The sequence below is a fragment of the Rhinatrema bivittatum genome, chromosome 4, assembly GCF_901001135.1.
Source record: "Rhinatrema bivittatum chromosome 4, aRhiBiv1.1, whole genome shotgun sequence".
In the NCBI taxonomy this organism is placed as follows: Eukaryota; Metazoa; Chordata; class Amphibia; order Gymnophiona; family Rhinatrematidae; genus Rhinatrema; species Rhinatrema bivittatum.
In genome coordinates this window covers 469,133,834-469,422,191 of record NC_042618.1, presented here as the reverse complement: position 1 = coordinate 469,422,191, position 288,358 = coordinate 469,133,834, and the positions used below count along the sequence as shown (strand labels likewise).

The 288,358-nt window shown below is 44.3% G+C and overlaps 1 protein-coding gene across 2 annotated transcripts; it reads left to right on the top strand.

Annotated features, from left to right (window-relative positions):
- The first annotated feature begins 78,085 nt into the window (after nt 1–78,085).
- Nucleotides 78,086–213,971, top strand: CPSF6 (cleavage and polyadenylation specific factor 6). Of its 2 annotated transcripts, none has more exons than XM_029597222.1 (10): nt 78,086–78,311; nt 98,154–98,363; nt 104,704–104,807; nt 106,496–106,641; nt 120,799–120,972; nt 135,510–135,996; nt 147,988–148,103; nt 148,385–148,538; nt 152,722–152,914; nt 203,646–213,971. In XM_029597222.1, the coding sequence occupies exons 1-9, from the start codon at nt 78,252–78,254 to the stop codon at nt 152,909–152,911; spliced, it is 1,641 nt and encodes a 546-aa protein (XP_029453082.1). In that variant the 5' UTR covers nt 78,086–78,251; the 3' UTR covers nt 152,912–152,914; nt 203,646–213,971. The 2 variants fall into 2 exon arrangements, with proteins under 2 accessions (XP_029453082.1, XP_029453081.1); XM_029597221.1 differs by having other exon boundaries at nt 120,796–120,972.
- The last annotated feature ends 74,387 nt before the right edge of the window (nt 213,972–288,358 follow it).

Genomic DNA, 288,358 nt, shown 5'->3' with positions numbered 1-288,358 from the left:
GGGACCCCCCCCACTGGACCCCAGGTAATTTAAAACATTTTGGGGGGGTTCGGGAGGGTGGGGGATTTGTTTTAAAGGTTCGGGGTGGGTTTTAGGGTTTTTTGGTGTGCCGGTTTTCCCACCCTCCCCCGATTTACGATTTTTAACAATTTTTAAAAAAAAAAACAAACACAACGATAAGATTTCCCTCCCCCCCAGCCAAAATCGATCGTTAAGACGATCGATCACATGATTCACACCCCTAGTACAGGGGCTAGTCTACTATGTCCCTGAAGGTCTCCTCTATATATTTCTCTGTCTTCCTTAGCTCCTCCAGGTCTGCCACTCTAGCCTCTAGAGATCGGACTCGTTCTCTGAGGGCTAGGAGCTCTTTGCACTTGGGGGTAGTTTTTAAAAGTGTGTGCGCGGGCGTTCTTGTGCACGCGCTACCCAGCGCGCATACATGTATGCCCAATTTTATAACTTGCCCGGCGCACGTAATCTTTTTAAAGTTCGGCCCTTAGTGCACACATACAACCTCTCGCCAGCTGGGAGATATTCAAACATGTGGCACTCAGTGCAAAAGACTGGAAAGCCTCCTCACTGCTGGACTACTTTCTGCATCTTAATTTCGTTGATTTGGTATTGATTTAAGATTTCTAAGGGAGCAGGGATGTAAAGCTAACCTAAAGTACTTTTAGTCTATGGATTTATTTCATATGTGTCTGGCAATGACCCTCAATACTTGATTTTTAATATTCTCCCATGTCAGAACGCAAACAAGAAAACTAGACTAAATAATGATGTAAATTGTAAATGTGTGTCACAGGTATTTAACCACAGTACAAATTTATCAAAAAGACAATGGATCCCTGTCCAAAGAATTAGAATATCATCAATGAATCTTTGTCATAACTTAACATGACTTGCAAAAGGTCAACGAGGTAGCCATTGTTTTTCAACTCTACAACATACAAATTTGCCACACTCAATGCCATCGTGGCACCCATTGCTGTCCCACTTATTTGTCTATAATATTGCCCATCAAAAACAAAACAATTCTCCTTTAAAGCCATTGTTGCCAGATCAATAATATAAGCAGTGGGAAGTAGCTGCATTGATAACATTTCAGTCAATATGTGAAGTACCATGTCTTGTGGGACATTTGAGTACAATGAGACTATATCTATTGTTGCAATTATCCCTTCATCAAAATTATCGGTCATTCAGGGGGTTTGTCCAATGATTTATCAATTTTAGGCAAATGATAAGATGGGCATTACAGAATGTTTAACTTGTAAGAATCAAAATTCTCTTGGGGCAAGCCACCCATTTATCAGACTAAAAACCAAAAGCAGGTTTACTTAATGTTTAGGACTGGTGTACGATCTTCAATTAATGGTAAATACAATTTTCTATCCATAAATTGTTGATAAGCCTCATCCCTATAGATAGACTTGTCCAAAACTACTACAGTATCATCTTTGTCAGCTGCTTTTACTACTATATTCATGTCATTTTTTTTAAATCATTTAATGCAATTTTTTCATCATGAGTAAGATTCTATGACACATAAAGAAGTTTTTTTGCAAAATCTTCAATATCCTTATAAACCAATTTCGCAGAAGTTTGAATGAAGGAGTCCACCGGGCTTGGTGGATACCAATGAGAATGCAGAGTTACTATCAATCCAACATTAACTTGCATATCATTAGAGTTGAAAAACAATTTTGGCCACAAAGTCCATACAAATTATTCAAAATATTTGTGCACCTCAAAAGTATCAAAAAAGACCATAGGAACAAATGAAAGACCTTTTTGAAAACACTAATGTGATGTGGAGACAAGATCATTGCTTGAACGTTTGTCGGTATATGTGAATATGTTTCTACGACTTTTAGTACCCAAATTGCCTTCATTTATTTGTGATTCAGCAGATGTGATAAATATGTTACAGTCTTATCAAGGTCCATTTGAAGGCCTTGAAATTGCAATAATAGATATAGTCTTATTGTAACAAATGTATATTGACTGAACTATTATCAATGTATCCACTTCCTGTACGAACTCCCAACGCTTATATTATTGATCTGGCAACAATGGCTTTAAAGGCGAATTACTTTATTTTTGATGGGCAATATTATAAACAAATAAGTGGGACAGCAATGGGTGCCACTATGGCATCGAGCGTGGCAAGTTTGTATGTTGGAGAGTTTGAAAAGCAATGGCTACCTTGTTGCCCTTTTGCAAGTCATGTTAAGTTATGGTGAAGATTCATTGATGATATTCTAATTCTTTGGACAGAGGTCCATTCTCTTTTTGATGAATTTGTACAGAGGTTAAATACCTGTGGCACACATTTACAATTTACATCATCATTCAGTCTGTTTTTCTTACCATGTTTGGATATAACCATCTCCTTAGAAAATAGTGCTTTTTTTCTTCTCCAATCAACAGATAGAAATACGATACTTAGATTTACTATCTGTCATTCTCAATCTTTACATGAAAGTATATCATTTGCACAAATTTTGCGTCTCCAAGGCTTGTGTTCTACATGGAATGAAGATCAAGTTTATTGAAAGAGGTTATCCAGTGACAGTAATCAATAGGGCTACTGGGACAATAGAGAACTGTTACAGTCATACTTCCAGGCAGATTCTCATCATTTGACTTGTGATTTACCATTTTCGCCCGCAGTACATAGAGTGCAAAAGAGTATTAAAGAACATTGGCATGTGCTACAACTACATTCTGGTTTTAAGGAATGTTCCTTGTTTGTGTTCCAACATGGGCGTAATATTAAAGCTCAAGTAGTATACTCTCAATTTGTATTTGAACCTGTAGTTCCGGTTCAGTCTGAAATAGGACTCTTTGCATGTGGACACTGTTTGGTTTGTAAGCAGGCACACTCTAATGTGGTTTTTCCATTTGAGTGTTTAAGATTTTTTAAACCCAAAATGAGAATTACTTGCTCATCTAGCAAATTAGTAGACAATACATGGTGCCCATGTAAATTGTTGTATGTGGGTAAGACCACATGTGTATTACATACAAGAATGATAGAGCATTGCCACGCTATTAATTGTCAGAGATTGGAGGAGCCCTTAATGGAAAATTGTATGGAGCGAGGACACATTTTTGCTGACTTTTTTTTTTTCAGTTGTGGAAGTGCTTACAGTTAGTGAACGTGGTAGAGATTACAATTTAAAGTTACTACAACACGAGCAAAAGTGGATCTTTAAATTGAAGACTATATATCCACATGGTCTTAACAAGGAAGTGGATCGGTCTGTGCTCTTGTAAGCAGGTAGTGATTTTAATGTTACAATTCTGCTTGTGAGATACACTCACAAGCAGCCTCTTACCTCTCTGCTGCCTTCCCGATGCCACCAGTTGCGGCCTGGAGGCCACTGCCTGTTCTCCGCGGCGGTCGGAGCCACCGCCGTTCTGCCGTTGTGGCCAGGAGGCCGCCCACATTCCTTTCCTGCACAGCGGGCTGTGCCGCCCTGCTTCCACGCGGTCCAGAGACTGCCTTCACCCCGGTGCTCCTGCGGCCGGATGCCGCCACATTCAGTTTCCCTCCTGTGGCTGAGGGACCACCATTGACATTCCTCTTCGTGGCCTGGAGGCCACTGCCATTCTTCCATTGCCACCGGAGCTGCCGCTGACTTCAGGGCCATCTCTTCGCGGCTAGGCCACCGCCAGCTTTTCTCTTCAGCGGCCTGGAGGCCGCCCCTAAGCTCCTCTCCATGCGGCCTGGAAGCCACCATCATCTTCCTGCTTCACAGCAGGGAGCCGCCGTCATCTGGGCCTGCTTCCTCCTATGCAACAGGATGCCGCTCTCCATGGTTCTGCCTCTTCCTTTGGCGCACAGCTGCGCCTCCTCTTTTCTTTTAAAGGGCCAGCAGTGGGCAGTCCTCCTGGGCTCCTCCTGCTGACGTTCCAAGGCATTTCCTCTTCAGCCCTATAAAGAGGGCCTTCCTTCACTCAGTCTTCACCTTCGCAAGGAGTTAATCATGGAGTCGGACTGCTCCTGGATCTTCAGTTCCAGCTCTTCTTTCCAGGAGTCCTCCGTGATCCTTCCTCGCTTCTTCGAGGCACTTTGTTCTTCGTTGGTTCTCCTTGTCTTCGTCCATTGTTCCTGAACCTTCGTCTTCATCTTTGTTCCATGTCCTGGTCTCTCATCGGATCCCGTCTCATTGTTTCCAGATGTCCAGATGTCCCCTTGTCTCCGGATGTCCAGATGTCCCCTTGTCTCTGGATGTCCAGATGTCTCTGTCCTCTGATGTCTTCGTCTGTCATATTCCAGATGTCCCTGTGGTCCTCCTCTTTAGAGGTCCATGATGTCCAGATGCCATAGATGTCCAGACCCCTTGATGTCCTGGTGTCCCGAGGTACTGGTGTCCTCTTGTATTTGATGCCTTACGTTCCAGTCCTGATGTTTCAAGTCCCGAATTCCAAGTCCTGATCTTGATGTCCCAAGTTCCAAGTCTTGATCCTGATGTCCTTTATCTAGTCCTGGTTCTGAAGTACCATTAATCCCTAGCTCCAGGTCCAGCTTTGCCTCGCCCCAGACCTTGTCTCCAGCTGACCTTTCCTGGGAGTAAATCTGTATTGATCCAGTGTCCGTGTCTGGTGGCTGGAACCCTCTTCCGGTGGGATCTGCCTTCGAGCACTGCCTGGATTCCTCCTTTGTCCTGAGCCTCAGTCCTGCTCATGTTCCGCTCTCCACGTGGTCGCAACCAGCCCACATCGGCTATGTAGGGTGCCCTGAGGGGCAGTGCCTGTCTAAGTCTCCGAGTATCCTGAGTCCTTGTCCTCGTCCTTTCCAAATTCCAAGTGGTCTTGTCCAAGTTTCAAGTTCCAAGAATCCTTGTTTCGTCTCATCCGAGTTCCAAGTTCCAAGTCTTCATCTGAGTCCTTCCAAGTTCCAATCCTCCTCGCCTGAGACCTTCCAATTCCAAGTCTCCTTGCCTGAGTAACAGGAATCCTCTCCTCAATCTACGTCTGATTTCCTTCCACGTCTGAGCATCTTGCGTCTGAGTTCCACGTTCCAAGCGACCTCGTCTCATCTGAGTTCCAAGCTCCAAGTAACCTTGCCTTGTTCAAGTCTTCGAGCTAGTTCAAGTCTGAGGTCCCATCTTGTTCCTAATTCCAGTACCATCGTCTGTCCTCGACCTCTTTCCATCCTGCTGCATTTGCCGCTCCCTAATGGCAGGTCCGAAAGGGCTACTAAGTGGCCAGCTACCCCAGAGACCAGCATTGCATTGCTGGGTCTCTACCGGTGCGTGCAGGTTCGGCAGAGGTTAGGGCTCGGTGGTCAGCCTGTTCCTCCTATGCTTGAACATGTCTTGCCTGCCGCGGCGCTTCCACGGAGCTCCTCTCTGCAGTCGCATCGTGATTCAAGGGCACACATCTCCCCGGAATCGGGATCGCTTCCTAGCGCTCCCCCAACAGTTAAGCTTGTTGATAGGTCGATTGTGTGGTCTGTCTGCCCCTTTAAATTTAAGTGGTTGTGGGGAAATTTGTTTGCAGGTCACCATATTCTAGGGAAGTTGAGTAGGGCCCATTGAGGCTCTTATAGAGGTATGTCTTCCTCAGGGTTGGTCATTTTAATTTTAAATGTGAGTTTATATGTTGATTGTCTTTCTACGTGCTCTTTTTGCAGTTTTTGTGCACTTGGTCCCCTGAAGCAGGCATGAAGGGGTGCAGAAACATTGGCAATGTTGCGATCCCCCCTGCTGCTGCGCTACAGGAGGTCTCTTACCTTCCTCCAGAGGCCGCTCTGAAGCCAGGGCCTCGCCTACGTTCCATCCGGGACTTGCTCCAGGGCCTGAGAGGCCTAGCTGTGCCTGTGGCTTGCATGCCTCTGCGTTTGGACATCCTGGTTTCCAGCCACGCCCATTTCCCTAGGGGCTGGCCCGCAGCTCTCTACCCCAGTTATAGGACCAGCGGTGGGCGGTCCTGGCAAGCTCCTCCCAGGGAGTTGCCTTCTACCTCCAGTATTTAAGGACTTTCTGTTCACTTGCAACGGGCCTTGGATCTGAGCATTACAGTCGCCTGTAACCTAGCTGATCCAGGTCCTCCATGTCTTGATGGCGCCTTGTCCTGTCTCTGCCTGATGTTCCTGATGTCTTCGTGTCTCTGCCTTGACCTTCGTCCTCGTCTGGTTCCTGAGCCTTCTGTCCTGTTGGGCCCTGGAGTGGCCAACAGGAGGGATTCGTCCCACGGGCTCTTGAGCTTCTGCCAGCCGAAGGGGCTTCAGATGTGAGTATCCCAGCATCGGAGTTTCTGCTCGCCTGGACCTTTCCTTCTTGCTTCAGCCCTTGCCCTGATGTCTTCAGTGTCTTGCTTCAGCCTGTCTTGGATGTCTGCTTCAGCCCCCGTCTGACGTCTTCTGTATAAGGACTCTGTCTGCCCTCGCCTCTGTCCGGCCTGCTGCCCATTGCCGTTCCCTGCGGCGGGTCCGAAAGGGCCGGGAACAGTCGGAGGACCGTTCATTAGTCAACTTCCCCGTGTTGGCTACCATGGGCGTGCAGGTCCAGCTGAGGGTCGGACTCCCTGCTTCTGTTCCTGCCTGCCTGGCTCACCATGCCTGCTCAGCTCACCTCCCACGGTGTGGCTTGGGGCTCCTCCTTGAGTCCTGCCGTGGCCCAAGGGCTCACCACCCGCCCGAGACGACCGCGTCCGCGCGCGCTCGTAACAGGCAATGCCGGGGTTTCTTTAATTATAAGCACTCGACTTTTCAGTCTCTGACCTTTGAGAAGCTATAAAATACTAGATAAGTATAAAAACTTTTTCCAGCTTTTTGAGCCTCCTTGTTTTGAAGGATGTGAGATTAAAGGCAGTCCCACATACACAAAGAAAAGTACAGAGATAAAAATTGAATTATTTAAATATTTAAATACTAAATGATGTTTAAAAGAGTTTTTGTAGTTGGGAAAAAGTAAATGAGATGATTTGGAGTGCTTTACTAATGATACAGGTTGAAGCCCATTGCAGACAAGAGCCTGTGGATTGAGTTTGAGGTGTATAAAAATCTGATACCATTCCCAAAAACAATAAAAAAAAAATTTATCACATTTTGTATAGTATTTTGGCATATATAAAAGGTGGACAGCTCTGTTTTTTGGTTTAGAGATATACCCATGCCAGAAATGATAGTCAAAGGTGATTATTCAGAGGAACTGAAACAAATCTCAATGAACCTGGAAGATGTACGAGGGCAAATTGACAAACTAAAGAGTAGCAAATCACCTGGACCAGATGGTATACATCCCAGAGTGCTGAGAGAACTGAAAAATAAAATTATGATCCTGCTATTGGAAATTTGTAAACTATCAATAACATCGTCTATGGTACCTGACGACTGGAAGGTTGCCAATGTAGCGCTAATTTTTAAAATGTGATCAAAGGGTGATCCAGGAAATTACAGACCAGTGAGTCTGTGCCAGGCAAAATAGTAGAAACTATCTTAAAGAACAAAATTGCTGAACATATAGATAGGCATAGTTTAATGCGACAAAGCCAACATGGATTTAGCCAAGGGAAGTCTTGCCTCATCAATCTGCTTTATTTTTTTGAGGGCATAAATAAATAAACATGTGGATAAAGATAAGCCAGTTAACATAGTGTATCTGGATATCCAGAAAGCATTTTACAAAGTCCTTCATGAGAGACTTCTTAGGAAATTAAAAAGTAATAGAATAGAGGGCAGTATCCTATTGTGTACTGGGAATTTGTTAAAAGATAGAAAACAGAAAGTAAGGGTGAATGGTCAATTTTCTCAATGGAGAACGGTGAATAGTGGAGTGCCCCAGGGATCCATCATGCGACCACTGCTTTTCAATATATTTATAAACCACCTGGAAATGGGAACAAGTGAGGTGATCAAATTTGCTGATGACATGCAATTATTCAAAGTTGTTAGATCACAAGAGGATTATGAAAAATTGCAAGAGGACCTTGCAAAACTGGGATACTGAGCATGCAAATGGTGAATGAAATTTAATGTGGACAAGTGCAAAGTGATGCACTTAGGGAAGAGTAACCCAAATTATAGCTACACAATGCAAGGTTCCATATTAGGAGTCACCATTCAGAAAAAGGATCTAAGCATCATTGTTGATAATACTTTTAAATCCTCTGCTCAGTGTGCAGCAGCAGCCAAGAAAGCAAATAGAATGCTAGGAATTATTAGGAAACGAATGGAGAATAAAACAGAATATCATAATGCCTCTGTATCCCTCATCTTGAGTATTGTGTGCAGCTCTGGTCATCACATCTCAAAAAAGATATAGCAGAACTGGAAAAGGAACAGAGAAGTGCAACCAAAATGATAAAGGGGATGGAACAATTCCCCTATGAGCAGTGACGTCCCTAAAGTATTTGGCACCCGGGGAGGATACTTATTTTGGCACCCTTCCCCTAATATATAATTTTAAAATTTCCTAAACATTGATAAAATATTTCAAAACAGCAGACACATCAAATAATACCCAATAATGAAAACTAATAAAGATTTAAAAAATCTCCCATTCTCCATATATGTCTTCCTAAGATTGTCATAGACGGGGAGCATGCATGCACACACTCAATATGATCCCTCTCTCTATCTCTCACACACACACACACACACACATGCTTGGTGAGAGATAGACACTTCCTCTGTGCCTCTTTCTCACTCACACAGACACACTTTCTGTGTGTGTGTGTGTCTCTCTCTCTCTGTCACACATGCTAACACACACACAGATGCTTTCTGTGTGTGTCTCTCTCTCTCTCACACACACACACACACACACCTCCTCTGTGTCTCTGTCTCTCTCACACACTAACATTCACACACATGCAGACAATAATTAAACCGGAAACCACAAGCCAGATTCTGTATGCACTGCAACAATGTAAAAACAGAAAATGACTATTCTTCAAAACAATACAATCAAGAAAAAAAATCAAACAAAATAGTAAAACCATACTAAAAATATGAATTTCAAAACAGCTGGTGAATAGAATAATATTCAATAATTAGAAGCTCCTGTACAAAGTTTTTAAAATTTCCTGAACATTGATAAAATATTTCAAAAACAACAGACATCAAATAACACCCAATAATTAAAACTAAGGATTTTAAAACTCCCCCACTCTCCATACCTGTCATCCTGAGATTGTCATGGACTCAGGATAGACACACACATACACAGAGACACAAAGACCTAGATTCATCATTTCGCTATAAATTTCGCATGAATAGCACCCACAATAAAAAAGGGGTGTGGTTAGGGAAATATTTTAGATACTGCAATGCACGCAATTTTACCACTTCGCATAGGTATTTTACCACAGTGCTATGTCTGGTTGACATCCGGGTAGGCTTGCCTGAAGAGCCAAGTCTTGATGCCTTTTTTGAAGGCTTGCAAGGAGGGTTCAAGACATAGATGGGGGGGAAGTGAGTTCCAGAGTGTAGGGCCGGCAATGATGAACGCCCTTTCTCTGGTGTTGGTGAGGTGCGCAGTTCTGAGGGGTTCTGTGCAGTTTCTCCACAATAAAAAGTCACAAAATCGGAACCGCATATGTTGACAAGATAAGTTGCTAGTGTTAAAGCGCTCCAATGTTAAAGCGCATATAAGTTGCCAGCGGGAAAGCACTTTAAAATTGAATTTATATCAATTGCTGACAAAATCGGAACCGCATATGTTTTTGAAAGAACTCTAAAATAGTAGCGCTAAAGCGCTTAGTAATTGCCGATAAAACTCCTAAAGTACAAGAACGTTAAAAAGAAACATTTGCTCATTTAAAAAAAAAAAGAAAGAAAAAAATCTGTGAGTGAGCCCTACTGTGAGTGAGACCCATGATTATATATAATTCAAAGATGGTGAATTAATGTACCTGTAGAATTACAGGATACACTAAGTAACAACTATCATTTATTAGTGAGTAAACAACAAGTTACCTCCACTAAATATATATGAGGTCTCTACTCACTATCTAAATTCAGATATTAAAAGTTTCCATTTATATGATGTTTTTCAGCATCTAGCATTGAATGCATCTGCCACGGTTTCCATGAAGAAATATTTCCTGACATTGTTCCTGAGTCTCCCCCTTGGGAGTTTCATCGCATGACCCCGGCTTCCTTTCCAATGGAAAAGATTTGAAGTTTGTGCATCTCTAATTCCTTTCAGGTATTTGAAGATCTGTATCAGTCAGACATGGGAATGAGATCATAGCTTTAAAGATAAATTCCGGGAAAGCATTTGCTAGAAAGTGTACGTGTTTGGTTACTGCATATTTATTTAAGTGCTCTGTCATTCTTCACATCCCTGTACCTCGGGTTTCGCCCTGCTTTTTGTGTTATTGGTTTCCACACTTTTAATCTGCCCTCCTGGGTCACGGCCCGGGACAGAAGACTTCAGTAACTTTTCACCTTTGTCTCTTAACACGGCACAGGAAAGGAAAGGTGTGACAGGACGTGAAACTGTCGCTATTGCCCGACGGCCACTGCTCAGGCTCCAGTGAATTTCCACAGGGCAAAGGCCAGGGCTGCGTTGGGCTTCCGACAGAAAAATGGCTTCCGCCGTCGCGCGAAAACCACTAAAATAATCCCCTCCAGGAAGCTGCGCTTGGCCTAGAAACTCTCTCTCTCTGCTCCCCTTGAAAGATGCACAGCAGCAGTGGACACGCTGAGACGACTTCTGGAGTTGGATTTCTTGATGTCAGGTTGGTCTCTCTCTAAGCTGAAACCGGTTTATCGCCCTGCAAGAGGAGCGAGTTCTGCCGGATCTTCTTTTCCGCCGCAGCACCCCAACGAGGCAGCGCTGTGCTGACGAGCGGGAAAATTGTGCTTTTGGTTTTACAACGAGCCACTTTGATCTGAAGTCTGGAAAAAGGCAGAATATACATTTACATTTGAAAAAAAATAAAGAAACAAAACAAGTCTTTTTCGTGCCTGCCTCCTTTAATCGACGCATTGATGGATTCTGTTGCACCCGTCTGAAAGCAGTTAATATGCTTGGCAGAAGAGAAGAGGCCCAGATGCGTAGTGTCAATGATCCACGACAGAAAGGAGTATAACGGGGGGCAATTAGTAACAGAATGTAGGAGTTTCCACTAATGAGAAAAGAGGAGGATACATTTCTTCCTTTCCTATGAGAAGCAGACCAAACGTGCCTTTTGTCTACTGCTAGACCACAGATTTAATGGCAAAATAATTATTTGCACCTCAACAACGAGGTAACATAAAAATTGCCATCCTGGGTCACATTAGGGGTCCGTCAAACCCAGCATCCTGTTTACCACAGGTACCTGGCAGGATCCCCGAACAGTAAATAGATCCCATGCTGCTAATGCCAGGGAGAAGCAGTGTCTTTCCTCAAGTCTGCCTGGTTAATAACAGTTTATGGACATCTCTTCCAGGAATTTGACCGAACCTTTTTTTAATTCAGTTACGCTCACTGCCTTTACTATATTGTCCAGCAATGAATTCCAGAGTTTAAATGTGCATTGAGTAAAAAAGAATTTTCTCCAGTTTGTTTTAAATGTGCTTCTTACTAACTTCAGGAGTATCTAGTCTTTGTACTTTTTGAAAGTGTAAATAACCGATTTACATTTACCTGTTCCAGTCCTCATGATTTTATAGACCCCCCTCTGCCATCTCTTCTCCAAGCTGAAAAGCCCTAGCCTCTTTAGTCTTTCCTCATAGGGAAGCCATTCCATCCCCTCTATCATTTGGTTGCCTTTCTCTGTAGCTTTTCCATTTCAACTGTATCTTTTTTGAGATGCGGCAACCAGAATTGCACACAGTACTCTAGGTGTGGTCTCACCATGGAACGATACAGAGGGATTATGACATTCTCTATTTAATTCTCCATTCCTTTCCTAATAATGCCTAAGATTCAGTTTGCTTTTTTGACTGCCGCAGCACAATGAGCCAACAATTTCAAAGTATTATCCACTATGATGCCTAGATCCTTTTCCTGGGTGGTAGCTCCTAATATGGAACCTAACATCGTGTAACTACAGCAAGGGCTATTTTTCCCTATTTGCATCACCTTGCACTTATCTTCCAGTCTTGCAAGATCCTCCTGCAATTCCTCACAACCTGCTTGTGATTTAATAACTCAAAATAATTTTGTGTCTGGTAAATAAGATATCTACTAGAAATTGTAATTTTTATTGGAAACAAATGGATGGTTGAAATAATATTTGTGTTATTTTATGTAACTGTAATGGGGTACTATCCAATAATATTTCTTTGATTATATTTCTAGAAATAGATATCTGTGTTTCATCTTGACATTGTATGTCATAAATATTTATATATTCAATAAAATATAAATTAAAAAAAATAATTTTGTGTCATCTGCAAATCTGAACCCCTCATTCATTCCCTTTTCCAGATCATTTATAAATATATTAAAAAACACTGGTCCAAGTACAGACAGGACTGGCGGAACCACTAGACAAAGTAGGCCTGGGCCTAGGGCGCTGACCACTAAGGAGTGCAAGCCTTGTGGGGCCGCTGGCCGCGAGCGGCAGCAAGGAAGAAGAGTAGAGTTTCAGTTGCACGCAGCCCAGCACAATCGGGGCCGAGATCAGAATGGTGGCGCAACGGGGGACGCAACTGGGAGGGGAACAGCATGCGATCGGGGGGGAGGCGGATGCAAGGCAGGAAGTGCCTAGAGTACCTAATCCACTTGCACCGGTCCAAGTACAGATCCCTGAGGCACTCCACTGTTTACCCTTCTCCATTGAGAAAATTGACCATTTAACCCTCCGTTTCCTGTCTTTTAATCAGTTTGCAATTCACAATAGGATATTGTTGCCTATCCCATGATTTTTTAATTTTCTCAGGAGTCTTGTCATGAGAAAATTTGTCAAACGCCTTCTGAAAATCCAAATACACTAAATCTACTGGCTCACCTTTATCCACATATTGTGTCGGCCAGCCGTGGAGCTCGCGACCGGCCTTCCTCACCTGCCGCACCGCCGTGGCAGGCCTCGGCTCCCTGGTGGAGGGGAGGGGTGCCTCCGGCGCGGTTCGCCTCTTTGCGGCCCGGCGTGCCGCTGACGTGCCTCGGAGCACGGTGGGGACGCCGCTGCCACCTGCTTCTCGCACCATGGCCCTCTAGGCGCACGCGTGCGCCTTCCTAGTTGATTTAAAGGGCCTGCGGCAGGCAAGGGCTGCCAGCCCTCCCAATGACGTCAGCAGTCTGGGATTATTTAAGGCAAGCTCTGACGTTCAGAGCTAGCCTTGGCAACAGGTCTCTACGCTAGTCATGTGCTCGTTGCTCATCCTGATCCTGACTTCGTTCCTGGTTCCTGCTCCTGTCTTCGTTCCTGGTTCCTACCTAGCCTTTACCTCGGACTGATCTCTGACTTTGACCCTTGCTTCGTTGGACCACGCTCAGGACTGATTACTGGCTTGACCCTTGCTTCGTTGGACCACGCTAAGACTGTTTACTGGCTTTGATCCTTGCTTTGTTAGACTACGCTCAGGACTGGTTTCTGGCTTTGACCCTTGCTCCGCTGTACCGTACCTAGCATTTGCCTTGGACACTCTCGGGATGATCCACACGGTGGCCCGCCTAAGATTAGCCGGCCCCGGTACCCAAGGGCTCAACCTGCAGGGAACGAGGGCTGGTGTTGGCGAAACTCCAATCGGCCTCCGCTTCCCGTTCAGCTCCTCCTCCTCCCGACGGTGGGGACTCGTGGAGTCTCCCCCCCATGGGTAGCGCCAACTCCGCCTCGGGCCAAGGGTCTACCTCCCCAACACCACATTTATTAACCTCTTCAAAAAAATGTAGCAGATTGGTGTGGCAAGTATTTCCTTGTAATGTTGAGTTAAGGAAAAATTCTTCATTTTATATGAGGATGAGAATGTCAATAAATTTAGCTGGTCTTAAGGAGCAGAAACTGGTGTTAGAATCAAACCTCGTCTCCCACTTGCATATTTATAGATTTGTAAGCAACCATAATGTAAAAAATGTTTGCCAGACACAGGAAAAAATGTGGTTGATGGGGTCAGCACCATAGAATCATAAGAAGACTGTGGCCGACATGACGTCCTTAATTTGTTACCCAAGAAATGTAAAAACAACTCCTCGACTGTTGTACTACCAAGATTAATGCAATTGAATATGTCCAAACCAACATAGCTGTTACAGCAAATCAAATGGTTATTTTAGGACCTTCATAATTACAGGCTGATTGCATCGCTGCAGGCTCTTGATGCAACTGATAGTTACAAAACACTTATTTTAATCATTGGTCCACACTTCTTATTTTTTTAAATGTTTTGTTTGCAATTAAAATAAACTAAACGTTGCTTATCTTATTCGATTATAATATTCAATAATGAACATGCTCAACTCGAATAATTAAACGCTGCAGCCAAAAATTAACAAGCAAGGAAAACACTTATCTATGGTTAAATTAAAGTCCCTAATTTGTTGCCATCTGGGATTACGAAGGCGGAAACCCTAACACAGAGGACAAAGTGATATGTATACTCTCCCATACTTGCAAAATGGAAATATGGATGACAGTTTGCAGCATGCAAAACAGGATAAGCTGGAGGACATTTTTTGAAACATGGATGAAAAAAAAAAATCAAAACTCAGGCTGACATCTGTAAAAGAAATAGATATATCCCAAGCTCAGACAAGATTAGAAAAAGGCACATCACAGTGAAATGGTTACATTAGATGGGAAAGTCGTCTACCTTCCTAGTAGGGTTGCCAACTGGCTCCAGATTATCAGGATAGGATGATCCAGTTCTGGTTTTACTCCCTTGCATGCAGGTCTTGATTTTTTTAGGGAATGCAATAGGGAAATCAGAATAAGTCCCAGCATGCAATGGGGTAAAACTAGGACTGGATCAACCTATCCTGAAAATCTAGAGCCAGCTGGCAACCCTACTTCCAAGAAGATAGGTTTCAAAAAACTAATACTGTTGAAGTCCAGGACTGATACACTGGGTTTTATGATTTACCATGTAGTTCACACCAAAATGTCAAGAGGGAATGCACTGTATAATCCTTACTTGGATTTTAAGCACTAGAAGGAAGAAGCAGGAGGGGCCCCTCTGGGAACCGTGCACGCAATGGTGTGCCGGTGTCTGCCTTTGAGGTGTATGGAGGCCAGCGTCACTGCTGGAGGCAACACGGCACTGCCGTTCCAGCAATCCCCACAGTCGGCTACAGCACAGGGCAGAAAGCAGAACAGTGCAGCTCAACTTGAAACACAGAGGGGCACGCCCAGATCAGCAGAGAGCCAAGGGTACAAGTATAGAGGGGCCTGTTTCTGTGATGGGTGCTCCGTATCTCTGTCCTGCTGCTGCTCTTTCATCAGTCCCGACATAAAATACTGAAAGCTCTTTCCTAAAACAAAATGTATTTATTTATTTACATATGGTTATTCCGCCTTTTCCTAGGGAAGGGCACAAGGTGGATTGCAAAGTGAATTACAGTACATGAGTCTGGGGGCGGGGAAGGCAATATAAGAACATAGAACTGGGAATTGTAAGGATCTGTTGCCAAGTGCTCTTCCAGCCTGCAGGGAGAGCTGTGAGCCACTTAAACTGTCTGTCTAGTCCTCGCAGCTCTGTGCTCCTCACTTCCTCCCCGGTGGCCATCTTGTTTCCTGTACAGACTTGTACCTATACTGTACTGAGGCAGTCTCAGCAATCAGTTGCCAGAGCTTGGTCCTACCTTCCAGTCCTCATACTCTGGCTCCATTCCCACATCGGGAAGACCACTTTGCCTTCAGATTCCACATTCAGCGCTCCTGCCTGCTTGTTCTCCCTCCTGGGTTCCTGGATTCCTGGTTTGTTCCTGTTCCTTGCCCTGTTCCAGGCCTCTTGCTCTCTGTTTGTGCCTGGGTCCAATCCTGCTTCTTATGCCTTGCCGGCCACAAGCACTGGAGAGCTCAACCTGAAGGGACAGTGGCTGGCCTAGGTGGAAGTCTCTTTATCGTTGATGGCCTGGATTTGACTCTGGCACTAGGCCACTTGTTTCTGGGGCAACTCATGGACGACAACCGTCAACAGAAGTTGAACAAGGGAAACCCACAGTACATAAGTAGCAATATTTGGTGAACCTAGCAAAATAGCAAACCGAGCACACATGGTAAGCTTGCAGACTTCTGTCAGAAAATATTCTTTTGATGTTATTATTTTAAGTGGTAAATGTTAACAACTGGTGCAAAAGCAAGAGATTCTCTTTGCAGAACAGAGGAAGGACATAGCTGTCCTTGAACATAGTGTGGTTTATTTAAAAACGTTTAAGGCTGCTAAGGCTGAACACAAAATTATTGTTCGCCATAAACTAGAGCTTCTAGAGAATCAATCCAGATGTTGAAGCTTGTGATGTCTCAGCTTTCCCAAGTAACCTACTATGGCTTTGTCAGATACAGTATATGGAGGGCAGTATTCAGACAGCCAGCGAGCAGACAAGTTATCCAGCTACATAGAGCCGGATCAACGGGCTGCCAGATATTGTTCAGATCTAGCCGGTGATGTTTAAAAGTTATCCATCCACGTGCTGTTGCGCCGGAAGTAGACCCTTGGCCCGAGGTGGGATTTGTGCTATCCACAGAGCATGCCTTACGGGTCCCCACCATTGGAAGGCGGAGCTGGCTGAGCGATGGAGGCCGGCTAGAGCTTTGCCAATACCAGCCCTCGTTCCCCGCAGGTTGAGCCCTTGGGTGCCGGGGCCGGCTGGTCTTAGGTGGGCCTCCGTCCGAAGACTCCCAGTAGACGATGTAGGATTCAGCCAGGGACCAGCAGTGGTAGCAGGAAGATGAAGGCGAGTCCAGACGAGGCAGGGATCCAGAGACCCAGGCGCCAATGGAGAACCAGAGGCAAGGAGAGGTGGCGCCCGAGTAATAGAAGGCCGAAGCCTGAAAGGCCAAGTCCAGGGTAATACCAGTGGAAGAGATGGAGAGCAGGCTGTAGTCGGGGCAGGTGGCAGACAAGGACAGGCGGTCAAATGAGCAAGGGTCAAAACCAGAAGTCAAGCCAAAAGTGGTCAAGCGTAGCACAGGTCAAGCCAGAAGTCAGTCCAACAAGGAGAGGCTAGGACCGGGTACGGATCAGGAGCAGGAACCAGGAACGTAGACAGGATCAGGAACAAGCAACGAGCACACGACAAGCGTGGAGACCTGTTGCTAAGGCAAGGAACTAATGGCTGGGACCTGCCTTATATACCAGGGCCCAATGATGTCATCATCCAGGGCCGCGGGATGGATTCCCTCCAAGGCCCCTTTAAAACCTGACAAGGTGTGCGCACGCGCGAGCCTGGTGGGCAGCATGACGCTGGATGGCGGTGTCTCCCCACTGCACAAGCAGGGAGACCCACCGAGGAACTGGGGAGTCTGCAGAGGAGCCGGGGACGGCAGAGGAAGCTCAGGTGCCCAGGCTGCTGCCTACTGCCACGAGGGAGGTCGAGCTGGAAGCAGGAGCTGGAAGCCGAGGGAAAGTGGACCTGGATGCGGGCCTGCCGCGGGCGGCACACGCAACACGTGCATCCACATCTTGCTACTTAACCTGTTACGAGCGCGGAGGCGCGGTCATTTCTATAGCGGGTGTTGTGAGCCCTTTGGGCCATGGCACGACTCAGAGAGGAGCCCCAAGACACACCGCGGGAAGTGAGCTGGTGCGAGCACGGGTAGCGAGGAACAGAACATGGGGGAAGCGGAGCCAAGGAAGCTGAAGGTCTGCCCTCTACCGGACCTGCACTCCTCAGGATGACCAACAACACAATGTTGATCAGTGAACAGTCCTCCAACAGTTCCAAGCCCTTTCGGACCTGCACCGAAGTGTGCCCTACACAGCTGCCTGTGGCTGGTCGCGGAGAATGCTGAAGCGGAGCAGGTTCTGTTGAGTCTAGGGCATGGACGAAAGCAGGAACAAGGTACTCCGAAGACTGGGAACAGGATTCAAGACTCATGAATCAAGACTTGGAACTCAGATTCAGGAACAGACCTCGGCATTAAAAACAAGGGCCTTCCGGAGACTTGTGCTACAGACGTGAAGACAGGCCTTGTTCCACAAAGCGCCCTACACAGCCCCCCGTGGGCTGGTCACGGACCACAACAGTGGCACGCCAGGAGAGGTGGACAAGCAGGAATCTGGAAGCAGGATGAAGAGCCGGAGACGAGGACATCAGGACCAGGACTGGTACACTGAACATGGAACATCAGGACATGGAACATTGGAACTTCAGGTCATGGAACATCAGGACACCAAAGAGATGACAAAGGAGCTCCAACGAAGAACAGGACCAGGAACATCTAGAAAATCAAACGAAGAGCCATCTAGATAAGAAAAGACAACGGAGGACCTTGACTGGAAGAAAACCACAGACAACTGTGAATCCCGATTCGAAGGCCCCGAGGAGTAAAATCTGAGCCCTTTTATAGGGCTAAATGAGGCGACAACTGATGGTGTCATCCGTTGGTGTCGCGAGGCTTTTCCCGCTGCTGGCCCTTTAAATGTTGAGCAGAGGCACGCGCGCACGCATCTAGAGGCCCAGGGAAGCAGGAGCAAGCGTCGGTGGCGTTCCTGCCACGAAGGTGAAGGAAAGATGGCAGCGGTACTCCTGCCGCATGCAGAGGCATCTCGTCGGCAGCTTCCATGCTGCGAAGGTGCAGTCGGCAGCAGCTCCATGCTGCAAGGAAGAGAGGAACTGCAGTGGCGTCGGGCCACACGGGAGTGGCAGTGGCAGTCCAGAGCGACCTAGGCCGCGAGAAGGCATCGGCGTGGCATCGGGCCAGGTGAAAAGGACGTCCTGCGGGAGCAGTAGCAGCGTCGGGCAGGTGAGAGGCTGCTCACGGGATGGGCTCTGCGAGCAGCATCATAACACACACACTCATGCTTCCTCTCTCAAATGCACGCAGTTCCTCTCTCCCATGTGCACGCATACATACACACACACATACATACACATGCTCCATCTCACAAATACAAACACACACAGATGCTCGTTCTCGCTCACACAGTCCCACACATTCATACTGCCCCTCTCACATTTTCCTTCTGATTCACACACACACACACACACATTCACTCCCTTTCTCATACATACACACACACACATTCACTCCCTTTCTCATACATACTCACACAAATTTTCTCTCAAACACAGGGGCTTCACCTTCTTTTCTTCCACTTGCTCCCCCCCCCCCCCCCGGCAACCTTGGGCCCACCTCTTCACTGTGGCCTCCATTCCACTTTGGCTGCTGGTGAGATGGGGTCCGTTGGTGGTCCCGCAGCCTCTTCTCTGCTTAGGTTACCAGTGGACGGGATGAGTTCTACCGGATAACCCGCACCCTGACTACCTCAGCTCTTTCCCTCACTTCTCATCCCCTTCCCTCACTATCTGAGTTCTTCCTCCCCTTTCCCCTCACTATCTTGCTCTCTCCCACTTCTCATCCCCTTCTCTCCCTCCCGCTAGATATTCCCTTCTCACACTACCTGAGTTCTGCCCCATCCCTGTCCCTCTAGAGATTCTTCTCCCCCCTTAGTGAGTCACTATCTCAGCTTTTATCGCGTTCATCCCCTCTCCCTTCCTCTCTAGGCTCTGTCCTCCTCTCTTCTCACCCCTTCCTGTGCTTCCCCACTTTCTTCCTGCCGGCTCCCTATGCCCTTCCCCCACCTTCTCACCTGGTCAATTCCAGCTTCTTAGCCCTCCCCAAGCTCTTCCTCCTCCCGCTCCCTGGTACAGTTTATTACATTCGGGATTCCTTTTCCCTTCCCTAGGAGCAGCAAAGCAGCCGAAGTAAAGAAAAGGCCGACAGACCGCCCGCGGCATAGGAGCCACTAAGAGACCGCATGAGCCGGCAACAGGAGCAGCGGCAGCAGCATTTGAATGACGTCATTTCCTGCTGCCGCGGGGCCAGTCCTGCAAGAGGAGCAGCGATCTTGCAGCTCTTCTCGCGAGACTGGCCCCGCGACAGCAGGACATGACGTCATTCAAATGCTGCTGCTGCTGCCCGCTGGTGCAGGAGATTTAGGTTTGGGTTACCTCTGCCCAATCCGATTATTAAATCTGAGCTGGCAAGCCTCCTTCAGCAGCTCCTATGTCGCAGATGATCTGCCAGCCTTTTCTTTGGCCACTGGCAGGGTGAAGTGCGCCAGGCGACCTGCAGCCTCCCCTCCATTTTGGCTGTGGGTGGCCCAGTCTGCTACCCCTTTGGAGCTGCCGCCCTGTGCAAGTGCACAGTTTGCACATTGGGTTGCGCTGGCCCTGCTCAGTGTGCACCATATCTCCCTATATCCTAACCCCTGTATCTCAGTGTGCACAATATCTCCCTATGTCCTAACCCATGTGTCTCAGTGTGCACAATATCTCCCTATATCCTAACCCCTATATCTCAGTGTGCACAATATCTCCCTATATCCTCACCCCTATATCTCAGTGTGCACCATATCTCCCTATATCCTAACCCCTGCATCTCAGTGTGCACCATATCTCCCTATATCCTAACCCCTGTGCGTCAGTGTGCACAATATCTTCCTATGTCCTCACCCCTATATCTCAATGTGCACAATATCTCCCATGTCCTCACCCCTGTGTCTCAGTGTGCACAATATCTCCCTATGTCTTCACCCCTATATCTCAGTGTGCACATATCTCCCTACATCCTAACCCCTATGCTTCAGTGTGCACAATATCTCCCATGTCCTCACCCCTATATCTCAGTGTGCACTATCTCCCTATGTCCTCACCCCTATATCTCAGTGTGCACCATATCTCCCTATATCCTAACCCCTGTGTCTCAGTTTGCACAATATCTCCCTATGTCTTCACCCCTATATCCCAGTGTGCACAATATCTCCCTGTCCTTACCCCTATATCCCAGTGTGCACAATATCTCCCTATGTCCTGACCCCTATATCTCAGTGTGCACCATATCTCCCTATATCCTAACTCCTGTATCTCAGTGTGCACAATATCTCCCTATATCCTCACCCCTATATCTCAGTGTGTACAATATCTCCCTATGTCCTAACTCCTGTATCTCAGTGTGCACAATATCTCCCTATATTCTCACCCCTATATCTCAGTGTGCACCATATCTCCCTATATCCTAACCCCTGTGTCTCAGTGTGCACAATATCTCCCTATGTCGTCACCCCTATATCTCAGTGTGCTGGACAGTTGGCGGCAGAGGGGGTTACTATCAGTGTGACAAATGTGGGGTTCAGGTGACCAAGGAATTTGATGTTCCAGGAGACATTCTCTGTAACTTTTTGCAGCTTCAGACTTAATCCACTCCAAAACCCCACAGCAGCTGAGAACTTGTTAAACAGGCAGATCTTGTCTCCTAAACTGTTTACCTGGATATATATTATTGTGGTTGAGCACCCTGGGGAACCCCCACGCAAACAGTCCATGGCTGAAGGGCAAGACAGAAGTAAGCTAGGAAATCTTTGGCCTATACCAGCCACCTCCCCCGCAGGTTGGCCTCTTGGGTTCCGGTGGCTAGCAGGACTGAGCCTAGTGCTGGACTGGTGCCTGGAGCTGAGGCAGGCGTGGAACTAGAGTCGAACCGGATGCAGGGAGGCGTGGCACGCTGAAGCAGGCTGGGACCTGGAACACTGGAACAGGTTGGGATATTGGAACACTGGAACAGGCTGAACCTGGAACACTGGAGTAAGCTGGGACACTGGAACAGGCTGGGACACTGGAATACTAGAACAGGCTAGAACCTGGAACAGGCTGAACTCTGTAGTCCATAAAAAGTTGGCAGTGCAGCTGATAACACGTGTCCAGGCTCACCATTGCTTTATCTTGCAAGAAGAAACCTATAGCATTAATACCTGGAAACGTCAAGTTAACAACATAGCCATGGGTTGAAAAACTTGCTTATTCTTTGCAGAATAAAATGGGCACCTAGAATAAAATAAGGAAGCTTTACTGGTAATATCAATGACTATTGAGATTGTTAGGTAAGCGCTCTGGCCTGTCAGCGTGGACTCCTGCTGGTTAGAAAACGAAGTGTATGTGCCCTGACCTGGCACATATGGTCAAGATATATAGTCAAGATATATAATCAAGATATATGGTCAAGATATATAATCTGCTGTATACCTGAGGTTGTTTGTTAAATAAAAAGTTAGTTTAATTTAAGCTCCACCAGCCTGTCTTTATTTGAATAGCTTTCCTCAGAATATTGCCCTAAATCCTGGGTTTTCTCCTGTGTCCTAAATATGAAGTGACGCCTAAGTTTTTCCTCAGTGCTGTTTTTTCACTTTCTGATGTTATTATTAGTTCTTAGACAATTACTTAATTTTTGGGGTCAAGTTTATCTTGGTGATGTCTTTGAAATCCTAGAAATAAAAAGAAGGAAGAGTGCTCAGAACTGCTGTTAACAAATAAATGTTCGGTGTTTGTTAAATGTAAAGCGACACAGAAGCAGCTTTGCTGACTGATTATTTGCGAAATGTTAAGGCAAAGGGAGGCGTCGTCTTTGGATGAGGGAGAAAGAATAGCAGGGGACTCTGTTGAGGATCAAGAGGCGCCTCGGAGGATGAATGGAATATTTTCTTGGCAGGGTAAAGAGATCATGGACGCTTCCTGTAGTTCAGCAGGAAATATAAACTCTCAGTTCCAGTAAGAGAATGAGAACGTGCTCGTGTGTGTGTGGAGGGGGGGTGCACAGAAGGAAGAAATGCACTAAGGGGAGTCCAGCCTCGGCAACATCTATCCCTCTGCTGCTGAACGGAGGCCAAATGCCGTCCAAGGGACAGACAGACAGACAAGGCAGGAGCTGTGCAAACTGCGTGCGTTCCATGAGCCCGATCTCTAACATTTTCATGGCGTTCACGCAAGCAAGTCCAGCATCCTGGAAGGGCTCCTTGCTTGGCCATCTGGAAGGGCTTTCTGGTGTGTGGCTGACCCAGCATGGCAGTTCTTCTGTTCACGTGATCGCTATTGAGCTGGTTTTGTCCAGCTAAGTTTAGGTCTTCAGCTGGACAAACCGCAGGATTTGAGAATCCCTGTCATGCTGATGCAGTCCGATGTACCCGGGTATGGTTTTAGCTGGATGAAAAACCTACCCAGTAAAACAGAGGCATTTTGGAGAGAGCCAAACTTACCCAGATAACGCCAATATTCAGAGTTATCCTAAAGTTATGCAGATAAATTTGCCACTGAATATCCAATTTGTTATCCAGGAAACTTACTGGGTCTGCCTGTGGCTGAATATTGACCTCTGAGATTTTATTTTATTTATTTTTTTAAATAATTTTTATTCTGCTGATCCGCAGATCTTAGTGGATAATAATACAGCACAGATAATAAAATCAGATGACAGACATAGGCAAAATGAAATAACAGACTGTACGAAACAATAACAAACCGGAATATAAACAGGAAGCTTCCATAGCAAGTGAAGGGGTACAGCAGGCAGAAAAAAGGACAGAAGCACAGGCCAACCTGAAAACGCTAAGGTGAAGAGGTAGGACTCAAGCGATTATGCTACTCTGAGATGAACGATCCTGGCTCTAACATCTTCAGTTATTTGTTTACTGTTTACATATATCAATCGCTGCTACAGCTAGCATGCAGCGGGTTTGCAGATTTGTCATGTCATAAATACATTATAAATCCAAACAGCAAAATTGGTCTCGAGTGGAAGACAAAATACAAAAGTCCCTACAAGAGTCTACCACCGGTATTTGTCAGTTTGCCCCGCCAGAGTCATCAGCAGAACCCGAGTTGGGTACTGCTGCTAGTCCCCATGTACATAGGCGAGGGTCGCCTTCCTCTTATAATGAATCCGACCTCTCTGGGCTAAGTCTTTCCGCGTGAGAGTCTTTCCGCATCATGAATCCACTAGAGCCTGGGTGGGCGCTTCATTCAGCTCCACCGCAATTACAGAGTTTGAAAGTTCCCCACGTGGCTCATCTACCAAGTTACAGCTTTGCAGTTTCACAAAAGTATTTACCCATTCCTGCTCCCACTTTTCATTCTCCCGTTGAAAGCTGCTAACGTGCTCTTTCGCTGCACAATGGGAGCGCGCCTGCGGGATTTGCTCCGCCTTGATTTCGACGGTGCTCACAAACGGTTCGGCACTGCCTTCTTCCAGGCGACCGCGCTCTCTCTTATTTATTTATTTTAAAAAACTCTTACATACCGTTTAATCAATGAGGGGCAGGTCTAAGTGGTTTACATATTAACATACATGATAAATCACAAACTAATATAAATGAACAGAAGTTAGAAAACAGTTAAAAAGCTTAAAAATGTGATGATAACTAGAAGGGAAGAGGGGAGGGGCGAAGGAGAAAAAAGGAGGGGGGAAGAAGATGCATAGGGTTGCTTTATGGAGGTTGTTTATAGGCAATTGTAAATAGGTAAGTCTTGAACTGTTTCTTGAAGTCTTTGATGTTAATTAGAAGTCTGAGGTGGTCAGGGAGGGAGTTCCACAAGGAAGGGCCAGAAACAGAAAAAATACGACGTCTAGTGAGGTTGAGTCTGGCTAGATGTACGGTGGGGACTTCAAGAAGACTCTTATCTGTGCAATGTAGCTGTCTCAAGGGTTGGTAAAGCCGGAGGAGGGCACATTACCAGATAGCCGAGGGATTGTAAATTAAGTTATGAATGAGGCAAAGAGGTTTATAGTGTATGCGTAAGGAAATGGGAAGCCAATGTAGGCAGTAAAGAACAGGAGTAATGTGATCTCTAATTCTTGATCCAGAGAGAATTCGGGCTGCAGCGTTCAGTACTACTAGCTGCAGCGGACGAAGAGAAGAATCAGGTAAGCCTAAAAACAAGGCATTACAATAGTCAAGATCGGTAAATATCAATGCTTGGAGAACTAGGCGAAAGTAATTGTAAAATAGCAGAAGTTTTAGACATTTCAAGAGGTGAAGTTTATAGAAAGATGAGCTATGGTGAGTCATTGAGAGATCAGAGTCGGGTAAAACACCTAGGTTACATGCCTTGGTGGAAATGGCAATGGAATGATTTTCAGTGGTGAGATGGGATGGGCGGGGGAGGGGTGCGGCATCAGGACGAAGGAATTGTAGAAAGATGCAAAATTTCAGCGGTACCTTGCGCTCCTATTCTATGTCTTCTAGCCTTAGACAGTCCTGGTCTTACAGTAGAGCCTGCAGGCTCTGTCCTCTTACTTCCATGCTTTCTACAAAGGGCTCCTCGTTCTCTTCCGCACCATCCGGGCATCGTTCCCCTTTATGCTGCCTGTTGCATCCGTCGGTCGCAGACGGCTGCGACCGCTCTGCCTTACCTCTTTTCTACCCTTTTCATCCTCCTTGGGCAAGATGGCTGCCTCCGGTGCCGAGTGCCGAAACCCTCGGAATCTCCAACTCAGCATGGGCATCCCAGTCCGCCATGCTCCTTCCCATGGCCTCCTAGGGCGCACGCATGCACGTTGCCTACACCTATGTACACGTCATGGCGGGAACTCAGGGGCGTCCCCACCGCATGACGTCAATACCTCCGGGTATTTAAGCCTCCGCTACGCTACCTACTTTGAGTTAGCAAGGACTTCGGTTTAGCTACTCTGACCGCTTAGACGCCTCGCTACCCTCTGGGGAATCTTGCTCCTGTTGAAGCTCTAGGCACTTTCTCCTCGGGGGCCTCTCGCTTCCAACTACCCTTCGGGGTTTCTACTAACTTGACAACCGCTCCTTGGGGTCTCTCTCCCTTTATTTCAGGATCTCCTGTACTATCAGGTACTCGCTCCTCGAGGGCCTACCAGTTCAGTGTATCCTGCACCACAGACCTTTGGTCCCACCATCTTCATTGCCAGGAAGACGCTTGCACTACCCTCCAGTGAGTACCTCTATGATCAGGTTCTCCAACTCCACCTACCAGGCTTGGCTTAGCCTGCACTGCGGGTTCCTATCTACCTTGAACATCTGGGTGAGACTTCTACATCTGAGACCGTCAGAACGTATTGGCACCTTGCCGGACTCCAATGCCTTTCCTTCCCTGCCTCATACCATCTATCTACAGCAGTACAATAAAGCTTTCCACCTACAAGTGTCCGCTCTCTGCGTTTAGCCTATCACTGTGGTTCCCCATGGGGCCCCTCCCCGTGGGAGGAGTCATCTCCACTGTGACTAAGGGTCCACACAATGCCACAAACTCAACACTGCCCACATATCTCGTTACTTGTTTGGGCAGACCCCTTCCAAACCGGAGATTGTCCTCCCTTGTTAGGTTTTCCTTTATTACTGGGTGCTTTAACCTTTGGTGCCGGCCAGGTCAACCAGGCTAACCTCCATCGGTTCACCCCTTTCGTAGTGACAGTCCCTGGCCTAGTGTCCTCACTTCCAACAGTTGAAACAAGCAGAGGAACTTGATGGCTGTAGCTCTAAGGACGGAGGCAGAGCTGTCCTGCTCCGGGGACTGTTGTTGGGGTTCTGTGCTCTCACTGCCATGATCGGAAGCCTGTTTGGGTTGTCTTTCCAGCCTCCGCACTACTTCTGGCCTCAGCTACTTTCAACACTTTCTCCCAGAACTGTTCCAGAAGGACCTGATTGGCTACCTTGAAGCTTGTCTTCACCTCTGGCTGTAGCCATTTCCACCCGTCATCTTTTAGCAGATGAAAGAGGCTAGTTGGGGGTTTCCCTGGGCTGCAGGATACTCTTTTGGAACTGCTACCAGTAGGTCTCCATCGTATAACCCGCTCTTTCCAGGATGGTGGTTTTGACCACAGAATAGTTAGCTCTCTCATCAGGATTGGCCGCTTGACTCTTGCCGGTGAGTAGATCTGTTAGGTACGTGGTCCAGCTGGCTTCTGGCCAAACCGTCAAGCAGGAAGTTCTTTCAACATTCTTCAAGAACACATCCGGGTCTTCCCCCACCTTCATTTTAAACAGAACAGGAGATGGCAGCTGTGCCTGCATCATTGTTTGCTTGCATTGCTTCTGCCAACTGGGTCAATACTGTTTGCTGGTTGATCACCAATGCCAAGCTGCTGGACTACGTGTTCAATCAGGGGGTGGACCGCCAACCTCCTCCCAGGTTTTCTGCTGCCCCACGGCGAGGGCCTGCATGGCTCGCTCCATGCCAGCTCACTGGTTCTGGCACCACAGAAGTTTGAAGGGCTCCTCCCTGTTCTGGAACACTCAAACACAACTCCCTTTCTCCTTACAGTGAAAAAAAACCAAAACAAAACCTGCCTGTTCGGCACTGACTCACTATAGATATAAGTCCCTAACTCCAGGCAAAGCTATTCTTCTTTCAGCTGCCGCTGCAGCAAGGCCCCATAAAGGAGAAAGCAACGGAAGGGAAAAAAAATTGTTTTTTTCTTCTATTTTTGGCACGGTTTCTCTGCACGTGCAAGACCTTAGCACAGAAATCCCCAAACTGACAACATACGCGACACCCTGCGTGGTCTTAGAGTAACCAGAGGACAGATTCAGGCTGGACTCCGGCAGAAATCTTGCATAAAGTTCTTTATTAGTAACAAGAAAACGAACAAAAGCAGCTCTGCTATTCTTTGCAGTTTAACATCACAAATTGCAGTTCAGTAGTGTGCTCTTTCTCTAGGCTTCCTTTTCTCTCCCCTGGGCCTTCTATTCCCTCCTGGGCCTGTCTAGTTATACACCTTCCCAGGGAGCACTGCCCGGACCAGGATTCCCTGCAGCCTTATACTTAAGGTGGACCGGGCCAGATCTCTGGATCTGGTTCTTTAAGGTGTTTTGAGGTTTTCTCCTGTATGCTCCTTTACAAACATGTAAGGAGATAGATCACATAAGAAGAGTCACAAGAGTTGTTAGTTCTGCGATAATACTTTTTTTTACCCATAACAGGATGTGTCCGAGTAATTCCTATATAAAAAAAAATAAACCTTATGGAGTGAATAAAAAACCACTAGAAAAATGACGTGTATTAACTCACAATTGCATTTAGCAAATAAACAAAGTATTTGCGGTAAACATGACCGTCACACATACAAAGGACACTCCCTGTATCATAGGTGATGGCCCTTTGTGACCGGATACTTTCTAAGACCAGCTTCAAACACGGGTGGTGATCACCTGAAACAACAGCCTGGCCAAGCACCTCGGCAAAGCTGCCTCTCTTATTTTTTTCTGTTTTAACATCCGTTTCTTGACAGAGAACAGCACAGTTCCATGCCCCTGAGGCTCCCAGGGACTCTCCAGACGGACTTAGCATAAACTCTGCGCAGCAACCAAAGATGCAGTTTCTTGGGGAAGGCCTTCCAGTCCCTTTAGCAGGATGTTCCTCACCCGAGGTGGCAGCTCTCAGCTTACCACGGTCTCCTCTGACCGCCCTTCGACCTCTGGCTGTTTCCTGCCCCGATCAGTCTCCTTCCCAAGAGAAATTCTGCTCTCTCAGTAGATCCTTAATTAGTCTTACCCTTATTTCCCCAAATACTGTCAGGTTCCTGTGCGGTCAATTGCTTTTCCCTGATTGGCATGAGATTAAGGCTCCCTGGGACTATGACTCCCAGCAAACCGCTATTCTCTGTTCTCTTAAAAGTGGCTTAACCTGGGAAGTCCTCTTTACTGCGCCCTCTGCGTCTCCAGCTGGATACGTTCTCTTGAATTCTGGACTGTCCCTGGCTGTTCGAGACCCATCCAGTCTGTCCTGCTGTTCCTGTCCATACTGTCCCAGCTGCCAACTGCTTATAAGCTATCACAGTTTATTCCAGACAGTTCAACCTTGTGGAAGACGGTGACAGTGGGCTGACTTTTGTAAAAATTCCTCAGCCATGTGTTGCTAAAACTTTGCAACCATTCTGACATGTCCATTAAGGTTCAGAAGGGTCGCATACATTTTCACCGCCCTTGTAGGTCAGAGGATGTGACCGTCTGCTCCCTAGCAGCAGCATGTTTTGCACTATATCTTATTTCTTTTTGTTATCTGGGTTAATCGTCTGACATTGGTCATGGTCACATAATTATCCTGTCCCCAGTGGGGTCGGGAGTTACTCTCCGCTATGAGAGCAGTTCTCGTCCGAGAAAGGCCCATCCTGCGCATAGGGCACAGACTTTACATTTGATCACAGCCAATGTTAGCATGGGTGTGAGGAACGAAGCACCAAGAAGGCTCTACATAAAATACCTGTGTTAAGTAAGAGCACATTTCTTCCATTTCAAAAAAAAACCAACCCAGGGTTCAATAATGGTTCCTACTAATCCATCGGACTTGAATAATTTGACTGCTTTTTTAGAGGCCTCATCAGAAGAGGTTCTCGAGAGAGCAACTCTTTTGATCACGTTACTTTTCCTTTCAGGATCTCGATTTAGTAGTGAAACACTACTTCCAAAATGTCAATGCTTTCTTCTTCGATGGTCCCATTAGGATCTGTCATGATTTTGCTAAAGCTGCACAAGATCGCCGTAAGGCTTTCTTAAATATGAAAAAAGAAGTAATGGATGGTGGTGCCTCATTTCTCCTACGTTACCCTTGTAGGTGTGTGATAAAGAAGGGGAATAGTACTTATATCTTTTTCAATCCAGAACAACTGTGTCGTTTTTTTAAAAACCAAAAGACCCCGCTGACTTGAAAGAAGAACATCTAAGTTTACTAGGTTAGTAAAAAAAAAAAAAAATGAGAGTGGTATAATCCCTATTTTTTTTTCTTTTCTCTTTATATTGTGATAATTGCATTGTTCTCCTTATTCTTAAACCCCCTTGTCTAAAAAGAGATTGTGTACTCAAAATTGAGATGGATAAGTTTGTTCTGTTATGTTTTTTTCAAAATCATTACTTCCTTACAATTACTATTTCTTGGCAAAGATCTCAAATAACTTGCTGAACAAAGATGTATCGCTTTGCATTTTTTTATTGAAAAGTTAATAAATAAATAAAAAGAAGGCGCTACATTGCCTCCATACCCAAGTCAGCAAGTCAAGAAATGAGATGGCAAACTGGAGTTACTCTAGCAGACTTGAGACCTGTGATTGCAGCAATTGGCACCGCAGACCACGGAAGACCTTTTGATCTGCCCATTTCTTGAGGATGGCCCTTGCACAGTGCATCAAACTTGCTTGTTTGTAGATAGAAATATGATTTTGGTGAATGGAAGAGGAAGCCAATTGATTGTGACTATTTTTATACTGAACCCCGCCCCCCCGAAAAAAAGTTAGACCTTTGGTAGTGGAGTCGGATTTTCAAGTTTGACCTTAGCCTTACTAACTTTTAAGGGTTACAGAGGGAATTGGAGCCACGAATGGGAGGAAGGGAGGAATATAATATAAACCACATGTGCTCTACAGTAGCATAACAAGGCCTGTGGCTCTCTTCCAGCTCAAGTTAACATGCAGTACACATCCGTTTTGGTGTAGCTTGTACTAGAAGGTCAATTTCCCTTCTCTAGCAATTCTCTGACCCTTTGCTGGCTTGTAAGAAAGCGCCTACACTCTTTACTTTTCTCATCTGCCCAAAGTGATAGAGAACTAGAGAGGAGGAGAACTGGACAGGCTGGCTGGGCCAGTTGATCTTTGTCTCATCATTTACTGTATTATTCAGCCAGGGAGGTCCATATTCAAAAGCATTTAGCTGGATAACTCAGAAGTTATCTGGCTGAATGAAGCTTTGGGCACTTATCCGGCTAAATTCTAGTCAGATAATAAGTTAGCTGGCTGGAATTTAGCTGGATAAGTTAAGGGCGTAACTGGGAGGAGTTAGTCGGATAACTTATCCGCCTAATTCTGATTGGCCCATACACCTGCCCTAAAGTTAGCCAGATATATTCAGTGGCAAGGCTGCACCGCTCAATATACGGGCTAAGTTAGCCGGACGAGTTTATCTGGCAGCTGAGCCACACAGCGACTGAATGTGGATCTCATAGGGTCTAAGGACAAGGGAAATTTACATAGCTTGCTTACCCTTGAAGACCCCACCTGCTTGAGGCCCTCCAGGACTGAAGTTTAGAGACCCTGCTCTATGACCTGTCTTTCACAGAGATTAGAGACCATTTGTGTGTATCCAGAATTGGGTCTCAAGTCCAGAGAAAATCTTCTAGGGGCAAATATTTTCATACAGATATTCAGATACTGAATGTAGTTTTCCTTTTTGTTGGTTCATGTGATACTCTCATTCCATTTTTACCGATGTTTATCTGATTACATCATGTAAGTCCCTTCTAAACTTATCTTGAACCTGACAAGATGTCCAAGCCCTGCCTGTACTATTTTTTTCTGTTATTTCTCTTGACTTGTTTCATACTGACCCTAGACTGTGATAACAAGGAGCACACGGCATATGTGCGTGCACTGTGGGCAGATCACAGGACACATCCAGAAACGAAAAGCTTCAAGTGCTTCGTCTAACTGGCCATCAGGGAAACGTCGCAGAGCACAATACCAGGAGTTTACATTCCTTCTCTCCAGTGTCTATACAAAGCAGACCACCAGCATGGACAAAGGATCCCCCCTGCAACCTCACGGAAAAGAAGCAAGCTCTTTTATGCTAAGACCACTGCAGCCTTCTCATCCCTTGCTTGTGTCAGGAGCAGCAGGAATCAAACCCGCAGCTGCTGGTGTTTAGGACCAGAGGACCTTGTAAGGAAGCCTCGGGGACTCTGAATCAGCAAGAACCCTGCAGGAAATACTAATGGGCCAATACGGTAAAACCCGCGGGAGAGCCAGCGCTCCGAGGCGAGCGCCCGCTCTCCCAACGCGCGCCCAAGCCACTCTCCTGGGCGTGCAATCAAGTATTTAAATGAGGGCCCGTGGTAAAAGGAGGCGCTAGGGACACTAGCGCGTCCCTAGCGCCTCCTTTTTGACAGAAGCAGCGGCTGTCAGCGGGTTTGACAGCCGACGCTCAATTTTTCCGGCGTCGGTTCTCGAGCCCACTGACAGCTGCACTCAGATCTCATTTCCAATCCTTGCTTGCATTCAGATCTGTTTCAATCCTTGCCTGCACTCAGATCTCAGTTCCAATCCTTGCCTGCACTCAGTTCTCAGTTCCAATCCTTGCTTGCACTCAGATCTCAATTCCAGTCCTTCCTTGCTCTCCAGTTCTGCCTTGCCTGTACCAACTCTGCACTTCAGCCAAGTCCTGTCTGTTCCAGCCCTGCACTTCCAGACTGGCTCTAGTCCTGCCCTGCTGTCTCGTGGCACTCCCAGGATGGTGTTCCCATAGCCCAGACCACCCAGTCCTAACATGCTTCCTGCTCCAGTCCTGGTCTTTTGTCCATCCTGGTTTCTGTTCCCACCTGGGGGTCACCTACACCCAAGGGCTTAATCTGTGGGGAATGGCAGCTGCCTTAGGTGGAATACAGTGGCTACAGACCACCTGACCTCCGGGGTACACCCTACCTAGCCACCTGGCTCTTCCCGTCTCCCAGCGGAGAGGGCTGTGATAGCTTGCACTGGAAGGAATGAAAGTCATTATACGTGTAAGCAGAAATACGGATTAGTGCAGTGTTTTATGCTGTAATTGTCTTCTGTAAACTTAATCTGTCCTTAATTTTACAAAATATCTAACGCTGACAAAATGATCATTAGTACTGTTTTCCGAAAGCCATCTTCAAATGTTCTACCATTTCCTTCTCTGGATTTTCCTCCCTTTTCTTTGACCTTTGTGCTCCACCTTGGCTCATGGCCTCTCTTCAGAGTTCCTGGTGGATCAAGTATTTGGGAACATGAAGCAGGTTAGTGGCAGGAGGAAAGATGCAGCAGCAGCTCATGGAGGCCACTAGCCAGTCGCTGAACAGAGCTCATTAGTCACCAAACAGCCACGGCAGTGCTGGGTGATGGAGAAGAACTGGAGGGGATGGATGGAAGAACCCAGGAAAGAGGAGGAAGAGAGTTAAGGGAGCTAGAGAAAGAAGGAGGGAGTGTGGGAGGGTTTCCCCCTGCCCCATTGCATACAGGGAATTGTAGTTCTGTCTTTAGAAAATAAAGGTTAGAGGATTAGGGGGTGCCCATCCAGGGCTGATCTCAAGAGAGTGCGGGTCCCAGGGTGAATCAGCTGCAGTGGTGCCCTGGGATGTGGCGTGCATGGCTCCACCCCTAAACTGATCTGAGTGCAAGCAAGGATTGGAACTGAGATCTGAGTACAGGCAAGGGACTGGAACTGAGATCTGAGTGCAAGCAAGGATTGGAACTGAGATCTGAGTGCAGGCAAGGGACTGGAACTTAGATCTGAGTGCAAGCAAGGATTGGAACTGAGATCTGAGTACAGGCAAGGGACTGGAACTGAGATCTGAGTGCAAGCAAGGGACTGGAACTTAGATCTGAGTGCAAGCAAGGATTGGAACTGAGATCTGAGTGCAGGCAAGGGACTGGAACTGAGATCTGAGTGCAAGCAAGGATTGGAACTGAGATCTGAGTGCAGGCAAGGATTGGATCTGAGTGCAGGCAAAGGACTGGAACTGAGATCTGAGTGCAAGCAAGGATTGGAACTGAGATCTGAGTGCAGGCAAAGGACTGGAACTGAGATCTGAGTGCAAGCAAGGATTGGAACTGAGATCTGAGTGCAGGCAAGGATTGGATCTGAGTGCAGGCAAAGGACTGGAACTGAGATCTGAGTGCAGGCAAGGATTGGAACTGAGATCTGAGTGCAGGCAAAGGACTGGAACTGAGAACTGAGTGCAGGCAAGGACTGGAACTGAGATTTGAGTGCAAGCAAGGATTGGAACTGAGATCTGAGTGCAGGCAAGGATTGGAACTGAGATCTGAGTGCAGGCAAAGGACTGGAACTGAGAACTGAGTGCAGGCAAGGATTGGAACTGAGATCTGAGTTCAAGGACTGGAACTGAGATCTGAGTGCCGAATGATTGATTGATTGATTGGGGGGGGGGGGGGGGAGAGAGAAAACGGATGCGTGTGATTCCGTTCCTTCTTCCTCCCCTGCGCGCTGCTTATCAACAGCAATCTCGGGGTGGCCACAGCCGGAAAGTTCCCCGGCACGAGCGAGGGCTTCAGACTGGAGAAGCCGGGAAGACTGCGCAGAGCTGACGGCGTGGGACAGTGCGGCAGGACGCGCAGCGGAAAGCACGCGGGCGGGCCCGGCACGTGGGTTGAGCATGCGCATGCGCGCAACCCTGGCTTCAGAAATCCCTAAGACCTGGGTGCGCTGCCGGCCGCTATAGCTTTATAAACGCCACGCTGTCTTCAAAAAGGGGCAGGGGGGAACCCAAAACCCTGCAGTCATGAGCCCCAGTCCTCTGGTGATTTAACCGAGGAACTTTAATTACAAGCTAGAAATTTAAAGCGGGATCCTGGGACCACTGACTTCGGTTTTAGGGAGGAGGCTGCCCAGCTTTGCAGAAAAGGAATTGCTTGCCAATATGTGTCTGCATCTGAACGATCTTGCTTAAGGTTCGGCTTTTGTAACTTCGAGTCTGTCCCAGCTATCCAATGCTCCGTCCCGGGCACGGAAGATAAGGTTACGATACCTCTGCCGTTGCACCGACTGCAGCAGAAACCAGTCCCGGACAGTACTGTGGTCTTTAACCGTGGGACGGAGCAGTTCCGAAATCTGCCCGGAATGTTTGCTCTGCACCGTGGGGAAATCTAATGACCCCATGCCCCTTCCTCTAGTAGAGTCTATGTAATTTTTCTGCCTTGGTTCCCAGGAAAGATAAGGTAATTTGGAGGCTGTTACAGCGATCATCTGACCAACAAAAAGAAAAATGATACCATGATGTTCTTGAGTATCAGCTTCTGGACCCTTATAATTCTCTTCTGCAGCTCCTGGGATTGTCTGCTTATTGAATTCCGTATCTTAAAGCGCTGCTCTGGAGGGAGGCAGCTCGGTCAGATGTGAGTGCCTGGGAAGCGGAAGGCCCGAGTCGGGATGTGACCAGGCCTGAGACAGAAGTCCTATCCCCACAGCTCATGGCCGGGGAGAAGCTTTTTTTTCCCCCTATCTAGCCTGTGTCTTCGGCACCTCCCCTCCACTCTTGATGAGGCATTCCACATGGCTAAAGTGCCATAAATTTCTGATTTATGCGTCCTCCATATTGAAAATATTTTATTTGTCCCGATGAAGGAAACAGAGCTCCTAAATGTATTAAGTTAGTCCAATAAAAAACGTTGGCCATTCGTGTGATAAAATCTGTAACTCGGAATCACAGGCATTACACAGCACTTGGTGCTTTAATATTCTCTCTAAATGCGAGCCATTGAACATAAGAACATAAGAAATTGCCATGCTGGGTCAGACCAAGGGTCCATCAAGCCCAGCATCCTGTTTCCAACAGAGGCCAAACCAGGCCACAAGAACCTGGCAATTACCCAAACACCTAGAAGATCCCATGCTACTGATGCAATTAATAGCAGTGACTATTCCCTAAGTAAACTTGATTAATAGCAGTTAATGGACTTCTCTTCCAAGAACTTATCCAAACCTTTTTTGAACCCAGCTACACTAACTGCACTAACCACATCCTCTGGCAACAAATTCCAGAGATTTATTGTGCGTTGAGTGAAAAAGAATTTTCTCCGATTAGTCTTAAATGTGCTACTTGCTAACTTCATGGAATGCCCCCTAGTCCTTCTATTATTCGAAAGTGTAAATAACCGAGTCACATCTACTCGTTCAAGACCTCTCATGATCTTAAAGACCTCTATGATATCCCCCCTCAGCCGTCTCTTCTCCAAGCTGAACAGCCCTAACCTCTTCAGCCTTTCCTCATAGGGGAGCTGTTCCATCCCCTTTATCATTTTGGTTGCCCTTCTCTGTACCTTCTCCATTGCAACTATATCTTTTTTGAGATACGGCGACCAGAATTGTACACAGTATTCAAGGTGTGGTCTCACCATGGAGCGATATAGAGGCATTATGACATTTTCCGTTTTATTAACCATTCCCTTCCTAATAATTCCTAACATTTTATTTGCTTTTTTGACTGCTGCAGCACACTGAGCTGACGATTTCAATGTATTATCTACTATGACGCCTAGATCTCTTTCTTGGGTGGTAGCTCCTAATATGGAACCTAACATCGTGTAACTACAGCTAGGGTTATTTTTCCCTATATGCAACACCTTGCACTTGTCCACATTAAATTTCATCTGCCATTTGGATGCCCAATCTTCCAGTCTTGCAAGGTCCTCCTGTAATGTATCACAGTCTGCTTGTGATTTAACTACTCTGAATAATTTTGTATCATCTGCAAATTTGATAACGTCACTCATCGTATTCCTTTCCTTGGACTATGGTGATAACTTCCTAGGCAGGAACCCCGGCTGAGAACTGTCCGCCAAATGCTTGCTGGCAACAGTGCGAGCTTTGTGTGGGGAGGCCTAGATCCCTTCTCCTCACCTTCTCTTTTGATGGAAATGAGGCAAGTCACAACAGACCAGCATTGTGGCTGTGAAATTAAAGAGGACGGGTGACAATGCCCTCGTGCAGTCCCCAGGACACTTCTCAGACAGAGGACAAGGGTGACCTCATATACCGCCCCAGGGCTATTTAACTAAAGCTTCCACCCAGCTGCCGAGGGAAGGAGAGAGACAAAAGCTGACAAAAAAATATTGACGTAAATAGCTGGATAATACTGGTTTGCTAAAAGTCAACTGTTTGTGCTGCGTGCAGGTGCAGCCCTGCTGTGCGCTTAGGGACTTTTGCCTTCCGTTTTTTAAGTAAGCTGCCTTTGAAATCTGGCCGGGGACTGCAGGGCTCGGCAGCAGAGCAGCCTGTGCTATCGCTTGTCCCTTCTCTGACTGAGGGGAAGAGATGTCTGTGACTGAGCACTAAGCTTATGCACTGTAAGGGTAGAAAGAGCTAAGACAGGTCCTGGACAGGGATCTGCCCTGTTGGAGGGTAGATCTCCTCACTTGTGATTCAGCAAGCTGAGAAGGCTTTCCTACCTGCAACCCTGTCCCCGGAGATTCAAATGGTTTTCAGCGGTATGTCAGGAATAGCGGGGGGTTTCCCAGTGTTCCCAGCAACCAGTTACCTTGGCGATTGCACCAGAGGTAACTCTGTATTCAAACCTAAATTACTTATGCCTTGAGACCTAGATTTCTTATGCCTTGTATCCAACTATCCATGTATCCTGAAACCTAGATTTCTTATGCCTTGTATCCAACTATCCATGTATCCTGAGATAATGATTCCCTGTGTCTGTATCCAACTATCCATGTATCCTCTGAGACCTAGATTTCTTATGCCTTGTATCCAACTATCCATGTATCCTGAGAATTAGATTCCCTGTCTTGTATCCAACTATCCATGTATCCTGAAACCTAGATTCCTTATGCCTTGTATCCACCTATTCATGTATCCTGAGATTCCCTGTGTCTTGTATCCAACTATCCATGTATCCTGAGACCTAGATTCCTTATGCCTTGTATCCATCTATCCATGTATCCTGAGACTCCTTATGCCTTGTATCCATCTACCCATGTATCCTGAGACCTAGATTTCTTATGCCTTGTATCCAACTATCCATGTATCCTGAAACCTAGATTCCTTATGCCTTGTATCCACCTATTCATGTATCCTGAGATTCCCTGTGTCTTGTATCCAACTATCCATGTATCCTGAGACCTAGATTCCTTATGCCTTGTATCCACCTATTCATGTATCCTGAGATTCCCTGTGTCTTGTATCCAACTATCCATGTATCCTGAGACCTAGATTCCTTATGCCTTGTATCCACCTATTCATGTATCCTGAGATTCCCTGTGTCTTGTATCCAACTATCCATGTATCCTGAGACCTAGATTCCTTATGCCTTGTATCCACCTATTCATGTATCCTGAGATTCCCTGTGTCTTGTATCCAACTATCCATGTATCCTGAAACCTAGATTCCTTATGCCTTGTATCCACCTATTCATGTATCCTGAGATTCCCTGTGTCTTGTATCCAACTATCCATGTATCCTGAGACCTAGATTCCTTATGCCTTGTATCCACCTATTCATGTATCCTGAGATTCCCTGTGTCTTGTATCCAACTATCCATGTATCCTGAAACCTAGATTCCTTATGCCTTGTATCCACCTATTCATGTATCCTGAGATTCCCTGTGTCTTGTATCCAACTATCCATGTATCCTGAGACCTAGATTCCTTATGCCTTGTATCCACCTATTCATGTATCCTGAGAATCCCTGTGTCTTGTATCCAACTATCCATGTATCCTGAGACCTAGATTCCTTATGCCTTGTATTTATTTATTTATTTATTTATTTATTATTTTTGTTATACCGAGTTTCATGATAGGGATCACATCAACCCGGTTTACAAATAACAATGTGTGCAAAGTATAGCGTAACGTAATACAAATTTCCAATAAAAATTTGAACTTTAAATCCACCTATTCATGTATCCTGAGATTCCCTGTGTCTTGTATCCAACTATCCATGTATCCTGAAACCTAGATTTCTTATGCCTTGTATCCAACTATCCATGTATCCTGAGATAATGATTCCCTGTGTCTGTATCCAACTATCCATGTATCCTCTGAGACCTAGATTTCTTATGCCTTGTATCCAACTATCCATGTATCCTGAGAATTAGATTCCCTGTCTTGTATCCAACTATCCATGTATCCTGAAACCTAGATTCCTTATGCCTTGTATCCACCTATTCATGTATCCTGAGATTCCCTGTGTCTTGTATCCAACTATCCATGTATCCTGAGACCTAGATTCCTTATGCCTTGTATCCATCTATCCATGTATCCTGAGACTCCTTATGCCTTGTATCCATCTACCTATGTATCCTGAGACCTAGATTTCTTATGCCTTGTATCCAACTATCCATGTATCCTGAAACCTAGATTCCTTATGCCTTGTATCCAACTATCCATGTATCCTGAGACCTAGATTCCTTATGCCTTGTATCCACCTATTCATGTATCCTGAGATTCCCTGTGTCTTGTATCCAACTATCCATGTATCCTGAAACCTAGATTTCTTATGCCTTGTATCCACCTATTCATGTATCCTGAGATTCCCTGTGTCTTGTATCCAACTATCCATGTATCCTGAGACCTAGATTCCTTATGCCTTGTATCCATCTATCCATGTATCCTGAGACTCCTTATGCCTTGTATCCATCTACCTATGTATCCTGAGACCTAGATTTCTTATGCCTTGTATCCAACTATCCATGTATCCTGAAACCTAGATTCCTTATGCCTTGTATCCAACTATCCATGTATCCTGAGACCTAGATTCCTTGGGATCAATATTCAGCTACTAGCCGGCTGAACAAGTTACTCAGATAACCTTATCTAGCTAACTTGGCTGAGATATTGAATGGCGTGGCTATGGTGCTGAATATGTTTGGCAATCTTATAATTAGCCGCATAATTTTATCTGGCTAACTATAGGGCCGCCAATCAGCTGTCCTAGGTTTGTGCAGCTGACTAACAAGTAAATTTAAGAGAAGCACACGTGCACCCATAAACGCTCATATTGTGCATGCGAGCAAAAATAAGCTCAGTTTTATATCGTGTGACTTGGAGCAGGTTTCGGGGGTTTACATACGCAGTCAGAGGAATTAACTGCAAATTTGATATGACTGATGAATTTCTATCATTTGAATCAATGAAAGGTTACCAACAAGAGGAGTCGATTTGATTCATTGATTCAAATGATAGAAATTCATCAGTCATATCAAATTTGCAGTTAATTCCTCTGATTGCGTATGTAAAACCATCCCCACAAACCCACTCTGAGTTGAAAGTGTCCCCTCTTACAGTGGTATATATTGGTGTAGCATGTCAGCCACTTCTCATGTAACCAGCTGGATAAACCTAAATGGCAGCCATTGAGCATAACCAAATATTCAGATAGTGCTACTCAGCTGGCTAAGTCAGAAATTAATGGCACTGAATATCAACCTCACTATGCCTTGAACATTATAGACTTAGATTAATCGTGCCTTGCACTGAGTACTTAGCGATGCAAGATATCAGTAGGGACCTTCACTGTAGTTTTTATTTCCTTTTTTTCATGGAACTCATGCCAGATTAGTGTAATGAACAAAAAAAGGAAGACGATCAGTGAAAATGATGAGTCATATTTTTCTCCTGCTTTTGTTTGTGGCTCTGTGGGTCCGAGCAGTGATCCCCCAGGCCTGGAGATATAAACACAGCCGGACTCCAGCTTTCTTGAAACACTGAACCTTTATTCACAGCTTAAACATGGACACATCAGTAGAGCGCCTTCACTTTCAGGCAGTGTACTCTCTTTACTCGTGTTTCAGTACCGCTGCCCTCAGTACTCACACAGCTTTGTCACAGCTCAGTGTTTGGACAGATTTATTCTGCAGGAGCTGCCTTCCTCCTGGAGACCCAGGCCTGCTCTGACGAACCCACTTGAGTCTCAGCTCGTATTCCTTCCCTGCTGGGCCCTGCCCACAGAGCTCTCTCTCAGAAGGGGAATTAAGATGGACCAGGTGCACCAGTTTAAGGGGGAACATAGGGGCACTGCCTCACATACCCCCCTTAGCTTGGACCCATTGGTCTGAACGTTTTCAGTCCTTCTGGATCCCATCCAGGGGAGTGCCTCACCTCCCCAGCCCCTCTTATCTAGTCACACACCAGTTAGGCTTGGGGTTAGGGCTCTTGGGTTATGCTCTCCACTTCCCAGGGTAATCCTAGACCGCCCTACTACCACCCAATGTACTGCCTGCACCCCCAATCCTTTAACCAAGTCTCTTGCTGGCTACGGGTTCAAATTCCACCCCAGCAGAACTTCTTGGACTGGCTGTGGTGCCTCCATCAGTGATTCCTCTGGTATCCCCTCAGTGCTGTCTGGCCACTCGCCCACACCGGTCATTGGCAAAACCACAGCCTCATTTGTTGGGGTCTCCGTAGCATCACCTTCTGGGATCTCCACAGTTCCTTCCTCTAGGTTCTCCTCCACAGTCTCACTTGCTGGAGTCTCCGCAGTGCCACCCTCTGGGTTCTCCATGGTTCCTTCCTCTGGGTTCTCCTCCTCTCTCACTGGCCTTTTCATGCCTTTTCTCTGGGCTTCTTATGGGAGCTGTTTCTGGACTCCCGGTAGTGTTTGGGCACCCTACAGGGTCTTCATCAGGACCTCCTGTAGTGCCGATTTCCAACTTCTCAATCCTGCCTCTTCCTGGGCAGTCTGTGTTGCCCTCCCCAGGGCTCTCTGTGACCCGTCTCTCAGGGTTCTTCACTGCCCCCTTCTCTGGGCTTCTCATGGGAGCTATTTCTAGACTCCCAGTAGTGTTTGGGCACCCTAAAGGGTCTTCCTCAGAGCCTCCTGTAGTGCCAATCTTAGACTGTTGCCACGACTCAGTTACCCCATGGGACATCTCTGCCAGCAACTCGTCCAATTCCTCCAGAAATTGGTGGCACCCCTTGTCCAGCCAGTCTAGGTATTCACTCTCTTGTCTTCCTGAACTCTTAGGAGTGGGTTCCCTTGCTCCGTTACCCTGGCTGGCATTTCCAGCTGCCAAACCTCGAGTCTCAGGTCCTCCCCCTGACTTGGCTCTTGGGACTGGGGAACTCCCACTGCACAGAAATACATGGCTCTTCTTTCCTTCCAGCCCTCTGGCTGCTTTTGCTCCTCCTGTTGCTGCAGTACCCTGACTGCTCCCCTCTGTGTTTTCTCATGGCTGTACACCTCAAACTGCAGAGGGTCCCACCCTGTTCCTATTCACTGCACTCTGGCAGTTTTTCAGGATATCCTGCTCAGCACAGACTTGCCACACCGGTGTTACTTCCTCTTTTCTGTTTCAAGGCAAAAAAAAGGTACAAATAAGCCTGCATACTCAGCATTAACTTGTTTGTTATTAAATCCCTATCCACCTCCAGCAGAGCTTCTCTCTTTAGCTGGTTCAAACCTACCACTTCCTGGCTGTCCCTACAACCAGGCCCACTCAGGGTGTCCTCTCTATCTGAAACCTTTTTTCTTCAGTGCAGTTTCTGAGCCACACCCTTTCACTATGCATAATGACGGTACATCAGAGTACAAGAATATTTATTTATTTATTTATTTGCTTTTATATACCGACATTCGTTGGAGTACATCACATCGGTTCACATAACAACAGTTGGAATAGTATGACAGGGTCGTACTATTTTACATTTAACAAAAAACTGGTTGGAACTGAGTATACAATGTAACAAAAAAATTTGCATTTAACAATAACTGGTTGGAACTAAGTATACAATGTAATAAAAAATTTAGGGAACGAGCTTAAATAATCGAGTGGCGGAGAGTCTTGAGGGGGCACATGTTTCAGTATAAACATTTGAGCAGGGGAGACGGAGGGTATTAAATGGGTGGGGTGGTGGTAGGCGTTTAGGAATAACCATACATAATAACCATACATAATAAATATATACATACATTAAAAATGTGCGGTACAGGTACTCATAAGAGTGTCTGCTCCATGGAGCTTGCGTTCTAGTCAAGAAACTCAGACAAGACAAACAGCTGGTTTCAGGAAATTAAATATTAGTCCAAACCCGATGTTTGGTTGCTACTCGCCAAGTGAAGGCCCAAAAGAATGGGTGTTTGACTGACGCCCTTCAGAGAGAATGGTTCTTCATCACAGACCTTCTGGTCTATATAAGAAGATGAAGAGACATAAGAACATAAGAACATGCCATACTGGGTCAGACCAAGGGTCCATCAAGCCCAGCATCCTGTTTCCAACAGAGGCCAAACCTGGCAAGTACCCAAAAACTAAGTCTATTCCATGTTACTGTTGCTAGTAATAGCAGTGGCTATTTTCTAAGTCAATTAATAGCAGGTAATGTACTTCTCCTCCAAGAACGTATCCAATCCTTTTTTAAACACAGCTATACTAACTGCACTAACCACATCCTCTAGCAACAAATTCCAGAGTTTAATTGTGCGTTGAGTGAAAAAGAACTTTCTCCGATTAGTTTTAAATGTGCCACATGCTAACTTCATGGAGTGCCCCCTAGTCTTTCTATTATCCGAAAGAGCAAATAACTGATTCACAAAGGGGAATGGCAGGCAAAGAACTGATGGGTCTGTCTTCCTTTCTCTGTGCATTTGCAGAGGACTGTGGTAACTTGGCCGTCCTCTGTAGGCTGTGGGATACAGCCGGGAGGATAAAGGAGGCAGACTCTGGCTGTTTCCTCACGTGCAATTTTATTTACAGTGCAAAAACAAAACCCACAAGAAAAGCTGCTCACCTTGCAGTTCTGGTAATCAGACGTAGCAGATTTTCGCATAGGCTGGCTTCCTGCCTGCTTCCCGGGGCTGGTATAACCTTTCTGGGTCCTGTCTTATGCTAGGCGGGAAGAATCCTCCCTGGGCCCAGAATCCCTTGCTGGGTTAGGACTAGGCCAGATACCTATGGCTGGTCCCCTTTAAGGTGGTCTGAAGGACTTTCCTGTAGACTCCCTTGCATACCCTTCCCCTCAGATCAGCCTTGCTGGGATGAGCGCCTTCCTGTTCTAGGGAGACCTCTCTAGACAGGAAATCTGCATTGGTCTTTTCCCTTCCTGCCCTATGTTGGATCTTATAGTTGAAGGGCTGTAGGGCCAATAACCATCTCATCACCCTCGCTTTGGACTCCTTATTTCAATTTATCCATAGGAGTGGTTGGTGGTCTGTTATGTGCACGACCTGTTGTCCCGGCAGGTACTTAAGAACCTAACACTTTCCATACTGGGTCAGACCAAAGGTCCATCGAGCCCAGTGTCCTGTTTCTAACAGAGGCCAATCCAGGCCACAAGTACCTGGCAGGATCCCAAAGGATAGACAGAATCCAAGCTGCTTGTCTGAAAAATAAGCGGTGGATATCTGCAGCTCTCCCTTAATAATGGTTTATGGACTCCAGGAACCTGTCCAAACCTTTTTTAAAAGTAGCTAACTCATAGCTTTCACCACGTCCTTTGGCAATGAATTCCAGACCTCAATTATGCATTGAGTAAAAAAATATTTTCTCTTATTAGTTTTAAACGTATCACCTAGTAACTTCATTGTATGCCTGGTCTTTGTTCTTTTTGAAAGAGTAAACAACTGACTAATGTTTACTCGTTCCATTCCACTCATTTTATAGACCTCTATCATATCTCCCCTCAGCCATCTCTTCTCCATGCTGAAGAGTCCTAACCTCTTTAGCCTTTCATCATAGGGGAATTGTTCCATCCCCTTCAAAATTTGGTCTCCATTCTCTGTACCTTTTCTAATTCTCATATATCTTTTTTGGGATGAGGTGACCAGAACTGCACACAATACTCAAGATGAGGTCGCACCATGCAGCAATACAGAGACAGTATGATATTCTCTGTTTTATTCTCCATTCCTTTCCTAATAATCCCTAGCATTCTATTTGCTTTCTTGGCTGTGCTGCACACTGAGCAGAAGAACATATTTTCAACAATGACACCTAGATCCTTTTGCGGAGTGGTGACTCCTACTGTGGAACCTTGCATTGTGTAGCTATGATTTGGGTTACTCTTCCCTAAGTGCATCACTTTGCACTTGTCCACATTAAATTTTATTTCCCATTTGCATGCCCAGTCTCCCAGTTTTGCAAGGTCCTCTTGCAATTTCTCACAATCCTCTTGTGATTTAACAACTTTGAATAATTTTGTGTCATCAGCAAATGTAGTTACACAACTTGTTGTTCCCATTTCCAGGTCATTTATAAATATTTTAAAAAGCAGTGATTCCAGAATAGATCCCATATTTACCTGTCTCCATTGGGAAGATTTACCATTTAGCCCTAATCTCTGTTTTCATTCTTTTAACCTGTGGGCAAATCCACAATAGGACACTGCCCCCCATCCCATGAATTTTTAATTTCCTAAGAAGTCTCTCATGAGGGACTTTGTCCAGATACAATGACAACTGGTTCACCTTTATCCACATGTTTATTCATGCCCTCAAAAAAATGTAGTAAATTTGTGAGACAAGACTTCCCTTGGCTAAATCCATGTTGACTTTTTAGTAGCACAAGGCCTCTAAGGCCCACTTGACTGCCAAGGCTTCCTTCTCTAATGCTGAGTAACGCTTCTAGGCCCATTTGGTTTTATGTTCATGGTTTGGACTCCTCCCACGATACCTTGGGGAGCCCAAGCTTAAGGAGGACCAGGTGGGACATCTAAGCCCGGTCCTTTAAGGTAGGCTGAGGGAGACAGACAGCTAAGCACACCCTCACATACCCCACCTCCTTGTGTGTCCCTCTGTACAAGGGAGACCTCCTTTGACAGAGCATCAACTACGGCATACTTTCTCTCCCTCAGCAGTATGTTCCGTCCTCTGTAGGCTGTGGATATCTTTGTCCAGTTTTCTGTTGATGTACCATGGCCTTTTCGGCTTCATGCAACCCTCAGATCTTCTCTGGCACCCTCTTCAGCCGTAGCCTTGTGAGCGATTCCACCCTCCTCTGTGTGGCACCTGAGTAATCACCTCGCCCCTCCAGGCCTGTGGACGGACCTTACCCTTCCCCAGGTTGTATTTGTCCTGATGGTGTTGCTACCAGGGCTTATGAGGTGTAGTAGCTTTATGAACGAGATCCAGGTCTTCCCATTGAAAGGGCACTTGAACCCCCATATCTTTGAGGTAGTGGCTATGCGAACCAATCAAAGAAGGCTTTGAAATTCGGGCAGTCCCGTCCAATAATCACAAGGTAAGGTAACCAGGGAAGTACTCCGACCTCCATCATCCCTTGACTGGTTGGGGTCTTCAGATGTACCCAGCAGGTGGGATATCGTTGTTGGTCCCTGTGAACACATGCCAATGTCACTACCTTTCCAGCTTCAAAATGGATCCGTTTCAGCAAATCGCTCCCCACCAGCATTTTTAGACTACTGACATCCATGCTTGGGTGTGAATCCAATTCAGGTCCACTGGTATCACACATTTAGTGGCTTCCGGGTTGGAGGTATCTACCAAGTTGCAACAATAGGAAGTTACCACATTATTGACCATTGCCTCCAGTTCCCTGCGGGAACAGTCCCTTTCGAAGTGGGCTATAAGAGCATGTATGTGTGTGTATATGACAGCGTATGTGTAAGAGAGAATGAACTTGTGAGTATATGTGAGAGAGAGGATAAAGTTTGTTCGCTCCCTTAATCTAATCCTCGACAATTTCAGAGTGACTGGAAATCAAGAGCTCCTAGGTATGGAAAGCAGAGGCTTTTTAAAATCCTTATTAGTTTTAATTATTGGGTGTTATTTGATATATGTGCTGTTTTGAAATATATTATTAGTGCTTGGGAAATTTTAAAAAAATGTATGATTTTAATTAATCGAAATTATTATATTTATCAGTAGTTTTAAAATATTCTTTTATTAGAATGGTTTTACTGTTATAATTGATGCTTTATATTTCTTGATTTTATTTGTTTTATGAGGAATGGTGGTTCTATTTTTCCATTGTTACACTCAGAGTCTGGCTTCTTGGGGTTTCCATTTCAGCTTTTGTTTAATCTGTGATCCTTTATTCTGTATTTGGTGAGGCTCTGTCTCTGCTCTGTGTGTGTAACCATGATGAGAGATTCTGCTAGCATAGGGATCTATAGCAATCGGGTTTGTTTTGTTTCATCAGTAGGTGGTGTATTGGTATTCTAGGACCCAGTGTAATATTTACCCTTGCTTATTCACAGGTAGGGCTATTGTTGTTTGAGTCCTTGGTGTTATTACTGTTATGTTACAATGGGATTGCAGTATAGATGTTGAGGGTCTTTTTTGCGGGGTTTTGTGTTAGTTCACAATGTGTCTGGCAGTGGAAGGTGTTTGTGCTGCTGTTACTGTGAGGTGACACCAGAATTTGAAAATATTTTTTTGTTTGAGTTGCAAGGGAAACACTCAACCTCCATTGTTTGGGGGAATTTCAGTGGATGCACAGAGTTAGAGAACTGGAGGTGCAGGATTTGTATTGACATTCTGTTCTTTCCTATAAATTCCAGACTTCACTCTCATAGCCATATAGAATTAGCTGAATAAAGCTATCAAATAATTTTAATAGTAGTTTTACTAGAGGTGTGAAACTGGCCAGCTTTTTTAAATTATGCAGAAGACCCTTTGGTCTTTCTTATTAAGACTTTTTTATAGCCAATTTTAAAGCAGGGGGCCATGCTATGGAGGTGGGTGTGATGAGGAAATGTCATTTTGGCTCCCCCCCCCCCCAAAAAAAATTCTTCTGTCTAGAGATGCCACTGATTTTCTGTGGCCTTAAGCAATAGTTCAAGAAGGATTGGGGGGTGCTGGAGAGGCACACACATGCATTGACCCCCGGGTGCTGCAGACCCTTGGTGCGCTACTGGACGCGAGCCATATGGGGCCATAAGCTGCGGTAAAGAATGATTTGGTGGGCTATGAGCAGCGCCCATCCTGCTCGCGGCCCAGAAAACCACACACTCGGCGGGCACAATCGAGAATGAGGTAGGAGTCGGGGCCAAGACCGTGAGGGGGTGTGGAGGCGCAAGGCAGAAGATTCGCCTAGGATGTCTAATCCCCTTGCACCGGCCCTGATCAGACATAATACGTTTTGGCATAGGCTATCTTCCTGCCTGATTCCCGGGGCCTGTCTAACCCTTCTAGGCCCTGGCTTCTTATGCTAGGCTGAAGGGATCCTTCCAGGGCTCAGAATCCCTTGCTGGGTTGGGACTTAAGGAGGACCGAGCCAGATAGCTGCAGCTAGTCCCTTAAGTTTGTCTGAGGGAGTTTCCTGTAGACCCTCTCATAATGATACAAAATTATTCAGAGTAGTTAAATCATAAGCGGAATAAGATAAAATGCAGGAAGACCTTGAGAGACTGGAAGATTGAGCGTCCATATGGCAGACAAAATATAATGTGGACATATGCAAGGTGTTGCATATAGGAAAAATAATCCATGTTTTCTGGGTCCAGACCAATCACTTACTCTTTGCATCAGTATTTGACAAGGCTTAACTTAATAATACTAAAACACCTTGGTGCCGGGTGAAAGTAATAATGGATTGATTTTTAGGTTATAGAAATAATTTATAAATATGGTTGATTGCAAATAATAATTATTACAGAGAATACTTAAATGCAGATAAAGATACAGAGCTTATTACGTTCCTAGCCAACGGCCGATACAGTAAAAAAAGCGGGAGAGCGGCGGAGCGCCTGCTCTCCTGGCGCGCACACAGGCCACTCTCCTATGCGTGCGATTCAGTAAAAAAAGTTATTTAAATTAGGCCTGGCAGTAAAAAGAGGCGCTAGGGACACTAGCGCGTCCCTAGCGCCTCTTTTCGGACAGGAGCGGCGGCTGTCAGCGGGTTTGACAGCCAATGCTCAATTTTGCCGGCATCTGTTCTCGAGCCCGCTGACAGCCACGGGTTCGGAAACCAGACACCAGCAAAATTGAGCGTCCGGTTTTCAACCCGCGAGCCGCAGGCCTATTTCAAATTTTTTTTTTTTTTTTTACTACTTTTTAACTTTCGGGACCTCTGACTTAATATCGCTATGATATTAAGTCAGAGGTTGCACAGAAAAGCAGTTTTTACTGCTTTTCTGTGCACTTCCCCGGCGCCAGCAGGAATTAACGCCTACCTTTGGGTAGGTGCTAATTTCTGAAAGTAAAATGTGCGGCTTGGCTGCACATTTTACTTACTGAATCGCGCGGGAATACCTAATAGGGCCATCAACATGCATTTGCATGTTGCGGGCGCTATTAGGTTCGCGGGGGGTTGGACGTGCGTTTTGGACGCGCTGTTACCCCTTACTGAATAAAGGGGTAAAGCTAGCGTGTCGAAAATGTGCATCCAAATGCCGGCTAACAGTGTGCTCCGTTGGAGTGCACTGTACTGTATCGGCCCGTAAGAGATCTGTCGGTGCTGCCATCTCTGGGATCTGTGTTGAGGTTATCCATTATGGCTTTGCTCTCCTTCATACAGTTTGTGAGAAATGTACCTTTATCTGAGGCAGAGGGGGGGTTCCCTGTGTTCTTGTCAGTCCTGGTGTCACAGTTGAGCACATCAGACCTTTGTACTACGGCACAGTCCTAGACAGCAGCATCTGCCTATGCGAGAGAGGCCTCCCTTCTGCTGTAGACCTTAGCAAACAGGCCTGTTAAACTGTAAAGCAGTTGTTTGGAGACCTGAAAACAGTAATTATGCAAGCAGTGGGGTATATGCAAACATAATTATGTGGGGGATTAGATGTCAGGAACAGTTCTGTACGTCTGCACATGTGCAAATTAAATGAACCAGTTCTGAGTTGGCCAGGTCCAGAATCAGTGTTCCATGTGCTTATGTACATTCTGTCTGTGTGGCTCTGAGTTCATCAATAGACAGATTCAAGCAAAATAATCCCATAACATCATGCTATAGTTACACAATGTTAGCTTCCATAATAGGAGTTACCACCCAGGAAAGAGATCTAGGCGTCATTGTGGATAATACATTAAAATTGTCGGCTCAGTGTGCTGCCGCGGTCAAAAAAGCAAACAGAATGTTGGGAATTATTAGATAGGGAATGGTGAATAAAAGATTGGATCTTATGCCTCTGTATTGCTCCATGGTGAGACAGCATCTCTAGTCCTGTGTGCAGTTCTGGTTGCCATATCTCAAAAAGATATACATAATTGCACTGGAGAGGGTACAGAGAAGGGCAAATAAACTGATAAATGGCATGGAATGGCTCCCCTGTGAGGAAAGGCTAAAGAGATTAGGGCTGTTCAGCTGGGCGAATTGGCTGAGGGGGGATATGATAGAGGTCTTTAAAATCATGAAAGGACTTGAATGGGTAAATGTGAATTGGTTATTTACTCTTTCAGATAATAGAAGGACTAGGGGGCACTCCATGAAGTTAGCAGGTAGCACATTGAAAACAAATCTAAGGAAATTCTTTTTCACTCAACACACAATTAAGTGCTGGAATTCGTTGTCATAGGATGTGGTTAAGGCAGTTAGTGTAGCTGGGTTTAAAAAAGGTTTGGACAAGTTCCTGAAGAAGAAGTTCATTACCTGCTATTAATCAAGTTGGCCTATGGAATAGCCACTGCTTATTACCAGCATCAGTAGCGTGGGATCTGTTTAATGCTTGGGAACTTGCCAGGTACTTGTAGCCTGGAATGGCCACTTCTGGAAACAGGATGCTGGGCTTGACGGACCCTCGGTCTGACCCAGTCTGACGTGTTGTTATGTTGCAGTCAGATCAGATGTGGCAGTGGCTGGGGGCTGAGACTGCTCTGCAGCACATGGCAGTGTGGGGCAGGCAGTTCCCACTAGGACCTGACGATAAAGAAGTGCAGAAGGTCATCTTGAGTTCCCACAGAGGATGTATTCTTTGAGAATTACAATTTTTTTATTTGTCTTTTGTTTCTTTGGATAGCACTAAATCCTCCTTTTAAGACTCTCTTGTTAAAACTTGTCTCGTGGTCAGCAGTAAGTATTTCTAATATTTTTGCAAATGAAGCAGAGGAACGTGTGGCTCGGCCACCCTGATGCTGCACAGCTTAAAACTGAATCCTTAGGAAAACGGTTTGCCCAGTGTGGTTCTTGAGACGTGTTGGTGCGGCTCTGTGGGAAGAAAAGTGGAATTTCACCTATCAGGGGCTTGGCAGGAAGAGAGAGGCATAATAAGAGCAAAATGTGAAGGCAATGCACTGGATAAGAATCAATTTGGCAGCTTAAACTTGAGGTTTAAAGATGTATTCATTCAATTCAAACTTCATGATGAGCCCGATTTAGGGGGCTTTTTTTCCCCTACAGACATAGAATGGGAGAAGCTGGCCCTACAAGTGACCTGCGCATTATATTATCTTGAATAAGACAACCGCTGGTTCCTTTTTCAGAATTTTGTCAGGGAAACACAGTGGCATTCAAACACACAGTGGTGCCTCTGGCCAGAAGTATTTGGGAGGCAACAGAGGGCAAGGCAAAGTGACATTTCCGCAGACTGCACTCACCCCCATGGCTATAAAAGGCAGTGCAAGAAAAAAAATCTCAAGAGCCTTTTGTGCAATAAAGGAAACCGCTGGCAAGCTGCAACCAGCCAGTAAAACTAACCATTAAAATTATTCAGTAGCATCGTTCAAGCAGCTCCTCTGGAGCCTGTACAGGATGGGACATTGCCCCAATACCAGTGGCGTGCGGTAGCATGGGATTCAGTCTCGCTCCCTCAGTCCCCTCGCCGGACTCCAGAAGTCCTTGCTTCCCAATACCCTCTCCCCTAGAGACAAAACCCCCCCCCCACATGGAACCCATATGTAACATGTAATAGATACAGGACCGGTGAAAGGGCATTAGACGCCCTAAGCAAACATTCAACCTTGTGTCCCCTCCTCCCCCGGCCCACCCCACACACGCAAAAAAAAATAAAAAATTATGCATTTATAATCAAAGATTTTACATAAAAAGTACATTCAAAGTGCAGTCTTCTGAGAGAAACATATCACTTAACACCAGTGCATGTAAATATAATATACAAAATACATACTGTAAGCCAACCAGCAAATCCTGTTAAAAAGCAAAAAAAAGACACTTGGAACCTTAAGAGGTAGATCTTTAAAAAGTACGCGCGCGCGTACTTTTGTTCGCATAACCGGCGCGAACAAAAGTACGCCGGATTTTTATAAGATACGCGCGTAGCCATGCGTATCTTATAAAATCCGGGGTCGGCGCGTGCAAGGCTGCGCAAAATCGGCAGCCTGCGCGCGCCGAGCCACGCAGCCTGCCTCCGTTCCCTCCGAGGCCGCTCCAAAATCGGAGCGGCCTCGGAGGGAACTTTCTTTCCGGCGCCCCCCACCTTCCCTTTCCTTCCCCTAACTAACTTGCCCCCGACCCTAATTCCCCCCCCCCACCTTTATTTCAAAAGTTACGCCTGCCCGAGGCGCGCCATGTTCTAGTCCAGAGGCCGCGTCCATGCCCCCGGAACGCCCCTGGGCCGGAACCACGCCCGCGGCCCCGCCCCCGGAGCGCCATGTTCTGGTGCACCATGTTCCGGTCCGGAGGCCACGTCCACGCCCCCGGAACGGCCCTGGGCCGGAACCACGCCTGCGCCCCGCCCCCAGAATACCCCCGACATGCCCTCCCAGGAAAGCCCTATGCAATATAGGCTCGCCGCACGCAGGGGGTGGAAGGGGCAGCTTTTCGGGGGCATTTGGGGATTTGAAAATCTGCCCCCAAATGTAGAATAAAGGGACTATAAAGTAAAAATTAAGAATATGGAGACAAAAACTGAACTGGAAACCACAACACTAGACTCTGTATGCAGCACAATAATGGAAAAGCAGAAACATTGCCATTCTTCATAAAATATCAAACAATAAAACCAAGCAATATAAAACATCAAAAATAGTAAAATCATACTATTAAAAATATTTCAAAACAGCTGATAAATAGAATGACATCCAATTATTAGAAACTCAGAACAATTCTTGTCATACTGAACTATGCCGCAAGATATCCAGAGGCAGTGCCACTATGGAATATGAAGATCCTGACACTGGTGACTGCCCTAATTAAAGGGTTTTTTTTTTCACTTCTTGTGTTGCCCAAGGAGATCCTGATGGATCAGAGTACTCCTTTCATCTCCAAGGTCATGAAACAACTCTGCACCTTACTCAAGGTAAAAACTCTGCCAACCTCGGTGTATCACCCGCAGACCAATGGCCTGGTTGAGCGCTTCAATCAGACCGCTCAAACAAATGTTGAGGAAATTTGTGGGCGAAGATGGAAAGAACTGGGACACATTACTATCCTATATGCTGTTCGCAATTTACAAAGTACCACAGAGCTCGAAGGGTTTTTTTCCCATTTGAGTTACTATATGGGGAGAGACTAAGAGGAATCTCAGACATAGCTCATGAGACCTGGGAAGACAAAGCGAACCCCAGGCAGATCCTCGCTGACTATGTCCTCCAAGTGCAGGATTGCCTAAAAAAGGCTGGGGAGGAAGCCTTCCTATGTCTAAAAAAGGCTCAGAGCTCTCAAGCCCAAGCTTACAATTGTCCCACAGACCAACGAATATTCCAGCTGGAGGACAGTGTCCTTGTCCTCCTCCCATCTTCATAGAGGAAGTTATTAGCCTGCTGGCAAGGACCCTATGAAGTTATGGAGAAAACAGGACCCATAAATAACAAAATCGCTTAGCCAGATAAATGAAAGAAAATTCAAATCTACCATGTAAACCTCCTGAAGAAGTGGGTTGCACAGGAGTGCGGAGAGGTACAAGAAGGAGAGTTTGGTCCCAAGGTCAGATAGCTGACTTAAAGTAGCTTTTAGAGAAAAACGAGATCTTCTTGAACCTGCCCGGTTATACCCACCTGGTGCAACATGACATCATTATGTTTCCTGGAGTTGTGGTATAACAATGACCCTATCGAATTTCTGAGGCCAGATGCCACATCATCGAAACAGAAACAAAGGAGATGCTCCAGCTCGGGGTAATAGAGGAGTCAATAGTGATTGGTCATCACCCATAGTATTGGTCCTGAAGCCAGATGAGAGCATAAGGTTCTGCACCAACTTCAAAAAGGTCAACAAGGTTTCAAAATACATTGCCTATCCAATGCCATGAGTGGATGAATTGAACGAGAATCTATCAGCCCAGTTTATCTCTACTCTTGATCTTACAAAAGCATATTGGCAGGTGCCTCTTATGCCCTTGGTCAATGAAAAGACTGTGTTCTCGACACCTGGTGTTTTTTTCCAGTTCACCATATTCCCTTTTGGCCTTCATGGTGCCCCTGCAACATTTCAACGATTGGTCAACTGCCTGCCCTGCCCTCATCTTGGTCTACAGCCCAATTGAAAGACTCATCTTGGCCAATTCCAGGCCATGCTAACCAGTCTGAAGAAAGCAGGGCTAACAGCTAACCCTAAAAAGTGCTTGCTGAGAGAGCAAGAGGTCCAGTATCTTGGCTCCACCTTGGGGAAGGGCAAGGTCCATTCACAGACCAGGAAGATCGAGGTGATCACCTAGGTGCCAGTCCTGCAAACAAAAATGAAAGTGAGAGCATTCCTAGGCCTTACAGAATACTACAGAAGGTTTATTTCCAACTGCTCAGAGAAGGCGGAGCCCCTCACAAGACTGTTGGTAAAGAAAGCACCAGAGAAGGTCCAGTGATCAGAGGAAGCAGAGAAGGCCTTCAGGGCTCTGAAAGAGGGTGATATGCTCTGAATTGGTCCTGATAAGTCTGGACTTCACCGAACCCTTCACAGTGCAGACCAATGCCTCAGAAGTTGGCTTGTGAGCTGTTAATCCAAGAGAGGGATGGCTTAGAACATCCTGTGGCGTACATTAGCCGGAAGCTGATGCCACACGAGAGGCGTTACTCAACAGTCAAGAAGGAGGCCTTGGTAGACAAGTGGGCCTTAGAGGTCTTACGCTATTACCTGCTGGGACAGCAGTTCATGTTTATTATGTACCACCAATTGCTCCTATAGATGAATAGGAACAAAGAGTCCAATTCGAAGGTAATGAGATGATTCCTGGCCCTACAGCTCTTCAACTACAAGATCCAACATAGGGCAGGAAAGGAAAATGCCAGTGCGGATTTCCTGTCACGAGAGGTGTCCCTTGTACAGGCAGACGCTCATCCTGGCAAGGCTGAGCTGAGGGGGAGAGTATGTGAGGGAATGTGCAGAAAACTCCCTCAGACTAACTTAAATGATCGGGCACAGCTGTCATGTCTAGTTCTCCTTAAGAATGAGACCCACAGGGAATTCTAAGTGAAGGGAAGAGCCCTTTATCAGATTATAAGACCTCAGGGTATAGAAGGTATAAGTGGGCCCCGGGGAAAAGAGAGAGACCCACCATATGAGAAGACCTGCTACATTTAAGGTTTGAGAGTGACAGTAAGTTAAAGACTGGCTTTTTTTTTAGGATTGGGACTTGCCTGAAGTCAAGGTGAGCTGCCTACATTATTTGTTTTGCTTTGCACTGTGCTGTGTTAATTGTGAACGACCTGAACTCCAAGGTAAGCAGCCTGTTTTGTTTGTTTGCTGTGCACTTTTCTCAATTTCACAGTAAATAAATTGCACTTAAGTAGCGGCTTGGGAACTGCCAGAGTCTGCCTCCTTTTCCCTCTGGCAGTTCCCAAGCCGCTACTGCTCAAGTCATCACATTGCCATTATTATAGCTTCTTTTAGTTTGCCTCATTGTTGTTCCATGTCATCTGTCTTCTCCCAGCTTTCCAGCTCCTCTTCAAGGAACGCCCCCTTTTTACCAGAATCTATATTTATTTATTTAGATTTATATTCCGCTTTTTGCACTTTTTTGAAATCCAGGAGTTTGAGCTTTGTATGACTATTTATTTTTATTTCAAAAAAAATTATATTCCGACTCACAAATCTCAGTGGATTAAACAAGAACGTACACAATGAAATAAGCAGGCAACCAAAACAAAACTAACAACCAATGACAAACTGTTCACAATTTGAGCATTAATGGCAAAAAGCCTAGTAAAGGACCTTTGCTTATCAAGAGGAAAAAAGAACCCAAAACCCAAGGCTAGGAAATTATTCGGAGAAAGCCAAAATGAGAATTAAGCAGCTTCCTGAAATGGAGCAGGTCTGTCTCAGCTCTAATCTCTACAGGCAGACTATTCCAGAGGGCAGGACCTGCTATGTAGAAAATACACTTTCTAGACACAACCATCTGTACCTGTTTGAGGGGAGGAGTTTCGAGCAGGTGTTGTAAGGAAGAGCAGAGACAATGGACTGGTTGGTATTTCCGGATTGAAGAGGTTATATAAAGTGGAGCAAGCTCACGAAGGGCCTTGAAGATCCACATCAGTGCTTTGAACTTCACGTGTCTGCTGATAGGTAACCGATGTAAACTGGTGAGGATCGGAGAGATGTGATAACGCAAAGGAGATCCAGAAATAAGCCGAGCAGCGGACTTTTGTATAAACTGGAATGCCTGTAGATAGGAATTAGGTAGTTTATAATAGGATGATTGAACCAATGCGTCAATCTTGGGGGTTACAGAGTCAGGGAGAGTCAATGAGGACCCCAAAATTATGTGCCCTTAGTTGAATTGGAATGGCATGGCCTTCAATGGAAAAATGTGCGGGGAAATCTTCGGGCAGAACTCAGGAAAGAAGCACAGTTTCAGTTTTTGTAATATTGAGAACCAACCTATTGTCATACATCTACTTCTTGATCTTAGGCAAATTGATAACTTTTCTAGAACTAAAGCAAAAGTTGAGGAGATAGGAAAGAAAACCTATATATCATCAGTATATAGTTTAAAGGAAACATCCAAGCCAGAGAGAACAGAACAAAGGGGAGCAAAACAGATATTAAAGAGAGTAGGGGAGAGAGAGAGGAACCCTGAAGAATGCCTGTGGTAAGTGGGTGTAAGACAAAGGAGGCATCAACAACTGTCATCTGGTAATGATTAGAGAGAAAATAAGAGAACCAAGAGTGAACTGTAGAAGCAATAACCTAGTGCCTCCAGACAATGGAGCAGAAGATTATGGTTTATAGTGTCAAAGGCCAAAGATATGTCTAGTAAAATGAGAAAATATTTAGTCCCAAGTCAAAACCCTGACAGATAATATTGAAGCTAGTAGTAACTCCATATTGTGGCATGGTCGGAATCCAAACTGTGAACTATTGAGAAGGCTGATATCATCTAAGTATTTTTGGAGCTGGTTATGGACAACTTTTCCAATAATTTTGGAAAGTAGTGACAAAGAAGAGAGAGGGCGATAATTGGAAGGACCTGAAGGATCTAAGTTAGCTTTTTTCAGTCAAGGGTGGATAACAGCAACCTTTAATGAGGATGACAGGGAGCCCTCTGATAGTGAAGCATTAACAATCTCAGAAATAAATGGACCTACCTCTGGGCACAGTACTTTAATTAGAGCTGAGGGGCAAGAATTGAATGTACAGAAATTGTCTTTCATATGAACTAATATGGAGGTGACCTCAAAACATGAAGCCGGAGAAAAAGCATGCCAAGAAGCATTAAAGGAATTATGGAATGAGTGTGGCAACTATCTGAACAGTCTTCTTGTTGGAGAAGAATGAGGCAAATATCTCACACAAAGGTTGTAACACCATTAAAGCGATATTAGTGGGTGGAGTAACAAGAGAGTGAACAATTCTGAATAGTTCACAGGGCTGTGAAGCAGCTTCGGAGATCTGGCCCAATAGAGGGCAAGAACATAAGAAAATGCCATACTGGGTCAGACCAAGGGTCCATCAAGCTCAGCATCCTGTTTCCAACAATGGCCAATCCAGGCCATAAGAACCTGGCAAGTACCCAAAAACTAAGTCTATTTCATGTTACCATTGCTAATGGCAGTGGCTATTCTCTAAGTGAACTTAATAGCAGGTAATGGACTTCTCTTCCAAGAACTTATCCAATCCTTTTTTAAACACAGCTATACTAACTGCACTAACCACATCCTCTGGCAACAAATTCCAGAGTTTAATTGTGCGTTGAGTAAAAAAGAACTTTCTCCGATTAGTTTTAAATGTGCCCCATGCTAACTTCATGGAGTGCCCCCTAGTCTTTCTACTATCCGAAAGAGTAAATAACCGATTCACATCTACCCATTCTAGACCTCTCATGATTTTAAACATCTCTATCATATCCCCCCTCAGCCGTCTCTTCTCCAAGCTGAAAAGTCCTAACCTCTTTAGTCTTTCCTCATAGGGGAGCTGTTCCTTCCCCCTTATCATTTTGGTAGCCCTTCTCTGTACCTTCTCCATCGCAATTATATCTTTTTTGAGATACGGCAACCAGAATTGTACACAGTATTCAAGGTGCGGTCTCACCATGGAGCGATACAGAGGTTAGCATATGACTTGTTTTTTCTCCAGCGATGTTCAGCAGCCCAAAGTTCCCATTCCTATCCTTAAAGTGGAAGAGTAACAATGGACTGTTTTGTGTCGTCGAACAAGAAGGGATTTCATTGGGCCTAAAATATTAAAGGCAGAATGAAGGGATGTCTGTCAGGCTGTTAACATCTAGTAGGGGAGGATGAGCAAGAGCTGGGAGCCAAATCTTCTGAGGGACCGAAGAGGTATGAAATGGATTATCTGAGCGATTTATTGTACAGTGAATTAAGGAGTGATTGGACCATGGAACTGAATTCACATCCAACAGATTAAAATGTCCAACCAGCAACATTTCTCCCTCTCTTCCCATATTTTGGATGCCTTCAACTAGATCTCTCTACAATTCCACTGAGTGGAAGACTTGTAGACCATACCAATGTAAACTGAAGTGGTATCACCCCCTTTTTAAGACAGCCTACAGTACTTCCTCCTGTCCCCACACCCTCTGCATTTCAGTTGCTTGGATATTCCTCCCCCTTTTCTGTTTATTTTCTATCTTTCATCAACAGATTATAGATAGCCTGGTATGGCCGTATCCCATGCATACAACTCACTGAACCATATCTCTGTATTAGCAACAATATCCAAGTTCACCTCCAGCATTAAGGCCTGCAGATCTGGAATTTTATTGCCCAGACTTTGAGCATTTGTACCCATAGCTTTCCAGTTGCTCTTCCTTGGCTTGTTTTTTTTTCCTGGTCTCCTCTTCTGCCCTATGACTGCAGCGTGGACTATTGAGCACCTCCTGTGTTAGTCAGGGACGATATTCCAAATCCATTGGCTTCTACCTTCCACCCTCTAGTTTAAATACCTGATGACATATGATCTGAATTTCTTACTTAGAAGGCTTAAAAGATGTTGGCCATCTTTATCATGCAGCCTTTTGCTGTTCCAACCACCAATATATCTAAAACGTTCTTTTTCAATTGGGGTGCTGTAGCCTTCTAAAAGCGGAACATTTATGTCAAACCAATACCAGGATCATTTAAACAGGAAAAGAAGAAGAGGAGGCCTTGCCAAAATGAACAGGTAACCTCTCTTGGAATTAATAGCAGATTTAAGACTGCACTGTTTCCAAGCCTGTGCACAGAGATGAATTTGTTTTCCCAGCTGGATGTGTCTTGAATTAGATAAGGTGTCTTGAAAGTACTTGGCTTGTGGTTTGAAGTAACTGAACTGAAAGAAGGACTTGCCTTGTTCAGAATATCTCCTTGTTCCCCTGGGACGGCTTAGTATCAGCAGAAATGGAGGTCTCATTCCCTAATACCTACATGAAACTGGAAACCTACCAAACTGGAATGAAATGCCATCGGACCTGCGCCTGGAACCCTGTTCCCACAAATTAAACCCCCCCCCCTAAAAACCTGTCTCTTTAAACAAGCTTACTCATAACCCCCCCATGGCCCTTCCAACCACAAAGCTGTATATATCGACTCTGTAATTTCCAAGTCTATAATGGTATAATGTTATATATCTGTATTCTCCTTATTCAGTTCTACCTTGTTAATTAGCCTTATGTTCCGTTTTATGTACTGCACAGCTTCTATTTTATGTGTTGCTCTCACCTGTTACATGTAAACCGATGTGATGTCCATCGAACATTGGTATAAAAAAGCCATAAATAAATGATGTAAAAATGTTATCTTGCGGAAAATCAGACCCTGAACATTTCTTATTTGGTTTTTTTTTTAATTGTCTTTCTTCTTTCAATGTTGCTTATTATTTTTGTTTAATTACCACGTGCTGTTGATCTGTGCCAATGCTTTTGGTGTTGGAGGATTAGCTGTTGGGAGAAAGTGGAGCCAGATTGTCTGCTGCTCTGTCGCCTATTGTCCGAGGGCTGTAGGAACCAGTACAACACTCGCTGGTTATTTTCTGGAAATGTTGCATTTGTTGGGGGTGGGTGTGTGTGTGTGGGGGGGTTCTGGTGAGTGTGCTGGGGGTGGGTGGGGGTGGGATTGCTGGGTATGGCTTATATTAGCACTTGCTGGAATGAGATATGTGATGAGTTGGGGGCCCATGTGTTTTTCTCGCTTGAGGAGAGGGGTTAGGGATATGTTTATTACAACTCGTGTTTGTTATGCTATTTGACAGATGTATAAAAGCTTTTGCAAATTGTGACCATAGGACTCTTAAAGCTGGGATGCCTATGGCCTGCAGACATTCTTGATCTGGCCCACGCAGTGGGTGGAAGCACTTCTTGAGTTCTGGTCCACGAATCTTCTAAATTGCTGTCTGGAGCACTATCGACTGGAAGTGAGAGCTTGACCCACACACTGCCTGGCTTCCTGTTTGAAGGCAAACTCACTTTCAACAGTGATGGGCTCTTGACAGTACGGCGTGTTAGCAGTGGTACCTGTAGTCTGTGTGACTTTGTTTTTTTTTTTAATTGCAATCCGTCAAGGGTATGCTGTTAGGATCGGCAGAATATAAATGTTTATAAGTAAATAATGGTTCCAAAGTGATTTCCCCCCTCAGCTGCGAAAAACTCACCTGAGTAAACTTGAATGGTATGGGAGAGGGGTGACTGGCTGAAGCTGGGGGGGGTGGACCGATGAGAAGGCTAGTTAGGGGATAAGGGAAGGATGAGAAGACGACTTGGATATGGGGAATAGTTTGAGAGACAAGAGGCAGATAGGGATAGAGGAGGAGTTTGGTGGGGATCCATATGAAATTAAGATTAACGGGCGGATACATTAAGGGGGAGATTTTAAGAGCTTGCACACGCCAAAGCCAGGAGATTCGTGCATACCTTGGGCCAGTACGCGCTGATCGGATTTTCTAAAATGCACAAGTACGCGCATAACAAATTTTGGGGGAAACAAAGGGGTGGGGCATGGGTGTTCCCGGATTTTAGCATTAAAACAGCACGGAATATTTATGTGCGCCGGGGTCCGCATCCGCCTATCTTTACTTCTGCTATGGATGGCGTGTAATTAGTATAATAAAAAAAATGAGGCTAGTTAGCAAGGATTGAAGGGTTAGGGATGAAAGGTAAAAGGGAGGAAGGTTAATTAGAGGGGTTAGGAAATCGTAGCCTTCACCTTGGCAAACTGGGAATGGACTGGTGAAACTGGTAATTGCATTGCTGCGTATATGTAGTAAGATTCCCCCCTCCTACATGGTAGAAGCGGTATTTGCGGGCATATGCACATGTCCATATAAAATTGTGTGTGACAAGGCGATAGCTAAAGCCAGAAGATTGCTGGGCTGTATAGAGAGAGGAATAACCAGTAAGAAAAAGGAGGTGATAATCCCCTTGTACAGGTCCTTGGTGAGCCCTCACCTGGAGTATTGTGTTCAGTTCTGGATTCCATATCTCAAAAGGGACAGAGACAGGATGGAGGCAGTTCAGAGAAGGGAGACCAAAATAGTGGGGGGTATCCATCAAATGACTTATGAGGAGAGGTTGAAGGAACTAAATATGTATACCCTGGAGGAGAGGAGGTGCAGGGGTGATATGATGCAGACATTCAGGTACCTGAAAGGTTTTAATGATGCACGATCGACAAATCTTCTCTATTGGAAAGAAATCAGTAGAACTAGGGGTCAGTAATGAAATTCCAGGTAGGACGACTCAGAACCAATGTCAGGAAATATTTCTTCACAGAGAGGGTGGTGGATGCCTGGAATGCCCTTCCGGAGGAGGTGGTGAAGACAAAAACAATGAAAGATTTCAAAGGGGCATGAGATAAACACTGTGGATCCCTAAAAGCTAGAGGATGGAAATGAAGAAAAGAGTGCATGGGGGTAACTTGCTGGTGTGGCGATTACTGCCCTTAACCAATAACCTTCATACTGTTGATGCAACTATGTCATGGATCTCTGCTTTAACGGCAGGGGAAAAAGAGGGAAAGGGGAATTAGATTCAGATAGCAACCAACAAGTACATTGACTTTTATGGTCTAGGAAAACAAATAAGCATAGGGGTAACTTTCTGGTGTGGCAATTACCACCCTTAACAAATAAGCCTGATACTTTTGATGCAATTCCAACATTGCTCTCTGCTTCAACGGCAAGAGGTAACAGGGAATTGGACTCATTCAGCAACCAACAAGGGCCCTGACTTTGATGGTTTGGAAAACTAAGAATTGGGGTGACCTGTATGGTGCGGCAGATGCTACCATAAGCTTGCTGGGCAGACTAAACAGACCATTTGGTCCTTTTGTGCCTTCATTTCTATGTTTCTATGTCATTTCATTTCTATATACGCGCGTACATAGAAGTACCATGCACGCATATACGCGCATATGTTATAAAATGGCCATGTCTATTCGCGCGAGTCGGCATACATATATGCCCACGTGGCTGTTTGAAAGTTACCGTTTAAGCTTTTTCCTGCCATTGTCACAGAAGAGATAATAAAACAGTCAGGCCGATGCAAAATCGGCACTCATTCATGCGTGCCCGCTCTCTTAACTCGTACCGATCCACCTCTCCCAGGCATTCAATATAATATTTAAATTGGCAGCCATGGTAAAAAGGAGGTGCTAGGGAACATTCTGCATCCCTATTGCCTCCTCATCGTTGGGTGCCCAGGAAAGGTGGCTGTCAGTGTGGGTTAGGAAATGGACGCTCAGTACAAGCATCCGTTTTCTCCCAGTACCAGCACAATAAACACCCACAATATACACAGCCTAGACTGAGTATATTATGGGTATATATTGGGCACCCAGAAATTTGTATACATGATTCTGCTTTCTGTGGTCCCTCCTACTTAGTTTTGCAATGATACTAGTAGGAAGGATCATAGAAACCTGGAATTTTTTTTTTTACAATGAGCCCTTGAGTGCAGCAGACCTTTATGCCAGCCCCGGGCTGGCGTAAAATAAGCCGCGTTGCAAGGGTGCATTGGCCATGTGGGAAATGTTTTGCATCGCGGGGATTAGCTAATAGCCTCATTTACATGTACTTTATGTTGTGCTGCGGATGGAAGGGAGCACCAGGGAGCGCTCCCAAGTACGGGACAAGAGATGTGTGCCCTTGCGGTGAAACATTTTTACCCTGAGCCTTGACCGGACCTGCATGTTTCCTTGAGACCACCAACGCAATGGTAGTCTCTGAATGGTCCTCCGACCGTTCCAAGCCCTTTTGGACTGCCGCTAGGGAGCGGCGGGAAGCAGCAGGCCGGACAGAGGACAAGGCCGACGAAGACATCAGGCATGGCAAGGCAGATGAAGACATTGGACGTGGCAGGACAGACGAAGACTCAAGGCATGGCAAGACTACAACCAATGGTTAAAAGTCCAGAACCTCCAGGCAAAAAAAGGCCATTCTGGTGCCCTACTCAGCCCAGCCGGGCTGAGTCACGGACCACACGAGAAGGCATCAGAGCTATGGAAATCCAAGGACAGGAACAGGCAGGCAGCCAGATCCCTCGGGCGCCCTACACAGTCCAGTCGGGCTGGTCGCGGGCCACACTGAAGGACAGGACCTGTCCAGGGAAGGAAACATCAGGCAAGAACATCAAAGCAAGGCAGACATCAGGCTTACGGACATCAAGACATCAGAAACAAGGCAGGTCAGACAAGAGATGAGATGACTCCATGGCACCGTCGGATGGAATGACCCACCAGCGCCCTACACAATCCAGCTGGACTGGTTGCAGACCATTGGGCCGCTAAGCGCCCTACTCAACCCAGCTGGGCTGGTTGCGGACCACGAGGGGTGGATCAGCAGAGCTGAAGACATCAGGAAACAGACGGGCAGCTGCAGGGTGGCAAGATGGCAGCCCCAGGACCGCAGAGGCAGGACCGGAGCGGCTCCATGCCGCAAGGAACTTGTTGCCAGAGGATGTGGTCAGTGCAGTTAGTATAGCTGTGTTTAAAAAAGGATTGGATAAGTTCTTGGAGGAGAAATCCATTACCTGCTATTAAAGTTCACTTATGGGTGGATTTTAAATGCCCTGCTCGCATAAATCCGCCCGGATTTACGCGAGCAGGGCCCTCGCGCGCCAGCACACCTATTGCATAGGCCGCCGGCGCTCGCATAGCCCCAGGACGCGCGTAAGTCCTGGGTTTTTTTTAAGGGGGCGTGTCGGGGCGGAGCCGAATGACGCGGCGTTTCGGGGGCGGAACCGGGGGCGTGGCGCCGGCCCGGGGGCGTGGTCGAGGCCTCCGGACCAGCCACCAGGTTGGATGACGGCGCGCCAGCAGTCCGCTGGCACGCATAGATTTACATCTGCTTCTAGCAGGCGTAAATCGAGGGACAAAGGTAAGGGGGGGTTTAGATAGGGCCGGGGGGGTGGGTTAGGTAGGGGAAGGGAGGGGAAGGCGAAAGAATGTTCCCTCCAAGGCTGCTCAGATTTCGGAAAATTGGGCATCCAAATGGCAGATGAAATTTAATGTGGATAAGTGCAAGGTGAAAGAAAAGAAATAGATGCCTGTAGTCTTAAAACAATCCTTTATTGCAGTGGAGACACAAGGGTAGCCCGACTCTGGCCGAGTTTCGCCGTTTCAAAACGGCTGCCTCAGGGGCTTACAATAATCTTCTTGAATTCATTAGTTATATATCGACTAAGAATATAATGTGATCATATAAAGAGCTGTATGATCTCTGTATGATCTCTTATGTTGCCTTTGCTAGTGGAGTTCTGCTATCGCGAATGCTTCAAGACGCAACATAAGAGATCATACAGCTCTTTATATGATCACATTATATTCTTAGTCGATATATAACTAATGAATTCAAGAAGATTATTGTAAGCCCCTGAGGCAGCCGTTTTGAAACGGCGAAACTCGGCCAGAGTCGGGCTACCCTTGTGTCTCCACTGCAATAAAGGATTGTTTTAAGACTACAGGCATCTATTTCTTTTCTTTCATCCTGACGGCTATTATAGATCGCCTTCCTTCGTGCTTTTTAAGTGCAAGGTGATGCATATAGGGAAAAATAACCCATGCTGTAGTTACACAATGTTAGGTTCCATATTAGGTGCTACAACCCAAGAAAGAGATCTAGGTGTCATAGTGGATAACACATTGAAGTTGTCAGATTTTGGAGCGGCCTCGGAGGGAATGGAGGCAGGCTGCGCGGCTCGACGCGCACAGGCTGCCCAAAATCGTCAGCCTTGCGCACGCCGATCCAGGATTTTATGATATGCGCGTATCTTATAAAATCCAGCTTACTTTTGTTTGCGCCTGCTGCGCGAACAAAAGTACGCAATCGCGCTCTTTTTTAAAATCTACCCCTTAGAGAATAGCCACTGACATTAGCAATGGTAACATGGAATAGACTTAGTTTTTGGGTACTTGCCAGGTTCTTATGGCCTGGATTGGCCACAGGATGCTGGGCTTGATGGACCCTTGGTCTGACCCAGTATGGCATTTTCTTATGTTCTTAAGGCCTGATTATAGTGTTGGAGGGGAGGGGGGATTATTGATATGGCTTCAAATCCTGTTTTAGGTAGATCCAACTCATGGGGATTTGTCCCCATGCTTTAGAAGTCGTATTGTACCTTCAGGGAAAAGAGTCACATTACTCAGCTCTTTGCAAGAGTTTCTCTGGAATCAGTATATTTGGGAGTAATAGAGCCTAATATTTAGGCTTCAGAGTGCTTGCATTGGGGAGATTACATGATGGGATTTCTGTGAGCCTTTCCATCAGGACCTACAATTTATTCTTCCCCTGAAGGATAAAGAAAAGAGACGTTAAGGACCTGGTTGAGTTCTTTCAGTTTAATTGATCGTGTCCCCCAGGGAGGTTGAAGGAGGCTGTAAAAAGTTCCGCAGAGGCTCAGGAGAGCACGCTCAAGCTTGCCTTTCAGCTCCTGGGAGCACCCTGATAAACAAGAGGGCCCCCACCATGGAAAGCTTAAGGAGGGAGATCCCTCAGATAAAGAGGGATGCTGGACCTGCTTGCAGATGGGCAGGTTGCGACTAGAATCAGGGAAAAGGAGCAAAGATATCATCAGGAAAGAAATTAGACAAAATGTTCTCTGTAGCTGTGCCATCTGCCTGGAACACTCTGCCACAGGAACTGCGAGGGGAAAGTCGTTCTCTCTCCTTCCGGAGGAAACTAAAAGCTGGGCTAATTATTTCCACTTACTCCTGTGAAAGATGGCTCCTGGCTGAGGGTAATCATGTTACTGTTTTATTTTTTGTTATTGTATTAACTGAAATATTATATCATGATGTTGTACTCTGCTGAGATCTTATTTGGATTAGCGGACTATATAAATGACAATAAATAAATAAACATGGCTAGGATGAGCTTGGACAGATCAAACCATAAACTAGCTCTGTTGGCGTATGACATCTTACTCTGAATCCAAAATCTCTCTCAGACACTTCTGACTGTGCTGTCACTGTTGAGTGAATTTGGAGAGGCCTCTGGAGAAGTAGATTGAATGTAAACTTTTGTTCATGTAAACTCAGCGTCACCTGAAATATTTGTGCGTGCCTCTTCCATTTTGTTCAGGCCAAATCGTATTCTCTGAACTTAACTATAAGCCATTCCTAACCAAACTAAAAAAGATCTGCCAGTCTGGTCGCCTTATCAGTTAACCAAGGTGCGGGAGGATTGCCAGCAGAAAATGAGTATCCTGCACAGAATATTAGTTGATGAGCTCCCTTTCTGTCTCCATAAAGAATTCTTCAAGAACTGAAGTCTGCAGTTTTCAGATTTATTTGGCATGGGGTGGGGGAAGGATGGCCAAAGGGAAGGGGGATGGGGGGACTTGGTGATCCCCAACTTCATACTTTACAATGAAGCAATCGTGGTGTAAGGAATCTCCCCCACCCCCTTTGAGAATCCCTGGGCTCTACTGGGAAATCTCTGGTTATCATGAAACATTTTTACCATGGCCTTTGGTTGCCTAATAAGTACAGGCACCTTCCTAATTCTTCCTATCCTTTTACCCCTGCCATCTTTAAAACGTGTCAGTAAAAGCTTCATTTTGTGCATCACCATTTATTCCCTTCTGGGACAATCCCTTCTTCCTGAAGGATTTTAATCATGAGCCACTTGTACTTATCTTAAAAGGGGTAGACAGTTGTTTAGCAGGCAGTGTTTCTTTCCCTTGCTCAATTAGAAGTCAGAGAAAAAAAATTGAAAGTACCGATATTGGCCGATGGTTCGACATGGTCTGCCTCAGGGGACATAAGAACATAAGAAATTGCCATGCTGGGTCAGACCCACAGGGTCACTGGCTTGTTCCCGTTCTGCAGTGAATCATGGAATAGCTCCAAACGCTGATTTATTTAAAATTTCTTGTTAACCACCTTCCCAGTCCTGTAAGAATTGCCCAAAGAGGTATACAGAGCAAAACATGCACAAACCCATAAAAAATAAACAATATATTAACAACTTTAAAATAAAAATTTTAAATGTGGAGAAATTACTACTTACCTGATAATTTCCTTTCCTTTGGTGAAGGGTAGGTCAATATCAATGAGTGGGTTATGCACCTCTGCCAGCATATGGAGACGGAGCAAAAGCTGACATCACAGTATATATATACCCCTGCAGTGATATCAGCCCACCAGTATTCTCTGCAAAAGCCAAACTGAGAAAAAAACTGATTATACTTGAACATTATCATCAACAGCCAACCATTCATGATTCTCAACCAACAGGAACAGTGAGCTCAGCCAAAGGAAGGAACATATCTAGCAAAATAAGGGCTAGAGAAACCACTTATCAGTTATCAATGAAGAGCAGGACTCATAGTCTTCTTAGGGCGAGGGATGCAGAGTAACCACAAACTCCAAATCTGTCAGCCGAGGTCGGGTCTGTGATTAACCTACCCTTCACTAAAGGAAAGAAAATTATCAGGTAAATAGAAATTTCTCCTCCTTAGCGTTCGGGTAGGTCAATCCCATCGAATAGGATATACAAAGGCTAATCCTCAAAAGGACGGGAGGCTGCCAGTGGCCCAGTCAAAACTGCTTTTGCAAAAGTGGCTTCCTCCCTAGCCCTAACATCCAAGCGATAATGCTTGGAGAAGGTGTACACAGATGACCATGTCGCCGCTCTGCAAATTTCAGCAGGTTACAACACAGAAAGCTCCGCTCACGATGCCACCTGAGCCCTCATGGAATGCAGTCTAAGCTGCTTCATTAAGACAACCTCAGCAGCCACATAGGCTGCCGTAATGACCTCCTTAACCCAGCGAGCAATGGTTGCCCGCATCATTGATGCTCCCTCCTTACCTCCACCATGGAGCACAAACAGGCAATCAGACTTCTGAACAGTCTTAGTCACCTCCAAGTAGCAGAGTAAATGACACTTAACGTCCAAGGAATGAAAAAGGCAGTGCTCAGCCTCATCTCTGTCCCTGTCCAAGGCAGGCAGAGAAATGGACTGATTCAAATGAAAGTCCAAAACCACTTTGGGCAAAAAGGAAGGCACAGTCCGAAGTTGATCCGCATCTGGAGTCATGCGGAGAAAAGGTTCATGGCAGGAAAGAGCCTGCAGCTCAGAGAGCCAACGTGCTGAACAGATTATTACCAGAAAACTGTCTTCAAAGTAAGCAGCCACAAGGAAAGAGTATGCAATGGTCGAAAAGTGGGACCTGCCAAGAATTTGAGGACCAAGTTAAGATTCCACAAAGGCACCGGAAGCCCCAGCAGGGGGCGAAGATGTTTAATACCCCCCAAGAAATGGAACGTCCAGATGGGAAGACAAAAGCCCTCCATTGACTCTTCCCCTGTAACAAGTCAGTGCTGCAACTTGAACCTTCAAGGTATTAAGGGCCAAACCCTTAAGCAAATTGTCCTGTAAAAATTCCAGAATCAAAGGAATATCCACCTTGAGTGGTTGAGTACCTCGTTCAGAACACCAGGCTTCAAAGACCCTCCAAACTCTAACGTAAGCTAAAGAAGTAGAAAATTTCTGTGCCCGAAGAAGAGTGGAAATTACAGGAGAATAACCGTGCTTCAAAAGCTGAGCCCTTTTAATGGCCTAACTGTAAGACAGAACTGACCTGGATCCTCATGCAGAATGGGTCCCTTACATAATAGATCTGTCAGATGGTAGCCAAGTTCAAGGCATAAAATATACTGAAATATGAGACAAAAAATATACTGAAATACATTGGGAATAAAGTACAGGACTAAAAATGGATACTATAAAATAAGGTGAGTAATAAAAAAGGCAAAAGATATACTGAAATACATAAGAGAGGATTTACAGGGTTAACACTGGATGATAAGATGAATACAGTAATCTATATAAAATATGACGAATACAACTGTATAAAATATGATGGATATAATGGATATGTTCATCAGTGCGGCTACTCAATTAAATATACGGCACTAGCTAGCCAGATAAGTATATCCGGCTAATTAGCAGAGCCATACAGCAGCAGAATATGGACCTCATAATACATGTGTTGTGATATTTTTACCTCTGAAGATTGTATTTTGAATCTATTATAACTGCATATTATTTGTGTGCGGGGAAGGGTCACGCAAGGCTGAAAGCTTTGCCTAGTGAACCTAATATCCCTGTGCTGGTTGTGGGATAGCGTTGTGGGTAAAGAGGTGATAAGTAAAAAAAAAAAAAAAGACATGATAGTAGGGGGAAAGATACGCGCAAAAATTGTACTGCTAGGGTCCAAGTGTTCCAAAGTTTCACAAATGAAAGCTGGTAACCCTAGTCAATCCCCCTGTCTCTTCTTCTGCCCCAACTGGCGCCTCTAAGCTGGTTGGGTTGCAGCTTAAACACCATCGGCACCTTCCTCCTGCAGCCCTGCAGTGAAACTGTACTTTTCTACCAGGGACCTTCATGTTCATATTATTTTCCTGAGAATTTCTCAGTCTTTATTATAAAAAAAAGTGAAAATCAGTGGAAAAGTCATCTTTTTTCCATTGATTTTCTCCCATTTTTATTATAATAAACAGATATTCCCCGGAAAAATTAAAATAAAAAACTGAAAATGAAGATCCCTACTTACTACAGAGGGCCCCTTGTGCAGACCTCAGTCAATGGGTTTACTCCTTGCCTATATTATAATGCCCCCTAGTGGTAGACATAATGTAACTAACAATTCACACTCTTGAGCCTCCAACCCAATAACCAACAAGTAAAAAAATGTAACATTCTAGATAGCCTAGGGTTCAACCACCCTAAGCATTTCTTATGGAAAACGTGGAGGAGCAGCCTAGTGGTTAGCACAGCAGGCTGACAGCCAGGGTCCAGAGCCTGCTTCTTCCACCGAGGCTGCCTTTGACCTTGGGCAAGTCACTTCTCCCCCCTCCACTGCCTCAGATACAAACTTACAGCCTAATTTACTAAAGCTTCTCTGCCATTCTGCGTCTATTGGAAAAAAAAAAGCTTAGTAAATCAGACCCTTAAATTGTAAGCCCTTTGGTGCATGGAACTACCTACTATATCCGATTGTAATGCACTTTGAGCTCAAATTTGGAAAGGTGAGTAATTAAATTTAAAATTCAAACCCTTCCTTTCCACCCCTCCAGATTACTCAACTTGATGTCTCCTCAAGGTCCTACCTGCACATAAAGTTTGATGGACATAGGTTCAGCTTTTGCAGTTATAAGGGACAAACACACAGACATTTAGTATGCTGCGAGGAAAAGTGGGATTAGGGAGATATAAGAGACATTTCAATACCTCCAAGGTTTCCATCCACAGGAGGTAACTACAAAACTCAAACGGGCCGATTTAGTAAAGTCCACGGGAGAGTGGGCGAACACCTGCTCTCCCGGCGCGCGATTCAGTATTTAAATGAGGCCCGGTGGTGAAAACAGGCCAAAGGAGGTGCTAGGGACACTAGCGCGTCCCTAGCACCTCCTTTTAGCCTGGAGCAGTGGCTGTCAGCGGGTTTGAAAGCCGACGCTCAATTTTGCTGGCATCGGTTCTCGAGCCCGCTGACAGCCAAGGGCTCAGAAACCGGACGCCGGCAAAATTGAGCGTCCGGTTTTCGGCCCGACAGCCGCGGGCCGAATTCAAATTTTTTAATTTTTAAACTTTTTTTACTCTTCGGGACCTCTGACTTAATATCGCCATGATATTAAGTCGGAGGGTGCACAGAAAAGCAGTTTTTACTGCTTTTCTGTGCACTTTCCCGGTGCCGGCAGAAACTAGCGCCTACCTTTGGGTCGGCGCTAATTTCTGAAAGTAAAATGTGCGGCTTGGCTGCACATTTTACTTTCTGTATCCCACGCGCATACCTAATAGGGCCCTCAACATGCATTTGCATGTTGAGGGTGCTATTAGGTGCCGCGGGTTGGACGCGCGTTTTCCTCCCCTTACTGAATAAGGGGTAAGGGAAACCACGCATTCAAGAGCAGGCTGTATCGGCCTGAAAGGAAAGGAAAGTCTAGAACAAGGGGTCATGGGATGAGGGTGAAAAACAGGGAGACTTAATTATTATTTATTTTATATTCCGCTTTTCACTTTTTTTCAGCGCTTGAAAGTGGATTACATTCAGGTACTGTAGGTAACCTATGAAAGTATTTCCTTATAGAGAGAGTAGTGGATGCATGGAACAGCCTTCCTGTGAGGGTGGTGGAGACAAGGACAGTATCTGAATTCAAGAAAGTAGGGGATAAGCACAGGGGATCTCTGAGGGAGTGGTAAGACTTGTAAAACTGAATAGTTGGGTGTGGAAGAGCAGACTAGATCAGCCATAATGGTCTTTTTTTCTGCTGTCACCTTTCTGTGTTTCTAGTACTACCTAAAAAGCCTCTTTGAATTGAATAAAAAAGCTAAAAATGCAGGCATGGATATATACCTGGGAAATCCAGATCATTTTTATGAGCTACCTTATCAGTCATTCACAATACGTACGTATCACATGAGGTGCCAGGGAGAGAAGGCAGACATCTTCACTTTCCACTGGAATCCAATGGAGAAAGTGAAAACTTGTGTTTTGTTAAAAGGGGAAAGCTCTGTTAAAAAAAAAAAAAAAAGCCAGGTAATAGAGGAAAGTTGTACATTAAGCGAGATTCAGAAACCTTCAACAGGGAAATAAAGGGAACACAGGAAAGTGGATGAAAGTAAGAGAACAGTGAAAAGGGCAGAGAGGAAGTATGAGCATCAGAAAAAAAATGCATCCAGGAAACAATTACAAAAATCAGACTTTAGCTCTTTTTTTTTTTTTAATCTGTTTTTATTTGCAAGCCGTAAAAACAAGACATTATACAAAATGAAGTCAAACAACGGTTCGCAACCATTATACAGCAACAATTAGAAGCTAGTTAACATACATAAAACCATACAAACTCCCCAACTCCCCCCCCCCCCCCCCGCACACTGGTGTTCACGGACAGTAATCTATAAATGGATGAGACTGTATAAGCGATGAGGGACGATACTAATTGGTGAGCCGCCAAAGTGTCTCTGGATGGACCTGGAACCTTTAAATATTATGATTGTCATCCATCCATTTTCTGTAAGGGCCCCATACAGCCTGAAAGGAAATGATACGATTCTGATGAACAGCTGTAAGCCTATTAAGTTGGTATAAGGAGAAAAGTCGTCGTTGAACTGCAGCCAGAGCTGGTATCGCGGCTTGTGTCCAATGTAAAGCCAGCTCTGTCCTTGCAGCAATAAAAATTTGCAAAATCAATTTCTGTGTGTGTGTATTATATTCCACCATGGGCGCGCCCAGCAAAACGTGCCAAGGCCGCGCATCACAGGTGATATCCAGTAGTTGTGAAATCCAGTCACCCCCTGCCAAAAACCCTGTATATTTGGACATGTCCACCAGATGTAGAGATAGGTGCCTTGTGCCCCACAACCTCTCCAACAACTGGCTGAGACATTGGGATAAAATCTATGCAACACTTGTGGTGTATAGTGCCACCTGTATAACATTTTATAACTATTTTCTTGTAAGCCCGCTGAGATGGAACACTTGCTAGCCATAATATATATAACATCCCAATCACTGTCCCCCAGGCATCCCGGGAAATCTAAGTCCCATAGAACCCTGTATTTATGTGCCACCAATGACTTACTGTTAAACAAAGTATAGATTTTTGATATAATCCCCTTAAGGATCGAAGCATGCTGACACAGGGTCTCAAACAGGGTGTTTTTGAGTCTCAAAGTACTCCTCCGTAAACCGGTTTGTATAAAGGACGAAACCCTAGCGTACATCAGAAAGTCTATGATGCTCCCTGGATGTAAGTCACTGAGTTGCTGTCTAGTGAGCATCTTACCCTGCTATATTAGATGACCCAGGCGGAGAACCCCAGTCTGACGCCAATGTGTAAGGCCCACAGACCGTTCTGAACTGGGCACTACAGTATTAGTAAATAAGTGGGTTGACAAGGAGTAGGGTTCGGGTCCAACCAACTCCGTTCTCCAGCGGTGCCAAATCTGCATGGTAGTACGCAGGGCGAATGGGAAGTATTCAAATTTGTCCCACGATGTTCTAGGCTGCCATGGTAACGCTGCAATAGGAAAGGTCCCCAGTAATCCCTGTTCAAACCTAACCCATTGAGGAATATCTCTAGTTCCATGTAAAGCCACCAAGGCGCGTAACTGAGCAGCATAATAATACCACAGTAAATTAGGCAGATGCAAACCGCCCCTGTTTTTTGGCAAATAAAGAATGGACCGTGCAACCCTGGGTGGCCGCTTCCTCCATATGAAGCCACAAATAAGGTTCTGCCATTTTTTGAGAAGTGCAGCAGGTAGGCTAATAGGGATAGTGGTGAAGAAATACAACAAACGAGGGAGGATATTCATTTTGATAATAGCCAATCGCCCCAACCAGGAAAAGACTTGACGGTCCCACCTCCTTAGATTCTCACGGATACTGGCCACCAAAGGAGTGTAGTTCAAATCATACAATTGGTTGGGATGGGATCCAATCTTAACCCCTAAGTATTTTAAACAGGAAGAGGCCCACAGAAAAGGAAATCGCCTTTTAAGACTGTTAACTGTAGAGGAGGGTAAATTCAAATTAAGAATTTCTGATTTATCATAATTAATTCGCATTCCAGATACTGTGGAAAATCCCTGAAGTTCATCCATTACCCCCTGCAAAGATATTTCAGGGTCAGAAAGGGTCAGCATAACATCGTCGGCAAAGAGTGAAATTTTGGAATGTACAGTGCCTCCCCAAATCCCCTGAATGTGCCCGGCCTCACGCACTCTGGTGGCAAATGGTTCTAAGAACAGTGCGAACAGCAACGGTGACAACGGGCATCCCTGTCTGGTTCCCCGTTGTATATGAAAAGGAGGTCCGTATCCACCATTAGCCTTCACTCTAGCCAACAGATGCTCATATAGCTTCCGGATCCACATCAGGAAGTTGTCCCCAAAACCCATTTTTCCTAACACTTTAAACAAGAACTCCCAATGGACGAGGTCAAATGCTTTTTCCGCATCTAGGGCCAAAAGCACCGCTGGGATTTGTTGTCGTTGGACGATATCAACAATGTTAGACTTTAGCTCTTTTAAGAGTCAGATTAAGTCCTCCTCCACTGATACAGTGTATGCATATTCTTAATTTGTAACTATTTGCACAGTGCAAATAGGTTTCATTTCATTTTACTCATTTCAATAGTATTAGCATTTCAGTACCTGAGAACAAATCTCTCGATCTTTTATACACTGTATTTTTCGCAGAGGATGTTTGCCTTGGTCTGCAGAGATTTATTCCTGTCCATATTTTTGGTATCTTAAATTGCACAGAATTGATGCTTAGCAGTTTGACTGCTGTGCATGCATCATGTGCAAACTCCTTAGTGTCTCTCTCTCTCTCTGTGGAACTGAAACAGACTACAACCCCACACACGATTTGCCATGCACTTCCTTGCCTGCTACATTTCCCCCTCTCTCCCCACTGCCACTCCTGCCTCTCCTCCTCCTCCCTGGCAAATTGCTTGCTCTCTTGGAACTTTCCCTCCTTGATTCCTGCTGCAGGAGTTAAGCCCTATGCAAGCCTAGATTTGGCAATGGGTACACTAGACCTATGCTAGGCAGGCTGGCTGAAGAATTGCTGTCTTCCTGCTAACTTAGCTGAGAATAGCTCTGCGCTTCCTTACGCAGCTGCAGGGAACAGGAGGGAAGCCTGAAGGAGACAACAAAGGGGGATCATTTTAGAGAGGTTAGGAGGGCTAAGTGGGGGATCATTTGTGAGTGAGGGGAGGGGCTGGGATGCATATGTGTGAGAGTGGAGGAAAGGAGCCAGTGTTTGTGTGTGAGAGACAAGATTGATACTGTATTTACCAATCAGATTCGGTGGGAGGTTAGAGAGGGAATGCAAGGGAGAAAAAAAGGACCAGGGCGCATTAAGGTCACCTTCTCCCCCTCAAAACATTTAAAAATTCATCCTCCCATGATCTTAAAATCTATTCCCCAGATCCTGTAATCTCCTTACCTTCTTCCAGATGCAGGAATCCCCTCTCCAACTCCTAATCCCAGACTTCATTCTCTTGATCCTGTTCATACCTCTTTCTCCCTCTTCCATTTTATATTCCCAATTTTTCCTATCCCCACTCCTCTTCTTTTCCGTCACCTCACCCTCTCCAAGATACCCTCCCTGTACTAATTCCAGAGATCCCTTTACCTCACAAAATAAAAACAATAAATTCTACAGACATAAGCAAGGTTGGAAAATTTTTATAATGGAATGTAAAAGATAGGCATATTTGCCAGTGCGCTTCAGAATTTTCTAAATGTCTGCCACAGGTACCAGGAACAGTGTGTGGGTCAGACACTGTTCCTTAGATCTTTTACTTCCAGTTGTCATCTTCTTTGAGAACACCACCAGCAGTGCCAACGTGCAACAAACGTTTACATCCGTTCATTGTTGGAAGACGACATCTGGCATCCATTTGACCAACATCTAGGAAGGTCCTGGATCTGCCCCAGAGATTTCTGGGATTTAATGCAAGAGTTTAGATCTCTGACAAGTTCCCAGTTTTCTGAGAGTCTAGCAGGAGCTACTGCAATCTGGCAGAGTTCATTTTGACATGCAGGCACAGCTAAGAGACCGAGATGCAATGGTCCTGTAGAACCTGTTTTACCTATTGGGGAGTGTGCCAAAAGGTTCAGATTGTACCAGATTTCTTAAAAATATAGGGGTTTCCATTTCTAGCTCCAGTTATTAGGTCAGGAATGGCCTCCACTGCAGTTGCAATGGGTAAGTAGAAGCAAGTTCATAAAAGGCTCCAAGTCGCACTGTTAGCCTGCTCTTGGACGTGTGTTTTCCCTTACCCCTTATTCAGTAAGGGGCGGAAAACGCGCGTCCAACCCGCAGCACCTAATGCCCATTTAAAAGGATAGGAATACATTGTTGTGTCTAATAGTGATATTGTGCCTTTTTTTTTTTATAACCAGGTCATCCCACCCACAGGCTGATTCAGTAAAAACGCCCGCTCTCCCGGCGCGCGCACCGGCCACTCGCCGGTACGCGCGATACAGTATGCAAATGAGGTGGTGCGGTAGAATCGGGCAAAAGGGACACTAGCGCGTCCATAGCGTCTCCTTTTAGCTCGGAGCGGTGGCTGTCAGCGGGTTTGACAGCAGACACTCAATTTTGCTGGCGTCGGTTCTTGAGCCCGCTGACAGCCATGGGCTCGGAAACCGGACGCCAGCAAAATTGAGTGTCTGGTTTTCGGCCCGACAGCCGCCGGCCCATTTTAAATTTTTTTTTTTTTACCCTTTGGGACCTCCGACTTAATATCGCTATGATATTAAGTCAGAGGGTGCACAGAAAAGCAATTTTACTGCTTTTCTGTGCACTTTCCCGGTGCTGGCAGAAACTAGCGCCTACCTTTGGGTAGGCGCTAATTTCTTAAAGTTAAAAGTGCGGCTTGGCTGCACATTTTACTTTCTGTATCACGGGGAATACCTAATAGGGCCATCAACATGCATTTGCATGTTTAGGGCACTATTACTCTATCCCAGGCTGGAATTTTCAGCTTCTGTAAGTCACCGCAGGCTCTTCTTGTCACATCCTCGCAAACATGCTGAATCCATCGGCACGGTAGAAGGCCTGTCCGGATGGTATCCAGAAAAAAACAAAACAAAAAATGGCTGACCTGGTGGGAGTTTCTACTCTAGTTCAGTTGTTTTCCCGTGTCCTGCCACAAGCTAGAGTTAAGTGGCAGGCGAACACGTGCCCTACATCTGCTTTCTTGCAGAGGTGCATGCAGTGTGCTGGGCTGGGCGAGCAATGGGGCCAATGCAATATTATTTGCGGAAAGCAGGCGCTGACTTTTCAGCACCTGCTTTAACGCACTCATGGCGCCTGCAAGGGGGGGCGCCAGGCAATATACAACTTAGGGGGTTGCGCAAGCGACCCTAGCGTCTCCTTGCTAACACGACCCCGCAGTTACCGGCGGTCTGCCAGTTATGAACACCGACGCCGATAAACTCAGCATTGGTTTTCATTACTGCAGCCGGCCGGTTATGAAAACTGATGCCGAGCATATCGGCGTCCGTCTTCAAAGTGGCTGGCAGAGGTTTTTTTTTTTTAAACTTTTAAAAAAGTACAGAAAAGCTTTTTTTCAGGGCGCTCAGCTATTAACGTCTGCTCTAGATAGGCGTTAATAGCTGAGCGATAAATGTGCGTCTAAGACGCACATTGGGGCTAATGCAATACAGTGCGCTCAGCAAATGCATGTGAATGAGGCTATTACTCATTCATTCATTCCAGACGCACATTTATCGCTCAGATATTAACGCCTGCCGGGAGCAGGCATTAATAGCTGAAATGCACTTTTCTGTACTTTTTTTAAAGTTAAAGAAAAAAAAAACAAACAAACCTCTGCCGGCCGCAGTAATGAAAACCGATGCCGATAAAGTTGGCGTCGCTTTTCATAATCGGCTGACTGCAGTTAGGAAAACCAACGCTGAGTTTATCGGCATTTGTGTTCATAACCGGCAGTCTGCCGGTAACTGCGGGATCACGTTAGCAAGGAGGTGCTAAGGTCGCGCTAGCAAGCCCCCTTAATTTGTTTATTGCATGGTGCCCCCCTTGCGGGCACTAAGAAAGCGGGCGCTGAAAAGTCAGCGCCCGCTTTCTGCAAATGTTATTGCATCGGCCCCATTTATTTTTTTGGCATTTGGCGTGACTGAGTAGCCTCAATCACATGCATTTGCATGTGATGAGCACTAACTTATTCACTCCGCGTCGGACGCGCATTAAATAGGCGCTAATCCTCCTATTGCATTAGGGGGGGTGGATTAGCGCCTATTTAACCCGCGTCCGACAGCGAGAGAGGCGCGGTTACACGAGAGAGCGCGCGTTCTGCCCGAGGCTCCAAGCCTTTGCAACCAAAATAAAACGTGGCTACCAAAACAACAAGCACCCAGCAAAAGAGAACTCACACTTTCACCTACCCACTTTACTTTTTCCCTCCCAAAGGGGACAGGAAGCCGCTATTTACAAACGGACTCCTCGCAGACCTTTCCTCCTTTTGTCACCCGCGCCTCGGAAATGCCGGAGGAGCTCCCTTCCCGCCCTAAAGCACCTCACTATAAAACATGTTTACCGACGTACTGACCAGAACCGGCCACTAAATCCGCTCCCCCCGCCGCACTCCGGACCCGGAGGGGGAAGGGCGGCTCATTGGCCCGGCCCACTGTCGCTCAGCTCGCGGCGGTTTTGCCTTCCCGGAAGTGACGTAGCCGCCCCGCTCGGCAGTTCCTCCGGAGGAGCGGGCGGGGAGGCGGAGCGCTGAGGGAAGATGGCCGACGGAGTAGATCACATAGACATCTACGCGGATGTGGGCGAGGAGTTCAATCAGGTAGCCGGAGCTCCCCTGCGTTCGGGCGGGATGCGACGGGGCCTGCGGGGGGGATGGACGGAGGAAGGGCGGGTAGGCGGGGCGCCGTCCTCGGCAGCTGCCCGCGGTTGCAGTCTTGTGCCGCCTCCCGGGCACTCTTCCTGTTGTCCGGGCGCGCTGGGGGGAGCAAGGCCCGAATGCTGCGCTGGCGGCGGAGGCGCTGCGGCTGGTCGCCCCACGCTGTGCTGGTGGCGGTCCCGGGGGGAGGGTGGTGGTTTGTGGAGCTTTTCTGTGCAGCCTCCATTGTTGAGGCACGAGCCAGGCCGCGTGCAGACTCCCAGCATTCTCTGCGGCAAGAAAGCCCGTGCACTGAGGTATTATCTATACAGCGAGCATCTCACCGCCAGCACCCGGGATGCAGCGCGAATCTGTATGATATCGCCTCCCCCCTCAGAAATACAACACCCGGGATATAGTACACATACATCCACTATATATGTGCATCTCTCCCTCAAAACTACAGCGCTAAGTATGTTTGTTTCTCACCTTCCTCTTAGAAGTACACATCCAGAGCATATACGTCTCACTTCCCCTCAGAAGTACGATACCCGAAGTATTTTATATACCTGCACATAGTATGTTTATATCTCACCCTCCTCTCAGAAGTACAGCACCCAGGGTGTTTATATATACTCATACAATATGTATGTATCTCTCCTGGATTTAAAAAAAATATTGATTTTGGTAAAATGGAGAACTGTCTTGCAGAGGAGTTGAAATGCTGGGAGAAAATAGATAAACGGTGGGCTAAGTTAAAAGGGCTTTAATAATAACAATAAATGTTTATGTTGGAAAAGTAAATAAAAATAAGAGGAAACTAATATGGTCCTCCAAAGAGCTGGCTGAAAAATATATAGAGGCTAAAAGATCAGGATTCAAAAAATAAAGATCTAAAAAAAAAAATACAGGGAAGCATACTTGGTGAAGCTGAAAGGGAGGGATGAGGAAAGAAATCAGGATGGCAAAAGTCAGAGAAAAGAGAAAGGCTACAAGTAGAATTGTAAGACTGAAAGGTGAAAAACACCAATGGGTGCAGGGAGATGAGGAAGAGGCAGAAATATTAAACCAATACAGTCGGTGAGACCGCACCTTGAGTACTGTGTACAGTTCTGGTCACCGCATCTCAAAAAAGATATAGTTGCATTGGAGAATGTACAGAGAAGGGTGACCAAAATGATAAAGGAGATGGAACAGCTCCTGTATGAGGAAAGGCTAAAGAGGTTAGGGCTGTTCAGCTTGGAAAAGAGACAACTGAGGGGGGATAATATGATATAGGTCTTTAAAATCACGAGAGGTCTGGAATGGGTAGATGTACATCGATTATTTACACTTTCGGATAATAGAAGGACTAGGGGGCACTCCATGAAGTTAGCAAGTAACACATTTAAAACTAATCAGAGAAAATTCTTTTTCACTCAACGCACAATTAAGCTTTGGAATTTGTTGCCAGAGGATGTGGTTAGTGCAGTTAGTGCAGCTGGGTTTAAAAAAAGGTTTGGAGAAGTCCATTAACTGCTATTAATCAAGTTGACTTAGGGAATGGCTTCTGCTACTACTGGCATCAGTAGCAATGGATCTTCTTAGTGTTTGGGTGCTTGCCAGGTTCTTGTAGCCTGGTTTGGCCACTGTTGGAAACAGCATGCTGGGCTTGATGGACCCTTGGTCTGACCCAGTATGGCAATTTCTTATGTTCTAATGTATTTGAAACTGATTGACTGACAGATTACAACAGATAAAATGGAAATCACTCTGAGGAGAGACGAGTGACTGGTGGAGTGCTTCAGAAATCTGTTCTAAAGCTGGTTCTGTATCTTTTTGAATGATATTGCAGAAACGTTAGAAGGAAAAGTTTCTTTTTGCAGATGACACTAAGATCTGCAACAGTGTAGACACCCTAAAGTGCAGAGATATGCATTTGTGGTGCAGAAATCCAAAGGAACTGTACATGATGAAGACTGATGTGAACGGACCAGGAGAGAAATCTCTGTGTTGATAGTGTCTTATAATTATGAGGGTAGTGAAATATTGTGACAAGGCAATGACAAGGGCCAAAGCAGTACTGGGCTGCTTAGAGAGAGACATAGCCAGTAGGTAAAAGGAAGTGATAATATCCCTTCCTTTACCTTTAGGCCATTATTACAAAAAGGATAATGAAATAATAGAAATGGTCCAGAGAAAGGTGACCAAAATGGATGAGACATGAGATGAGACCTGAAGACCTAAATATGTATATCCAAGGGGGATATGAAACAGACATTTTAAATACCTGAAAAGTAATAATGCAGAATAGTCAAACCTTTTCCATTGAAAAGGAAGTTGTAGACCTAGGGATCATGATATGAAGCTTTGAGTGGTTAGAATCAGGAATCACATCAGGAAATATTTTTTCACAGAAATGGTGATGGAAGCCGGGAATGCCCTTGTAGAAGAAACTGTGAAGCCAGGAAATGTAACAATTCAAAAGTGATATAACCGGGTACAGTGCAGGAAGGATACAAATATAGAACTAAACAATAACCATCCCAATATAAAACTTTGCACGCTCTATATAGGCATCATAATAAGCACTTCCGGTATAATATTTACCTTCTTTTGCCTTATATCTAATCATCAGCCAGTAGTAAATGCATTTTTAACTTTTTAAATTTTGCACATAAAACTTAGTCCAAATGCAATGTAAACTCCCTGACACGGGTCCGTGTTTTTAGTACTGCTTCAGGGGTATCTCCTTATGGCACAATTACTGTTGTCATCTTATTCAGCAGTCAGGAATTAATCTGTCCTACCAAGAGAGATGCTATGGTGGAAGAGATTACAGTTTAATACCTGACTGCCGAATAAGATGACAGCAATAGTCGTGCCATAAGGAGATCCCCAGTACTATGAAACATGGACCCGTGTTGGGGAGTTTACATTGCATTTGGACTAAATTAAAAGTAAAAAAATGTATTTACTTCTGGCTGATGATTAAATATAAGGCCAAAGAAGATAAATATTATACCGGAAGTGCCTATTATGATGGCCATATAGAACGTGCAAAGTTTTATATTGGGATGGTTATTGTTTAGTACAGAATGCAAAAGGACATGGGATAAACAAGAAGATCCCTACTTGCCAGAGAATGGAAATGACGATCCGAGACTGAAAAATTGGGCAACCAAATGGCAGTTGAAATTTAATGTGGATAAGTGCAAGGTGATGCATATAGGGAAAAATAACCCATGCTATAGTTACACAATGTTAGGTTCCATATTAGGAGCTACCACCCAAGAAAGAGATCTAGGCGTCATAATGAATAACATTGAAATCATCGGTTCAGTGTGCTGCGGCAGTCAAAACAAACAGAATGTTGGGAATTATTAGAAAGGGAATGGTGAGTAAAACGGAAAATGTCATAATGCCTCTGTATCGCTCCATGGTGAGACCACACCTTGAGTACTGTGTACATTTCTGGTTGCCGCATCTCAAAAAAGATATAGTTGCAATGGAGAAGGTACAGAGAAGGGCTACCAAAATGATAAGGAGAATGGAACAGTTCCCTTATGAGGAAAGACTAAAGAGGTTAGAACTTTTCAGCTTGGAGAAGAGAGGGCTGAGGGGGGATATGATAGAGGTGTTTAAAATCATGAGAGGTCTAGAACGGGTAAATGTGAATCTGTTATTTACTTTTTTGGATGATAGAAGGACTAAGGGGCACTCCATGAAATTAGCATGTGGCACATTTTAAAACTAATCTGAGAAAAAGTTCTTTTTTACTCAACGTACAATTAAACTCTGGAATTTGTTGCCAGGGAATGTGGTTAGTGCAGTTAGTGTAGCTGTGTTTGAAAAAGGATAGATAAGTTCTTGGAGGAGAAGTCCATTACCTGCTATTAATTAAGTTGACTTAGGAAATAGCCACTGCTATTACTAGCAGCAGTAACATGAGATAGACTTAGTTTTTGGGAACTTGCCAGGTTCTTATGGCCTGGATTGGCCACTGTTGGAGACAGGATGCTGGGCTTGATGGACCCTTGGTCTGACACAGTATGGTATGTTCTTATAAGCTGTGGTGAAATTTAGTATAACATTTCTGAGTTGGCAGTTTCCTACCCTAAACATATGCTTGATAACATAGATCATTTTGGTCTTTCAGGCCAATGTAATACTGATGCACTAAAACTGGGCATCCGCTTCCCTAATGTGCACCCACCCAGCTCTCCCCAGTGCATGATGCAGTAGGCAAATGAGCTGCTGCATTAAAAAAGAGGCACATGGGGAAATTGTGCATCCCTAGCACCTCCCTGGCATCAGGCGCCCAGGAGAAGTTTCTGTGCGTGGGTTAGAAAATGGACACTCCGTTTCCCTAACCTGACTGCCAGCAAGACTTTAAAAAAAATTTTTTTTCAGTTCCTCCAACTTAATATTGCCACGGTATTATGTTGGAAGAACTACAGAAAAGCAGTATTTTCAGCTTTTCTGTTAACTTTAGGGGCTCCTCAAGACTTAATGCCTGCTCCGGGGAAGACGTTAATTTTTGAGAGTAAAAATGTGCGTGTGCGTCGGGTGCACGTTTATTTTTTACATAAGTGGGTAATAGCTAATAGCCTCATTGACATGAATTTACATATGATGAGCACTATTAGCTATGCGTGTTTTGGACACGTTAATCCCCTTATTGCATAAGGCAGGGCTTCCCAAACCTGTCTTGGGGACCCCCACAGCCAGTCGGGTTTTCAGGATATCATATATATATATATATATATATATATATTTCTCATAGGACAAGCAGGATGGTACTCCTCACATATGAGTGACATCACAGGATGGAGCCCAATCACGGAACACTTTTGTCAAAGTTTCTAGAACTGACTGGCACCTACTGGGCATGCCCAGCATGGCACTAAACCTGCAGCCAGCAGGGGTCCCCCTTCAGTCTTCTTTTTTCCGCACAGCAGTAGCCACGCGGGTTAAGGAGCTCCACAGAGATTCCTGACAGGAATTTTCCTCACAGAATTAACAAAAACTTTCATACCCCATAGGGGTCCCCCTCTCGGAATTTTAATTCCGTGGTACTCCGGTAAGTCTTTTACCTGTTTTCGGTCGATTCCCGTCGAGTTTGACCCTTGCGGCCTACTGGCCGTCGACCGCACCACGGCTCAATTTTTCAAAGGCCATGGTGTTGGGGTTCCGTCGGTGCCCGGACTGTACTCGCACCATATCCATAACAGACCATCATAAAGTCTGTGTAATATGCCTCGGGTGCGAGCATGATGTCCTGACTTGCACCATATGTGCCTTAATGACACCAAAAGGTCGCAAAGCCAGAATGGAGAAAATGGAACTTCTCGTTCGTTCCCCAACTCCGACGCTGTCTATTGCATTGACGTCGTCCGAACCGGCACCGTTCACTTCGCGCCAGCATCGGGCACCGGCCGGTGACAGTCCGGCGTCGATGACTTCCGGCCATCGACTACCTCTACTCCCCCTCAGGACCGAGGGGATCGTAGAGAGAAACATGTGCATTGACACCGAAAGCCTCGGACCATCGATGAAGGAAAATCATCAACTTTGCCATCATCCGAACCTCCATCGAAGAAACTCCGTCCAGAAAAGGCATCGACCCTTTCGGGAACCGGGTCACCGAGGCAACCCTCACCTGGACGGGTATTGGGAGCCGCGACTCCGCCTTTAACGGTGGTCCCTCCGGCTATGCCTCTGCCTCCTTCTCCCCTTCTGGAGCCGGGGCTGCTTGCTCCAAGGTCTCCGTGAAGAGCTGGACCGGATGGTTCAGGAGGCCATCGATAAGGCGATGCACAGATTCCAAGTTCCCCCGGCGCCGAAACAGGTGCTGATTGCGGAACCGACCACTGATCCCATTCCGGCAGCATTGGCACCGCTGCTTTCGAAGATGGAAGCGCTTATAGCCGCTTTTCCACCAATAGATCCCGGATCACCGATTGCGCTGGTGCCTTCTCCACTTACTCTTTCATCGGGAGGAGAAACACCATTCTGTATTCCTCCATCGGGAGTCCTGCCGATGCCTCCGCCATCGATGGCGATCCGGCCATCGGCGCCACCGATCCATCCATTGATGCCTGCACCAGTGCCCTCGATGCCTTCATCGGTGCCTTCAGAGCCTAGACCAGGACCTTCAGGAATACCATCATCCCGTCCTCCTCAGGTTGCTAGAGGGTCATGTGCTGATCCCTATGACACCTGGACTGACGATTCATCTCAAGACACAAATGATTTACCATCTCCTCCTTCTCCTACTGAAAGCAGGAAACATTTTCCTCCAGAGGATTTGTCCTTCATAAATTTTGTGAAGGAAATGTCTGAGTTGGTTCCCTTCCAATTACAGACTGGGCAAGATGATAGGCACCAAATGATGGAGCTGTTACAATTCCTGGATGTTCCCGAGGAAATAACCTCCATCCCTGTTCATCAGGCTCTTTTGGATCTTCTCAAAAAGAACTGGGAACACCCTGGTTTGGTAGCTTCAGTCAACCGAAAGGCAGATACCACTTACTTGGTCCAGTCAGCTCCAGGGTTCCAGAAACTTCAGCTGGATCACAAATCTATGGTTGTAAATCTGCCCAAAAGAGGGCACGACGCTCAAAACCCCACTCTTCCTTCCTTCCAGGTAAGGAGCAGAAATTCCTGGATGCCATTGGCTGGTGTGTCTTCCAGGGATCAATGCTCATCTCTCGGATCGCCTCTTACCAGCTGTATATGACCCAGTATAATAGGGTCTTATTCAAGCAGATACAGGACTTTGCAGAGTCCCTGCCTCAGCAATTCCATGAACAGCTTCAAACCCTGGAACACAAGGATTTTGAAGCAAGGAAGCATGAAATAAGATCCTCTTACGATATCTTCGACACCGCTTCCAGAGTATCTGCAGCTGCCATTTCTGCAAGAAAATGGCCTGGCTTAAGTCTTCGGACTTGCACCCTGAAGTACAAGACAGATTGTCTGATCTGCCTTGCATAGGAGACAATCTGTTTGGCGAACAGATGTAGTGGACAGTGGCGGAACTCAAGGAGTATCATGAGACCCTTTGCCAACTCTCTCTGATGCCTTCTGAGTATTCCTCCAAACAGCCATTCAGGAAGGATACTAAAAAGTCATTCTTCCGTCCAAAGAAGTCCTATCCACCACCGTCTAGAAGTCGTTCCACGAGACCTTTCCAGAAGGCCCAGTCTCGTCAACCTTGGAAACAAAAGCCGCAAGCAGCTCCTCAGCCGGGCCCTGCTTATGGCTTTTGACACGTGCATAGAGAGCAGCAGCCAGCTTCCACTGCCTCAGATACCAGAGGGAGGTTGATTGTGCCATTTCAACAACAGATGGCACACAATCACCTCAGACCAGTGGGTCCTTGCCATAATCTCTCAAGGTTATCACCTGAACTTTCTCTCCATCCCACCGGATTCCCCACCTCAGCTGACGTGGGGCACATCTGACCAGTCACCACTCCTGGAACAGGAGGTTTCCCTCCTCCTCCAGTCCAGAGCAATAGAACCAGTGCCCTACTCCCAAAAAGGCCTAGGATTCTATTCCCGGTATTTTCTAATCCCCAAAAAATCAGGCGGCGTTCGTCTAATTCTGGACCTCAACAAGTACCACCAATGAGAAAAATTCAAGATGGTAAGCTTTGGTTCCCTCCTTCCTCTTCTGCAAAGAGGAGACTGGCTCTGCTCTCTAGACCTCCAGGACACGTACACATACATTGCAATAACTCCATCTCATCGCAGATTTCTGAGATTTCTGGTAGGCCCCAGGCACTATCAGTACCGAGTGCTACCATTCGGCCTGGCATCTGCACCACGAGTCAAAAGTGCCTCGTAGTAGTAGCAGCCTTCCTCAGGACTCACGGTGTTCACGTCTACCCCTATCTTGATGATTGGTTGATCAGGGCTCCCACTCAGCAAGCTGCTCTGTTGTCCCTACATCTCACCTTACACACTCTGATTTCGCTAGGATTTCTCGTCAACTACGCGAAATCCTACTTAGTCCCATCTCAAACTTTGTCCTTCATAGGGGCAGACTTGGACACCTGTCAAGCAAAGGCATCTCTGACTTGACAGCGAGCTCTACCTCTTTCTCTCGCACACCAGCTACAGTTTCAGCACTGCTCAACTGCACGTCACTTCCTCATCCTGCTGGGACACATGGCGTCCTCAGTACAGGTTACCCCAATGGCCCGCTTGGCCATGAGAGTCATGCAGTGGACTCTAAGATCACAATGGACTCAATCCGTCCAACCACTATTGACCATTGTTCACATCACTGACCCACTTCGTCAGTCTGTAGCCTGGTGGAAAAATCAGATCAATCTCCTCCAAGGCCTATCCTTCAGGCTCCAGACCCTCAAATAATTCTCACCACCGATGCTTCCAACCTTGGCTGGGGAGCACATGTCGCCAGTTTGCAGACACAAGGATCTTGGTCTCCAGAGGAAGCCAAACACCAGATCAGTTTCCTGGAGCTACGAGCAATCAGATATGCTTTCAGGGTGTTTCAGGATCACCTTTCCAACCAGGTCATCCTGATTCAGAAGGACAACCAGGTGGCCATGTGGTACATCAGCAAACAGGGAGGGATGGGCTCCAACCTACTGTGTCAGGAAGCTGCACAGATATGGGCAGAGGCCCTCTCCCACTCAATGTACCTCAGGGCCACCTACTTGCCGAGAGTGGACAGTGTGTTAGTGGAGAAGCTGAGTTGTGCCTTTCAACCGCACGAGTGGTCCCTCAACCCCACAGTAGCGGACTCAATATTCCAACGTTGGGGTTATCCCCACATAGACCTCTTTGCGTCACCTCAAAACCTCAAAGTAGAGAACTTTTTTGCTCTCTCACTCGCAGCCAACACTCACAGCCAAGAGATGTGTTCTCCCTCTCATGGGCAACCGGTCTCCTTTATGCATTCCCTCCACTTCCGCTTCTCTCAAAGACTCGCCTGAAGCTACGTCAGGAAAAGGGAACCATGATCCTGATAGCCCCTCACTGGCCACGCCAAGTGTGGTTTCTGATCCTTCAGGACCTCTCCATTCGCAGGCATATTCCCTTGGAAAAGGACCCGCTTCTGATCACTCAGAACGACGGGTGCTTGCGCCACCCCAGTCTTCAGGCCTTATCCCTGACGGCCTGGATGTTGAAAGGTTAATTCTTCAGCCACTCAACCTTTCGGAGCCTGTTGCCTCTTTCCTGATTGCTTCACGGAAGCCTTCCACGAGAAAACCTTACCTTTACAGATGGAACAGATTTAAATCATGGTGTTCTGCTTAATCCCTTGATCCTTCTGTTCCACCACAAAGTTTCTGGACTATCTCTGGCACTTGTCAGACTCTGGTCTTAAAACTTCTTCCATCAGAATGCATGTCAGTGCGGTAGCTGCCTTCCATAAAGGTGTTGGGGATGTTCCTATTTCAGTACAACCCCATGTAACACAATTTCTGAAGGGCTTGCTCTACCTCAAGCCTCCACTGTGCCCTCCGGCCCCTTCTTGGGACCTCAATCTGGTTTTGGATTGGCTCATGAAACCACCATTCGAGCCTCTCTGATCCTGTGATCTTCGTTATCTCACATGGAAAGTGATTTTTCTTTTGGTGATCACGTCCGCTCGCAGTGTTAGTGAGTTACAGGCCCTAGTTACCTATCTGCCTTACACTAAACTTCTGCACGACCGGGCAGTACTCCGCACTCACCTTAAGTTCTTGTCTAATGTAGTATCGGAGTTTTATCTTAATCAATCCATTATAATACCCACCTTCTTTCCCAGGCCCCATTCCAATACAGGAGAACAGGCTCTGCATACCCTTGACTGTAAACGGGCTCTAGCGTTCTATCTAGAATGTACAGCTGCCCATAGGGAAAGCACTCAATTGTTTGTCTCTTTTCATTCCATCAAATTAGGGCAGCCTGTGGGTAAGCAGACTCTCTTCTCCTGGTTAGCGGACTGCATATCTTTTTGCTATTAGCAAGCAGGCATTCCACTTCAAGACCATGGCACCTTCAGTAGCGCACCTATGCTCGGTGCCGCTTCCTGATATTTGTAGGGCTGCTACCTGGAGTTCTCTCCATACCTTCACGCCCACTATTGCTTAGACAAGGCTGGAAGACAAGATTCCATCTTTGGCCAATCTGTCTTGTGCAACCTTTTTGCAACTTGATGTACCAACACCTGCCTGTTAGGGTTCAGGATGCCCTCTACTAAATTCCACCCCAGTTGTTGTGCCTGTTGCATGTCTTTGGGACCATTTGGTGCATACTCGGACATCCTCAGCTTGGTACTCACTCATATGTGAGGACTACCATCCTGCTTGTCCTGTGAGAAAGCAAATGTTGCTTACCTGTAACAGGTGTTCTCACAGGACAGCAGGATGTTAGTCCTCACGAAACCCACCCGCCATCCCGCGGTTTTGGGTTCGTTACGTTTTATTATTTTATTTTTGGCACTTCCTATAGCTATAAACAAGACTGAAGGGGACCCCTGCTGGCTGCAGGTTTAGTGTCATGCTGGGCATGCCCAGTAGGTGCCAGTCAGAGTTCTAGAAACTTTGAAAGAAGTGTTCCGTGATTGGGCTCCATCCTGTGATGTCACCCATATGTGAGGACTAACATCCTGCTGTCCTGTGAGAAGTCCTGTTACAGGTAAGCAACATTTGCTATACACCATATATGTATATATGTATGTATGTATGCAAATATATTTCATGCATATTCATTGCGGATATCCTGAAAACCAGACACGCTGTGGAGTCCCCAGGACAGGTTTGGGAAGCCCTGGCATAAGGGGTTATGGATGCATGTCCAATCGCTCATTAACCTGTGCTCTAGGCTCAGTGCACGATATTGCATCGTCCCGTTTATCTGCTGTCATTTACTATGTTACCTTCTCGCCTCCCCCTCAAAAATACATAACCCTCTGTATTATATAGTCAGAGTTCATATATATCTTACTAGGATTGCTGATTTTGGAGGTTTTGTCCCAGAAGATATATAAATTACCTCTGTAAGAGCATTGCTATAGTCACCCGAAATAAGCATCCCCTCTTCATTGCCTTTCAGATTGCATAAGGAAGTAATATTTTAACAAATACTTTTTCTTTAAAGGGCTGAGAAATGCCGTATAACAGTGTAATGCTATTATGTCAGAGCATTTATTTATTTTAGATTATGTTCTGCTTTTTGGCACTTCAAAGTGGGCCACATTCAGGTACTGTAGGTATTTCTCTATCCCCAGAGGATAGGGACTTCTAGCCCACTGCTCTGACCACTAGGCTACTCCTCCACTCATTGGGGGAGACTGTGTTTCTGAGCCTAACAACCTTTAAAACATCCTGGTTGTCTTTCTTCAACATGAGCAACCCTAATCTCCAGTCAGGTGTGTACTTTCCTGGATGAATATTAATGTAGAGAAGAGGAAAGAAATCTTGGTTAATTGAAAATCTTACTCCTGACTGGGCAAGTCCATTTTTACCCAGCGGTGCCACATTTAATAACTTGGGTGGAAGAAGTTAATGTTGGAAAATATTAAAAAGGTTAAATGAAAAGTGAAACCCTAATGATGGGTTATTTAATCCTTTTTCACATAGATAAGCAGCTGAATTAGCCATGCTGTCTGGGTACATCTTCTGTGCCACTAGGTGGCGGAGCTCTCTAAGTCTAGCAAAGTCTTTCAGCTAGGTGCTCCCTCTTATATCTTCTCTGATATATCTCAGGCTCCTCAGTCAGTTCTTTTTCACGTGGCAGTTGGCACGCGGAGCTCTGCTCCTCTGTGAGAGAACTTTGTGAAGTAAAAGAAAAGAGAGAAAATCAGTGTTTAAACATCAAGGTTTGGTCAGAAAACTATCAGCAGTCAGAGAATGCCACGTCCTGGCTTTAAATTTTGCTCCTGTGGCAAAATTATGTCAGCCACGGATGGCCACATTCTGTGTTATCTCTATCTGGGACCATCCCATGACCAGATAAATTGTGCGGACTGTGGACGCATGTCCCCATGTGCCCAGCGTCAGCGGGCTGCTAAAATGCTAGATTTACAGCTAAAAGCTTCGAGTTCTTATGCCCCTTCTGAGGCCTCAGTGCGATCCTCCCCAGGCCCAAAGAGAAAGAGAACCACCCCCTCATCGAGGAGGGCTTCCTCTGTGGACCCTCCTACATCAGGACACCCGCAGTTGCTCTCCCGCCTGGAATCTGAGCACGCAGCGGGAGATGCGTCGGCAGCATTGCGGCCGCGTGCCTCATCAATGCATCCACTCCCTGAAGACAGACGCGCCGAAGCTGCTTTGAAGTGTCGCCACATCAAAGCAAGGCCAAGTGGTCGACGCACCGGCACAAAGAGGATTCTGCGCCGAAGCTATACCATACCGGCGCATCGTCGAAGCATCCAGCGCATCGATGCAGGGGTACCACCGCGATGCACCACCGCCACAACCGACGCAGCCACTCCACAGCCAACCCAAAAAACACCATTCCCAGTACGTACAGGATCAGTCCAGAGAAGAGGGTTGTGTATTCCTACCAGCAGAGGGAGTCAGAACCAAAACTTTGGGCACTGCCATATATACCAGAATGCCACCTGCAGTTAGCCAGAATTCCAGGGGCTCCTGGTTTATATCCCCCCCCCCCCCCCCCCCCCCGATACTGCTACAGCTGCTCCTTCGATACTTGAAAGGTTTTAATGATCCAAAGACAACGACAAACCTGTTCCATAGGAAAAAAATCAGCAGAACCAGGGGTCACGATTTGAAGCTCCAGGGAGGAAGATTCAGAACCAATGTCAGGAAGTATTTCTTCACGGAGAGGGTGGTGGACGCCTGGAATGCCCTTCCGGAGGATGTGGTGAAGACCAGAACTGTGAAGGACTTCAAAGGGGCGTGGGATAAACACTGTGGATCCATAAAGTCAAGAGGCCGCCAATGAAGAGTGGGTGACTCGCCAGAATGACGGCTACTGCCTGGAGACAATACCCTTATTCAATAAACATACACATGCTTACTGTGACTCCAACATCGCTCTAAGCTTCAACAGCAAGAGGAAATGTGGAAAAATGGATTTACACTCACAAAGAGGGAAGTAGCTGGCTTGTTACGGCGGTTACTACCCCAAACCAAATAAGCCTGATGCTTCACCTTCAATGCATATACAGCATAGTTCTCTGCTTCCACGGCAGGGGAGAAGAAAAAAGGGTTCGCACTCACAAAGTGGGGAGTAGCTGGCTTGTTACGGCGGTTACTACCCCAAACCAATTGTGTCCGATACTTCACTTTCGATGCATATCCAGCATGGCTCTCTGCTTCAACGGCATGGGAGAAGACTGATACATCACGCATTTCCAGCATAGCTCCCTGCTTCAACAGCAGGGGAGAAGAAAAACAACCAATAAGGACTGTATAACATAGTCTGGGTAAAACAAGCATGGGTGTAGCTTGCTTATTGCGGCGGTTACTACCCCTACTACCCCTAACTAATCAAGCTAGATATTTCAATGGTGGGGGTGGAAGGGAAATAGAACCAAGAGCTAAGAGAAACAGATAAGTATGAGAGAAAAAAACGTGTGAAGCTTGCTGGGCAGACTGGATGGGCCGTTTGGTCTTCTTCTGCCGTCATTTCTATGTTTCTATGATCCCTACTTCAGCATAGAAGTAAAGTTTATTTTAAAAAAAAAAAGCTTTCAAGTTTCATTGCTGTGAGGCTGGCTGGCTGCCTTCAGGTCGGAGGTAAGGAGTCTGCATACGGGGATCGGGTCTGTTACGACTGGGACGGTAGACTGGTAGCACGGTGTCCTTCCTCTCCCGGGGCTCCGGGGGACATCGAAGGCACAGGGGTGAGTTTTGCTTTTCACACTCGGTTGGGGTTCTTTCACGGCCGCGGGTGTTTGTATTTTTTTCTCATCTCTTCCTTCCTGGTCAGTTGGTGCCGGGTAGGCACGGCTGGGCTGTGGGGGAGTTTTTTTTGGGCGATTTTTGGGGCCGGCTTCATCCGACCTGCCTCTTGTTATTTTTCCCAGGTCGCGGCTGCGCTCTCTCCCTCGTAGTTGTCTGATCCATCCTGGCCTGGATTTCCTGCGTCGCGGCTGCGAGCGGGGGTTTTGAATTTCGCGGACTTCTTCTTCTTTGCACCACGTGGAGACGCACCTGCTCGATGGGTCTGCGCTCGAAATCTCCGGCCTGCTGCGGGTGTAGTACACGCGGTCAGGTTCTGGATGCGGATTTCCTGTGTCCCACTTCTACCTCAGAGTCGGAGGGCCCCTCTCGGGCGGAGGGACAAGGGCTTCTAGAGACGGACTCACAGGTGGAGGAGGCTCCTCCCGTTTTGGCTCCTATAGGGGCGGACTCCTTAGGGAGTACTGGCATGGTGCCCACAGTTCCCCCCTTGGGGAGGGGAGGCTGGAGGGATTTCCCCCGGAATTTGTACTCCTCATGCATGAGGCATGTTGGCATGCGCCCGTCAAGCGGCCCGGTCCCCAAGGGGACGTAGGACACCCACCGGAGAAACACTTGGGGTGCGGATTCTGATCACCCCCCCAGGGATCAGACCCGTCCAAGAGATGTGGGGGCACAGGCTCCCAGGGCCCGAGCCCGGGATCGGGTGCAGCTCCACCCACGGGGGTGGTCTCGGGAACAGATCCGGATCAAGCTGATGTGGATACGGATGTTTCCGATGACCTGGAGGCCCTGTCGGCGGAGGGTGATGATCCCAGTGTGGTCCAGCTGTTTAAAGGGGATGAGCTACGCCCTCTTATTCCTCATGTCGCTGGGGCTTAAAATTTCCAAAGAGGAATCGGACAATGAAGGGGTTAACCCCGTTCTAGATGGCATTAGGGGCCCCACTTCTACCTTTCCTTTGCCGAAGAAAATAAACATGAAATAAATTACTCAAGCAAGTTCACAATAAAAGTTAGACAAACATAAAATCAAAATCTCACATTACATTAAAACCCCCCCACAACAAATACATTTTGAGACCCATATTAAGTGATTTAACTCTGCCACATAAATAATCTGATGTCAAATGCCTGAGTAAAACAACATGATTTCTGCTATCTGAAATTTACAGTAGCTGTACTCTCCCTGGTTGACAAGAGAGAGGCTGTTCCATAAAAACAGAGCTTGATAGGAAAAAGATGACTCTCTGGTACAGTTTAATCTCATAACAGAGAGACAATCCTTGCTCAGTAGAATTTACAACCTAATCAAGACAACATACAGGGCAAAAGAGACTTTGGTTATTTCATTTCATTTCATAAGTAAATTAAAATTAATGAGGCTGTAAACAAGATAATCAGAGGTTAAGATTTGAAAGCAGACTCAAATAGGTGGGTTTTTAGACTGGATTAAATAAGACGAGAGGGAGCATGATGCACCAGCTTATGGTGCACCCAGGTGGAAAGCATGGAGTAGGGAATTGGCAGAGGAGGAGAAGGGCAAATGGGAAGTGGGGTGCAGAGAAGTAAGAGAAGAGAGGTAGTGAGTTCCTGCAGAGTGAAAGCTCTTGTAGGTGAGGTAAGGAGCCAATGTAGTGATCAGAGAAAAGGGGGTTATGTGGGTGTAGTGACTGGTGAAAGATAAGTTGCGCAGCTGAATTTTGGAAAGATTATAGAGGAGAGAGATGGCTCACTGCTGGGAGATCTATGAGGAGCAGGTTGCAATAGTCTGGGAGGTGATTGGGGAGTGGATAAGAAGAGTTCTTGTAATATGTTCAGAAAGGAAGGGATGGATTTGGGTGGTGACAAAAGCAGCATGTTTTATCAGTTTTGGATATGTTTGGAGGAGAGAGCAGTCGAAGATTACTCCAAGATTATGGGCTGAGGGGACTGGGAGGATTACAGTTTTATCCACAGAAATAGAAAAAGGAGCAAGAGTGGAAATGAACTTGGAGGGAAAGCTAAGGAGCTCAGTCTTGGCCATATTGAGTTTAAGGTGGCGATGAGACATCCAGGCAGCAATGTCAGACAAGCAGGCTGAGATCTGGAATTGGATTCCTGATGGAATTTCTGGTGTAGAGAGGTAAATCTCTGTACTAGAAATTATTTGGTTTGAAGCAACTCCTAGCTTGAATAATTGGAAATATTTTAACCTTCTCTAGTTAGGTTATTCATTTTCCTCTCCTAAAATATAGAAACATAGAAACATAGAAATGACGGCAGAAGAAGACCAACCGGTCCATCCAGTCTGCCCAGCAAGCTTCACACATCTGTTCTCATACTTAACTGTTTCTCTTGGCTCTTAGTAACCTTATGTTCTAATTCCCTTTTCACCCCCACCACTAATGTAGAGAGCAGTGCTGGAGCTGCTTCCAAGTGAAATATCAAGTTTGATCAGTTGGGTAAGCGGCAGCATAGCTCTCTGCCATGAAGCAGAGGGCAATGCTGGAAATGTGTGAAGTATCAGTTTTTCTTTTCCCCTGTCATTGAAGCAAGGAGTCATGCCGGACATGCACCGAAAGTGAAGAATGCCTTGAAAGTCACATTAACTATCATCAAATATTGAAAAGCCTAATAATTGGTAATACCTATAAGCCCATGAACCCATCCCTGTTTTTTTTTCTTTTTTTCTTTTCTTTTTTTAATTGGGAGATGGATGCCCTTCATCCTTCTACTCTGTGAAGGTGGACACCTACCACCGGCCACTGGCATCCCGCTCCGTTAATGCCTCTGTGGCTACTGCCGCTCCATGCAGTGTTTTACTACCTGCTCTTTATATGCGTCCTCTAGAACTGATGGATCCCATCCCTGGGTTTTTTTATTATTTATTTAATTGGGAGATGACAGCCCTCCATCCTTCCGCTCCGTGAAGGTGGACACCTACCACTGGCCACTGGCATCCCGCTCCGTGAATGCCTCTGTGGCTACTGCCGCTCTGTGCAGTATTTTACTACCTGCTCTTTATATGGACACCTACCACTGGCCACTGGCATCCCGCTCCGTGAATGCCTCTGTGGCTACTGCCGCTCCGTGCAGTATTTTACTACCTGCTCTTTATATGTGTCCTCTAGACCTGATGGATCCCATCCCTGTTTTGTTTTTTGTTTTTGTTTTTTATTTAATTGGGAGATGACAGCCCTACATCCTTCCGCTCCATGAAGGTGGACACCTACCACTGGCCACTGGCATCCCGCTCCGTGAATGCCTCTGTGGCTACTGCCGCTCCGTGCAGTATTTTACTACCTGCTCTTTATATGCGTCCTCTGGACCTGATGGATCCACAATATTTATCCCATGCCCCTTTGAAGTGCTTCACAGTTTTGGACTTCACCACTTCCTCCGGAAGGGCATTCCAGGCATCCACCACTCTCTCCGTGAAGAAATTCTTCCTGACATTGGTTCTTAGTCTTCCTCCTTGGAGCCTCAGCTCGTGACCTCTGGTTCTGCTGATTTTTTTTCTGTTGGAAAAGGTTTGTCATTGTCTTTGGATCGTTAAAGTTTTTCAAGTATCTGAAAGTTTGAATCATATCACCCCTGCTCCTCCTTTCCTCCAGGGTGTACATATTTAGATTCTTCAATCTCTCCTCGTATGTCAACCGATGAAGACCCTCCACCTTCCTGGTCGCCCTTCTCTGTACCGCCTCCAACTTGTCCTTGTCTCTTTGTAGATACGGTCTCCAGAACTGAACACAGTACTCCAGGTGAGGCCTCACCAAGGACCTGTACAAGGGGATTATCACTTCCCTTTTCTTACTCGATATTCCTCTCTCTATGCATCCCAGCATTCTTCTGGCTTTTGCAATCGCCTTGTCGCATTGTTTCGCCGACTTCATATCATTAGACACTATCACCCCAAGGTCTCTCTCCTGCTCCGTGCACATCAGCTTTAGGTAAGGATAGATTATAGCAATGTGCTTGTCAGCCTGATTTTTTTTTTTTCAGTGGTGTGGCTCTCTGAGTAGCACAAATTAATCATTACTAATTTTTAAGATGATTTGCTTAAAGTGTACTTCAAGTGATGACTTGCTACAAAAGATGGCATTATTAAGTTGCTTAACTGTGGGTGCTCTTAATTAGACCATTCCTATTTAATTTAACTCAGGTTGCTTTTTTACACTCTTGTCACTGCTTTATTAGAAAACAAGTCATTTTCATTCTCTGAGTTGTTTTTCAGTCTTAACTATCCTCATCAGACAATATTGTCCTGTTGAAGTTTATTTCCAGAAGGAAAAATGAGGAATTATTCTGTTCTTAAAGTGCCAGATAACAATGTCTTTAAATGGTAGAATTAATTAGCACCTTGGTCTATTTGGTAGGTTGCAAGTAGAGTAATAACTTAAAATCAGAGTAGAAATGCAGGCAATCACATAGCCAAATCTGGCAGGTTACACACTGCTCGTGTTGATTGGGTTCAGCAGCAGATTGATGATGATTGAGTGCTGTCTGGAACAGTTACAGGGATCTAGGTGGCTGGATGTTTTGATAAAAGCTATGCTGGTATTGGTGGCTGATTAGAATATTGTGGGACTTGTGGTTAGACATGGGTGCTGGGTGTAAACTAAGTAAAGGGATCTTGCCATGTTCATCCATGCAGGAGGGTGGAATACAAAGGAGAACAATGACAAAAACTGTCTTGGTAAGAACATAAGACTTGCTATACTGGGTTAGACCAAAGATCCATCAAGCCCAGTATCCTGTTTCCAGCAGGTCACAAGTACCTGGCAGGATCCCAAAAGGTAGTTAGATTTCATGCTGCTTATGCCAGAGAGAAGCAGTGGATTTCTGCAACTCCATCTTAATAATGGTTTATAGACTTTTCCTCCAGGAACTTGTCCAAACCTTTTTTGAATGCAGCTACACTAATAGCTTTCACCATTTCCTCTGGCAATGAATTCCAGAGCTTAATTATGTGTTGAGTAAAAAAATATTTTCTCTTATTAGTTTTAAATGTATTACCTAGTAACTTCATTTTGTGTCCCCTGGTCTTTGAAAGAGAAAACAACTGATTAAGGTTTACTTGTTCCATTCCACTCATTATTTTATATACCTCTATCATATCTCCCCTCAGCCCTCTCTTCTCCAGGCTGAAGAAATCTACCCTCTTTAGCCTTTCCCTCATAGGGGAATTGTTCCATCCCCTTTATCATCTTGGTTGTCCTTCTCTCTATCTTTTCTAATTCTGCTATATCTTTTTTGAGATATGGTGACCAGAACTGCACACAATACTCAAGATGGGGTTACACAATGGAGCGATACAGAGGCATTATGATATTCTCTGTTTTATTCTCCATTCCCTTCCTAATAATCCCTAACCTTCTATTTGCTTTCTTGGCTGCTGCTGCACACTGAGCAGAATATTTCAATGTTATTATCAACTGATGTCTAGATCCTTTTCCTAAATGGTGACTCCTAATGTGGGGTCACCTATGTAGCTATAATTTGGGTTACTTTTCCTTAGGTGCATCACTTTGCAGTTGTCCACATTCAATTTCATTTGCATGCCCAGTCTCCCAGTTTTACAAGGACCTCTTGTGATTAACAACTTTGAATAATTTTGTGTCATCGGCATATTCAATCACCTCACTCATTCCCATTTCCAGGTCATTTATAAATATGTAAAAAAACAGTGGTCCCAGAACATGTGTTATTCCTTACCAGTAGTCACACTATGGCTTGCAGCTGGGATATATCAGCAGCAGAGTGGACAGAAATAACTGGACCAATTCAGTTGATGAGCCAGTTGTTGTTTTTTCAGCTATCATGTGCTGTATTACTATGTAAATCAGAAAGCAGCCATACTGTGGCAAACCAGAGTTTGCATTTTCATGCAACAGTAATTATTGCTGAAAGGACATGTCCTATCTAATCTGTACTGCTGTTTTTGCTTTTTAGGAAGCTGAATATGGTGGGCATGATCAGATAGATTTATATGGGGATGTCATCTCTCCTTCTGCAAACAATGGTGATGCCCCAGAAGACCGTGATTATATGGATTCTCTACCAGCATCTGTTGGAGATGATGTTGGCAAAGGATCGGCACCAAATGTTGTATATACCTATACTGGCAAGAGAATCGCATTGTACATTGGGAATCTTACATGGGTAAGTGCATGAATTCAGACATTTTTATGTTGTGTATATACCTTTTCTAGTTCTCTTCAGTTACACTAGTTTTCTAGTTCTCTTCAGTTACACTGTCCTGTACCACTGACTAGCCTAGCCTCCAACTTATCTACCCTTGTTATATGTAACTTCCGCTTCTAGTGAATTGTTCTTGTTTAAGTTATACCCTTTGTTACATGTAAACCGATCTGATATGAAATTTTTCATGAAGGTCGGTATAGAAAAGTGTTAAATACATTTGCATTAAACTATATACAATCAATTATTTGGGAAAGAAGTTTGAAACAAGCTATTATTGGCAATTACCTGAATATAATCTCCTTTGAAGTTGTTGAAAAAGTGGAATTTTTAAAAAATGAAAAAAAAAATTTTTCTCCCATGTCAGAGCCAAAACATACAGTATGCAGACATGTGAAACATGCTTTCTGCTCTTTTTATGGAAAAAATCTCCACAGAGGGTAGAAGTCATAATGAAAACTTTTTTATTGGACTGACCGAGTGACTTGGTGATAGTGCTGTGCACTGCCTTATAGAGCAGTGGTTCTCAGCCTTTCTTCTGTCGGGACACACCTGACAGATGGTTCTCACATGCCTGACACACTGAACCCGTGATTGTCATGGGGCTAGATGTAAAAGTACAGTTTGCATCCACAGGATCCCCCCTGACCCACAATAATGGATGTAAAGCAGAATTATGACATTCCCCATACAACTCACCCTACAAAAAAGAATTCTGGTTCTGGTGTCATCTCAGTAACAACAACTTAAACTCCTTCTACTTCCAGGCTCAATAGCCCTACTTATGAAAAGACAGCAGTTTACCACCAATGCATGTCCTCTTGAGAAAACACAACAAATAAGACTGATACAAACGCTTACATGCTAGTAAAATATCTCATCTCGGTAACAGACACAGAACCGACCTAATATACTCCCAGGATCTGTAGTAATGCACATAAACTAATCCGCACACAGTTACACCTGTATTATGGAATACACTCAAACAGGAGCAACCCTATCTATGAAAAGGCAACACTACAAATATTAAATCAGGCCCTTAAAACCAATACACCTCGTATTAGGAAAACAGAACTAGCAAGCAGCTATAGATCCCCACACAGAAATAATTGTAAAACTATATTAATAAGCAGAATAAATGTTTCAAAACAGCTATGAACAGAATAACATCCAACCATTAAAAACCTCATAAAAATTATTAAAAATTCTCCAAACACCAATAAAATATTTCAAAAAAGCAGACACATCACATAATATTAAATAATTAAAATGGCAGTCAGTCAAGAAAAATAAACTTAAAAAGCCACCTTTACTTACCCCTCCAGCAGCTTTCCTACTCCTGTCCTCTTCCATGCAGGCTGTAGCACACACCAGAAGCAGCAGTAGTGGCTAAGCTCTATACTCATGGTCCTCTTCCTTAGTGCCCATGTCTCTCTCACACACACACCATACCAGTCGTGCCTCATGACCAGTTTCTGTCTCTCACACACCAATCATCTCCCAAACAGTCTCTGACACACACACACATCAGTCACCTTCCTGAACAGTTTCTCTCATGCCGTATACACACACAGGCTTCCCACTCCCGTGTTCTACTTACATATATGGGCTTCTCACTCTCATAATCACGTTCTCTGTCTCATACACACTCACCAGTCTCACTCCCATGCTTGTTCTCTCCACATGCACAGGCTTCTCATTCCCATAATCACTTTCTTTCACTCACACACAAACACACACCAGTCACCTGATCTCTCTCATGCATACACACACAGGCTTCCCACTCCCATGTTCTCTTTCAGATATACAGGCTTCTCCCTCCCATGCTGTGTCTCACACACACCCAGGTTTCTCACTCCCATGCTCACTCTTCACATGCACAGGCTTCTCATTCCCATAATATCTCTCGCTCTCTCACACACACACACACACACGTCTCTCTCTCATTTCCATGCTCACTCTCCACGTGCACAGGCTTCTCATTCCCTGAATCACATTCTTTCTCTCACATTCACACTCACCAGTCTCTTTCTCTCACACACGCCGTCACCATACCAACCAGTCTCTTTCTCATGCATGCACACACACACACAGGCTTCCCACTCCCATGCTCTCTCTCACATAATCAGGCTTCTGCCATGCTTTCTTTCACACACACACACACACACCTACAACATCAGGCTTCTTACTCCCATGCTTTCTCACATACCCAGATATCGCTCTCAATCACACACACACACACACACACATTCTCTCACTTACACACAGGCAGGCTGGCTGCTTCTCTCTCTTTCACTCACTTCTTCTCCCCCCTGAGCACAAATGGTAGCTGCAGCCCCCGCAAGCCAAGAAAGAAGAATCCCATCGGCCGCGGGAGGCTTATGCTGCTGTCTCCTTTCCCGATTACCGGCTGCTTCGATTGCTCGGGTGCCGCTGCTGCCGCCGCTGCTACTTTTCCACACGGCACGGCTTTCTCCTTCCTGCACACCGCACTGTGTATCACTTCCTGTTCCGGGTCACGGGGGCGGGGGCAGGCGCGGGTGCCACAGCTTCTAGCACCGCTGCCGTTCCCACTGGGCTTGAACGTGCTGATAGCCCGGCGGCAACGGCAGCAGGGAAAGAAGAGCAGCGGGAGAGACCGGGAGCACGCGACACACCTGCCGGTGCTTGGCGACATACTGGTATGTCGCGACACACCGGTTGAGAAGCACTGATATAGAGGACAGTTCATTTCAGGTCTTCTGTTCCGCAAGCTGGCTGCACTTGGAAATGCTGCAGAAGCAACGTCATGGCTTATGGGTGGGAAGGCTTTCAGCTATTACTTTGTGGTAACTCCCACTGGTAGGATTTAAAGTGCACATGTACCAAGCGCTGGAAGGAGCTATGGTCTGTGGCCCCTAACCAAGGATTATCACTGCAGTAGTTAGGCTAGGTAGGAGGTACGTTATAGGGAGAAGAAACTCCAGAGTGTTGAGAATGACACTGTGGATCCATAAAGTCAAGAGGCCGCCAATGAAGAGTGGGTGACTCGGCCAGAATGATGGCTACTGCCTGGAGACAATACCCTTATTAAATAAACATACACATGCTTACTGTGACTCCAACATTGCTCTAAGCTTCAGCAGGAAGAGGAAATGTGGAAAAAAGGATTCACACTCACAAAGAGGGGAGTAGCTGGCTTGTTACGGCGGTTACTACCCCAAATCAAATAAGCCTGATACTTCACTTTCAATGCATATACAGCATAGTTCTCTGCTTCAACGGCAGGGGAGAAGAAAAACTGATACTTCACACATCCAGCAGAGTTCTCTGCTTCAACGGCAGGGGAGAAGAAAAGAGGGTTCGCACTCACAAAGCGGGGAGTAGCTGGCTTGTTACGGCGGTTACTACCCCAAACCAAATGTAGCTGGCTTGTTACGGCGGTTACTACCCCAAACCAAATGTGCCTGATACTTCACTTTCGATGCATATCCAGCATGGCTCTCTGCTTCAACGGCAGGGGAGAAGAAAAGAGGGTTCGCACTCACAAAGTGGGGAGTAGCTGGCTTGTTACGGCGGTTACTACCCCAAACCAAATGTAGCTGGCTTGTTACGGCGGTTACTACCCCAAACCAAATGTGCCTGATACTTCACTTTCGATGCATATCCAGCATAGCTCCCTGCTTCAACAGCAGGGGAGAAGAAAAACAACCAATAAGGGCTGTATAACATAGTCTGGGTAAAACAAATAAGCAACTACCCCTAACTAATCAAGCTAGATATTTCACTTGGATGCAGCTCCATCACTGCTCTCTACATTAAAGGTGGGGGTGGAAGGGAAATAGAACCAAGAGCTAAGAGAAACAGATAAGTATGAGAGAAAAAATGTGTGAAGCTTGCTGGGCAGACTGGATGGGCCATTTGGTCGTCTTCTGCCGTCATTTCTATGTTTCTATGACGTTTTTATTCCTTCAGCTTGAAAACGCAAGGAAATGAAGGGTATGCATATTCTGTCAGGCAAGCATTTGGCTAGTATGCCCTTTCATCAAAACAATTAATGCTGATTATTTAAAATTCAGATGATTTTGTATTGGACCCTGTAGAGGCAAAGCAAGCAGTGAGCCTTGCCTGGGTCTTCAATAAGTGAATTAAGGAGGGGGTGTGGTTTAGAGATTAGTGCATGGAACTGCAAATTAGTAGTAATCAGCAACACCAGTTCTGACTCCTTTTTCTGATTGGCTCTAGATAAATCATCTTTCCTAGTGTGTAGCCAGATGGATTCAGGACCAATGGGTTATGTGCTCCCCTGCTAGCAGATGGAGAAGGAGTCAGGTTTCAAAGCTGTCACCCTAGATACACCCCTGCAGTGATCTAAGCCATTCAGTATCTCTCAGTCTTCTAGCAGATGTGGATTGTCTCTCCTATCGGGAACACAGTATCTTTAGAAGGGGAAAATTTACCTTTAAATTGGAGAAGATCAAGCCCCACTCTCCTGCGATGATACCTAAGGGTCCCTCCCCCGGTTGAGAATTCCTGAGGCAATTTCTGAGATCCCTCAGAGGTGTGCCTTGGTCTGGTTTTATCTTTTGTCTCTAATTGTAACTGTCTGTAATTGAATGATCAGAATAATGTTGATCCATTTGTAAGCTTTCATACATTCCAGGTGACCGAATTAGGCTGCTGGGCTATCAATCCAAAAGTGATTCTGAGGTTTTGATATTAAATTGGGAAGTGTGTTGGTATCCTGTTTGTACAAATCTAAACTATTTGTGAAGCTGAAAATGTTTAATTACATACAGCATTGTCAAGCTTTATTTTAGCTTTCCTCAGTGATATCCCTCATACAGGCCGATACAGTACAGTGCGCTCCATCGTTTGGACGCGCTAGATTTACCCTTTATTCAGTAAGGGGTAATAGCGCGTCAAAAACGCGCGTCCAACCCCCCCCCCCCCAAAACTAATAGTGCCTGCAATATGCAAATGCATGTTGATGGCCCTATTAGTTATTCCCGCGCGATTCAGTAAGTAAAATGTGCAGCCAAGCCGCACATTTTACTTTCAGAAATTAGCGCCTACCCAAAGGTAGGCGTTAATTTCATGGCGATATTAAGTCGGAGGTCCCAAAAGTTAAAAATAATCAAAAATAATAAAAAAAAAAAATTTAAAATCAGCCCGCGGTTCGCAGGTTGAAAACCGGACGCTCAATTTTGCCAGCGTCTGGTTTCCGAACCCATGGCTGTCAGCAGGTTTGAGAACTGACGCTGGCAAAATTGTGGGTTGGCTGTCAAACCCGCTGACAGCCGCCGCTCCTGTCAAAAAGGAGGTGCTAGGGATGCGCTAGAGTCCCTAGCGCCTCCTTTTACCATGGGCCCTAATTTGCATAGGCTACCCTCCTGAATCGCGTGCCCAGGAGAGTGGCCTGTGCGCGCGCCGGGAGAGTGGGCGCTTGCCGGCTCTCCCGCGCGTTTTCTGTATCGGCCTGATGGTAAGCAGCAGCAGTAGTAGGAAAAAGTACATGATTTGCATAGAAATTTGCTGGAAAGTTGTGTCTAGATGAGCGTACTGGAGTAATTATAATTTGTAAGTTTCTCTGCACATTTAAGTCACCTAATTGATTTTCTTAAGTGGTGGTAATGTCTCTTACTGTGTAGTGTATTATGCATTATCTAATGTTGTTAATTTACAAATATTATAAATTACCATTGCCAAACCAGAATACCTTTTTTTTTTTTTTTGTCTGGTTCACTGTTTAGGATGTCTTTCTTCTGAAAGACAAGTTGTAGGTGTAAAAGGTTAGGGCTGTTCAGCTTATGATAGAGGTCTTTAAAATCATGAGAGATCTTGAACGGGTAAATGTGAATTGGTTATTTACACTTTCGGATAATAGAAGGATTTGGGGCATTCCATGAAGTTAGCAAGTAGCACATTTAAGACTAATCAGAGAAAATTCTTTTTCACTCGACGCACAATAAAGCTCTGGAATTTGTTGCCAGAGGATGTGGTTAGTGAGGTTAGTGTAGCTGGGTTTGAAAAAAGGTTTGGATAAGTTCTTGGAGGAGAAGTCCATTAATGGCTATTAATCAATTATACTTAGGGAATAGCCACTGTTATTAATTGCATCAGTAGCATGGGATCTTCTTGGTGTTTGGGTAATTGCCAGGTTCTTGTGACTTGGTTTGGCCCTTTTTGGAAACAGGATGCTGGGCTTGATGGACACTTGGTCTGACCCAGCATGGCAATTTCTTATGTTCTTAACTCTGTTTATTGTTACATAGATCCTTAGAAGTATTTTTATAATTGAATTGTGAAAACTCTCTTTCAGTGGACAACAGATGAAGACTTAACAGATGCAGTTCATTCTTTGGGAGTAAATGACATTTTGGAGATAAAATTTTTTGAAAATCGTGCCAATGGCCAGTCAAAGGGGTAAGTTCCTGGTTAACCTGCCCGTACTTCTGCCCTCAGTTTAGCATAGCTTTCAGACACTGATAACCCAGAGTCAGATTTGCTCAGATGGTACACCAGATCAGTAGCTTTAGAATGATGAGTAAGTGCAGACCAGGACAAAGCAATGCCAGCTGCAGAAGCCTACTGAATATAACCACACTGCAGCTCAGATTGTTAATAGTCATCTGGAGGGGACATATTTGCATTGACCTTTTACAAAATTTTAACATACATTTTAACATAAAGAATTTGAAAACCAAAATGTATTATGAATATTGTAACAGACTGCCATATACTATACATAATACCAAATAGTAGGACAAATCCCTATATAAACAGTTTGAGGAAGAAATTGAACCAGTATAGTGAAATGATAGGGCCTTCTCATAGTTAAGTGTTCATGGCTGAATGGGTGAACTTTACCCTGTTGCGCGTCCCGGCCGCGTTGGTGCAGCGGTCGGGCCTGCTCACCTCTCGCTGCCCTCCACCAGTTTCGGCCTTGCCACAGCCGCCAGCTCCCAACGTCCCCGACGCTCTCTCCAGGCGTCCTCGGCCTCTTCCACTCCACAGGCCTCTCAGCGGAGCTCCCGTAGGGGCTCTGCGTTTTCCATCTCCTCGGCCCCGCCCCCAGGCACAGGCGTGGCCGATGTCTGTACTTTTAAAAGGCCAAGCGCAGGAAACCCAGCTCGGACGCACTTCGATGACATCACACGGCCACAGTATATAAGGCGAGGCTCTGTCCCCAGAACCTCGCCTTGGCAATCGGGTCGGACTGTGCAGCCCTAATATGACAAGCAGCACAGAGAGAAAGGCGCTTATGTTTCTTTGCAGCCTGAGCCACTGTCAACGGAAAGCAGAGTTGCTTACCTATAACAGGTGTTCTCCCAGGACAGCAGGATGTAGTCCTCACATGTGGGTTTACATCACTGGTCGGAGCCCTATCACGGAAAACATTTCTGTCAAAGTTTCTAGAACTTTTGACTGGCACACTGAGCATGCCTAGCATGCCAAAATGGTAATAATGCCTCTGTACATGTCATTGGTGAAACCTGATTTGGAGCATTATACATCTCTGTAAAGAGAGGGAGAATAGAGGATGACTGCCAAAAATAGTGCAGAGTCTTTACCAGGAGCCCTAAGGACCTAAATCTGTAAACCTGACAGGAGGGGGTGGTTATGATAGAAATTAAAATACCTCAAAGATTATAACTGATGTACAAAAACAAACATTTTTCAGTAGGAAGGATGTTTTAGAATAAGAAGTTATGATATGAGGCTCTGAGGAAATCTTTTTTCACAGAAAGGGTGGCCTCCCTGGGGAATTAGTGCAGGCAAGAACAATAGCAGAATCCAAGAAAGCTTGGGAAAAACATAGAGGTTTCTTAGTTACGTAGATGGGATGGAACGACCAGAGATCAGCTGGGCTCTGCAGTATTGCGCTCATATTTTGTCCTACCAGGTTTATGAGAGCAATGAAATGTGACGATCATGTATAGGCATCCCCTAGGGAGCTTCTAGATTTAGGAGCCTGGGAAATGCAAGCCTGCTCCTGTACTGAACTTGAGGGTTTGCTCTGTGCCATTGGACATGCCTCATGTGTTTCTCAACTTTAGGATTTGTCTTTGTTAAAGGACACTGATTTCTCTTATTTTTATCTTCTCGTTCAGATTTGCACTTGTATGTGTAGGCTCTGAATCGTCATCCAAAAAATTGATGGATCTGTTGCCTAAACGAGAATTACATGGCCAGAGTCCTGTTGTAACACCATGTAACAAACAGTTCCTCAGTCAATTTGAGATGCAGTCGAGAAAAAGTAAGTACATCTTATTAGTTTCCTTGTTCTTGATGCAAAAGAATGTGCACAAATGTTGGACATTTATTACTCGTATTAATAGCATAGTATATAGAACTGTCAGCAATTATAAAATGTCATGCAAGTGAATACTTGTGTATTGTTGTTTGTATCCATTTTTCCCTCCCCATACATTGTCAGGAGAGAGAAAAATGTCAGGGATTCATTAGGCCAAAAGCCATCTTATTTACAGCCAGCATAAGATGATATTCACAGCCAGATTCTACCAAGGCAGAAAGCAATGACAGAGGAAAAAGTTGGATGACAATCCAGCCTTGATTTATGGATCTGTAATAGTTCTGACTGTGGCCAGAGATGACACCAACTTGAAACAGAATGTTCTGGATTACCGATTTTCCTCCATAAATTTCAGGAAAAATAGTCTTTGAAGAAAAATCTGAATTCCTTAGTTTATTTTCTTTTTAGCATTATTTATTTTCACATTTTTGTGCTTTCTGGTTGTATGTGCAATATATAGTGGGTAAAGTAGGTGGGTTTTTTAAAATAAGGTGCCTTACTTCACCACTCTATTTAAAAAATTTCTAGCCCGCTCTATCACCAATGCTAGGCAGGTTCCATAAAAAGCAATCATAAATAATAAACATTCAACAAGTAGCATAAAAACAGAAATCAAGTGGAAATCAAAACAAACAATAACCAATAAATATACAGATATAGAAACAGCAAAAAAATACAATCAAATTGTAAGATAAATTACCCTATTTATTTATTTAAATCACTTATTACCCATTTACTTCAACAAAAAGCTTATCTAAAAAATAAACAGCTGATAATATTCCAATAACCCCACAGATGAATTCTTTGATTCTGTGTTTACTAATGAGGATGTTGGGGAGATCCTAGTTCTAGAGATGGTTTTCAAGGGTGATGATTCATATGAACTGAACCAAATCATGGTGAACCTGGAAGATGTAGTAGGCCAGATTGACAAACTAAAGAGTAGTAAATGACCTGGACCAGATGGTATATTCCACAGGCTTCTGAAAGAACTAAAAAATGAAATTTTCCTAGCATGTAGCCAGATGGACTGAGGACCAATGGGTTTATGCTCCCCTGCCAGCAGATGGAAACGGAGTCAGGTTTCAAAGCTGACATCACCCCAGATTACACCCCTGCCATGACCTCAGCCCTTCAGTATTTCTCCGTTTCCAGCAGATGCGGACATGCTGTACCTATTGGGATCATTATACCTTTTGGAAGAAGAAATTCTACTTTTAAATTGGAGAAAAGATTGAGTCCCGCTCTCCTGCGGTGATACCTAAAGGTCCCTTTTCCAGTTGAGAATTCCTGAGGTGATTTCCGAGATCCCTCAGAGGTGTGCCTTGGTCCAGTAGCTGGTTCCTGGCGTGGACCTTGCTGCTGAAGGATAGCAAGTGCAGGAAGCCAAGTGCAGCAGTGACGGCCAAAGCCCTCTCCCCCCACAGTTGTAGACTGTTTCTGTACTCAGCCAGAAAGCGCTGAGCCCAGGAAAGTTTAAAAAAAAAAAAAAAAAAAAGCCATTGGAGAGGTATCGGTAAGAATTCCAAGAATTCCTCCGGTCTCCTTGCTCGGCATGCCTTAAGGGGAAGTGGGCTTCTGAGCAGGTTGAGCTGCCCCCCCCCCCCCCCCCCCGTGGCCTAGGCTCCGCTTTATGTTTGGTTGGCACACCATGTGGTAGGCCACGGCGGCGCTATCTTGCGTGTGTTTTTTGTGCCTGTATTGCCCAACATAGAGCTTCGGTACGTGCAATGTGTGTCAGTTCTGCGTATGCGCTGTGCGCATAACGCGTACAACTTACTAAATGCAGAATACAAGTAAAGCTGGGCACACGAGCTGTGTGTGCACCTTGCTGAGGCCTGCATAGGTGCCCAAAATCTATACGCACAAAATTGTAAACGCGAGCCATCTGACCTTGCAATTAACGTCGCCAATGGCTCCGGCAGCAAAGAAACATAAGCGCCTTTCTCTCTGTGCTGTTTATCATATTAGGGCTGCACAGTCTGACCTGGATTCTTGCTTATGTCAGCCTTGTGAGGAAGCCCAGGGAGAGTTGGCCTCCCTGGACTTTGCCAAGCCTGGCTTCTCCCATTCAGAAGATGAGTCAGCCACAGCCTTAACTGGAAGTACCCCAGATCTGAGTAACCCAGGTAGAGAGAAATTTAGTGGCACCTACCCAAGTACCTCTTGGCCTAGGCATGAACTGGCCGCTTTCTCTTAGGTGGAACTCTTTCAAGGCCTTCAAGCCTTCGTACAGGCGAGGTCTACTACCTCACTTGCCCCTGTCCAGACGGAACCTAAGCTGGTAAGCCCTCCCTCACCCAGTCCTATCGGCAGACCACAAGGCATGCATCGACTCACCATCGGTATCCCTGGCAGGGACCTGAATGGCATGGACGAAGAAGAGGATCCAGATTCCTTGGAAGATGGGGAAATCCCACCTGGTTTAGAAGCATATCTGACCAATTTACGGTTTTTCCATAGAGACGAGTTGCTGACCCTGATTTCCCAAATTCTGAATATGCTGGGAGTTCCTGGGACGGACTGTTACGGAACCAAAGAAGAATCTCATTCTGATTTCCCATTGGAAAGCCTCTTGCAACTTTCCAGAACTGGAAGCCATCCAGGAGTTGTTTGACCTGGAATAGGATGCCTCAGAAGCAAGTTTTAAAGCTGGACGATTGTTAGAAGCTCTATACCCACTGGATCTGGCAGCGAGAGATCATTTGCGTTTCCCTAAAGTGGATGAGTTGGTCTGTGCCGTCTGTAAGCGAACAACTATCCCAGTGGAAGGAGGAGTGGCCTTAAAGGATGCGCACGATAGGCGGATAGATTCCATCAAACAGGCCTTTGACGCAATAGCAATGACCTTACAGATTACTTCTTGTGCCCTGGTTGCTTGTTCGTGCTTGCTCTGCTCTCGGGAGGTGGATGATTTGGGGGCGAATTCCAGCGCGGTTATGGAACCCACCGCCGCCTTTTTAGCTGACGCGGGCTCGGACCTTGTCCATACCTCAGCCAGAGGAGTGGCCTCAGTGGTGGCGGCCAGAAGACAGCTATGGCTGTGGAATTGGTCAGCAGATGCAACTAACAAGGCCAGTCTCACAGATGCACTTTAAAGGATATCTCCTCTTCGGAAGCGAGTTGGAAAACTGGCCAGTAAATGGGGCAAATCTCCAGTACTCCAGCTACCAGAAGAGAAAGCAGTTACAGTGTCCCTCACCCATGAAGGGTCGATCTAGGGGCTCCCAATGCTTTTGCACCTACAGAAACTCGACATTTCGGAAGTCTCAGTCCTTTCGGAGTCGGCAGCCCAAGAGAGGGTCAGGCTCGGGTTCAGGTTTGTTCCGAACCCCCCAACTCACCCTCGGAACCAGGAAATAGAGGATCGAATGTCTCTCTTCTACCAATGATGGGTCAAGATCACTTTGGACAAAAGGGTACTGGAGGTCATATGAGAAGGATATGTGCTTGAATTTTGCAGCACTCCTTGGGACATACTCATGATATCTCCTTGCCACTCCCAGCACCAGAAGCAGGAAGTGGAGACTACCCTGTTAAGGTTCCTCAAGATGAGGGCTATAGTCCCAGTACCTGTGCCCCAGGAAAATATGGGGCATTATTCCATCTATTTCATTGTACCCAAGAAAGAAGGTTCCTTTCGCCCCCATCCTGGCCTGCAAGAGCGTCAACCGACATCTAGCAGTGATTCATTTCCGCATGGAAACCCCCATGCTGTGTGATAATGGTCATACAATCGGGAGAGTTCTTAACCTCCCTGGACCTATCCGAGGCCTACCTACATATTCCAATCCGGCAAGAACATGGTTTCCTACGCTTTGCGATATTGGGATGTCATTATCAGTTCCAGACAATGCCCTTTGGCCTGGCCACTGCCCCCAGAACATTTTCCAAGTTTATGGTGGTTGTAGCGGCAGCTTTGAGAAAAGAGGGATTCCTGGTGCACCCATACTTGGACGACTGGTTGATCCAAATGCGTCTGTTGATAAACACGATACGCCCTACGGTGAAGTCCTCTGTTTGATGGCGACAACCCTGGAAATATTGCCGTGGGTGTGGGCATACATTCAACCACTTCAATACTCCCTGCTGTAACATTGGAACCCAGTGTCTCAAGACTATTCATTTCGGCTCCACTTACTGATGGACGTTTGCTCTCAGCTCCGGTGGTGGCTGCAAGAAGATTATCTGGGCAGGGGTGCTTTCCTGTCCCCTCTGAACTGGCTGGTCCTTATGACAGATGTGAGCCTCCGGGCTTGGGGAGCTCACTATCCAGGATCTGACGGCCCAGGGGCGCTGGACCAAGGAAGAGGCCCTCTGGAACTTAAACTGCCTGGAAACCCGGGCAGTCAGATTGGCATGACTAAAATTCAGCCACATGTTCCAGGGTCAAACGGTCTGCGTAATGTCGGACAATGCAACAATGGTAGCCTACATCAACCGCCAGGGTGAAACCAAAAGCCAGCAAGTGTCACAGGAGATAGATCTCCTTATGGAATGGGCAGAAATACATCTACAGATGATCTCAGCCTCCCAAATTGCAGGAAAAGACAACGTCAGAGCAGACTGCCTAAGCAGGGAGAGTCTGGATTCAGGAGAAGTGGGTGTTGTTGGCCAAAGCCTTTCAGTTGGTAGTAGATTGCTGGGGTCTCCCATCCATCAACCTGCTGGCCGCGTCTCACAATGTAAAGGTTCCCCGATTTTTTTTCAGTCACAGAGGAGATCGTGGTCCCTGGCGATTGCCACTCTAGTTCAGACGCGGCCAGAAGAGGTATTGCTATACGCCTTTCTCCGTGGCACCTGCTGGGCAGGGTCATTCGCAGAATCGAGCACCACATGGGATTAATCCTACTAGTAGCTCCAGATTGGCCCAGGTGTCTGTGGTAAGCGGATATGCGGAGACTCCTGGTGGAGACCCCCCCCCTCCCCGTGCCTCCCATCGCACAAGGACCTGCAACTGCAGGGAGTGGTCCTTCACGAGGATCAGACTCAATTCTGCTTATGATCTCGCTCTTTAGCGGGCTCGCCTGATGAAGCGAGGATGTTCGGCGGCAGTAGTTACCACCTTACTGCATGCGCGGAAGTGTTCTCTACGTCCCTAGCGTATGTGCGGGTCTGGAGAGTATTTGAGGCCTGGTGCGAGGAATACAGTGTTTCCCCTCAGACTAATTCTGGAAGTTTTGCAGGATGGTTTGAATAAATTTTGATCCTTAACTCCTCGAAGGTCCAGGTACTGGCACTCTTCTGTTTCAGGGGTGAGGTGAACGGAACCCACCTGTTGGCTCACACAGACATGGCCTTTTTTCTGAAAGGGGTGAAGCACCTCTGGCCACCCCTATGGTGGCCGATCCCATTGTGGAATCTTAATCGGGTATTGGAGTTTTTGGCAGGGTCTTCCTTTCGGCCTCTGCGCAGTCTTTCCTTGTGTTTATTAACCCTGAAAACAGTGTTCCTTTTGGCTATATGCTCGGCATGTCGCCTCTCTGAACTACAGGCATTGTCATGTCGGGAACCGTTCCTCTGGATGATTCCAGGAGCATTACAGCTTTGTATCGTTCTATCCTTCTTGCTCAAGATAGTCTCGGAGTTTCATTTGAATCAGTCCATTTAGTTGCCATCCGTAGATAAGCACAAGGACGCGGAAGAATACCACCTCCTCTGCCATTTGAATGTCAGTAGGCTTTTGGTGCGATATCTGGAAGTTTCAGAACTGGTCCAAAAGACTGTTTGTCCAAAAGACTGTCCTTCACGATGGAAGGAAGCAGGGCGAACCAGCTTCGTGGGTTACCATAGCTTGCTAGATTAAGGAGGTGGTCCCAGGAGCCTTTGTGGAGGCAGGAAAGTCATTCCACTTCGGGTTAAAGCTCATTCCACTAGGGCTCCATCAGTCTCTTGGGCGGAAGCTAGACTGCTGTCTCCCGCCGACATCTGCCGAGCAGCGACATGGTCCTCCTTATACACCTTCTCCAGGTTCTATCACTTGGCCGTTTAGGCCCAGGAAGATGCAGCCTTTGCAAGGGCGGTGTTAACCAGATCGCGGGCAACCTCCCATCCCGATCGGGAGTAGCTTTTATACATCTCATTAGACCTGAGTCCATCTGGCTACCCACTAGGAAATGAAGAAATTAAGGAAAACTAAATTATCAGGTAAGTAGTGTAGACAGAAGGGATATACAGCAGGGACGGATACGTTTGATTTGGTATTTGTATTCGTTGGGACCCAAATCCGTTACTTCCGTTTTCGGGGGACCCCGATTCATCCATTAGTTACGTATGGATTCGTTTCCCATTAAAGTTAAAAAACAAAAATCAAACAAAAAACCCATCCCAACCCTTTAAATTTAATTAACTACAACCCCCCCACCCTCCTGACCCCCCCTAAGACTTGCCAAAAATCCCCGGTGGTCCAGCGGGGGTCCTGGAGCGATCTCCTGCACCTGACAGCCCAGGTATGCTGCCGGTATTCAAAATGGCGCCGATAGCCTTTGCCCTAACTATGTCACAGGGGCTACCGGTGCCATTGGTCAGCCCCTGTCACATGGTAGGAGCAATGGACGGCTGGAGCCATCTTGTGCAGGAGATCGCTCCAGGACCCCCGCTGGACCACCGGGGATTTTTGTCAAGTCTTGGGGGGGGGGGGGGTCAGGAGGGTGGGGTTTTTATTCGTTAGTGATACGTTGCATTCGTGGGGGATCGCCATATGTTTCGGAATCCCACGAATGCAACTAATAGGGACCTATACATTGCGGATTGCGCATTCGTTCAAAACGAATCCACATCCCTAGTAGAAGGTGGACTCTGCATCCTGCCCACGGCTGCCCAAGAATGGTGCCAAGAAATTACAGGTAAGCAGTCATCCAGTCCCTAGATCAGAGCATCTATAATCTTACTGGGGTTCAGTGTTTGAGTACAATTATGGCTATCCATTTTTAATCAAGTTTTTTCGATTTATGTCCACAATGGCTTTTAAAGAGAATACTGAAGGGCTAAGGTCACTGTAGGGGTGTATCTGGGATGAAGTCACCTTTGAAACCTGACTCCATCTCCATCTGCTGGCAGGGGAGCATAAACCCATTGGTCCTGAATCCATTTATCTAAACTAAGAAAAACAAAATTATCAGGTCATTTTTCATTCAGATCTATTAGTAAAAATTTGTAATCTGCCATTAAAATTGTCCATTGTACCTGAAAACTGGAGGCTGTGAATGTAACCCCAATATTTAAAATAGGGGTGATCTGGGAAACTATAAACCAGTGAGCCTGACTTCAATGCCAGGAAAAATAATGGAAATGTTCGAATGAACAAAATGACAGAACATATAGAAAGGACATGGTTTACTGGAAAACAGCCAGCATGAATTAACCCAAGGGAAATCTTGCCTCACAAATCTGCTAAATTTTTGTTTGAAGGGGTGAATAAGCATGTGGATAAAGGTGAACCAGTCGATGTGGTGTATTTGGATTTTCAGAAAGCATTTGACAAAAGTCCCTCATGAGAGGCTTCTCAGAAAACTAAAAAGATTTCTGGACAAATTGGGGAAAGTGCTCAGTTAATGTGCTCAAAGACAAAGATCCCCACACAAAGGTCTTTAGTCTCCTCCAAATTCTGGACAGTCCAGCAGAACCAGAAGCTATTATGGAACATGATATCCTCCCAGAATTACAAAGAACGATGTGGGAAAATCCTAATTCATGTGTCCCAGTTGCCAGGAAACTAGTCCTCTATCGAATACAAAAACTTCATAGAATTTGGGAAAGTGTAATTACCTCATCAGTCAGCATTGGGAGAATCAGCTCTCAAAAGAGCAAAGAAAACAAGGATTATGTGCAAATGCTCCACCAGAAGGTGTTCCAAAGCTTCATGCTGAATGCACGGATCTCCCATACATCTGTTCTGTTCTGCTTGGCTCAATACTTAAACAATTATATACAAAAACTGAAGCCTTTCCTTCCACCTGGTGAAGGAGTCGCATACCCTTACACCATTCTGCATCCAGGAGTGGTTATATGCCATCTGATTTGATCCATCTATGAGGCATTTGATACCACAGCATGTTGCTTGACAGCATCCATTGGAGCACACTGCAAAGGCTTGGTCAACAACCAGTAGCCTACGCAACAATGTCCATGACAAGTTGGCAGACATCTCTTGTCTGAGTGATCACCTTTTGGCGAGAAGTTCAGAGAAACACTCATTCAAATAAAAGAGCAACATGTGGCGTTCCAGTCCCTATATACTGGACCAGAGAACCACCTTTTGCAAGCCATTCTTTCTGTGTTTTTGAATTACCGTATGTTCCAGAGACTCCCCTTCCGGCTCATGCTCAACAGTGTGAATGCCATTGACCTAAAGTAACACAATAGCTCCAGTCCATACCTGGACCAGGTTTGTAACCACTTTCCCAATGCAGGTGGGGGGGGAATCTTTGGAGGTGTGGCATAAGATCAGCAGAGATCACTGGGTTCTAAAGAATGTGGAGTCTGGATACCACTTAGGTTTCTTCTGGCTTCCCATGCTTCATCACTCGGCCATCAGTCCAGATCCATCTCACTCAACACAACTTCACTTAGAGGTGGAGTCACTCTTCAAATCGAAGGCTGTAAAACTGGTTTCATCCCATCACCATAGCCAGGGGTTCCACTCACACTACTTCTTTATCCCCACAAAGTCTGGGAGACTGAGACCCATCCTGGAGTTAAGAAACCCGAACAAGCATATAATCTGGAAGAAGTTAAAATGAATTCTCTCCACACAATACTCCCCTTCATCTGCAGGGGATAATGGATGTGCCCTCTATATATGAAGGATGTTTATGCGCATATTCCCATCCATCCCTCTCATTGACATTACCTATGCTTTATGGTGGATTTCTCACTATTTATTTGTTTGTTTGTTTGTTTATTTATTTAAGCGGTTTTTTATACCGAGGTATAGCTAGCAGCCTTCACTCCGGTTTACAAATACAACAACCTATTACATTTAACATTATAACTTAAACAGAGAAAACTTGCATATTACAAACAGCTTCAATGTTTATAATAGTGTATCTGTACAGTGTCCACTATCTGTACAGTGTCCTCTCTTTCGGCCTCTCAGCAGCACCAAGGGTCTTGAACAAGTGCTTGGCTGTAGTAGCAGCGCATCTGAGACAACAGGGCATCCAAGCCTTCCCTCACTTGGTCAGCTGGCTCGTGACAGTGAACTCTGAAGAAGGTGTACTATCACCTGCAAAAATCTATACAGTCCTTACGATCTTTGGGATTCCAGGTGAATTTTGAGAAATTCTCATTTTCTCTCAGCAAATCAAATTCAAAGGAGCCTGGATAGATTCGTTACAGGAGAGAGCATTCCTTCCGTTAGATCGAGCGAACACTGATTGTTTGTATGCAAACTGTTGAGCACAGATCAGTCAAAGGCCAGAGAAATTCTAGTTGTTCTTGGCCATATTGCAGGTGCAATTCTCGTAGTCTCACTAACTTGACTTCACAAATGTCTCCTGTAATAGAGTCTGTACTCCAGATGGGACCAACTGGCTCAACCCCTGACTACCAAAGTGAAAATTTCGCAGGAAATGAAACAGGGTCTGTGCTGGTGACTAGATGCCTACATCTTTCAGGAGGGAGCAACACTCTTATCTACTCCCTCAAGTCACATTAGTGACGGATGCATCCACAAAGGCTTGTGGGGCTCTTTCAACTTGGGGAACTTGGCCATTCATAGAAAGACACATTCAGATCAATCTCTTAGAATTGAGAATGATAAGGTACACTTTAACAACCTTGATTTGCTGCCTCAAAGTAAAGAGCATTCTCATTCAAACCAACAACCAAGTAGCGATGTTCTATGTGAAAAAACAAGGAGGCAAAGGATCATGGACTCTGCCAGGAGGCAATAAAGATATGGGAATGGCATGCAGACATGAACCTGTTGTGCAAGTGACCTACCTTCCAAGGATCTCCAGTACGTTAGCAGATAGCCTTAGCACAAATGTTTCTGCATCAATGGCCATCAGTCTATAGGGATTTCCAGCAGTCAACTTTTTTAAAAAACAGAAAACTGCAGCAAACTCATATCCACTCAGGATGCTTTTCTGCTCAACTGGAATACAGATGTCATAAGAACATAAGAAATTGCCATGCTGGGTCAGACCAAGGGTCCATTAAGCCCAGCATCCTGTTTCCAACAGAGGCCAAACCAGGCCACAAGAACCTAGCAATTACCCAAACACTAAGAAGATCCCATGCTACTGATGCAATTAATAGCAGTGGCTATTCCCTAAGTAACTTGATTAATAGCCGTTAATGGACTTCTCCTCCAAGAATTTATCTAAACCTTTTTTGAACCCAGCTACACTAACTGCACTAACCACATCCTCTGGCAACAAATTCCAGAGCTTAATTGTGCATTGAGTGAAAAAGAATTTTCTCTGATTAGTCTTAAATGTGCTACTTGCTAACTTCATGAAATGCCCCCTAATCCTTCTATTATTCGAAAGTGTAAATAATTGATTCACATCTACTTGTTCAAGACCTCTCATGATCTTAAAGACCTCTATCATATCCCCTCTCAGCCGTCTCTTCTCCAAGCTGAACAGCCCTAACCTCTTCAGCCTTTCCTCATAGGGGAGCTGTCCATCCCCTTTATCATTTTGGTTGCCCTTCTCTGTACCTTCTCCATCGCAACTATATCTTTTTTGAGATGCGTCGACCAGAATTGTTCACAGTATTCAAGGTGCAGTCTCACCATGGAGCGATACAGAGGCATTATGACATTTTCCGTTTTATTAACCTTTCCCTTCCTAATAATTCCTAACATTCTGTTTGCTTTTTTGACTGCTGCAGCACACTGAGCTTTTCCATTGATTGCCAGAATGGTGCAAGAAGACTGGGTCTGTCTGATCCTCATAGTCCCAGCATGGCTCACACAAGTTTGATTCACTTATCTAATATAACTGTCGGCAGCCCTCTGATCTCTCTTAGATCAGTGTTAGTGTTCGTGGTAGTTGTGGGTGGATCCTTGGGCTGGTGGAATATCCCGAGAGGGACCACCGGTCAGGCTCAGAGTATGGAGACAGACACACACTAATTCTTTTATTAAACAGTATATTGAACCACCAGAGGTGGCAGTAGTGAGCTGGAAGAGCCCGGCTGGGCTGTAGTCCCTCAGGCACTGGAACAGCGATCCTGGATAACTGAGCTGTAGAGAAACTGAAATATAGTGAGTAGGCAGGGTATGCAGAGTTCAGGAACAGAACCTTGATGGTAACACTCACACAATAGTCTCTTAGAAGCAGCCCAGGAGCTGAAATGAAGTAGGCCCTCGAGGAGCGAGTACCTTGTTCCAGGGAAAGCTCTGAGAGAGAGAGATGGTAACTCACTGGTGTTGTAGGCAGCGATGACTTCCAGGCAGAAGTGGTATTCAGGAGCAAGTCAGGGAACGTGGGCCCTCGAGGAGCAAGTACCGGTTCCAGACTGTGATCTGAAAAGCAGAGAGAAAGTGAGGCCCCCGAGGAGCGGGTACCCCTGGTAAGCCCAAGGAGGCAGAGTAGCTAGGAGAGTAAACCCTTGCTAACTCGATTCGTTAGCGATTTCAGAGACCTTAAATATCCGGTGAAGATGACATCACCTCAGGGGGACGCCCCTGAGGTTCGCGCTATTGCTGGTACTTGAGTCGGGGCCGCCCCGCGTGCGTGCCCTTAGGCTGCTAGGAAACATGGCGGATTGCAGCGTCTGGCAGGTCCAGAGACGCCAGAGGGGAAAGCATGAATACGCTGCGGCAGCCAAACTTCCAACAGGCAAAGAGGGAGTCACCAAAGAGGTAAGGTGGGCATAGTGGAAACGTCTGGTAGCGACGGTCGCAACAATCAGCTCATCTTATTAACCCAAGAGGAGGGACGTCCATTTCATCTGAACCTTCCCTCCCTCAGCTTGATGGCTTTGATGTTGAGCACTCGTTAATACTGGATTGTCCTTACCTAAGGAAGTGGAGGACAAAAGAGTATTTGACAGAAAACCATCAACTAGAAGAGCCTATGCTTTTAAATAGAAAAGGCTCTCCATATGCTGTCAACCGAATACTTTGGATCCCGTCACATGAGAATTTAGTTATTGAGCTATTTGCTCTCTTTTTGCTCCAGGAAGCACCTCCTCCGTAAGAGTATATCTCTGTGCCATAGTAGCTTTCCTTGCTCACATTGAGGATAAGCCAGTCTCCACTCATCCGTTAGTATTCAAATTCATGCAACTGCTACTAAACGCTGCTGCGCGATTGATCACTGGAACAAAGCGACATGAACACATCACTCCAACACTTAATAGTTTGCATTGGTTGCCAATTCAATAGCGAATCTTCGACAAGATTGGTATGACAATTTTTAAATTGATAGATTTGAGTTCCTGTCTATTAATATTTTACTAAAAATATATGAGCTGTCTTGTCAACTGAGATCTTCTCAACGAGAACTGCTCGATATGCCTTCGGTTAGACATGCTCGTCTTACAACAACAAGGGACTCTGCCTTCTCGGTTGCAGTGCCTGTATTCTGGAACTCCTTGCCTATGGAACTCAGAATGTTAGATTGCATAAAAAAATTTTGACTTTTAAAAAGTTTTTTGTTTTTTTTAAATTAAACAGGCATTCAGTTAAGAAGTTCAGTATTGACCCTCTTATGTGGCTGCTCGAGATCTTATGTCTTTTTATGTTTTTGTTTTCATTATGAATGTTTTATTTCTTGTTCGTACATTGCTTAGGCCATTCGTGTTACGTGATAAATACATTTTATTAAATGAAAATGAGACTTATGGCATTCAAAACCTCTGATTGTCAAACCACCTGTTTCATGGAACCTAAACGTGGTACTGGCACAACTAAGAAAGCTGCTGTTTGAACCCCTAAAGACGGCTTCACTCAAGTTTCTGACAAGGAAAGTAATATTCTTTGTAGCAGTCACATCAGCCAGACGAGTTAGCAAATTTCAGACTTGACTTCATTATCCTCCTTATATGCAGTTCTTGTACAATAAGGCAGTGTTCCACACCCACTCGAAGTTTCTACTGAAATTAGAATCAACTTTCCATATTAAATCAAGCTATTGTTTTGCCTACATTCTTTCTGAGGCCACATGTATGTGAAGGTGAGAGAGACCTTTATATCTTAGACTGTAAAAGGGCCTTGGCATACTACAAAAGAAGAACTCAGCCACGTTGTCAGGCTTTGCAACGTTTTGTCTCTTACGATGCTAACAGATTGAGCATAGCAGTTGCAAAAAGTGCTTTGTCCAGCTGGTTAGCAGACTACATTGCACGCTGCTATATGCTGGCAGGCCTACAGATTAAAGAGTCCATCAAGGCTCATTAAGTTAGAAGCATGGCTGCATCAGTGGCTCATCTATGAGTCATACCTCTCAGACATCTGCAAAGCTGAAATATGGACGTCCGTACACACCGTTGTGTCCCATTACTATCTGGTTGTCTCAGAGTGGCAGTACATTCGGAAAAGCAGTTTTGCATAGCTTGTTCACCCAGTAGTCTGTTTGCCATGGCGGGGCCTGGGTTGTTTATTCAGTAAATGCTCCACTGAAACCCTTCACTTGGGACCCCCTATATGTAATGGCTAATTCAGTCCTCCTTATTGATGGAAAAAAAGTTTGCTTACGATAAACAGTGTTTTCTATACATAGCAGGATGAACCAGCCATTCAGAATATCTGCCTGCCTCCCTGGAAGGTCAACTGCCTAACTAGAGTTAGCTCTAAAATTGATTGAAGGGGTTCATGAGGCAACACCCAAGCAGGAATTCCTGGGCACGCTTAGTAGAGCAAAAGCTCTACTAAGCGATGGAGGTCCGTTTGGTGCCATTGAGTGATGTCACCCCAGATGTAATCCTGCTATCTAAATAATACCTGTAAACCAGAGACCAATGACAAGTTTACAAGTAAAATATTGCAGAACTGCACAGTGACGGGTACCACTGGCGTGTTAGTGAAATCTAGTGAACTGCAGAGTGCTAGAAAACCTGGGAACAGACCCCTACTTAGTGTAGATTGTAGTGTTTTAAAAAGATACATATACTTTCTTTCTTTTTTTATTTTAATTGTTGCAGCTGCACAGTCGGGGCAGATGTCTGGAGAAGGCAAAGCCGGACCTCCTGGTGTGAATTCCCGCTTACCATTTCCACCTGGTGGCAGAGGCAGAGGACGCTTCCCAACGTCTGGCCCAGGTGGTGACAGATTTCCTGGACCTGGTGGCCCAGGAGGACCTCCTCCACCCTTTTCAGGTAAGGAGCTTGTCAGATTTGTTACTTAACTTTCACCCTTTTTAGAGGGTAATTTTAAAAGCCATTTCTGTAAGTAAAACAGACCATGGAAATGAGCTTTTACAAAACTGCCTGCCCTACATGCAGGTCAAAGTGTGTGCATAGGGCCTCTGTGCACATACTTTTACACACAACAAACACAAAGAAGCAGCAACACAAACACCATCACAGCACTAAAGAACAAAGGGATACAATTACAAATAACCTAATTCCAGTAACACGTACCATCAGTACCAAATTAAACAGCATACCAATGATCTCTTTTCTTCTAGTTAACGCACAGTCAGTAACAAAAAAATTTCCCATCATAACAGACCTGCTATATGACACAAAACCTAATTTTATAGCAATAACAGAATCATGGCTAAAAAAATCAGATGTAGTTCTATGGAATCAACTACCAAACAAAAACTAGGAGGTTTTCTCGATCCCAAGAATAAATAAAAGAGGAGAGGCGGATTATTATTAATCATAGAAAAAATATTTAAAACTAAATTACTCTCAATTAAAACACCGATGAATCATGAAATTGCCCTTTTTGATACTAATCATTTTCAAATCTGCCTGGTATACTGCCCTCCCAGTCTCCTCGAGCTAAATATCTCCCCACTAATAGAATTTTTCACAGCTCATCTAAATCCCTCTAAACCCACCATAATATTAGGTGACTTTAATCTACACATGGATGCCCTCCCCCTATCTAATACCTGCCAAACACTATTAGACATAATGACTGCACTAGGTTTTAAATTGATCACAGACAAACCAACACATAAAGCAGGCCACTCATTAGATCTAACCTTTATTAACAGTAGCCTCCTTGAAAACATAAAAACTGAATCCACACAAATCCCATGTTCAGACCACGTCCTCATTAACTCCCAGATAAAGCACAAAGGAACCATAAAAAAACAGAACATGGAACCAGCCGAATTCTCATACTGCCCCCCTTATAACACTGAAATTCTTAAAGACAAACTATCCAAAGAATTAACACTTAACAACTACTTAGATAGCCACAACGCTACAACTAACTGGCTAAACAGAATAACTTCTTTAACTAACAAACTAAACCCTCTACAAACTGCCTGCATTAAAGAACCAAAGTCAAACAATCCATGGTACAGTGAACAAATCAAAGAAGTAAAACGGATACTTAGAAAAAAAGAAAAAGAATGGAAAAACAACAAATCAACCGAGAATCTAACTAAGTACAGAAAACAACTAGCATACTACAAAAAAACAATCTTAGACACCAAAAAAAAAATACTACAGCTCAAAAATAGAAAAATTTGCAAACAACGCCAGAACCCTATTTAATATAGTAAACAACCTAACATGCGACAACACTATCAATCATGTAACCCTACAAAAAAATCAATGCAATCATGTAGCCCAATTCTTTAAAGACAAAATTGAGAATCTAAGGAAAAAAATCCCCGTAACTACAAAACAAGAGATTAGGATGCCCACTAGAGACGTCAGTATCTGGTCTGAATTTGAGGAGGTATCACACCCTGAAGTAGAAAAAATGATTAGGCAATTAAACCCTGCTACCCACAAAAGCGACACCATACCCATTACAGAACTTCAAAAAATAGCCGACACAATAACCCCAACCTTAACTAAAATCATCAACCTCTCACTAGACGAAGGAGTAATGCGGGATACCTTGAAAGGAGTCATAATCAAGCCAATTATTAAGAAAAAGAACCTTGACCCCTTAAATCTTAGCAACTATAGACCAGTCTCCAACTTACCCCTAATAGCCAAACTAATCGAAAAATCAGTTCAAAAACAACTATCTAACCACCTTGAAAATAACAACATACTATATCCAGCACAACATGGATTCCGCAAACACTACAGTACAGAAACGTTGCTATTGGCTCTATCAGACAATATCTTAAGAGGATTCGATACAGGAACACACTACATTCTGGTTCTATTAATCTCTCTGCAGCATTTGACACTCTAAATCACAGAATACTAATCAATAGACTGAAAGAAATAGGACTCACTAACAAACACTAAAATGGTTCGAGTCATACTTAAACAATAGATGTTTTCATGTACAAATCAAACATGCACTTTCAGACAAAGTCAAACTGCTAACTGGTGTCCCACAGGGATCAGCCCTATCTGCAACACTCTTTAACATCTACCTCCTCCCAGTATGTCACTTACTAGCAGGACTGGGAATCATACATTACATTTATGCAGATGATATACAATTACTGTTACCCATTCCAAACACCATTGAAGAAACAATGAAACTAGCCAATATGTACCTAGAAATAATCAAACAGCTCCTAAACCAGATGGAATTGGTTATAAACTGACAAAACTGAATTCTTACATCTTGAACGTAAAAACACTCACCACACACAACCAACATTCACAATCAAAAATATTCAAACCACTGAGTTAGCAACAAAAGTTAGGGATCTAGGAGTAATAATTGACCCTGAGCTAAACATGAAACAACACATCTCACAGAAAATAAAAGAAGGTTATGCAAAACTAATGATCCTAAACAATTTTCGCACAGTTCTACAAGCATGATATTCGCTAGCATAGATTATTGTAACTCCCTGCTGTTAGGACTACCTCAATCTACAATTCGGCCTCTGCAAATATTGCAAAATTCCGCTGCCAGAGTTTTGACAGGCAAAAAAAAGAGTGACCATATTACAGGAACACTTGCTGAACTCCACTGGCTTCCAATTGAACAAAGAATACAATATAAAGCACTTTGTATAATCCATAAACTAATCCACGATGATAAAGCCGACTGGCTTAACACGCACTGCGCGTGCATGTACCACAAAGAAACCTGAGATCTGCAAATAAAGCTCTACTAACTGTCCCCTCTGTCAAATCAGCACATCTCATGCAAGTAAGGGGAAAGAGCACTGTCACTGGCTGGTCCTGTACTCTGGAATACCATGCCACTCGAAATAAGACTACAGACAAATCTGAAATTATTCAAAACTAATCTGAAAACCTGGCTTTTTAAACAAGCATTTTATAAAGATAAAGAAAAGGAGAAAAATAGTTGAGCGATAAGGATGCACCAAGCTAGATGTTTTTAGTAACCTGCATAAGCATATTAATGTTAAAATCAAACTGCCTAATTTGTTCCTAACAATCAGATTTAATTTACACACCTAGTTTATTATTTTAAATTGTTACCAAACTGTGATGGCACACGAGTAATTTGTAATCTATACCACCCATATTTCTCGTTATCGTGCCCTTCTGTAAACCGTTGTGATGGTATTTAACTTAACGACGGTATATAAAAATTTTTAAATAAATAAATAACCAACAGGGGGACATGCTTCCATGGGTTTGCACGCACATGCATGCTTTTGGATTTTCAAAAGTGTGCACATTTTTTTTTTTCCCCAAAAAAATTAGCTGTGAAAATTAGCAGGTGGCAATGTGTGTTGGTAGTTTTTCTGGAATAATTTTTGGGAAAATTTGTATGAAGTCCATGGGTAAGAGACATCCGTGTCTATTTGTGGATGATACTAGGATCTGCAACAGAGTGGTTTCGCCGGAAGGAGTGGAGAGAATGAGACGGGATTTAAGGAAGCTGGAAGACTGGTCGAAGTTATGGCAGCTGAGATTCAATGCCAAGAAGTGCAGAGTCGTGCATATGGGGTGTGGAAATCTGAAAGAAATGTATTCAATGGGGGGTGAAGGGCTGATGTGCATGGAGCAGGAGAGAGTCCTTGGGGTGATAGTGTCTAACGATCTGAAGTCTGCGAAACAGTGTGACAAGGCGATAGCTAAAGCCAGAAGAATGCTGGGCTGCATAGAGAGAGGAATATTGAGTAAGAAAAGGGAAGTAATTATCCCCTTGTACAGGTCTCCAGGTGAGGCCTCACTCCTTGGTGAGGCCTCACCTGGAGTTCTGTGCTCAGTTCTGGAGACCGTATCTCCAAAGGGATAGACAGGATGGAGGCGGTACAGAGAAGGGCAACCAAAAAGGTGGAAGGTCTTCATCGAATGACTTATGAGGAGAGGTTGAAGAATCTAAATATATATACCCTGGAGGAAAGGAGGAGCAGGGGTGATATGATACAGACGTTCAGGTACTTGAAAGGTTTTAATGAGCCAAAGTCAATGACAAGCATTTTCCGTTGGAAAAAAATCAGCAAAACCCCAGGGGTCACGACTTAAAACTCCAGGGAGGAAGACTCAGAACCAATGTCAGGAAATATTTCTTCATGGAGAGGGTGGTGGATGCCTGGAACGCCCTTCCGGAGGAAGTGGTGAAGACCAAAACTGTGAAGGATTTCAAAGGGGCATGGAATAAACACTGTGGATCCATAAAGCCTGGAGGATGGGAATGAATAGAAAGAGGTATGGGGGTGGCTTGCGGGAATGATGGTTACTACCTCGTGATTAATACCCTTATTCAATAACCGTTCACACGGTTAATGCGACTCCAAAATTGCTCTGTGCTTCAACGGCAAGAGGAAATGTGGAAAAGAGGATTTGCATTCAGGCAACAACCAACAAGGCAGCACAGTCTGGGTAAACAAATAAGCGTGGGAGTAGCTTGCTTGTTGCAGCGGTTACTACCCCAAACCAGTTAAGCCTGATACTTCACCTTCAATGCATATCCAGCACAACTCACTGCTTCAACGGCAGGGGGGAATGAAGAAATAGGATTTACATCCAGACAACATGGAACAAGGCATTGATCTTAGCAGTATGACTATACAAACATCGAGGTAACTTGCTCGATACGACGGTTACTACCCTCAAACATTAAGCCTTATACTTCACTTTGCAGCACCAACACTGCTCTCTGCATCAGTGGCGGGGATGGAATGAAATTAGAATCAAAAAGTTACCAATAAGGGCCCTGAACTCAGCAGTCGGAGTAACAGATAAATATGAGAAAATAAGTGTGAAAGCTTGCTGGGCAGACTGGATGGGTCTATTAATCTTTCTTCTGCCGTCATTTCTGTTTCTGTTTCTATGGAATTTACACCAGTGTGGGGAGTTGCACAATTATCCCCTTAAAGCAATGGCTCCCAACCCTGTCCTGGGGCCCCCCAGCCAGTCAGGTTTTCAGGATATCCACAATGAATATGCATGAGAGAAAATTTGCATTTTATGGAGGCAGGGCATGCAAATTTTCTCTCATGCATATTCATTGTGGATATCCTGAAAACCTGACTGGCTGGGAGATCCCCAGGACAGGGTTGGGAACCACTGCCTTAAAGTTTCTTCTTTCCTAGAGCAGTGGGTTTCAACCTTTTTCCCATCATGACACACCTGACAGACCACGCTCACATGTGTTACACACTGCTCATTACAATTCACGGTGGAAATAAAAAATAAAGGTCCAGTAGTATTTTTATTAAGAATGACACAAGGAAAGATATGTATTCTGTCTGAACAGAAATTGCATAAACAGCAAACATCCCGCACCAATTTCTAGCACCTAATAGTAACTACTTTACCTAAGAAAAGGCAACACTGAAAATATTACACCAGGCCTTAAGACACCAATACATCTCCTATTAGGAAAACGGACCAAGTCAGGCTGCTATAGAGCCCTACAGAAACTACACCCCAGCAGAAAACCTCATCTGAATCACATGTGCTGACCCTCACCTAACAAAGAATAAAGAGACCAAAACGCATAACTAGAAGCATGCAGACAAAAGCTGAATTGGAAACCGCAACAAGCCAGAGTCTCTATGCAGTGTAACAAAGGAAAAAAAGAAAAATCACCCATCCTTATAAAACAAATCAAGAAATATAAATGCAGTAGCAGTAAAACCATATTAACAAAAAGAAGAGAGAATTTCAAAACAGCTGATGAATGGAATATCCTGACTCAGTCTCCATATGCTGGCAGGGGAGTGGTCCTGAGTCCATCTGGCTACATGCTAGGAAATCAAGAAATATAAAATCAATAGCCTTAAAACCATACTAACAAAAAAAACAGATTTCAAAATAGCTGGTGAATGGAATATCCAATAATTAAAAACTCATATAAAAAATTTCTAGATACCAATAAAATATTTCAAAATAGCAGACACAAATACCCAGTAATGAAAAATAAGGATACAAAAAATGTTTTGCTCTGCATACCTGGGAACATTTGATATCCAGGTGCCCTGAGCTTGTTTTGGATTAGGAGGAGGGATGGTTTGCTTGCAACTTTCTCTTCTCTCTCACACACTGGCTCTCAGTCGCTCTCATATACACATGCTTTTTCTCTCTCACTTATATAGGCTCTTAATTGCACATTATACACATGCTGTCTATCTTTTCACGCTTACACACACAGGCTTTCAATCACACCATACTTAAGGCCTGGTGTAATATCTTTTTCTCTCACACACAGACTCTCATTCACATGCGTACAAGCATGCTGTCTTTTTCTCTCATTTACACACAGGCTCTCAATCACATATTCACATGCTACCTCACCTAAACCAGCTCTCAGTCACACACAGACACACATGCTCTCTCTCTCTCATTTACACACATGCTCTCAATCACATACTCACATGCTATTTCACCTAAACAGCTCTCAATCACACGCATACTTTTTCACATGTACAGGCTCTCAATCATTCACATACATGCTATCTCACACACACACACACAAACACACACACACAGGATCTCAAATACACATGCTTGCTCATTCACCCACTCCCCCCCCACCCCCCGAACTAGAGGGGGGGGGGAGTGGGCTCCCATTTAGTCTGTACTTTAGCCAGAGGAGTGGCCTCAGTGGTAGCAGCCAGAATACAGCTATGGCTGGCGGAGTTGGTCAGCCGACGCAACCTCCATGGCCAACCTTACAAAGATGCCCTTTAAAGGATCACACTTATTCGGAAACGAATTGGAAAAACTGGCCAGTAAATGGGGTGAATCTCCAGTCCCCCGGCTACCGGAAGATAAAATGAAGCAGTTGCAGCGCCCCCTTGCCTATGAGGAGTCTGTCCAGGGACTCTCGACGTTTCCACCCCTTCAGAAGCTCTACATTTCAGAGGTCTCGACCCTTTGGAAGAACTCAATCCTTTCATATTCAGCAATCCAAGAGAGGGGCAGGTTCGGGTTCAGGATTGTCCCGAACCTCCCAATGAAATTTTACTGACCTATCTTCGGAACGAGGAGATAGGGGTGTCGACTATCTCTTTTATCAAAGGTGGATCAAGATCACTTCGGACATGTGGGTACTGGAAGTCATACGAGGAGGATATGCGCTGGAATTTTGCAGCACTCCTTGGGACGTATTCATGATGTCTCCTTACCACTCACAGCACAAAAAGCAGGCAGTGGAGATTACTCTTTTAAGGCTCCTCAGGATGAGGGCTGTAATCCCAGTACCTATACCCCATGGAAATACAGGGCATTATTCCATCTATTTCATCATATCCAAGAAGGAAGTTTCCTTTCACTCCCATCTGGGATCTCAAGAGTGTCAACCATTATCTACAAGTGAGTCAATTCCACATGGCTGTACAACCGGGAGAGTTCCTAACCTTCCTGGACCTATCCAAGGCCTACCTACATATTCTAATCTGTCAAGAACATCAACGCTGTTCTGAGGCACCATTATCAGTTCTGGGCACTGCCCTTTGGCCTAGCCACCGCTCCAAGAACATTTTCCAACATTATGGTGGTTGTGGCAGCAGCGTACAGAAGAGTAGGAATCCTGGTACACCTCTACTTGGATGACTGACTGATCCGGGCTAAGTCAGTGGAAGAAAGTCTCTGGGTGACCCAAGGGTGACCTCCTTGCTTCAGGAACTCGGTTGGGTAGTAAACCTGAACAAGAGCAGTCTCAAGCCTTCCCAGTCGTTGGAGTATCTGGGAGTCTGGTTCGACACCAGGCAGGGCAAAATCTTCCTCCTGACCACACGGATACGGACGTTGATATCCCAGGTGTGTCAGTTGATGAACACACTACGCCTGACGGTGTGGAGCTATCTCCCAAGTTCTTGATTTGATGGCGGCAACCTTGGAAGTAGTGCCGTAGGCGAGAGCACACATGCGCCCATTTCAGCGCTTGCTGCTGTCATGTTGGAACCCGCAGCCTCAAGACTATTTGATTTGGATGCAGTTACTGATGGGAGTCTGCTCTCACCTCAAGCGGTGGTTGCAGGAGGTTCATCTGAGCGGGGGGGGGGGGGGGTCCTTGTCGTCCCTGAACTAGCTGGTTCTTACAATGGATGCGAGTCTCTGGGGAACTCACTGTCAGGAACTCATGGCCCAGGGATGTTGAATGGAGGAAGAGGCCCTCTGGAAGCCCAGGCAGTGAGGCTGGCATGTTTGCAATTCAGCCACAGATTTCAGGGTCAAGCGGTCTGCATAATGTCAGACAATGCAACGACAATAGACTACATCAACCGCCAGGGAGAAACCAAGAGCCAGCAGGTATTTCAGGAGATAGACCCACTTATGGAATGGGCAGAAATACATCTACATATGATCTTAGCCTCACACACCGCAGGAAAAGACATCAGAGCAGACTTTCTAAGCAGGGAGAGTCTGGATTCAGGAGAGTGGGTGTTGTTGGCCAAAGCCTTTCAACTGATAGTAGATCGTTGGGGCCTTCCCGTCCATGGACCTGCTGGCCACATCTCACAATGCAAAGGTTCCCCGATTCTTCAGTTGCAGAAGAGATCCATGGTCCCTGGGGATCGATGCTGTCATTCAGACTTGGCCGGAAGAAGAGTTGCTACACGCCTTCCCTCCGTGGCCCCTGCTGGGCAAGATCATTCGCAGAATTGAGCACCAGAGGGGATTAGTCCTACTAGTAGCTCCAGATTGGCCCAGGGAGTCCTGATGGAGACCCTTCTGTGCCTCCCTCCTCACAGGGACCTGCTACAGCAGGGACCGCTCCTTCACGAGGATCCGACTCAATTCTGTCTTACGGTCTGACCCTTGAGAGGGCTTGCCTAATGAAGCTAGGATATTCAGTGGTAATTACCAATTTACTCCACGCTCTGACGTTCTCTACGTTCCTAGCTTATGTATGGGTCTGGAGAGTATTTGAGGCCTGGTGCAAGGAAACACTGTGTCCCCACTTGGGTGGACAAAATTCCACTTAATCTGGAATTTTTGCAGGATGGCTTGAATAAAGGTTTGACTCTTAACTCCTTGAAAGTGAAGGTAGTGACTCTCTCCTGTTTCGGGGTGAGGGGAATGGAGCCTCTCTGTTGGCTCATCTGGACATGGCCCATTTTCTAAAGGGGATGAAGCACCTTTGGTCACCTCTATGGTGGCCGATTCCCTTGTGGAACCTTAATATAGTATTGGAAATTTGGCAGTGCCCTCCTTTCGCCCACTGCACGGTCTTTCCTTGCGTTTAATAACCTTGAAAACAGTGTTCCTGGTGGCTATATGCTCAGTACATTGCATCTCTGAACAGCAGGCATTGTCGTGTTGGGAACTGTTCCTCCGGATGACTCCAGGAGCGTTACAGCTTTGTACCATTCCATCCTTCTTGCCCAAGGTAGCCTCAGAGTTTCATTTGAATCAGCCCATTTCATTGCCTTCCCTAGATAAGCAAAGAGACATGGAGGAATACTGCCTCCTCTGTCATTTGAATGTCTGTAGACTTCTGGTGCAGTATCTGAAAGTTTCAGAACTGGTCTGAAAGATGGACCGCCTGTTTTTCCTTCACGGTGGAAGGAAGCAGGGCAAACCAGCTTTGCAGGCTACCATAGCTCGCTGGATTAAAGAGGTGGTCACGGGAGCCATTACCTTCCCAGGTTAAAGCTCATTCCACCTGGGCTCAGGCAGTCTCATGGGCAGAAGTTAGACTGCTGTCCCTGTCGATATCTATCTGCTGTGTGGTGACGTGGTCCTCCTTGCACACCTTCTCCAGGTTCTATCGCCTGGACGTACAGGCCCAAGAAGATGCAGCCTTTGCAAGAGCAGTGTTAACCGGACTGCAGGCAGCCTCCCGCCCTGATCGGAATAGCTTTTGTACATCCCATTGGTCCTCAACCCTTCTGGCTACACGCTAGCAAATGGACAAATTATTACCTAATTTTGTTTTCCTTAGTGTAGACAGATGGACTCAGCATCCCGCCCGCGGCTGCTCAAGAATGGTGCCAAGGATTTGCCCGTGGAGTGTGGATATCGATTCCAAGAGATTACGGGTAAGCCATCATCCAGTCCCTAGATCAGGGCATCTATAATCTTACTGGGGTTCAGTGTTTGGTTGAGTACAGTTACGGTTATCCATTTTTAATCAAGTTTTTTCGATTAGTATGTCCACAGTGGCTTTTGAAGAGAATACTTGCAGAGTCAGCTTTGTAACCTGACTCTGTCTCCATCTGCTGGCAGGAGAGCACAACCCATTGGTCCTGAGTCTGTCTACACCAAGGAAAACTAAATTATCAGATTAGTAATTTCTCCATTTGTTTTGAGGACTGGTGAAGTTTCTCTTTTTCCTTTATTTTACTACATACAGTCTCTCTGGCTTGTTGTGGTTTCCAGATTAGTTTTTGTCTGCAAGTTTCTAGTTATGCTTTATGGTCTCTTTATTCTTTGTTAGGTGAGGGTCTGCACATGTGACTGAGGCGAGGTATTCTGCTGGCGTGTAGTTTGTGTAGGGCTGTGTAGCAGCCTGGCTTATTCTGTTTTCCTAATAGGAGGTGTATTGGTGTCTTAAGGCCTGGTATAATGTTTTCAGTGTTGCCTTTTCTTAGGTAAGGACTGTTTGAGGGCTGGAAATTGGTGTTTTGGTATGGGAAGTTTACTATTTATGCAGTTTCTGTTTATACAAAGTACTTATCTTTCCCTTGTGTCATTCTTAACAATAAAAATAATACTGGACCTTTGTTTTATTTCCACTGTGAATTGTAATGAGCAGTGTGTCACATGTGAGCATGGTCTGTCAGGCTTGTCACGATGAGAAAAAGGTTGAGAACCACTGCTCTAACATGTCAGCGCTTGCTTAGAGGCTTAGGGAGAATTGTCTTCCTCTGATTTTGCTAAGCCTGGTTCTTCCCAGCCTGATGGTGGTCTGGCTGAGGATTTGTCTGGAGGTATGCCAGACCTTGGAACTCCCTTGGCTGGTTCTTCCGCAGGAGATGACAGCTCAGTGGGCCCCATTCTGGACCCTTCTACCTTTTTTTGGGCAGAATTCTTTTCAAGGATTGCAATCCTTTCTTCAGGCACAGTCCTCAGCTTCGACCAATCCTGTCAGGTCGGATCCTCAGCCGGTGGCCCCTCCCTCCTCCAGTTTTATGTTTAAGCGTCAAAGCATGCCTCTGTTAGCTGTGGATATTCCCGACAGAACTCAGATGGCACTGATGATGGGGAATTCCTCTGGGGCTGGAACCATATCTCGGATCATGTTGCGTTTCTTTCATAGAAATGAACTGTTGACCTGATTTCCCAGATCTTGAAGATGTTGGGAGTACCTGGGGCAGATTCCATGTTTGCGCCAAAGAAAAATCTCATTTTGGTTTCTTTGCGTAAAGCCTCTTGTTTTTTTCCCAGTTATGGATGCCAGTCAAGAATTAATTGATCTTGAATAGGACGCTCTGGAAGCAAATTTCAAAGGGGGTTGGACATTGTAAGGCCTGTATATCCTTGATCCAGCAGCGGGAGAGCGTTTGCGTTTTCCAAAAGTGGATGCGCTGGTCTGTGCCGTCTCTAAGCGGACGACTATTCCCATGGAAGGAGGAGTGGCCTTGAAGGATATGCATGATAGGAGAATCGAGGCCATTCTCAAACAAGCATTTGAAGCAGTGGCAATGACATTGCAGATGGCTTCCTGTTGTGCCCTGGTGGCTCGCTCTTGTCTGCTGCTCTCTCAGGAGGAGGAGGATTCTGGGGTGAACTCCAGAGCAATTATGGAACCCGCCGCCGCCTTTTTAACAGATGCGGGCTGCAATTTGGTCTGTACCTCGGCTAAGGGGAGTGTCTTTGATAATGGCAGACGTCAATTATGGCTGTGTAATTGGTTGGCCGACGCAACTTCCAAAGCTAATCTTATTTAAACAAACAGGAGCATTTGAACAACTTAGAATCAGAATTTGCAATTTAAGTAATAATGGTATCCAGCCAAGAAACTCATTTGTGTATAGTTTGTAATAGGGATGTGCATTGTTTTTTTGACGGATGAAAATATCGTGAGATATTTTCTAATCAGTCAAGTATTTTAAGGTGGCGCTGGTCGTCCATTGCTCCTACCATGTGACAGGGGCCGGCCAATGGCACCGATAGCCCCTGTCCCATGGTAATGGCAAAGGGCCACCGGCACCATTTTGTTTACTGGCAGCCGACGGCCCAAGAGCGGGAGATTGCTCCCGGGACCCCCGCTGGTCCACCAGGTACTTTAGGAAAGTTTTGGGGGGGGGGGGTCGGGAGGGTGGGGGATTCTAAATAGATTTAAAGGGTCGGGGTGGGTTTGGGTTTTTTTTCGGCGTGGGACAGCCGAAAAACAAAACCATCCGTTTCCCGCGGGTCCACGATATCGAAACCGGAACCGATTCCGGCACCCTAGTCACATCTCTAGTTTGTGATCTGAGTTGTATAATACACAATATAGCTTAAAACACATCAGTGGGAGGGTGAGGAATAAAAGTGAAACTACCATCATGCTTTACCAGTCAATTATTCTTGCTCCAACTCAAAAGAGAGTTTTTCCATTCAGATACATAAATGAGTACACAAGACACAGAAGACATAAGGTGAATGATAGATAAGACCGGGCGGTTCAGTTTCAGTTGAACACAGTCTGGCTTGGTGACACCTTAAAATTTCAGTTCAAGAATTTGAATTTATATTTACTTCAAAATTATAATTAAAGTAAGCCTTCACTATTTAAGATAATTTGGTTTCCCTTTTTGTCTATAGTTAAGGTGTACTAGGTCAGATACCTGGAGTTGGTCCCTTAAAGTGTTCTGAGGCTCTTTCCTGTATGCTTAAGGACCTTCATTTTCAGTTTTTATGTTTTAAAATTTTCCCAGGAATTTATCAGGATTTATTATGATAATAAAAAAACAGGAGAAAATCAGTTTTTCTGCGTAAATATCGGAGTTTATTATGATGAACAAAGGTCAGGACAATAAAATAAAACTAAGCAGATTCTCCCACTCACCCTCTCAGCAGCATCCCTATCCCTACCCCCATCCCTTGCCTAGCATGTTACTTTCTTCCTCCCTCCCTATTACAACAGCATTCATCCTTACTAGGATGGCTCCAGATATTTCCTCTCTCCTTCGGCAGCATGCTTGCTGAGGCTCCCATAGTCGCCAACACCACAATTTATTTATTTATTTTTGTGGGGCCAGGGAGCATGCTGGGAAGTGCTTTTGGTGGGCGTGGCCCACTTCAAATGCTACATTGGTTTTACACAGCAGAAGACATTTTAGCTGCTTGGTGGGAGGGGAGGTGAGACTTGAAACATCACATCAGCGGCACTGCAGATGTTTTGACCCGCACTGGCTTCTAGCAGTTGCTGAGGCCTTGGGATGCTGCGTTTGCAACTCTGAAGCTACTCTTTAATCATCCTAAAATTAGGGTGAATATTATACATACGCCGCACACTCCCCTCAGCTTAACCTTCCTGAAATGAGCACCTATCTGTACATGGATATCTCTCTAGAATAGGAAGTTGGCATTGGCATTTTCCTTCCCAGCACTGTCACACCTTGTAGTTGAACAGCTGGAAAGCCAAGAACCACCTCATGATCCTACTATTGGATTCCTTTTTTTGTGCGATCCATATGAGGTATTGATGGTCTGTCACAAGTGTAAATTGGTGGCCCAGCAGTTAATACCGAAAGGTCTGTAAGGCCCACATGACTGCTAAAGCTTCTTTTTTTAATCGTTGAATATCATTTATCTCTAGGCATTAGATTTCAGCTAATGAAGGCCACTTTCAGTCAATATACAATTAAGCTATGGAACTTGTTGCCAGAAAATATGCTTAAGTTTATTACTATAGCTGAGTTTAAAAAAGGTTTGGACAAGTTTCTGGAGGACAGGTCCTTAAATAATTGTTAACCAAGTAGACTTTGATTTCTCACCTCTTAATTCTTGGGGAGTGCAAAATGAAACAGACTTTCAAATTGGGATTTGCTAGCTACTTCCAAGCCATCCGGACTGGCCACTGTTGGAGATAGAATGCTGGGCTTGATGGACCATTGGTTTGATCCAGCATGGCATTTATGTTTTTATGTTCTTATGATGATGGTTCAGTGGGAAACCTGTGAGGAGCAAGTTATAATGGTCAACACAGGAGGATTTATGGAGAAAATAATGTGTGTAATATTTTTGCATTCATCAAAAGGTTCTGAATGTGATACAGTAACAATGCATAACTAATCCAGGTTTTACTATTCTTACAATGACTATAAAACTACAAAACAGGAAATTCTCTATTTGGAGATACATAGCATTCTTAAGCACAGATTATAGCAAATCTTGATGAGATGGTCAGATATTGTTCTTATTTTTCTTAATTTGTTTTTGTTATCCAACAGGTCTGACTCCACCTCGCCCACCTATATGTCCTCCTGGTCCACCAGGTCCTCCAGGTCCACCTCCTCCCGGTCAGCCACTTCCTCCCCCAGGCCTTCCTGGGCCTCCAAATCGAGGTGACCGCCTTCCACCACCCGTTCTATTTCATGGACAACCTTATGGTCAACCTCCATTGGTTCCATTGCCCCCTGGACCCCCACCTCCAGTGTATGGTCCTCCTCCAGGCCCACCTCCTCAGCAAGGTCCACCTCCACCTCCTGGCCCTTTCCCACCTCGCCCACCTGGCCCACCCATGGCTCTGGCTCCACCACCACATCTCCCAGGACCACCTCCAGGGGGTCCTCCTCCGGCTCCACATGTGAATCCAAATTTCTTCCCGCCACCTGGGAACAGTGGCATGCCTACATCAGACAGTCGTGGTCCCCCACCATCAGATCCATATGGGCGTCCACCACCATATGATAGAGGTGACTATGGGCCACCTGGCAGGTATGCTTTTTGTAGTTCCTTGTGCTTTTTTTCACTCTGTTGTTTGCTAAGAAACTTGGTGGTTTATTTCAGTTAGGTGTCATATTTCATGAAATCTCAAGCTGCAGATTTCCCATTAATCGTAGGTTGAATGTGAAGGTACGTCAGACTATGACGATATCACTTTTGGCATTGTGCCTTGAGAAATCAGTTTTTACATCGTGAAATGGTAGCGTGAAATCCATTAATGTGGTTGGCTCCGTGTCACTGAAAAATCCACACTGGTGGAAGCTAAGAACTACTATATTAAGAGACCCTTAATGGTGGAAAGTAACCCCTGGGAAATTATTTTGAAATGCAGAACTGCAGATTCACTTTTCCAAGAGTTACATCAAGCCATGATAAGCATTAGGCATCTTATTTGCATTTAAACAAAAATGTATTTAAAAAAGAAAAAGTATTAGATAAGAACTGTCTTGGGGTGCCCAATGATTATATGAAGACACTCATATCACATTGTATGGTGGCCAGGTTCCCAAAATTACCATTTTTTGAATTATAGGGGGGATAATTTCTTTAGGGGCACTAAGAACTGCCAGATTTTAAGGGATTCATGTCCAACGGAGTCGGGATTGAAGCCCTGGCATTTTGACAATACTTGTTTTGTTTGCTTGGTGTTTTGTAATCCAGTTGCAGCTACTTAATACAGTCAAAAAAATGATATAGACATTGAGAAATATTTCTCAGTGTGCATTAAAAGGCTACTGTCTGCTGTAGTGCTATTCTAAGGGCTCTAGCCTGAGCTTTTTTAGATGCTGAGTCTTACTTTATCCTGACATTGCTTTTTGTTCTTCAACAACTTAGTGCTTCTTAGTTGAATTATCTTTTCTTTATTGTCCGTGCCAGACCAGTTTAAACAAGTGGGTTATGTCCCCACTGCCAGCAATTGGAGACAGAGGTAAAAAGTTCAAAGTGGATTTCATTTTCCCTATAGGGTGGTGCTGCCTTCAGCTCTCTGGTATTTCTCTGTCTTCAGCATATGGTGCAGACGTGAACTGGTGTTGCAATTGTGTGTAGGCTGTTCCTGGGAAAACTTTAGGCCCAGCTTCTCAGTGGAGCAGAGGCCAAGTCTTGGGGGCACTCTAGGTGTTGGTCCTGGTGGGATTGATGCTTCCCTTCCCTCTTGGGAACCGACAAATTTGGGGTCTGAGTTCCCATACCAATGGGTCGAGCTTCAGGTGATCCTAGGTTGGTATGGCAGCAGGAGCTATTGACAGCGCACACACCTTGTATTCTGAGAGAGCAGAGAGGCCTGGACTGCCTCCTAGTCTCCTATGTTTCTGTGCCAGATTTGAACTCTGTCAGGGTCTCTGAGGTGATCACACTCTCCTCTCTATCCTTCTTCTGGCTTCCAGCATGACTGTAAAAAGAGGGAGGCACAGTGACCCGGGTGAGTGCGAACTGCAGCAGGTCGGGAACCCCCCCCCCCCCCCCCCCCCCCCGCTAAAAGCAAAACTGGATGGGTAATCCAGATCGAGCCCTGGCTCCTATGGTGGAAGGCAGCACTGTAGTGCACATGGAACAGGGCCTGGTTGATACTCCTGCTTTGGCCAGATAAGCCAACATTTTATCCCTTTGTGCCAATAAATAAATAGACACATGCTAAACTCTTTACTTCCCTCCAGTAGTCGAGTAGGGAAGTTTTGGGGGTCTAAATAATTTCTCTCAGGCACAGCAGAGCCTGTGTAGCTCTGGTTCTCTTGAGTTATTTCAGCAGATGATCTCACATGAATGTTGCATCTCCTCTCTCCTGCCCTCTCTGATAGCTGAGCAATAGGGAACAGCCTGCAGAAACCATTCTCTTCCCCTCTATGCAAATGAAGATTCCCAGGTGTCTTTTAAGATTAAATTAGCCTTGTGAAGCTGTAGATTGCTGTATTTCCTAGCGTGTAGCCAGATAGACTCAGGGCCAATGGGTTACATGCTAGCAGATGGAGACAGTGAGGTTTCAAAGCTGACGTCACCCTAGATACACTCCTGCATTGACTTCAGCCCTTCATTATCTCTCCGTTTCCTAGCAGATGTGGATGTGCTTTCCCTATGGGTATCACCTTACCCTTTAGAAGAAGAAATTCTACTTTTAAATTGGAGAAAGATTGAGGCCCGTTCTTCTGCAGTGATACCTAAAGGTCCCTCCCCCAGTTGAGAATTCCTGAGGTGATTTCCGAGATCCCTCAGAGGCCTGCCTTGGTCTGGAAGCCGGTTCCCAGTGTGGACTTTGTTGCTGAAGCAGCTGAAAAGGCAGCAGGTGCAGGAAGCCGAGTGCAGCAATGACGGCCAATGCCCTCTCCCCCTGCAGCTGGCAACCGTCTCTGTACTCAGCCAGTAAACGCTGAGCCCAAGTAAGTAAAACAAAAAAAAAAAGCATTCCTCCTGGTTCAGAGATGTCGGAGGGATTTTGGTAAGACTTCCTCTGTTCTCCTTGCTCGGTGTTCCCGATCGCATTGGAGTAAGGGGAAGTAGGCTTCCGAATGGGTTGAACGGCCCCCTAGTGGGCTATGCCCTGCTTTAGGCTCAGTAGGCACTCTATGTCGTAGTCCGCGGTCGCTCCATCTTGCACGTGTTTTTGTGCATCTTATATTGCCCACCATACAGCATCGGTACGTGTGGTGCGTGCCAGCTCTGCGCTTAGCGCCGTGCGCATATGTGCACAATTCTCTAGGCGCAGAATTTTGGAAAATCTGAGTGCACGGGCTGTGCGTGCGCCTCACAGCGGTCTTTGTAGGCACCTGAAATTTGTGCGCACAAAATCTTTAAGCGTGAGCCGGCTGAACACGTAGTTACTGTTCCTATTGGCTCCAGCAGCAAAGAAATATAAGCGCCATTCTGTCTGCGCTGCTTGTCATATTAGGGCTACACAGTCTGACCTTGATTCTAACTTATGTCAGCACTGTGAGAAGGCCCAGGGAGAGTTGGCCTTCCGAGATTTTCCTAAGCCTGGCTCCTCCCAATCTGAGGATGGGTCAGCTACATCCTTAACCGGAAGTACCCCAGATCTGAGTAATCCCGGGGCTGGGTCTTCCATGGGAGAGGGAAATCCAGTGGCATCTACTCCAGTACTTCCTGGGCTAGGTATGGACCCAGCTGCCTTCTCTTGGGTGGAATTTTTTCAAGGCCTTTAAGCCTTTGAACAGGCTCAGTCTGCTTCACTTGCTCCTGTCCAAATGGAATCCCAGCCGGTAGGGCCTCCCTCTCTCAGCCTTATCGGCAGACCTCGAGACATGCCTCGTCTCACCAAGGGTATTCCTGGCAGGGACCCGGACAACATGGACGAAGAAGGGGATCCAGATTCCTTGGAAGATGGGGAAATCCCTCCGGGTTTAGAGCCATGTTACATTTTTTCCATAGAGATGAATTGCTGGCCTTGGTTTCCCAGACCCTGAAGACACTGGGAGTTCCTGGGGGGGGGGGGGGGAATTCTGACTGAACCAAAGAAGAATACCATTCTTGTGTCTCTATGGAAAGCGTCTTGCTATTTTCTGGTGCTGGAAGCCATCCAGGAGTTAATTGAGCTGGAATGGGACTCCCCTGAAGTGAGTTTTAAAGGTGAACGAGCATTGAGAAGTTCTACACCCACTGGCTCTGGCGGCGAGAGAACGTCTGTTTCCCTAAACTGGATGCACTGGTCTGCGCTGTCTTGAAGTGAACAGCTATCCTAATGGAGGGAGGAGCGGCCTTGAAGGATGCACATGATAGGCGGATGGAGTCCATCCTTAAACAAGCCTTTGACGTGATAGCAATGACCTTACAGATTGCTTCTTGTTGGGCCCTGGTAGCTTGTTCGAGCCTGTTCCTCTCTCGCGAGGTGGATGACTCAGGGGTGAATTCCAGAGAGCCCGCCACTGCCTTTTTAGCTGGCGAGAGCTCTGACCTAGTCCGTACCTCGGCCAGAGGAGTGGCCTCAGTGGTGTAGCAGTCAGAAGACACCTATGGCTGTGGTCAGCAGATGTGACCTCTAAGGCAAACCTCACTAAGATGCCCTTTAAGTGATCACTCCTCTTTGGAAGCGAATTGGAAAAGCTGGCCAGTAAATGGGGTGAATCTCCAGTGCCAGGGCTACCAAAGATAAGAGAAAGCAGTTCCCCTCGCCTATGAGGGATTGATCCAGGGGCTCCCAATGCTTTCGGCCATACAGATGCTCTACATTTCAGAGATCTCAGTCTTTTCAGACTCGACAGCCCAAGAGAGGGGGGCAGGTTCAGGTTTGTCTTGAAACCCCCAATGAAGGTTTGCTGACCTACCCTCGAAAAGAGGAGCTAGGAGGTCAGCTGACCCTCTTCTACTAGTGGTAGGTCAAGATCACTTCTGACAAATGGGTACTGGATGTCATACGAGAAGGATATGTGATGGAGTTTCTCAACACTCCTCAGGACATGTTCATGATGTCTCCGTGCCACTCCCAGCACAGAAGCAGGCAGTGGTAAGGCTCCTCAGGTTGAGGGCTATAATTCCAGTACCTGCACCTCAGGAAAATATGTATGCATTTCCACCAGGACCCATGATAGGGAAAGTACTTATTTTAATTGGATCTCAGACGTTCTGAGTTTGGTATTCTAATAGCTCTGCTTTGGCCGCAGTATCCTTGGTATGCAAATCTTGTACATTTGATGCGCGGAAGACCCTTGAGGCTTCTCTCCCGGAGGGAATTACTGTTGAAGATACAGTTCCACACAAAGATCTGGTTCGATTTTGTCTTAACTAGTTGATGAAATCTAATATGACCAGATAGCCTTTGTAACAGCAAAAAGCACTTATCTCACAACTTGTTGTCGATATTCTGTTGTCTGTTTAACAAGTGTGAGCCTTCAACAGCCACTGTATTTTATTTGGTCGCCACCAACGTTTCACTTAAACGCTGCATCAGGGCGGATTAGTTACTGTTTCTACCTTCCATCTTTTTAGCCCGCATAAAGATATATCGGGCTATCTGGTCAAATACCGGTTTATTTATTTATTTAAAACTTTTTATATACCGGCATTAGTAAGCATACATCATGCCGGTTGTCACAAGATCATTAGGAGTCCAGTTTGAAAGACTTTAAATGTAATTGAAGTGCATGGAATTGTGAGAAGAAGCCTTTTTCTCCGTGAAGATAATTTAAACAGATACTTGGTCTTCCCACGGATTGTACACAGTAGAATATAATTTCGACATTCAAATACTCCTCCTAATCCATATGCAGTACAAAAGTCAAATAAAAAATAGAACCATTGTTCAATAGAACATTTTAGGAAAAAATAAAAAAGAAAGGGTTAAGACCGGTGACTGTAACAACTGGCTTGAACATTTCTGAATCTATCAGATCTTATGCCAGTATAGAGGTCTTCCTTTCATTAGAAATAAATAACTTTTAATCAAAAAAAGGGAAATTGTTTGAATTAAAATAAAAAGGATTTTTTTTTTAAGTTATAACTAATTGAACATTTGTTATGAGACTCTTGATAAACATATTAGATTTCATAAACTAGTTAATTTTCTCGTATCATTTGGAAACTAGTTGTTCCCTGCTTGTTGATTCGATTTTGTCTTAAAACTTAGGCCTTTGAAAAGACACAATTTATAAGGAGAGTATGTTGTCTGGTTGTGGTGGCTGCACTTCAGAAGGCTGAAACTTTTCTGCTTCATTAGCATATGTGCGCATTTGGAGAATTTTTTTGGGAGGGCTGGTGCACCAAAAGGCAATGTGTTCCTAGTTAAGCTTCAGTTCCACTGATTCTGGATCCTTTCTGGAGGGTCTTCCAAGGTTTTGTCTCTTAATTCCTAAAGAGTGCAGGTTGCAGCTGTGGCGTAGTCATATCTTGGGTAGTCCTTTGTCTTCTTATCCAGAGCTGTCTTTTTATTTTTGAGAGGCATCTAGTGTTTTAGGCCTCTGATACAGATACTGTTCTTTCTTGGGTCCTGAAACTGGATTTGTCCTTGTCAGGGTTACAGTTTGTATCTATTAGGGACATTCTCTAAAGCTGCTAGTGTTGAAAGCTTTTTTTATGGTAGCTACTGTTTAACCCAAAGAGTTCGGATTTGTGTGTGCTTCTTGTTGGGAGCATTTTCCTTTTGTTGATTATGATCAACATAGTTGAAATTCATGTTCTCTTTGATCTGCTGAAGGTGGTCATTGTCCTCCATTTGATTCAGTTGAATGATCGCTTTTACTACTACGGTACTACTTAGCATTTCTATAGTGCTACATATATATGCAGCACTGTACAAACAGACAAATTAGTTCCTGCTCAGTAGAGCTTATAATCTAATAAGACAAACATACAGGACAAGAGACTTGGGGCATTTCATAAAGCAAGACAATGGTTAAAAAAGAAGAGAAAGTTAGTGAGGCTAAAAGCAGACAATCAGGCTTAAGATTTAAAAGCAGCTTCAAAAAGGTGCATCTTTAGATGGGATTTAAACATGGTGAGATAGGGAGCATGATGCACCAGTTCAGGAAGACTATTCCAAGTACACGGCGCAGCCAGGTGGAAAGCACGGAATTGATGAATGGAGTGCACAAGGAGGGATGTAGAGAGAGATGAGAGGAGAGGTAGTGAGGTGCTGCAGGGTGAAGGCATTTGTAGGTGAGAAAGAGGAGTTTGAACTGTATGTGGGAGTGGATAGGGAGCAAATGCAGTGACTTCAGAAGAGGGGTTATGTAAGTGTAATGACTTTGGTGAAAGATAAGTCGTGCAGCTGAATTTAGGGCAGATTGCAATGGAGAGAATTGACTTGAGCAAGTTGCAATAGTCTAACTGGGAGAGAGATGAGAGAGTGGATAAGGTTTCTGATAGTGTGTTCAAAAAGGAAAGGACAGATTATGGAAATGTTATAAAAAGAGAAACTGCACACTTTAGCAGAGTTTTGGATATGCGTAGAGAAGGAGAGGAGTCTAAGATGACTGCTAGGTTACGGGCTGAGGGGACAGGGAGGGTGACAGTTTTATCCACGGAAAAAGATAAAGGAGGAAAAAGGGAGGTTGCCTTTGGGGGGGGGGAGGGAGGGGGGAAGATAAGGAGCTGTGTCTTAGCCATGTTGAGTTTAAGGTGGTCGCAGGATATCCAGGCAGCAAAGTCAGACAAACGGGCCGAGATCCGGGACTGGATTTCTAGTGAAATATTTGGTGTAAAATATCTTAGTCATCAGCATAAAAATGGTAGTGAAAGCCATGAGAAGAAAGCAGAGTACCAAGGGAATTAGTATATAGTGAGAAGAGAAAAGGGCCCAGGACTGAACCCTGAGGCACACTTATTTGCTACATTTTTTTGAGGGCGTCGATAAAGATGAGCCAGTTGATATAGTGTATCTAAATTTCCAGAAAGCATTTGACAAAATCCCTCATGAGAGTTGTCTTAAGAAATTAAAATGTCATGGGATAGGGGGCAGTGTCCTGTTGTGGATTGCCGACTGGTTAAAAGATAGAAAACAGAGTATGGCTAAATGGTCAATTTTCTCATTTGAGAAGTTGAATAATAGAGTGCCCTAGGAATCTGTTCTGGGACCACTCCTTTTTAATATATTTATAAATGACCTGGAAATGGAAGCACCAAGTGAGGTGATCAAATTTGCTGATGACACAAAATTATTCAAAGTTGTTAAATCACAAGAGGATTGTGAGGAATTTGCAAGAGGACCTTGCAAAACTGGGAGACTAAGCATGCAAATAGCAAATGAAATTTAATGGGGACAAGTGCAAAGGGATGCACTTAGGGAAGAGTAACCCAAATTATAGCTACACAATGCAAGGTTCCACATTAGGAGGAGTCATTCGGGAAAAGGATCTAGGTGTCATCGTTGATAATATGTTAAAATCTCGGTGTTTAGCAGCAGCCAAGAAAGCAAATAGGATGCTAGGGATTATTAGGAAAGGAATGGAGAATAAAACAGAGAATATTATTCCTCTGTAACACTCCATGGTGCAACCTCATCTTGAATATTGTGCGCAGTCATGGTCACCACATCTCAAAAAAGATATATGAGAATTAGAAAACGTTACAGAGAAGGGTGACCAAAATGATAAAGGGGATGGAACAATTCCCCTATGAGGGAACTGCTAAAGAGGTTAGGACTCTAGCTTGGAGAAGGGAGATATGATAAAGATCTATAAAATAGTACAAAGTACAAAGACCAGGGAACCCAAAAAGAATTTACTAGGTAATACCTTTAAAACTAATAAGAGGAAATATTTTTTTACTCAATGCATAATTAAACTCTGGAATTCATTGCAAGAGGATGTGGTGAAAGCTATTAATGTAGAGCTTTTAAAAATGGTTTGGACAAGTTCCTGGAGGAAAAGTCCATAAACCATTATTAAGGTGGAATTGCAGATATCCACTGTTTATTCTTGGGATAAGTAGCTTGGAATCTGTCCATCGCTTGGGATCCTGCCAGGTATTTGTGACCTGGATTGGTCACTGTTGGAAATAGGATACTGGGTTTGATGGACCCTTGGTCTGACCCAGTATGGCAAATCTTATAGTGGAATGGCAGAAGAGGAGGAACTACCAGAGGAAACGTTAAGTGTGATAGGGAGGTAAGAAGAGAACCAAGACAGAACAAAGTCCTGAAATCCAAGGGAGGACCGAGTATCAAGGATTAGATGGTAATCAATAGTGTCAGAAGCAGCAGTCAGGTCAAGGAGGCTAAGGACAGAGGAAAGATCTTTTCTTTTAGCCATAAACAGGTCATTGAAAACTTTGGCAGCAGCTGTTTCAGTTGAATATAGAGGGCAAAATCCATAATGGAGTGGATCAAAAATGGCTTTAGATTTAAGAAAGTCAAGATGACGGCAGTGAACAGCACGTTCAAGTAGTTGGAGGCAAAAAGGAGATGGGACAATAGTTGGCAGGACAGGTAGGATCCAGTGAGGGTTATTTAAGGAGTGGTATGATTACAGCACGTTTGAAGGCAGAGGAATATTAGCAGTAGAGAGTGAAAGATTGAGAATGTGCCTTTCTTAGCTAACATGCAGATTTGGGCTTAGTGTTAGCTTTTTCATTCTGTAGATGTGGTAAGTTCCTTGAGACATCACAAGGTCTCCACTGCCTTATGAGGGCCAATCATCTCCTTGTTCTAGACCAGTGATTCTCAACCTTGTCCTGGGGACCCCCCCCCCCAGCCAGTCGGGTTTTCAGGATATCCACAATGAATATGCATGAGAGAAAATTTGCATACATTGTATGCATATTGTGGATATCCTGAAAACCCGACTGGCTGGGGGGGGGGGGTCCCCAGGACAGGGTTGAGAACCACTGCTCTAGACAGTGGAGTGCAACAAGGGATCAAGCTACTTCTTGAGCAGTGATTAGCTTGGTATCTCCTTTGGGATTGTAAGGCTGAGACTTGGTTCTTATTTTTAAGCATTCTGCTTATATGTCCATGTCGGAGAGAAGTTCCCTTTAATTTCCGAGATGTGAAGGTCAGTGTTTTGACAGTGATCATGAGTTAGCTTGGGTATACCTTATTCATCTAGATTGGTCTGATTGGATGAAGAGGAAGGTGAAATTAGTTCTTGATAATTTTATTTCCTTGAGTGCAGTCATACCAGTCCAAACTTGCGTATCTCTTCAACCTTAATTTGGAGTGATATTAAAGAATTGCGATTTTCTGTTTCCATGCAGGTGAGTGGTTTCACATTTGATTATGATACTTTTTCTGTCTCCACCTTCCTGGTTATTTCTGGAAGTACACCGATACTTTAATTGTTTAACAAAACAAAAAAAAAAGGAAAAATGAATGTAGATGCTGCTGTTTGCATTGCGTTGAAGTTGTTCACCCTTAGCTTGTAACAGATAACACTGGCAGGCTGATGTCAGCACAGATGCATATAAGGGGTGATATTTATTTATTTCTGTATTTAATTCTTTTTATATACTGACCTTCATGACAGGGGTCATATCAAATCGGTTTACATGAAACAAGGGGTAAACATTTTATCATCCATTTAACAGTAGAATAATCAGAGGAGGTAGAAAGTTACATATAACAAGGAGATCAAACTTGGGATTAGAAGAAAGAGAAGTAGAGGGGGATAACCATTTGTGAATAAAGGAATTCGCTATGTAAGATGACAGGTAGGCTTGAGATGTAGAGTTCCGAAATTGAATAGATTAAGGGAAAGCTTGGCAAAATAGCCAGGTTTTAAGTTTTTTTCGAAATGTTTGAAGGCAGGGTTCCTGTCTGAGGTCAGGAGGTAAATTGTTCCAAATAGTGGGTCCTGCTATCGAGAATGCTCGTTCTTTGGTTGCGGTGTGGCGTGAAGTTTTGTTAGGAGGCACATGGAGAGATCCTTTGTATGATTCTCTGATGGGTCTGGATGAGGAATGGAGTTTGAGGGGGAACTGGAGGTCCAGTGGGTGTTGTTTGTGGATCGTTTTGTGGATTATGGTGAGGGATTTGTGTAAGATTCTATAGTTTATTGGAAGCCAATGAAGGTTCTTTAAGATGGGGGAGATGTGCTCTCTGCGGTTTGTATTAGACAAGACTCTAGCTGCTGCATTCTGGAGCATCTGCAAAGGTTTAGTGGAGGAGAGTGGAAGCCCCAGAAGGAGTGTGTTGCAGTAGTCAATCTTGGCAAAGAGCGTGGCTTGGAGGACAGTCCTGAAGTCATGGAAAAACAGGAGGGGTTTGAGCCTTTTTAGGACTTGCAGTTTGTAGAAGCCTTCCTTTGTCATGTTGTTAATGTATTTCTTTAAATTTAAGCGATTGTCAAGGATTACTCCGAGGTCTCTAGCATGAGAGATTTGGGCTGTATGAGGGGGCTGAAGCGAGGAGTTGGAATGGTCGGTTGAAATGATGAGCAGTTCAGTCTTGGATGTATTTAGGACTAGATTCAAATTGTTGAGGAGTTGGTTAATGGAGTGAAGGCAATTTTCCCAGTATAGGAGAGTCTTTGAGAGTGACTCTTTTATGGGGATTAAAATCTGAACATCGTCTGCGTAGAGATAATGTGTTAATCTTAGGTTGGTAAGCAGTTGACAGAGGGGGAGGAGGTAGATGTTAAATAGGGTGGGGGATAAGGAGGATCCTTGAGGAACTCCTATTGAAGATTTAATACTGGATGATTCTTTGCTGTTAATTTTGACTTTGTAGGTTCTGTTGCTTAGGAATGAATTAAACCATCTGAGTACAGAGCCTGAAATACCAATGTCTGAGAGACGGCTTAGCAAAGTGGAGTGATTCACCGTATCAAATGCTGCCGAGATGTCCAGAAGAGCTAACAGAAATGCTTGACCTTTGTCTAGGCCTAAGATGATGTGATCGGTAAGGGAGAGGAGGAGGGTTTCTGTGCTGTAGGATTTGCGAAACCCGTATTGATTAGGATAAAGAATATTGTGATCGTCTAGGAAATCTGAGAGTTGGGAATTGACCAATTTTTCAGTGATTTTTGCAACAAAAGGGAGGTTGGAGATTGGGCGGAAATTAGAGAGATCTTGTGTGTCTAGGTTGGGTTTCTTCAGAAGAGGTTTGAGAGATATCAGTGAACCTGTTGATCTGTCTCCCTCTGCTGTTCGGTGAATATAATCCATTCGTCTGGACCGGTCTGACTGAAATTATCAGGTAAGAACTAATTTCACCATTGCCTTTGGTTGTCTTAGGGATAGGATATGGAAGAGCTGAAGGCAATACCAGACCCCTTCCTATAGGGGGAGTGAAGTCAGTTTTTACCTTTTTTCTCTATCTCCATCTGCTAGCATGTGAGACATAACCCACTTATTTGGACTGGTCTGGCAGGATTAAATGAAAGGAAATTAACAGATAAGTATAATATCTGAACACTTGGAGTAAAATGTTTTGTTCAGATTCTTTCTTTTCAGTGGACACAAGTAACAAACAAGATCAACTGCATTTTAACTTGGTTGGTGGGGTGATTAGGTCTCAGTTTCTAAGGAATATCGGGGACACTTAAGATTTTACAAATGAATACTAGAAGCTGAGTCCCTTTTTGTTTTGAATCTGTTTTTTTGCAGAGATATGGATTCTGCCAGAGCTCCTTTGAGTGAAGCAGAGTTTGAAGAAATCATGAATAGAAATAGGGCCATTTCCAGCAGTGCCATTTCAAGAGCGGTATCTGATGCCAGTGCAGGTTAGCAGTAAAAGTGGGAGCAAGGCGGGGTGGCCAGGAGGCAAAGTCTCTTCAGCTTTTTCACAGCTGTTTCCTTCCTCCTTTGTTTCAAGTGACAATCTTCTACAGGGAATTGGGGGAGTGGGGAAATGTGTACCTGGTAAAATAGATGTATATATTTCCATTTATGCTGTGTCTGGTTCTTCATTCTGAAAATGGGCTGGCATACATTTTGTAAGCATTAAATGCATTACTTCAGTATGTATTTGATGACATCCTTTAACTCTGGATCTTCTTTTTAGGAGACTATGGGAGTGCTATAGAGACGTTGGTAACTGCTATTTCTTTAATTAAGCAATCCAAAGTCTCTGCTGATGATCGTTGCAAAGTATTGATAAGCTCTTTACAGGACTGCTTGCATGGAATTGAATCCAAGTCGTATGGTTCTGGATCAAGGTAAGACATTTATACTTGTTCTTAATTGTTCAAATCTTTTCTCAATAACCGAATCTGCAAAATTAAAATAGGAAACCATGAGTCCAAAGCTATTCCCCTCAATCAAGGAGTCCCACAAGGTTCATCCCTCTCCTCAACACTTTTCAACATTTACATCCTTCCCCTCTGTCACCTCCTATCTAGTCTCAAACTTCCTCATTATGTCTATGCTGATGACGTACAAATTCTCATACCCATTACCGATTCACTCCCCAGTGCTTTGAACGTTTGGAACTCCACTCTCCTATCTATTAATAAACTCCTAACCACCATCCATCTTTCATTAAACACTGCAAAAACAGAAATCATGCTTATGGCACCCAAAAAACACAGAATCTCCTCCCTCCATCCCTACCCTCTTATCTCATTCTCCCAACAAGTCCGAGATCTCGGGATTGCCCTTGACAATCACCTTACCCTGAATAAATTTATTAGCAATACACTGAGAGATGGTTTCTTCAAATTACACACCCTTAAAAAACTAAAATCCTTACTCCACCCTGTTGATTTTCGCACAGTACTTCAAACTACTATCTTCTCCAAACTTGACTATTGTAATTTCCTCCTTCTAGTCTACCGAAAAACTCTATCCACCCACTTCAAATTCTACAAAATACAACTGCCCGGATCATAACTAATACACTCAGAAACGAACACATAACACCTGTTCTAAAGGAATTACATTGGCTCCCGATAGCATCACGCATTCAATATAAGATCCTCTCCTACACAAGGCCCTACACAACCCTGAAATGAATTGGTTCAATGACTCCTTTCGTCTCCACCAGTCCACTAAGCCCACCAGACACCAACATCTCGCTACCATGCCGACTCTCTCACCTAAATCCACTAAACTGGCCTCCACCAGTGCCCTTGCGCTCTCAGTAGCCGGGCCTGCTCTCTGGAATACAATGCCCGTGGAGTTACGCCTGGAAGATTGCCTTAAAACTTTCAAACAAAATCTCAAGACTTGGCTCTTCACTAAAGCATATATCTAGGACCTCTCAGCACATTTCTCCCACACTCTACACCTCCTCAGCCCACCCCTCAGGAAATCACATAAAACACCATGCCATTTCTATTGTCCTTAATGTTATACTGTATTTTTTACCATAATGTATATAATTGTTAATATCTGTTATTATCATATTACTGTTAATTTTTGTTAATATTTACTATTTCAATCCTTTTTACTCTTCCCCCCCACGCACAACTATTATTATTAAGTTACTAACTTTCGTTCTATGTAAAACGCCTCCAAGCGTATGTTTTTTCTGTTATACTGTAAACCGAGGTGATATCTCTGATGAACATCGGTATATAAAAATCTATAAATAAATAAATAAATAAATTGCTTCACCTCTTAAACCTCCAAACCATTTCATTGACTTCTCATGCCAGTGCTGCAATTGAAATCATGCATCCGGTATTACAGAAGAGAAAATGCTTTTAGAAAACTTAAGCGCTGGCCAGAATTCTTAAGAGCCAAAGTTGGGAGGGGAGGGGTGGAAGGAAGGAAATTTAGATTTTTTTTTTGTTTACTCTTGGGATGTCTGTGTTTTTGTATTGCTTATTTTTGTTCTCCCCCCTTCCCAATTTTTTTCCCTTCAGCCTGTCTTCCCCACTCTCTTCTGCAGCCTAGCATCTGCTTCTGTTGCCTACAGCTACTACTTTTCCCAGCCCTGGGCGTGTCTGCCCCAGCAGCAAATGCCACATTTTAGGCGATCTGGGACCTGGGATTTTTCCAGTCTGCTCTATTAGAGAAATTACACAAATAATTACTTGTTTCTATTGCGCATACAGCCGTATTCCAAAGAGTTAAAGATATCTGATTCTCACTCTGTAGGTTACGTCTCTTATCCACTATGGCATCATATCATGACCTCATCATGAGGTCATGATATGAGACTCCAAGGGTGGTAGATGCATGGAATACCCTCTCAGAAGAGGTGATGAAGACAAAAACAGTAATGGAATTCAAAATGGCATGGGGTAAACACAGGAGATTACTAATGGCTAGAGCAGTGCTTCCCAAATTGTACTGGAGGACTCCCAGCAAGTCAGGTTTTCAGGATATCCACAATGAATATGCATGAGACAAGTTTGCATTCCATGGTGACTCATATGCGGATTTATCACATGCATATTCATTGTGGATATCCTAAAAACCCGACTGGCTGGGGGTCCCCCAGGACAGGGTTGGGAACTTCTGGGCTAGAGGATGGAAATGAAGGTAAAGGTCCCCCAGGTTACCCCTTAATTTCTGCATGGGAGTAACCCACACAGAGTGGCAGTTTACAACCCTGAACAGTTTGCCGGGCAGACTGGATGGACCAGTTGGGTCTTTATTTGCTGTCATTTACTGTGTTACTATGTTAATGCGATCCTGTGGGTGAGATAATTTGTGACACTGTTTCAAACTGCAACTCCCCAGGTCCCAGTAGAATTAGAGAACAGCTGCGTAAAGAATTTGAAAGGTACAAAAGTATAAAATTGAGACAAGGCGGTATGGCTATTGACACATTACATTACAATGGGTTTTTTTAACATTAGACCACTCCTGAGAACAGATGAAAACATTTTCTAGGTGGCTGTTCATATTTCAGAAAAAGAAACAGATGTTCTAATGGACTACTTGGAGATCACTTAAAATTCTGTGTTTCTAGGCAGGTACACTGATTTCCTAAAGAGGCAAGGACTATGAAACTCAGTGAAAAGAACGTGAAGTGATGTCTCTTGGAAAATCTGTTACTTCAGTATTGCCTGTGCAGGGAAGGGGAGGGTGGGGGTATGTGTGCAGAAAATTGACTTCGTGTCTCCATGGTCCCTCTTCTGATCCCAGCAAGATTAATGAGACTCTCTTATAAACAAATAAACAAATATGCATATGAGAGATTTGCATACACTAGGTTTTCATTACATGCATATTCATTGTGGCAATTCTGAAAACCTGACTGGATAGATGTGCCTCCAGGTCTATGCAATTATCTTTTTTTTTTTTTTATTTGAAGTCCCAAAACTTCACTGAAATTTAGTTATTTAAACATTAGGAAAATAGATGTTCCTAATTTGGGGGCAATATTACATTGCCCCTGGCTTTTGATTGGGTGTTTTTCATTGACCATGTCACTACTCTTGGGTAACATACTGTACATGTTTCCTCTTGCTTCTTTGGGCTTCAGTTCAGTTGGAACAGGCTTCTACTGGGTACATCGTCTTAGGTCTTCATTTCAGCTAGCTGGGGTTTCTCCCTGTAATACAACACCCACTCCCCCATTGCAGTGATAGTCCTTGGCTAGGGGCCACAGATTCTAGGTACTTCTGGGACCTGGTATGTATATACTCTTGAGTCTGGCCACTAGATGTCACTGAAGTGTAATGATTGGGAGTCATCTGTAGCTCCCCGGCCAGTCTAAGGACCAGAATCCAGGCTTGGGACTTAAAACCTGAGTCTCCTGTACAGCAGTCCAGCCCACAAGCAGATTAATTTTCTAATAATGTCTAGCACAATCTGTCCATCTGGATCCTTGTAGTGAATCAGTCTTTGACAATAATTTAATTTGCAAACAAAGATACTGAAATTCTACAACTATTAACATCAGCCTGATAAGAAATACACATCTCCTTTTTCCTAAAGAGACTCCTGGAAAGTGGCCCTCGTGTATGTAAACAATACAGTGTGACTTATTTTTAGAATTACTTTTGGCAGGGTTTATGGAAAAGACATACAAATGGCATTCACAGCCTGCTAATTTTGCATCTTGTTATTAAGAAAACTGTAGAGTCCTTACAGTTGATGTCAGCTTACTGTTGTCTTGTGCTCTGCAGCATTTGTCAAAATAATTTGTAAATATTGCTTATTTCCAAATGATTACTAACTTTTGAATCTGGATTAAAAGTTTGTCGTCTTGCTTCTGAGTTTATAGCTTAGGGCCCCTGTTGCTGAAATGTCCGTTAGATTTTGCTTATGTTTAGATGCAGGTCTATTGCAAAAGATTGCTGTTTCCATGCTTTGCTGCCTTAGCAAATGTATAGTTTCTGTGGGACATTATTGCAGCAGTGACTAAGAAAGCAGCATCCAGCTGGTATTGTTTCTAGTAGTTTTTTATACATGAAGAGTAATGGACCAATTCCTATCTATTAGTAGGCGAGAGCGGTCAAGAGAAAGGGACCACAGTAGGTCACGAGAAAAGAGCAGACGGCACAAATCCCGGAGCCGAGATCGCCATGATGACTACTACCGGGAGAGAAGCAGAGAACGTGAGAGACACCGTGATCGGGAACGTGACCGAGACAGGGAGCGTGACAGGGAACGGGAGTATCGTCATCGTTAGGAGGTGGGTATGTTGTTGATGGTGATGCTGTCATTCATATTAACTACCTTAGTGTTCCTCAGGCAACAGCTTTACTGGACACTATGCTACAGCTACAATTCCTGCAGTAGAAGGTGAAGAGGCAGTTGAGTAGTAAAGTTTTACTATCTGTCATGATTTATGTAGTGTACATGATCTGATGAGGGCGATTGGGTGGATGAAGGTATCATAACTTGTTTTTTAGTCTTTTAGATCCTGGAGTGAAAGCAGATCGAACTTCTTGGGTAGTAGTCACATACACTACAGAGGCATAACTGCCATCCACTTTTTAAGGTATTCTGTTTGCAGCATATGATCCCACTGACATGGGCAGAGCTGACTTGTTTGTTAATAGCACATGCATATGTCCATTGATACAGTGGAGTTGTGTTCCTCCTCCTACCTTATGCGGTTTCCTTTGAATTGATAAATTCATGAAGCATATTTATAATTCAAAGAAAGCATTATAAGAAACCATTTTTTTCCTCCTCCTCACATTTATACTCCCTTACAGTTAGTGACTCAACCTTGATTGTGTACTAAAGTGTAATAAAAAAAAAACAAAAAACGATAGGCCAGATGAAATTGGTAGAAGCGGGTGGTGCTATATGTTAAGGATAGCATAAAAGTGCAGAGGAGACAAAATATACTGTGGATCCTGTATGGTGATGGGGGGAAAAGTATAGCAGTGGAGGGTATAATACCTTCCACATGGCCAGAATGAATAAACAAATATTCAATGAATATGCTAACAGGAATTAGAAAAGCTAACAAATTAGGCAGCACAGTAATGGAAATTTCAATTACCCCAATATTGATTGGGTAAATGTCTCATTAGAGGCTTGAAATGCTAACAGGAATTAGAAAAGCTAACAAATTAGGCAGCACAGTAATGGAAATTTCAATTACCCCAATATTGATTGGGTAAATGTCTCATTAGAGGCTTTATGTAGCAGCTAGTCCTGGAACTGACAAGATGGGGAGCTATTCTGGATCCAATCCTCACTGTGATACAGGATCTGGTGCGAGATAACAGCAGTGGAGCTGCGTGGCAGTAGTGCTCGTAACACAATCACATTTAACATAATCACTGGAGGGAGGATATTAAGGAAAACAGCAGCAACATTTAACTTTAAAAAAAGAAACTATGATAAAATGAGGGAATCAGAAAAAAACTAAACAGAGCGGTTACAGAGGTTAAGTTTGCATGTGGCATGGACACTGTTTAAAAATCACCATTTTGCAAAGGTAGAAAGAAGACCAGGTGACTGCCAGCATGGTTAAATGGTGAAGTAAAAGAGGCTATTAAAGCCAAAAGGACATCTTTCAGAAACTGGAAGGTGGAACCAAATGAAGAAAATAGGAAAGAGCATAAGCCCTGCTAAGTTAGATGAAAAGCATTAATAAGGCAAGCCAAAAGAAAATTTGAAAAGAAGTTTGCCAGAGAGGCAAAAACTCTAAATAGAAACTTTTTCAAGTATATTTGTAGCAAGAAGCCTGTGAAAATGTCAGACAGACCACTAGATGATTGAGGGATTAAAGGGCACTCGGGGAATACAGGCCATAGCAGAAAAACTAAAGGAATTCTTTGCTTTGGCCTTTTCTGAGGAGGGTTTTGGGGAGAATACCTTATGTTGGAAACATTTTTTAAGGGTGATGATTCAGAGGAACTGAATCAAATCATAGTAAACTGGGAAGATGTAACAGAGCAAATTGACAAACTAAAGAGTAACAAATCATGGGGATCAGATGTTTTGAAAACTCAAAAATGAAATTGCAGGTTTATTACTAGTAACCTCTAACTTCTTATTCAAATCAGCTACAGTACTACAGTACCCAAGGACTGGAGGGGTGGCAAACGTAATGCCCATTTTTAAAAAGTGCACCCAGGGTAATTCAGGAAAATACAGACTGGTGAACCTGATGTTTGTGCTGGGCAAAATGATAGAATCTATTATACAATTACTGGCCAGATGGCTAGATGCAGACTACTGAGGCAGAGCAAGGGAAGTCTTACTTTACAAATCTGTTAGATTTTTTTTTTGAAGGGGTTAAAAATTGTGTTGATGGGGGTGAGTCATTTGATTATACTATATCTGGATTTTCAGAAGGCATTTGATATAGTCTATCATGAGAGATATATCAGGATATTAGATTGTCAGGCGATAGGAGACAATGTCTTGTGGATTGGTAACTGGTTAAAGGATATGAAACAGAGTAGAACTGAATAGTGATTTCTCTAATTGGAGAAAATCAAGGAGTGCCCCAGGGATCTGCTCTGGAACTGGTGCTTTTTAATATATTTACAAATGATCTGGAAAAGGGAGCGATGAGTAATGTGACACAAAATTATTCCAAGTTGTTAGATCACAAGCCAATTATGAGAAATTGCAAGGGGAACTTGAGAAATTGGAGAATTGGTCAGCTAAATGGAAGATGAAATTTAATGTGGACAAGTGCTTACATATAGGGATGAATAATCCAAACTATAGATACACAGTGGGTTTAATATTGGACAGCATCACCCAAGAAAAGGATCTTGGAGTCAATGTGAACAATACTTGGAAATCCTCTGCCCAGTGCACAGCAGTAGTAAAAACAAACAAATAGAATATTAAGGCATTTTCCATGGATAAGTACGCTGAATTAGTTATTCCTCTGCACTCAGGCAGGCCAGTCCACACCAGTGGGTTATGTACTCCTTCCAGCAGATAGAGACTGAGTAAAACTGACTTGCTGGAGTCACTGACATATAGCCCTGCCCTGACATCAGCCTGCCAGTATACTCTGTCTCCAGCAGATGGTAGATATGATGCTCCCTTGTGGAGCCTGCTTGTTAAAACAAACAAATAAATAAATAAGGGAGTGCTCAACAGTGAAGGCTTGTGCCCCCCCCGCAGCTGGAGACTTGATTGTAGTCTCAGCCAGGAACAGCTGAGCTCAAGTAAAAGAGTTAAGAGGGAATTTTAGGCTCCCTCTTTCTCCTTACCGGATCTCTCTTTCCCTCGGCGTTTCTCTTTTCCCTCTCACTTCTCTGGGGACTTAGTGAAGAGTGGGATGGGCAGGGTCTGATTAAACTAGCTTCCTAATTTCCCCCCTCTCCTCAATCAGCTTTTCTCCATGTATACTGAACACCTGCTTTACCTTATCAGATGCCGCCACCTCACACTACTTAAAATATTGATATATGACTTGTAATTAGTTTTGCATTGTTATGTTTCTCCCGTTTTATGGCTTTGTATTAGTTCTTTGATAATTTACTTATCCCTCTATTCCCTTCCATTATGCATATTACGTTCACTTCTCCCAGTTTGCTACTCCTTGTTTTCTGTAACTGAGTTCTCTAATTTGTTCCCCCTTGTTAGATGTAAACCGGCATGATGTCCCTGACGAATGTCGGTAAAGAAAAGCCTTAAACAAATATAAATAAAAATTAAATAAATTACAGCAAACTTATCCTTTACTTGAGGTTGATCAATTTGTTTACAATCAGCTAGTTCACTTTTTTTGCACAGCGAAGATTGCTAATGAGCTGAAAAAGGGCAAAACGCTTATTGAAAATTATTGTGATCGGCTTAAAAGGCCAGTCTCCGGGATCTATGCTTTGTTGAATGCAGAATTAAAGATGAAAATGACCTGTCAGATAGCTTGGGAGGCAGATTTGGGGGGCACCTTGGAAGAGGGAGAGTGGGATCGCTGTTTTATGGCTATTAATAGAAATTCAGTCTTCAATAAAGAAAAATTGGGTACAAGATGCTTTATAGGTAGTACCTGACACCTGCAAGATTATGCAAAATGTTTAAAGCATCAAGTGATTAGATGCTGGAAGGGATGTTGAGCTCTAGGCTCCTTCTTCCATCTGTGATGGGAGTGTCTGGAGATCGGGAAATTATGGGATGAGGTGCTGAGATTTATTAAGACTATGAGTGGGATAATAGCATCCAAAGACCCTAAGATGTGCCTATTCAGCATACCAGCCAATGGGGGGAATGAAAGCTACCAAAGTTTGTTGATACGAGTGGTTACAGCTGCACATTGTGAGATTGCTTATTGGTGGTGCTGGCAATCTGTCCCTTCGTTGGCTGAAGTATGTGCCAGAATTGAGAGAGTTTTATATGGGGATGCTAACAGCCATGAAAAATGATAAATGGCTAGCTTTGAGAAAATCTGGGGTCCATATATACAATGGAAGAGTACAGAGCTGGTGTAATTGAGAGACGGGGTTGGGCTGATAGAGAAATCAGTCATGGGGGGTGGGGGGATGAATAATTTCAGGGCAATGTGATGATGATGATGATGCTGTTCATGCATTTCTATTCATGTTGTCTTAGGGTTTTGATTTATATTTGTTTGACTATGTTGGTGTTTGGTAGTTGATGTAATCTAATATCATCGGCTTTTTATTGTATCTGTGTTGTGGATATTACTTGTCAATAAAATTTTAATTATTAAAAAAAAAAAATGGTCGCATTCTTGGGCTTCCTTCTTGCCTTCTATTTTCGGCAAGCGCAGCAGGGAAACTGCCCTTCAAGATGTTCGGGGGATGCGGATCTTGACTTGTGTGATGATTCTGATGCGGACTTTGTTTTCTCACCTCTGGAAGAGGTTGAAATTCCACCTGATATGGTGCCACATTGTACTCTATGCCATCTTTTTCACAGAGATGAGTTGCTGAGTCTGTTGACTCAGACCCTGAAGATGCTACAGGTAGATAGGGATGACACTGTGGGTTCACAAAAGAAAGATTCTTATTGGTTATTTTTCGCAAACCAAACTGTTTCTTTCCCCTTCTGGAGCCAATTTAAGAGTTAATTGATCTTGAGTGGAATGCCCTGGCGGCAAGTTTTAAAGGTGGGTGCGCTTCGGAGAATTTGTAGCCCTTGAATTCAAAGGCAAGGGAACAATTCCCGAAGGTTGATGCCTTGGTGTGCGCTGTTACTAAGCGAACCACCATACCGGTTGAAGGAAGGGCACCTCTAAAAGATGCTCAGGATAGAGATTGAGGCCATCCTTAAACAGACTTTTGAGGTCATGGCAATAAATTTGCAAATTGCTTCTTGCTGTTGCCTAGTGGCTCGCGCTGGTTTGCATCTTTCTCAGGAGACCCGAGGAGCAAGGTCTGAAAGCGGGTCAGTGATGTAACCGAGAGCCGCATTTTAAACTGATGTGGGCTGTGACTTGCTATGGATGGCTGCTAGAGGGGTGGCTTCTGTGATGGTGGCCAGGTGCCAGTTGTGGCTGTGAAATTGGTGGGCAGACACTATTTCCAAGTCCAGTCTCACAAGGTTACCCTTTAAGGGTTCTCTCTTATTCAAAAGCAAGTTGGAGAAGATGGTGAATAGATGGCGAGAACCCAAGATTCCTCGATTGCCAGGCAGGAAAGTGTATGACATTCTTTTGGGGCGAGAGGCTGCTCCAGGGATTCCCATCTGTTTCGTCCTTGGAACTACTCAAAAGTCTCACCCTTTGGAAGATCAGTCCTTTTGGCAGAAGCCTAATAAGGATGTGGGATCAGAGCATCTCGATCTTCACAATGAAGGTGTGGGGGCTCACCTACTGAATCAGGAGTTAGGCGATCATCTGTCTCACTTTTATCAAAGGTGGGTCCAAATTCCGACAGACCAGTGGACCCTGGAGGTTGTAAGGGACAATTATGCTCTAGAGTTTCTGTGAATTCCTCTGGACGCACTTATGGTCTCTCCCTGCAACTCTATTGAAGAGAGTTAAGAAGGCTGATAGATCTGAAGGCTGTAATTCCATTTCTCAGATCGCAAGAAAATACAGGACACTATTCCATTTATTTTGTTGTTCAACCCATCCTGGATCTGAAGGGAATCGATCAGCATTTACGTGTGATGCACTTAAGGTTGAAAACGCTGCGCTCCGTAATTCTGGCAGTACAAAAAGGGGAATTTCTCACATCTCTCAATCCTACAGAGGCCTTTTTACATAGTCCCATTCAACAGGAACATCAATGTTTTCTACATTTTGCCGTTCTAGGACATCATCAATTTCAGGTCCTGCCCTTCGGGCTCACTACTGCGCCCACAGCCTTCTCCAAGGTCATGGTGGTGGTAGTGGCGTCTCAGCACAAGGGCATTCTGTCCAGCCATATCTGGACGACTGGTTGAATCAGGCCAAGAGTGCAGAGGAGAATCGTTTGGCATCTCACAAGGTGATTTCTTTGCTGGGTGGTAAACTTAATCAAGAACAATTTACAGCTGTCTCAGATCCTAAAATACTTTGGTGTGCGATTCAATACGGACCAGGGCAGAGTGTTTCTGTCGGAGAGTCACATTCAGAAATTAGTTGCTCAAGTGCAGGTCTTGAGACGGACTATTCGCCTGACAGTCTGGTCTTATCTGCAGATGTTTGGATCTATGGCGGCCACATTGGAAGTAGTTCCCTGGGCGAGGGTGCACATGAGGCCCCTTCAGTGCATGTTGCTCTCCCAGTGGAATCCACAGTCGCAGGAGTACACAGACTTCACTTGGCATTGGAAGTGAGCATTCAGCTGTAATGGTGGTTACAAGTGGATCACCTCAGGAATGGGGTACCTTTGAAGACACCGGACTGGTTGGTGCTCATGACAGATGCAAGTCTTCTGGGTTGGGGGGGGCTTGCTGTCGAGTTGGTGGTGAAAGGTCAGTAGAATGCCAAGAAGTAGCAGTGGACTATCAATTGTTTGGAAGTGCATGCGGTTCAACTGGCATGCTTGTGTTCGCTGAGCGGTTGAAAGCTTGAGCGGTAATGATACTGCTATAAATGCCACAACAGTGGCCTACATCAGTCATCAGGGCAAAATCAAAAGCCAACAGGTGTCAGTGGAGGTAGATGCGCTTATGGTGTGGACAGAGCAGTAACTTAGGGATGTATCTGCCTCTCACATTGCCGGGAATGACAATGTGCAAGCAGATTTCCTCAGCAGACGGACCCCGGAGAGTTGGGTGTAGGTGAACAAGGTCTTTCAACTCATAGTGAAGTTGGGGTTGGCCATGCCTGGATTTGATGGCAAGTTCCAACATTGCGAAGGTACCACAGTTCTTCAGATGGAGAAGAGATCCAAGAGCACTAGGAATTGATGCTTTCGTCCAGGTGTGGCCGTGGAGAGAGGTATTATACGCCTTTCCACCTTGGCCAATGATCAGCAGGATGATTCGGAAAATTGCAAGTCAGACTGAGCCCGTACTTCTGGTGGCTCCAGATTGGCCCCAGAAGCTGCGGCATGCCGATCTTCAGTGGCTACTAGTGGAACATCCTCTCAGACTTCCACTCAGGAAGGATCTCTTGCATCAAGAGCCAGTACGGCATGATGATCCGGGTCAGTTTTGTCTTACCCTTGAGAGGGCTTGGGTGCTGAAATGTGGTTATTCCTTGGTAGTGATTTCCATTTTGCTTCAGACCAGGAAGTTTTCTACATCTCTAACATATTAGGGTTCAAGAGCTGGAGTGGCGTGCGAGGTTCTTAGCCTCTTAAAGTTGAAATTCCACTGTTGGAATTTTTGCAGGAAGGTTTGGTTAAAGGCTTGGCCTTAAACACTCTCAAGGTGAAGGGAGTCAAGCATGTTTGTCCTCCCTTGCGTCTACCGGTGCCTCTTTGGAACCTTAATCTCATATGGGCCGATTCAGTAAAGTCCGCGGGAGAGCAGACGAACGCCTGCTCTCCCGGCGCGCGCACAGGCAAGTGGCCTGTGTGCGCGATTCTGTATTTAAATTAGGTGGTGCGGTAGAAACTGGCAAAAGGAGGCGATAGGGACACTAGCGCGTCCCTAGCGCCTCCTTTTGACCCGGAGCGGTGGCTGTCAGCAGGTTTGACAACCGACTGTCAATTTTGCCGGTGTCGGTTCTCGAGCCCGCTGACAGCCACGGGCTCGGAAACTGGACGCTGGCAAAATTGAGCGTCCGGTTTTCGGCCTGACAGCCACCGGCCCATTTTAAATTTTTTTTTTTCTTTTTTTCTTTTACGTTTTGTACTCTTCGGGACCTCCGACTTAATATCGCCATGATATTAAGTCGGAGGGTGCACAGAAAAGCAGTTTTTACTGCTTTTCTGTGCACTTTCCTGGTGCTGGCACAAACTAGCGCCTATCTTTGGGTAGGCGCTAATTTCTTAAAGTAAAATGTGCGGCTTGGCTGCACATTTTACTTTCTATATCGTGCGGGCATACCTAATAGGGCCATCAACATGCATTTGCATGTTGAGGGCGCTATTAGGTACCGTGGGTTGGACGTGCGTTTTCCGCCCCTTACTGAATAAGGGGTAAGGGAAAACGCGCGTCCAAGCGCACTGTACTGTATCGGCCTGATAATGCGTTTTTTGGTGGGTCCTACATTTTGGCCACTGCGTGCTCTTTCTTTGTGGCTGCTTACCTTGAAAACATTTTTTCTGGTATCGATCTTTTTGGCAAGGCAAATTTCCAAGCTATAGGCTCTTTCTTTCCATGAACCATTTCTGCAAGTGACTCCGGGGGCAGTAGAGCTTAGGACTGTACGTTCCTTGTTTCCAAAGGTGGTTTCAGAGTTTCATTTGAATTGTTTGTTGCGTGCCTTGGATGCCATGCGGCATCTGGTGCAATACTTCAAGGTTACTTGCTCCTTGAGGAAGACTGATCATCGGTTTGTGATCTATGATGAAGGTAAATAAGGGATCTTGCGACATGGGTGACAATAACTTTTTGTGTGAAGGAAGTCATCATGGCTGCCTAAGTGGATGCGGATATGTCATTACCTAGACAGGTCATGAAGCCTTCTTTTAAAGCTCAGGCAGTCTTGGGGTGGAAATTATTGTCTCCTGTTGAGTTTTGCTGGGCAGCGATGTGGTCATCCTTACATACTTTCTCTAGGCATTACTGCTTGGATGTTAGGGCTCAGGAGCACGTAGTTTTCGCGTGCAGTGTTGACAGGGCTGCAGGCAGTCTCCCACCCATTTCAGGAGTAGCTTTGGTACATTCCACTGGTGTGGGTTGGCCTGGTAAGGAGAACATTCTATTTATCTGATAAATTCCTTTCCTCTAAGGAAGGCAGGCCAATCCACAACCTGCCCTGGGCTACCTAGTTGCTTTTAGTTTGTCCTTTATATGCAGATGTTGCAGAGTGCTATTTCTTTTGATCTGTTTGAAGGACTAGTAAGTGAAATAACCAACCCCTAAGATAACTTTTTTGCTGAGCTCAATGTTTCCCAGTTGGTTGGAAGCATGGATGCTTGATGGTAAATAGATCAAGTATAATCAGTTTGTCTACAGTTTGTCTTTTCTAGAGATTCTGGCAAGCTGATGTTGGGGCAGGGCTATATGTCAGTGACATCAGTGAGTCAGTTTTACTCTGTCTCCTTCTGCTGGTAGGAGTACCTAATCCACTGGTGTGGTTTGGCCTGCCTTCCTTAGAGGAAAGGAAATTGTCAAGTAAGTGGTAGTTTCTCCTTACCTGTGGGTGACATCATCCAGCGGCACCAAACGGACTCATTTTTTCAAGCTAGTGGAGCTTTGAGCTCTACTGAGCATATGCAGGATTTCTCACTCGGGTGTTATCTCAAGAGCCCCCTCTGTCTTTTTTTGTCCAAACCTTCATGGACGTGATCTGTCTCTCCTATATATTTTATCCTTAAAAATCCTAAAAACGCCTTCATTGTGTATTTTTTCTTATTAAAGTTGCCTCGCTGCCTTTGCAGCCCCACTTAAGGACTTTTCAGTGGTACTTAAACCTACTACTACTTTGTGTGGCCTTCTCTTCTATCATGTCTGGGCAGAAGAAGAAATCAACTACAATGAGCAGTTTCAAGCATTGTATCTGTGGGAAGATAATGTCCCTCATAGACAGCCACAAATTGTTCTTGATGCCTTGGACTGGATTCCGACCAGAAGAACTGCTATGACTGTGGATGGATGTCCTCTGCAAGTGTGGGGGTCAAGGTTGCTTCAAATTGAGGAACTGCGTAAATCTCTCTGGCATTGCAGTAGGTCCTCATCTGCCTTCCCGGAAAGGAGTTGAATGGGAGCTTCTCAAAATCTTCCCCATCCGCTCAGGCTCAAACTGCGGGCTCAAGTTCCACCAACTGCCCTGCATCAAAGGCAAAGTAGCATTAATCAATGGAATCATCACATCCTGCATCTACAAAGCATAAACATTCTAAGTGTGGTGCATTGGCACAGTCGACGTGGCCATCTGCGCCATTGGTGACACAACTTCCACAGATGCCAGCGGTGCATGGCTCATTGAGGCATTCGATAAAGATGATTCAAAGCACTCAACACAGAATTCCAATACACAAAACTCACCAATATGCTTGATGCTCCGACACAGCACAACCTGCGCCCTATATACATGATCCTCCGATGCAAAGTACAAGAATCGATGGTGCAACTCTGATGCAACAGACATAACTTTGATCAGTCTGCACCGGATTTCTCAATGCGCATCTCTAAAGACCCATTGAAGCATGCCAAGGCATCCAAACACTCTGCCCCATCAAAGCCACTGCATCTACCTCAGACTTCGATTTATCAAACTGCTTTGCTAACAAAGCTCTATAAAGCCCATCCTAGATCAGCAGGAGAGAGGTTCAATTTGCCACTGCCAATAACCAGGGCACTTACCCCACCCCGACTAGTGGCAGAGGGACTTTGCCTGGAGACTGCAGATCCAGTGACTACTCACTTCTAACAGGCTGCCTGCTCTCATGCAGGAGCTTATCTTGGTCTCGGAAGATGTTCCGCCACCTATGCCAGACCAGAGGACACACCAATTGCTCGATCAAATCGAAGACTTGGTGCAGAGATTCTTTATCTCTCTGTCCAAGGAGATGAAAGGAACATTCCAGCCTCTCCTCTCCACTCTTGTTATGGCAATATCACAGATTGGAGTCTCAATATTACCTCAAGGGGTGAACTCATTAGAACCCTTGCAATCAGGGGTTCTTTATTGTCTATTGCAGCAGATTCGAGCAGGTAGCTGTTAGACCAGGCTGCTCCTCCAAGTCAACCAGAAGTCCTTCACGGTTCGCTCTCTTCATCATTGGAATCCTGGGTAAGTGACCCTATACCTTTAAGCTTAGATGAAGACTCTACTGGCATACCCGGCAAGCCTCTTTTAGATCCTTCAGAACACATCTTGCCACCAGAGTATCTAACCTACTCTGTGGAAAAGATGGGTACTGCACTAAGAGTCCATGTCCACAAATATAATGACCCCCATCCGAGCTCCTTGGGCTTTTTCAAATACTCCAGCTGAACTAGTGGCTCTTCCAGTTCACAATATTCTCAATGCTGTACAAATGAGTTCCCATGTTAGTCACCCCAGACACTAGAAAGATAGACCACCAAGCTTACACACCATTCCTTTGTAGTTGAATATGCTATGAAAAAAGGGAATATGACACATTCAATCAAATTCTCCTCCTGGAAACGACCACAAACTTCTAGATAACTTTGGCTATCTGTTCATATTACTATCTGTCAATTCTACATGATACAATACATGACTGTGTTCAAAAGTTGAAACCTTTCTTATCTGGCACGGAGCAAGGCACTTAGTATCCACAACCACTCCTAGATGTAAAAAAGAACATTCACCATATTATCCAATCAGTAAAGGAATCTATTGATTCTGTCTCAATTACTTCATCTATCTCCATTGGATCTAGATGATTGGATTGACTTCAAGCGAGTGCATCCTAAGGACAGCCACAAAAAGCTAACTGACCTCCCCTGCTTAGGCAACAACTTTTTGATGAAACTCTCCTCGAAAGTCACCCAAATTAAAGACCAGAATGTAGTGATACAATCGCTCTTGACAGCTCCTAATCAGCCCTCTGCAACACAATATCACTTCTAGCCATAGAAATGACCATATTTCACAGGAGGCCTTACTGATATTTTCAGTTGTACCTTCTACTGCCCCTTCCACTCCAGTATCAACAGCCACTTCCGGACAACTGAAACCTGCTCAAAGGCCCAACCCAAACCCGGGCCTAGTTGTTGATTTCCCCCCTCCCCCCGAACAATCAATTTCTGACACTTCCAGTAGGGAGAAGAATCCAAATTTTTGTGAAGGAATGATGTCAAATCAAAGATTCTGAGTCCTTCAAATTGTGCAGTCTGGATATTGGTTGCACTTCTCTCTGTTTCCATTCCTCCCATATTATTTGGCGCTAACTCCAAAACCATCTCATTTACCACATCGTCTTCTGGAAGTCCAATCGCTTCTCCAACAAGCAATAGAACCTGTCCCACTGTCTTAGCAAGCCCTTGAGTTCTATTCCTGATACTTCATAACCCCAAGAAAACTGCAGCCCATTCTTGACTTGAGACACTTGAACAGACATATGTTCTGAAAGAAATTCAAAATGAATTCGCTCTGTATGATCCTACTTTATATACGGAAGGACGAATGGATGTGTGCCTTGGATCTGAAGGACAAATACGCTCACATACCCTTCCACCCTTCACAACGCTATCTTTGCTTCCAAGTGCATTCTTCCTACTACCAGTACGAAACATTCCCGTTTGACCTCTTGTCAGTCTTCATGAAATGCCTCGTGGTAGTGGTAGCTCATCTTTCTCGCCAAGGAGTACAAGTTTTCCGATATTTGGATGATTGGTTCATCACAGCAAACTCAAGGGACAAAGTGCTATGTTCTCTTAGCTCAACCATAGCTCTGCTACAATGCTTAGGTTTTTTTTTATCAACTTTGAAAAGTCAAGCATGGAGCCCACTGAGTCTCATATTCATTGGGGTTTGCGTAAACTTGATTCAGGAAAGAGCATTTCTATCTTCTGACTCAGCAATCACCATGACGTTGCTCATCTGCAACCTGCTGTTTCTTTGCTTGTCTGCAAGGCTACTCATAGTCAGGTCAATCCAGTAACGAATGGTAGGAAGAGCTGCGTTAGTGCCCGGTGCACCCACGGTTGCCGTATGCACAGTCCAGCTCACCTACCGCTCGATCCTGTATGTAAATAGCTTGCAAATGCAAGCTGCGTCTAAGAAGCGTCCGTGAAGCGTTAGGCCCGCGCAACCCATTTTACTGTATAGAGCGCTATACAGCGCCTATACAGTAACCTTTGTGCGCGGGCCTAACGCTTCACGGACACGCTGGTATCTGTCATTTCAAATGTCAAATGACAGGTACCAGGAAGTGGACAGTTCTCAGACGCTTGGGATTGTCAGTCCTCTCTCCCCTCCTCCTGAAGCAAGCAACGAAAGCGGAAAAAATCGAAAAAAAAAAGCGAAAAAGCGAAAAAAAAAAAAGTAGCAAGAGAGAGGACGGACAATCCTACGCTCGGGATTGCCAGTCCCCTCTCCCCTCCTCCCGAAGCAAGGCGCGAAAAGCAGCCTTGCTCCGGGAGGAGGGGAGAGAGGACTGGCAGTGTAAAGCGACGAAGCGACTTACTTTTTTTGCAGCCCCCCCTCCGGAGACAGACATCGGCGAGGACGACCGCGGCTCCACTGCCTCCAGCTGCCCGCGAAGATAAGACGCATCGCACGGGCGAAAGCGGCCCCTGTGCGTGCAATTGGGCCGCTCAAGACATGACGTCACATGCCGTGACGCCAAACGTCGTGACGTCACGCCTTGAGCGGCCCAATTGCACGAACAGGGGCCGCTTTTGCCCATGCAGGCGTCCATCTTCCCCGGCAGCTCCGGGAGGCAGGGGAGCCGCGGTCATCTTCGCCGATGTCAGTCTCCGGAAGGGGGCTGCAAAAAAAGTAAGTCGCTTCGTCGCTTTACACTGCCAGTCCTCTCTCCCCTCCTCCCGGAGCAAGGCTGCTTTTCGCGCCTTGTCTCGGGAGGAGGGGAGAGAGGACTGGCAATCCCGAGCTTAGGATTCCCCGTCCTCTCTCCCCTCTCTCTCGCAACTTTTTTTTTCGCTTTTTTTTTTTTCCCCTTGCCTTTTTGCTTTTTTTTCGCTTTTGTTGCTTCGGGAGGAGGGGAGAGGACTGGGGCTGCCTCGGAGACCAGCACCCATGGACGCGGCCAGGGCAGGTGAGCGGGGGCTGGGGGAAAGTTTGCCGCCTACCCTTACCCCTGCCTCTAACGCAGGGGTAAGGGTAGGCGGTAAGTTAGCAGGTTAAACGCGCGGCAAAACGGCAGGGTGAAAAAGCGATAGTCGGGGCGCACGTTACTGGATGGTAGGGAATAGCTAATTCGATCGTTTACATGTAATATACATGCCGCGTGCGGAAGGGATTACCCGGGGATTTGAGGATGCGGTAAGAGTAGGTTAAAGGGGATTGTGGATCGCAGGAAGGGCTAACGCGGCTGGAAAGTGAGTAGAAAGCGGGTTAGGAGCGGGGTAAACGCGGCCGCACTTTACTGGATTGACCTGAGTGGTTCTTGGTCATACGGCAGTGGCCATCCATGTAGTTCCCCTGATCCATCTTCACATCCTCTACTTTCAGTAGGGTCTCCGTTCCCAATGGGATCAGTTAACTCAACTGCTGTCGTTTCGGTGCAGATTATGATGACTGTGAAACGAGAGTTGCAGTGATTGTTATACCTATGAGTTCTCAAGGAAGGAGCTCCTCTTCGATCATTTCCCTGTGAAGTAGTTCTGGTGACATATGTCTTCATCAGAGGGTGGGGAGCGCATATTGAAATTCATTGAACACAAAGCCTCTTCAAGAGAGCCACTATTAAATCTGTCTTCTAGAACTGAGAGCAATTAGAAATGTTCTATCAATCTTTGCAAATCTTTTTCAAGGGAAGAGCATCCTGATTCAAACCAACAACGAGGTCACATGTTTTGTGTCAACAAGCAGGAAGGAACAGGATCATGGCCTTCCTTGTCAAGACGCCTAAAAATCTGGCATTGGGCGGAGACAAATCAAGCTACTGTTCAAGCTACTTGTCTGCCAAGCATCTCTAACACACTGTCTGATCAACTCAAGTATTTCAACCACACGAGTGGCCTCTACAGCAGTCAGTGGCTGATGTACTCATCAGCTTATGGGGTCTACTGTTGGTGGACCTGTTCATATCACAACAGAACACAAAACTAAATCAGTTTTGCTCAGATCTATGAAGTGATCATAGGTTGGTTCAGAATGCTTTCTTCGTTACCTGGGGACAAAACCTCATGTATGCTTTTTCACAGTTACTGCTTATCGCCAGAACAGTGCAGAAAGTTCTTCAGGACTGCACTCATCTATTCCTCATAGCCTAGGCATGGCCCAGGCAGAGATAGTGTGCATATCTCGTACAGCTTTTCAGCAGTTCTCCAATACATTTGGGAACAGACCTTGCACTGTGACACAGGAATATGGGACATTATATCATTCCAGCCTTTCAGGCCTCATCCTCACAGCTTGGATATTAAGCGCTCTGTGATTGAGGATCTTCACTTACCTTCAGAATTTGTGGACATACTTGTCTCCTTTAGCAGACCTTCCACTAGAAGGAATTATTCCTTCAAATGGCACAAGTACTCAAAATAGTGTGAACAAAACGTTTTGGACCCATTTTCCTGCAAGCATCTTCAGAAATACTTGCTCCATTTCTCTAATTCAGGCCTCACCACCTGTTCTGTATGGGTGCACCTCTGCTGTAGTGGCTTAGCAATCTCTTCTCGTCTGATGATATCTTGCTTCATAAAAGGCCTATGGAATGGCAAATCCCCGGTACAAACAATACATGTTCTGTGGGACAAGAATGCAGCTCTTTTCCAACTAATGGAGCCTCTTTTTGAACCATTAATGTAAACGTCTCTAAAATACTTGATATGGAAGATGGTGGTCCTTGTTGCAGCGACGTCAGCTAGAAGAATCAGTGACCTCCAATCTCTCATCCACTATTCTCCATACATGCAGTTCTTCCACAACAGTGTGGTACTCCATACTTGCCCAAAATTTTTCCCAAAGCTCATTTTGACTTTCCATATCAATCAATCCATCATATTGCTTTACCTTCTCTCCTAGGCCTTATATGCATGAGGAAAAAAAGGCCCTTAGCATATTACAACAAACTCTACCACATCGGAAAACCTCTCTACTGTTCATCTCATACGATCCCAACCAACTAGGAGTAGTGGTTGCCAAGCATATCTTGTCTAACTGGCTGGCTGAATGCATTCATTATTGCTACATTTTAGAAGGACTGCAAATCACAAACTCTGTGAAACTTCATCAAATGAGAGCTGCTTCTATTGCACATCTTTGACAAGTAGCTATTGCAAAGCTGTAACTTGGTCTTCCATTCATACCTTTACGTCACACTGCTATCTTGATAACTTCTAAAAGGCTGACAGCAAATTTGGATGAGCAGATTTGCAAAGTCTGGTTTTGCAGTAATCCACTTTCTACAGTGAGGACTGGGTTGCTCACTAAGTAAACACTGCAACTCTCAGCTTGGAACTTTCCATATATAATGGCTAATTCAGCCTGCGTATTGATGGAAAAAGAAGTTTGCTTACTATGCACAGTGTTTTCCATATTTAGCAGGATGAATTATCCATGGAATACCCACCTGTCTCCCTGGAGAGTAAGCTATATAGCTAGATTAACTCTGGTATGTCTGAGAATACTCACGAGGCAATGCTTGCATGGGAACTCCTTCACATGCTCCGTAGAGCTCAAAGCTCAACTAGCTTGGAGAGACAAGTCCAGTGCCACCGAATGACATCACCCATGTGATAATGGCTAATTCATCCTGCTGCCTATAGAAAACACTGTTTTCAGTAAGCAAACTTTATTAGGAAAAGAATGGAAAATAAAACAGGATATCAATGCTTCTGTATGAATCCATGGTGCAACCATACCTTGAGTATTATGTGCAGCTCTGATGGCCCCATTTGAAAAAAAGATATAGCAGAACTAGAAAAGGTGTAGAGAAAAGCAACCAAAAAAAAGGGGGGGGGGGGAGATGGGACGTGGAATGGCTCTCCTATGAGGGAAAGGCTCTTCAGCTTAGAGAAGGGATCACTTAGGGGAGATAAAATAAAGGTCTATAAAATCGTAAGTGAATGAGGTGGAACAAGTAAATAGAAAACAGTTATGTACCCTTTCAAATAGTACTTGGACTAGAGGACACTTCATGAAGCTAATAGCACATTAAAAAAATTGGAGAAAGTATTTTTTCACTCGGTACACAATTAAACTGATTAGTTACCAGAGGATGTGATGAAAGCAGTGAGAATAGCTGGGTTTAAAAAGGGTTTGGACAAGTTTCTGAAGGAAAAGTTTATAAGCCATTATTAGTCATGTAAGCTTGGGAAAGCTACTGCTTAGCCCTGGTTATGAGGAAGAAGGATTAGATCTATTTTTGTGATTATGCCGAGTACTTGTGACCTGGGTGTCCACTGTCAGAGACAGGAAGCTGGGCTTGATAGCCTTTGGTCTGATTCAGTATGGCATTTCTTATGTTCTGGTAAAAAAAAAAAAAAAAAGATTTGGCCAAGATGGACTGTTGCTTTTGTTAATAAATCTTGTCTCCCAATTTGTTTAAATTAAGGTAAACCTGACTTGCTTCAGAAAGCTGAATGCAGAACAGTAGTAGATCCTGACGGAGGCTTGATCGAGCTAAAATATATGTATGTTTGTTGACCTAATATAATACACTACCTGCTTTTAATTGCTCGTTATGCTACCTGCAAAACTATTTCCATCAATTGCAGCTTGAAGTCAGACTTATTTTCACATTGATTCAATGAATACACCCTGAGCTTAATTTAAATTGCTACAGTAAGTGATTGGAATCTGGTAAGTTGTGAAACGCTGATGACTCTCCCCCCAAATGTAGCAGAGCTCAAGGTCCTAAAGTAAGTTTGTAGGGCAAGAACTTAAAGGCCTTGCTTGCTGATGGGTTCTGCACCTCCTAGCTGCTCTGCTTTTGTTGGAACAACGTATGTATGTGTGTGTGTATGTATATGTGTGTGTGTGTATATATATATATATATTTTTTATTTTTTTTTTTCTTTTTTTTTCTTTTTGGATATTGTTTAGGGGTTACAGGGTGGGAATGGGATGCATGATTACACTAAATTGGGGTGGGGATTTGGAGATTTATTTTGTTACTGCTGTTATAATTTGCTATGTATCTCACTTTGGGCACTGCAATTGAGGTAAAGTGAGCACTTAAATTGGAGCTATTTATAACATTTATTCCTGCCCGTCGAAGCACATGCTCCAGTCGGGTCATGATGTTTAAAAAGAACAATAGAATTTCAAAAGCACACAAAACAAATATACAAAATGTAATAAAATAGGTGCGTATCTTGAGTTTGCTCACCAAGTCGGAAATAAGTTCTGAAAAATTAAATCCTCCCTTGGGTTTGGGTGAAAGAGTGTGTTATATTTGAATTATACATGGGAGCACGTTTGTACATCTTGTGCCTGAATTTTCTGTGCTCTCTGTTGATTTTACTTTTATCATCTGCCTCCTTTGTCCGTAGAGCATGCAGATGGGTGAATAATTAGACAGCTACTTAAGGGTGCTTAATAACTGTCAATCTCAGGTGGCTTCCCCTTCCATTCTGTAAAGTTTTATACTTGACTCACGAAAATCTGCTGGCAGAATTCATATTGCAAATTTTTAGGAGCAAGTTAAAAATTGAAGGTTTTTTTTTTTTACACTGCTTTATTAATTGAGTTTGAAATGCTGAAAAGTATATATTTTTTAAATCTCAATTTCATGCCACGTTCCTACCTCCCAGACAGTCTTCCTGGGGACTTCTTGCTTTCCAAGAGCTGGAGAGGAAGTCTCCTGCAATACTGTCTCATAAGCACTGCACTTATGCCAGCAAAGATCCCCACGATTGCTGCAGCTTCCACCATTTCCCCTCTTGTAGACTCATGCATGTCAATTCTGCAGCTCTCCCTCACTGAACAGAATGTTTTTTAATTGATGTACTAAAATGTTTTGCTGTAGATTCCCTCAAACAAACCACAAAATGTCTTAAATATCCTTCTTTCCCACTGGAAGAGAAAACCGATTCATTATGGCTTTTCTAAAATATTTTGTACATCCATAAACATCAAGGATCTATTTTTACTTGTGTTGTATATATTTGTAAATTCAAGATCTTAAAATGTTTTTATTTATTTTATCTTGTATATATCAATACTGTCTAGAAATTATGTATATGACACTTTTTTGTAATTATACAAATCTGCTTGTATATGTAAAGTTTTTGGGTTTTTTTTGTTTTGTTTTTTTAACCCCCATGGGGAAATAGTAAAGTTCTCAGCTGCCAGAAGTGTTAGATTTTTCTGCAAGAAATGCCAGTGATTATTGGCAGATCTGTTGGCACTGCTCTGTGCTTTGTTGGCCATAGGAAATGATTTTGGCTCTTCTATTGCATATTTTTATGAAGAAAAGATATTTAAAGCCACAGCAATGCTTCCCATTCACAGCAAAAATCCTTGTTGCCAGGAGTTGAAAGAATGAAAGATGGATGAGCAGCGAAGGCATTTTCCATAACTGATTTTCCCCTAAGCAGATTGGTAAGATTATAAATAGCTTTAGTGACTGAATTACCGCTGACCTGGGAAGGTGCTGACAGAAAGCTGTGATGTCTGCTTCCATTCTGTGGTCCTTCTCATTGCCTTATCAGAAGCAAAAGCATTGGTCAAAAGCTTTTGCAACAGTTTGTTTCAATTATTTATTTTTATCTGATTTTTATATTCCGCTTGTTGGCACTTCAAAGCAGATTACATTCAGGTACTGTAGTTATTTCTCTGTCCCCAGAGAGCTCACAATCTAAGTTTGTACCTGAGGCAATGGAGGGTGAAGTGATTTGGGCTGCTGTCCTAAACTGGAACCCAATTTATAATTTTACCAGTAAGGGGTTTGTTAGGAAGATGTCTTGTTTACTATCCTCCTTTCATAGCCAATTTAACTTTCATCTATACAGAGGCAGTTCCTCTTTGCATGGTGGAGCATGATGTTTTGAGTTACTGATTTATGTTTACCTGGGTTGGGTAAGTGATTCTCAAACATTTTTTATTTTCTATTTCATTCTGCTTGTCTGTCCATGCTTTGCAGGTGGTTATTTCCCCCTACCAGCAGATAGATTTAAAGCATACTGTCTTTTCCCATGACATCATCACCACTACTTAGAGGTGGTGCAACCAAGAAAGATTCAGTATTTTCTGCTTCAGGCATGCCAGTTCTAGTGGAAATGGCAGCCATATTGGCTTTGCCTCTTGTGGGTCCTTCAGTTTTTTCCTCAGAGGTCGTCTGTCTTCAGGTCGGCTACTGATAATACCGTTGCTTTTGGTATCCATTGAGATTTCCTGTTAACTGGCTTCTTAGGGTCAGAATAAGTTGTTGGTTTTTTTGGGGGGGAGGGTCCCCCAGTATTTGTGAATCTCAGCTGCCATATCTTCGACCACTCTTCCAACTTCCTTTAAATCCCATCTCATTCTCTCCACTCCTTTCGGCGTGTCCATTCTGTTACAGATCTTAGTATCATCCGCAAAAAGACAAACCTTACCTTCCATCCCATCCGCAATGTCACTCACAAAGCTATTGAACAGGACCAGTCCCAACACTGATCCTTGCGGCACTCCACTTAACACCACGCTCTCTTCAGAGTAAGTTCCATTTACCATCACACACTGTCTTCTGTCCGTCAACCAGTTTGCAATCCAGGCCACCACCTTGGCACTCATTCCTAAGCTTCTCATTTTATTCACAAGCCTCCTGTGCGGGACCGTATCAAAAGCTTTGCTGAAATCCAAGTAGATGACTGAGCACTCTTCCTCGATCGAATTCCCTAGACACCTAATCAAAAAAGCCAATCAGATTTGTCTGACAGGACCTTCCCCTAGTGAATCCATGCTGCTTCTGGTCCAGCAATTCTTCTGACTGTAGATAGTTCACTATTCTTTCTTTCAGCAGTGCTAGAGTTGTAGCACATGTTATGGTACATGTGGGCACAAATTACTTAGGAAGATGTGAGAGGCAGGTTCTGGAAGCCAAATTTAAGCTTTTTGGTAGGAAGCTGAAATCCAGAACCTGCAGGGTAACATTCTTTGAAATGCTCCTTTATTTCACGTGCAGGTCCCCAGAGGCAGGCAGAGCTCCAGAGTCTGTATGTGGGTGAGACGATGATGCAGGAAAGAGGGATTCAGTTTTGTAAGGTATTGGACAACCTTTTGGAGAAGGGGAGAAGTCTTTTCCCAAAAGATGGGTTCTACCTTAACTAGGGTGGAGCAGGCTGTTGGTGCTAACCTTTTAAAAGGAGATAGAGCAGCTTTTAAACAGGAACAAGGAGGAAAGCTGACAATCGCTCAGTAGTGCATGGTTCGGATGGGAGGTATCTTTGAAGGATACCAAGGAAACAGAAGAGTTTGAGCATCCCAGCAGAGATCCCAATAAAAGCAAAAATAGTCCAAGTGCCTAAAAATAGTCATCTGAGCTAAAAGATTTCAGAAGACATTTGACAAAATTCCTCATGAGAGGCTTATTAGAAAATTAAAAAGTCATGGGATAGGAAGCAATGTCCTTTTATGGATTGCAAACTGGTTAAAAAAAAAAAAGGAAACAGAGTAGAATTAAATGGTCAGTTTTCTCAGTACAAAAAGGTAAACAGTGGAATGCCTCAAGGATCTGTATTTGGACCGGTGCTTTTTAATATATTTATAAATGATCTGGAAAGGGGTACGACAAGTGAGATGATCAAATTTGCAGGTGACACAAAATTATTCAGAATAATTAAATCTCATGGGGATTGTGATAAATTTCAGAAGGACCTTGCGAGATTGGAAGATTGGGCATTGAAATGGCAAATCAAATTTAATGTGGATAAGTGCAAGGTGATGCATATAGGGAAAAATAACCCATGCTGTTGTTACACGATGTTAGGTTCCATATTAGGAGTTACCACCCAGGAAAAGATCTAGGCTTAATAGTGGATAACACATTGAAATCGTAGGCTCAGTGTGCTGCAGCAGGCAAAAGAGCAAACAGAGTGTTAGGAATTATTAGAAAGGGAATGGTAAATAAAACAGAATATTATAATGCCTCTGTATCACTCTGTGGTGAGACTGCACCTTGAGTACTATGTGCAGTTCTGATTGCTGAATTTCCAAAAAGATATAGTTGCACTAGAGAAAGTACAGAGAAGGTGACCAAAATGATAAAGGGGATGGAACAGCTCCCCTATGATCAAAGTCTAAAGAGGTTAGGGCTGTTTAGCTTGGAGAATAGATGGTTGAGAAGGGGATATGATGGAGGTCTATAAAATTATGAAATAACTTGAATAGGTAAATGAAAATATTTACTCTTTCAGATACTAGGACAAGAGGGCAGTCCATGAAATTAGCAAGTAGCACATTTAAAAGAAATTGGAGATTATTCTTTTTCACACAACACACAATTAAACTCTGGGATTCATTGCCAAAGGATGTGATTAAGACTGTTAGGTAGCTGGGTTTAAAAAAAGGTTTGGACAAATTTGTGGAGGAGAAGTCCAGAAACCTTTATTTCCTAGCGTGTAGCCAGATGGACTCTGGACCAGTGGGTATTGTTCTCTTCTGCTAGCAGATGGGAGACAGAGTCAGATTTCAAAGCTGACTTCACTCTAGATATACCCCTACAGTAACCTCAGCTCTCCAGTATCTCTCCGTCTCCTAGCAGATGCGGACACTATCTCACACACTAGAATAGTGTTAAGAATTACAGCAAAGAAGAAACAAAATTTACCTTGAAGATCGAGCCCCTCTCTCCTGCAGTGATACCTAAGGGTCCCTCCCCCAGTCGAGAATTCCTGAGGTGATCTCCGATATCCCTCAGAGGTGTGCCTTGGTCCGGTTGCCGGTTCCCGGCATGGACTTAGCCCCCAGGGTGGCTGAAATGTAGCGGGTGCAGAACCGAGCGTGGCAGTGAAGGTAATTCCCTCTCCCCCCCCCCCCCCCCCCCCAGCAGGAGAGAGCATCCGGCACACGATCAGTAAGCGCTGAGACCAGGTAAGAAACAAAAACTTTAAATTCAGGTCTCCAGAGCTTGGTTTGCCGTACCGAATTCTTCTCCCGGCGAGGTTAAAAGGGAGCACTGATTGGGTTGAGCAGCCCTGGTTAGGCTATGCCCCGATCCGGTGCAAGGGCACCATCTTACGCACAGGGGTCATCTGCGCCATCTTCCCTTCTTGACCGGCGGTATGCGCCGGGCAGGCCGGTCAGCTGATGTGCCTAACTTGCGCTTGTCCAATACAAACGCGCACACAACAGCACGCACAGCTGGGTCGTGTGCACTCTGCGTGCACAACTGCACGCTCAGCCGCGTTTACAGCTACACGCGCGCATTGAAACTGGAGGCAATGGCACCGGCGCCCAAGAAGGCCAGAAGGCACTCTTTGCACAGCCTGCCACATAAGAGCTGCACAGCCTAAATTGGAGTCCTGCCGGTGTCAGCATTGCAAAGAAGCCCAGGGGGGAACCAAAGCCTGGTCCCTTACTGTCGGGAGATGGTTCCAGAACTACCGACAATAGCTCACCGGATCGATGCATCTCCGAGATGGCTTCCCCACAGGAGGGCACCTCTGGGGCCCCTACTCTGACTCCCCCCTGGGATTAACATGGACCCAGGGACCTTCTCCTGGTTGGAATTTTTCCAGGGCCTGCAAGCCTTCATGAAGGTGCAATGAGTCCCGGCTGCACCCCAGGTTCAAACCCTGCCGGAAGCACAAGAGCCGGCCCTGCTCGGATGCCTCGAGACATGCCTCACCTAACCAAGAACTTCCCTGACAGGGATCCAGACACCTCAGATGAGGAGGGTGACTCCCTGGAAGAAGGAGAAATCCCTTCTGGAATGGAACCATACCGAACCATTCTTTGCTTCTTCCACAAGGACGAATGACCAGCCCTTGTTTCCCAGACTCTGAAGATGCTGGGTATTCCAGGCAAGGTCCCTATGGTGGAACCAAAGAAGAACCCCATCTTGGTGTCCCTTCGTAAGGCCTCATGCTACTTCCCAATGATGGAAGCCATCCAGGAACTGATTGACCTGGAGTGGGATGCCCCAGAGGCCAGCTTCAAAGGGGATCAGGCCTTGGAAGCTCTCTACCCTCTAAAGGCAGCGATCAAGGAACGCCTGCATTTCCCAAAAGTGGAGCTATGGTCTGTGCCGTCTCAAAGCGAACGATTCCCGTTGAGGGAAGGATTGCATTGAAGGATACTCAGGACAGACGATTGAAATTCATCCTTAAGCAGGTCTTCGATGCAACAGCGATGACACTGTAGATTGCTTCCTGCTGCGCACTGGTGGCACATTCCTGCTTGTTCCTCTTGAGAAAGGCAAATAACTCCGGAGCATATACCGGTGAGACGATGGAACCTGCAGCAGCCTTCCTGATGGATGCAAGGTCAGACCTGGTGCGCACCTCAGCCAGGGGCGTAGCCTCGGTACTGGCAGCCAGAAGACATCTATGGCTACGGAATTGGTGTGCGGACACGACGTCTAAAGTGAATCTCACAAGAATGCTCTTTAAAGGATCTCTTTTGTTCGGAAGCGAATTGGAGAAGTTAGCCAGCAAATGGGGCAAATCCCTAGTGCCTCGGCTACCGGAAAATAGGAATAAAAGTTCTCAGCGTCCCTCCCCCAGAAGAACCAAGGGCAGAAGCTCGCAGCGCTTTAGACCTTACAGGAACTCACAGTTTCAGGCACCTCATCCCTTCGGAAGGTCCCAGCCTTTTCGGAACCGACAAACCAAGAGAGGGGCAGGCTCCAGTCATGCTCCACATTGAGAATGGGCCGAGCCATCCACAGGAAGAGGAGATAGGGGGTCGACTTGCCCTCTTCTACCAAAGATGGGTCGAGATAACGTCAGACAAATGGGTACTGAACATCATTCGAGAAGGTTACTCTGGGGTTCCGCAGCATCCCTCGAGACAAGTTTATGATATCACCCTGCCACTCCCACACCAAGAGACTGGCAAAAGAAACCACTTTAACAAGGCTACTCAGTCTGAAGGCAATAACTCCGGTTCCCACGCCCCAACAAAATATGGGGTGCTATTTTATCGTTCCCAATCAGGAAGGATCTTTCCAGCCCATCTTGGATCTCAAGAATGTCAACCGTCATCTGTGGGTTCTACACTTCCGCATGGAAACTCTTCGCTCCGTAATAATGGCAGTACAATCGGGAGAGTTCTTAACCTCCCTGGACCTCTCCAAAGCCTACCTTCACATCCCAGTCCATCAGGATCACCAGCACTTCCTGCGCTTCGCGATACTGGGTCACCATTACCAGTTCCGAGCGCTACCCTTCAGCCTAGCAACCGCCCCCAGAACTTTCACTAAAATCATGGTGGTTGTGGTGGCAGTGCTGAGGAAGGAAGGGATCTTGGTACACCCTTACCTGGACGACTGGTTGATCAGGACAAAGTCTTTGGAAGAGAGCTGGCAGGTGACCAGCAGAGTCAAGAGCCTACTGCAGGAACTCGGCTGGGTCGTGAACATGAGCAAGAGCAATCTACAGCCCTCTCAATCTGGGGGCCCGTTTCGACACCAAACAGAACAAAGTCTTCCTCCCTCCTCCGAGGAGAAGGAAACTGATGGAACAATTACGACAATTGATGACCAATGCACGTCCCAAGGTATGGGACTATCTTAAAGTCCTCGGCCTCATGGCATCAACCCTGGAGGTTGTCCCATGGGCAAGGGCCCATATGCGACTGCTCCAGCGCTCCTTACTGTCACGGTGGAATCCACTGTCCCAGGACTACTCAATTTGCCTCCGACTACCAGCAGAGGTACGTTCTCAGCTCCAGTGGTGGCTACAGGAAGACCACCTAAGCAGAGGAGTAAGCCTATCCCCACCGAACTGGACCTTTCTCACCACGGATGCGAGCCTGCGAGGATGGGGAGTCCACGGTTAGGAACTGATGGCCCAGGACAATGGAACAAGGAAGAGGCGGAATGGAACATAAACCGCCTAGAAGCTCGAGCAGTCAGACTAGCGTGCCTGCGAATCAGCCACAGACTCCGAGACAAAGCGATTCGAGTAATGTCGGACAACACGACAACGGTTGCTTACATCAACCGCCAGGGAGGAACCAGGAGCCAACAGGTGTCTCTGGAGATAGATCCTCTCATGGCAAGGGCGGAAATAAACCTACAAGGGATCTCGGCCTCCCACATCACAGGAAAAGACAACGTCTCAGCAGATTTCCTCAGCAGAGAGAGCCTGGACCCGGGAGAATGGACGTTGTCGACCACAGCCTTCCAGCTGATAGTAAATCGCTGGGGCCTCCCAGCCATGGATCTACTGGCCATCCATCTCAGTGCCCAAGTTCCCAGGTTCTTCAGCCGCATACGAGAGTTACACTCCCAAGGGATCGACACTCTCGTCCAGACTTGGCCAGAGGAAGACTTACCGTGTACCCCTTCCCCCCCATGGCCACTCCTGGGCAAGGTCATCCGCAAGATAGAACAACACAGGGGACTAGTTCTACTAGTGGCTCCGGATTGGCCAAGACGACCATGGTACGCAGACATGCAAAGACTCCTTGCCGGGGGGGACGACCCTCTGTGCCTACCTCCACACAGGGACCTTCTCCAACAGGGCCCGATTCTCCATGAAGATCCGGCTCGATTCTCTCTCACAGTCTGGCCCTTGAGAGGATTCGCCTGAAGAAGCTGTGATTGACACCCTGCTCCGAGCGCTCAAGTTCTCCACATCCCTGTCTTAAATATGGATCTAGAGAGTTTTCGAAGCATGGTGCGAGGACCGCGGGATACTACCGCGGACAGCCAAGATTCCCATGATTCTGGAGTTTCCTACAGGATGGTATGAAGAAGGGTTTGTCACTCAACTCCCTCAAGGTCCAAGTAGCCGCACTGTCCTGCTTCAGAGCCGAAGTGAACGGTATCCGGCTATTAACCCATCCGGATTTGACCCGCTTCTTGAAAGGTGTTAAACAACTCTGACCACCCCTAAAGTGCCTCTATGGAATCTCAATCTAGTATTAGACTTCCTAGCTGGGGCTTTCTTCAGACCAACACGCGGCCTGTCACCACGCCTCTTAACATTGAAGACTCTATTCCTGGTGGCAATATGTTTAGTTCGTCACATCTCCGAACTGCAGGCACCATCCTGTCGGGAACCGTTCCTTAGGTTCATGCCTGGAACCATACAGCTGTGCACTGTCCTCTCCTTTCTACTGAAAGTGGTTTCCGAGTTTCACTTGAACCAAACCATCTCACTACCATCTCCAGATGAACATAAGGACTCAGAAGACTCACGCCTTCTTCGCCATGTAAATGTCAGCAGACTCCTTGTGCTGTACCTGGAAAGATCAGAACCGGTGCGCAAAACAGATCACTTGTTCGTTCTTCACAGCGGGAAGGAACAAGGAGAAGCGGCATCACGGGCGACCATAGCCCGCTGGATCAAGGAAGTAATCAAGGCAGCCTACATAGAGACAGGAAAGCCCTTACCACTACAGGTTAAGGCTCATTCTACGAGGGCACAGGCAGTTTCTTGGGCAGAAACCAAGCTACTATCGCCCGCCGAGATCTGTCAGGCAGCAACGTGGTCCTCCATACACACTTTCTCCAGGTTCTACTGCCTGGATGTTCAAGCCCGAGAAAACGCAGCCTTTGCAAGGGGCAGTACTATGTGGGCCACAGGCAGCCTCCCGCCCTATTCGGGAGTATATCCCACTGGTCCTGAGTCCATCTGGCTACACGCTAGGAAATGGAGCAATTACTTACCTGATGATTTCGTTTTCCTTAGTGTAGACAGATGGACTCAGCATCCCGCCCTCGGCTGCCCCAGAAAAGGAGAACCTCTGATAGCAAACCTTGAGACTAAGGAAATATGGGTAAGCTGTAGCCTACTCCTAGTTCAAGACAACCACAGTTTGCCCGGTGTCTGCATTAATTGGTTGAGTTCACTGGCGGTCTCCAGTTTCGAAATTAGTTGAACCAGTTCAAGTTTTACTCAAGTTTAATCAAATTATTTAAGCAAAATATATCCACAATGGCTTTTAGAAGAGAATACTGAAGAGCTGAGGTTACTGCAGGGGTATATCTAGAGTGACGTCAGCTTTGAAATCTGACCCCATCTCCCATCTGCTAGCAGAGCACAATACCCACTAGTCCTGAGTCCATCTCTCTACACTAAGGAAAACAAAATTATCAGGTAAGTAATTTCTCCAATCAAGTTGACTTAGGGAATAGCGACTAATAACGTTAATAGAATGGGATTTATTTAATGTTTGTGTACTTGCCAGGTACATGTAACTTGGTTTGGCCACTATTGGAAACAGGATACTGGGCTTGATGGACCCCTGGTCTGACCCAGTATGGCAACTTCTTATATTTTTAAATTTCAGGGGTGGATGCCCCTGGTGTCTATTGTTGCTTGGCCCATGACTATCAAAGTGAAAGAGACTGTCCTTTAAAGATGCTCTGAATAGGAAGTTTGAGCTGCCTTTGTCTAGGTTACACCTTGGAGATTGTTGCACCCATTTCCAGTACTTTTATGGTCTCTTCCTGTGCTTCGTTAGCTAGTTGACAGGCAGTCCAAGTAACTCTGGGAGCTGCCATGAACAGTAGTCCCAGTTCCCTGTTCAGCATGGGTGCTTGCTGGTATTTAACCTATATCTGGAAAAAGTTGTTCATTCAGATCAATTCTCGTTCTACAGGGAATGAGCAGAAGCCTTTGAATCTTCTGTTTCAGGATGGAGACTCTTTGCTGCTCAGAGGCTTCTTTTTCATATTCCCATCCATCAAGAGGTTTTAAAGTCTCTCTAATTCTATATCCTACAGGAATATTTCCAGTTCTGGTTGATCCCCTTCAGGTTAGCAACAACTATGTATTCATTTGACAATCTCATGGTTCGTAATTTTCTGGTCAGTTGCTTGATCAGAACCAAGTCATTCTGGGACGGAGTTCAAGTATTCAAAGAGTAGTCCAAGTCTTAGGATTGTTTGAATGGTCTGCTTTGTGGCACATCCTAGAGTCGAGTAGGTGTCTCTGCGGAAGGGGTGGACCAGATGATCTTACAGGTATGGTGATTTGTTATTCTATCAGCCCCGGAAGCTTGGGGCTGTTTTCAGCTTCTTGATTTTATGACAGCCTCTCTGGCTCTAGTTCCATGGACCTGAGCTCACGTTAGCTCTCTTCAGTTTTTCTTTCCTGCGAGGTCCTGTTTCCTTTACCTGTGGCAGCAAGATTCGTCGTTCTTGGTGGATGTTCCCTCAGCAATTTTTTGCAAGGGGGCAGTATGTTGAACTCCTTCGATTTTAGTCTAGGGAGATGCTTGGGGAGCTGATATTTGGGGAGATTATTATCTGGAGTCAGTAGTTCTAGTTTTTTGGTTTTAGTCAGTAGCCACCTGGTCCATGAACATACTGGAAATCAGAGTTATCAGTTTTACACTCCTTTTTTTTCTACCCTTGTTTAGGGGGACGTGGTTGGAGCGTTTATCAGTCATTGCTACAGTGGTTGTATATATGAACAGACTAGGTGGCACCAGAAATCTTGGAGTGTCAGAAAAGATGACTCTTAGTGTCCTTGGGTTGAACAGATTTTGCAGTTCTCTATGTGGGTCACATTGCAGGTCAGGCAAAGGTTCAAGCCAATTATATGAGCTGGACTTTTCTAATTTCTAGTGAGTGGGAGCTCATCCAGGAGTTGCTTCTGAACATTATGCGGAAGTGAAGTATGCCCTGCATGTCCCAATAGTGTTGTATATTTGCTCTACTTTTATTGTGGCCAATAGTAGAGTTAATGTACATTTTTTTCCTTCTTGGCCTCTGTTAAGGTTCTCCACTGAATTGATTTGGAGAGCAATAGCTTCAGACTGACTTCAAAGACTGGTATGTGAATCTGGTAGGGTTTCAGATCGTCCATACACTGTGGCTCCTGGATGCTCAGTGACTGTTGGTGCAGGGCTCCATCATAAAAGTCTAATCGCTGCTCTATCTTATGACTTAGCTCTTGAGTGATCACATTTAAGAAGTAAAGTTATTTCTCTTCGGTAATTTCCACTTGGCCTGGAAGCCTGTAAGTTCTTACCTTCTCTGTCTTATATTGGGGTTTGGTGCATTCTTGAGATGTGTTGTGTAAGGAGGTTAGGTTCTCCCTGGTTTGCGCCTAGTTCTTGCATTATGGCCTTCCTTCAGGGAAGTATTGATATAGGTTTGGTCTTACTTTCCCTAAATGTCTGTTTGTGGTGTATAGGTAGTGACCTATACAGATGGATTGCTCTTTCTTCAGGAAGTGAAACCATTGTGGTTTTTCTTAGGCCTTTCGACCCTCTATGGGACTTCATTCTTGTTCTTCAGGTGCTAATGTCGCCTTTCCTTTGAGCCTCTGAAACAAGCATCTCTCAAGATTCATTCATTGAAGGTGATTTTTTGATAGTGACCTGCTTAGCTCGCCATTTTTTAGAGCTACAGGCCTTGACCTGTAGAAATCTGTTTCTCGTTGTGGCTGATTTGGTTTCTTTTGTTGTGTTCGTTCCTTCCTGCCAAAGGTCTGGCTTGCATTCCATTTTAATCAGTCAGTTTGTCTGCCAGCCTGTTCAGAGGAGGAGTCTGGTAGTAACAATTCATTGAGATACCTGGGCATTTGTTGGGTGATTTTCCAGTATCTTGAGGTGACTGATCCTTTCTGTAAAGCGCCTAGTCTTTTGGGGATGTTTGGAGGTCTTGTGTAAAGGTGAAATGGCCTCTACAGTACCTTTGACAAGATGGCTTGTGGATGGAGTTGTCAGTATTGTTTATTGAGGGACTGACAGGCTCCCAAGATCGTTCATATTCTTTCTACAAGGGCGCAATTGTTTGCTGGGACGGAGCAGTTGATGTGGCTCTCAAGGTCATTTGCAGGGCAGCAACTTGGTTGTCCTTACATTTGTTTGTGAAGCACTAGGATTTGGAGGTTTTTGCCAAAGGGGATGTGGCACATGGAGCCAGAATTCTCAAGGCAGCCCTGACTTCCTCCCCCCACCCCTCCTTCTTAGGGGTTTTGATACTTCCCACCTGCAAGGACTGTATTGTTGTATCAGGATGAAATGGAAGGAGACATTTTTACCGGTTAATTTTTCTTTCCATAAATCCTGCTATACCAGTCCAGGACCCTCCAGGGACGTTGGCCTTTTTTGTTCATGGAATTTAAGTGGGTTCTTAGTTCACATTTTGTTTACAGACTGAGGCGGAAGCTCTGGGTCACTATGTTATTTTCTTCTGTCTTTCTCTTTATTTCTTCTTTGCCTTTCCTTATGGGACAGGTACATGAATATAGGAGGATTTTCTTCCCTAACGTATTTTTTTTGGGGGGGAGGGGTTGTTTCTGATATCAAATGTGTTGGTTAATCTGTCTCTTTCACTGCTTTGTCATGGAAATACTGGATCTTTCTTGATTGTACCACCTGCAAGTAGTGGCGCTGATGTTATGGGAAAAGTCAGTGTGCTCTGCCTCCATTTGCTGTTGGGGGGGGGGGGGGGGGAACCATCTGTAAGGATTGGACTGGACTGGTGAGCAGAATTCATGGAAAGAAAATTAACAGATAAAAATGTATCCTGGCTGTCTGGCAAAATTATAGGCCCAACCATAAAATAAAATGACTTCATACAAATCATTTAACCACACAAAAATCATTTTCTGGAAGGATTCACAGTATAAATTAAATACCTCAATTAAATCACCTCCCTTACTTGTTCCTTTTGTCTTATTACTTTAAACCCCGTGGAAACTTGAGACTCTGTAATTTCACTTCATAAATTGGAAAAAAAACTATGGAAAAAAAATTTTGTTAAGGAAGGGAGTGGAAAGTTTCATACATTGTTTAATCACGATTACCAATCAGTAATGTGCATTCACATTATAATCACGAACTGTCCACCACCGACCCTTTTTTAAAATCTATCTATGTACTTGTTCGGCATGCAAAACATAAGAGAGAAATTCTTCAGTAAATTTGTCCAAGAAATGCCTTACTTTATCTTCTTTTTAGAATGTTCTCCTTTTTGGAATATTGATCTCTAGATTACACTGGTCAGATAGTATTGCCACAATCGTGCTAAAGACTGATATTGGTTACCCAGACTCTTATCCAATACAAACATTGAAAACCGACGTCTCTTTGATACAGTTACCATCTGCCTAACGGGGCCACGTTTCAGACCTAACAGTCTTTCCTCAGGGGATGTCAGCCTGACTCATAGCGTTGGAAATTTAACTGATTCCTGATAGCGCTTTGGTCTTATCACCATCTCTGATGTTACTCCAAGTGCTTCTAGTTTCAATTTCAAGACGCTGTGAAACTGATCCACATTACTGGCATTCTTATACTACACCCCACACTTCAAATTGGCCAATCAACAACCATCATGCATGCCTGCGTCATTACGTCCAATGTGCCATCCCAAGGTTCTTAAATTAAAGAACCCCAGTCCAGTTCTTCATTCAAGCCTGATGGTATCTGAGTCTTCAGTGTGAAAATCCAAAAGGACTCCCGATAATTCAGTGTATGCACTCGGTTGCCCCCACTCGATGAAATCTTAACTTGATCCAAAATCGTCCGAAATGGGGGGCCAACCGAGTGCATACATTGAATAGGACCAAAGCGCTATCAGGAATCAGTTAAATTTCCGACGCCATGAGTCAGGCTGACATCCCCTGAGGAAAGACCGTTAGGTCTGAAACGTGGCCCCGTTAGGCAGATGGTAACTGTATCAAAGAGACGTCGGTTTTCAATGTTTGTATTGGATAAGAGTCTGGGTAACCAATATCAGTCTTTAGCGCGATTGTGGCAATACTATCTGACCAGTGTAATCTAGAGATCAATATTCCAAAAAGGAGAACATTCTAAAAAGAAGATAAAGTAAGGCATTTCTTGGACAAATTTACTGAAGAATTTCTCTCTTATGTTTTGCATGCTGAACAAGTACATAGATACATTTAAAAAAAAGGGTCGGTGGTGGACAGTTCGTGATTATAATGTGAATGCACATTACCGGTTGGTAATGGTGATTAAACAACGTATGAAACTTTCCACTCCTTCCTTAAAAAAAATTTTTTTTCATAGTTTTTTCCGATTTATGAAGTGAAATTACAGGGTCTCAAGTTTCCATGGGATTTAAAGTAATAAGACATAAGGAACAAGTAAGGGAGGTGATTTAATTGAGGTATTTGATTCATACAAACCATGGCATGCCGTTGCTGGAAACAATGGAGATGGGCAAAAAGAGGGGTCTAGAATTAGCCGTAAACCCCACCTTTTAGCTAGGGATATTTCCCACAGATAGTTTGTTGGATCGTAATCATGGGTTGTGTGTGATAAGGGAGGGCCATGGCACAGATCCTTTTTTTTTTTTTTTTCCTCAAGTTTACAAGGATCTTATTTAAGAAAAGGCACTAGTTGAGAAATCTCTAGATAATGAGTAAGGTTTATGAGCGCAGTTCACGATGTTTTGACTCATCGTGTAAACATAATTTATATAATTGTATATGTTTATGGAGCTTTCTAGGCTAAGGTGCTTTACAGGCAGTACATACAGGTACAAAAAGTCCCTGCTGCCCTATCTGCGTCCCCATTGGAGCTTAATTTGAAGTTACATCAGGAAGTTTTCCCATGACACTTTTGGGATGGATAGATCCAAATCTGTAAGAATTCATGGTATCCAAATTATTGTACATGTAAGATCATTTGTTTGTAAAGTATTTCAGCCAAGTAAATGTGGGCTATCTTGTGGTTTCCTTGATATGCTGGTCATGTCTAGCAGACATATAAATCCTAGAATTGCCTGCTTATGTGTACATTGTGTTGATCACAGCACTGTTGTGACTAAAGCTTGTTGCATGCATACTTGCCATTGGGGAGAAAATGATTTGGATGGTAGAGAACAGATGTAGGAGCAGAACAGCTACAGATTCCTTGCTGAGTCTCTTATAAAAGGAGACTTGGGTCTGGCCAGTGGTTTGGGTGGCAGGTGCTGTGCACTGCTATGTAGAAGGTCCCTAGTTCCATCCCAGAATCATGTCTTTCGTTGCCCTAGTTGTCTGGAGCTGGGGATGATATGGCAATGTTCATATTCCCCCCCATGGGAGGGAGGAGTGTTTAGAGGGGGCGCTAGTGTAGGACCTCAGTCCAGAACCATTGTTAGAATGGCCTAGACTAGTTAGCTTGGGATGGAGGGTAGGATAGCTGAATATAAAATTGGAGAAAAATCCTGGGGTTTGCAAATGAAGGCTCATGGTGCCAGATTCCAGCCCCGGTTCCTACTGCACTGGAAGCAGAGCAGAATTGTTTTGGTTAATTAAAAAAAAAAAAAAAGAAGAGAGAGAGACACAGACATCATGATGTGCTTGCATGTAATCCTCTATATACACAGATCTCCAGCTGAACCAATTGTGTTCATCCCTGCACTATCATGAGCAGAAATTGCATTTCCAAGATGCGCTTTTTATTTAGGCTGAAAATGCCTTTCAAATACACTTAAGAACTTTAGAAATCATGTTTTATGTATTAAACTTCACAGACAGTGTACTGATGCATAAAGTATTAATTTGGTGTGATATAAGGTGCATGTATTTCAGTGTTTGTCATTTTCTGGAGATCTCTTTGGACTGACATGACTCATATAAAAGAAAAACCATGTTGATATGCCTGAAAATGTTAAAATCTGTCTGATGTTCTCAGACCAGTACAAATTCAGTGTTGAAAATCCTATTAGATAGATGTGTTTATCACCAGCATGTGTGTCTACATAATGTGGTGTTTCTCTAGTTTCATTTTTGTTAAGTCATTTCACAATGTGAATAAAAGACTTAAGCATATGGAGGAGATTCTTTACAGTACCAATACTGCAGATAATTGCCAAAGGAAGGAAAAAGTGCCCTTCTACCCTACTGTATGGAGAATTTAATACAATTGTATAATCCATCCTTCTGGGACTTTTAAATATACTGTATAAAATTGTAATTTTAATTAGCTCTTGACAATTAATGTAGTTTAATTTTGTTAAAGTACATTTAATTCATATAACTGAAAATGTTTGTCTTGAATGGCCTGATTGTTGAGTTGGCAGTTTTGAATATGCTCCGCATCCAAGGGACAGGCTAAAAGCATCCTGAGATCTTCACAATGAGTTCCTGTGGCTTGCAGTGTTGATCTAGAGTTGTGCTTCTTATAGGTCCCATCATTATTCCTAATCTGCTTAACAGTGAAAAAACCAAAATCTGCTAAAATGCTCAGGTGGTTTATGCAGCAGCTGACCAAGAGAAAGTAGACGGGAGCCCTGTGAAAGTTGAGCATCTCACTATATCAATGTGCAGTTTTCCTGTTAGTCTCGGCCTCCACCGTGAGGGAAACTTTTGGATTATATACAGCATACCACTGCTGCTTTAACTTCTGCTATGGTTGTGAATATGTAATTAGTTTGTGAAACAGATGAACAGACTTGTCAGCTGAATTAGAAGAGCAGACGTTCTCTAACAGGACATTTGAGTGACTGATATACATACATATATATATATATATATATATGAAGTAAACGGGGCTGTAGAAAAAGGCAGGGACAGTGGAGTGCTTTTGTAGTCTGTTTTGAAGTAAGTGAATTTGGCAGAGCCAAATATCTGACCTGTAATTACTTACGGAAGTGGGTTGTTGGTTATATGGGTAAATGGAGAGACTCTTTTGACATCTGTGCCCCTGACTTTCACCCAACCATCACATCCCCAGTATCACCCTGTCACAGAAACCAATTTCCAGTGCTACTACTGTGAGTCCAGAATGTATCACCTCCACACTACATTCAGGATTCCTGGCCTTAGACAAATCCGCCTTCTGAGGAACATCCTCATTGTATTGCGCGAGCAGCACTGTGCTCGAATAGCCAAACTTGTTTGTATACAAGATGGCAGTGTTTCACTACCACTGCTCAGATACTAGGAACCCCTGTAGAGAGCAGCTTAGCATTGTTTTGGGTTGCTATGGTGAAATCTGCTTTGTTGAAAATGTTTCAGATACCCAAAGTGTTTAAAGGATTTTGAACAGAAAGATCTTATGTTCAGATGTGATTTTAACTTAAAATGGTGTTATGCCCATGGCACCATCCTACAATATGTTGTAATGGAAAGGGAAAGCATGCAAAAGAGGCAGTGTAAACAGCACACACATATATTAAATACACAGCAGAGGAATAATGTGTGGCAAGCAATCAACTGGTCAATAGAGCTCACAATAAACTTTTAATTAATGCATACAGTCACAGGTGGTGTGTCATGAAATGTTATTTTAGATACTTAGATATACATTCATGGAAAAATGGTACTCACAAGGAGGGGCTGCATCAGGGGGACCACAACTTCTGAGAATCAAGGGCAACACAATGCTAGAGATCGTGAACTGATTGTATGCAGTTGAGAAAATCTGTAAGATTTACTGAGCCAAAACTCTGAACTATTCAAAGAAGCGTATCACAGAAGGTCCATGGGAATTGCTCACTCACGGGCCGATAACAATAAAAACGCAGGAGAGCGGGCGAGCGCAGGCCACTCTCCTGTGCGAGCGATACAGTATTTAAATGTATTTTAATTAGCGCGTCCCTAGCGCCTCTTTTTTGACAGGAGCGGCGGCTGTCAGCAGACGCTCAATTTTGCCGGCGTCTGTTCTCGAGCCCGCTGACAGCCACGGGTTCGGAATTGAGCGTCCGGTTTTCGAGCCGCGGGCCCATTTTACATTTTTTTTTTTAAACTTTTTTCAACTTTCGGGACCTCCGACTTAATCTCGCCATGATATTAAGTCAGCCGGTGCACAGAAAAGCAGTTTTTACTGCTTTTCTGTGCACTTCCCCGGCGCCAGCAGGAATTAACGCCTACCTTTTGGGTAGGCGCTAATTTCTTAAAGTAAAATGTGCGGCTTGGCTGCACATTTTACTTACTGAATCGCGCAGGAATACCTAATAGGGCCATCAACATGCATTTGCATGTTGCGGGCGCTTTTAGGTTCGGGGGGGTTGGACGTGCGTTTTGGACGCGCTATTACCCCTTACTGAATAAGGGGTAATAGCGCGTCCAAAACGCGCGTCTAAATGCTGAGCGCACTGTACTGTATCAGCCCGTCAGTCAGTCATAGCCGCGGGTAGGGCGAACCCGCCCACGGAGCTATCGAAAGGGTACTTGGTCAGAGGAAAGAATGATCTTTAATTTAGGTGCACGATTGCTTGAAGCTAAACTTATTGCAAAAGTCTTAATGTACTGGCAGTCTGAATAGTTCAGAGTTTTGGCTCAGTAAATCTTACAGATTTCCTCAACTGCATACAATCAATTCACGATCTCTAGCAATGAGCTGCCCTTGATTCTCAGAAGTTGAGGTCCCCCTGACGCAGCCCCTGATGCGAAACACGGCCGTGTGTACCATTTTTCCATGAATGTATACCTAAATATCTAAAATAACATTTCATGACACACCTGTGATTGTATGCATTAATTAAAAGTTTATTGTGAGCTGTATCGATCAGTTGATTGTTTGCCACACTTTATTCCTCTGTTGTAATGGAAAGGGAGCCAGAAAGTTTCATGACTTATTAAATACTTTACACATATTTGACCATTGTAGTTTACTGTAAATTTTGGTGCCTTAATGATCTGTTTAAGCTAATTGATGTAAATTGATGTTTCAGTTTTTAGAACTTAATTTGAGAAATTTCACATTTTTTGTTAACCTGGCCTAAGTTTGATATCTAATTTAGGACCTGCTTTATTAAGGCTTTTTTTTCCATTCTCTAAGATAAAAAAAAAAAGTTTAGTAAATCAAGCTCTTAGTCATGGATTTTTTTCACACTGATTTTCATTAATTTGAAATACAAAACTGGCAGAGATTGGCATAAGAAAGCTGCACTAAAGTTGTATTTGTCAAGTTATGTATGTGTTCTCTTGTAGTTTAGCATGTTGGCCTGTGTTTTTATTGTTTGTAACATACAGTTCTCCTCTTCTCAAGCTACTAAGCAAAATTTTTAATTTCCTCTGAAGATCCTACAGCAAGGATAGTGCATGCTGCCTCTTACAGGACTATTCATTTCTCTCCTAAACAACAGTGTACAGATGTTTCTCGCCTAAAAATTGCAGTGCCAGGTCACCAAAACAATGTGATCTGTTGTCCAACCCACTGAGCTGAAATCTTGCTTCAAAACACTGCAACACAGCCAAATCACCACTGAATAGCAGCAGATGATTCCTGACTATCCTAAACAGAATGAGTTCAGGGCTGTGAACGGGGACATATGGAATGAGGCGACTTACATCCCTTACTTCAGAGGTTCCAAAACATGTCCTGGGGGAGGTTTTGCATGCAAATTTATCTCATGCATATTCATTGCAGATATCCTGAAAACCTGATTGGCTGGGGGTCCCTCAGGAACACGTTTGGGGAACCACGGCTGCAGCCTACAGTACAAGTCAGACTCTCTTTTGAAAGGGATTTCATCTTATCAACTTGAAGCCCCCAAAAAGGTCTTGCTTGTACAGTCAAAGCTGGCAGTCTGTTTTACTAGTTTCCCCCTGTACTCCCCCCACCCGGCTCAGCATAATCACTGGGAGGGTCATTAGGCATTTCCGCAAGTAAAATGGGTTTTTTGCCTGCAAAAAATTGATACCGGTAAACTCCCCAAGTAGCCTGTATGCACGTACATTTACCCAGCGGGAGGACGGGAATAGGCACATATGCACGTGCTTTTTCCCAAAACATCCTACACACAGATCAGCAAGTGTAATTGTGTGTGGAGAGTTTTGGTAGGATAATTTTCAAAAGGACAAGTACACGCATGCTTTTCTTTTTAAAACTGGTGCAAAGTATGTGGGTAATTGCCTTCAGATTTATGCAGGCTGTTTAAAAAAAATTACCCCCTCAAAATAATTTTAGCACTGTTGCCCTTCATATGTGTGTGGGATTTGCAGGGTGGATATATCCCTGTGGCATCATTTAATTGTACCAAGGGTTCATACTAGTCCAACTCTTATGCTTAGGTTTATGCTACCTTAAAAAGAAATACTGGAATCAAAACAACCTGGGCTATCCTATAACGCCCCAGAGTTCAGTAATAAAGTGTAAACTGCAGCGCCTTGGTTTAGTATTTTACTGAGGAAATTTTTAAAACTGTCAAATGTGGATTCTATTTGCTACCAAAATACCATGTTTGTTTTTTTGTTTTTCTTGGAGGGGAATTAAGTATTACATTGTATGTGTTTGAATTGGGTAAAACAGAAACTGAGTTTTGCAATGAAGAAAAAGGCAAATTGACTATTTTTGTTAAAAGCAGAAGAGGTTTTTGCTTAACTTTCCTTCCAAGGCTTATGCAACAGCAGCCCCTTTTAAGAATCATATCCTACCACTAACAGTCAACAGCTCTTGGTGCAGCCTCCTCCTGCACGACTTGAGAGGGCTTCATGAAATAGTAAAATGTTACAATCTGGTAACAAGATGGCCCAGATTCACTCAGTGACTGCAGAACGTAAAACAGCACATGTCCTTCTGAATCCTTTGGTAGCATAATGACCATTGAAAAACACTACCCCAAATATGTTTAGAGCAGATGTTGCTCTCGGGGTGAGCTGATTATTACTGCCGTCCCTTTGAAAACTCTATAGCTGTGACTGGAGATGTACCTAGCATTTATTTATGGGACTCACACTGTAGTTATCAGTCCAGTGCTTTTGACTGTTTGTGTAGCTGCTTTTTCACATCTCTTGGTGCCACTCCTTTTAGACTGGACCAGTTTTGCTCATTGTCATTTGAAAATGTAGTTTTTCTGCAAAACATTTGGACTACAATTTTAATTGTTAAAAAAAAAGAAGTCTTGTTAAAGAATTTGCATTACTCCTATGAACCATCTCCATCCCACTATGTATGTTAATTTAATTTTTGTGTTTTTACACAGCTGTAGTTTTTCGCTGTTTCTGTAAGGCATTCAAATTGCTTAAATGATAACCTAAGATTAGATGTTTGTATCTTGAGAAATCCAGTTTTAGATGAAATTATGTTAATGTAAACAAATCTAAAATCAAATTTGCTTAAGTATTTATAATTGGGATGCATCACGTTTGCTTTCTAGAAAATGTGAAAACTAGTAACTCCTCAAATTATAATTCAAGTGATAGTTGCAGAGTAGATGGATGTCAATTTCCTTCTGCAGTGAAAGGGCTGAGGCAAAATTTAACACCTTTAACCCAGACAAGTCATGACTTGCCAATAAGCGAAGATTTTTGTGTGTGTTGGGGGGGGGGGTTCGAGGTGGTATTTTCCCATTTTGTATAACAAAATAGAAGAGACAAACTTTCAAGCAGTTAAGTCAGATGGTGTTTGCAGAGTATTGATACATTGGTCCATTCTGAGAGATTACTTGAAGATCAAACACAATATTTTGCTTAACACACGCTATGCAGCGTACACTAATTCAGCCAATCATGTCAGAATCTGTTTACAAAAGATATTCTACTATTTAAGGAAAGGTGAATTAAAATAGTTCAGGGACCCTTTGTGTTAAGACAAATATGCATTCAGTGTATCTTAGGCTTGGCCCCTGCGTTTAAGAGTGGTTTAGCTGTGAGAGGAGAAAAGCTGTGCCAGTAAAGGGAATGTTAATAAAGCTGGCATGTAGCCATTAACGAGCCTTGCAATGCTAGAGCTGTTCTGTTAGCACTGGATAATGTTCATGTTTAATCTGGTACTTGGAGGCTGAGCATCAGGGAAGCAGAAGGATGATCACTAACACTGCAAGCTGTGAAGGCTTTGCAGGGCTTTTCACTAGACATAACTGTTCACATTTACTTTTCAGCACATACAACTGACAAAAACACACAAAATACAAGGGTCATCCCTATGACATTTTGAAACAGTTACTGTGTCTTTGGTTTAAAGATGCAGTTTCCCTTTAATTTGATATTGTCCATTCTATTAGATAATACACAGGGCCTGATAAAGCATTTGTACGTTTAAAACAGGATCTTTACATGTGTAAATGCACTTTACCCGGGTAAGTGGGCTTTTGAAGATTGCTACAATGTATGCCATTGAATTGTCCGGAGGCTTTACCCGTATAAGTGCACTTTAAGCGCACAAATGGCTTTTGAAAAGTGCTACGATAGTATGTTACATTAACACGCATATTTCCTTTGAAAATTTCCCAATGGCTAATTTAGTGTATCATAGATGGCATTCATCTATTAACAAAAACCACAGATTGAAGATGTTTTGCAAAAGCACTAAAATTAATAAACACTTCCTCAATTAACAAGTTTTTGTAATGTTGGGCATTGGTTTGCCTTTGGTATAATCTTCTGTGGAGGAGACTGGAGTTCAGGGTGAATCTCTGGTTTGTTTTTTTCCGTGATTAGTGGTGGTTGCAATAGCTGATTCATTCAGTTAGGTTGAACGTCACAACAGATTTAAGGGTTAAACGAAGGTAGGTAAGTACTGTTGTAAAAACTAAATATGAGGCAGATACATATGTAACCTAGGAATTTCCTGTTACGCCCCCCCAGCATTATCTAAATCATTTCAAATTCTCTGGTTTAGGATATAGAAAAATGTTTTGTCTTAGCAGATACTTCAGGGAACATGACTATGATAGTTTGTAGATGAGAAATACCTAGTGTAAAATGTCAGGATTTCACAAACTGTTTGGAGTTTGCTTATGAATCAGCATGCTAAAAGCCAAGTGCAGGCAGAATTTTATCATGATGTTCCTTTCTCACCCTGTTTGTTCTTTTTCACACCATGTTTTCCATTTCCACCACACACACACACACGCTCGCTCACTGTGGGGAGCTTCTCACTAGATGCTCCTCTTACCAATGCATCAGCCTAGTAGTGCTGGGAATGTTACCCTCTGTCACCACATAGCTTGGAGGGAGATGAACCTAATACTTGCATTTTCCAGTGCAAACTTAAAACATGAGTTTTGTTTTTCAGGACTATAATCCTTATTTAATATCATTTTCCCACTGCTGTTTTGTGTGTTCTGTGTCTGCACAGACCACTGCAGGCCTTCTAATTTACATTATGAATATATCCTGGGGAGGGTGACAGACACTGATCTATGTAATGTTTACTCATAATATGATGTGAAATGGGCAAGACTACCCAATCTCACTACATTCTCTCAAACTTTGCGAGAACAAGATGTACAGCTCTACACTAAGAGAGAGTTTAAAAGTAAGAACTTTCTGTATTTCATAATTTGTAATTCTGAAAATATCCAGGTAATCAGCTGTGGCTTTTGCTACTTGAAACAGCTAGCAATTTTATGTGATATGTCTTATGTTCATATGCTTAAAAGATTACAAATTATTCCTAATTCTGTGGAATCAGAATAATTTAAAAAAAAAAAATCACCTCATTAAATTTGACCATATTTTTACTAGTGAAGAAAGGAGGCAACATAAATGTGTGGTGCTATTTTAATTTTGTTCACTTGGCTTATTCATTTGAGATTATGACTTTATAAAAGGGTACCATGATCCTTAAATGGAGACTATTTTTTGATTCCCTATTCCTTGGTACTGTTTGGAGACTGCCTTAGTGATCACATCAGTTTTTTTTTGTTGTTGTTTTAACCCCTTTCCTGTATGTACTACATATTTGTAACTATTTCCTGTATGAATTAGCTGTATCATTATATAACTTACAGCACTAATCTATTGTTAAATTACCACCATCTAGTAGACATTTTTCATTGAAAAGCAGGATGAATTAGCTGTTACATGTGGGTGATGTCATCTATCGGCACTGAACAGACTTGAGCTCTACTGAGCATGAGTGGGAGTTCCCGCGTGGTCATTTTTTTTGTCCGAGTACAGCACAGACTTGTACTCTCTCTCTCTGCAAATATTTGTTCAAAATCCTTTAAAAGATTTTTTTTTTAATTTTCTTTGGTTTTCCTACTTTTAGTTGTTAGGTTTTTTTCAGTGCTAGAAAATAACCCAAACATTTGGCACTTCAAAATGACCCACAAGAAGAAGCCCACAATGAGTGGGTCAAGTTCTGCATCTTTGGTAAGGTGATGTCCCTCGCCAATTATTATCCTGTTTTGCTCTGACCATGACCATGCAAACTGTTATGCCTGTGAATAGATGTCTCCACATTCTGAACACTCCAGGGTGCACTGCATAGAGGAAATGCATAAGTTTCTCAGAAACTGCAGTAGATCCTCTTCCTCCCACAGGTCAGCATTGTCTGCCTTACCTGGTCATGAGCATGAGCTCCTCAAAGATTCACCCATTGGCCCAAATCAAAGCCACGGGATTGAGTGATTATAATCACCCTGCATTGAAAAAAACATGTCGGCATCAGCACACTCAAGGTATGATGCAGTGCATGATGAACCAGTGCACTTGACACATGGTGCACTATGTATGTATGATATACACTACACATCTTTCAATACATTGGCCCACCAACCTAAAGGCCCATCAATACACAGCACAAAACAAGCATGATTCCCCATTTGAAGCCAATCACTTTAATGCAACTGATTCATGCATAGGCAAAGTTATCCTCACTCTACACTCCATGGAAGCATTTGATGCACTGAGCCCTGAACCAAAATTATCAAGTTGCATTACCTACACAGCTGTAAGCAAGCTACTCTAGGTTAACTGCTGAAGGGGTCATCTTACCTTTGCCCTTTCCAATTATGAAACATAGAAACATAGAAATGACGGCAGAAGAAGACCAAACGGCCCATCCAGTCTGCCCAGCAAGCTTCACATTTTTTTCTCATACTTATCTGTTTCTCTTAGCTCTTTGGTTCTATTTCCCTTCCACCCCCACCATTAATGTAGAGAGCAGTGATGGAGCTGCAACCAAGTGAAATATCAAGCTTGATTAGTTATGGGTAGTAGGGGAAGTAACCGCCGCAATAAGCAAGCTACACCCATGCCCATCTGTTTTACCCAGACCGTGCCATTCAGCCCTTATTGGTTGTTTTTCTTCTCCCCTGCCGTTGAAGCAGGGAGCTATGCTGGATATGCTTGTAGTATCAATTTTTCATCTCCCCTGCCGTTGAAGCAGAGAGCCATGCTGGATATGCGTGAAGTATCAGTTTTTCTTCTCCCCTGCTGTTGAAGCAGGATATGCATTACCACAGCCCTCATTCGTAAGTTGATAGCGGAAGGCTTCCAATTAGAGATTCCAGCTCCAGTATGCTTTCTGCTCATATCTCTACTCACCATATCTATATAGTGCAATATCCTCATGCCTGTATTCCAAATCTGTAGGCTTTTCAAAAACCTGTGAAAGAAGGATCTTATACTCACAACTTCTTTTGAAGGCATAAAGGTGCATTTGTCACTTTCTCCATTTTATCTACAAATGTTTCGACTCTATTACATGCGTCTCCTCAGTTTCAATTGGAGCTTGGTGTATGGCGTGGCTCAGGGCGAGTAGCTTCTGAGATGATGTCCATGAGAAGTCACCAGAACTACCTGGTGTCTTTGAAATATTAAGAAATGGAATGTAGAGGTCCGAGGACCAACTTCACTTGGATACGGTTGTACTTTCACAGGCATCAATTCTGGCCTTTTTCAGCAGTATCGCCTACTGCCTCTTCTGGCCCACTGTCTATAACCACATCTGGTCAAACCCTGACAGCATGAGCGCCATCCGCCTAAGACTACACAGCAGACCCAGCATAAACCTGGGATCAGTTTTTCATCCATCTGAACTCCATTCTGATGAAGACAAGATCCAAATCTTGGAGGTGTGGCACCAGATAGCCAAGGTCCTCTAGGTCTTCCAAATCTTGGACTCTGGATGCAGTTTGCATTTCTCCTGGCGACTATACCTTCCACACTGCATGAGTCTTGATCCATATTTGTCTCACTTGGTGCAGCTTCGCAAGAAATGCAATTGCTTCTTCACTAACAAAAGATATGACAGTCCCTGCATCCCAGCATGGATAGGGTGTCTATTCCCATTATTTTCTCAACCTCAAGAAATCAGAAGGATTGAGACCCCTTCTGGTTCTGAGACCCTTGAACAAACATCTACTTTGAGAGGAATTCAAACTGAATTCCCTCAGCATGATTCGCCCTTACATCCAAAAGCATGTATGGATGTGCGCTCTAGATCTGAAGGATGCATATTCTCATCTACTCATCCATCCTTCCCATTGGTGTGCTGCCTTTGCTTAAAGGTGGATTCTTCCTGCTTGCCAATACAAGGTACTCCTATTTGCCTTATTGGCAGCTCCGAGAGTCTCTTATCAAATGCCTTTCAGTGATAGCTGCGCACCTGCGTTGCCAGGGGATTCAGGTTTTCCCATACCTGTACGACTGGCTAATCACAGCGAGCTCTCGAGAATGAGCATTGCTTTCCTTACACAAGAAAGTCTTCTACAAAATTTGGACTTTCTGGTCAATATCAAGAACTCAAATCTAATGTCTGCTTAGAAAATGAAATTATTTATCAGGTCATATGGTGGCAGCCATTGCATGTGCTCTCACTGACCCGCCTTTATCTGTTGTTTACGCTGAGGTCTCTGCTGTTAATGGGATCAGCTGAACCAACTATTATCAACCTTGTGTCCAGTTTCTGAGGAGATTTATGCTGGTGATAAAACCCCTGTATGCTTCAGGATGCATGCCGCTTCGCACTCTTCCTCATCAAGTCTTGTTAGCTACAGCCATCTCCTTGAAAGGGTGTACTCACATAGGATCATTCTATCCCAGGACACCTTGTCTTGCATGGAGAGTCACTTTCTCATCAGTATGCTAGAATTAAGGGTAATCAGATACACTCTTATCATTCATGCATCTTCCTTGAAGGAAGATCATCTTAATTCAAACAAGACAACTAGGTTGCTATGTTTTTTTGTCAGAAATGGGAAGGCACATAATCATTGCATCTCTGCAAGGAAGAATTCAAGATATGGGAGTGTGCAACCAGACAGCCTATCCTACAAGCCACCTATCTTCCAGGAATCTCCAACAAGTTGGAAGATCGCCTGGACTGTACGAGTGGTCTTTGTGACAGTTATCAGCCAACAAACAATTTGACTTAGAGGGTTGACTGTCAGTTGACCTGTTTGCATTGGAGCAGAATGGAAAACTGTATCAATTGTTCTTATTCACGGTTACCTCAGCTACAAGAATCCACAAATTCCAAACTCATGTCCGTTATACACCATACATGCAATGCTTTTATGATCAGATAGTCGTTCTCACCCACCCAAAATTTCTACCAAAGGTTGTCTTGGCTTTCCATATCAATTAATCAATCCATTGTACCATCTACTTTTTTTTCCCCGAGACCTCATGTCTATGAAGGAGAAAGAGCCCTTCATACCTGAGATTATAAAGAGTCTGCCTAGAATGAGAGTAGAAGTTGGTCACATCACCAGGCTTCACAATTATTCATCACATATGATGCTAACAGACTTGGCATCACAGTTGCAAAATGTACCTTGTCTCCTTAGATAGTGGAATGCTTTTTAGCACTGTTACACGTTAACAGAATTGCAGATCAGACTCTTGTCGAAGCTCAAGTCAGAGCTTGGCGTCTATTGTTGTTCATCTTAGAAAAGTGCCCCTTGAGGACATTTGCAAAGCTACAACTTGGTCATCATTTCACACCTTTACATCCCATTACTGTCTGGACAACCTCTCAAGACAAGCAGTTTTGTGTAGTCACAGTAATCTCTCCATGGTGGGGGTCCAGGTTGCTTGTTCAGAAATCACTCTGCTGCAACCCTCATCTTAGAACTTCCCACATGTAATGACAAATTCAGCTCGCTTATCAATAGAAAAATCAAGTTTGTTCACCGTAAATGCTGTTTTCTGTAGATAGGATGAATTAGCCATGGAATACTCACCAGCCTCCCTGGAGAGTCGACTACCTAGCTAGATTTAGGTATGATATAGACTGAGGAGGCTCACAAGGCAATGCCCATGCAGGAACTTCTGCATATGTTGAGTAGATCTCAAAGCTGGACTAGCTTGGAGAGATGAGACTGTTCGGAGCTGCCAGATGATGTTGCCCATATGTAATTAATTCATCCTGCTATTTACAGAAAACGCTAATTACGGTGAGCAAACTGGCTTTGAGTAGTGATTAAACTATTCTGTGTAAAGAATCTTAGAGATTTGATATAATTAGTAATGATGAATGATCTTACTAAAGTATAGCGTTTTCTGTATTTCAAAACCATTTGTATTCACTGGAATGAATGATAAAATGATTTTGATGGTGCTTTCTCTTACAAAGTAATATACAGTTTAGACATGCTTTTTTCTGCCCAGTTGTAATTTGAAAGCTAAAACTGCCGAAAGGCATAAAAAGTTTCAAGATGTGAGTTGCTTTATATTATACTGACTTTTGTATATTGCTTTAGACACTGATATTGAGAGTCTGCATATAGGTATAATTTTGTAAAATTTTAACATTTAGTTTTGCAAAACAGCAACTTGGCATACTAACTGTGTGGCATTATTAGAGACTTAAATATTAGAAGTAAACAGGAAAATCCCTTGGTGTAAGTTTTTATAAAATTATTAGCTGTTTGAGCTGTAGTGCTTTGTGTATGTGAATCAAAGCATGCTCTAAGCTTATTTTTAAATGACATATGTATGACAACTTTGTTATTATAGCTGTGAAGTTGTATATAAAAAGTGTAAAACTTGAATATTAAGGGTACGTGCTTTGTAATTAAAGGGACACTTTACCCCTTGGCATAAGTATTCTTGCCAAATAAAATTGGAAGTTTGGCTCTCTAGGGAATGTGCCTTCTCTGTCTGCTGTTGTTGGTTTCCATTTCCTGCAGGGTCATGTACCATATTACCTACTATGCTCTGCCCTGCCCTTATCTGGAGAAAATAAAAGGGATTCTCATGCTTAGTTCTGCAAAATGCAAAATATTGTTTTAGTTGTATGCTAATTTTTATGGGCTTAATTCCTATTAAAATAGCTGCTTTTCTATTTCACAGCCAAGCATCGAGCAGTCAAACTTACAAAATGGCTTGTATTTCATTAGTTTATAGCAAGGGGGGGAAAATTCTAGTCCTCGAGCTACAGACAGGTCTGGTTTTCAGGTTATCTGTAATAAATGTGCATGAGGTAAATTTTCATACAGTGGGGGCAGTGCGTGCAATTCCTGTCTCATGCATATTCGTTGTAGATATCCGGAAAACCCAGGTCAGTTTGTGACCCTAGAGAACTGGAGTTCGTCACCCCTGGGTTATAGAATCTGAACTTTGAATGTAATCTGTATGACATTTTTCCCCTCAAGTTTTCAGTTCTGAGTGCATGTAATGTTAATTGCGATTATTCAAATTGACAAGTGAGAGTAAACCTCGGAGCAGTGCTCTTCTGCAGCAAGCTCCTTTATTGTCATCCTTTCTCAGGGTAATTTTGTAAATGTATTGGAGTGCTAACCTTGTTCCTATATCCCTAAGAGATTGTTGTGTTTCATATTGAGAGCAATTGTGTTCCCAGTGCCTTTATTGATGTATATTGTTCTCGAAAAGCTTACAATAAGATAAGTTGAATTTATATCCATTATGAAAGAAAAAAAATGATTTTACGTGATCAAAGTTAATATTAAAAACCAATTAACTTTTCCTTGTTTCAGTGTATTAATGTGAACTATAATGTACAACTCTATAAATGTAATGCTGTTGCAATGTATTTAATGAGCCCAGAGTTACCTCCACTATTGCTAGGATTTCCTAAATGTTAGTAAGCTATTTTTTCCTGAGTTGGTAAAGATTTCTGTCAAAGGATCCAGAATATGTGGTGGTATATTAATTTTGTTCAGATGGATATTCAGCTGAGATGCCTAAAAGGGGCCATGACCCTTTAATGGAACCTATTTTTTGATCCCCCTATTCCTTGGCACTGTGTTGGCAGTGACTTATTCTGGATGATACTTGTGTAATAAAGGCCTGTTTTGTGCCTACTTTAGTGGTCAAATTAGTGATCAATTTAATACCCTACCTTTTGAAATTTGGTTTGTGGTCTGGAATCGGCGCAGTTGTATGAAAGATAAAACTGTGTTTATTAGCAAACAATCATTGTATTGGGCATTTCATAAAGCTTGTATGGTGCAGGCATGGCAAATTATAGTTCTCAAGTGCCAACAGCTCTGCTTTTCAGGGATGGCTAAATTATGCAAATTAATCCAGTTCATTGCTGAAATGTATGGAAATGTGTCATGAATATTCATTATGGGAATTTTGAAACCGCCCAGCCCGCAGCACTGGAGCTCACCATCCCAGTACTGAAGTAGTTTTAGTATGGTGAAGCTTGCACAGTCACTTGTGCTAAAGTGGTGTTTTCTGTATTCAGGGAGTTGGTACTACATAAAAACTAGGTTAATTAGGAAATTATTTTCCTTATGTTAATTTATGTTCTTAAATGTGTTTTGTCTAATCTCAGAAGGGACACTATGCTTCTCTGCTTCTTAAAAAAATAAAAAATCCCAGTAATCCTGCAGTGATAGCATTTCAGATATTAGGGAGAAATAACTGTACATTTTTTGAGTGATCTGTTTGTATTACAGCCAAGACTTCTGTATTAAGTGAACATGCAAACTGGGATTGTGATTATAAAAACAAATTAAATGAAAGTAATAGAGTTGGTGGAAAAGCTTGGCTAATAAAGGGGGATTCTGAGGGTTTTCTTGTTTTTAGAAGGGATATCGTGTCTCTGAGAAGCAGCAGTTTAAGCCAGCTAGAAATGCTGTGAGAGCTATATGAAACCTTGTAGCTAGGAGCATACAGAACTTAGGAGCACTATATACATTTCAGGAGAAAAGTATTAATTTTATTACTGAAATGAAAGTACATCAGAATGGTGTTAACCTTGGGTTTCACCTCCTGTGCCCTACATAGCTGCCTGTTTGTGGTCTCCTGCTCTCCGGGAGAGAGAGAGAGAGTGCGGCAAGGAGACTCTGGGGGGTCTTTAAGACTTTTTCACCCAGTTATATGACAAGATTAAAAGAAAACATCACATAGCTCAGAACATTTCTGGCTGTGCTGAGCTGCTGCTTTCAAGGATCATTTGCAACCTGAGGCCCCCCACTTCCACAGGCTGAGTAAGATGTCTCAAGGTGGACACCAAAATCTAGTAGCCCAGCTAATTCATTCTGTGCTCCCTGCATAAAAGTTTGGTTTCCTTACATGTTGGTGATTTCTCTAGCACATTCTGTGCTGTTGAAAGAGCTGCTTTATTTTATTTCCCACAGAATGTCTTGCCCAGCCATGGTAGTGTTGGTATAACTCAGAATTCAGTTGCATTTGGCATATTAATTGTGATTGTTTTAATGCCATATTTTGCTTTGTGATGCCTGTAACATTTGCAAAGGTATAAAATTTGCTGCGCTTGCAGAAATGACCATACTCTGTCCATAATAAATGAAAAATGCCAGTCTGCCATGTCGTTCCTAATCTGCAAGTGCTTCATTGTTACAGCAGAAAGAATAGATAAAGGAAATGTAACGCAGGTTGATTGGAAACCTAATGTAAAGAACAAGTTAGACTGTAGGAGGAATAGCTGTTGCATTGTTTTCAACCTTCATAGGAACAGTAGCTACTTTTCTCACAAATCATGCAGTTATCTGTTGTTCAACTGGTTAAAGGATTTATCTCCATTTAGCTTTTTGCTTTTGTGTACAGTACTTTTGAGTGACAAGTAGATGCTGTTTCTCCAAGCAGTTGGTGCTAGCTTCATTGTTCTAGGCAGTTAAATGACTTGTGTATGTATAGTTTTACGATGTTTTTTTTTCTGTTATGTTGTGGGGCCTAGCAAAATCTACATCACAAATTTTGACACATTACAGCTGAAGGAAGAGGAGCACCTTGGACGAAGAGGAATTACGCAGCACGGAGAAGGGAGCTTGGCCAGCAGTTTGCTTCAAGTGATTAAACTGAAACCTGTAGGAATTCATGGATAAAATGAACAGCAATAGAGCTGAGTAAAGCAAATCTGCATACATGGTAACCAGTAGCTCTACTTTTATTTTTTATGTTGCTTAACTGTTTTATTTGAGAAAAACCTGTGTGATTTAAAAGTTATAGCTTGTGCATCTTTATTACTGGTTATAATACATTTGACAATTATAATGTGCAAGCAAATGAAAAAAAAAAGTCAAGTAACTCCTTGTTTTTATAGTACCGGTAGTTTGTTCTTGTTGAGATGTTCATGTTCTGATAATGTATGTAAACAGCACCACTTTGATTGCAGTAGATATAGTGTTGTAATAAACTGTTTAATGGGGCTGATGTGTAAAGCTGTTCAAGTTATTTGATGTTTACACCTCAGGGAAAGTCTGGTGTTCAGCAATATTTAAAAACAATGTTACTTTGACGAGTTTAGTCTTTTGATAACATTGCAGTAACTTTTTTTTTTTCCATGTGATCTTTCATTCAGAAATCCATACGGTACTAAAGAAATACTTCACCCTCCATTTTAACATGAATAAGTAGTGCACTGAGTCTAATATTTTAGTACCATGGGGGTTTTTTAGTTCCTCAAGTAGGTAACGTGATTTTTGCTAAATGGTATGTAAAATTACCATAACGTTTTGTGTGTCATTGTTTAGTTTGGGGGTTTTTTTATGTGTGTGTATGGGGGGGGGGGGGGGGAGAGAAATTCATCTTGCATAAGTGCCCAATGCATCATAACCCAGTTTAAATTTTAGCAAAATTGTAAAACTGGCATTTGCATTAATATTTGTAATAACTGGAAGGCTGACAGATGGGGCTTCCTGTCTTAAACTTGTGCCTGTCTGGCTCTTCAAGACCTTTGACAGGATAAAAACAAGAGTTGCATGCTGTGTAAAAGTGACTGAATTAAGCGTTTGTTTCAAATATTTATCCCTGTGGGATTCAGCTGCACATGACCTTGTGTGTTCATAAGTCTGATTTGCAAATTGAATTGTAGATTTAACCAATAAGTCACCGAGGTCTTGCAAATTTGCTCAGAAGAAAATTATAATTGAGGTTTGTGCTAAATAGGGAACTTGCCCAGCACTAATGAAATTTAATTTGTTTTTGATATTGAGATTTTAAACAAATTTTGCCCCCGCATCATTTTTATCTTTTGCCCATAAAGGAAATGAAGGTAAAAGAAAACGTTGGCTTTTAGTAACTTAATTCTCCAGAATCATTTTTATGTGAATAATTCTGATACTTTGTTCAGTAACTTATGCTACTAAAAGCTGTGTTTTGAGATTCTAAGTTTTCAAAATCTCGGTGGTTTTACAGACTGCATATCTCTAATAATGTAGAATGTAACATTTTGAACACATGGGAAATCATGTCAGTACATACATTGTCTCATGTAGGTGATTTAATTTGTCGTTAGAATTTTGAATTCAGTTTTGTCACCTCTTGGGTTTTTTTTAATACAAACATAGCTGTTAAGGTTGGATTCATCCATGTATCTTGGCCTTTTCCTGTTTCTTAAATTGTGAATGACCAGGGTCTTTATGCATAAGATCTTGAGCATTTTGTCAAACTGTTTTGCTATCCAAAGTGATTTCGAATGTCTAGCCATGTTCCAAAGCAAAAACTGCCTTTTAAACATTTTGTAACTTGAGTAAGTTGTATCAAATGAGTCACTTCATTTTTATTTTCATTAATGTTGTGTCTGTTTTTAAGCAACTGGGGTTTAATTTAGGAAAACAATGTTAGGTTTGCTGTCAGTTGTAATGAACTGAATGAAAGTTTTATGCAGGCTGCATACAGTCCTATGCGGTTCATAGTAAATAGTTAAGGGATAGCAGGTAAGTAATGTTTTCATAAGGCTGGATCTGCAGTGCAGACCTCTGTAAATATTCTGCTGTAAGGCATACAGTGCTTTATTGAAATCACAATAAGTTAAATACTTCTCTGCTGTTCAACATTGTTGTACAAGTGTCCTCGTGAAAACCACCATGTAAAAATAAGCCCTTTGTGTTGCTTGTTTACAAGTATAACTGCTTTGTGATTTTTAGGTATCTGCTCAGTTTATGGATTGAAATCTTTATTATATTTCTTCACATAGAGCAATGTATTACGATTTTCAAGAGTGTCTTCATTTCTGTAGCTGATGTGACAGTAAGACGTTCTCTCCCCAGTCTGTACTATTGCTGCTAAAGCTATAGACTTGAAACTTACAAAAAGCACATCAACTCTCATGAGCCTTCAGAATGAAGTCACCATGTGATCACAAGCTCCTCTGCTCACCTTCCTACCGTTTGGTGACCTTTGCATGGGCCACATGCTTGTTTCTGGTAGTGTTTTGTTTAAATTGCAGCCGATGGTATCAACAAATTGAGACTAGGTTTGTTAATTGGCATTTGTCAGAATTGCAGAAAAGGTGATTTGGTAACAGGAATTTTGAGGGGTTTCACTTCAAGATTATATCTCTGAGTAAGTTAAGTGGTCTCAAAAGAGGAATATAAATGAAGGAAAACCTAGGAGTGGTTTAGTTGTGTGTGTGTGTGTGTATATATATATATCACCCTATATGCAAGTCACTTTTGGAAGACATGTTGAGCAGATCAGTCTGTGGGGTTTGGACAAGGAAACAGAATATTTTTCACATTTATGGAGAAGAGATGCTTGTCAGAATTTCAAGAACAGATTGTGAGAATATAAAAATTGGGTCAAACAACTTTGTGTCAGACGTATAGTCCAGCTGTTGTGGGAGGAGGTACAGGGAAAACTGAGTCAGACCTTTGGTGTCAGCAGCAAAAACAGTAATCTGTCAAAAAAATTCATTATCAACATTTCAGCAGTGCGTGTCCCAAGAGCAGCTAATTTTCCAGCAAACTGGTTAAACGAGAGTCCAGATTATGGAGAATGGAAATTTTAAAACCAGTTTTCCCATATATTCGTAGCAGAGACCTTCTATCATGGACCTAATGGCATCAGTGCACAGAAACAGAGGATATAACCAGACAAATAATATTATGTTCTTAAGTTATAATTCTATATTGGCCGAAAGGCCAAAGTTGCTGAGACTGGTGGAATTATTAATTGCACAGCATCTATATATATATATATATATATATATATATATATTTTTTTTTTTTTTTTTTTAATCCGAGAATATTATCAGTCAAGGTCTGATCCTTCTTTGAGTCCCTGGTCCTGTGGTAATTTTCTGACAAAAAGGTCCCAAGTCATGGCCAGTGATGGCCTCCATTTCTTCCACTCCATGTGCAGTAAGGACAAGGAAGCAAGTTTAAAAAGGTTGCAGGTTGATGACCTAGAAGAAAATCCCCACTGCCAAGATCACCTCTAGCCGATTGCCTGGAAGTTGGAAGAATATTTTAATGGGGCCGGCCTGGTGGCTCAGTGAGAATGCTGTGTGGCAGATCTGGCGTTTTCTCCATGGATTAGCTGGGGATGTTGTAGAGATGGTTTTCGACTCTTGGGCTGGTGGTGGAATCCCAATACTGACACCTACTGGCTAGAAGTGGGGTGCACGCGTACTGGGTTCCAGAGTGTGCTTCTGACCAAAGACTTAACTGGAATGCCTAGGCTAGGGATGGTTATAAAACTAGGGGAAATGTTCTGGGTAATTGCAGGAGAAGGCATATTGTGTCCAGTTCTGATTTGACTGGAAGCCTAAGAGCAGTAGGAAACTGCTGCACAAAAAATATAATTTCTAAAAATGTGTCTGCCTGGATCGATGACAGGAGGAACAGAAAAAAAAAGGCATGAAGACCTCCCTTTTTTTTAGAATTTTCCTAAAGGATTTTCAGGTGTGCCTGAAGGGCTATCTATTTAGGGCAGGGATATCAAACTATAATCCTCGGGCTGCAAACCAGTCTGGTTTCAGGCTATCCCTAATGAATATGCATGAGATATTAGCTGCAGGCATTGTTTTCAAATATATCTCATGCATATTCATTATTGATAGTCTGAAAGCCAAAAGGTTTGTAGACTTCAAAGATTGCAGTTTGAGACCACTGATTTAGAGCACATGAACCAATTTTAGCTTTGCAGGGGAATGTTGATAGAAAAGAATTACATTTATTAGAGTTGCAGAGTTATGGGTTCCAATATTTGTTCATCTGCTTCCCAGTTCATTTAATGCTGAATGCTTTGATGGGACCACTATTAGTTTTTAATTGCCATTTCTTCAGCCAGAAGAGCATATTTCTTCAACTCTTTCAAGATAGTGGTGCTAGACTGTGCACAGTTTTTTTGCAAAGTTGACCACTGGTTGTCATTAATCAGGAGGTAATTTATACTTTTTATGATCTGCTCCAGAAAGTTAAAAAGAGAGACAATTGTATTCACTGGATGCTAAGGGAGCATTCATGTATTATTTGGTAAAATGGATTTATGACACAATTGCTTATATTATCAGCTATTAGTAATAGCCACCAAAGCCTTTTTCCAGATGAGATAAGGGCTGTGTTTTGGAGGTATACAAGGCTGTGTAGAAAGGTTGCAGAGCTCATTAGATCATTTTCTACTAGGTCGATTTCTACATCTTTTGCAGAAAAAGAACGGGTTTGTAAAGCAGTATGTAGTTCATTGCATACCCTGAAGCATAACAGATTGAACAAGTTTTCAGATCTGCTGCACAGGAGATGAATAACTCCTGCTGTACAGTTGTTCACCCACTAGGGTTCTGTTTGGAATGGTTCCTTGTTTTAACAACCGGGGAGAGGAACATTGTAGATTAGAAACGTTCCTACCTTGTTGGTTCTCCCATCAGTAGGACCAGCCCTCCCTTCTTAACTGGTTGATGTGCTTTCCAGTTTTTGCATGGTTGGTATTATAAATCTGTGTTTCCAACAAGTGAACCCAAAAGAAATCTGACTCCAAAACATTACAGCAATGAATTGTAAAAAAAAAAATAAATAAATATGCCAACATTTTTATAAATTTGATAAATTTTAAATTCAACATTTTAATAAATAAGCACAAATAATATCTAAACAACATTAGTTAAATACTTAAACATACACAGATTTAATTAAAACAGAAAAACACATTGCTCAAAACTACATAGATTTAAAAACAAAGCTTAAAAAAATGCCACATTCACTGTCCTGGCAAAAGATGTAGGGGAAACCCCCCCCCCCCCCCCCCAAAAACCTAAAGTTGACAGTCAACACTCCCTTCAGCGGTGAACCAATGCTGCCAAAAGTGGCAACCAATGCTTTTATTCAAAAGCTCATAGGGATCCAATCATTTTTGGGGTTGTTTTCTTTTTTCAAATACGGAAAAATGTACACGTGTAGTTTCCAAACAAATCTCCATCACCATGCTGAAGAAAATGTAGGCTTGGTTTCTTCCAGGAATCCCAAAAGGCAGCCCACTGAAACTGATTTGCCTTTTATATTACAGAAACAAAATAAAGAACTTAACCAAACACATACAATATCAAAATAACAAACAGGAACCTGCATCTGTATATTCTTCAGTTGTCTTTTTGAAAGTGCTTCAAATAGGGGCAAGCAGATAGAAGAATTTTTCAGTGCTGCTGTTTCTTCAGTCCATAAAGATTTGCATGAGGTGTTGTGTGGTTTTGTCTGTCTCAAGCCTGCAATTCCACCAGCATAGCCTATGGTCCAGACCAGCAGGGAGAGCTAAGAGGACAGGAATTTCAGAGGTAAAACCATTCCTGTCAGTTGTCAGCTACAGAAAAGAAACACACTCTGTTTTTATATTGTAGTAATTGGTAGTTCAAAAGAATAATTCTAATCAGTAAACTGAGTGGATAAATTAACATTAGAATAACCACAGAAAGACCATGTGAAAGATTTTCTTTTAATAGTGAGGTTTTATCAGATTTAAAGATGAGCCAAATAATCATGCTCCTAAACGCTGCCTTTTATACAGAAATTTGTCTGTGGGTTTGTTGGGTCAATAATATGAGCCCAGGAAACGGGGGTAAAAATGGCAGTCCCCAATTACTTCAGAAACTTTATTTTCCACCCGTTTCTAGAGTTGGTATTATTGTAATCAGCATGGGTGTAGGACTGCATTTGCCGATAATGGTTTGGTGTTGGCCCATCTTTGAATCATCAGAAAGATGCAAGACGTCGCATTCTTGATGTTTTAAAAAAATATATATATTTTTTATTTTTTATTTTTTTTTACTGTCATGATATGTCTTTTCTCTGGCTGAGTCTCGCTCCCTGAATTTCAAAGTCACAAGACCAGATCATCCTTAACAGCAGCAGTAGCTTTGGGTTACTGCTGGCATGTTCTCTCATATGCTTTACCGAGAGGTTGGATGTTGATGGTAACAGTGAGAGCAAGACTGACACGTGATTGCCAGTGAACCAAGGCTAGTTTGCATTCAGTGGTACCTGGCTTCCTAATGTTAAAATGTTTTCCTGCTTACATTCTGAAATTCATGGAGCAAGAGACAGCAGGAGAACCAAGGGCAGCATCACAGCAGCAAAACAAAAGTTGAATGAAATGCCTTTTGAATCCAGTAGCCTGGAAAGTTTGAAAGAGAAAATGGATGTTTTTGTTATAGAGATGTTCAGGTATGTCCTTTTATTCTCCCCCTCACCCTTTACTATGGTAGTGTTTAATCATTTATTCTTTTCTCTTATTATTGGTATTATTGTTTAACTTTGTTATCTTTACCGATGACACACATGCCTTCACAAAGGCTTTGAAAAGAGAGAGAATATCTTGTATCATTTTTTTTTTTGCAACAAATTGAAATCCTTGCCATGTTTAACATTTACTGAAGGAGGGTAAAAGTCAGCGTGACAATGTGATTTTAAGTAGCCAATTTAGGTGCAGGTGACTGCATTGGAAAGAATGAGTTCATGGTCATTGCACAGTGCTGCTTTTGGTAAATATTTTGAGCGGAGATGCTGGCCTTCCTTCACATTTTGCTGAATGTATTTGATGCTGTTCTTGCTATGTTTTGGCATCTTGGGGGAAGATGTTTATAAGTAGGTTTTAGGTATACTGGGGGTGAATAACTTTCGGATTATTGCCTGCCATCCCCAGATGTATTTGTTTTTGTGACTAAACAAGTGGCTAATAACTTATTTTAAGTGCAGCTTTAAAGACTGTTTTGAGGTAGTTCCTGTGAAGTGTTTTCTCAATCTGTAAACAGTAAGGGCTGTGTTAAATGAGCTTTTCTGTATTTACAACTGGCAAAGATTCATAACTGAACTATGCCTTAAATTAAAAATCCAAGATGTTTGGTTTGGTCTGTTTGCACAGGATTTCTATAGGGATAGGCAAATGTGGCCAGAACTTTTTGGCACTTTGAAGGAAAAAAAGACTAACTTGAAATGTATTTATGTGATAGTGGGGCTCATCATGTAGTCTCCAAAGCTGTTCCCTGTGTGTGTTTTTTTTTCTATGTTTGTGAATGATGAAGTCACATTTTTTGCCTATCCTTAGATATATTCCACTGTAATAGAATTAAAACTGAAAATAATTTTACAGTGTGAACTGTGCAGCCTGTTGTAATTAAACAGATTTTCTTGGAAACCATTCTTTTTCACTCTCTGGCATACTAGGTGCCTCAGTTGAGATTCTAGTATGCTTTGTTTTCCAGCTGAACATTACTGCAAAATTCTGTGCAATCTAGATCAAAAGGTCATTCCTAAAATTCCACCCACAGTGGCAGGTCACACACTTGAAAAGGAGCTAGATTTTGTACATATTTGAATACAAAGTATGTTGCATCTGGTTATGGCTAGATTTGATTTTATTAAAGAATTCATGTTCTGATTAGAATATGAGTGTCTTGGTTTCTAATCTGCGCTGTTATTTTCCCTTCCACATGTTAGCATATTACTTAATCAAATCTTTAGATAAAATTGCATGTTGAAACACTGCTGTACATAGGTGCTTCCAGGAAATTGCAGAAGGGGTTGTATTTGTCAACTTCTGGTTTTTTTTTTTCTTGTTCTTAAATGTTTACTCATTATGCAACCAGATGTGTTTTATTTTTTGTGCTACAGAGTTTGGTTGATGGAGTTTTGTCAGTATAGCTGCTTACATTTGCTTTATTTCTTGAATTATTTTTTTTTGTTTGTTTTTTCCAAATGATTTTTTGCAGCCTTAACAATCTGTATCCTGTTCAGTTTTTTTGTGTTTGGTTTGTATAGTAAAGAGTCAAGATTTACATGCCCATGAAGGATCAGAAATGTAAAACTTCAGACTTTGAAGGCAAAGACCACATAGTTCTCAATATTGTAAACTTCAAGGACACATTTCTTACAGCTAACCTGGGTAATTTCAGCCATGGTGGTATCTCCATTTATGCTTTTCATGCTAAAATATGCTGCCTTGCAAAAGCTTTCAAGCCCTTGTTGATTTTTCACAATCTTCTGTCTAAAAAATGCAAGTCAAAATGCATTAGAATTTGCCTCGCTGATCTACACTACACATTTGTCATGAAAGAAGAGTGATAGAAATATTCTAGAAGTCATTAAGAATAAAACCCCAAAAGTCTGGATTGCATAAATTTTCGCACCCTTTGTCTCAGTACCTGATGGGAATCCCTTTTGCAGCAATAACCCCGTCTCCCAACTTTGCAGAGCAGGATGGAGCACTTTCTGCCCATTCTTTTTGGTAGACAAGCTCCAGCTCTTTCATGTTGTCTGCAGATTAGATTTTCTGTGGGACAGTGATCCCAAGCACAAAGCAAAAGCAGTGATGGAAAGTGACTGCTCTTGAGTGGCCCAGTCAAAGCCCAGAGCTGAATCCAGTAGAAAATCTGTCAAGAAGAATGGACAAAAACTGCACTATTCCACTGTGCAAACTTGGTGGATGCCTACCCTAAATAGCTGATGGCTATTATTGCTGCAAAAAGGGCTTCCACTGAGAATTGAGTCAAGGAGCGTGAAGACTTTTGTAAGCACAACTTTATTTATTTTTTTAATCTTAATTGTTTTTATTCTTTATTGTGTGTTTCATGATGAAAGTGTAGCATATGTTTAGGTCAGCGAAACAAATTCTAATGCATTATAATTTGTAACTTTGGACAGAATGTGAAAAATGCACAAAGGTGTGACTATTTTGCAAGGCACTTTGTATTGTGAATTGCCTTTCAGAGTCTAAACATTTTGATTCTGCATTGTGTCCTACTTGTGGTTATGAAGGTACATCTTAACGTCTGGTTCCTGAGACTGGCTGAGATTTATTCAAGTACAAATGATCTGAAAATGTACAGTAACTTTAATTTAAAGGTGAAAAATAGCTGAGAAGCAGATTACATGTAAACTGTATTTCTGCCTGATATACAGCTAATATGTTTAGGTGGTCTTAAAGTTAAAATGTGCTGGGAATGGATCAGATTTTACTTTTTTTTTCCCCCCCCCACAGCAAAGCAACATCCGCTTTGATTCTCTGCAGTGTCATATATTGTGTCTCTGAGCCTGTGTGCTTTATTAGAAATGCACCCCATTGTCTCTTAGCAATACTGAAGAAGTTGTCATTTCCTTGTTAATGTAGTGGGTTAAACACTAATGGGGGGGTTTCCTCCAAAGGATTTCATTCACTGTTTTGAGTATTTTAAAAGTTAAAACCTCACTGTAGTACTTTTCCTTTCATGGCAAACTCCAGTTTTTTGGTTAAACTGAATTTTTACATTTATAGTATACAAAGTAGGCAAAGTCTCTTTCAGTCTGTCCCTTCCCACTACCATCAAGAGCCGGCTCCTTTCTGTTTTGACAGATTTGAATGTCTTTAAATGTTTGTTGTTAAATTGTAAAGCACAAACGTCTACTTCTGTGGTTACACATGGACTAAGAATGATTTCTGAAAATGAATGACAGTCAAAAGGGTTTTGTCTTTTTTATTTTTTTCTTTGTTGTTACCAGCAGGCCAAAGAAGTCATGTGAGATTTAAGGTATTGTCTTGTCACCACACCTGGGTTCTCTGCAAGCTTAAATGAGATCACCATTTTTCCCCTTGAAATGTTAAAGAATATTGGGTCTCCTGAGTTAGCAGTAATCTGGACTGGGTTCAGTTTGTCAGTAGCTCAGTGTGGAAATCGGGCCCTCCTGGCCCTTATCTTTGAAATGATCTTTCTTTTCCTGGCATTTAGGTGAATGTTTAGCACTTTTGCTATTCAGCCACTGCTGGAATTTATAAACTGCAGTAGTTACACTGTATTCAACGAGCATGATATGAAACTTGTACTGAAGAAATAAACTACCATTTCTAGAAAACTGGTTTGTGTATTCAGTGCTATTTTTTTTCTCTTAACAGACCACTTTGACCTGTGGTTATTAGATGTCAAGATTCAAAGTTCATTTCTCATTACCTGTCGAGACACATGATGCTTCACACATAGTTAATGTCCACAGGAAAACCCCATTTCAGATGTTACTTAAAAAGCTCTTATTGTCTTATGGCTCAGGTCTTAATGGGCTAGGCTGGCCATGAATATGGAAAGACAATTGTTCCTGCTACTGTGGGTGGCCCCGGCGGGCCAACAAAAGGGGTACTGAAGGTTCACATTATAAAAGGGGTGCCTCCAGCATAGGGCTTCTGAGCCCTCGGGGGTGGTAGGAGCATAGATTAAAGGGGAGAATTTTTAAACAATCAACCTTCGTATACTAGGTCTGGATGCCATAATTTGCACAGTACATACAACCAGGCCCACATTTAGGCATAGGCAACTGTCTCAGGCACAAATTTTTTTTATAGGTGCAGGATTGATGTATCTGTTGAGGCATGCTTAAATCCACAGCCTGCTTCCTCTTATGGCATCCCCCCTCATCTCTGTTGCGGCGCCAGCCCACAGCAGAAGCAGGAGGAAGCAAAGTCAGGAAATTCAGCATGGGGCCTCCTTAAACCTTTGCATGCTCACCAGCCTAGTAACAGGAAACAAATGTGGGAAGAGGGGACAGGGTGCCGCAGGGCCAGTAAGAGGGTTGCAGGAGGCCCCACACTAAATTCCTGGCTCTGCTTGTTGCTGTGACATAGAAGTGGAGGGGATCATTTTAGCAGGAGAGAAGGGGAAAAACATTGTCCCTTGCTCCCATGAAGGGGGGAGTGGGGTTTGGACAATGGACATCCCCCTCCCCCCTTCCAATTTCCTATAGCACTGGCAACTTAAATCTGGCTCTGAGTACAACCCTGGGTAGAAAGCATAAATTCAGGCAGATAGTATTGAGCAATTTATTCAACATTTGATTTATAATAAAATGAACCACTGATTCTTTTTTATCTTACAAAGATACATATAGGAGTGGTTTAAACTACTTATATGATAGACCTGAAGCAGTATACTGAGGGTTTATTCACTAGAAAACCCAGATCAGCCAGTCTGTGTTTGAATTGGCTATTCCATAGGTGTGTGTCCATAAATGTTTTTCCCACAGGACAAGCAGGATGGTTGTCCTCACAAATGGGTGACATTGAGGATGGAGCCCTACCACGGAAAACTTCTGTCAAAGTTTCTGGAACTTTGACTGGCCCCTACTGGGCATGCCCAGCACGGCACCAACCCTGCAGCCAGCAGGGGTCCCCCTTCAGTCTTCTTTTTTCCGCGCAGCAGTAGCCACGCGGTTAAGGAGCTCTTACCACATTCCTGACAGGAATTTCTTCACGGACTTCTCTGAAGTAAAATTCACCCCACAGGGGTCCCCCCCTCTATCTAAATTTAGCCCGCGGTTCTTCGGTAGGTTTTTTGCCGATTACCGTCGAGTTTGGCCCTCGCGGCCTGCTGGCCGTCGACCGTCCCGCGGCTAAATTTTGGTCAGTGGCCATGGCATCGGGGTTCCGCGCACCATGTCTATCACAGACCCTCATAGAGTCTGTGTATTATGTTTAGGGAGTGAGCATGATGTCCTGATTTGCATCAAATGTGCCCTTATGACACCAAAAGGTCGCAAAGCCAGAATGGAGAAGATGGGACTCCTTTTCCATGCTCACACTCCGATGCCGTCCATCGCATCGACTTCCTCGGAACCGGCACCGTCGAAGTCCCACCATCGTCGGCAACCTCCTGGTGACAGCCTGCCATCGACGTCTCCACGGCCATCGACTCCCGTCCCTTCCCCCAAGAATCGAGGGGATCGGAGGGAGAAGCATCGACATCACAAGTCTCGGACCGTCGAGGAATCGAAGTCATCGACCTCGGTACCGTCCGAGCCTCCACCGAAGAAGTCTCGATCAGAAGCGGCACCGTCCACTTCTGTTTCTGAGACACCGAGGCAACTCTCACCCCATCGGGGTTTGGGAGCCGCGATTCCACTGGTGACGGTGGTCCCTCCGGCTCAGCCTCAGCCTCCCTCTTCTGCGGAGCCGGGTCTCGTTACCCCAGGTCTCCAGGAAGAACTGGACCGGCTGGTCCAGGAGGCCATCGACAAGGCAATGCAACGGTTCCAGATTCCATCGGCACCGAGAGTGGAACCGGTCACCGACCCGATTCCAGCAGCACTGCACGCCCGGATGGAAGCGCTCATGACCGCCCTTCCACCGGTGATACCTGGGTCACCGACAGCACCGGTGCGCTCCCCGATGCCAATCTCATCTGGTGGAGAAACACCGTATCGAATTCCTCCTTCGGGAGTGGTTCCATCGATGCCATGTCGTCCCTCGCCACCGATACATTCCTCTGGGGCGATACGCACATCGGCGCCTTCGATGCCGGCACCGATGCCTCCGAAGGTATTTTCGATGCCCCCGGTGATTCCTTTGGGTTTCTCGGAGCCTCAACCGGGGCCTTCAGGTATCCAACCCCCTAGTGGTCATATAGGTCAGCAACCTGATCCTTATGACACCTGGGGGTGATGATACTTCCACAGATACCGATGATTTACCTTCACCACCCTCTCCTGCTGAAAGCAGAAAGCGTTCTCCCCCTGAGGACCTCTCTTTCATCAATTTTGTGAAGGAAATGTCGGAATTGGTCCCTTTTCAGCTTCAATCAGAGCAAGATGACAGACACCAAATGATGGAGTTACTCCAATTTTTGGATGCCCCAAAAGTCATCACTTCCATTCCAATTCATCAAGTTTTTCTGGACCTTCTAAAAAAGAATTGGGAAACTCCTGGATCTGTTGCTCCAGTAAACAAAAAAGCTGACTCTACTTACCTGGTACAGTCAGCACCTGGCTTTCAAAAACCTCAGCTAGACCACCACTCTGTTGTGGTAGAGTCAGCTCAAAAGAAAGCTAAAAGAATGAAGCCATACTCATCCATACCTCCTACTAAGGAAAACAAGTTCCTAGATAGTATAGGCAGAAGAGTATACCAAGGGGCCATGCTCATTTCCAGGATAGCTTCTTATCAGCTGTATATGACCCAATACAACAGGGCCATTTTCAAGCAGATACAAGAATTTTCAGATACCTTACCAGAACAATTCCAACAACACCTTCAAACCCTCGTAACTAAGGGATTTGAAGCTGGGAAGCATGAGATAGGAACATCTTATGACATCTTCGATGCTTCCACTAGACTGTCTGCTACGGCCATCTCAGCAAGACGCTGGGCTTGGCTTAAGTCTTCTGACCTTCGCCCGGAGGTTCAGGACAGGCTCTCTGACCTGCCCTGTCTAGGGGATAATTTATTTGGTGAGCAAATTCAACAAATAGTTGCTGAATTAAAGGATCATCATGAGACCCTTAAACAGCTCTCATCGATTCCTTCTGACCTTCCTTCTAAACAACCATTTAAGAAGGAACCTAAAAAGTCATTCTTCCGTTCACGGAAGTACTATCCCCCACAGACCAAGTCTAGGTCAACGAGGCTGTATCAAAAGCCTCGCCAACCTCGAAAGCAAAAGCCCACAGCAGCTCCGCAACCAGGCCCTGCGTCGGGGTTTTGACTTTCACTTAGAGAGCAGATGCCTAATCCCTCTACCAAGCATACCAGTAGGAGGTCGATTAAGCCACTTTACAGAAAAATGGCATCACATCACCACAGATCAATGGGTGCTAGCGATAATTGCACAGGGTTACCATCTAAACTTCCTAACTCTTCCTTCGGACTCTCCACCTCTGCAAACGTGGAGACTTACCGACCACTCTGTTCTTCTAGAGCAGGAAGTTTCCCTTCTCCTCCAGTCAAACGCTATAGAACCCGTTCCTCTCTTGCAACAAGGACTAGGGTTCTATTCCAGGTACTTTCTGATCCCAAAAAAGTCAGGAGGACTTCGACCAATCCTGGACCTACGGGCCCTCAACAAGTACCTTCACAGAGAGAAGTTCAAGATGGTAACTCTGGGCTCGCTTCTCCCTCTGCTGCAAAGAGAGGACTGGCTCTGCTCTCTAGACCTGAAAGACGCTTATACCCACATTGCGATAACTCAGGCTCATCGCAAATACCTCCAATTTCTAGTAGGCCAAAACCGCTATCAATACTGAGTGCTTCCATTTGGCCTAGCATCCACACCACGAGTTTTCACCAAATGTCTCGTAGTGGTTGCAGCGTTCCTCAGGAAGGAAGGGGTCCATGTCTACCCCTACTTGGACGATTGGTTGATCAGGGCCCCAACCCAGCAAATCGCTCGGTCTTCCCTGACCCTGACAATTCGAACTCTAATCTCTCTAGGATTTCTTGTCAACTACGAGAAATCCTACTTAGTCCCATCTCAAACCTTATCCTTCATTGGAGCAGACTTGGACACCTTACAGGCAAAAGCCTTCCTTATTTTATTTATTTATATACCGATATTAGTGGACCACTTCATACCGGTTTACAATTGAACTGACAGGTAGGAAAATACAATGAACAAAGGGTGCGGGAGAAGGCAAATTAAATATTAAGACAGCTTGGAAATAAGAGGCAAACAATCAACTTCGTATTATATCAAATAGTAACGATAAGTACAAAAAATACAATGTATGTACAAAAAATACAACGTATGTGCAGGGGTAAGCAAAAAGGGAAGGATGGAGGATGGGAGGAAACGGGAGATGGGAGCTACAGGGGTTGAGGCTAAGGTATGGAGGGAAAACAGTAGATAGGTGACTGTTCGGTTTGTATTGACTAGTCAGGGAAGGCTTGCCTGAAAAGCCAGGTCTTTAATTTTTTCCTAAATTTTGAGGGGCATGGTTCAAGGCAAAGTGGTGTAGGAAGGGCATTCCAGTGTTTAGGACCTGCAATGGAGATGGCTCGATCACGTGTGGATGAGAGATGAGCCATTTTGAGTGAGGGAACTTGGAGAGTTCCTTTGTTGTTGGATCTTATAGGTCTGTTAGAGCAAGTAGGGAGGAAAGGTTCGTCCAACCAATTGGAGTTGTAGGAATAGATGGATTTGTGAATTAGAGTGAGGGTTTTGAAAATAATGCGGGAGATGATGGGGAGCCAGTGGAGGTCTTTGAGTATGGGGGTGATATGTGCAGATTTACATGTGTTGGTAATGACCCTAGCAACGGCGTTTTGGAAAATTTTTAGCGGTTTTATATTGGAGTAGGGGAGCCCCAGAAGCAAGGAACTGCAGTAGTCAATCTTGGAAGTGAGGGTGGCTTGAATGACAGTCCGGAAGTCATGATGATGGAGCAGGGGCCTTAGTTTTTTGAGAATGTTGAGCTTAAAAAAGCCTTCTTTGAGAATGGAGCTGATATATTTTTTTTAGATTTAGTTGCTGGTCCAGGAGAACCCCTAGGTCTCTTACACACAGTTGAGAGGAGAAGGCTGTGAAAGCCGGATCAATGGAAATCAGAGGTTTAGGGGGCTGCAGATGCGATATGAGTAGAAGTTCAGTTTTGGTTGTGTTTAAGGATAGATGAAGGTTAGTGAGGAAGTTGTTTATGGAGGTGAGGCATTTATTCCAGTGTGTCAAGGTGTTGGTTAGGGAGTCGTGAATAGGAATGACGATTTGAACATCGTCGGCGTAAAGATAGAATTTGAGACAACGTGTCCAAACCCTTGTGTCCCTAGCTTGCCAGTTGCAGTCTCAACGTACAGCAACAGCTCGCCAATTCCTCATTCTGCTGGGACACATGGCCTCCTCAGTTTGTGACTCCAATGGCCCGTCTGGCCATGAGAGTCATGCAATGGACTCTGAAATCACAATGGATCTAAGCCACTCAGCCTTTGTCTACCATTGTCCGCATCACTGATGCCCTCCGTCTGTCCCTTGCCTGGTGGAAAAATCAATCCAACCTTCTATAAGGCTTGCCCTTTCATCCACCAGATCCTCAAATAATTCTCACCACCGACGCTTCCAACGTCTGCTGGGGAGCCCATGTAAACAGTTTACAAACCCAAGGATTCTGGTCTCTAGAGGAAGCCAAACACCAGATAAATTTCCTGGAGCTTCGAGCAATCCGATACGCTCTCAGGGCTTTTCAAGATTGCCTATCAAATCACATAATCTTGATCTAGACGGACAACCAGGTGGCCATATGGTACATCAACAAGCAGGGAGGCACAGGCTCCTTCCTTCTCTGTCAGGAAACTGCGCAGATTTGGGCAGAAGACCTCTCCCGTTCGATGTACCTCAGGGCCACCTACTTGCCAGGAGTGGACAATGTCTTGGCAGACCGGCTAAACCGTGTCTTCCAACCACACGAGTGGTCACTCAATCCTTTGGTAGCGACCTCTCTTTTCCAGAAATGGGGGTTATCCCCACATAGACCTCTTTGCGTCCCCTCAGAACTACAAAGTGGACAATTACTGCTCTCTCATTCGGAGTCAGCACTCTCGGCCCAGGGATGCATTCTCCCTCACGTGGACAACTGGTCTGCTTTATGCATTCCCTCCACTTCCTCTTCTGTCGAAGACTCTCGTGAAGCTACGTCAGGACAGGGGAACCATGATCCTGATAGCACCGCACTGGCCACGCCAAGTGTGGTTTCCCATACTCCAGGATCTCTCCATCCGCAGGCATATTTCCCTGGGAAAGGACCCGCATCTGGTCACTCAAAACAACGGATGCCTCCTCCATCCCAATCTCCAAGCCTTATCCCTGACGGCATGGATGTTGAAAGGTTAGTCCTTCAGCCACTTAACCTTTCAGATTCAGTTTCTCGTGTCCTGATCGCTTCACGAAAGCCTTCCACAATAAAATCTTACTCCTATAAATGGAAAAGATACACATCATGGTGCACTTCTCAGTCCCCAGTTTCCTGTCCAATTTCTAAATTTTTGGACTATCTTTGGCATTTATCAGAATCAGGTCTAAAGACCTCTTCCATTAGAATGCATGTCAGTGTGGTAGCCGCCTTCCATAAAGGTATCGGGGGTGTCCCTATTTCAATACAACCCCTTGTAACACGCTTTCTTAAAGGCTTGCTCCATTTGAAGCCACCTTTACGTCCTCCGGCACCATCTTGGGACCTTAATCTGGTTCTTGGTCGCCTTATGAAACCACCTTTCGAACCTCTTCACTCCTGTTACCTTAAATATCTCACATGGAAAGTGTTATTCCTTTTAGCTATCACTTCTGCTCGCAGGGTTAGTGAGTTACAGGCCCTAGTCACCTATCCGCCTTACACTAAACTCCTGCAGGACCGGGCGGTACTCCGCACTCACCCTAATTTTTTACCTAAGGTAGTTTCGGAGTTTCATATTAATCAATCCATCATACTACCTATTTTCTTTCCCAGGCCCCACTCCAACTCCGGGGAACAGACTCTGCACACCCTTGACTGTAAACGGGCTCTAGCATTCTATCTAGACCGTACAGTTGCCCACAGGAAGAGCACTCAGTTATTCGTCTCTTTCCACCCCAACAAGTTAGGGCAACCTGTGGGTAAGCAGGCTCTTTCCTTCTGGTTGGCGGACTGCATCTCTTTTTGCTATCAGCAAGCTGGCATTCCTTTTCAAGACCGTGTTAAGGCACACTCTGTGAGGGCCATGGCGACTTCAGTAGCCCACCTTCGATCGGTGCCGCTTCCTGACATCTGCAGGGCTGCTACCTGGAGTTCTCTCCATACATTTGCAGCTCACTACTGTTTGGACAAAGCTGGAAGACAGGATTCCATCTTCGGCCAATCTGTCTTACGTAACCTTTTTCCAACATGACGTACCAACACCCTTCCGCCTACCCGGTGGGGTGCGGATGCCCTCTACCAAATTCTACCCCAGTTGTTGTGCCTGTTGCACGCCATTGGGTACATTTGGTGCATGTTCGGACATCCTCAGCTCGGTACTCACCCATTTGTGAGGACAACCATCCTGCTTGTCCTGTGAGAAAGCAAATGTTGCTTACCTGATGTAACAGGTGTTCTCACAGGACAGCAGGATGTTAGTCCTCATGAAACCTGCCTGCCGCCCCGCGGTGTTGGGTTCGTTTTCTTACTTTATTTTTCGGTACTGCCTGTAGCTTTGAAACAAGACTGAAGGGGGACCCCTGCTGGCTGCAGGGTTGGTGCCGTGCTGGGCATGCCCAGTAGGGGCCAGTCAAAGTTCCAGAAACTTTGACAGAAGTTTCCCATTTTTGGGCTCCATCCTCGATGTCACCCATTTGTGAGGACTAACATCCTGCTGTCCTGTGAGAACACCTGTTACATCAGGTAAGCAACATTTGCTTTATCAAACACAAGTATATACTCATAGTGCTGAAGATAAAGTACTACAGATGTGTTATCCAATGCCTGAGAATGGTTGAAACAGAAATGATGGCAGAAAAGAACCAAATGGTCCATCTAGTCTGCCCAGCAAGCTTACGGTAGTATCTGCTGTACCGTATAGGTTACCCACATGCTTAACAGTTTCCCAGCCTGTAAAACTCAGAGCTCTTATTGGTTGCTGTTTGAATCCAGTTCCCTGTTACGCCTTGCCATTGAAGCAAAGAACAATGTTGGACTTACATCAAAGTATCAGGTTTATTGGTTAAGGGTAGTAACTACCGCACCAGCAAGTTATCCCCATGCATTTTTTCCTTCATTTACATCCTCTAGCCTTTAAGTATCCACAGTATTTATCCCATGCCCCTTTGAATTCTTTCAAATTTTCATCTTCATCACCTCCTCTGGAAAGGCATTCCAGGCATCTACCACCCTCTCTGTGAAAAAATATTTCCTGATGTTCTGAGTCATCCTCCCTGGAGTTTCATTTCGTGACCCCTAATTCTACTGATTTCTTTCCAATGAATAGATTTGTGAATGTGCATCACTAAAACCTTTCAGGTATCGAAGGTCTGTTTCATATCTCCCCTGTACGTATTCTCTTCCAGAGTATACATATTCAGATCCTTCAGCCTCTCATAGATATTCTCCTGCAGACCCCACACCACTCTTCTCTGGACCACCTCCATACTTACTTTGTCCCTCTTGAGAAATGGATTCAAGAATTGGACACAGTACTCCAAGTGAGATCTAACCAAGGACCTGTACAAGGGCTTTACCACTTCCTTTTTGTTACTGGTTATTCCTCTTTCTATGTAGCTTAGCATTCTTCTGGTTTTAGCCTATCGCATTGTCACTTTGCTTTGCCATCTTCAGATCTCAAGACACTATTAACCCAAGATCCCTCTCTATTTGTACACATCAATTTTTCACCTTCCATCACATACAACTCTTTTGGATTACTGCACCCCCAGACGCATGACTCTGCACTTCTTGGCATTTAATCCCAGCTGCCAAATCTTTGACAACTCTTCCAGCTTTCTTAAAAACCTTTTCATTCTCTTTACTCCTTCAGGCATGTCCACTCTTGCTGATCTTGGTATCATCCGCAAATAGACAAATGTTACCTTCTATCCCTTCCACAATGTTGCTCACAAAGATATTGAATAGAACCAGTCCCAAAACCGAACCTTGTGGCATTCCACTTAACATAGTTTTCTCTTCAGAGTAAGTTCCATTTACCATTACTCTCTTGTTGCCTATCAGTCAACCAGTTTATAAACCATGCCACTACCTTGGCACTCACTCCCAAGCTTCTCATTTTATTCAAAAGCCTCCTGTGTGAGACCTTAGCAAAAGATTTGCTGAAATTCAAGTAGATCACATCAGTGGGCTTCCTTGATCCAATTCTCTAGTCACCCAATCAAAAAAAATCAATCAAATTTGTCTGACAGGACCTTCCCCTGGTGAATCCATGTTACCCTCTGGTCCAGCAACCCACCATATTGTAGATAGTTCACTATCATTTCCTTCAGCAGAGCCTCTGTTAATTTTCCCACCACCGAGGTGAGGCTAACCAGTCTGTAGTTTCCAGCTTCCTCTCTGCTACCACTGTTGTCAAGCAGAACCACCAACACTCTTCTCCAATCCCACGGAACCTCTCTTGTTTCCAGGGATCTACTGAATAGGTCCTTCAGCGAACCTGCCAGTAACATCTCTGAGCTCTCTCAGTATCCCGGGGTGTATCTCATCTGGCTCCCACGGCCTTGTTCACATTGCTTGCCTAGCTCCTTCCATACATTCTCTTCTGTAAATGGAGTAACATCTACTCCATGGTCTTATTAACCAGCAGCGGTCATTCTCCAGGGTCTTCTTTATTGAATACTGAACTGAAGTATTTGTTTAATATTTCTACCATTTTTTTATCACTCTACACATTGCTCCTTGTCACCTTTCAGTATCAGTATACCACTTCTGACCTTTGTTTCACTGATATATCTGAAAAATGTGTTGTCTTTTCACTTCACCTCTTTGGCCATCCTTTCTTTGCTTGACATTTTGCTTTCCTTATTTCTTTTTTTCTCTCCCTCAGTTTTGACACATTCTTCCCTGTGTTCCTTTTTTTGGGATCTTTTATACTTCTTGAATGCTGTTCTTTTTAGCCTTTATTTTTTCAGCCACCACCAGAACAAGATCAGTTTCTTTTTCCTCTTACTCTTGTTTACTTTTCTAACATATAGATTTGTTGCATTTGTAATAGCTCATTTAAATTGGCCCACTGTTGTTCCACTTCACCCATTTTCTCCCAGTCTTCCTCCAGGTATGTGCCCATTTTGACAAAGTCTGTATTTTTTTTAAATTCAAAACCCGGGTCTGTGTGACTTCCTGTGTGCTATTCGCAAAATTGAACCACACTGTCTGATGATCACCCAAACATTAGAGACATTACCACCATTAGTGAGCACCAGATCGAGTATTACACCCTTTTTCGTGGGTTCCATTACCATTTGAGCAGAGCCCCTTGAAGGGTATTCACTAACTCTCTACTTCTCACAGATTCTGCAGAAGGGATACTCCAATCCACATCCAGCAGATTAAAATCTTCAGCGATCAAAATTTCGCCCTTCTTTCCCACCTTTTGGATGTCTTCAGTTAGCTTTCTGTCCATTCATTAGTTTGATTCAGTGGACTGAAGCACCAGCTTCTTTTTTTTTTTTAGGACAGTCCACAATGCTTCTTCTCTACCTTGCGTCCCTTGCAATTCAGTTGCTTGTATATTGTTTTTGACATAAAGAGCTGCTACTCCCCCTTTTCTGTCCTCTCTGTCCTTTCTTATCAAGTTATAACCCGGGATGGCGGTATCATAATCACGAGAATTGGTGAACCAGGTCTCCATAACAGCAACAAGGTTCAAGTCCACTGAGGATCCTGGAAGGCTTTTAACTGCTGTGTCCCCATCAAAATTAGTTTCCAAATTGGTTCTTCTACACATTGAATGTCCCAGCAGAAGCAGCTTTATTTTATGACATTTGATTATGTTGAAGGGTTTCTGGGTGCATTGGGTGACTACTTATCTTTGAGACCTCATTTCATATTCTGTTACTTGGACTTCATTTTCTAATGCAGAAAATGCATATTGTGTAAGGGTAACAGTGGGGAGAGTGAGTGTCTTCATCACAGGCCTTCTGCCAGAACCCACTATAATCCACTTATTCCTGGGATTCTGAATCTTGGCTGTCAGACTTCTCTGTGGGAGTAGGGATGGATACTCAGGATGCTTCAAAGTTGGGGAAACTGGATGTCTGAGTCACAGGTCTTGTTCCACCGGAGGACCCTGTAAACCATTAATACTTGGTTTCTGAATCCTCTATGAGAGTTGAGAAGATATTCTGGATGCTGCAAGGAAGGGGAGGTTATTTGAATCTTGTATAATATTTATTTCAAGTGCATTAGCTCTTTATTCATGGCAGGCAGCCGAAGGCAATTAGATAAACCTTAATTCTCCAAATGATAGGCTTTGGGATATAAGCATCACAATTCTTGCACTGAATAAAGGACATTTTGCTAATAGTGATTAATAAGCTATTTGAGAGAGTATTACTTCAGGCCTATATTAATCAATTATCCTAAGTCCTTAGAAGAAATATTTAACAAGGAAACACTAGGGGTGGGAGGGAGAGGGGAGGGACTAAACAGAGAAAACAAACAATATTGGGAATATACACAATAAAAAAGATTAAATTAGACTTAGCCAAAGCAGGAGACCAGGAGCAGTGCTGGAACCAGGTGAGCTGTCCTGGAATTTTATGTGTAACTGGACTTTAGTAGTGCTTGGCTTAATTACTCCTCACTGCAACTGATTATACCACACCCAGAAAGCCTAGTAGGTAGAGTCCTGTGTTCCTCTTTTAAAAATACATAGGGTTATGACTAGAAAAATATTTGAAAGGTGCTATCATAAATAGTTTGGAAAAAGTCCCATGCTTTGCAACAGTTTTTCTGTTGAGACTTTTTGAAACAAAAATTTGAGTAATTAAGGGTCAGTCAATTCATTATAGGTGATACTTTTTAATTGAACTAAATATATCTGTGACTAGCTTTCTAGCGAGATCCTCTCTTCATTGGGGCAGAAGAGAAAAATGAAAGCTAGATAGAATCCAATTGTTAAAATATAATCTGTCATAAAATACTGTTACATTACCATAGTGGTAATTCTTCTGTTGGGTCAGCAGCACTGTAAGCTAAGAATTTCCAAATTTTAGACACTGACCACCTTTTTTTTTTTTATCTTGGAAAAGTTTCTTCTTCCTACCTGTAAATCTGTCACAATCTCCCCATCAGCACTCTGCTTTCCCCTAGCATGTACCTCTTCTTCCACCTGTCTTTCATTTATTTATTTAGAACATTTATATTTCACCAATTGATAGATCTTTCCCCCATGAAAGAAAGATTGTACCAAAACCAGGAGGGCAGCCTTAACTAAGAATTTTAGTTATACAAGACTATAATTAAACCCTGGATACCACGAGGAGAACCTGTGTAGATGCAGAGTGTTTCCACTGCTATGGTCTACAGCATTTCTTGTGCTTAATAGAAGAAATGAGGGAAAGGAGAGATCACTCCTGGGGGAATTTTGTGCTAGAAGAAAAATTAAAAATTCAACAAAATTCTATATATTAGTCAAAATAATACAGTATAATCACTGAGGTATAATACAGTATAATCACAATGGATAAGTGAAAGGTGATGCATATAGGGAAAAATAACCCATGCTATAATTACATAATGTTGGGTTCCATATTAGGTGCTACAACCCAAGAAAAAGATCTAGATGTCATAGTGGATAACACATTGAAATCGTCGGTTCAGTGTTCTGCGGCAGTCAAAAAAGCAAACAGAATGTTGGGAATTATTAGAAAGGGAATGGTGAATAAAACGGAAAATGTCATAATGCCTCTGTATCGCTCCATGGTGAGACCGCACCTTGAATACTGTGTACAATTCTGGTTGCCGCATCTCAAAAAAGATATAATTGCGATGGAGAAGGTACAGAGAAGGGCTACCAAAATGATAAGGGGAATGGAACAGCTCCCCTATGAGGAAAGACTAGAGGTTAGGACTTTTCAGCTTGGAGAAGAGATGGCTGAGGGGGGATATGATAGAGATGTTTAAATCATGAGAGGTCTAGAACGGGTAGATGTGAATCGGTTATTTACTCTTTCGGATAGTAGAAAGACTAGGGGGCACTCCATGAAGTTAGCATGGGGCACATTTAAAACTAATCGGAGAAAGTTCTTTTATGCTCAACGCACAATTAAACTCTGGAATTTGTTGCCAGAGGATGTGGTTAGTGCAGTTAGTATAGCGGTGTTTAAAAAAAGATTGGATAAGTTCTTGGAGGAGAAGTCCATTACCTGCTATTAAGTTCACTTAGAGAATAGCCACTGCCATTAGCAATGGTAACATGGAATAGACTTAGTTTTTGGGTACTTGCCAGGTTCTTATGGCCTGGATTGGCCACTGTTGGAAACAGGATGCTGGGCTTGATGGACCCTTGGTCTGACCCAGTATGGCATTTTCTTATGTTCTTAAATAAGTACGCTGGATTTTATAAGATACGCGCGTATCTTATAAATTCCGGAGTCGGCGCGCACAAGGCTGCGCAAAATCGGCAGCCTGTGTGCGCCAAGCCGCGCAGCCGTCCCCCCACTTCCTCTCCCTTCCCCTATCTACCCCACCCCCCAGCCCTACCTAAACCCCCCCCCCCCCCACACACCTTTGTTGTGCAAGTTACGCCTGCTGCCTCGGCATCCCCTGGCACAGGCCGCAGTGCCGGGGGACTCGGGACCACCCTCCCGGCCTGCCCCCGAACCGTTGCCATGCCCCCTCCCGCCCCTTTTACGAAGCCCCGGGGCTTTGCGCGCACCGGCGGCCTATGCAAAATAGGCGTGCCAGTGCGCAGGGCTTTTAAAATCTAGCCCAAAGTCTTAATTTTAAACTGCAGTACAGAAAAAAGTTATTCTCCTAGGACAAGCAGGATGGTAATCCTCACAGGTGGGTGACATCAACAGATGGAGCCCAGCGCGGAAAACGTTTGTCAAGTTTCTAGAAGCTTTGACTGTCACACTGAGCATGCCCAACTTGCTATTATCTGCGTGTCCATGCAAGGTCCCCCTTCAGTCTCTTCTGTGGTGCAATTGCCTCGTGGTTTTGGAGCTCAGCTCTTTATTTTTCTTGTCTTTTTCTCTGTTCTTCACCCAAACGCCAGGTCCCCCTTCTCCAGACAGTGTCCCCTTCTTGGCTTGGTAAGTTAAAATTTTATACCTCGTCTGTGGTTGATTCCTGGTGCGCTGCTCCTCTGTGGCCGCCAGCCAGCCATTGACTGCACACTGGTTGTTTTTTCTTTCATAGCATCCAGTTTTTGCCAGTGCCTGCGGACCATGTCCATCAAGGACCCGCTTGAGGCCTGTATCCTCTGCCTGGGGGCATCACACGGCATCTGAGGGTGTCAACTGTGTGACCAGATGACCCCCAAGGGCTGTCGTGCGTGGCTTGATAAAATGGAGAAACATTTTGGCTCCAAGAATTCTCCATGCCTGTGTCAGAATCTGCCCAGGGTCAAGGGGAACCGCTCGATACGCTCTACCTCTCCACACCCCTGGCACCATCGTCCAAGGACTGTTGAGACAGTGACCACTCTTCCATGCTCTCTCCAATTCAAGGACATCGAGATCCTCAGCTTCCTCGGCGCTGGGGAAAGACCAGGCTGAGCATCGTGGGAGATCCCAGAAACACCTTAAATTTGTACCCGAGACACTGGAGGATAATGTGATATACCCAAGGTCATAAGGCAGTAGAATTTGAACACTAGTTTCCCTGGTTCTTCGTCTGCTGCTTGTCCTCAACCCTGTCCTTAGGGCACACTTAGCCAGTCAGGTTTTCAGGATATCCACAATAAATATGCTTGAGCTAGAGCTTTAGCCAGTGGAGGCACAGCATGCATATTTCATGAATCTTCATTTTAGATATTCTGAAGATCTAAGTGTCCCCTGTGGACTAGGCTAAGAACCACTGTACTAAGCAACTACTGAGCCCTGAATTTGTCAATAGGTGCACTTTAGGCATGTGCCAAGGCTGGCAAACAGGTGCCTATGGAATAAGACGCTGAAAATGAGCGCCCATTTTCCTAATGCACACATCCACATCCCCTGGGCGCTGATGCAGTATTTAAATGAGGGGATGCATAAAAAAAGGGTGCGCTAGGGGAGAATTGTGTGTCCATAACACTCAATTGCATCAGGCCCTCAACGCAAGCATCTATTTTTATCCCATTTCTGGCTGATTTTTTTTTATTTTGCTAAGGTTGCTGATGTATCTTATATTAAGTGCCCCTTGCTATAGGTGTCTAAATTGTGTGGCTATAATTTTTTTTTTTTTTTTTAATCAAGCCAATATACACTTACTTTTCTCCACCACAAGCAGTAAATAAGTGTCACAACAATGCTAAGTAAGACACTCATTGTAACACAAACGGATGTATTTTTTTAAATTTCTAGTGAGCCCTTGACTCACGAACTGACTTTACTCCATCTTCGGGGCCAGAATTAAATTTTCCATATTAGAGTGTGCATTGGGTGCCCAGCGCTTTTCTGTATTGGGGGGGGGGGAATAGCTAATAGCCTCATCTACATGGAAGTTACATGTGATGGGCGCTGTCTGCTATGTATTTGTAAGGATGCATATTTTGGGCGTGCTGATCTCTTTACTGCATTGGGTGCTATTGTAGTGCAACTGTGCTCTAAGCTGAGCACACTTTATTGCATCAGCCCCTTAGGGCAGCAGGCTGCCTGAAGATTTGCTGCCTTCCAATGCTGCTGAATCTCATTCAGCAGAGAACAGCTCTTTCCTATCCCTGTAACCAAAGCCAGTGCTTCCATTAGGAAAACTAGGCAGTCGCCTAGACTGCCAATGTTTTGGGGCAGCAAATTCCTGCCAGCACAAGACCCAGAGGGATGCTGTGCCAGAGCTAATACTGCCAAAAAAAAAAAGGGATCACTGTTCTGGAGCCAATTCCACCAGTGCTCTAGTAGAGGGAATTGCATGACTGAAGGTTTGCCTAGGGCACTAAATACTCTTGTACCAGCTCTGCCTGTAACAGCACCAACAATGCCTAGTGAGCAACAATATCCTAAATCAGGCCTTCATGAATCTGTCCTGGAAACCCCACAACCACTTGGGTTTTCAGGATGTTCACAATGAATATCCATGAGATAAATTTGCATATCATGGAGACTCAATATATGCACATTTCTCATCCATGTTCATTGTTGATGTCCTGCAAACCTATTTGGCGGTGGGGTCCCTAAGACATGTTTGGGAAGCCCTGTCCTAAATCCATCACTTTAGCTATGCCATGCCAATCACTGTGCAAAGTAAGAGACATGCACAAAAAGAAAGTATTTTTTCATGGAAAGGGAGTTGTATCACAAAGGATCGTGATGTGTGTTGAAATGAGGTAGACTGACAGGAGCAACTGCAAAGGTTAAGAGTTTACATCAGGCATGGACATGATATTTTTAAACAATCTTTGAAGCCCAGAGCAGATGTATTCCACACATTAAAAAAAAAGTGAAAGGAAGGCTAAATAACTACCAGTATGGTTAAAAGGGAGAGAGACTATAATAGCTTAAAGAACATCCTTTGAGGATTGGAAAAGGGATCCAAATGAAAACAGGAAACAACATAAGCACTGGCAAGTTAGATACAAAGCATTGATAAGAAGGCAAAGAAAAAAATTTGAAAAGATGTTTGTTGTGGCAACAAAAACTCATAATAAAAACTTATTCAGGTACATTCAAAGTAAAAAAAACAAAACACAATCTGTGAGGGAGTCACTTCGACCATTAGATGATCAAGGGGTAAAAGGGGCACCTAGGGATGATGAAACCATAGCAGAGAGACTAAACAAATTCTTTGCTTCGGTCTTCACCCATGCCAAAAATGATATTCAAAAGATGATGATTCTGCAGAACTGAAACAAATAGTGTACCTAGAAGATGTAATAGGGCAAATTGACAAACTAAAGAATATTGACAAACTGAAACAAATAGTGTACCTAGAAGATGTAATAGGGCAAATTGACAAACTAAAGAATATTTATTGGTTTTAAACAATTGGTATTGGGACCTACTCACAAAGGAGGTCACACCCTGGATGTTATATTCACTAACTCTCTTGTTGACTCTGACCCTCCCAAATGCACCCCCATACCCTGGTCAGACCATTACCGGATTGACACATGCTGCATCATTACATGCAACCCCCCCATCACCTCACACTAAAAAAAAAGATCCATTACCTTCAGAAAACAATGCAAAACCGAAGACATTGCTGAAGCGCTTTCAGAAGAACTTAAATTAGACCTCTCTGATGCCAACTCGGCCTGCTCTTCCTGGTATCACATCACTAGTAACGTAGCAAATGAGCATTTCCCTCTACACACTAAAGAAATCAACACAGAGAAGAAAGACAAAAAACCCTGGTACACCCCCGATCTTAGAAAATTGAAACTTGAGCTCCGTAAAATAGAAAAGAAATGGCGTAAAAACCAAACGCCAGTGTTACTTCAGAAATTTAGATCACTCCTTCATGAATACCGGAAAATGACAGACAAAACCAAGAAAAACTACTACGCCTTGAAGATCCACCAATACCAATTCAACCCACGAGCTCTCTTCCAATATGTCTCTAGCATTATCACTCCCCCAGCTAACTTCAATTCAGATAATGATGACAAAAACAGATGTGAAACACTAGCAACCTACTTTCATGACAAAATCAATGCTATCATGAATCGTATCTCTAATTCCCCTCCCCAACCTCTCTACAAATACTACCACTCCCCCTATTTCCCCTACACATAGACCACCCACACACAATCCAAATCTACACAGTCCCTGCTCAACTTCACTTACAAAATTCAAAACCACAACGAAACTAGAAATTGAAGGTATACTCAGAAAAACTAAACCAGCAACGCACCCTTTTGACATCATGCCTACAAAAACACTCCTCGCCATTTCCTCAAGAATTGCAATACCCATAACAAAGATTCTTAACAAATCTATCACCTCTGGAATTGTACCTGCCCAACTCAAGCATGCCATAATAAAACCAACACTGAAGAAACAAGATTTGGACCCAACAGATTCAACAAACTTTCGCCCAGTCTCGAACCTACCTTTCCTATCCAAAATATTAGAGAAAGTCATCAACAAACAACTCACTGAATACCTAGATGAAAATCAATTACTCTCCCCATCCCAGTACGGATTCCGAAAGTACCATAGTACTGAAACTCTTCACCTAACACTCTCCGATACAATTCTAAAAGCATTAGACGCTGGTCATTCTTATATACTTGCCCTGCTGGACATTTCCTCGGCATTTGACACAGTCAACCACAACATCCTTTTAACTCGCCTCTCACAAATCGGCATTACTGGCATTGCTCTATGTTGGCTCAAATCTTTTCTTAACGGCAGGAAATACACTGTAAGAATTGGCCAACATGAATCCAATCCCAAAAATCTTCTACAAAGAGTACCCCAAGGTTCCCCTCTATCCTCCACACTTTTCAATATAGACCTCACTCCTCTGTCAATTGTTGATGAAACTGGGTCTCCCGCACTTCATATATGCAGATGATGTGCAGATCCTTATCCCTATCAATGACTCCCTACCCAATGCGCTCAAAACCTGGAATACTGCACTAGCGGAAATTGAGAATCTACTAACTGAAAACTCTTTCGCAATAAACACCAACAAAACAGAGCTTCTCATTATTTCACCACAAAACAACAACCATGCTAGCCCCACTCAACAATCTCTATCTGACCATCACACTATACAACAAGTCCGCAGCCTTGGTGTTATAATTGACAAACATTTTACATTAAAAAAATTTATTACTTCCACCATTAAAAATGGTTTCTATAAACTTCATACTTTGAAAAGGATCAAACCACTTCTACTCCCGAATGACTTCCGGACTGTACTACAAGCTACTATATTATCTAAATTGGACTACTGTAATTCCATATTACTAGGTCTACCAAATAACTCAATACAACCACTACAGATGCTACAAAATGCAGCTGCACGTTTGCTTACTAACACGCACTGCCACGATCACATTTCTCCAGCTTTACAATTCTTACATTGGCTTCCGATTGCATCTAGGATACTATTCAAAGTTCTTACCCTTATACACAAGTCATTATATAACCAAGATATGCATGGGTTCTCTGAGCTTTTTACATTCCATACATCAAACAGACCAATAAGAAAAATGCACCAGGCTAAACTCGCCATTCCAACGCTTAGACATATAAAATATGTCTCAACGAGAGAACGATCATTCACGATAGCTGGAATCAATCTGTGGAACAAAATACCCACAGATCTGCGCCAGGAACCCTGTCACAAGAAATTTAAACAGAACCTGAAAACATGGCTGTTTAAACAAGCCTACAATTTATGAACACTTCCCTTCAGATAATAATATTTAATATTCCATTTATACAATACTATCTATTCATACCAATCAGTTTCTATTCAATAACGCTAAGCACTCCTTTATGACCTTTATACTTGCAATATTCTTAATATTGTAATTTATCTGTCAATTAATTCTGACTCTCAAGAAATCTACATTTGATGTTTTATATTCCCAAATTGTAAATATTTGTACTGTTAATTTTGTACTGTTGCTCTTGATCTTCCGGCCTTATGCGCCCCTGCGGAATTTAGTTGATATTAATTATTTTATAGTTTCAATGTTATCAGCTATGTATCATTATATAATTGTTTGGATTGTAAAGCTTTTTGCTAATTTAATGTTCATTGTAAACCGAGGTGATGTTTACTAACGTGCTGCGGTATATAAAAACCCTTAAATAAATAAATAAATAGAAAATTGGACCAGATGGTATACATCCCAGAGTGCTGAAATAACTGAAAAATGAAATTGCAGACCTACGGTTAGTAATCTGATCAGTAACATTGTCTATGGAGGGTATCTGGGAAGACTGGAGGGTTGTTAATGTAATGCCAATTTTTAAAAAGGGATCAAGGGGTAATCCAGGAATCTACAGATCAATGAGTCTGATGTCTATGCCAGGCAAAATGGTAGAAATTATCATAAAGCACAAAATTGGTGAACATATAGATAGGTGTAGTTTAATGGGTCAAAGCCAACATGGATTTAGCCAGGGAAGATCTTACCTCACCAATCTGCTGTATTGTTTTTAGGGCGTATCTGAACATGGATAAAGGTGAGCCACCTCATATAATATATCTAGATTTCCAGAAAGCAGTTTACAACGTCCTTCATGAGCGTATTCTTATTAAATTAAAGTCATAGGATAGGGAGCAGTGTCCTGTTGTGGATTGGAGACTGGTGAAAAGATAGAAAATAGAGTAGGGCGAAATGGTAAATTTTCCCAATGGAGAAAGGTGAATAGTGGAGTACCCCAGGGATTTGTTCTGGGACCACTGCCTTTTAATATATTTATAAATGACCTAGAAATGGAAACAAGTAAGGTGATCAAATTTGCCAGTGACACAAAATTATTCAAAGGTGTTAAATCACAAGAGGATTGTGAAAAATTGCAAGAGAACCTTGCAAAACTGAGGGACTAGGTATGCAAACAGCAAATGAAATTTAATGTGGATAAGAGCAAAGTGATGCATTTAGGGAAGTGTAACTCAAATTATAGCTTCACAATGCAAGTATGAAGCAGTGAGAAATGGGAGGGAGAAGGTTGGTTTGTCCTTTTAATACTTAAAATAAACCCCAAAAAAACAGATTTCTACATCTATGTAGCTACATATATTCTTTATGAGAGTGACAATTTTTTTTTTTTTTTTTTTTTTTTTTTTTTTTACAGATTGCAGTAGAAGAGACATTTTGAGTTAAAAAAAATCTTGTAACTTTATAAAGATATAAGGATGTGAGATTTTATAGATACTCTATTTTCTCACAGGACAAGCAGGATGGTAGTCCTCACATATGGGTGACATCACAGGATGGAGCCCCGTACGGAAAACTTTTCTGTCAAAGTTTCTACTAAGCTTTGACTGACACTGGCACACTGAGTGCACTGAGCATGCTCAGCCTGCAATTATCCCTGTGAGTCACAGGTGTCTCCCTCAGTCTTCTTTTTTCCGCTCTGCAGTAAGCATAGCGGTTAGGAGCTCTGTGAGAAATTCTAACATTTTTTCCCAATGGAAACACTTAAACATTTACTTCACAAACACTTTTCCCTGCACGGGTCTCCCTTTGCATACATTTATTCGATGTTCGGTGAGTACTTTACTCTGTTTTTTCGGTCGGTTCCTGTCACCTTCCTGGCCTGCCAACCGACTGCGGCCTTCCCTCTCCCTATGTTTTTAGTTAGCCACACATAGCCTGCGGGTGTCCCTCTGTGACACTCTGCCTGGTTATTAGCGCTAATGGGACAGGGACTTCCACGGTTTCTGATGCCGCCAGGGCTCCTTTCGATTCAAATCCTTCGATTCATTGGTACCCTCGCGCAGTCGATGCCCCATCGCTTCTGTCGGTACCCCCTTCAGACCGTCCTGGATTCTTAGATGCCATCGGTACCCCTACCCCCGCGGTACACTGAGGCCATCGGTCCCTGCATCGTTTCTATCAGTGCCATCCATGTTTTTCATCTATGGCACTGATTTTTCCTTGTTTCATCGGTGCCATCATTGCCCGGATGGATGCCATCGACGTACACCTTGTCTCATCGATGCCATCCATGCCCGGGTCGATGCCACCATCACCAGGGTCATTTCCATCGATGCCATCCTTTATTTTATTGATGCCATCCATGCCCAGATCCATTCCATCGATGGGCATCGATGCCAGGGTCTATACCATTGAGGCCGCTTCGGCCGCCATCGAAACCGTCAATACCGACATAGCACCGCCACGTAATGCCCTCGCCTGAACACAGTGCTCCATGCTTTGGGTTCTTATTAAAGCCCCGTATTAGCCTACGACACTACATAGTGCCTGGAGCAGTGCAGGCATGCTGACAGTCCGTCATCAGTCGCCATCCAAGACAGCGAGGGCATCCATATCGGCACTGGGGAAAGACCGGGCCAAGCACCGTGGCATGCATTGTCACCGACACGGTGACCGTCCGCCACAGACGCCATCCAGCACATTGGTGCTATCCTTCTCGATGCTGGCCAGTGCTCGGGCCAAGCAACATCACCACTGCTATCGACACTGTTCCGCACAGTATTGGCAGTCCTTGGTGCTCCAGAAACACCGGAACGAGTTCCGAAGAATTCTGCACTGGCGTCACAAGACATCGCGCCGCTGCGACGAGGGCCGGGTTCACGAGCTGTTAATCGGCTCCCCTGTTCCCGAGGCGTGCTCCACCAACATTGGTGGAGGTTAGTGGCCCTCCGCAAAATACTACCGTGATAGCGCCAGCCACGCTCAGCCTGTCTCCTCTATACCTGTGCCACCATACCAGGCATCAGAGTTGAGACAGGCATATACTCCCTCTATGAGTCCTGAAATCCACGGAGCCAGCAATCTTCACCGGCTCGTCCTTTGGCGATCCACGTTGGATGGTAAGTACCCGCTTCTGTGGCATTCCCATTGAGATGTGTTCTCTAATTCAAGCCACATGTTTTGAAAAGTACTAGGTCATGTACCTTCCAAGAACCATATTAGTGTCACATATCGCTATGCCAGCTATGTCAGCCACAATACCAAGAGAACCTCACTATCATTTCTTGGGATTGCATTAGGCAATCCTCCCTTCTTCAGCAACGAGGCTCTGTACTGATTAATGCTTTGGCTTCTGGTTCCTGCTTCAGAACCAAAGTTCCAGGAGCATTCGCTGATCTGCTAAACACGAGATCCAGCAAATACTGCCTCAAGTGCAAGTCCACCTCGAAGCCTGACGACAAGTCTCGATGTCTCCTTGTACAGCACACAGAAATGCGGGTAAGGAATTTCAGTTTAACAGTGTCAACGGCTGAGGATCCATGATGGTGATCGTGCTGTAGCACTGAGAGCGTGGAGCTTTACCTGCAAAACTTTTCCTAATCTTATCTTGCTAAAATGCCACATTCGGCCAGGAAAAGGCGTGCACAGAAGAAAGCATTACCTGGGGCTACTCCTGAAACGCCAAATTTCGGCCCGATGGACGCCCACGTTGTGTGAGGAGCTCGAGCATCGGAAGGAGAGTCGCGAGAGCAGGGAACGGGGAAAGAGGAGTCGAGTTCCCTGCTGGACTCCAATGTCACGTTGTCCCCGATGCAGAGGGAGGCATCGAGAGATCCAGCATTGCTGCGAGACCCGGATGGTGACCCGGAAGCCCTGCAGGATGAAACTGCCAGCGGGGAGAGCCGGCCAGGGAGTTTGCCTCCAGGGGAAAGCGGCTCAGAAGAACAGCCCGACGGGCTTGGTACGCAGTCCGGTAGCGCAGACGGAGGTTTACTGGAGCTGAGTCATATGGAAATGTCTTCTACACCACAACAGATAAGTTCAAAATCCTACCGCCCATTAAAACCGACACAAATAACATTAGAATCTTTATGGGAAACAATGGTTGAGCTTGGTAATCTAAAGATACAACAGACTGAGCCATTAAAAATGAAAGTGGAGAACCACGAAGTCAGAATTAAATCTCTGGAAAACACTGTAAAAGTTATAACTGGCCAAGAGACTGAGAGGAAAAACTTTTTTGAATCAGTGAAATATAAGCAAGAACAATTCGTCAAAGATAATATAACACTGCTAAATAAAATTGAGAATATGGAAAATCTATTAAAAAATAAGAATCTTCGAATAATTAATTTTACTAAAGTTTTTCATAAAACTCCGAGAGATGTTTGGTAAATATGTACAAGATATTTTGAAAATAGCTCCTGAACAAATGCCCCCGCTTACCAGGGTATTTTATGTACCAGGAAGAGATGATTCAAAAAAACTCTCGGGAGCGACATCTAACATTCAGAAAGAATTACCTAAAGAGAATATTGACATTACAGGGTTAAACCTTACAAACTTCCTGGAGTCTTCAGATCAGGCCCAAGCTGAACCAGCTACTTTGATAGTAAATTTTGCTTTAGAGATGGACAAAGAATGGATTTTGAAATTATACTTTAGACATCGTTTGGAGAAGTTTATGGGGTTCCAAGTGAGGGTATTTCCTGATGTATCTAAAACTACACAGAAAAGAAGGAAGCAATTCCTGATATTAAGACCTCAGGTTTTGCAGATAGGGGCAACCTTTACATTAAGATTCCCCTGTCGTTGCTTAATTAAGCTTAGAGATAAATCCTATCTATTCTTTTTACCCTCACAATTAACTCAGTTTATATGTGAAAATTCAGTAACTTAGTGCGTTAGTCTTATCCATTACTCAGCCCCAAAACCTTGGAAAGTCTGTGTTTGTTCTCCCTCATATATTAGTTAGCTCCTGCCAGTGCTAAGATTGAATTTGAATTGATTTAAGATTATAAGTTCACTTGGATCTTGTATTGTGGACGTAAAATTGTATACATGGTCTTTATTTTTAAGATTTGAAATTTCTTTATGTGAGTTATGAATGTATGTAATAACTGTCGAGAATTTTCTTGATTCGGATGTTAAAAAACTTAATAAAGATTAAATATAAAAAAAAAAAAAAGAAATGCGGGTACGCTCCCGTGGGAGGTTACATGATATCCAGATTACATAAGCCCCTCCAGTTGGTCACCTCCTGGTCTCCCAACTGGCCGGATATCAGAGCGGCCACCCCACCTTGTACCAAAGTTCCCGGTACACTCCCCCAGACGCTACAAAGTGCAGAGGGGGAGAGGGGGGTTGGGGAGTTTTAATTACACTATTCTTTCTTTCAACAGAAAGTAGTTACTCTCCGCCCATCCTGGACCTCAGAAATACCAACTTTCTTCAGAAGGCACAGGTAAAATGGTATCTCTTGTCACCATGCTTCCATATCGCAGTAAGTACATTACCTCTAATCTTTATATATGCTTCATGGTGAGTCAACAATATTACAATCCCAAGCTCTGCCAGTTGCACCAGCTTCGGCAACTGGGGTATTTCATTGAATCACTATCAGTGAATGCTGTTTCTCTGCGGAGTGCAACATCATTCACGCTTTTCCTTGCATGGACAGCTGCATAACCACAGTTAGTCCACGCAAGGAGCTCTAACTTCTTCATGACTCACTATACATTTACTAACTGGGATTACTGTCACTGCCATAAATCCCTTATACAACACTTCTGGACACCACAGTCACAATGACCATCCTATCCAGCAACCGCGCAGACATTCTAATAAATTCCTACATGTCCCTGCGCACATATTCCATAACCTCAGCCCCTCAATTCTTCATTGTCGGGCTATGGGGTTTTTTTTACTATGCACTTTCCTCATAGATCCAAATCTGCTATGGGTTAGATTCAGTGAAATTCTATTATCAGTGGGTCTAAGCTGTTCAATCGCTTTCGTCCCTCAACTATATTGCAGATCTAGAACCAAAACCTAGTCTGATCCTGCTCATGCTTGCATTTACTCAAGGTTGTAAGTTTGACCTAAAATCTTCTTAACCCAATATGCGTTTATTCTGCTCCAGGCACAGTTTCACATAAACTTCCTGGACCTTGTAGCCATGAGTTATACCCTTATGCCTTCCAATACTGCCTCTGCAACAAATCTTTGTGCATACAGACAGACGGCATATGGACAATGTGCTTTCCAACACACAAGTACGCACAACCTTTTAGCTGCTGTGCAAGGAAGCTGCGCAGCTCTACCCTTGGCCCTTGCTCACTCTAGGCATCCTCGGGCTACTTATCTAAGAGACTTACTGAACGCACTAACAGACCTTCTCCATATAGGTTCCATCCTCTTGAATGGTCTTGGACTACATGTGTGGCATGAAAATTCTTCTAGTGCTGAGGTCAACCGAACTTGCCCTCTGCGTCCACATCGAACCATACGGTGCATGGATTCTCCTCCCTACACATGTTTCCAATGCGTTCCTATAGGCACCTTTGTTCCATCAAGGATCTATTATATGTGTCTCTTCCGCTGCCTCTCATAACCAGCACTCTTCTAATACTGAAACGGGACGGGGTTCACTGTTCCTCAGACCCACATCTTCGCCAAGACCAGTATGCTTCCCATACTTCTCGGTCTATCACACCAGTAACCAGTTCGCCTTCTCACCAGTCAGTGAGTCTATGATTTGTGACTGATGCGCTCATTGAGTCTACAATTGTGACTGGTAGCGTCACAAAATATTCCACACATAAATCCTACCATTCAAAATGGCATGATTTACCACATGACACATACAAAAGGGTATTACCCTTTTTCTTTTTTCTACACCACTCTCTTCTCTTGCTCCCTCGGATTCTGCTTCCCAGACATCCTCCACATAGGTAAACCCCTTCTGAGTCAGCTTACCATGGATTATCCACTGATCAAGCCGCCTCTATTTTCACTAGTCACGGAATGGAACCTATATTTCGTGCTTATAAGTCTCATACATTCTCCATTCGAGCCTTTCCATTCCTCTCATTTCACAGTTTGGCATGTGAAATTCTTTCCCTCATAAATGTCATTTCTGCCAACAGGGTCAGTGAGTTACACACCTTGTTACATACTCATCCGACCCTGCATTCCTCCGTGACAGACTGGTTTTACGTTTTCAACTTCATATCCTTAAGGTAGACGTTGCATCTCACCTTACTCAGAATATACTCTGCCCATTTTTCCCAACATCTCTCTCTCACCAAAACGACAGGGTTTTTACACTCCTTGGACAGTAATAGAGCACTTGCATTCTATCTAGATCACACTCCACTCCACAGGAATTGCACTTAACTCTTTCCTTCTGTGGCAAGAGTCAAGCTGCGAGTTCCAGTGGGCAAACAGACCTATTCCTCCTAATTGATGGTCTGTATCTCTTTTCCTACCAACAAGCAAGCATTTCACTACAACACTGTGTGTAACCACATTCTGTTGCGTCCATCCCAGCTTCAATAGCTTCCCCTCAGCCGCTGCTGTTTGTACATATTTATCAGGCTGCAACCTGGAGCTCTCTCCATACCTTCGCAGCCCATTACTGCTTAGATACGACTAGCCGGCATGCTCCATGTTTGGCCAGTCCGTCTACTCTTATTCTTTTCGGTTTAACTACCCAACATCCTTCCACCAACCTGTTACCGGTTTCAGGATGCCCTCCGTTCCAAATTCCACCCCGTCATTGCGCCTTTCGCGCATCTTGGGTGCATTTGGTGCACTCTCGGGCATCCTCAGCTTGGTACTCACCCATATGTGAGGACTACCATCCTGCTTGTCCTGAGAGAAAGCAAGTGTTGCTTACTTGTAGCAGGTGTTCTCGCAGGACAGCAGGATGTTAGTCCTCACGAAACCCACCCACCACCCTGCGGAGTTGGGTCTGTATAAGTTTTACTTTTATTTTAGTTTCACTTGTGCTTTTAGCTATAAGACGAGACCGAAGGAGACACCTGTAGCTCACAGGGATAAATGCAGGCTGAGCATGCTCAGTGCACTCAGTGTGCCAGAGTCAGTAAAGGCTTTGTAGAAACTTTGACAGACTAACATCTTGCTGTCCTGTGAGAACACCTGCTACAGGTAAGCAACACTTGCTATCCATCTTATTGAAAATACATTTTCCTGTATTAGTTCTTTTCTACTGGACAAATCTGCTTCCTCGTTTTGCACTACATAGAACATTTTCAGATGGCATTGTCCCAGAAAGGAAGAATATTTTAAAAGCAGATCTTACTGGCATGGAAGCTACTGTCTTATCAAAGGGCCTGGTTTCATTGATTCAATGACTGCACAGTTGGCCTGCTACTACAGATTATTACTATAGTAAATATATATATCACTTGCAAAAGGCTATATTTAAATATAAAAATAGTTCAACTTTGCAAGATTGCATCTGCAGAAACAATAGGATAGCTCCTTTAAGAGAGGAATTCACTTATATTTGAATAAAATTACTAATTTTAGGGGGGGGGGTGTCACGTGGTGCGGTGAACCTGGACAGCCACTTGAGCTCTTGCTCTGGGTGCTGCCTCGGCAATTTTCAGCAATAATTTTGGCTTATGACTAGCTATCTTGGAACGCTCACTGAATAAGCCCACCTGATTGTATACCGCGATTCCTACAACCCAAAATGGCTGCTGCCAAAGAGAATCTGTGTACAACACCACTCAAAGAAGCGAATATTGAAATGCTAACAGAAGTGGTGGTGAAGGTGTTGAACGGCCGGTTTGATGAGATTTCGACACAAATTACAGGAGTGCGGAACCTGATTGCTGAATTCAATTCGTGCATAGAGATGGTAGAGGGCCGAATTGGAATCCTGGAGGATGACGCAAACACCAGCACACAGACAATACAAAAGCTGGAAAAAATGGTGGAAGATCAAGAGATGAAGATCGATGATTTGGAAAACCGTTCTTGGCAGAACAACTTGAGGGCAGTTGGAATTCCAGAGTCTATAGAGGAGAACAACTTGAAATCATTCCTGGAAGTAGGCCTAGCGGCAGGCCTTGATTTCTCCAACAATAAAGGCCTGATTATAATTGAGAAGGCACACAGACTTGGAGGAATGGCGGCGGGGCGAGTGAAGCCACAGGTGGTGATATTTAAACTGCTGAATTATGTGCAAAAAGTTGATATACTACAGCGTTACCATCAGCAGCAAGGACTAAGTTGAAGACCACTGTATTCTTCTATTTGAAAATTACTCGGCGCCCGTTTTGGCTAGAAGGAGAGAATTCACGCCCCTTTGCTCCACATTAAATGCTCAACAAGTAAAGTTTGCACTCCTGTATCCGGCTAATCTAAAAGTGTGGCATCAAAATGCACCACGGATCTTTGTAACGGTAGCAGATGCAAAAACATTTGTGGAATCCTCTTTAAAACCTGGAGAATGAAGGTTTCAACATGGACCAAGTTGGCATATCCAGAAGAGAGCTGGTGAATTAGATTTGGCATACTTTGAACTCACTAAACAGAAATGGAAGATATCCTTTTTCTTTGTCGTTGGTTCTAGAGACTTCCTCAGTTGGTACAGGACCAAACCACATCCATAAGTGAGCTTTGGAAGGGTACCAGATTGATTTATTGGACTTAATGGGATCTCATGTTAAATATGTGTTCCGTGAATTATGGAAACCTGAGGAACCACAAGGAATCGGCACAATCAGATGGGACTGAATCAAAAGGAAAGGAATAACTTCGAAGCAAACTGGACAATACACTTGAAATAGAAAGTAAAGCAGGGAAGTCGAGGTGGCATCTGATCGCACCAACATGATCCCGTCCCTTCAAATAGGAAGGGGGGAATAGAAGTAGGGGAGCTTGGAATCGTGGAGGAACTGGGAGGGGAAGGAGGGAGAAACATGGGTTGGAGGGGGTTAGTCCATTTTGATACCAGAAACATAGAGAGGAAGAGGGGGTTGTTATGGGATGCCCTTGCCCTCTACAGATAAGTAAATTTCTGTCATTAAACCATACATCTAAACAGCATGGATAGATACTTTAATTGAATGTGTTTCGTGGAATGTAGCAGGTCTTGATACACCAGTGAAGAGAGCAAAGGTACTGACACAGCTCAAACCCTTAAGAGTAATGTAATATATTCTTGCAAGAAATGCATATGATGGAAAAAGAATACAGTAAGATGCAGAATAAATGGTTCACACAGGTGTTTGCGGCGCCTGGGTAGTCTAAAAAATGGGGGGTGGGAATACTAATTGATAAAAGTATTTCATTTCATCCGGAGATTATAAAACAGGATTTGGAGAGCAGATATTTGTTAATTAAAGGGAAAATAGGAGACAAGGAGATTATACTAGTCTCGATTTATGCCCCCAACACTTATAAACATGAGTTCTTCACTGAATTGGTTACCAAATTACAGGAATTTGGACCAGCTCCTATATTCATGGGTGGCGATTTCAATGTCATGGCAGATTCTGAGATAGATAGGAGCACAAGTGCCAAAATTCCAGCTAATTACAAGGATAAGAGAGTAAATTTTCTATGTGACACCTTAAATTTATTAGACATATAGCGTATTCTTCACCCAGGGGAAAGAGATTTCTCCCATCTGGCAAGGGCACATGATTCAAAATCTCGTATAGATAATGTTGATAAGTGCGGAAATATTCCCTAAGGTCAGAGAAGTGAAGATAGGTCCATTAGTAATATTGGACCACTGTCTGGTGCTATGAACATTGGGCAAGCATAGAATTAACTCTGAGCCACTATTTTGGTGAATGCCGATAGCCTTAAATAATGATGTGGAATTTCGATCTTTTCTAGAGAGCAAATGGAATGAATACGCGCATTACTCTCTGTAAAGTGTATTTCTGTTTCTCTCCGATATGATGTACTTACGAATGTCGGTCTATAAAAGTAAGTTTCGATGCAGAGAAGGCCTTTGATACGGTTTCATGGTATTTTCTCCAGTCTGTATTAAATGCATTTGGATTTCATGGATATATATGGGATGCTATATGAGTTCTGTATTCCTGTCCAGCTACATATATTCAGGTGAATGGCAATCTAAACAATTTCTCCTATTTTGGGGTACGAGACAAGGTTGCCCAATGTCACCACTTACGCTTGAGCCCCTAATTAGAAGAATAAAAAATGAGGAAGGGATAATGGGTATCAAATTTGGGAATATAGAATCAAAAATAATGTTGTTTGCCGATGATATCTTAATGACTTTGTCCAAAGCACAACAGTCTCTAGCAAGGGTCCTAGAATTAATCTGAGTATTTTCCAGGCTAAAGTTAAACCTAAGTAAATTCGAGGGATTAGACATAACAGGGGAATTGGAAAGCAAATGGACAGATTTTCCCCTTTGATGGGTGAAAGAAAAGATTAAATATTTGGGTATTATGATCCATAAAGATCCATCCCAATGGTATCATGCCTTTAGTACGGCGTTTAGGAAAAAGACAACAGCGTGGATGGATTTCCCTGTATTGATCATGGGAGGAATGGCATTGCTAAAAATGGTCTTCATCCCTAAACTCTTATATATCCTGCAGATGGTACCACTTATCCTCCTTAAACAGCATATTAAATATTTAAACTCCTCTTGTACCAAATTTATATGGAAAGGGAGATAGGCAAAATTCTCACTGGCAAAATTGTGCTTTCCCAAAACTGAGGGAGGATTGAACTTTGCCCACATTAAATATAATATGGCAGCTCAATTGGGTAACTTAGGCAAATGGTTAGCTAATTCCAGTACCTCAATGACAATCAAAATGGCAGTTAATTATGCTCCACATTATCATTTAAGATATGTATTGCATGCACAAAAATGGGCTCTTCCAAATGCAATCAGTAAATCTATATATTTCTCAGCAATACGGAAAGTTTGGAAATTTCTTCGCACACTATTAGGGCAAATATGGGAAGTCTCCCCTTGTCTTCCGTTTACGGGGAATCCAGAATTCCCAGCGGGGAACACATTATTATATAAAAGATTAGAAAGAGAAAAATCTCAGTGCGATCCTATTTTTTAATGATTTTTATGATTTACAAACAGAGAAGCTACACTCGTTAAGATATTGCATAGAACGTTTAAGGTTTCAGAATACGGACTTTTTGGCATAACACCAAATTGTGAGTTATAGTCGCAAGTCATTAAAGGTCAAAAAGGGTTCCTACTCCTCAAGAGCCTTTCAAAGATTTTTGCATATAGGGAGAGCAAGGAAAATCTTTGTCTCAGGCGAATAGATTCCTGCATTCTATCACCTCTTATAGGTTGGCAGATTCTCTAGCAGAGGTAGGGAGTAAAGACCTGGATGAAAATATTACCAAAAATAACATACTAAAGGGTTTGAAATCCACAAATGCCGCTACAGAGTCCATGGCGATAAAAGAAATGCAAAATAAGATGGTATGTAGGATTATACTCCTGGCAGGTAAAAGCATATAAAGCGCATATTGCTCACACAGATTGTTGTTTGAAATGTAAAAACCCAAGGGCTACATTTCTACATTGTTTTGGGAGCATCCTACAATAATACCGTTTTGGGCAGAGAACATAAGAACATGCCATACTGGGTCAGACCAAGGGTCCATTAAGCCCAGCATCCTGTTTCCAACATTGGCCAATCCAGGCCATAAGAAACCTGGCAAGTACCCAAAAACTAAGTCTATTTCATGTTACTGTTGCTTTTAATAGCAGTGGCTATTTTATAAGTCAACTTAATAGCAGGTAATCGACTTCTCCTCCAAGAACTTATCCAATCCTTTTTTAAACACAGCTATACTAACTGAACTAACCATGTCCTCTGGCAACAAATTCCAGAGTTTAATTGTGCATTGAGTGAAGAAGAACTTTATCCGATTAGTTTTAAATGTGTCACATGCTAACTTCATGGAGTGGCCCCTAGTCTTTCTATTATCTGAAAGACTAAATAACCGATTCACATGATTTTAAACACTTCTATTATATCCCCCCTCAATCGTCTCTTCTCCAGGCTGAAAATTCTTAACGTCTATAGTCTTTCCTCATAGGGGAGCTGATCCATTCCACTTATAATTTTGGTCGCCCTTCTCTGTACCTTCTCCATCTCAATTACATCTTTTTTGAGATGCGGCAACCAGAATTGTACACAGTATTCAAGGTGGGGTCTCACCATGGAGCAATACAGAGACATGACATTTTCCGTTTTATTCACCATTCCCTTCCTAATAATTCCCAACATTCTGTTTGCTTTTTTGACTGCCGCAGCACACTGAACCGACAATTTCAATGTGTTGTCCACTTTGATGCCTAGATCTTTCTTGGGTGGTAGCACCTAATATGGAACCTAACATTGTATAACTATAGCATGGGTTATTTTCCCTATATGAATCACCTTGCACTTATCTACATTAAATTTCATCTGTCATTTCGATGCCCAATTTTCCAGTCTCACAAGGTCTTCCTGCAATTTATCACAATCTGCTTGTGATTTAACTACTCTGAACAATTTTGTATCATCTCACTTGTCGTATTTCTTTCCAGATCATTTATATATATATTGAAAAGTAAGGGTCCCAAAACAGATCCTTGAGGCACTCCACTGCCCACTCCCTTCCACTGAGAAAATTGTCCATTTAATTCTACTCTCTGTTTCCTGTCTTTTAGCCAGTTTGCAATCCACGAAAGGACATCGCCACCTATCCCATGACTTTTTACCTTTCCTAGAAGCCTCTCATGAGGAACTTTGTCAAACACCTTCTGAAAATCCAAGTATACTACATCTACCGGTTCACCTTTATTCACATGTTTATTAACTCCTTCAAAAAAGTGAAGCAGATTTGTGAGGCAAGACTTGCCTTGGGTAAATCCATGCTGACTTTGTTCCATTAAACCATGTCTTTCTATATGTTCTGTGATTTTGATGCTTAGAAGACTTTCCACTATTTTTCCTGGCACTGAAGTCAGGCTAACCGGTCTGTAGTTTCCAGGATCACCCCTGGAGCCCTTTTTAAATATTGGGGTTACATTAGCTATCCTCCAGTCTTCAGGTACAATGGATGATTTTATTGATAGGTTACAAATTTTTACTAACAGGTCTGAAATTTCATTTTTTAGTTCCTTCAGAACTCACGGGTGTATATCATCCGGCCCAGGTGATTTACTACTCTTCAATTTATCAATCAGGCCTACCACATCTTCTAGGTTCACCGTGATTTGGTTCAGTCCATCTGAATCATTACCCATGAAAACCTTCTCCGGAACGGGTATCTCCCGTACATACTCTTTAGTAAACACTGAAGCAAAGAAATCATTTAATCTTTCCGCGATGGCCTTATCTTCTCTAAGTGTCCCTTTAACCCCTCGATCATCTAATGGTCTAACTAACTCCCTCACAGGCTTTCTGCTTCGGATATATTTTTAAAAGTTTTTACTGTGAGTTTTTGTCTCTACGGCCAACTTCTTTTCAAATTCTCTCTTAGCCTGTCTTATCAATGTCTTACATTTAACTTGCCAACACTTATGCTTTATCCTATTTTCTTCTGTTGGATCCTTCTTCCAATTTTTGAATGAAGATCTTTTGGCTAAAGTAGCTTCTTTCACCTCCCCTTTTAACCATGCCGGTAATCGTTTTGCCTTCTTTCCACCTTTTTTAATGTGTGGAATGCATCTGGACTGTGCTTCTAGAATGGTATTTAACAATGTCCATGCCTCTTGCACACTTTTTACCTTTGTAGCTGCTCCTTTCAGTTTTTTCCTTACAATTTTTCTCATTTCATCAAAGTTTCCCTTTTGAAAGTTTAGTGCGAGAGCAGTGGTTTGCTTACTGTCCCCCTTCCAGTCATTAATTCAAATTTGATCATATTATGATCACTATTGCCAAGCGGCCCCATCACAGTTACCTCTCTCACCAAATCCTGTCCTCCACTGAGAACTAGATCTAAAATTGCTCCCTCTCTTGTCGGTTCCTGGATCAGTTGCTCCATAAAAATGTCATTTATTCCATCCAGGAACTTTATATCTCTAGCATGTACTGATGATACATTTACCCAGTTAATATTGGGGTAATTGAAGTCTAACAAACCAATAGAGCAAGTTACTGCACTTCACAAATATCCCAGCAATAAGTGCAGAAAAGGAATTTAGTCCAAACCATGAGGGTTCATCAAAGCTCTACAGAGCAAGTAGATTTTTATTCATTTTAGGCGGCAACTCCACAATTTTTAGAAAAGCAACAGATTAGAATGCGTCCCCCGACACGGTCCCGTGTTTCGCCAAGGGCTGCATCGGGAGGGAGCAAGAATTTTTCACAAAACACTGAATGCTGAAGGAATTCAAAATTGCCACTCCCTGCCAATTTTGAATTCCTTCAGCATTCAGTGTTTTGTGAAAAATTCTTGCTCCCTCCCGATGCAGCCCTTGGCGAAACACGGGACCGTGTCGGGGGACGCATTCTAATCTGTTGCTTTTCTAAAAATTGTGGAGTTGCCGCCTAAAATGAATAAAAATCTACTTGCTCTGTAGAGCTTTGATGAACCCTCATGGTTTGGACTAAATTCCTTTTCTGCACTTATTGCTGGGGTAATTGAAGTCTCCCATTATTGCCGCACTACCAATTTGGTTAGCTTCCCTAATTTCTCTTAACATTTCACTGTCCGTCGCAGCATCTTGACCAGGTGGACGGTAGTATACCCCTATCACTGTAGTCTTCCCTGACACACAAGGGATTTCTACCCATAAAAATTCAATTTTTCATTTAGTCTCATGCAGAATGATTATCCTGTTGGACTCTATGCCATCCTGGACATAAAGCGCCACACCTCCTCCCGGATGCTCCTCTCTGTGATTGCAATATAATTTGCACCACAGTATAGCACTGTCCCAATGGTTATCCTCCTTCCACCATGTCTCTGAGATGCCAATTAGATCTATGTCATCATTCTGTGCTATACATTCTAATTCTCCATCTTACTTCTTAGACTTCTGGCATTAGCATACAAACATTTCAAAGTTTGTTTTTTGTTTGTATTTTCATTCTTCTTTTTAATTGATAGGGATAAGTTAGAGTGGAAAGTGTTCTAAACATCAAAATCACAGAACATATAGAAAGACATGGTTTAATGGAACAAAGTCAGCATGGCTTTACCCAAGGCAAGTCTTGCCTTACAAATCTGCTTCACTTTTTTGAAGGAGTTAATAAACATGTGAATAAAGTTTAACTGGTAGATGTAGTATACTTGGATTTTCAGAAGGCGTTTGACAAAGTTCCTCATGAGAGGCTTCTAGGAAAATTAAAAAGTCATGGGATAGGTGGCGATGTCCTTTCATGGATTACAAACTGGCTAAAAGACAGGAAACAGAGAGCAGGATTAAATGGTCAATTTTCTCAGTGGAAGGGAGTGGACAGTGGAGTGCCTCAGGGATCTGTATTGGGACCCTTACTGTTCAATATATTTATAAATGATCTGGAAAGAAATACGACGAGTGAGATAATCAAATTTGCAGATGATAGAAAATTGTTCAGAATATTTAAATCACAAGCAGATTGTGATAAATTGCAGGAAGACCTTGTGAGACTGGAAAATTGGGCTTCAAAATGGCAGATGAAATTTAATGTAGATAAGTGCAAGGTGATGCATATAGGGAAAAATAGCCCATGCTATAGTTACACAATGTTAGGTTCCATATTAGGTGCTACAACCCTAGGCGTCATAGTGGATAACACATTGAAATCGTCGGTTCAGTGTGCTGCAGCAGTCAAACAGGCAAACAGAATGTTGGAAATTATTATAAAGGGAATGGTGAATAAAACGGAAAATGTCATAATGTCTCTGTATTGCTCCATGGTGAGACCCCACCTTGAATACTGTGTACAATTCTGGTCGCCACATCTCAAAACAGATATAATTGCGATGGAGAAAGATACAGAGAAGGGCTACCAAAATGATAAGGGGAATGGAACAGCTCCCCTATGAGGAAAGACTAAAGAGGTTAGGACTTTTCAGCTTGGAGAAGAGATGGTTGAGGGGGGATATGATAGAGGTCTAGAACCAGTAGATGTGAATCGGTTATTTACTCTTTCAGATAATAGAAAGACTAGGGGGCACTCCATGAAGTTAGCATGTGGCACATTTAAAACTAATCGGAGAAAGTTCTTTTTTACTCAATGCACAATTAAACTCTGGAATTTGTTGCCAGAGGATGTGGTGAGTTCAGTTAGTATAGCAGTGTTTAAAAAAGGATTAGATAAGTTCTTGGAGGAGAAGTCTAAGTTGACTTAGAAAATAGTCACTGCTATTACTAGCAAGGGTAACATGGAATAGACTTAGTTTTTGTGTATTTGCTATGTTCTTATGGCCTGGATTGGCCACTGTTGGAAAAAGATGCTGGGCTTGATGGACCCTTGGTCTGACCCAGTATGGCATGTTCTTATGTTCTGATAATGCTACCCTGGAGGTTCTGGATTTCAGCTTCCTACCTAAGAGCCTACATTTGGCTTCCAGAACCTCCCTCCCACATTTTCCTATGTCGTTGGTGCCCACATTTACCATGACAGCCGGCTCCTCCCAAGCACTGTCTAAAATCCTATCTAGGTGATATGCTTGAAAATCAAATTAATATAGTCTGCAAGCTTCTGCCTGCTGGGAGTACAGGGAGATAAGACCATATGTCCAAAAACCCATAACCCTCTCCTGATAAAGGCAGCTCTTATGGCGAAGAGATGTATTTTCATCCAGTGGCTGGCAGAAATTGCACCTGTAGGTATGTGGAAAGGCCATATGTTAGAATTATTGCTACTGGAAGCTAAATCGGTGGGCCCCCTGGCTGCAAAGTCCAAGAAAAAGTTTTGGATATTTGTTCTCCCATGCTCCACTTGGTACCTAAAAGTCTTGCAAACTTATTTAAAATAATAGGATGAAGAATATATTAAAGATCTAAGTAATGGAAGCTCATGCACAGAAAGATGTGCTAAGGTCTTGCTCATGTTCCTGTTATGCACTGTTCTTGTTATGCATTAAACTTGCTTGGAGTAAATGTACTATGCTGGTTGTCATGGTCAAGGCTGGAAGGGAGGAGGGCAGGGGATGGGACAATAAGAATGGGATTGAATGGTTCCTGACTTCTATAATTTGAGGATGTTTATTGGGTTTTTTTCAGAGGCAAAACATTTAAAGAGATTATACAAAAACAGTACTACTTTTTAATATTTCTTACCTAAAAACCTGAAAAGAATCAGATGAAGAAAAATAGTATTAAACTCTCTCCTGAAAAAAAACAAACAATCATAGCTTAACGTATGTTCAGCACAATTACTGCACCTTTAACATTGCATCACTGTGCACAGGTTAAAAGACCATCTGCTCTTCTTGCAAACACAAAGTTTCCCACTGCTGCCACCATCTAAAGGAGCTGCCAGTGCATTTGCTTATAGGTATGATTTCTGTTTTTAGGTATTTATCATCCTGCAAATTAGGAAGTTCTTTAAAGGTTCCAAACATCGATGTTTTCACAGCACAGGTACTATTACTGGGTTAAATCAAATGCATACACCCTAACATACATACTGCCATAACAAAACAATGTTCACATTCATCCCTGTAACCAGCTCTTATTCTGCAGGCAGCCCTGCCCTCGTGATGAATAAAAGAAGCAATGAATATATAAGCACTTTAAAAAGTTATGCATACACATACAAGCCCAAAATCTTGTGCAGCTGAGAAAGTAGCAGGGTCAAGGCACAAAACCAGAGTGGAGGATCCAAGTCAAAGGAGAGGAGTGAATGAATACTGGGGCACTAGTGCCTTTCCAGTGTGTATCCAATAAACAACTATTATAGTCATTTTTTTTTTTTTTTTTTTTTTTTTTTAGCAGGAGAAGGCTTGTATTTGTGTGTATCTAGAAGCCCTAAATATATGTACTAACTAGACAAATATTGCATAGTGCAGAATTTGCCATGGCAGGCTCGAGACAGAGGAAGTGCAGTGGCCGTGCGCCATTGACTCCTGGGGATCCATGGAAAGCAGCAGTATCTGCTTACCGTGGGCTGGGATGCGGTCCTCAGCAGCTTTGGCCTACATTGGTAGGAAGGAAGCAACAGCAGCAGTTTCAGAGGTTCTGGAGAGACCATGGTAAACAGCCCTGGATCAACCATTAAGCAAAATAAGCACGTGCATAGGGCGCCAAGGTAAAGGGGGGTACCAGAGTGTTGAAAATGTGCATTTTTTTCTGTTGCCCCCTAGTTATACTGTAAGTAAATAATTTGCTTATGTTGCTTACAGCTATTTAGTGTTAAAAAAAAAATTTTAAGTTTATATTTAATATAGTTGTGGGGTCTGGCCTGGAAAAACTGAATTTTAATCTCTCACCTTCAACACATATTGAGTCTTAATGTCTTGTCAGTTAAGCAATGGAAGGGCCAAGGGGGTCATCATTGTTGGGCTGTGCTTAGGGCATCAGTTGGCCTTAATCCAGCCCTGGTGGTAAGGTAGAATTGGGAGAGAGAAGAGGTGTGTGGGGCAGAAGCTGTCCACTGCCCTGGGGGAAATCTGCACCAAAAATTAAAGAAAAACAAATTGTATCAGTAAATTAAACTGCAATACAACCAAGTTAATCAGGCAGTGATTTATTGTTACCGGTATGTTCAAATTCTGCATATTTTGTAAAAATAGGTGCAGAATATTTTGGTACAAACTTTCTCCAGGAGTGTGATATTCGCTAGAAATGGTTTAATCCTTGCTATAACATAGTTTTGAGCAGTAGTTTGGTAACATAAGCATTTTTCTTCCTTAAGCAATGTTTTTTCACTATTTAAAAGGCAATATGTGGAGACATTTTGCATTGGCTACAATGCCACATTCTAGAAGCCTAATCCTGTTTAAGAATTTCTTTGTTCTGTGATTAATAAAGATTCCATATGTTTATATTAAATGAGTGTTTTTGTGTTCTTCCCCACTGATGATTCACTGAAGTACTTTAGAAAAGTACCTATTAAAAAGAACAATACTCTCCTTAATACATTTTCATGCCGATGCAATACTGTACACTGGCTGCAGTGCACAGCTCAACCCGTGATTTGACGCGCGTTCCTAACCCTGATGCAAAATGGGGCTTAGCACTTCCAAAACGCACGTCCAATCGTACACGTGGGTAATAGTGTTCATCATGCAAATGCATGTTGATGAGGCTAATATCTATTCCCCCCATGCAAAAAAAAATGTGCCCAATGTGCATATTTTTACTCGCCAAAATTAACACCTGCCCTGAGAAGGCGTAAATTTTGGAGGAGCCAAAAAAGTGAACAGAAAAACAGAAAATACTGATCTCTCTACTTCCTCTGACTTAATATTGTAAGGATATTAAGTTGGAGGAACTAAAAATTTAGAATGTCCAGAAAAAAAAAAAAGGTGCTGACGGTCAGGTTAGGAAAAGGGATGCTCAATTAACGAGCATCCATTTTCCTAACCTGGGGCTGTGCACAGGTTAGGAAAACGGACATGCTAAAACTGAGCATCTGTTTTCCTAACCGGCTGACAGCCACCTCTCCCAGGCGCTTGCTGCCGAGGAGGCGATAGGGGCTTGCAATTTTCCCTAGCGCCTGCTTTTTACTGCGGCACCTGATTTAAATATTACATCGGGCGCCCAGGAGAGGTGGATCAGCACTTTAAGGGAGCAGGCGCTCAATTATGAGCACTCATTTAATGCATGCCGAAAGTACATTGGCCTGCATGACAACAATGGAGTTGCTGAATCTTCTTGTAAGAGGAGAGTCCTGGGCTGACTCGCCCTTAGTACTGTGTGCTTCTGTGCTGAAGACCTGAGTTGGATTCCTTGGTCAAGAACTGATGATGCCTGGACTGGCCTGAGCTAGTGATCTCAGCTGCAACTCGGGGGAAGCTCCAGCCACTTGCTCCAGTTCAAGCTAGATTTGGGGTCATGTTACCGTGTTGCAAACAGGGCTGCTATCCGTGGCCCCTGGCCAAGGACAGTTGCTACAATCGACTGGACTAATTTGGCCACTGTTTACTAAGCATTTTTCCCATAGACACAAAAGAAGAGAAAGTCTTTAGTAAACAGGCCGTTTTATTGAGTTGAGAAGGGATATAAAATGGTAGAAAAACCTAACACTACTCCTACTTAACATTTGTGAAGGAAGATGCACAGGACTTCTACGGTCAAGTACAAAAGCAAAGCACATTCAAGCAGCATTGTCTGAATTATAAGACGTTGCCATGCTGGGTCAGGCCAAGGGTCCATCAAGCACAGCATCCTGTTTCCAGCAGTGGCCAATCCAGGTTACAAGTGATGTATGAATACACTGCCTTTCTGACGCCCCTTTGTGCTGTATTCCTGTATACCAGTGTTAGACAAAGTATGCAGAGGACTCTGACTATGTGCTGGAATGCAGCCAGCCAACACCCCAGACCCATTAGCTGATTGGTCTAATACATTCTTAAATCAGATATACTGTACTTATCTAGAAACAACACTCTGAATATGCTCTGATTGGTCAGTATGAAGGATATATAATGTTATGCACATTGCTGTAAAGATTGGGTGACGGGTGATTATACCATTGTATAGACCTGTTGCTCCCTGGAACAAACTATTTCCTCGTACTTTGTTTTGGTCCCTGTCCCTATCCCTTTGTCTCTGTCTTTCTCTAATTAAAGTTTCATATTACATACTGGTGCAGTGGCTTCTTTAGAATTAACAGTACCTAGCAAGTACCCAAACATTAAGAGATCCCATCCTGCTATATAGCAGGCAGGCAGGAAGCCAGACTATGCAAAGACCTGTTTGAAGTTGGTTATTGTCAGAACTGTAAGTGTTCCTGCTCTACACCTCTCTCCTGGCTCCTGTCCAGTCCCTGAGCTCCATCATCATGCCTTGGGCCTAACCACTCCAGCAGTTACGGCCATACCCAGCTCTACAAATATCAAGAATAGTTCCCATGTCAAGAGAAATTTTCAAGCAGCCTACATAGCGGTAAAATTTACATCACTATAAACTCCAACCGGCCCTTCTCTGCGCTTGTGCCCCAACTGACCTACCAGGCCTGCGATCGGCCCTCGCTGCCTCCAACCGACGCCATCCAGCGCCAAAGACTCCGCCCACCTCTGCCCTCTGCAGAGCGATGGACAGCCTTAAAAGCCATGCTGGTGAGCTGCCGAGTCCTCTTCTGCCACCGCACCCAATGCCATCCGACTGGCCCTTCTCTGCGCTCACCCCCCGGAAGCACCCCAGCTGACCTACCAGGCCTGCAATCGGCCCTCGCTGCCTCCACCCGACGCCATCCGGCCGGCAACGCCAAAGACTCCGCCCACCTCTGACCTTAGCGGAGTGATGTGGGACAGCCTTAAAAGCCATGTTGCTGAGCCGTAGGCGCCGTGCGTCACGTGCCGAAGGAGCGCGACAAAGGAGCCTGCCCCTTTGTGCACCCCTTCGTGCCGCCTCTTACACACTACCCCCTATACATCATCAACTGACCCACTTCTCCTCCAACTCCCTTGACCGGTGCTCTCAATTTAGCAGCTGTGACTTTACAGCCTTATAGACGGAGCTTATAGATAGAGAGCTTCTCCAACTACTCTTCACCACCTCCGTCTGGCTGGCCCTGAGCAATCGGCGTTGACCCACCAGGGTCAGGGAGCCCGACCGCATCTCAACGTTAGCTGTCCTATGCCTCCTCACAGCCTGAAGACTCGCCCTGCTCAGCACGACATCCGAAGCCAGGCTGTGTCTCACCCATTGCTCGGACCTCAGCACCAACAGCGCAACCTTATTCCCCTCTAAAGAGTCTCCATCTCTTACCATTTCCTTCACACGCCCACTATGCCACCTCCCCTACCTATCCCTATCCTTAAATGCCACTCTCGCATCCATAGAACGCCTCCCACCTCCTCACCTCACCACTACCTAAGATCACTTATCCCCATCTTGACTTCCCCCCTCACTCAATTCATGGGACTCACCCTGGTCTCCTTGATTCTCTTCAATACCCAATCTCTAGTGAAAAAGACACATATACTCAATGATATCCTCTCCGACTCTAAACCAAACATCTGTGCCATCACAGAAACCTGGCTTAAACACTCTGACATTACCCTCCTCAACCAACTACCCATATACTACTACGACATCTTCTCCATCCCCAGACCCAAAAAAAAGAGGAGATGGCATACTCCTCGCCGCCAAAAAAACATAATCAAATTTCTCAAATAGTCAACATCCCCCCCAAATATGAAGTCGGCTTCTTTAAATCTTCATTTCTTCATCTATGTCTAATCTACACCCCTCCTGGACTCCTAGAAAGCAATGCCTCCCCCCCAATCTCCCTCCTGTCAAGCATTCATCTCCTCACTTGATGCCATGGGCTTTAAACAAATTATCAATCTTCCCACCCACAAAGCAGGCCACACACTAGACCTAATATTCATGAACTCGAGCATCCACAACTCTGATCCCACCTCTTGCTCCCCTGTCCCCTGGTCTGACCACTCCCTCATAAACACCACCCTAACTATAAAAAAAAAAAACCTCTCACTCCTCTCCCCCCACAAACACTCATTTCATTACTGTAAAACCTGCACCAGAGATGACCTCAGTGACCAACTCTGCCCACTCACCAGAAAAAACATAAACCCAACACAACAACAAAAAACCTTGGTACATCCTTGAATTTAAAAAGCTAAAAAACAATCTAAGAAACAAAAACAATGGCGAAAACACCCCTCACCCGCTCTACGTGCCGCATTTACACCTCCATGCATGCTTACAGGATATCCATCCAAAAATAAAACGGGACTTCTATGCCCGTAAAATTCACAACCAATAATACAATCCCAAAGCCCTCTTCTCCATCATTTCTGACGTCACCAAAACCTCCACCACAAATATGTCAGACCTCGGCTCCAAAAATAAATACAATGAACTTGCCCACTTCTTCCAAAACAAAATTTCCACCCTCACAGTAAATTTTCCCCCTGACACCTCCAACTCCAATTTCCTCTCTAATAACACAACATCATCCCTTGACTCCTTTGAATCAACCTCCTCAGTCAAAATAGAAACCCTCTTAAAGAAAACTAAGCCAGCCTTCCACCCCTCTGACACCATCCCCACCAAACTCTTACTAACTATTCCCAATGTAATAGCAAAACCTATTTCTAAAATAATCAACTGCTCTCTTATACAAGGTTACGTCCCTTCCATCCTAAAACAGGCAGCCATCAAACCCATTCTCAAGAAACCCAACCTCGACCCCACCGATCTCTCTAACTTCAGACCCATCTCTAATCTGCCCTTTCTAGCTAAAATCACTGAAAAAATAGTCAACATCCATCTCTCCGAATACCTCGACAACCACAAGATCCTTTCTACTTCCCAATTTGGCTTTCGAAAACATCTCAGCACAGAAACTCTCCTAATATCTTTAATGGATAACACTCTTAAAGGAATGGATAAGGGTCACTCCTACCTCCTGGCTATGTTTGACATTTCTTCTGCTTTCGATACCATCAGCCACAACATTCTCCTAAGTCTACTTGCTGAAATTGGCATTACAGGAACAGCAATACTCTGGCTAAAATCCTACCTTGAAAATAGATGCTACAAAGTTATGCTAGGTAACCATGAATCCGATCCCATCAACCTTAAATGAGGTGTTCCCCAAGGCGCCTCTTTATCCTCCACCCTCTTCAACATATATATGTTACCCCTATCCAAACTCCTCTCAAACATAGGCATCACACACTACATATACGTGGATGACGTCCAAATCCTCATCCCCTTCACGGACTCATTACACAAAGCCCTACAGACATGGGACAACTGCCTCACCTCCATCAACCAACTCCTTACAAATATGAACCTAGTGCTTAATCCCCACAAAACTGAACTCCTTGTCTTATCCTCCAACACCCATACCTATGCCAACCCCCCCCCCCCCCCCCCCCCCCACTCTCCCCAAACCCATCTCGCTACTAGCACGAACCTAGCTGTCACAATCGACAACCAACTATCATTAAAACCATTCATCGAATCCACCTTAAAAGACTGCTATTTCAAGCTCCACTTATTAAAGAAACTAAGACCCCTCCTACACCTCGCTGATTTCCGCACTGTGCTCCAGACCATCATATTCTCCAAAATTGATTATTGTAACTCCTTCCTCCTAGGCCTCCCTGCCTCCACCATCAAATCCCTACAACTCCTTCAGAATGCTGCAACCAGAGTCCTCACCAACACATGCAAGAACGACCTCATCACACCCATACTGATAGATCTCCATTGGCTACCTATTACCTCAAGAATTCAATACAAATGCCTATCCCTTATACATAGGTCCCTATATAACGAAAATATGCAATGGCTACACGACTCACTCCGCTTCCATTCTTCCAACAGACCCACAAGAACTGCATACCAAGGAATTCTCCACATCCCATCCCCTAAATTAACACATCTTGCCTCGACAAAGGATAGAGCATTTTTGATAGCAGATCCCACAATCTGGAACGCCATGCCCCCAAACTCTGCATAGAACCATGCACAATGAAATTTAAAAAAAACCTAAAAACAGGGCTTTTCCAACAGGCTTTCCACTAACTATGCCTTCTAGTTTTAACACTTACCCTCGGCCTCTCGCGGTACCGACCACGAGGCAGCCTCCCGATCCAGCCCAACGCGAACGCTGGGCTCCCACTTCCGGGCCCAGTCCCGCGTCGGCAGCCAATAGCAGAGGCAGGCGCAGAACAGCCAATGGGGGGACAGCCCCGATTGGACTTTAATCCCGGCGCAGCTAGGCGCCGCGCGACAAAGGGGCAGGCCCCTTTGTGCGCCCCTTAGTGCAGCACCGCAGTGCAGCATTAGCCCCCTTTAACTGAGGTTACTATCCTCACTAAGGCATCTCACCTCTTTGCCGCGATCCAGTGAACTAACAAGACCTACGTAGGACACTTAACTCAGAACGAAGGAGGACGCCCGCAGCAAGAACAGGTGCTGAGAGAAAGGACTGCGCAGTCGGCGCCTGAGCACCGCAGGGTAAGGCCCCTGCTATTTTGCACCTACCTCCGAGGGCCCCCGCTCCGACCATGTGACCATCTACAGCTTCACAGCCCCATCGGGCACAGCTCCCTCACCGCAGTCAGACACCACCTCCAGGCCACGGCTGAGCAACAACCCCTACCTTACCGGCTGTCTGCAACACTCGCTCATCAACAGTCCCTACCGTACCCTCTGCTCTCAACTGCATCTCCTCCACAAAGATGCTGTCACGGTCGGCCTCGGAGGCCTTGCATACTTTTGCAACCTAGAAGGCCTTACATTCTGTTGCGGTCTCGAGGCCTTGCGTTGTTTAGTGTGCCCTTGGGCCTCAGCCCGACCCCAGGCGCACCCAGGACCGACCCGAGAGTTGACGGCATATTCCAGCGTGGCAGGCGGCTGACCTTCTTGCCAGACCTGCAAGCTCCCAAGGCCAACATCCGAGGATGTTGGAAGTTGAATGGTCCTCCGACCATTTCGAGCCCTTTCGGACCTGCTGCAAACAGCATGGAGCAGCAGGCTAGCCTGAGGTTGAGGGCAGTCGAGGACCTTGACACGAAGACAGGACAATGGTAGGTATATACGGTAACAGGGTTCAGGTAATGGAACCAAACAGGAGCTGCAGAAGACTCGGGAATGAAGACATCAGGAATTGTAGCAAGACTCGGATACGAAGACATCAGGGACTGTAGCAAGACGGGTACAAAGACATCACAGAAGACACTTGGGCAGAAGGGCAGTTGCACAGTCTCTCAGGGTGCCCTACTCAGCCCACCCGCGGGACTGAGTCGCGGACCACCCTGTCCCACTGCGCGCCCTACACAGCCCGAAGGCTGGTCGCGGACCACGAGGAGAGCGGGACATGCGCAGGGAAGGTCCAGGCGAAGAGGAACTCCAATGACAGGAACAGCGACATCCGAAGCTCCGACGGCTGGCAGGAACAGAAGCTCCAAGCACAGGGACGAATCCCACCTGTTGGCCACTCCTAGGCCCAACAGGGCAGAAGGCCAGGAGCCCAAACGAAGACACAGGGAAGAACATCCGAGAAAGCAGGAATATCAGGACAACGATCAGGACAGGTACATCAGGATACCTGGACGGGACATCTAGACAGGACATCTGGACGGAACCTCAGGCACGAAGACAAAACGAAAGAACAGGAACTGAACAGGAACTCCATGGAGAAGGCAGGAAGGCCTGATGGAGCTCTGGCAAGCAGGAGCCTCCAGAAGGGTGACACTCCAATGCAAGGCGAAGAACAGACTGACGAAGGAGCCCTTTATAGGGCAGAAGCAGGAAGTCCACTTAAAGGTGGGATTTAAGGGCCAGCCACACTTCCTGTGGCTGGTCCTTAAATCTAGCAGAGAGGCGCGGGCCGGCGCCTATAGAGCAGCAGGAGAACAGTGCAGGACAACGGCCTGCACCGTCGTCAGACGCTGAGAAGCAGGAAACGGGCAGGCAGGCTTCGAGGCAGCCTCCAGGCTGTCCCATGAGGACCCCCATGACAGCGTCGCGGCTCCCTGCCACGAGGGCTGACCCAGAACGGCTCCATATCACGAGGGAGGCCCGACAGCGGCGTCCGGTGGCGGCGTCCGGTGGCGGCTCCCAGCCCGCAGGGTGGAGAGAATCCAAGGCAGCCTCCAGGCCGCGTGAGCAAGGACAGGCCGCAGCTCCAGCCGCGTGGGAGGTCCGACAGCGGCGTCCATGCCGCGTCGGGTGGAGAAGCAAGGCGTGGGTAAGTGAGTCTAGTCGCGGGAGGGGGCCCGCGGGCAGCAGGTCACAACAGATGCACACATTCACTATCTCTTAGGGATGTGAATCGTGTCCTCGATCGTCTTAACGATCGATTTCGGCTGGGAGGGGGAGGGAATCGTATTGTTGCCGTTTGGGGGGGTAAAATATCGTGAAAAATCGTGAAAAATCTAAAAATCGCAAAACCGGCACATTAAAACCCCCTAAAACCCACCCCCGACCCTTTAAATTAAATCCCCCACCCTCCCGAACCCCCCCCAAATGAGTTAAATAACCTGCGGGTCCAGTGGCGGTCCGGAACGGCAGCGGTCCGGAACGGGCTCCTGCTCCTGAATCTTGTTGTCTTCAGCCGGCGCCATTTTCCAAAATGGCGCCGAAAAATGGCGGCGGCCATAGACGAACACGATTGGACGGCAGGAGGTCCTTCCGGACCCCCGCTGGACTTTTGGCAAGTCTCGTGGGGGTCAGGAGGCCCCCCACAAGCTGGCCAAAAGTTCCTGGAGGTCCAGCGGGGGTCAGGGAGCGATTTCCCGCCGCGAATCGTTTTCGTACGGAAAATGGCGCCGGCAGGAGATCGACTGCAGGAGGTCGTTCAGCGAGGGTTCCGGCGCCTCGCTGAACGACCTCCTGCAGTCGATCTCCTGCCGGCGCCATTTTCCGTACGAAAACGATTCGCGGCGGGAAATCGCTCCCTGACCCCCGCTGGACCTCCAGGAACTTTTGGCCAGCTTGTGGGGGGCCTCCTGACCCCCACGAGACTTGCCAAAAGTCCAGCGGGGGTCCGGAAGGACCTCCTGCCGTCCAATCGTGTTCGTCTATGGCCGCCGCCATTTTTCGGCGCCATTTTGGAAAATGGCGCCGGCTGAAGACAACAAGATTCAGGAGCAGGAGCCCGTTCCGGACCGCTGCCGTTCCGGACCGCCGCTGGACCCGCAGGTTATTTAACTCATTTGGGGGGGGTTCGGGAGGGTGGGGGATTTAATTTAAAGGGTCGGGGGTGGGTTTTAGGGGGTTTTAGTGTGCCGGCTCACGATTCTAACGATTTATAACGATAAATCGTTAGAATCTCTATTGTATTGTGTTCCATAACGGTTTAAGACGATATTAAAATTATCGGACGATAATTTTAATCGTCCTAAAACGATTCACATCCCTACTATCTCTATTATCAGCAAACAAAGCAGAATTCAAGCTAAACCTGCCTCACCTCCCAGCATCCGTCAACAAAGGCTAGTTCCAATAATGATCTCTCCTATTACTCAATTTCTGGGCCTCTCTCTATTCTCTCTTACCCTCTTTTAATGCACAACCTCTTACGAAAAAAACATACATCCTAAATGACTATCTTACAGAAATCAAGCCAGATATCTGTGCAATCAAAGAAACATGGCTGAAACCCACAGATACAGTACTAATGAATCAACTTCCCACCCAGCTTTATGACCTTTTCTCAATCCCCAGACTCAAAAAAAGGGGTGGAGGGCTTCTATTAGCTGCAAAAAAAGGACTAGGCCTAACCATACAACAATCTATTACAACAACCAACCTCGAACTCTCCTTCTTCAAATCCGATCACCTACAAATTGGTCTAATGTATGCCCCTCCAGGAACCCTAGAATCGGACCCCTCACCCATCATTGAGTTCGCTGCCAAATATATCAACCCTGACAAACCTGCTTTAATAATGGGAGACTTCAACATGCACGTTGACGCTTCACCACAATCCCCGAACTGCGTTGCATTACTTTCTTCACTCAGTTACATGGGATTTACACAAATTATTAAAAGCCCAACTCATAAAGCAGGCCACACTCTGGACCTTATTTTCATCAATAGATGCATCACTCTCCCCATCACTCCCACTTGCTTGCCGGTCCCTTGGACTGATCACCAGATCATCAACATGACTCTCGAGATCAAAGAGCACCCTCCCCAATCTTTCCCGAAAACCACAATTCAATTCAGGAAACCGTGCTCCACAGACCTCCTCAGCAAACAACTTTCTAAAGAATTAACACAACTTGATCTTTCTGATGCAAGCGCAGCCACCTCCTCCTGGATCAATATCACTAAAAAAAATTGCGGACCGAATCTGCCCATCCACCACAAAAATTCTACAACCCTCACCAGACAACAGGAAACCCTGGTTCACCCCAGAACTGAAGGCCCTCAAACAAGAGCTAAGAAGTAAAGAACACAGTTGGTGAAAAAACTCATCCACCACAACTCTAGCTAATAACAAATCTCTCCTCAATGCCTACAGGAATGCTATACTTAGAATAAAGAAAGGCTTCTTCTCAAAAAAAATCCACCATTTCATCCTCGATTCGAGAGCACTTTTCTCTTACGTTTCAGCACTCACTAAACCTTCTCCTCCCACTATTCCAGACGACCAAGCACTCAACAAAGCCATAGAATTAGCAAAGTACTTCAAGAAAAAAATCACCAACTTGACCGACCCCCTCTTGACATCCAATCCCATGCCCCCTCTCCCTCTCTCTACCTTACCTCAACGAAACATGAGTTTCAAATTCTTCGAGACCACATCAGCGCTCAAGATAGTAAATATTCTCAAGAAACTGAAACCCTCATCTCATCCATCAGATACTATTCCGACCAACCTGCTCATTTCCATAAGGAATACCATCTCAAAGCCAATTGCAGACATCATTAATTGCTCGCTAACTCAAGGTCTAGTCCCTGAACAGCTTAAGCTAGCAATTCTAAAACCTTTACTAAAAAAACCTAATCTGTTGCCAACCAACCCAGCCAACTTCCGCCCAATAGCTAACCTCCCTCTGATTGCTAAACTTATGGAAAAAGTAGTCAACAAGCAACTATCTGATTACTTGGAAGAAAATACCATTCTCGCATCATCACAGTTCGGCTTTCGCAAGTCGTTAAGCACAGAATCCCTCCTTATATCTCTTACGGATACCATACTAACAAACCTGGATAAAAAACAACCCTATCTCCTGGTTCTTCTTGATCTCGCCGCAGCTTTCGACATAGAAACATAGAAACATAGAAATGACGGCAGAAGAAGACCAAATGGCCCATCTAGTCTGCCCAGCAAGCTTCACACATTTTTTTCTCTCATACTTATCATTTTCTCTTAACTCTTGGTTCTATTTCCCTTCCACCCCCACCATTAATGTAGAGAGCAGTGATGGAGCTGCATCCAAGTGAAATACCTAGCTTGATTAGTTAGGGGTAGTAGGGGCAGTAACTGCTGCAATAAGCAAGCTACACCCATGTTTATTCCCTTTACCCAGACTATGTCATACAGCCCCTATTGGTTGTTTTTCTTCTCTCCTGCCGTTGAAGCGGAGAGCCATGCTGGTTATGCATTGAAAGTGAAGTATCAGGCCCTTTTGGTTTAGGGTAGTAACCGCCGTAACAAGCCAGCTACTCCCTGCTTTGTGAGTGCGAATCCTTTTTTTTTTTTTTTTTCTTCTCCCCTGCAGTTGAAGCTATTCTGGATATGCGTGAAGCCTCAGCTTTTCTTATTCCCCTGCTGTTGAAGCAGAGAGCTATGCTGGAAATGCTTGATGTATCAGCCTCTCCCATGCCATGAAGCAGAGAGCTATGCTGGATATGCATCGAAAGCGAAGTATCAGGCACATTTGGTTTGGGGTAGTAACCGCCGTAATAAGCCAGCTACTCCCCGCTTTGTGAGTGCGAACCCTCTTTTCTTCTCCCCTGCCGTTGAAGCAGAGAACTATGCTGTATATGCTTGGAAAGTGAAGTATTAGGCTTATTTGGTTTGGGGTAGTAACCGCCGTAACAAGCCAGCTACTCCCCTCTTTGTGATAGCAAATCCTTTTTTCCACATTTCCTCTTGCCGTTGAAGCTTAGAGCGATGTTGGAGTCACAGTAAGCATCTGTATGTTTATTTAATAAGGGTATTGTCTCCGGGCAGTAGCCATCGTTCTGGTGAGCCACCCACTCTACATTGGCGGTCTCTTGACTTTATGGATCCACAGTGTTTATCCCACGCCCCTTTGAAGTCCCTCACAGTTCTGGTCTTCACCACTTCCTCCGGAAGGGCATTCCAGGCATCCACCACCCTCTCCGTGAAGAAATACTTCCTGACATTGGTTCTGAATCTTCCTTCCTGGAGCTTCAAATCGTGACCCCTGGTTCTGCTGATTTTCTTCCTACGGAAAAGGTTTGTCGTTGTCTTTGGATCATTAAAACCTTTCAAGTATCTGAAAGTCTGTATCATATCACCTCTGCTCCTCCTCTCCTCCAGGGTGTACATATTTAGATTCTTCAATCTCTCCTCGTACGTCATCCGATGAAGATCCTCCACCTTCCTGGTCGCCCTTCTCTGTACCGCTTCCATCTTGTCTTTGTCTTTTTGAAGATACGGTCTCCAGAACTGAACACAGTACTCCAGGTGAGGCCTCACCAAGGACCTGTACAGGGGAATAATCACTTCCCTTTTCTTACTCGATATTCCTCTCTCTATGCAGCCCAGCATTCTTCTGGCTTTTGCTATCGCCTTGTCGCATTGTTTTGCAGACTTCATATCATTAGATACTATCACCCCAAGGTCCCTCTCCTGCTCCGTGCACATCAGCCTTCCCCCCCCCATCGAATACATTTCATTCGGATTTCCACTCCCCATATGCATGACTTTGCATTGAATCTCAACTGCCATATCTTCGACCACTCTTCCAGTTTCCTTAGATCCCGTCTCATTCTCTCCACTCCTTCCGGCGTGTCCACTCTGTTGCAGATCTTAGTGTCATCCGCAAAAAGACAAACCTTACCTTCAATCCCGTCCGCAATGTCGCTCACAAAGATATTGAACAGGACCGGTCCCAACACCGATCCTTGCGGTACACCACTTATAACCGCTCTCTCCTCAGAGAAGGTTCCATTTACCATCACACATTGTCTTCTGTCCGTCAACCAATTTGCAATCCAGGTCACCACATCGGCACTCACTCCCAAGCTTCTCGTTTTATTCACCAGTCTCCTGTGCGGAACCGTATCAAAAGCTTTGCTGAAATCCAAGTATATGATATCGAGTGCTCTTCCTTGATCCAATTCCTTGGTTACCCAGTCAAAAAAGTCAATCAGATTTGTCTGACAGGATCTTCCCCTGGTGAATCCATGTTGCCTCTGGTCCATCGATTCTCCGGACTGTAGATTGTTCACTATTCTCTCTTTCAGCAGTGACTCCATTACTTTTCCCACCACCGAAGTGAGGCTAACTGGTCTGTAGTTTCCAGCCTCCTCCCTGTTGCCACTCTTGTGAAGTGGGACCACCACCGCTCTTCTCCAATCACTCGGCACCACTCCCGTTTCTAGGGATCTATTGAACAGGTCACACAGTGGAGCCGCCAGAACATCTCTGAGCTCCCTCAATATCCTTGGATGAATACCATCAGGCCCCATGGCTTTGTCCACTTTCAGGTTCTTTAGCTCTTCCCACACATTTTCTACTGTGAAAGGATTTTCATCTATTCCACTTCCCTCCAGTTTCTTGTTGTGTAGAGATGGTCCTTCTCCAGGTAAACCATTCAACACTATTAGAACGTCTTGCAGACATAGGCATCAAGGGAACGGTTCTCAGCTGGTTCAAGTCCTTCTTGTCTAACAGATGATTCAAGGTAAAGATAAATAACAAAGAATCCCATCCAATCCTCTCCAACCTGGGAGTCCCCCAAGACTCCTCACTCTCACCGACCCTTTTCAACATTTACCTTCTCCCACTCTGCCATCTACTCACCAGTCTAAAGCTCACTCATTACCTCTACGCGGACGACGTCCAAATTCTCATCCCGATCACAGAATCTTTACACAAAACTATAACACACTGGAACAACTGCCTGCATTCGATCAATCAACTGCTCTCCAGCCTCAACCTAGACCTTAACAACAATAGGTCGGAGATCCTAATCATCACACAAGATGACAACAGCTGACTTCTCAACCCGTCTGGCACCCCCCTATCATCCATCCCAAAATTAAATCAATCTCTTTATGTGAGAGATCTAGGAGTCACCCTTGACAACCAGCTTAACTTAAAAACAATTGTAAACACCACCACTAAGGATTGTTTCTACAAACTGCAAGTCCTTAGAAAACTGAAACCATTACTTCACTTCAATGATTTCCGTATGGTACTACAATCCATCATACTATCTAAAATCGACTATTGCAACTCCCTCCTGCTTGGGCTCCCTACCAACACCATTAAACCACTCCAGATGGTTCAGAATTCCACAGCCAGAATTCTCACCAACAAAAGAGAACATATCACCCTCATCCTTAAGAACCTCCACTGGCTGCCCATTAAATACAGGATCCTCTTCAAAGTTCTAACAACTATCCATAAAGCCACGCACAACATCTCCCCGCTCTACCTAAGCTCCCAACTGCGTCCACATACATCATCCAGACCTATCAGAGGAGCATACAAAGGAACACTCTATGCCCCCCCAGCAAAATCTTCCCTAAGGAAATGCGCCCTATCTACAGCAGGCCCTACACAGTGGAACACTCTCCCTCCAGACATCCGACAAGAACCTTGCCACTCGACTTTCAGAAAGAAACTTAAAACTTGGCTATTCTGCCAAGCTTATCCAGGAACATAAGCCCCTTGTTTCACATCCTGCTTGCTCGTTTCTCCGTATTTCCTCACTGTCCGATCCATTTAAGATTGTTCTGGGCACGATGTACCCCACTAGTTGTCTCCGCTGTAGGTCACTGTTGTTTACGCTCACAAGCTGTAATTGGCCCTACTCCCCATTTTCAGTGTACTGACTACTTGATATAGTTAACTGTTCATGTGTTTATTTGCCTATTTGTTTACTGGTTTTTCGGGACCATTCCATAACTTAACTAGAATAGTCTCCCTTATCCCAGTTTCTTGTATTCCTTGTTCCATGTACCGCCTACGAGCGAATTTTTTTGCTTTGTTTCAATGTAAACCGATGTGATTTGTATGACATACAGGAACACCGGTATATAAAAATTATAAATAAATAAATAACACCAACTTATTCAATACCTTCAACGAATCCTTACCAAATTCTCTCCATCCCTTCTGTCTAATCTGTTCATATTTTTTTCTTCCCCTTATTATTCTCCCTCCTACCTTTCTAATACCTTGTTACAGTTATTATCCTGTTACCCTCCTTTGTTTGACATTTGTTACATATAATGAAGGACTGACACGCGCCTGCGGGGAGGGTCCCCCTTAACAGGGCGCTTGCCGGAGAGGACGCTCCCCCCCCCCCCCCCAGCTTCGCCTTACCTCGGCGATGGGTCCGGGGCTTCCTGGGGGTGGGCTGGGATGACCCGGTCAGGCGAGGCGTCGTCATCTGGATCGGCGCGCCAATGTGCGATGACATCATCACGCCAGCGGGCATTGACACAGCGATCTCAATCCCAGGGTCTCGTGAGACCTTGGGCCTTAAATGCGGGGCGAGCGCCGGGCCAGGCCTCTTTTCGCTGGCCGGCACTCGTGTTTTCCTCCCACCCACCCAACAAAGAGAAAAGGGAGGGAAGGGAAGAAACAATAACCAGGGACAATAGGGTTGGATAGTCAGGAACCAATGTTAGTAAGAAAAATTGGTAAATATATAATATGTCACAGCACGAGGGGTGGCAGGGGTACCTGAGTTGGTGGGCCGGGAGGACACGGTGGACAGACCGGGGTCCTAGGAGAAGGAAAAGTGCGTAGAGGTGGGCGTGGGCTGCCCGGGGGAATGGCCCTGTGGCTTGGACACGATGGGGGGGCGGTAAGATCGTGTGGCAGACTGGCTTAAATGGCGGATGCCGGTACGAAGCCCAGTATGGTAATCTTGATTGACGTACAACTACTCGGGTACCAAACGTTTGGTTTTATGTTAATAATTAATAAAAGCTGCGGCCTGATTTTCATCAAACCTGGCATATGTGTGCTTAATATATTGAAGTCCGGTTAAAGAAGGGGGGAGAGAGGACACGAGGGAGCAAGCTGCCAATGTTATTGTTTTGCAATAATATTTATCCACCTTAATCCGTTTTACCTTTGTTCCAGTTGTTCCTTGTAATTGTTATGCTTTAACATATAAGCGCAATGTTCCTTGTAAACCGATACGATGTGCAAACGGCTATCGGTATATAAAAGCTTTTAAATAAATAAATATTGATCAATAGCAGTTTATAGACTTCTCCTCCAGGAACTTATCCAAACCTTTTTTAAACCCAGCTACAGTAACTGCCCTAATCACATCCTCCGGCAACAAATTCCAAAGCTTAATTGTGCATTGAGTGAAAAATTATTTTCTCTGATTTCTTTTAAATGTGCTGCTTGCTAATTTCATGGAGTGCCCCTTAGTCCTTCTATTATCTGAAAGAATAAATAACCAATTCACATTTACCTGTTCTAGTTCTCTCATGATTTTATAGATCTCTATCATATCCCCCCTAAGCCACCACTTCTCCAAGATCAACAGCCCTAACCTCTTTAGCCTTTCCTCGTAGAGGAGCTTTTCCATCACCTTTAACATTTTGGTCGCCCTTCTCTGAACCTTCTCCAGGGCAACTATATCTTTTTTGAAATTCAGTGACCAGAATTGCACTCAAGGTGTGATCTCATCATAAAGTGATACAGAGGCATTATGACTCTCCATTTTATTCACCATTCCCTTCTTAATAATTACTAACATTCTGTTTACTTTTTTGACCACTGCAGCATACTAAGCCAACGATTTCAATCTTTTGTCCTGGATCTTTTTCCTGGGTGGTAACTCCTAATATGGAACCTAACATCATATAACCACAGCAAGGGTTATTTTTCCCTATATGCAACACCTTGCACTTGTCCACATTAAATTTCATTTGCTATTGGGACGCTCAATTTTCCAGTCTCACAAAGTTCTCTTGCAGTTTATCACAATCCCCATGTGATTTAATTATTCTGAATGATTTTGTGTCATTTACAAATTTGATCACCTCACTCGTCGTATCTTTTTCTAAATCATTTATAAATATATTGAAAAGCACCTGTCTTAAGTACAGCTCCCTGAGGCACTCCACTGTTTACCTCTCTCCATTGAGAAAACTGACCATTCAGTCCTACTGTCTGTTTCCTATCTTTTAATCAGTTTGCAATCCATGAAAGTACATCGCCTCCTATCCCATGACTTTTTAGATTTCTCTCTCATGAGGGAGTTTGTTAAACATCTTCTGAAAATCCAAAAACACCACATTTACTGATTCACCTTTATCCAAATGTTTATTAACCCCTTCAAAAAAAATGTAGCAGATTTGTAATCCAAGATTTCCCTTGGGTAAATCCATGCTGGCTGTGTTCCATTAGAACATAAGAACATAAGAAATTGCCATGCTGGGACAGACCAAGGGTCCATCAAGCCCAGCATCCTGTTTCCAACAGAGGCCAAAAACCAGGCCATAAGAACCTGGCAATTACTCAAACACTAAGAAGAACCCATGCTACTGATGCAATTAATAGCAGTGGCTATTCCCTAAGTATAATTGATTAATAGCCATTAATGGACTTCTCCTGCAAGAACTTATCCAAACCTTTTTTGAACCCAGCTACACTAACTGCACTAACTACCTTCTCTGGCAACAAATTCCAGAGCTTTATTGTGCGTTGAGTGAAAAAGAATTTTCTCCGATTAGTCTTAAATGTGTTACTTGCTAACTTCATGGAATGCCCCCTAGTCCTTCTATTATTCGAAAGTGTAAATAACCGAGTCACATCTACTCGTTCAAGACCTCTCATGATCTTAAAGACCTCTATCATATCCCCCCTCAGCCGTCTCTTCTCCAAGCTGAACAGCCCTAACCTCTTCAGCCTATCCTCATAGGGGAGCTGTTCCATCCCCTTTATCATTTTGGTTGCCCTTCTCTGTACCTTCTCCATCGCAACTATATCTTTTTTGAGATGCGGCGACCAGAATTGTACACAGTATTCAAGGTGCGGTCTCACCATGGAGCGATACAGAGGCATTATGACATTTTCCATTCTATTAACCATTCCCTTCCTAATAATTCCTAACATTCTATTTGCTTTTTTGACTGCTGCAGCACACTGAGCCGACTATTTTAAAGTATTATCCACTATGATGCCTAGATCTTTTTCCTGGGTGGTAGCTCCTAACATGGAACCTAACATCGTGTAACTACAGCAAGGGTTATTTTTCCCTATGTGCATCACCTTGCACTTGTCCACATTAAATTTCATCTGCCATTTGGATGCCCAATCTTCCAGTCTTGCAAGGTCCTCCTGTAATGTATCACAGTCTGCCTGTGATTTAACTACTCTGAATAATTTTGTATCATCTGCAAATTTGATAACCTCACTCGTCGTATTCCTTTCCAGATCATTTATATATATATTGAAAAGCACCGGTCCCAATACAGATCCCTGAGGTACTCCACTGTTTACCCTTTTCCACTGAGAATATTGACCATTTAACCCTTCTCTCTGTTTCCTGTCTTTTAACCAGTTTGTAATCCACGAAAGGACATCGCCTCCTATCCCATGACTTTTTAGTTTTCGTAGAAGCCTCTCATGAGGGACTTTGTCAAACGCCTTCTGAAAATCCAAATACACTACATCTACCGGTTCACCTTTATCCACATGTTTATTAACCCCTTCAAAAAAATGAAGCAGATTTGTTAGGCAAGACTTCCCTTGGGTAAATCCATGCTGACTGTGTCCCATTAAATCATGTCTTTCTATATGCTCTACAATTTTGATCTTGAGAATAGTTTCCACTATTTTTCCCGGCACTGAAGTCAGGCTCACTGGTCTATAATTACCCGGATCGCCCCTGGAGCCTTTTTTAAATATTGGGGTTATATTGGCCACCCTCCAGTCTTCAGGTACAATGGATGGTTTTAATGATAGGTTACAAATTTTAACTAATAGATCAGAAATTTCATTTTTGAGTTCCTTCAGAACCCTAGGATGCATACCATCTGGTCCAGGTGATTTGCTACTCTTTAGTTTGTCAATCTGGCCTACTACATCTTCCAGGTTCACAGTGATTTCGTTCAGTTCATCTGAGTCATCACCCCTGAAAACCATCTCCGGAACTGGTATCTCCCCAACATCCTCATTAGTAAACACGGAGGCAAAGAATTCATTTAGTCTTTCTGCATGTCTATTTCTATCTTCTGTGATTTTGTCCTTTAGAAAAATTTCCACTATTTTTCCCTGCACTGAAGTCAGGCTCACTGGTCTATAGTTTTCTGGATCACCCCTGGACCCCTTTTTAAATATCGGCGTTATATTGGCCACCCTCCAATCTTCAGGTTCAATGGATGATTTTAATGATAGGCTTCAAATTTTTACTAATAGATTTGAAATTAAATTTATTTCTTTCAGAACCCTGGGATGTATACCATCCAGTTTAAGTGATTTTCTACTCTTTAGTATGTCAGTCTGGCCTACTATATCTTTCAGGTTCACCAAATCATCACCCTTGAAAACCATCTCTGGAACCAGTATCTCCCCAACATCCTCATTAGTAAATACAGAAGCAAAGGATCCATTTAGTCTTTCTATGATAGCCTTATCTTTCTTAACAGCCCATTTAACCCTTCAGTCATCTAACAGTCCTACGAACTCCTTCGCAGGTGTTCTGCTTCAGATATGTTTTTATAAGTTTTTGCTTCTATGGCTACCTTCATTTCAGATTCTCTCTTAGCCTTTCTTATCAGTGTTTTACATTTAACTTGACAATGCTTATGCTTTTTTTCTATTTTATTCAGATGAATCCTTCAATTTTTGAAGTAAGTTTTTTTTGGCTAAAATATCCTCTTTATCTTCATCTTTTAACCATGCCAGTAATCATTTGGCCTTCCACCTTTCTTAATGCCTGGAGTTTTTAAAACACTGTCCTCGCCTGTTGTACATTCGTAACCTTTGCAGCTGCACCTTTCAGTTTTTTTCTATTTTCCTCTTTTTATCAAAGTTTTCCTTTTGAAAGTTTAGTGTTAGAGTTGTAGATTTACATATTGTCCCCGTCTCAATCATTAGTTCAAATTGGATCATGTTATGATCACTGTTGCCAAGAGGCCCCACCATCATTACCTCTCTCACCAAATTCTGCACTGCACTAATAATTAGATTTAAAATAGCTCTCTCTTATTGGTTCCTGAACTGATTGCTCCATGAACCAGTCATTTATTCCATCCAGAAACTTTCTCTCTCTAGCATGTCCTGATGTTACATTTACCCAGTCAATATTGGGGTAATTGAAATCTCCCATTATTAATGCACTACCAATTTGGTTAGCTTCCCTAATTTCTCTTAGCATTTCATCGTCCATCTTAACATTTTGACCAGGTGGATTGTAAAAAACTCCTATCATTATACTCTTACCCAACACATGAGATTTCTACCTATAAAGATTCTACTGTGCAATAGAGATGTGAATCGGAACCGGAATCGGTTTCGGATTCGTGGACTATCGGGAAATTATTTTTCCCGCGGTCCAATCGTTTTTTTTGTTATTGGCTGCGCAAAGCCGATAACCCAAAAACACAGCCCGACCCTTTAAAATTAGTTCTTTAGTATCCCCCCCACCCTCCGGACCCCTCCAACCCCCCCTCCAAAATTTTTTTAAGTACCTGGTGGTCCAGTGGGGGTCCCGGGAGCGTTCTCCAACTCTTGGGCCGTCGGCTGCCAGTAAAGAAAATGGCACCAATGGCCCTTTGTCCTTAGCATGTGACAGGGCATCCGTGCCATTGGCTGGCCCCTGTCACATGGTAGGAACACTGGATGGCCCGCACCATTTTTAAAGATGGTATGCACGGCAATGCAATTGGCCTTTTTCCCAGTTTGCCCCAATTCGCCCCAGTAAAGCAGAGGACTTCTTAAACCCTCTAACTTGCCTCTTTTTCACTCTAGTACCCGACCCTTAAAACCCCGCTAACTAGAATTTTTTTTTTTGTTACATGACTTTCAAGCCATCTATAGCAGACGTAAAATTACATGATAGGGGACCCTGTCACGTGCATGAGCACATAAGAGTTATGCGCTGGTGTGATTGGTAAAATCAAGAACACCATGACCTGCCCCAGACCACGCCCATGCCCTGCCCCTTTCCGCCAAAAAATGTTCTCTGTATACTGAGAGATACGTGCATGGCTGTGGGTCTTTTAAAATCCACCTGTTCGAGTCACGCACATATCTCCTGTTGCACTCATCGGTCGCAGATGGCTGCGACCTCTCGTGCTCACCTCTTTTTTCCCTGCACCGGCTTTCCTCAGACGAGTGGCAGTCTCCGCCTGTGAACACCGCCATCCTTGGGACGACGTGGGCACTGCCGACCACCATCTTGGAACTGGCATAACATAGGCGCACGCACATGTGGGCCTTTAGTACACATCATGGCGGGAACCTCTGGGGCGTCCCCTCCACATGATGTAATCTCGCTGGTATACTTAAGCCTTCCAGACTTCTCATGCTACAAGTTAGCAAGGATTCGTAAGGACCTTGTTTGGACTTCCTTCCTACAATTCCACTATTGTGCTTGCTCCTGTGTCAGACGCTTTAAGTACCCGCTTCTCGGGGGCCTCCCTGTGTCCTGGCTATCCGCTCTTCGGAGGGCCCTTCAGCTTGGGGCTTCTAATGGACTCTCTCCTTGAGACTCTACCGACTACTTCCTGTGAATTCCTTCTTCATCTGCCTCGCTGGGATTCCCTACGGCACACCCCGTGCCATGGGCTACTACCGTATCCTCCTCAGAGGCTTCTACCCAGTACTACATTACCATCAACTGGTTCCTCCAGACTCCTGCACCTCAACTACCAGCTACAAGCGCAGTCTCCTCGGCATACCCCACTCCGTGGGCCACTACCGGACCTGCGGGCCACTACTGCATCTTCACTACTGGGTTACATGGAACTGTACTTACATTTCCCTCTCTGCGGGTTTGCTTTATTTCTCCTTAATAAAGTCTATATATAGCTGTGTCCTAAGCAGCTGAGGCCACACCTACCGATGTGAGTCCCCACAGGGCTCCTCCCTCTGGGTGGGAACATCTCTCACTGTGGCCCAGAGTTCACATCCATAACAATTCATAACATCTCCTGGGTTATCTGCGCACAAGCCTTTGAAAATCTACCTCTAAAAGCCTAAATGTGGCTTCCAGAATTTCCCTCCCACATTTTCTTATGTCATTGGTGCCCACTTGTACCATGAAAGCCAGCTCCTCCCCAACACTGTCTAAAATCCTATCTAGGTGATGCGTGAGGTGTGCCACCTTCTCACTAGGCAGGCAAGTTATCAGACATTCCTCACATCCACCAGTCACCCAGCTACCTACATTTCTAATAATCATATCACCAACTATGACAGCCAACCTAACCCTTCCCTCCTGGGCAGCAGCCCTGGGAGTCTCGTCCTCAGTTCAATAGCCCCAGGTCCTTGCTACAGGATTGCTTCCTGCTACACCAAGTTGATGCTGTCTGACCAGGAGACCTTTCTGATCCAAGTCATCACCAGGGTTGCCAAACTGGAATTGGGCCTTGGCTACTCTGTCCCTGAAGGTCTCATCTATATAACTCTCTGTCTGCCTCAGCTCTTCCAAATCTGCCACTCTAGCTTCCAGAGATTGGACTCGTTCTTGGAGAGGCAGTTCTTTGCACCGGGTGCATACATACAACCTCCACCAGCAGGTAAAAACTCATGCATTTGACACGATGCAAAAGACTGAAAGGCCATCTTCTTGCTGCTGGACTGCTGCCTTCATCTTAATTTTGTTGAGTTCCTATTAATTTAGGTTGCTATGGGAGTAAGAATGCATGCAATTATAGTCCTATAACTTTATTGGTCCTATAATCTTATAGTGACCTAGAAGGGTATAATTGATCTCTCATTAAGGGTTGGTGCAATGATTTACGTGAGCCTGATTGATTTTTAATGAGAAAATATCTCATGCTTATAAAGCAAAGGATGGGTGAGAATGAGGGAAAGAAACCCTAGAATTAACTCCCTCTGTCTTGCTTATTAGCTCAGACCACAAACACTAAAGAACGTACCCCACTATTTACCTCTCTACAAACGTTTTTAAGTCTTAAGATTTCCCAATGCAATACTTATCAATCCTCTTCAGCCACCAGCAAGATGATCTTCTCTTCTCAATGCTTCCACGAGATTGAGGATTACTGAGCTCTTCCCCTGTAATATATCTTGTGATTCAAGGCAAGTTAGTACTACACAATCCTTTTGCTGATTTAAACTTTAGTTAGTGAGCCTGGGTGACTCACTGATAATCTTTCTGCTTAATGAAATGTTGGCACCTGCTCAAATTAATCACACTAACACTTTTTCAAGGTGAATAACTGACCTTTTTCAGCCTTTTTACTTAAGTACACAGAAACTCTAAACTTTTACCTTCTGGTGACTTGCTTTATATGTCAGATACTCACAAACTCTGTTACCTCCTTCTGGTTTGCTTTTTATCTCAGAGACACATATGTGTGTATACATATATACATATACATATATACATATACATATATATACACACACCCCACTATTTCACCGTTCCACAAACATTTTAAGTCCTACGATTTCCCAAAGCAATACTTACCAATTCTCTTCATCCACCAGCAAGACGATCTTCTCTTCTCAATGCTCCCACTGGATTAAAGAGGCTGCTCATCCTTTAAAAACATTGCTAGCAATAATTTTGTAATGGGTTTGACAGTTGCTTGGTTTTAGATGTAAATAATGCTACTCTTAACATAATGTTTGAGGGTAACCTGCACAGAGTGGCAGTTACTACCATACTAAACTTTCTGGGCAGACTGGATGGACCATTTGGTCTTCTTCTGCCGTCATTTCTATGTTTCTATGTTACTCTTAACATAAGGTTTGGGGGTAACCTGCACAGAGTGGCAGTTACTACCATAAGAAACTTTCTGGGCAGACTGGATGGACCATTTTGTCTTTTTCTGCTGCCATTACTGTTACTGTATTACCATGTCACTGTGTTATTGTTATTGTGTTACCTTAGCCCAAAAAGCGACTGCTTCTGATCGAGCTGGATGCCCAAAGGATCAAAAGGCAACTGCTGGCCAAAAAAAAAAAAGCCAGCTCCCTCTTTATTTAGCAAAAGATTCATTTTTTTATTTTCTGCTTTCAAAATGTTCCTTTAGTCTAATGCATTTCAGTGGGAGGCAGCCAGCAACTGGAAATGTTCTTCAGGCCAGATTTGTTTTGAGCAATAGTAATGCAGGAAGCTTCAGGTCTGTTTGCCCAAGAAACAAATTCAGGAAGGTGAAAAGTCTGCATAAAATGAGCGCATTTTGCTCCACGTTTTGCTTACTGGGAAAGTCCCTGGTACATTCTTTGCAGGCGTTTTTGCTTGAACTATTCAGTACATTGTCTCCTTCCTGAAATTGCAGGACAGTGGATGTGTGAAATTACATTTTAATTGGTTCTGCTTTTACATTAGATTAAAATCTGCCTCTTAGGAAAAAAACAAACCTCTGGTATTGTAAACATTTCTATACTATATGTGGGGCAGTTTGATTCTTTGTTGTGTTGGGCTATGCCACAGGGCCTGTGCTTGAAAATACAACTAAGGCATTAATTTAGTGATAGCCAAACAAGCATATTGTGTGTTCTGGGGAGCAATGCAAAATGAAAGGACTGCCTTGGTTGCTCTTTGACAGTGTCACATGCAGCTTTGGGGGTGAGGGAATCCTGGGCTCTATGTCTGAGGCTGGCTTGATCACTCTGTGACAGTGTCACATGCTGCTTTGGGGGTGAGGGAATCCTGGGCTCTATGTCTGAGGCTGGCTTGATCACTCTGTGACAGTGTCACATGCTGCTCTGGGGGTGAGGGAATCCTGGGTTCTATGTCTGAGGCTGGCTTGATCACTCTGTGACAGTGTCACATGCTGCTCTGGGGGTGAGGGAATCCTGGGTTCTATGTCTGAGGCTGGCTTGATCACTCTGACAGTGTCACATGCTGCTTTGGGGGTGAGGGAATCCTGGGCTCTATGTCTGAGGCTGGCTTGATCACTGTGTGACAGTGTCACATGCTGCTTTGGGGGTGAGGAAATCCTGGGTTCTATGTCTGAGGCTGGCTTGATCACTCTGTGACAGTGTCACATGCTGCTTTGGGGGTGAGGGAATCCTGGGTTCTATGTCTGAGGCTGGCTTGATCACTCTGTGACAGTGTCACATGCTGCTTTGAGGGTGAGGGAATCCTGGGCTCTATGTCTGAGGCTGGCTTGATCACTCTGTGACAGTGTCACATGCTGCTTTGGGGGTGGGGGAATCCTGGGTTCTATGTCTGAGGCTGGCTTGATCACTCTGTGACAGTGTCACATGCTGCTTTGGGGGTGGGGGAATCCTGGGTTCTATGTCTGAGGCTGGCATGATCACTCTGTGACAGTGTCACATGCTGCTTTGGGGGTGGGGGAATCCTGGGCTCTATGTCTGAGGCTGGCTTGATCACTCTGTGACAGTGTCACATGCTGCTTTGGTGGTGAGGGAATCCTGGGTTCTATGTCTGAGGCTGGCTTGATCACTCTGTGACAGTGTCACATGCTGCTTTGGGGGTGGGGGAATCCTGGGTTCTATGTCTGAGGCTGGCTTGATCACTCTGTGACAGTGTCACATGCTGCTTTGGGGGTGGGGGAATCCTGGGTTCTATGTCTAAGGCTGGCTTGATCACTCTGTGACAGTGTCACATGCTGCTTTGGGGGTGGGGGAATCCTGGGTTCTATGTCTGAGGCTGGCTTGATCACTCTGTGACAGTGTCACATGCTGCTTTGGGGGTGAGGGAATCCTGGGTTCTATGTCTGAGACTGGCTTGATCACTCTGTGACAGTGTCACATGATGCTTTGGGGGTGAGGGAATCCTGGGTTCTATGTCTGAGGCTGGCTTGATCACTCTGTGACAGTGCTACATGCTGCTTTGAGGGTGAGGGAATCCTGGGTTCTATGTCTGAGGCTGGCTTGATCACTCTGACAGTGTCACATGCTGCTGTGGGGGTGAGGGAATCCTGGGTTCTATGTCTGAGGCTGGCTTGATCACTCTGTGACAATGTCACTTGCTGCTTTGGGGGTGAGGGAATCCTGGGTTCTATGTCTGAGGCTGACTTGATCACTCTGTGACAATGTCACATGCTGCTGTGGGGGTGAGAGAATCCTGGGTTCTATGTCTGAGGCTGACTTGATCACTCTGTGACAGTGTCACATGCTGCTCTGGGGGTGAGGGAATCCTGGGCTCTATGTCTGAGGCTGGCTTGATCACTCTGTGACAGTGTCACATGCTGCTCTGGGTGTGAGGGAATCCTGGGTTCTATATGAGGCTGGCTTGATCACTGTGTGACAGTGTCACATGCTGCTCTGGGGGTGATGGAATCCTGGGCTCTATGTCTGAGGCTGGCTTGATCACTCTGTGACAGTGTCACATGCTGCTTTGGGGGTGAGGGAATCCTGGGTTCTATGTCTGAGGCTGGGTTGATCACTCTGTGACAGTATCACATGCTGCTTTGGGGGTGAGGGAATCCTGGGTTCTATGTCTGAGGCTGGCTTGATCACTCTGTGACAGTGTCACATGCTGCTTTGGGGGTGAGGGAATCCTGGGTTCTCACAGGACAAGCAGGATGGTAGTCCTCACATATGGGTGACATCACAGGATGGAGCCCAATCACGGAAATCTTCTGTCAAAGTTTCCAGAACTTTGACTGGCCCCTACTGGGCATGCCCAGCATGGCACTAACCCTGCAGCCAGCAGGGGTTCCCCTTCAGTCTTCTTTTTTCTGTGCAGCAGTAGCCTCGCGGTTAAGGAGCTTTGCAGAGATTCCTGACAGGAATTTTCCTCACGGATTTACTAAAAGTTAATTTGCCACACAGGGGTCCCTCCTCTAACTTTTTCAAGCCACGGTACTCCGGTAAGTTTTACCCGTGATTCCATCGATTACCGTCAAGTTTGGCCCTCGCGGCCTCCTGACCGTCGACCATACCGCAGCTCAATTTTTTCCATGGCCATGGTGTCGGGGTTCCATCGGTGCCCAGACTGTAGTCGCACCATGTCCATCACAGACCCCCATAAAGTCTGTGTAATTTGTCTTGGACGAGAACATGATGTCTTGACCTGCACCAAATGTGCCTTAATGACACCAAAAGGTCGCAAGGCCAGAATGGAGAAGACGGAACTTCTATTCCGTGCTCAAACCCCAATTCCGTCCATTGCATCGATGTCGTCAGAACCGGCACCGTCAACTTCGCGCCAGCATCGTCCACCAACCGGTGACCATCTGACATCGATGACACCTCGGCCTTCAACACCCTCTACTTCCCCTCAGGACCGAGGGGATCATAGAGATAGCCATCGCCATCGGCATAGAAAGTCTTCGACCATCGAGGGAGCGAAATCATCGACCTCGCCATCGTCGAAGAAGCCCCATCCAGAAAAGGCACCAACCTTTTCGGCGACCGGGTCACCGAGGCAACCCTTCCCCAATAGGGCATCGGGAGCCATGACTCTGCCTATAATGGTGGTCCCTCCGGCTATGCCTCTGCCTCCTTCTTCTGTTCTGGAGCCAGGGCTGCTTGCTCCAGGTCTCCTAGAAGAACTGGACCAGATGGTTCAGGAGGCCATCAACAAGGCGATGCAACGACTCCAGGTTCCTCCGGCACCGACACCGACCTGATTCCAGCAGCATTGGCACCGCTGTTCTCCAGGATGGAAGCGCTCAAAGCCGCTTTTCCACCGATGGATCCTGGGTCACCGATGGCGCCGTTGCCCTCCCCACTCACTGTTTCGCATCCCTCATTCAGGAGTTCTGCCTCGGCCATCGATACCGATACGTCCATCGCCACCAATCCAACCATCGGTGCCGATACGTCCGTCGGCGCCACAGAGCCATCCATCGATGCCTGCGCCGGTGCCTTCGATGCCTTCATCGGTGCCTCCGATTATTCCTTCGATTCATTCGGAGCCTAGACCAGGACCTTCAGGTATCCCATCATCCCATACCCCTCTACATCCTAGAGGAGCAGGTGCTGATCCCTATGATCCCTGGATTGATGATTCCTCACCAGACACCGATGATTTGCCTTCACCACCTTCACCCACTGAAAGTAGGAAGCGTTCTTCTCCAGAGGATCTTTCCTTTATAAATTTTGTGAAGGAAATGTCTGAATTTCCAATTACAGACTGAACAGGATGATAGACATCAGATGGAGTTGCTCCAATTCCTCGATGCTCCCAAGGTAATAACCTCCATCCCTATCCACCAGGTTCTTCTGGTTCTCCTGAAGGAGAACTGGGAACATCCTAGCTCCATTGCTCCGGTCCACAGAAAAGCTGACACTACCTATTTGGTGCAGTCAGCTCTGGGCTTTCAAAAACTACAATTGGATCACCAATCTGTAGTTGTAGAATCAGCTCAAAAGAGAGCAAAGAGGTCAAAGCCTCATACTTCTTTTCCCCCTGGCAAGGAACAGAAGTTTCTAGATGCCAATGGCCGCCGAGTCTACCAAGGATCAATGCGCATCTCCCAAATTGCCGCTTATCAGCTCTATATGACCCAATATAATAGGGTCATTTTCAAGCAGATACAAGTCTTAACAGACTCCCTGCCTCAGCAATTTCAAGATCAGCTCCAAACCCTAGTAAACAAGGGTTTTGAGGCAGGCAAGCATGACATCAGATCATCTTATGATATTTTTGATACTGCTACAAGGGTTTCTTCAGCTGCTATTTCAGCGAGAAGGTTGGCCTGGCTTAAGTCTTCTGACCTTCGCCCTGAGATACAAGACAGGTTATCCGACCTGCCCTGTGTAGGAAATAATCTGTTTGGTGAACAGATTTAGCGGATGGTGGCAGAACTTAAGGACCATCATGAGACCGTAAGACAGCTCTCTCTGATGCCTTCTGACTATTCTTCCAAACAGCCCTTCAGAAAGGACTCTAAAAGTCATTCTTCCGCTCGAAAAAGTCCTACCCGCCACCAACCAGATCCCGTGCCACGAGACCTTTTCAAAAAGCACTGTCTCGTCAAACTTGTAAACAAAAACTGCAAGCAACTCCTCAGCCAGGGCCTGCTTCAGGTTTTAGACTTCCACCTAGAGAGCAGCAGCCAGCTTCCATTGCCTCTTATACCAATGGGAGGTCGATTGTGCCACTTCCACAACATATGGCACTCAATCACCTCAGACCAATGGGTACTGGCGATAACTGCTCAGGGTTACCATCTGAACTTTCTCTCCGTGCCACCGGACTCCCCACCTCTACCGACGTGGAGAACATCCAATCACTCCGTTCATCTGGATCAAGAGGTCTCCCTCCTTCTCCAGTCCAAGGCAATAGAACCCGTACCTTACTCTCAACAAGGCCTAGGATTCTATTCCCGGTACTTTCTAATCCCCAAAAAATCGGGAGGCGTTCGTCCTATTCTGGACCTACGGGCCCTCAACAAGTACCTCCAGCGAGAGAAATTCAAAATGGTAACCTTAGGCTCACTTCTTCCTCTTCTACAAAGAGGAGACTGGCTCTGCTCTCTGGACCTCCAGGACGCATACACTCATTTTGCGATAACTCCATTTCATCGCAAATACCTGAGGTTTCTAGTAGGTCCCAAGCACTACCAATACCGAGTGCTTCCATTCGGCCTAGCATCTGCGCCACGAGTCTTCACAAAATGCCTCGTAGTAGTTGCAGCCTTCCTCAGGACCCAAGGTGTTCACATCTACCCCTATCTAGACAACTGGTTAATCAGGGCTCCCACTCAGCAGCTGCTCGGTCGTCCTTCAATCTAACCTTACACACTCTTAATTTCATTAGGATTTCTCGTCAACTACAACAAATCCTACTTAGTCCCATCTCAAACCTTGTCGTTCATTGGGGCAGACTTGAACACCTTGCAGGCAAAGCTTTCCTGCCTCGACAGTGAGCCCTCCCTCTCATGTCTCTTGCACACCAGCTGCAGTCTCAGCGCTCCGCGACTGCACGCCACTTTCTCATCCTCCTGGGACACATTGCGTCCTCAGTTCAGGTCACACCAATGGCCCATTTGAGTCATGCAGTGGACTCTAAGGTCTCAATGGACTCAAAGCATTCAGCCCCTATCGACCATTGTCCACGTAACCGACTCCTCGGTTCTATGTCTGAGGCTGGCTTGATCATTCTGAGACTATTTATTTATTTATTTATTTATTTATTTATTTATTTAACACTTTTCTATACCGACCTTCATAGTTAAAGACCATATCAGATTGGTTTACATCGAATTGGGGAACAATAACAAAAACAGTAGATTTAACCGGAAGAACAAAGTTACATACAACAAGGATAGAAAACTTGGAAGCATAGACTGCTGGAGAAATAAAGGTCTAGGAACGCCGTAAACAAAAAGAATAAATTATTGGTGAGATGGTAGAGGATCTTATTAAGGACTACGGAGATCCATTGTTCAAGAAGGATGTTCGGTCATCTAATGAGTATCCAGGTGATCTGAGAAGGCTTCGCGGAAAAGCCAGGTTTTAAGTTTTTTCACATGCTGCTTTGGGGTGAGGGAATCCTGGGTTCGATACTGAGGCTGGCTTGATCACTCTGTGACAGTGTCACATGCTGCTTTGATGGTGAGGGAATCCTGGGCTCTATGTCGATTACTGGCTTGATTACTCTGTGACAGTGTCACATGCTGCTTTGGGGGTGAGGGAATCCTGGGTTCTATACCTGAGGCTGGCTTGATTACTCTGTGACAGTGCCACATGCTGGTTGGAGGGTGAGGGAATCCTGGGCTCTATGTCTGAGGCTGGTTTGATCACTCTGTGACAGTGTCACATGCTGCTTTGGGGGTGAGGGAATCCTGGGTTCTATGTCTGAGGCTGGCTTGATTACTCTGTGACAGTGCCACATGCTGTCCTTTGACAGAGGAACATGGAGTCTGTTATCATCATTAAGAAAGCTGTAGTGTCCCCTGATGAAGGATTTTTCTTCAAAACATGATCACATCAGGATGGATTTACAAAGATAATTTCTGTAGGATTAATGAAGTATTTGACAATGAGATATATCGAGTTAAGAATAGTGACATGAGAAGTCATATTTTTTTGTCATATAGCAAAAAATCATTTACGGAGCTTTGGTGTGTGCAAAAAATTATTTTAAAGAAAGTAATTTAACAAATATTTTTATATGCATTGAAAAATTAATAAAATATTTTTTTTTCATACTCTATTAACTGCAAAGAAACGAGAAAGGTGGTGAAGGTTACTGAAATTATGACAGTGGAAACCTGAATGAAACCAAGTAATGATAAAATATGAAACCAACACCGCTCACCTTAAAATATTAAGGTGACAGTCAAATGAGTAGAATCTTTTGGAAGCGAGATGTTTTTGTGTAGAGTATTCTTGAATGTGTGCATAATATACATGCATGGTACGTGCTCCCTGCTGGCTAAAGGAACAGAGGGTGCAACCATTGGTCGTGTTGGAAGGAAAGAGAAATGAAATATGAAGCAACCATTTATCAGTGGAGTAAAAATGTGAGCAAGCTGTGAAGAGCACACCACATTCATCAAGAGAGCAAATCTGGAGCAGGAGGAGAGAAATCCAAAGCTGCACAGTTGTTAGGGCGAGGCTTAAAACTTCGAGGACAGGGGTTCCTCAGCCCTAATTTAGACATTGATCTGATTGTACTTCCTTGGAGTCCTTGGCAGACACCATTTCTTTTACTGCTGTATGGCTTTTCCGTAGGGGCCACAAACGGGTCTGATTATCAGGTTCCCCTCCCCCAATGAGGAATCGTTGAATATATTTGCATACATAGGGTCTAAGAAAACAAGGTTACTTTGCAAAGTTTAGTTCACCTGAAGACCAGACTTGTTTGTAGACCTCCAGGTGTGACCCAGTATGGCATTTTCTTATGTTCTTGTACTTCCTTGGAGTCCTAGGCAGACACCATTTCTTTTACTGCTGTATGGCTTCTCCACAGGGGCCACAAACGGGTCTGATTATCAGGATCCCCTCCCCCAATGAGGAATCGTTGAATACATTTGCATACATAGGGTCTAAGAAAACAAGGTTACTTTGTAGAGTTTAGTTCACCTGAAGACCAGACTCGTTTGTGGACCTCCAGGACCAGAGTGGAGAATCCCTGTTTTTCTGACCTTCTTCAGATCTGCTTATACCTGAGGTGGCCAACTCCAGTCCTCAAGAGCTACAAACAGGCCAGGTTTGCAGGATATCCACAATGAATATGCATGAGATAGATTTGCATGCACTGCCTCCATTGTATGCATTGGCCACTCCTGGGTTAGACAAATGCAGCACCTGCTAATCCAGGTACTTAATCCATAATGAATATGCATGAAATAGATTTGCAGACAATAGAGATCCAGGGAATGGAAATCTATCTTGTGCATATTGATTGGTGCAATCCTGGTTAGGTGTGCCTCCAGGAGAGAGTTGGGAAACACTGCCTTAATCTATGCATGTCGACTAGTTAAGAACATAAGAACATGCCATACTGGGTCAGACCAAGGGTCCATCAAGCCCAGCATCCTGTCTCCAACAATGGCCAATCCAGGCCATAAGAACCTGGCAAGTACCCAAAAACTAAGTCTGTTCCATGTTACTGTTGCTAGTAATAGTAGTGGTTATTTTCTACTATAAGTAGAAAGCATAGGCAAATCACATCTCTGAGTTTCCTTTCCATCATCTTCTCTTGTAGTAAGGTGTATGTTTGTAATTTCTTTGGTGGACCTCATTGGCTCCAATGTATAAAGTGGGGTTGGTGCTATACATCTCTAAGGAGTTACATTTTCTAAAAAAAAAATAATAATAATAATAAGGCAACAATGATCCACCATCCTTTATATAAAGACAAAGTGAATTGATTGAAATAATCCAGTAAAGGTTTTATATATAAAAATGTAGGAAGCCATCACCCCAAATCATAGAAGTCAACTTTTTCAAAATGATTGGTGTCGAGTTCAACACTTTCAATTACTCCTCCCCAGCTATAGTGAAGGAGTTTGTTGAAAGTGAGAGTCCTGAAGCACCTGCAGTGCTGGCCACTATGCCCCAATCCTTCAAGGCACAACAGGCTATGAGGTTATTTGATCATATATATAATATTTGAATATGGAACTTTATGAGTATGCAATTTCCTAGCGTGTAGCTGGACTCAGGACCAATGGGTATAGTGTGCTCCTGATAGCAGTTGGAGACGGAGTCAGATTTCAATCTGATGTCAGCACTACATATACCCCTGCAGGAAGCTCTGCTCTTCAGTATTTCTCCATCTCCATAGCAGTTTGGGACTCTACACACGCTTGCACAGCGTTAGAAAATCCAAACCCAAAGAAGAAAGAAAATTCCAAAATCTTACCTCTACAAGACGAGCCCCGCTCTCCTGCGGTGATACCTAAGGGTCCCATCCCCAGTCAAGAATTCCTGAGGTGATTTCCGAGATCCCTCAGAGTTAAGCCTCGGTGCCGCAGCTGGTTCCCGGCGTGGACTTAGCCCCCAGGAGGGGGCGGCTGAGAGGCAGTGGGTGCAAGACCGAGTGCGGTGGTGAAGGTATTTTCCCTCTCCCCCCGCAGCCGGAGACCGCCCGGCTCGAGACCAGGAAGTGCTGAGACAAGGTAAGGTAGAAAACTTTCTTAAGTCTGTGGTCTCCGAGGCTTGGATAGCTGCATATATTGCCCGTCAGCATCTGTCCCATCAGGTTGAGCAGCCCCTTCCAGGCTAGTCCCCGATCCAGCTCGAGGGTCCTCCCATGTGGAGACCCTCCGGGTGGGGGGGTTGCCATTTTAATTGCTTGGTCGCCGGCGCCATTTCCCCCCCTTGATCGCTGAACTGTCCGCCTAACTGAGCCGTGCGCACAGCAGCGAGCCGGGTGCATAACATAGTTGTGCGCACAGCGGCACGCATATAAGTGCCGTGTGCACAGCAAGGCACATAAGGGTGCCGGGCGCATAGCGCCATGCTCAATAGTGGCGGGCGCACAAGTTCGGCTGCACGCACAGTGGTGCGCGCATCTCCGTAAGCGCACAGACCAGCCTGCACGCGCACCCGGAGCGCGCATATAAACGCACAGACCAGGTTTGAACGCCCCTATGCGCACAAAACATGGCACCACCGGCCAAGAAAGCCAAAACACAAGCCTTCTGCCCAGCCTGCCACATAAGAGCTGCGCAGCATGAAGAGGTTACTGCCCTGTGCCTACAATGCGAGACGGCTCTGGGAGAACCGGGGCAAGGTCCCCCCAAGCCAGTACAGGAATCCTGATCCACTGATAATACCCCGTACCTCTCTATCCCCAGCTCAGCCCTCCAGACGGAGCCCTCAGGGAACGTTCCCTGAGGGCTCCGTCTGGAGGGCTCAATATAGACCCAGGAACCTTTTCCTGGGTGGAATTCTTTAAAGGTCTGCAAACCTTCATCCAGGCACAATTGGCGCCACCGATGACACAGCCACAGCCTCCATTAGAGGACCCTAACCTCCCAGGCCCTTCTCGGCCTCCCAGAGACATGCCTCCTCCAGACAAAAGCCTAACCTTAGGCTACACAGACACCTCAGAGGAAGACCAAGACTCCCTGGAGGAAGGGGAAATCCCTCCAGAATGGAGCCATACCGAACCATGATGCGTTACTTCTCCAAAGACGAACTACCAGACCTCGTGTCCGGGAGTCTGAGGGAGCTGGCCATCCCAGACACAAGCGTCTCAGCGGAGCCAA

Excerpts from the sequence above, each read along its gene's own strand:
- CPSF6 (XM_029597221.1), top strand. The coding sequence starts at position 78,252 with ATGGCCGACGGAGTAGATCACATAGACATCTACGCGGATGTGGGCGAG. Across the intron at positions 104,808-106,495 it reads GCCAATGGCCAGTCAAAGGG|ATTTGCACTTGTATGTGTAG; the intron begins GTAAGTTCCTGG and ends CTTCTCGTTCAG. Across the intron at positions 106,642-120,795 it reads TGAGATGCAGTCGAGAAAAA|CAGCTGCACAGTCGGGGCAG; the intron begins GTAAGTACATCT and ends TTTTAATTGTTG.